This window comes from Pelobates fuscus, chromosome 10 (assembly GCF_036172605.1).
Source record: "Pelobates fuscus isolate aPelFus1 chromosome 10, aPelFus1.pri, whole genome shotgun sequence".
In the NCBI taxonomy this organism is placed as follows: domain Eukaryota; kingdom Metazoa; phylum Chordata; class Amphibia; order Anura; family Pelobatidae; genus Pelobates; species Pelobates fuscus.
The window spans coordinates 146699092-146943388 of NC_086326.1; the positions used below are offsets into that span (position 1 = coordinate 146699092).

A 244297-nucleotide genomic window follows, 5' to 3' on the forward strand; every position below is an offset into this window, starting at 1 on the left:
TTGCCACAAGGCATATGTATGTATATGTGTTTGTAGTATCAGTTGGTTAATTACACGTAGCTAAGATACTGTCATCACTGTACTGACCAGGTGCAGGAATGTAAGAACTGGAATTACGCGTCCCTCTCCTTTGTATCAGATGAGCCACGTGGTTAGACCGGATGGATGAGTTTAGACTCTATTCATTAAATAGGTTAAGGGTATGTGTGGGTGTAGTTAATTGTGGGAGGAGCTACAGTGCTATATAAGGAATGTACTCTATGTATTCAGTACTCAGACTTTGCTGTATTTTGGTGACGCTAGTCCCTCTGAGTCCCGATCGGTGATCCAATAAAGAATCTCTTCCTTCCTGAAGAAACCTGTGTCCATCTCTCTGTGCTTGGCTTCCGTCAGTTTCTCCGGTATCAATACAAATTTCATTTTTTTTTTTTTTTAAGTAAATTATTTGATTACTGGCTCCCATACATTATGGATCTGCCCTTACTTCCTATGGCTATTGATAGGAAGTTTGCCCTAAACAAAGATGGCCGCCGAGTAGTGTGTTTCCAAGTGACGTCATATTAAAGCGTCCATTACAGTCTGGCTCCCAGTATCTGTGCTTGGAGGTTTGAGCAGCTGCTGTGTGTTTATCCTGAGAAGCCCCATTACTGTGAGATCGTGCAGAGGTAGTGGATACAGTGCTGGGAAACACAGGGAGGAGCTGCCAGTCAGGTGACTATTGTTATATGATGAGCTTCCTATACAGTTACACAAAGGAAATGTTCAAATATAATGTTCTATGTATCTAATGTGAGATCAATGGGAACTACCTGTAATGTATGTGGGAAATATATATATATAATGTATGGGGTAAATATACACCCCCTGTATATACTGTGTATATAATGTATGGGGTAAATATACACCCCCTGTATATACTGTGTATATAATGTATGGGGTAAATATACACCCCCTGTATATACTGTGTATATAATGTATGGGGTAAATATACACCCCCTGTATATACTGTGTATATAATGTATGGGGTAAATATACACCCCCTGTATATACTGTGTATATAATGTATGGGGTAAATATACACCCCCTGTATATAATGTGTATATAATGTATGGGGTAAATATACACCCCCTGTATATACTGTGTATATAATGTATGGGGTAAATATACACCCCCTGTATATACTGTGTATATAATGTATGGGGTAAATATACACCCCCTGTATATACTGTGTATATAATGTATGGGGTAAATATACACCCCCTGTATATAATGTGTATATAATGTATGGGGTAAATATACACCCCCTGTATATACTGTGTATATAATGTATGGGGGTAAATATACACCCCCTGTATATACTGTGTATATAATGTATGGGGTAAATATACACCCCCTGTATATACTGTGTATATAATGTATGGGGTAAATATACACCCCCTGTATATACTGTGTATATAATGTATGGGGTAAATATACACCCCCTGTATATAATGTGTATATAATGTATGGGGTAAATATACACCCCCTGTATATACTGTGTATATAATGTATGGGGTAAATATACACCCCCTGTATATACTGTGTATATAATGTATGGGGTAAATATACACCCCCTGTATATAATGTGTATATAATGTATGGGGTAAATATACACCCCCTGTATATACTGTGTATATAATGTATGGGGGTAAATATACACCCCCTGTATATACTGTGTATATAATGTATGGGGTAAATATACAGCCCCTGTATATACTGTGTATATAATGTATGGGGGTAAATATACACCCCCTGTATATACTGTGTATATAATGTATGGGGTAAATATACACCCCCTGTATATACTGTGTATATAATGTATGGGGGTAAATATACACCCCCTGTATATACTGTGTATATAATGTATGGGGGTAAATATACACCCCCTGTATATACTGTGTATATAATGTATGGGGGTAAATATACACCCCCTGTATATACTGAGTATATAATGTATGGGGTAAATATACACCCCCTGTATATATTGTGTGTATATAATGTATGGGGTAAATATACACCCCCTGTATATACTGTGTATATAATGTATGGGGTTAATATACACCCCCTGTATATACTGTGTATATAATGTATGGGCTAAATATACACCCCCTGTATATACTGTGTATATAATGTATGGGCTAAATATACACCCCCTGTATATACTGTGTATATAATGTATGGGGTAAATATACACCCCCTGTATATACTGTGTATATAATGTATGGGGTAAATATACACCCCCTGTATATACTGTGTATATAATGTATGGGGGTAAATATACACCCCCTGTATATACTGTGTATATAATGTATGGGGGTAAATATACACCCCCTGTATATACTGTGTATATAATGTATGGGGGTAAATATACACCCCCTGTATATACTGAGTATATAATGTATGGGGTAAATATACACCCCCTGTATATATTGTGTGTATATAATGTATGGGGTAAATATACACCCCCTGTATATACTGTGTATATAATGTATGGGGTTAATATACACCCCCTGTATATACTGTGTATATAATGTATGGGCTAAATATACACCCCCTGTATATACTGTGTATATAATGTATGGGCTAAATATACACCCCCTGTATATACTGTGTATATAATGTATGGGGTAAATATACACCCCCTGTATATACTGTGTATATAATGTATGGGGTAAATATACACCCCCTGTATATACTGTGTATATAATGTATGGGGTAAATATACACCCCCTGTATATACTGTGTATATAATGTATGGGGTAGTGGATACAGTTCTGGGAGACACAGGGAGGAGCTGCCAGTCAGGTGACTATTGTTATATGATGAGCTTCCTATACAGTTACACAAAGGAAATGTTCAAATATAATGTTCTATGTATCTAATGTGAGATCAATGGGAACTACCTGTAATGTATGTGGGAAATATATATATAATGTATGGGGTAAATATACACCCCCTGTATGTACTGTGTATATAATGTATGGGGGGTAAATATACACCCCCTGTATATACTGTGTATATAATGTATGGGGGGTAAATATACACCCCCTGTATATACTGTGTATATAATGTATGGGGGGTAAATATACACCCCCCTGTATATACTGTGTATATAATGTATGGGGTAAATATACACCCCCCTGTATATACTGTGTATATAATGTATGGGGTAAATATACACCCCCCTGTATATACTGTGTATATAATGTATGGGGTAAATATACAGACCCTGTATATACTGTGTATATAATGTATGGGGTAAATATACACCCCCATGTATATACTGTGTATGTAATGTATGGGGTAAATATACACCCCCTGAATATACTGTGTATATAATGTGTGGGGTAAATATACACCCCCTGAATATACTGTGTATATAATGTATGGGGTAAATATACACCCCCTGTATATACTGTGTATATAATGTATGGGGTAAATATACACCCCCTGTATATACTGTGTATATAATGTATGGAGGGTACATATTCAGCCCTGTGTTATGTTTAGTGATTTACTTAATTGTCTGTATTTATCTATTTAAAGTGTAAATTGAAATTAATTCTATCTCTATTTTCAGATTCACTGAATATTCTAATTCCTGTCCACAACCCCAGAGTCTGTTCTCAGGCTGCCTGATTGGATTAATGATGACAAACACAAACAGGAATCAGATGACCGAGAGGTTCCTGGATCTGACCCTGGAGGTCAACTACCTGCTGACTGGAGAGGTGAGGGTGTCAGTGAATGTCACAGCAACTACTTACTTTCATCCTTTCTTAAAGGGACACTATAGCCACCAGAACAACTACAGCTTATTGTATTTGTTCTGGTGAGTAGAATCATTACCTTCAGGCCTTTTGCAGTAAACATTGTCTTTTCAGAGAAAATGCAGTGTTTACATTACAGCCTAGCGATAACTTCACTGGCCACTCCTCAGATGGCTACAAGAGGTACTTCCTGGGGCAGTGCTGCACAGTGTGACCGATATTCAGTGTCTCCACCCTCTGCATGCAGACACTGAACTTTCCTCATAGACATGCATTGATTTAGGACTGTTCGGCTTGTGCTGGGTCTGCCCTTGATCTGCCTCCTTGACAGTCTCAACAGATCCAATGATTTCTTATGGGAAAGAATTGTGATTGGCTTTGAATAACACTTCTGATGATGTCAGCCAAGCAGGCAGATCAAGGGCAGTGCCAGCAGCAATAAACTGGAATAAAGGTAAGATTTTGCTATATTTAGAGAGGAAGGTGGTGGGGAGAATGGGCTTGGTGGTGTTTATAACATTATAGGGTCAGGAATACATGTTTGTGTTCCTAAACATAAAGTGTCCCTTTAACATTGATTGGGAGTGATTTCTTAAGTTAATACTTTGTAGATATTTAGTGAAAACTAATCATGGTTTTTTTTTGCTTTGTGTAGTGAGATAGAAGCTATGTGCCCGTGTAGAAATAAAACCTACATTAATGTAGGAAGTAGGATTGCCCTACTGAGTAATAATTATTAATTTTTGGAAATAATTTTGTGTATTTATATGTTTGTGTCAGTGACTCAGCACCCTTCATCCTCAGGAAGGTGCCCTCTGATGATCTATCGGGCCACCAAAACCCACTAAGCACACATCAGCTGATCGACAATACAGAAACACATAGGGCAACAGAGTAGATTACGTGATAGCGGCTGTGTGTGGTGTATTGTTATATATATTCATTCGTTACATTGACAGTGGCAGCTGTTTAATTGAGATAAAGTCTGGTCACGGTATAAATGTGGGGATTGTGATGATTATAAGACATGATTATAAACAGGTAGCCCTAGCATAGCATTTCTCAGCCCTGTGCACTATACAGGACTTTATGATGGAGAAGGCCGGCATCGCACACACAGACAGGGGTAGCAGTGACAGAGGTCGGTGGTAGAAGCACATACTAGCAGGATTAAGGTGATTCCTCTTCCAGGAAAAAGATAGTGAAACCGCTAAATAAAAAGAAATGTGAAGTAGTATTGTAAAGCTCTGCGGAATGAGTTAGCGCTATATAAATACCAATAATAGTAATTAAAGGATCACTATAGCGTCAGGAAAACAAACTAGTTTTCCCGACACTATCTAACCCTTAGGTCCCCTCCACCCTCCTGCTGGGCTGAAGTGGTTAAAACCCCTTTAGCTACTTACTTTAATCCAGCTCCGGGCTCCCTAGGCGCTGGTGACCTCTCCTCCCCCTCCGACGTCAGCTCCCGAGTGGAGTGGAGCGGAATGCGAATGCGCGGGATGTTTTCATCTGAAGGGTTAAAACCTGGGGACCTGGCACCCAGACCACTTCATTGAGCTGAAGTGGTCTGGGTGACTATAGTGGTCCTTTAATATTAGCTTAGTTGGAGAGATATTTTAATACATGTTTCTTTATGTGTAGGATTACATTGTTGTGAAGAGATCTGCCGAGCCTACAATACAGAGAAGCAGTCCCTGTGTGTTTAGAGGATCCTGCAAGACCCAGAGCTCCAGCCCGGTGTGTCCACCTCACTCACTGATACATGAGGGAAACAATGAGCAGAACATCCTGGAACTGACCAATCAGATCATCCACCTGCTGACTGGAGAGGTGAGGCTGCTGGGAATGGGACATCATAGAGTAAAACCAAGGGATGTGCCTGGATGGTGACTGGATAAAGATGTTGGGATCTCACTGTCTGTTATTTCTTGTAGGTTTGGAAGCATTTAAAAGGGCAAAAGGAAACTTACAAGGAAGTGATGATGGAGAGTCACCACCCCCTCATCTCCTTGGGTAAGACGATGTTTAATCAGCATTGTGTTTGGTTATAGAGCAGATATCATTCCAGAACATCCTCAAACACTTGGTCACGCCTACATAGTGTGAAATCTGTTCAGTGATTACACACTGATAAGCTGTAAGATCAGAATAATTTGTTCTATTTTACATGGATCACAGAGATTATGTTTTACAAGTCACACGTGATGGCCACTGGATGTTTGCAAGGCACATCCTTGAGCGAGGTAGTTATCTATAGTCACTGGGAATCCTGATGGCAAGTTGTTGGCTATCAGTTCAGTCCTAGAATATTCTCCTTGGTTAGCTGCTGCACCGTTTGGGAAAGTGGAGGCTTACTGGACTGTTAGCCATTTTGATTGCCTGCACAATCACATTTGATCTTTTGCTTCTATACAAAAGCATTGCAATGCCAAATGTGAAGACTTTGAAGTCCCTAATCACAGCTAAATTCAAAGGGCACTACTCTATACTAATATTCTTCTTGACTTCCCTGCTGCCTTTGACACTGTTGACCATGTTCTCCTTCTCCAAACTATTCAATCTGTCTCTGTGACACTGTCCTCTCTCGGGTTTCCTCCTATTTCTCCCAATGCTCATTCAGTGTCTTCTTTTCTAATGATACCCCCTCCCTTCGTCTTGTCTTAGTTGGAGTCCCCCAAGTCTCTGTCCTTTGTCCCCTTCTATTTTCTCTTTATACTGCCTCTCTTGGCAAACTTATTACCGCATTTGGATTCCAATACCACCTGTACGCTGATGACACCCAGATATATATCTCCCCCCCCAGACCTCTCCCCTGCCGTCCTGCAACGTGTCACTGCTTTCCTTTCTTCCATCTCTGACTGGATATCCTCCCACTTTTTGAAACTCAATCTTTCTAAAACTGAACTTCTTGTCTTTTCTCCTCTTAATACTGAACCTCCTCTCTCTTTCCCTTCAAGTTGGTGGTACCCACATCAGCCATTCTTGCAAGCCCGCTGTCTTGGCGTTCTATTTAATTCTGGCCTCACCTTTGAGCCTCACATCCAGTCTGTTACCAAATCCTGTAGATTCCATCTTAAAAACACAGCCCGCATACGCCCCTTTCTTACTCAAAATGCTACTATGGAACTTGTCCATGCTCTAGTAATCTCTTGCATGGATTATTATAACCTTCTCCTAATAGGTCTTCCCACAAGTCGTATTGCCCTGCTACAGTCTGTAATGAATGCTGCAGCCAGACTGATTTTCCTCTCACACCTCACCCCTCTGCCAGTCCTTACTCTCTCCTAAAGGGCAGCACTTTACTCTCTCCTCCAGCTCTGCTTCACTCCCACCTTGTTTGATTGCTACCTCTTGTCCTGTTGTTTTACACCCCACCTCCTATAGACTGTAAGCTCGTTTGAGCAGGGCCATCTTCAACCTATCGTTCCTGTAAGTTTTTGTAATTGTCTCATTTCTTGTTAAATCTCCCCCTTTGATAATATTGTAAAGCCCTACGGAATATGCTGGCACTATGTAAATACCAGTAATAATAATAATAATAATAAGTACTGAGCATCTTCAGAAGGAAGTGTTTCCCTTCTTTTTGACAGTCTGAGAGCAAATAGAGGCATCCTTATTGGCAAATTTAAACATTGTCATTTCTCATTAATTGCTGTGTTTACACTTGTCAGAATGCAGTGACAGGTGTGTACAACAAAACCTCCACGTTAAATCGTAGTGGTTTATAGACTTAGTATCACTTTTAAGTACTTGTACCATAAGTGGTTGCACTCTCATGTCATCTAATGCAGAGACCATACACTGATCAACCACAGCATTAAAACCACTGACAGGACAAGTGAATAACATTGCTTATATCATTACAATGACACCTGTCATGTGGGCAGCAATTGAACAGTCAGGTGTTGAATACCATGTGTTGCAAGCGAAAAGAACGGAGTAACATTGAAAAGGGCCAAATAGTGATTTAGGATATTTGGGGGTGACTAGGGGGGGGGTCAGTTAGATGTAGTGGAGTCGAGATTGGGGTTAAAAAAAAAAAACCGGGATTCGACCATGACAGTGCCGCTTTAAAATTTAAAAAATAAATCAGATTTTGAATACTTTTATTTTTTTTAAATCATAGATTTTTATCTACCCTGTCACCACCTAGTATGTGTAAACAACCACTTTCAAAATTAAATAGTTAAAGCATATCCAAAAGGCTAGGGAACTGGATGGTGGCATGGGCTAAATTCCGCAATATACTCCAGTAGTAGCGGCACAAATTATTGTGAAGATAAAACCGCCACAAGGTCTATTCGTCTTCTACTTGAAATGCATTGGGACCCTTTATATTGATTTTTATTTATTTTTCATTTATCTTCACACTTTATTCCATCTCGCCTCTAGGCAGGATGTTGTATGCTTTACATTGGCGTTATTAAAATCTTAACGTGACATACAATATTGCACTTTTTTTTTTCCTCTATTTTTTTTTTACATCCGAATAAGTTGGATTCATTACAGAAGATAATACCAAAATGTGGATATACCCGTAGAGTGGAGTCAAGCTTTTATATCTTCTTCCCATTCATTGTGAGTGCATTATATCTCGTTCTTGGGATAGGTTCTTTGTACAATATTACCCTTCGTGCTGTTTATATAATTGTTTGTAGCTATATCTTTACAAGAATTTGCACAGCTACTACTGAAGAATATTGCTGAATTTGGTCCATTCCACCATCCACTTCTCGTCTTATGGATAAGCTAGTATTATTATTGTGTAAGTGGTTGTTTACACATACTAGGTGGTGGTTCACATTAAATGTCCCTCTTTATTTATATTATTTCATTTTACTGTTTGTTTTTGGGTGGGAAGGGGAGGGTTTGTGAGGAAATGTATAAGAGGGTTCAGAATACATATTTTTTTCTGATTTTTGGTGTATGTCACTTTACATATATTAAAGAAATTGTCCCTATCGTTTCTGAAGACCTGTAGACCTCTGCCTTTTAGGATAACACACCACATAAGCAACCACCTGAGATACCTACAGCTTCCCTGGTAGGTCCACTGTACTGATCACACATGGTCAATAGCTTGCACTGTAATTCAGAGCTTTAAAGAAATTCACCCTACTGTTTATTAGGATCCCATTAGGATGTCCGTTAAGAAAATCTTCTAATCGTGTTTTCTTTCCAACAGATGGTTCCATAAACAAAAATAAAGCCAGTGAATTTTACACTTCAGTTTCTTCTCCAAATTATATAACAAAAGATAATAAATGTAAAATGAATCAAAAAATTAACTGTGCGGCAGTCAGTACACCAAGCAGTAAATCGAGTCATAAAACCACAGAATCCGAGGAAGTAAATCTCCGAGACATTAATACGCCCATAGAACATATACAGACTGAAGATCCATCTACTCATATTAAGGAGGAATCAGACTCGTATGAGGAAGGGAATCTCCCAGACACAGACATTTATACACCCACAGAAGAAAACCAAATAGAATATTTATCTATTCAAATTAAGGAAGAATCCACTTCTTGGGAAGAAATAAATCTGGTTGAATCTGCTCTTTATACTACCAAGGTAGGTATACATACCGACTATACATCGAAGTGTGAATCGGCATCAAATGAAAAACATATTCTGATAAACACTGATGTTTATAGAGGCACAGAGCATACACAGAGAGAATATCTACCTAATCGTATTAGGGAAGAATCAGCCTCACGTGAAGCCAGCACTGTCACCAGCACCAACGTTTATACACCCACAGGAGATAAACAGATGGACTATACATCAAATTATGAATTGGCATCCTACAAAGAAGGAAATCTGGGAGACGCTGATATTTATACACAGACAGAATATCCATCTACTTTTATTAAGGAGGAATCAACGTCATATGAAGATGTAAATTTTACCATCTTGGGCCTTCTTACCCCCACTTTTCATACTGGAATACAAAACAGAGGGAATAGTAACTGCTTTGGTGGTACTAAGATGTCATCTACCAATTCGGAGCTTGTTAAGCATCAGAGTGTTTACAAAGGAAATACATTGACCAGTTCAGATTACATTGGACATGAGTGTCAGAATTCACATTTTATCCAACATGGGAGAGTTAGAGAGAGAACTTTTTGTTGTTCTGAATGTGGGAAATGTTTCACTAAAATGTCACATCTTAAAAGACATATGATGATTCACACAGGAGAGAAGCCATTTTCGTGTTCAGAATGTGGGAAATGTTTCATTCAAATGACAAGTCTTAAGTTGCATCAGAGGATTCACACAGGAGAGAAACCATTTTCTTGTTCTGAATGTGGGAAACGCTTCACTCAAATGTCAGAGCTAAAGACACATATGAGGATTCACACAGGAGAGAAACCATATTCATGTTCAGAATGTGGGAAATGTTTTACTGACCATTCAACTCATAAGGCTCATCAGAAGATTCACACAGGAGAGAGGCCATTTTCTTGTTCTGAATGCGGTAAATGCTTTGCTCGTACATCAAATCTTAAGACACATCTGAGAATTCACACTGGAGAGAGACCATTTTCATGTTCTGAATGTGGGAAATGTTTCCCACTTATGACAAATCTTAAGAAACATATGATGAGTCACTCACTCATGACATAAACCATTTTCTTGCTCTGATAAAGGGAAATGTTTCATTTCTTTTCAGGTTTTGGTTCATATAAGGAAATCCATACAAGAATTCATTCTTTTGCTCAGAACATAGAATAGTTTTTTGTTTTTTTATAAACCTAAGACTTCTTACATGTCAGAGGATTCACACAGGATAGCAGTTTTTCAGGGTTATTGAGAAAAGTGAGAATTGAACTTCCAGAGACATTGTATGCACTATACCCATTTATTCTGATTGAATTGGTTAGTATCTGGAGTTCCCTGGCAAACTCTCTCCATTCAGTGTATCAGAAAAAAGTTTTTGAACAGTTTTACACTAGCAAATAATCCCTGGCAACCCGCAGCCCAGCCTTCACTATAGTTATGGCTGCTGCAGAGATTGCACACTTCCTTCTAGCCATACCAATTCATACCAGCAACGAGCACTGTGATACGTTGAAAGGAGTCAGCTGACACACTCAGCCAATTACATTGCTGCTGAGGCTAATGACTGCAGGCTGCCAGGGACTGTTTGAAAATGGTTTAACACTGAATGGAAGGATGGTACTAGGGCACGCCAGACACTATAACCCCTTCAATGAGATAAAGCAGTTATAGTTCCTATAGTATCACTGTAAATTCAAAGCAGCTGGACTGGAAAAAAAAATTAAGTCCGCTATACTTTTAGTTTGATTGCTCTGGCCTTAAATTTGAAATTCACTTTGAATTCTCCCTTTAGAAAATAACCATCTGTGTGTTCTTGAATGTATAGGAAGCCAATGTGAAAATGAAAATATTACCAAACTCTTAACAAATAGAAACTAATTATCTTTACATTTTTGGAAGTTACCAGTTATGATGATTCAAAAATGTTAGTTTATTTAAAAAAAAAAAAAAAAAAAATTTTTAAGGAACCCTCCAGGCTAATAAATAAGGTATTTTTTTTTTAAAGATGATGCAGTGTTGTTAAGTCTGTTTAAATATCAACCCCCAAAAGGAGACGCTCTTCCTGACCAGTCCACCATTGAATGGCACACTGCACAAAAAATGATAGCTTGCAGTCCAACGCCTGCCCACCAACCTAGGGTCTCCGTGGATTGGATTTATTGTTCCATCATATCCAACAGACGCTCAATCGGGTTAAGTTCTGGGGAATTTAGAGGCCAAGGCAATACCCTGAACTAGGAATCGACAGATATTGATTTTTTTAGAGCAGATACTGATAATCTGTAAACGTTCAGGGCGATAGCCGATAACTGACCGATATTCTGTACATTTACCATTTTGAACAAATAAACTATTTCTAAAGGTAAATGCACCAAATATGCATGCCACGTGCAGTGGGTGCAGTGTGTTTAAACGGGAGCTGTGTGTGTGTGTGTGTGTGTGTAGTGGATGCAGTGTGTATTTGTGTAGTGTGTATATAATGAATGCGTAGTGTGTGTATAGTGAACGTAGTGTGTGGTGTGCGTAAAGTGAATGCAGTGTTTGTGTAGTGTGTGTGTGTATATATACTAAATGCAATGTGTGTGTATAGTGAATGCGGTGTTTGTGTAGTGTGTTTATATAGAATGCAGTGTTTGTGTAGTGTGTGTGTATATAATGCAGTGTGTTTGTGTACTGTGCATTATATAAACACTGCATTATATACAAACACTACAAAAAACACACTGCATTATATAAATACATTGCATTCACTATACACAAACTGCAATATATAAACAAACTACACACACTGCATTATATACACAGTGTGTTTGTGTAGTGTGTTTATATAATGCAATGGGTGTGTGTTTGTGCAGTGTGTTTATATAATGCAGTGTGTGTTTGTGTTTCTGTAGGTATGTAATTTAGGGGGAGGGGGCATTTTTTAAATTTAATTTTTGAAAAAAAAATTTATTTATTATTATTTTTTTTTTTTTTTAGTTTCCCCTTCCCTGCTTCTTACTTGGCCAGAGAGGGGCGATATAGCATTCCCTGGTGGTCCAGTGGCATGGAAAATACAGAGGGGGCCCGCAACAAGCTCTTACTTACCTTCCCAGCTGCTCCCTGTGTAAATCTCACGGCCAGCGCACTGCGCAGAGTCTTGCCATGGTAACCAGTGGCAACGCTCTGACGGCCGCGGGACTCGCAAGATTTAGACAGACAGGGAGCTAAAGGGAGCTGCTGGGAAGGTAAGTAAGCGCCTGCTGCGGTCCCCCCCCAGGACCACCAGGCTTGTCATGGTATGTATTATCGGCAATATCAGAATATCAGCCGATAATATCGCCCAGACTGATAATCGGTCGATCCCTACCCTGAACTATTTTTATGTTCCTCTGACCATCCCGGAAAAAAATTTCAGTGGCCTTTGTGCAATATTGTGTTGAAAGAGGCCACTGCCATTAGGAAACACCATTGCCATTGGTCTGCAACACTCTCTAAGTAGGTGGTACGTGTCAAAGTGACATCCACATGAATGCCAGGACCCAAGATTTTGCAGCAGAACCACTGCCCCCACATTCTTCCCATAGTGCATTCTGCTGCCATCTCTTCCCCAGGTAAACGGCGCACGCTCACCTGACCACGTGATCTAAAAGAAAACATGATTCATCAAACCAGGTAACCTTCTTTCATGGCTCCATGGTCCAGTTCTGATGCTCATGTCGCCATTGAAGGTACTTTCAGCGGTGGACAGGAGTCATCATGGGCACTCTGACCGCTCTGCGACTACGCAGCTCCATACACAGCAAACTGTGATGCACTGGGTGTTCTGACACTTTTCCATCATGGCTAGCATGAAGTTTTTCAGCAATCTGAGCTACGACAGCTTCTGTGTGAGCAGACCAGATGGGTTTGCCTTTACTCCCCACGTGCATCAATGAGCCATAGGAAGCCATGATCCTGAAGCAGATTCACTGGTTGTCCTTCCTTGAACCACTTTTTGGTAGGTACTTACCACTGCATACCGGGAACACCCCACAAGTCTTGTCAGTTTGGAGATGCACTGACTTCTAGTCATCACTATTTGGCCCTTGTCAAATTCTCAATCTTTTCACTTGCCCATTTTTCCTGCTTGCAACACCTGAAATTCAAGACCTGACCATCACCTGCTGCCTGATATACCTCAGTCCATAACCGCTGCCATTGTAACGCTTTAATGTTATTGTTGTGGTTGGTCAGTGTATGTAGAGTAGATTATTCTAAAACAAAATTCCTGCATTAATTTCCCACTGAGGCATAGTTGATTTTGAGTAACCTGAACAGATGCTAATTTGTGTTGCAAGCACTTTTCTAATTGTGACTGTTTGTGGAACATGAGAATGAACTAATGACGTTGTTAGAATTGCCAACAAGCATATCATGTGTGTAGTACTTGTAGCGGAGCTCCAATACTACGAATAGGTATCTCCGCTATTCATTCCTGAAGCTGAAAGAAGCAATGTAACAATCCAAGACCTTTTCCTCCCAGCAACTAAACAACATATAGTTCTGGGAGTCAACTGATTGTATTTTGGTCACACACTGCTTTTATGGACTGACTCCTAGTATGGGGTCTCCACATAAAAATTACAAGGGTTTCCCTCCCAGATATCTGTTTCTGAGAGATAATTGAGTAAGAAAACTAACTCCATTATCTTTCGGTTAGAAGAAAAAATACAAAATATTACAGTTTACCCTAAAAATACCTTATAATAACATAGGAACCCATACCGGGCGTTACGGTGGTACTCGGTCCAGAGGTGCCCGTGGATGGCTGACGGTGATACACCAGAGGGGAACAACTACGACGGTTCTGGCCTGCTATGGGAGGCATTACAGGAGGACCGTGAGGTCGGTAGCACAGAGGAGTCTCCGTATCGGAACATCCGGGAATACCGAATGGATGCACTGGAACTTCCTGATCCTATGGGGCTGGGGCCAGATATCACCCGTCTGGTCATGGTTGAATGGTAACTGGAGCAAGACTAATGAAGCCTACTAGACTCTGTACAGCAGCAGGCACCACTGGGGGTAGAGATAGTCTGTCTCACTCCCCAGCTGCAGTGTACCATGCATGGAACGGAGACAACCGGTCTTGCTTCCCAGCAGCAGTGTGAATGCCAGGGAGGGGAGACAACTGGTCTCATTCCCCAGCAGTGGAGTGAGATCCAGGGGGAGAGCACAACTGGCTCTCCTAAGGGGCCAGCTACGACCCCAGCGATTCCCGGGAAGCAGAGCCACGACGGGCTCAGCAGACAACAGGCAGCTGGGAAAACTGCAGAGATACAGGTGATGGAATGGCCGTGAGGGCATGTTTGTTTGGGTGGGGGGGTTTAACGGGCTCAGAGACCCCTGTGTACCAGCACCTGGACTGTGTGGCCTCCCTGGCTAATGGCGCCTTATGTCTAAGTCTCCTGTACCCAGGAGAGTGCAGGGTGTAAAGCCGGCCAGACCCCAGAACTGTAGGGGCTGGCCGAGGACAAGTGCTGTTGCAGGCATGGCACTCACTATGTGTCCACTCCAGACAGCAGCGAGCTGACCCATGCAGGTCAGTCTGTGGCTGTCATAGATGGACAAGGGGGAGATGTGTGACGGAATGCCGTCACTGAGTGCCATACCCGCATGTGCCCAATGCTTATTCATGTGCTTCCCCGTGTGCTTCGTGTATTGTGCGCTGTTTCCCCATTTGGAAGTGTTCATATGAACTGAACACATTTTTCTCCCGAACAGGGCCCACCCCGTTACCCCCATTGGAATGTTTACACCAATCAATTGGAACGTTCACACCAGTAACATAGGTGCAAAACCACAAGGGAAGTAATCAATGAGTGCTCCCCTGGGTTGCCGCCATTTATAACTGGCCGGAGGAGATCCAGGAGCCTCCTGCCTGCAGCCGGAGTGTCAGCAGGGCAGACAGCGGCTGCAGGGGCTCCCTACCCGGGAGCTACGAGTCCTGCACTCTCTCCAGTGCTACCTACATGGAGATATCCACCAGAGAGTGGCACGAGCCACAGCAGAATCTCTGGAACTGTGAGGCAGCTTCATGGCTGCAGAGTCCCGCTAGCCGCCTGGAAGTCCGTGCCGGCCAATAGGGGAAGTGCTGCCATTCAAACTGGTTTTGCGCCCTTTCTCCTGATTGGCCGGCAAAGTATCTCCTCGAGTGCTCATTGGTGTGATTTGGTTTTGCGCCCTTTTCCCAGATTGGTTGGCGGAAATCACACAGTAACTCGTGTAGGTGTGATTTACAGGCCCCCTGGACAAACAGAAGAATTAGATAATCTACTAGTTGAGGAAATGGCTAAAATTACAATGAAGGGGAAAGTTATTATCATGGATGACTTTAACCCCTTAAGGACCAAACTTCTGGAATAAAATGGAATCATGACGTGTCACACACGTCATGTGTCCTTAAGGGGTTAATCTTCCGGATGTGAACTGGAAAACAAAACAGCTGCTTGTGCCAGGAGCACACATTCTAAAGGAGTGTTCTTCACCGATACCTTTTTGGCCCTCTTTATGCAGGCCTACCCGTACGTTGGATTCGGCACAACACTACCAACTTTCTCCCTCTCCTCTATTTCCATATATGAATTAAGTTCCGACCACAAGTAAAAGGCCATAGGCCTGAATTTGTGGGAGAAGTTTTCCCTATATAAACTCAACCCACCCTCTACGTACCTATGCCGTTTCCCTGTTTGAGTGACCCCACCCAGCACTCCCTCTAATATCTTATTGTCATGGGTGGCGGTCCAAAGACTGGGACCCCTGTGTGTCTGATGAGGAAGATGGGAGTCTCAGCGTGGAAATAGACAATCAGGGTCTGATGCAGGGTATCCATACGCCCCCTGGTGTTGAGCACCAGGGTCTGTGTGGCCACATACCAGAGCCCTGATGCATCTTAAGCGGATGCCAGGAGCTGATATTAAGCAGACCTCCCAGGATCTGGATAGGGAGGCTCTGCAACAGATATGTATCCAGTACTAGAAACAAGGCAAAACTAGAATAGGCACCAAACAAGAGAAGACAAGACTAGAAGAACCCAGAACCGGAGCAGGACAGAAAGAAAAACTCAGAACATGTACACAATACATGAGGGAAACATGAACAGGACATGGACAAGACAGGACAGGACTGTACATAAACTGGGAATACAAGAAAAAATAAAACAAGACCAGATACAAGGCAAAACAAGAGGAGAAATAACCAAGTACTATATATGTAATAAACATTGGAGATTTAGACATAAATGGCCAAGATGTATGCAGCCCACCACTGTGCCAAAGTACTCAAATTACAGTGGGTCTTAACTGCCTAGATATGCATGACTAAATAAACAACAATAAAACACACACAGTACTTGCAGGACCACTGCTTGCAGGAACAGACTGAAACAAAAAGGATTAATGGCAAAGGAATGGGTGTGGCAACAAAAAACAAACATTTAAAGGAATCCAGGAGACTGGGAATTCCAGGAACGGAATAAAGGAAAAAACCCAGCATAAAGAAAACCAGACAAAGAATAGAAAACCAAGACAAACTAAACAAGAATTGTAAAAAGAATACTAGATACCAGAAGCCAAGGCCAGACATCTGAACAAAACGGAACAGGACGTGACACTTATCACATTATCCAAGGTAGGCCCTCTTTATGAAATCCTACCTGTACATTGCTTTGGCACAACACTACCAACTTTCTCACTCTCCTCTATTTCCATATGCGAATTCAGTTCCGACCACAAGTAAAGGAACATTGTATGAGAAACAATATTTTTCATTTTTAACAATTTGGAACCTTGTGTCTAAGTGTCACAACAGTGTCATATCCAAAAGAAACATGAATAATAACGCTCAGATTAATAATCGTGCCTGTAATGTAAATATGGGGGTGGCCAGATAAGTCATTTCGAAGGAATTACAAAGTCCGCTATAGTAGGTCACAGGTAGGAAGTGTGACATATCTATGGAATAGAAAAATGGTAACAAAATCATAGATGCAATTATTAGGCATGTGCATGGGAACATTTTGGGGTTCAGTTCGGCATTCCGAAATTCGGAACTTCGGTAATTTCGGAACTTCAGCACTTCAGAATTTCGGAACTTGTCTTGCAGCAGCTTGGTAGATAACTCCCTAATTCCCACGGTATTAGGGAGTTATCTACCAAAAGGCTGAAAGACCTTAATTGGTCTTTCAGCCAAATTTACTAATACCAAGTTGTGGCGAAACCAACTTCGCCACTGTGGGCTGGAGAAGCCTGGCTGCTAGCCTCCTGCCCTGCGACTATGGCCCCTGGACATATTGCACTTTAAAGACTATATTTGGGCATGTATAATTTATATTGCTGCTACTGGCCCTTTAAAATCAGCGGTGGACATTTTGGGACTACTGTCCCTTTAAGACTGTGAAGCATATTCTATTGTACTGCCTGTATATTGTATATGTATTTCTGTATGCAGTTAACCTGGGTTATATATATATATGCAGCCTTCATCTGATTGTTCGGTAGAATCACTCCATTCATTGTATTGAGGAAACTACCGAACAACCAGACCACCCAGGATTAAGTGTGCCTCCAATTACCGTTTGCAACAATGTTGCAAACGGGTAATTGGCAATCATGTAATGTGTTCTGTGTCCTCTGGGTGGCCGCCATTCGGGAAACAACCACGTGGCGGCGGCCATCTTTAACTACCGAACAGCGGTGTTTTGCCGTCGAGTGTCTGGAACTAAAATCGGACACTTGACTAGGCAAACACCGCTGAGACCTCCATACTTCCAGAAATTCGTATGGAAACTACCGAATGACCCGCCGTTCGGTAGAAAGAACCCCATAAACAAGGGAATTCATTCTAACCCTCTCCAGGCTCTATAACACAGGCAATTCGCCTGTTTTCATTCCCTTGTTTGTGACCGACCGCAGGGCCAAAATGCATGGAACTGTTTTCGGATACTTTACCCATGCGGTCGGTCAAATCTTTGGAGTCCCATAACTCCTGAACCATTTATCCGAATGGGCTGATTCTTGCATATGTTGTCCCCCTGAATAAGGGCTATCAGGGGATACCTGTTTTGGAGGTGTAGCATATGTATTTGGGGTACATCCAGGAATTGGGGAAAAAGGTGTACGGTATAATTGTGTTAAGTGTTAATCTAAGGGGAGGAAATGTGTGGGAGGTACATCCATGTGATTGGTTAATCTCATCCTCCCCCTGGGAGTGTCCTGTATGTACTTGTTGGTAATAAAAGCCAGACTGGGTGTCCCAGTCTTGAGTTCTTGCTTAACCCTCAAAGCGATGTGTCGTCTCGGTCTTTGGGGGAATGGGATTGTATGCTGACTGCCAGGAGTGTAAGCCGATGTCTGCTTTTCTTGTTCAGCTGTTCCAGTTCGGAGTGTTATTTCGTATCCAGCTCGTGAGTTCTGATGTTCTGCAGTAGCTGTGCCTGTCTATGGAAAAGGGGATTATCCCTCTAAGCGTAGTAACCCCACTCTTAAACTAAGCCTGTATTCGATAGCTATAGCTTAAACTAAGTTTAAATATATGTATTTGTGGCCTGCCTACCGCAGCGTGACACACTAGATTATATGCAATTCAAGCCTGTTAATTCTATGTTATAGCACGGTTACTACTAAGTGCAGTAAATCCACCAAGCAAAGTTAGAACTTAAATGACTTTCTATTTAATGCTAACACCTGTTATTGCTGACTAAACTCATGTGAATTGTCTTTAGGCTTATGTTTGCTATACAATGCTCAACTGCTCTTGTTTATCTTCTTAAAATAAATGCATAGGCAACAAGCGAGATTTAACACTAATAACTCAATAGTTAGAATGCTCTTGTATGTACGTTCTCTGCACGAGCCATGTTTTTCCTCTTTTGTCCCTCTCCTACCTATTTCTGCATGGCATGTGCATTATGCTAACATCTTGAAAACTAAACGACTATAATAACTATAAAAATGTGCCTGTATAACGTATGCCATGACTTGTACTACCTATGTCTACCTATTTTACTGGATGTCGCTGTTGTGGCGCATGCCGGCTACCTGTTTATTCTGTGCACACCCAAAATAAAGAATTAAAAAAAAAAAAAAAGAAAAGGGGATTATCGCCTAAACGCATTTTTTCCCTTTTATGCTGAAACGGTCCGTTACACAAGTAAAGATTACTTAGTATTAGTAAATTATACCCCTACTCGCTATACCGCAAGTAGGGAGATGTCTATTAAACAGGTCCCCCCTCCTGGCTTTTAAACTAAAGGGGGGGCCTGTTGCACCCCCGGCACCACGCCTCAGCAGCGAGTCGGGCCCTAAATTAGAATAAGGGGGGGGACCTATTGCCCCCCCCCCCCCGAGTGGCGTGTGGGGGCCCTAAATATAATGGGGGGACCTATTGTCCTCCCCCCGGCCCCCACCGCTGAGCGGTAGGTGGGAGCCCTAAATTAGAATGAGGGGGGAGGACCTAGGGCTCAGAGCACTCTGATTGGTGGGTTTAAGCCATCCAATCATAGTGCTCTGACATTTAAAAGAAGAGACTGACGGGTGACCAGTCAGTCTCTTCTTTTACCTGTCAGAGCACTATGATTGGATGGCTTAAACCCACCAATCAGAGTGCTCTGAGCCTAATTGCAGGGCGGGGCAAGGCTTTATAAGCCTTCCCCCACCCTGCAGAGCTCAGTCTGCGCGGAGCCCTCGCCGGATGAAGATGGATAATTTTTTTTTTGCGCTCGTTTTTTTTTAAAGTGCGTCGGTTATTATGGCTTTTTATTTGCCCTTTTTTGGGGCTGAAAAAAGAAGATTTTAGACGAAAGAAAACATCAAATGGTAAGTTTTATTTTTTAACAGGTTTAGCTAATGGTCCCCCCTCATTCTAATTTAGGGCCCCCACCCACCGCTCAGGTGTGGGGGTTAAGGAGGAGGACATTAGGTCCCCCCCTCATTCTAATTTAGGGCCCCCATCCACCGCTCAGGGGGGAGGATATTAGGTCCCCCCTCATTCTAATTTAGGACCCCCACCCACCGCTCAGGGGTGGGGGCGGACATTATGTCCCCCCCCAATTAGTATTTAGGGCCCCCACCCACCGCTCAGGGGTGGGGGCCAGGGGGAGGACATTAGGTCTCCTCCAATTAGTATTTAGGGCCCCCACCCACCGCTCAGGGGTGGGGGTCAGGGGGGAGGACATTAGGTAACCCCCATTCTAATTTAGAGCCCCCACCCACTGCTCAGGGGTGGGGAACAGGGGGGAGGACAATAGGTCCCCTCCTTATTCTAATTTAGGGCACCCACTCACGGGTGGGGGCTTGGTAGGGGGGGACATGCTTTTTTTACAGTGAGCAGGCTGCTCACTGTTTAATAGACATGCCCCTACTCGCAGTATAGCAAGTAGGGGCATAATTTACTAATACTAAGTAATATTTACTTCGTACTACCGAAGCCACATGGCTGAGAAAACGGCGGCCATATTTTTTTTATGCAAACAAAGGCAGCGGGACTTGGTCGTCGAGTGTCTGGAACTAAAATCGGACATTTGACTTCCCGAACACCGGTTTCAACAAACGAACGCTGGATCTTTATTTCCCGAACAGCTAGAAGAGCGCTGTTCGGTACTTTTGTTCATTCGAATGAGGGGAACAATCGCTGCCAAGAGCCAGGGGAAACCATTCGTGGCATTATTCGGCTTTTGCTACTTAACGAAATAGACTGGCAAAACCACCCAAACTCATGGAACTATTTTGGGCAGCCACCTCGCGGTTACCCGGTCACAAAAGACTTCCATATTTTTTGAAAACCCCTGAACCAATCTAGGTGAAATTTGAATATGTTGGTCACCCAGATCGAGGCTATCAGGGGACATATTGTTTGTGGGGATAACATATGCCTAAAAGGGTGTTCTGAATATTGGGGAAAACTGTAATTTTTCTGCCTGGAGATAATCAGGTTATTACTTTATCAGACTTGATTATTTCCAGGACTAGGGGAGGGAATTGTATGTTTGTGCTGGGAGTGGTTTAAGTTTTTCCTGCAAATGATTGGACGTACTTTGTCCCTCCCTGTGGGATGTCCCCTTGCATGGGGACTTGCATAAAAGCCAGTTCTGTTGCACCCTTCTTCTAGACTCCGGCTGATGTTTGGGGATTCGTACGCTTTATTAAGGGAATCATCTTGTAAAGCTATTGTATTCGTATGGATTTCGTTTATTTCGTCTACCGAACGGAGAGCTATAATCACTGATGCTCTGGCGGTTCGGGAGGAAACTACCGAATGAGGATTGGATATCCTAGGTTTCCTTACAGTGAGTAATTAGGACTTCAGTTAATTTATCCTTTTGTTTGTATTTGTTGTTTGTGTAAATAATTTATCATTTATATTTTTTGTATGCACTGTGACTATTTTTTGCCCATAATAAATATTAATTTATTAAGTTCTGCCTTTGTCTGGTAAGAATCACGTTACCTGAAGAGACTAATTAGTGTTTTGCAATTACATACATATTGTGCTAAGTTGTATTTGGTGGGTTTTTGTTATTAAGTTACCTGGTGGACCAATTCACCCCATTTACAAATTATCTTGCAGCCTTAAAATAGTATATTTAAATTATTATTGTGGTGGACCTTGTACTATTTCCTTATACTATTTGGTTGCCTGTACTTATCCCCAAGTTTCCCGAACTGCCCTCGTTTCTCTGGAACTATTTTGGGTCATCACCTCGTGGCCGGCCAGTCAGAACTTTACCCGAATGGTGATCCCATTCTACTAAATGTATCTGAGCGCTATTTGGATATGTTGGGTGCTCAGACATGGGCTAATCGGGTATATAAGAGCTTTTCTGTGAAGTTCCCACCCTACCTGAGCAAAATGCTCTCTCCAGGCAGTCCCACCTCCTATTACCTCCGATCTAGTAACAGCACTTTATTTAGTCTACCTCAATACAAAAAGAAAGTGGCTCGATCTTCGTTTTCCAAAAGAGTACAGCAATTATGAAACGACCTCCCGCACACGTTCCAATCTTCCCCAGGCCTTAAATCCTTTAAGAGATCCCTCTCTACATATCTCAAAACAGAATGCACCTGTCATGGTTGTTTGTATATTTCTTACCTGTTGTATGTTAAATTGTATCTATATTGTGTAATAATAGATTTATTTTATTGTATCCTATTGTAACAATGCAATGTTTTGTGGACCCAGGACATACTTGAAAACGAGAGAAATCTCAATGTATCTTTCCTGGTAAAATATTATAATATAAGACAAATAAATATAAGACTTTTGAGGTTCCTGTGAATATAACTGTTTTGGGGGTGTTTCATGTATATTTCATGTGGTTTCCTGTAACTGAGAGATAATTGAGTTATCCAGTTTTTACTCCATTATTTCCCAAACAAAGGGACGCCTGGGAGGGGTTTGTGTGAATTTCAATGGAGACCCCGTGCTGGGGGTCTGTGCATAAAAAGCTGAGTTTTGAGCTGAATAAACTAGTTGAGTCCCAGAACTGTGTGTCATCCAGTTACTAGGGGAATGGGCTATAATCACTGAACAGCTCCAGAGGACTTCAGCAAAGATATTCGGTCTCAGGATGCAGCACCGCTACAATTATAATTTAGTGTGGATGGTGTTAAGGGGGGGGGGGTTTATCATGGTTTCCGGTCTAGTGAACTTTAAGCCTTTCACCACCAGAACTAAAGTCACGCACACTCTTGGAGTAGGGTGTGTTCGTGACAGTAAGAAAAACTGTTTGAGTACCAAACTGAGACTGAGAGATCCTGATCAAGCTAGATAAGCAGAGTCTGTCACAATTAACCCCTTAAGGACCAAACTTCTGGAATAAAAGTGTCATGTGTCCTTAAGGGGTTAAAGGGACTCTATAGGCACCAAAACAACTACAGCTTTTGTTTTATAGTCAGTCTCTGCAGGTTTTTTGCAGTAAACACTGCCTTTTCACAGAAAGGCATTGTTTACATTACAGCCTAGAGATTACTCCAGTCAGGACCGGACTGGAAAAAAAGTTTGTCCTGGGCATTTTTTAATGAAAGCGGCCCAGTGTCAATGGGGGAGGGGGGGGGGGCAGAGAGGGAGTGTCCTGTCATCAACAATGACAAGCATGCCCCCTCATTGATACAATGCACTTCCAGGGCCCCAATAAGCAGAGCCTTGCTAAAGAGCTCTTGCATAAAAAAAAAAAAGTATTTGCGCAGCGTTAGCGAATTTAATGACACCCTTCCGCTGAGTTTGCTTGTGAGTTGTCTCTGGTGACTCCTTAAGTTGGATTCCAGAGGACAGAAGGGATAGGAAAGAGTACTGTACATGTGTTTGGAAGGTGCTCTGGGATTGCATGTGTGTAGAGTGAAGTGATTGTGGTGTGTTTTGTATGTGGTATTATATGTCTGGCTAGAGGCTGTAGTGTGTGTGTGTATCGGGGATGCAGCGAGTGTTTGCACAGGCGCTGAAGTGTATGTGCGTATAGGTGACATAGCATGTGTAGGGGTTGTAGAGTGTTTTTATGGAATAAAGTGTGTGTTTTTTGCGTAATGGGCATCTAGCGTGTGTATAGGGAATCCAGAATGTACATAGGGGATGCAGTGTGTATGTCAGGAATGTTGTGTATATCTAAAGGGAAGCTAGTATGTGTAGGGGATCCGAAGTGTTTTTAGGGGATGTAGTTTGTGTGAGGGTATAGTGTGTATCTGTGTGTGTGTGAGGGACGAGAATTTTTTTTTAAAGTTAATTTGATTAAAAAAAAAAAAACAACATAATGCTTCAAGCCCTGATAGTCCAGTGGTCACGCATTCATTTTAGCCTGCAGCTCCTTCGTTCTGGCTGCAGACTCACTTTATCTTCCCACAAGCACAGTGCTGTCGTAGCATTGCCATAGTGACATGTGACAATGTTCTAGACAGCCTGCTTCCAGGAAAAACACAGCCTCCCAGGTCCTTCCCCTCATTGTACTGAAACGAATGGTCAATCTTTGACCTCCCCACCAGCCCGAGAGGGCTTACAGCAAGGCTGGTTCTATGTGGGCCGGCAGGGGAGATAAAAGTATTTCCTTCCTCTAGCCATGGCCTATGACCATCGCAGCCCACCGGGCATTTGCCCGATTGCCAGTCTGGGCCTGCCTCCAGTGTCCACTCCTCAGATGGCTACTAGAGGTGCTTCCTGGGCCAGTGCTGCACAGTGTGACTGCCATTCAGTGTCTCCACCCTCTGCATGGAGACACAGGACTTTCCTCATAGAGACGCATTGATTAAACTGACCATGTCTGTCGTCAGTGCACTGTGGATGCTAATGACAAATGTATTCTTTGCACAGAATCAAAGATGTACAACTAGCATCCGTGACAAAATTGCAGCTGTCTCCGAATGTACCGCGTGTCAAGCTCACAACATGAGAACTTTATTGTAAGTCTGATAAGTACAATAACATCTATTGTTAAGAAAATTAAAATGGTGTATAAATAAAGATAAGTTAAATATTGGAGCAATATGTAAGGTTTTGCTAGCCAGACACACTTACATGAAAAAAATAAAATTATTTGCAAAATGAAAGTTTGTGTGATCAATGTAAATCAAAGCAGAGTATAGGGAATTTAAAATCACAAGAAATGGAAAAGCAATTAGCTGCCATTACTCAGAAGCAAAAAGGGGTCTCCTTTGAAATCCCCGTTTACATTACTAAGTGCATTACTAAGTAGGTAAAATGGTTTTAGATGCTATTAATTCTACTGATTCCTCCATGGGACTTGAGAAACTAGGTGTAGCGGAACACAGGTACTCAAAGCAGGCACCTCCACTATTTTCCCTCCTATCCCACTAGTACAGTAGTGTGAGTATCGCCCTTATGCCCATACACTAATCAATACTTGGAGTAAGTAAAACAAGCACACTTTATTGGAACATCTTGCACATATTTATATACAAGAGAATGTGTATTGATCCACAGAACAATGATAGTTCCCTCCCTGGCGCCACCAATCCTGGACTCTTACCTGTTAATTAGTCCATCTCTGGTTAATAACATTATCCTTTGATTATCTTAAACAGACAGGAGTGCCAGGGTATTCAAATCCCCTTTCCCATAGTGTAACTCCCAGACATCATGCATCCTCGGATAGCGCTTAACATCATCCATGCACAGTCCAAAGAGTGCTCATAGTGGAGGCAGCCAGCCTGAGCGATAATACTTTAAAGTTTGACCGTGTAGTGGCCATCCTCCAATACGGCTCAGAGTTCCCACTAGTGCGGCTGGTCAGTCCCGGTTTTGCAAAAAGGATTCCTGAGCCTGGGTAGTGCCCTAAAGTCCAAGGCATCCTCAGATGCCTCCTCACCTCTTCGTCCCGGAAAGACCATCTAGTGTCCGATCACCACCCATTTGAAGATTTAGCTGGCGGCTGCCAACTTCCAATTTAATGAAGAGTTTCAGGTGAACCAGGGTGGTAAACTAGGGTGGCTGGCAGTGAGGTTGCTTACTATGGCTGTGTAAAATAAAGGCACTAGCGCTTTATGGTAAAATCAGTTTACAATTCACAGGTGTGCATTTTACAAATGCACTAAAGAATAGCAGCTATACCACTGAAGTATGTTATCCTTACCAACACACCAAAACCCAAACTAACAACAAACAGTGCAGCACTTATGTAAGTTAAAGTGAATAAGTGCAGGAAGAAAAGGATTACTACTAAAAAATAGCTTGATGTAGACTTAATGTAGAGTGTACCTTTAAAAATACAAAATATGGGGGCGGAGCCTGGATTCCTAGCAGGGTGGACGTGCTACACCATAGCTCCTGCAAACCAGCCACTAAAACGGGGGATATACCCCGAATCACCGCACGCACACCGCTGGGAAGGTGACTACAGAGTGGGGGAGACCCAAGACAATGTTTTGGTACCACACATGTACCCGCAACTCACCGGGTCCCCACGATTCCAGCTTGAGGCCTCACTGCGATCGAGCCAGGGAGAGGCGGCCGCTCTCCTGTTTGGTAACCTTGCAGATGACAACCCTCAGTACTCACCTCTAACCCCCCCCATGGACCGGCGGGGGTCATCCCGGTGCTCGCTGGGGATGATCACCCCCACACCACACAGGAGACAAGACCTCAAGCGAGCCGAAGCAGCCCAGGCCCAAACAAGATGGCGGCACAGACACAGTCTATAAAGAACTGCACACTCAACAAGCCTCCCAAGTGCACAGGGGAGTTCTATGACAGGCTGTGTGCCAGTCTGTGGACTAGGCTTCACACCCGGAGACATGTCTTCGAGAGGGCGATAAAAGTGGTAAAGGCATGGATCCGCCCGGCAACACGGCGCCAAATAGGCGGGAATACCCCCCGTACCTCCACCTCAGTCCCTCGACAGAGCAGAAACCAAAGACCTGCATGGTGGGCAATAGCGCCAGGTCCCAGAGGCGCCAGCACCCACACCCTCATGCTTTGGAAGGTGACTCACCAACAAGCACGACCTGCTCGCTCCTCAGCGGCTCCAACAACTCTCATCAAGCTGAGCGCTGCCCCACATGCGAGAACCCACAGAGCCGGCCACGACACTTACCGGGAGACAGCACGGAACCACGCCAGCTGGAAACACAGGCGGAGGTCCCCCCCACAGCCCAAAGGAGAGAAAGCATGGACTATTGGGAGATATGTGCTACCAATGAGTCCCTCACAGCGGGACTTTGTGCTGACCTTTTGCAAACCCATCCACGATGACCACTTACCACGAACCGGCATAGGGTGAGAGAGACTGGCTCCCAGACCCATGACCCCCCCTTAAACATACCCTCTCCTTCAGCGTAAAAACTCTCAACTGTTGAAATGTCTTGCCCCTAATTATAGCCTCAGCACGGTTATCATCTGCCACAACTCGTTCTATAATACCAGTTTAACCTGCTTGTTTATAGATGTTTCTCCCTAACATTGCCATAACTACACAGTTCAAATGAAGTTACTCATGTACACAGCAAGCCCCAGTGGTCTTTCACTTTAAGTTTACATAGCTCGTCACAGCATTTTAATTTCATGTTTAGAAGTGAAGCGAGGCCATGCTATGTTATATGCATGCCCAAACATCGAAAAATCGTTATTGTCCATTATGACATAGATATATAGCTTGACAGGAGTGAATTGTTTTACTTTAATAAGCATTATGGTGACCATAGCTCACGATTTATACATGCACCTACGAATGTGTGCCTAGACATTTAAATGTATTAACCATCATTGATATTACCTACATAAGCCTGCCTATCTTAGATTATCAGTTTGTCAATGTATAGAAGCAATGTTAACTGCTGTATGATGTGTCTAAGCTTAAACACACATAGTTTAATTTTTAAATGTATTATTACATTAAGTTACTGCTAACTGCAACCGTGCTTATACAATATGACTACGAATTTAACCTGAAGCCACTATTTAAGCATTTGACTGCACCGATCTCTAATGACATCTAATATAATCTGTTGATGTTCATACTATATGCTGTTAATCCCCGGTCATAATTCAATAAGCCTGTTTATATTGCCTATACCGTAAACAAAAGTGTGCTACTACTTTAATGCCATGCCTGCGAATTACAGTGAAGATGCAGTACTTACCTAAGCAGTCGTGGCATCGACCGATATCCTTAGCTAGTTAGGCAATGTTTAATCATATCCAACCACTACTTTATACGCTAGAACCACTGTATGTTTACTGTCTCACGCATGAAACCCCCATCGTGACCCACCGTAAAAGTCATACAAAGCTAGCCTGTATATCGCATGTTTAAAATCTTTAAAGTGTTCCCAGTCTGTTATTTTTCTCATAAAAAAATGTGCTGTTTATTTCTGCCATGACAATGCATGCCATTGAAATGCCTGTAACTGCTGTTGTGGCGCTGCAGGTACCTCTGTTATGTAATCAAATGCACAAGAAAAATAAAGAATAGGAAAAAAAAAATACAAAATATATACAATAGTGCAAAAACATATTTAAAAAAAACCAAATCTATAATGCGTAATAATGGAACACTCACAAACGGGATTTAGATAAGACGTTGCTGACAAAATACCAAAAATTATAAAAAATGTGCCTTCTAAAATGTAAGTGTTTTTAAAGAGAAAATTGCTAAACATGATTTAGGCAATATTGATTAATTTCGTCTTTGATTGCCTGCCCTTCTGAGTGAATGAGTTCACTTTATAATGTAATATAAAAGGTATTCAAAGAGAGAGGATTTCCTGCTTCATTGACAAATACCCACATCAATTATTATATGCACATTACCGCTGCTGGGCAAGCAATGGATGATGTCATCTGAGTCCTCTGTGTCCAACACTCCTCGTGACTCCTTAGCAAGTCTCCGTCCAGGTAGTGCCCCCGATGCCACATTTTGCACGTGTAATGCTTCTTCCGATCTTCAGAGAAGCATATACATTCACATGTGTCTACATACAAGCATACACATGCATTTATCTCCATAAGAATGCTATTATGTATTTATAAAGACAAATGCTTGTTTATGACTTTTACCCCTTAAAAGGGACACTCCAGGCACCCAGACCACTTCTGCCCATTGGAGTGGTCTGGGTGCCAACTCCCACTACTCCTATCCCTGCAAGTGTAATTATTGCAGTTTTCCATACAGCCACTAGAGGTCACTTCCTCCTTCATATCACAGGAAACCTGTGCTAGAGCGTCGCTGGACGTCCTCACGCTGTGTGAGAACCTCCAGCGTCGCTCACGCTGTGTGAGGACCTCCAGCGTCGCTCATTTCCCCATAGGAAAGCATTGAAAATTATTTTTCAATGCTTTCCTATGGGGAGCATTAATGCGCATGCACGGCATTAGGTCTTCTCAGCCGGTGACCATCATCTGTTCCTTGGCAGGTATTAAAATTAGGCAAATACATCCTCAGATGAGCAACAACACAAGACATATTACACCGGGTCATGATTTATTTAACAAAAATGAAGCCGAAATGGAGAAGTCTTGTGTGAAAAACAAAGTACACCCTTTTTAGGAATTAAGAGGCTAATTAAATTAATAGATCAGCAGCAAGTGTGACCTCCTCTATAAAAGCCGACAAAATGGGTTCCTGGGAGTCCAGGGTGGACAGGACCCCCAGGAACCCCGTTTGTAAGACCGGACTAACCAGCCGCACGCCTAGAAATCTTAGCTGGATCAGAGAATAGCCACGATCTGGTCAAACTTTAACAGGTTATAACCCGGGCGCGGATTCTCCGATCAGAACACTTTTGGGACAGTAAGGGCACTCGGTGGAGAGCTATCCAGGGACATAGAATGAGTTTGTGTGCCATCCTCCCTCGAGCCCCAAAACCCTGTTTTGTTAGACCAGGACTAACCAGCCGCATGCCTGTAACTCGGAGTCAGATCGGAGAATATCAGCGAACTTTAACACGCTATAACTCGAACGGGGATTCTCTGTGACGAACTATCAGAGCCATATAATGTGTAAGGGTGCTGTCCAGGGCAATGGGGTTTTGGGAGACAGTTTGTACATCTTGGCTCTATGTTTTGGAAGGCACAGCAGGGAGTCTAGCTTGGGATGTTGCAATCAAGCCTCCAAACAAAGTGGTACTGGGGTGGGACTACTGTAAGAGCATTGCATGGAGAACCTCCTGTTGTGGGAATCCACATTTATGTGCATAGGCAGCTGTGTTGTGTATACTAAAGCTGCATTCTGCTCCCCTACGCCCAGTCTTAACTAATGTGTGGGGAAGGCTATAATCACTGCTGTACAGGAGCAAAGGTCTCCAGCACTGTAATCACTGCAGAGACCTATAACTATTGCAGGGAGCTATAGCCACGGTGGCCCTACCTAAGGTAGTGGTATCTACAGACCCTCAATCCAGCTTCAGCTACTGGGTCTGAAGTGCTCCAGCAAGGAAGCTGACCTTAAGGACTGGTAGCTGACTCAACCAGTGTACAGTGGTTCCGTTACAACCCATATATATAGATTTTTTGTTTGGATTGGTGAAAGCTGGTAATATTGTCTTTTTCACCTTGGCTTTGTACAGGAGAACATTAACAGGGTTATTTAACTGTTATGCTGCATGAATCACCTTTTGTTTAACCCCTTAAGGACCAAACTTCGGGAATAAAAGGGAATCATGACATGTCACACATTTCATGTGTCCTTAAGGGGTTAAGACACCTTAAGTATACTTAAAATATTTATCTATGTTTTAAGGAAAATTAATTCTTCTGTGAATCATCTTATGTGAAGTAAGATGTGACTTCCGACTGAAACATTTCCCACATTCAGTACAAGAAAATGGTTTCTCTCCTGTGTGAAACCTCTGATGTATCTTAAGATGAGACATTTGAGTGAAACGTTTGCCACATTCTGAACATGAAAATGGTTTCTCTCCTGTGTGGCACCTCTGATGTATCTTAAGATGTGACATCTGAATGAAGCATTTCCCACATTCAGAACAAGGAAATGGTTTCACTCCTGTGTGAATCCTCTGATGGGTCTTAAGATGAGACATTTGAGTGAAACATTTGCCACATTCTGAACAGGAAAATGGTTTCTCACCTGTATGAATCCTCATATGTATCTTAACATCTGACATATTAGTGAAGCATTTCCCACATTCATAACAAGAAATAGTCCTCTCTTGTACTCTCCTGTGTTTGATAAAATGTGATTTCTGACACTCACGTCTAATGTAATCTGAACTGGTCAATGTATTTCCTTTGCAAACACGCTGTTTAACAAGCTCTGAATTGGTAGATGAAACTTTAGTACCATCCAAGCAGTTACTATTCTCTTTGTTTTTTATTTCAGTATGATGAGTGGGGGTAAGAAGGTCTAAGATGGTGAGATTTCCATCTTGATATGAGGCAGATTCCTCCTTAATATGAGTAGATGGATATTCTGTCTGTACATGTTCTGCAGGAGTATAAATATCAGCACCTCTGAGATTTTCTTCTTTGAAGAATGCAAATTCAGAATTTGTTGTATAGTCCATCTGTTTATCTTCTGTGGGTGTATAATCCACAGTGCTGGATTCACATGAGGCTGCTTCCTCCTTGATATAAGTAGATGGATATTTTATCTGTGTATCTTCTGTGGGTGTATGAATGTCTGTGAGGCTTTCTTCCTCACACGAGTCTGATTCCTCCTTAATATGAGTGGATGGATCTTCAGTCAGTATATGTTCTATGGTCCTATTAATGTCTCGGAGATTTACTTTCTCGGATTCTGTGGTTTCATGATTTAAAGATTTACTGCTTGGTGTACTGACTACCACACAGTTTATTTTCTGGTTACTTGTGACTTTATTATCTTCTGTTATATAATCTGGAGAAGAAACTGAAGCGTAAACCTCATTGGTTTCTTTTTGTTTTATGGAACCATCTGTTGGAAAGAAAATACTCAAAATTACAACATGTACTTAACCAACACACTAAAAGGCAGAGGTCTAGAGACCCTAATAAGCATTAGGGCCAATGTCTTTAAAAGCTTTGAATTCTAGTGATTCCACTAATGCGAGTCATAGACAATGTGTGATCAGAATAGTGGACTTATCAGGCTAGCTATAGATGTCTCAGGTAGTTGCTTATGGGGTGTTCTCGATCTCTGTTTTGTTTTATTATTATTTTACCAAAAAGTTATAATGGGTCCCAATAGAATTGTGAATGAAACGCAGGTATAATATGTCAGGGTATTTATATCGGCAGACATTTTGTGCTAGGATAGAAATTAAAATGTATATTGTCAGTCACTCTGAACAGAGCAGACTCCAATTTGTTATTTTAAAGCTAACAAAAGACACAAGATTTCTATCCCTTCTTTAAAACTAGCCACGTTGCCAGAGCTAAAGGAATGCATAGTATATACAAACCTGTTGATAAGAAATGAGAACGGGGGATGGACAGACTGTCTAAATGCTAATGGAATATAATTAATTCTAAACCCAGACATTTGTGACAGAGGAGATTAAATAATTTAATTTTACTTTCGATATTGTAGAACGTCCCATTGTAAGCAAACTGTCATATTAGAAATTATAGCAAAAATTGCAGACACTAAGACTGAGGCAAACTCTTTGAACGGACAGAAAACTTAAGTTATGGCAACCATATAGATAAGCCAAAATTACGTCAAAATAGCCACCAGGAAAAGTTAACTCTTTCCTGGATAGGAATGTTTAGTGGGACGAGACTGCCCTCTATAGACCAAATACTTAAATTGCTATCTGGAAGGTAACCACACCTCCAGTTTTCTATTGGTCTATCACCTAGTGAATTTTCCCTTTAAAAAGTTAAGACAAAGGGAAGAGAGAGGTATGCAAGGTATGAAAAGGAAGCAAGAAGAGGCAAAGAGGTGAGCAGTCGGGGGAAATGCAGAGAAATCCATGACAGATATCCACTCCAGGGCACTCAGAATTTGTTACACACCTCCATGCAGAGAGACGTCCAAACAAGTTCCTGAGACTACCTACCAATCTGATAAATATCTACTCAACTGGTAATTATACTGGTTTCATTTAATTAATTTAAATTAATTAAAAACATTTCTAGTAGCATGATATATGACTGGATAAATCATGATCAGATTTCGATATTTAGAAATCTTAGTTACCAAAGAATATATATAGTTATAATATCCGAATCTGCAGATGGGAAGATAATAATTATATATTATGTGATTAATCACATGTTAGCATATCGTGATATTTATCCAGGTGTATTGATTTGCTCTAAAATAAGATAAAATATCTGTTTAGGCAAGTTAAAATTCTGCTTATAGAACATAGTAGATTACTCTTATTGGATGGTTCCAGGAAATGACTAATGAGCTGGTTTAAATGTTATTTTATTTAAAATTACATGATAATAGGTCTTTATTACCTAGGAGGTCTAGCCAGCATTGAAAGGGTTATTCTAACTGTTAGCCAAGTTTTATTGCCTTACGCTGCAGCTCTGTGTAAGTTTTTCATTCTCTGTGAAGACAGTCATAAATCTTGTCTTGACAATTGGAATGTGTATTGCCATTGTATTGCATACTCATGTTATACTAAATATTCATTGATTATTATCAAGCATGTTACTTATTATTATTTAAATTGTCACAATAAACTGTATCTATTTTTATAACAAATTAAGATTTTATTTATATGGAATACATTTCACTCACACGATAACGATCTTTGGGATCTGAGAATTGAAATAGTGGGCAATTCTCAACTGTTTACTATTATTATCCCATAAATTTCCCACACAAATAATGGGTACAAATGACATTACGTATGTGTAACATAACTGCGGTCTTATAATCTGAGACTGAAAATACAGAAAGGGTACAGGAACATGGGGAATTGTCTCAGACTTAAGGACAAGAGCTGAACCTACTGCAGCATTCACCTCTTCTCCCTGTCTGCAAAGGCTGTATATAGAGCAACCTCCAACAGTTCTTCTGGGAGATCCTTTCTACTCCCACTACCCTCAGCCAGTTGATGGCGTGTTTAATATTCCTTCCCAAACACCAGGCAAGACTTAGTGGAGGAAAGACTAATGTGTATTTTATTAGAGTGAAGATCAGTTTATATAGAAAACCACAAGGGGACGAGAAATGATAATAGTGCATGTAAATCCGTGCTGACCAGTCACGGGACCAGCAATCACAGATTGCCCTGCCATCCGAGGCAGACCAGTAACAGCAATCTGATGCCCCAGTACATTTGATCAATGTGATATGTGGTGTGGACATCAGATCCACCTCCGCCCTGCACAGTCTGTGCTGTTAAGTAGAGATAGAGATCAAAGAGGTACAAGTACAGCTTACAGTAGTTTATTGTGTTGTTGTTGTTTTTTTTTTTTTTTTTACACCTAAGTGTTTTTAATCCTTACATGAATGAATATATATATATATTTTTTTTAATTTTCATTTTGGTGATTTAGTTAGTTGGGGTAGATAGTAGTTATTGGAAAATTGTGGAGTACAGCGTTAATGTAGTGAGGCGTTAAAAATATAAGAAACAAAACCAGAGTATGCTGAAGAGGCTTACTGAATTCTGACGGCTGACTCAGAAGCGACCGACAATGCCTCTGATTGGGATGCAGGTGAATGCAGGTATTCTGCTTATTCTGCAGGGCCCACAGCACAAAGACATAGCTCACATAGTGTTGCTGTTCATGACACAGATAACTGGGTACCTCCTGATAATTTTATCCCAGGTGAAATAAGGACCGTACCTGCAGCACGCTCAGACTGTTACACTGTAACAGGTGAAACGCGTTGTATGAGGAGGCAGGTGGCATCAGGAGCTAACAGAGGGACTTTTGTGCTGCATATATTCTGGATACCTTGCTGGCAGACAGCCTGGTTCTAAGGGTAAAGAGTGGTATTCCTCATATCCACAATAACTAAACTGCACTTTCTCTGATGTCACACATTATCGTATGAAAGGCTTTTTAATCTGTGTGCGGAGTATTAATAAACATAACAGTATTATGCTATATACTCCATTTTTCTTTTGAAGGGCACACAGGGTTACATCTTTAGAAGAACAAACTAGCTAATCACACCTTGGATACAATGTTCCTTTCTCTAGTAATAGAGCAGGACTACTGCAATAACAGTTGCAGAGTTTTTTTTCGCCCCAGCAATTTGTGCCTTTTAAAGGAACACTATAGTCACCTAAATTACTTTAGCTAAATAAAGCAGTTTTAGTGTATAGATCATTCCCCTGTAATTTCACTGCTCAATTCACTGTCATTTAGGAGTTAAATCACTTTGTTTCTGTTTATGCAGCCCTAGCCACACCGCCCCTGGCTATGATTGACAGAGCCTGCATGAACAAAAAAAATGGTTTCACTTTCAAACAGATGTAATTTACCTTAAATAATTGTATCTCAATCTCTAAATTGAACTTTAATCACATACAGGAGGCTCTTGCAGGGTCTAGGAAGCTATTAACATAGCAGGGGATAAGAAAATCTTAATTAAACAGACCTTGCAATAAAGAAAGCCTAAATAGGGCTCTCTTTACAGGAAGTGTTTATGGAAGGCTGTGCAAGTCACATGCAGGGAGGTGTGACTAGGGTTCATAAACAAAGGGATTTAACTCCTAAATGGCAGAGGATTGAGCAGTGAGGCTGCAGGGGCATGTTCTATACACCAAAACTGCTTCATTAAGCTAAAGTTGCTCAGGTGACTATAGTGTCCCTTTAATTGCTTGCTGTATGCTGATATTTCTAATTGTTCTGTGCACAGTGTTTCCTGATTTGTATATGTTGGAGGCTGACTGACTAAGCTTTAAAAAGCTCTATAAACTCATAATAGTGAAATGCGTATTGATACTTATAGACCTATGCCATTTGTAGGGAGTAGAAAATCCTCAGATTGGTAGCTCTGCTGGGTGTTGGATTGAGAGTTACATTTCCGCTCTGTGCAGTTATTGATTGAAAAGGATTACAAAATCACATATATGGACGTGATGGTGTCCTGTCCATGGGAGACAATGACAGGGGGCTGGGAATGAAAGGAATCAATTTAAACTGGCTACTTGTGTTTCAGAACATTTTAGCAATTATTGGGGCCGTATAAAGAGTATTACACAGAATTCTAGCACCTATGTCGCTCGTAGTCCAGTGAGCACAGACAGGATTAAGTGAAGATTGACTGTCCAGCCCCCAATTTATGGTGAAGGATTCCATATTCGGTTCTAAATGATTTGATTAATTGCAGTTGGATTGTTCAAGTTATCACTGAAGTACTGGATTTCCTTTGGCAGCACATGCTAAGTGCAGGCCATGACTCTGGCAGCACAGACTACTCCCGTAGTGCTGGGGAGCAGGTCATGGGTTATCCACTCGGTGCTGCAAGGGTTAACTTTGTGGTCCAGTACGGTGCATGAATTAGTGGTGGCTTGGTGCACTTGGTGTAAGCCTGCCGGAGACATCTAGACATCACTCTAGTAATGTGAATAATGCGCATCATAAAATCTGGACACGTCACAGAATACATCGCCAAAGCGTTCAATCGCGCACCTACAACAGAGTCACGCATCCACAACGCGATTTCGCATTATACCTAGGAAAGGACAGTAATTGGCTAGAACAATGCCCCTTCCCTAGGTAGGAATGGAAAAGATAGGGAAGAAAAGGCAGGAAAATACTTATCTGCCTGTTCTGCATGCAGAATGAGTATACCGTCTCATTCAAACGTAATGCCTTTAAATAAGACAGTTGTCTCAACATTGTTACATGTGCAAATAGATAGTATATATCAAAACCACATAAGAAAGTACAACCCCAAACGTGAAGTGGTAGTACAGAATAATAAAATACAACCTGAATATGAAGAGATGGCAAAATGCAATCTAAAAAATAAATACATAACACAACATAGTGTAAACTGTTATAAAAAAATACAAATTAAAACAAAGAAGGATTACCACTCACATTTAACCGAAACGCGTTTGCTGCTATTCATTTGCTTGTTATTTATTGGTTTTATGTAACTCTCTTGGTTACTATACCTAGGGTAAGTGGATACCCCTTCTTTTATGTATTTTTACTATTGGGTTCCACTCCCTTAGTACCTAGAGTTTGTGGATTATTTTATCCTTAATAAAAATATGTTATACTACGGAAACTTCTCCATCTACTCTTTGAGAGATCGCTAGCCTGTATTGGCACCCTTGAGCCTGTTATACAGAGCCTGGGACAGCTCTGGTAAATGTGAGTGGTAATCCTTCTTTGTTTTAATTTGTATTTTTTTATAACAGTTTACACTATGTTGTGTTATGTATTTATTTTTTAGATTGCATTTTGCCATCTCTTCATATTCAGGTTGTATTTTATTATTCTGTACTAGCACTTCACTTTTGGGGTTGTACTTTCTTATGTGGTTTTGATATATACTATCTATTTACATCTACCTTTATTTAGTGTCTGGGAAACACGGTTATATCAACCACAGTATTGTACTTACATCTCACTATTTTTCCATTTTGTGAAGCGCCTACATGCTACCTATTATTTTTGTTTTATTGTTACATGTGCATATGTATAAAAACAAAACACAATACCCTTCGATAAATAGCCTGAGCAGCCTGCTTTACTTACATATAAACCTTTGTGGGGCAATTCTGTTTTCTGTGATGGCTATAGACAGGGCCGGCCCTAGGCCTTTGGGCGGCCCCCCTTTCCGTCCCCCCCCCCCTTTCCAAACACCCTGTCACACACACACACACACAGGCAGACAGCCATACACAGACAGCCACACGCAGGCAGTCATACACAGACAGCCACACACAAACATAGAATGTGACGGCAGATAAGAATCTGCCCAGACAGTCACAAACACACACAGGCAGACAGTCACACACAGACAGCCACACACAAACACACCGGCAGACCGCCAAACACACACAGTCAAACACACAGACAGTGACACACACAGTCACACAGTCAAACATACACACACACACAGATTCAAACACACAGACAGCCACACAAACAGCCACACAAACACAGATTCAAATACACAGACAGTCAAATACACACACACACACAGGAAGACAGCCCCCCCCCCCACACACACACACAGGCAGACAGTCACACACACAGAGAGTCAAACACACAGGCAGACAGGCAGACAGTCACACACACACAGAGAGTCAAACACACAGGCAGACAGCCACACACACACACAGGCAGACAATGACATAGTTACCTCTGTTCCTTGTGGAGGCAGACAGGCAGTGCAGCTCCTGGATCCTGGATCCTTCCCCTGCAGCAGTTAGAAGGCATTTTAGCTCCGCCCCGCCGCACGGTAAGCTCAGCCCCGCCCCAATTTTTTATTTTTTTTTAAATCCAGGCCGGCCATGTGTCAGCTGTGCGGCCGCAGGGCGCCCCCCTGCTCCATGGCTCACTGTGCAGCCGCACAGCTTGCACACCCCTAAGGCTGGCCCTGGCTATAGAATGTAGCATAGAAACATACCATATTCTACAATCATTACACATAGAAACATACCATATTCTACAACCACTACACGCTGAAACATACCATATTCTACAATCATTACACACTGAAACATACCATATTCAACAATCATTACTGTAACGGATCACCTGGCACCCCGACTGGATACCTCCGTTGAAGGATGCTCCTGGCGCTTCTTGAGGACGCCAAGCACTTTAGCCGACACCACAACCACCGCAAACCGAACCTATCTTCCTTCAGAGCGAAGCAGGAGCAAGCTCTTAAAAGAGCTTAGGAGTGATTATAGCAAGGGGATATGCAGAGCATAGCAATCCCTTGTAGCAGATTCCCCCAATAAGCGACGGCATTTCAAATTGAGGGTGAAGTAGAACTAAACTTTTAATGAAACACTCTGCTTTTATGCACATTTTACACACATAGTACAGCCCACAGGGTTTTTAAGAAATAACAAACACATAACATATTGTAAAACACTCCCATTCATTCCCACAAAATCCTCCCCTCTGCCTGTGATATAATTACTGAACACAATGGGTTAATGTAATTATCACAGGCAGGACAAATATACTTTTTATACATGTACTGTAACTTTAAAACTATACATCTAATCTTCATAAAAATATTCATATTCTTAATCAGCACACTTTAAATATAAATACTCTAAAATCATACAAATCCCTCCTGTAGATAAAAAGTTAGACATAAGTCCTTTGTGACCTACCGCAAGCACATTTTCATGCCCAAAACAGTTCATAGATTTGGGCTGTGCGGTCGGTCTATTTCAGGCAGAAAAAATTACTAAGTCCCATTCGAATGCACGAACGGGGCCGTTCGTGCAATTGGCTCAGTATAGCAGTACATTCAAACTGCTGAACGGGACTTAGTCTCTGCCACGGATCGACAGAACCCCGACTGGGTACCTCCATTGAAGGATGCTCCTAGCGCTTCCTGAGGACTCCTCAGGAGCGCTTCCTGAGGACTGCAGCAGACACCACAACCACCAAACCAGAGAAGCATACGAATGCTCTCAAGCATATGAATGCTGTAAACAGCTGAACAAGAAAATCATACAATCAGCTTACACTCCTGGCAATCAGCATTCAATCCAATTCCCCCAATAACGAGACGACACTTCGTTTTGAGGTCAAGCAGAACTGACTGTACTGGCACATACAGCCTCTTTTATTCACAATCTACACACATAGTACTGCCCACAGGGTTTTGAAATACAACCAATCAATCCGTACAATACACACAGACACTCCCACACAAAATCCTCCCCTCTGCCTGTGATACGATTACTGAACACACTGGGTAATATAATTATCACAGGCAGAGAAATACAGTTTTATAAAACATATCACAGGGACCCCAAAACATGCAATAATCCCATAAATCCTCGGAACCGGGGATCTGAGTGAACCACGTATCCAAAATTCACCCAGATCCGTTCAGTAGTTTGGAAGATACAGTTTAATGCAGATTCCGCAGAACATATACAGGCTATATGAAAAATAATTACTGTATAATGTGTCCCCTGTTGTATAGTTTAAAACTACTGCACAATGTCTTTGTGCACTAAATACGGCGAGATGGCACCGTGTAGAAAAGTCCAAACAGTGTCTGTGAGTTAAAATGTCCGCCATCCATTGTTCTCACCATGTGCCTCTGATACATGAAATGGTGGCCACCCAGTAACTCCACAGTATGTCCCCAGGATGGTTCTTAAAGGGCCAGCAGCATAATAAAATACAATATGCCCAAATCTGTTATTTCAAGGGCCAAACCTCCCAGGGACCATAATCACATGGCAAGAGGCTGGCAAGCAGTCCTCTCAGGCACAAGTGGCGGGGCTGTTTCCACCACAGTCTCTGTAGCTGAAAACGTAGTGGAGGAGAAGGTAAGGGTCAGCGGTGTTCGTTGAAATGTGTAGCTGATTTCAGTTGACCGCGTTCAAATGAACAAAGATGGCCGCCGCCACGTGTTTGTACGAACGGCGGCCCCCCAGCAGTTGGCAATTTACCTACAGCAGGCTCCCAGCCTGGGAGGTAAATTGATGGCACACTTCCACTTCTGGGGGGGTCCGCCTGTGTGGCACTAGGTTCAGTAAGCTCCATTTACTGAACCAAGTGGGAGAAAGCCATTGACAAAGGATTTTAAAGGTCTGGGGACATAGTCTTAAAGGGGCATTGTCACACAAAGTCTCAATATGGCCCCATATGGTTCTTAATGGGCCAGCACGGTCCAATATAAGTCCATTAGCCCAAATGCCGTTCTTAAAGGGCCAGAAACAGTACAATAAAATGCAATCTGCCCAAATATGCCCTTGATTGCGTTCTACGAAGAAGTAAGTAGAAGTATAGATCAGGGTGTTGCAGTGGATGTGATCTATTTGGACTTTGCCAAGGCATTTGATACAGTTCCACACAAAAGATTAGTGTTCAAACTCAAGGAAATCGGTCTAGATGAAAATGCTTGTTCTTGGGTAGAACATTGGCTTAAAAACAGAATACAAAGAGTTGTCGTTAATGGTAAATTTTCAAGCTGGACAGAGGTGGCAAGTGGTGTCCCTCAGGGGTCTGTTCTGGGACCCCTTCTATTTAACATGTTTATAAATGATCTTGAAGACAGCATTGAAAGTCATGTTTCAGTGTTTGCAGACACAAAACTTTGTAAAATAATACAATGTGAGCAAGATAGTACTTTGCTGCAGAAGGATTTAGATAGACTGGAGGACTGGGCACTCAAATGGCAGATGAAATTTAATGTTGAAAAATGCAAAGTTATGCACTTCGGCGTAAAGAATACACAAGCAACGTATACCCTTAATGGAAGCGAATTAGGGATAACAACACACGAAAAGGACTTGGGAATTGTTATAGACAACAAACTATGCAACAATGTGCAATGTCAATCAGCAGTGGACAAGGCCAGTAAGGTATTGTCATGCATGAAAAAGGGCATTCATTCTCGGGACGAGAATATCATTTTGCCTCTCTATAAATCACTGGTAAGACCACATATTGAAAATGCTGTGTAATTTTGGGCACCTGTTCTAAAGAAGGATATCATGGCACTAGAAAAAGTGCAGAGGCGGGCTACAAAATTAATAAAAGGAATGGAACATATCAGCTATGAAGAAAGGTTAACAAATTTAAACCTATTTAGTTTAGAAAAACGTCGCCTGAGAGGGGATATGATAACATTATACAAATATATTCGGGGCCAATACAAACCATTGTGTGGAAATCTATTCACAAACCGGACTTTACATAGGACACGAGGCCATGCGTTTAGACTGGAAGAAAGAAGATTTCGTCTAAGGCAAAGGAAAGGTTTTTTTACTGTAAGAACCACCAGGATGTGGAATTCTCTGCCTGAAGAAGTGGTTTTATCAGAGTCCATACAGATGTTCAAACAGCTACTAGATGCATACTTGCAAAGACAGAATATTCAAGGATATAATCTTTCAATGTAGGGTAATAACTGCTTGATTCAAGGATAAATCTGACTGCCATTCTGGGGTCAAGAAGGAATTTTTTGTCCTAGCTTATTGCAAAATTGTGCTTCAAACTGGGTTTTTTTTTTTGCCTTTTGGATCAACAGCAAAAACAGGTGTGAGGAAGGCTGAACTTGATGGACGCAAGTCTCTTTTCAGCTATCTAACTATGTAACTATGTAATACTGTATTTAAAGGGCCAAATATCCCAGGCACCATAATCCCAAGGCATGAGGCTGGCAGTCCACTCCAAAAACCATTGGTGAGGTCCGTTTCGCCACAATTACACATTGAAAATTGATTTTACTCCTTGTATTTTGTGACCTGTAATTATCAAAATTATAAAATCAAATCTTAGGCATACAATGTATTCTGTAAATGAGGGCAAATAAATACATTTATCATTATTGCCAATACAAAGGTTTTTATTTATTTGTTTTGAAATAAATGAAATGTATATGTGAAATCAATTTAAATCGCTTTTTGTCCTATAAGAAAAGAGTATATAATTGTGACGGCAGTCATCGTCACAGGCGATGGAAGACAGACACGTTGTGTGGGTCCCCAGATTCCTCTTGTGTTTTGATCGCCCTGTGCCCATTATTGGTGCAGGGTATGTTGAATGTATTGCTTGTCTGTACCTATTCCCCTCCCCCTTTTTCCTGTCCTATTCTTTCTCCAGCAGGGTGTTGTCCCAGTTTAAACTGGCTGCTTTGTCCCTCCTCAATCTCCCATCAGCCCTTGCTATTGTCTGACCCCACCCTTCCTTGTACTTTAGTGCTCTATGCACTCTATTGTATGCAAATGAGGCTGTTGGGGGCTTATATATGTGCTATGAATATTAAAGTTAGTTGTTGTTTTAACCTTAACCAAGTATAATCTGGTGTTTCGTTAAAGAGCTCTGCTGATGAACGGGTGTCCAGGGCCATAATCCTAGTAGCCTGGTCCAGGGTGGATATGGCCCTCAGTGATCCCTGTCAAGCCGCGGCGACTGGGTCTGAAGTGCTCCAGGGTCCCTGATAGCTACGAGGAAGTGGACTTGGCGGAGGTACTCAGTTGGAGTACTGGAGCTCCGTCACAATAATATGTTAGTGCAATAAATAAGAGAGATGGAGGATCTCATATAGGAAATCAGTAGGAGGCCAGTGACCATGTATGGCAAAATGCAATACATGGAAGGATTAACGTCTGGCATAGAAATGATTTTTATAGACAAGCAATACATTCAATAGAGCTGGGCAGAAGACCAGAGGGACAGCTCTTATTAGAGTTATAAAGTCAGATTGGAGTGGTTCAATTTGAAAAGCTCTTCACCAGCAAAACCTTAATAGAGGTTTACTACAAATTGCAGTGGTAATCCTTCATTGATTAGCGTGCCTAGCCTAGCATGCAGAAGCTAAATGAACAAAAAGGCTTTCAAGTCCTGTAAGCCTCCACTTTCCTAAACTGTTAAACATCTATCAATGGAAAACATCCTGAGACTGAACTAGTACCTAATCACTTGTCATCGGGTTTCCAAGAGACTTCATAGAACAACCCAAGTGAAGGCTGGGCCTTGCAAACATTCAGTGGTCATCACATGCAACTTGTATAACATCATGTCTGTGATCCATGGAAGAAATAATACACAAAATTTCCACTGGCCACAAGCCATTGGTGAGTAAAATGTAGCATGGGCGACCAGAAATTTACACCTGGCTTGTATGTTATGGCACACCGTGTCGAGTAACTTTTAAGCATGGCGTAGAAGAATTTGGTTTTGAATTTTAAGCCCTGACATATGTACATATGATATCAGCAACTCATTGCTGACTAAACATTGTCTCACCCAATGAGATGAGGGGGTGGTGACTCTCCATCACTTCCTTGTAAGTTTCATTTTGCCCTTTTAAATGCTTCCAAACCTACAAGAAATAACAGACAGTGAGATCCCAACATCTTTATCCAGTCACCATCCAGACACATCCCTTGGTTTTACTCTATGATGTCCCATTCCCAGCAGCCTCACCTCTCCAGTCAGCAGGTGGATGATCTGATTGGTCAGTTCCAGGATGTTCTGCTCATTGTTTCCCTCATGTATCAGTGAGTGAGGTGGACACACCGTGTTGGAGCTCTGGGTCTGGCAGGATCCTCTTAACACACAGGGACTGCTTCTCTGTATTGTAGGATCGTCAGATCTCTTCACAACAATGTAATCCTGCACATAAAGAAACATGTACTAAAGGATCTCTCTTATAAGCCTATACTTCACTTGTTACACAGAACATCACTTTGTTACCTTGGAGTTATTTATAAAGCGGTTTCACTATCTTTTTCCTGGAAGAGGAATCACCTGAATCCTGCTAGTATGTGCTTCTACCACCCACCTCTGTCACTGCTACCCCTGTCTGTGTGTGCGATGCCGGCCTTCTCCATCATAAAGTCCTGTATAGCGCACAGGGCTGAGAAATGCTATGCTAGGGCTACCTGTTTATAATCAGGTCTTATAATCATCACAATCCCCACATTTACACTGTGACTGAACTGTATCTCAATTAAACAGCTGCCACTGTCAATGTAACCACTGAATATATATAACAATACACCACACACGGACGCCATCACGTAATCTACTCTCTGTTGCCCTTTGTGTTTCTGTATTGCTTAGTCGATCAGCTGATGTGGATTATGGTAACGCTATATAACATGAGAGGGCTCCTACATCAGGATGAAGGGCTGCTGCTCATTCACTAATACAAAAACGCAGGCAGAAAAAAATATTTTCGAAAAAATCTCAGTTTTAATTCCCCATGGGAACATAGTGTCTATCATAATAGTCTGAGACTTACTAAATATAGGTTTATTTCATACCTCCCTAACAAATATCCCCTATATTATCCTTTATAAATCAATGTTAAAGCACAGAATAAAAATGTGTAGTTGCTGTGACATTCCCAGAATCCCTCACCTCTCCAGTCAGCAGGTAGTTGACCTCCAGGGTCAGATCCAGGAACCTCTCCGTCTTCTGATTCCTGTTTGTGTTTGTCATCATTAAACCAATCAGGCAGCCTGAGAACAGGAATTAGAATATTCTGTAATTACAGATACATAGTGTATTTCAATGGATACAATAAATACATTATATACACAGCATATACCTGGGCCTGTATATTTACCCCATACATTTATATATAAATCCCACATACATTCCAGGTAGTTCCCATTGATCTCACATTAGATACATAGAACATTATATTTGAACATTTCCTTTGTGTAACTGTGAAGAAATCCTTCTTTTATGTTCAATATTTCTTCCTCTTCATTCGGTAGATGTAACTACCGAACAGAGACCCCCCCCCCCCCCCCCCCCGGCTCGTTAAACTTCAAAGAATGCCTCAATTGAACCTTCTACCTGTGCGGCCATCTTTTTTTTTATGCGAGTGTCTGGAACTAAAATCGGACACTCGACTTCCCGAACATCGGTCTCAACAAGCGAACGCTGGATTTTTATTTCCCGAACAGCTAGAAGAGCGCTGTTCGGTACTTTTGTTCATTCGAATGAGGGGAACAATCGAAGCTAAGAACCAGGGGAAACCATTCGTGGGATTATTCAGTTTTTGCTACTTAACGAAATAGGCTGGCAAAACTACCCAAACTCATGGAACTATTTTGGGCAGCCACCCCGCGGTTAGCCGGTCACAAAAGACTAACATATTTTTTGAGAAACCCTGAACCGATCTGGGTGAAATTTAAATATGTTGGTCACCCAGATCAGGGCTATCAGGGGACATGTTGTTTGTGGGGATAACATATGCCTAAAGGGGTTGTAGCGGAGCTGCAATATGAAATCCCAATATCTCCGCTGGTTAAGAGAGTATTCCAAAGTAAAGCGTTGGAAAGTAAGGCAATATCCCAAATCCCCCAGTAACCGGACGAAACACAGTTCTGGGAGTCAACTGAGGTCTTTATTCACATGCTCCAGTATTTATGCAATTCCCCATGCAAGGGGTTTCCTGAGTCACATCACAGGGGTATTACAGGAGTGGACTACATGGGGAAACTTAAATTGCAGAGCATTTCTCCCACCATGCACTGCTGTACGAGAGGGATACTCCCACTAGAATATCCTGTTAAGTGGATTATCCCTCCATACAGCAGAACCGGCTTTTAACATAAAAAAACATAACTTTTGCTTTATTCATGTGATTAATATGAATGACCGTTCGGTAGATAGCTGGGGTCTGAGCGCATATTTCGTGCGAGTACCGCTCAGATCCCAGCTTAAATAACCGAATGGCACACAACAACATAATTTCTATTGCATTCACCTAAAAGTACCGAACACCGATTGGGGAACCCAACACTAAAAGACCGGAGAGCTCCCGAATGACCTGGAAGTCCAGCGGTGTTCGTATCGTCGAGTAGCCGATTTTAGTTCCAGGCGCTCGACGACCAAACACCGCTGGACGAACAAAGGATCCAAGATGGCCGCCCGCCACGTGGTTGGTAGTCGAACAACGGCCACCCAGGAAAGCACTTAACTACCAATTGCAACAATGTTGCAATCCGTTAATTGGAGCCACACGACCCTCAGTGTGTGGGCTCTGGTTCGGTACTTGGTTCGTTTCACGAACAGCCGGTAAAGTGGCTGTCTTATTGGGGAACGACGTAGGCTGTTTAACCTCTCAACTCTCACGGGACACTACTTCAGAAGCCTACCCGGTTACCACCCGAGCCCAAGCCAGACTGGAAGCACCGCTGCACTCTGAGGAAAACCAAGTAGGAGTTGAAATACCCCCTTTACTCGACCCTCCTTCCACTTTCTGGGATACGCCACAGGGTTTTGAACAGGAGCAGAGAACAGACCCCACATTAGAAGGGTATAGAAAGGCAGTAGAGGTTCCCCGGGGTGACAGCACCCACGAAAGGTTTGAGTGGTATAAGGGATTATTGTATCGAGTGACAGGAGGGGTTGGACACTGGGCCACCCAAGTCACTAAAAGACAGCTCGTAGTACCCCGTAAGTTTCATGCTGAGTTATTAGCAGGACATCTAGGGGTTAAGAAGACGAGGGACCGGTTGAGCCAAACATTCTTCTGGCCTACGATCACGCAAGATCTTAAATATTATTGTAGAACGTGTGACATATGTCAAAAGATAGGGAAAAGAGGTGACCACCAAAAAGCCAAACTCCACCCTTTACCCATTCTAGAAGAGCAGTTTCACCGAGTGGCGGTAGACTTAATAGGATCCCTCAGCCGACCCAGTCAGTCCAGCAAAAACGTCATCCTAACTGTAGTGAACTACGCCACTAGATACCCTGAAGCAGTAGCCCTCTCGAACATAGAGGCCGAGACCGTAGCTGAGGCCCTAGCTAAAATTTTCTCCCGGGTAGGTTTTCCCCAGGAGATCCTGTCCGATAGGGGGACTCTGTTCACTGCAATTGTGGCAGAGCTGTGGAGTAAAGCCCCTATTCAGCACCCCCTATCACCCCCAGGCCAATGGGATCTGTGAACGTTTTAATGGCACGCTCAAGCAGATGCTAAAGACCTTTGCAGAGTCCTGCAGGAATTGGGAGAAGTATCTACCCCACCTTCTGCCTACCGCGAAGTGCCCCAGGCATCCACCAGGTTTTCCCCCTTCGAACTCCTGTTCGGGAGAAAAGTGTGGGGCCTGCTGGATCTCGTACGGGAGCACTGGGAGGGCAACACAGATGATGGGAGAGTCCCTATCGTCCAGTATGTGCTGGAGTTCCGGGACCGACTACGGGCTCTCACTGAATCTGTTCGGGAGAACCTGCGGGCGGCCCAGGAATGCCAGAATAAGTGGTACGATAGGAGCGCCAGAGATAGAGTACTAGAAATAGGACAGAAGGTGTTGGCATTAAGGCCCGTTAAGAAGGACAAGCAGCAGGCGGCCTGGCAGGGACCCTTTAAAGGGACACTATAGTCACCTGAACAACTTTAGCTTAATGAAGCAGTTTTGGTGTATAGAACATGTCCCTGCAGCCTCACTGCTCAATCCTCTGCCATTTAGGAGTTAAATCCCTTTGTTTATGAACCCTAGTCACACCTCCCTGCATGTGACTTGCACAGGCTTCCATAAACACTTCCTGTAAAGAGAGCCCTATTTAGGCTTTCTTTATTGCAAGTTCTGTTTAATTAGGATTTTCTTATCCCCTGCTATGTTAATAGCGTGCTAGACCCTGCAAGAGCCTCCTGTATGTAATTAAATTCCAATTTAGAGATTGAGATACAATTATTTAAGGTAAATTACATCTGTTTAAAGTGAAAACAGTTTTTTTTTCATGCAGGCTCTGTCAATCATAGCCAGGGGAGGTGTGGCTAGGGCTGCATAAACAGAAACAAAGTGATTTAACTCCTAAATGATGGTGAATTGAGCAGCGAAATTGCAGGGGAATGATCTATACACTAAAACTGCTTTATTTAGCTAAAGTAATTTATTTATTATTGCCATTTATATAGCGCCAACAGATTCCGTAGCGCTTAGGTGACTATAGTGTTCCTTTAAGGTAGTGGAGCGCATAAGTGATACCACCTATATTGTGAGCAAGTGTTCAAATGAAAGGCTGACCAAAGCTTTTCATGTAAACATGCTCAAGCCCTATTTTGAAAGGACTGAAGATGTGGGCGCAGTATGTGCCCCCTCTTACAAGGATAGTGAGGGACTTCCCTTTCCCGATTTATTAGACACCTTCCCGTGTACTACTGACCAAGTAAGCTTGGGACAAAACTCCTTTAGAAAAGAGTGAGGCATCTCAGCTGCTTCATGGATACCAAGGAATGTTTTCTGCCATACCAGGATATACCTCCGCTGCGGTACACTGTGTAGAAACCCAGGGAGAAACGCCTTTACGGCCGCAACCATATCGTATCCCTGAGGTAGTACGTGAAAATATGCTCGCTGAAATAAGGGATATGCTCAAGTTAGGGGTTATAGAACCCTCGCAGAGTCCTTGGGCTTTGCCGGTAGTACTAGTACCAAAGCGTGACGGCACCACGCGCTTCTGTGTAGACTATCCGAGTCTCAACGATCGCACCATAACTGACGCCTACCCCATGCCCAGTATAGATGAGCTATGAGACCGTATGGCTGGGGGGGGAATTACCTGACTACCTTGGACTTGTGCAAGAGGTATTGCCAGATCCCCTTGGAGCCTGCGGCCATCCCCAAGTCAGCGCTCATCACTCCATTTGGGCTATACCAGTTCAAGGTTATGCCCTTTGGGATGAAGAATCTAGAGGGGTTCCAGGACATCGCATGTGCGTATCTAGACGATATTGCCGTCTACAGCCGCACTTGGGAAGACCACCTGGGCCACTTGTCCAGGGTACTCAAGCGAATTCGGCTAGCTGGTCTCACATTGAAACCTGACAAATGCCACGTAGGCATGGCCGAGGTACAGTATCTCAGCCACAGGGTAGGTCCAGGAAGGCAGCGTCCAGAGCCTGCTAAAGTAGAGGCCATAGCTAAGTGGCCCCAACCCCGTACTAAAACCCAGGTATTAGCCTTTTTAGGGACGGCCGGCTACTACCGAAAATTTGGCCCAGAGTATAGTGCCCTGACCAAGCCTCTCACCGACCTTAACAAAAAGGCCCTACCTAAACAAGTAACCTGGACCCCAGAGTGCGCGGATGCTTTTCAGAGACTTAAAGCTGCATTAAGTGAGGCCCCTGTGTTGGCAGCGCCCAACCATACTTAATAATTTCTTGCACACACAGATGCTTCCATGTTTGGGTTGGGAGCCGTGTTGAGCCAAGTGGGGGACGACGGCATGGAACACCAGTAAACTTTTGCCCAGAGAGGTCAGCTATGCCACCGTAGAAAAAGAGTGCCTAGCCCTAGTTTGGGCCCTTAAGAAACTTCAACCTTATCTGTATGGACAACCATTTACCCTTATGACCGACCACAACCCCCTTGTGTGGCTAAACCGGGTAAATGCTGACAACCCCAGGCTATTACGGAGGAGCCTAGCCCTTCAGCCATATAACTTTACTATGCAATACCGTCAGGGCAAACAAAACGGTAATGTAGACGGTCTGTCTCAACAGACCGAACAAGACTCCTAAAGTACTTTTCTCGGACATCCCCAAGCCAACCCAACAGGGTCTAGGCGGGTATACCGACCTATGGAACTATAGGGGAGCAGTGTGAAGAAATCTGTCTTTTATGTTCAATATTTCTTCCCTGTTCATTCGGTAAATGTAACTACCGAATAGAGACCACCCCCCTGGCTCGTTAAACTTCAAAGAATGCCTCAATTGAACCCTCTACCTATACCCTTTTTATGCAAACAAAGGCAACGGGACTTGGTCGTCGAGTCTCTGGAACTAAAATCGGACGCTCGACTTCCCGAACACCTGTCTCAACAAACGAACGCTGAATCGTTATTTCCCGAACAGCTAGAAGAGCACTGTTCGGTACTTTTGTTCATTCGAATGAGGGGAACAATCGCTGCTAAGAGCCAGGGGAAACCATTCGTGGGATTATTCGGCTTTTGCTACTTAACGAAATAGACTGGCAAAACCACCCAAACTCATGAAACTATTTTGGGCAGCCACCTCGCGGTTACCCGGTCACAAAAGACTACCATATTTTTTGAAAACCCCTGAACCAATCTAGGTGAAATTTGAATATGTTGGTCACCCAGATCGGGGCTATCAGGGGACATATTGTTTGTGGGGATAACATATGCCTAAAAGGGTGTTCTGAATATTGGGGAAAACTGTAATTTTTCTGCCTGGAGATAATCAGGTTATTACTTTATCAGACTTGATTATTTCCAGGACTAGGGGAGGGAATTGTATGTTTGTGCTGGGAGTGTTTTACGTTTTTCCTGCAAATGATTGGTTGTACTTTGTCCCTCCCTGTGGGATGTCCCCTTGCATAAAAGCCAGTTCTGTTGCACCCTTCTTCTAGACTCCGGCTGATGTTTGGGGATTCGTACGCTTTATTAAGGGAATCATCTTGTAAAGCTATTGTATTCGTATGGATTTTGTTTATTTCATCTACCGAACAGAGAGCTATAATCACTGATGCTCTGGCGGTTAGGGAGGAAACTACTGAATGAGGATTGTATATCCTAGGTTTCCTTACAGTAACTGTATAGAAGGCTCATCATATAACAATAGTCACCTGACTGGCAGCTCCTCCCTGTGATTCCCAGCACTGTATCCACTACCCCATACATTATATACACAGTATATCCAGGGGGTGTCTATTTACCCCATACATTATATACACAGTATATACAGGGGGTGTATATTTACCCCATACATTATATACACAGTATATACAGGGGGTGTATATTTACCCCATACATTATATACACAGTATATACAGGGGGTGTATATTTACTCCATACATTATATACACAGTATATACAGGGGGTGTACATTTACCCCCATACATTATACACACAGTAGATACAGGGGGTGTATATTTACCCCATACATTATACACACAGTAGATACAGGGGGTGTATATTTACCCCCATACATTATACACACAGTAGATACAGGGGGTGTATATTTACCCCCATACATTATACACACAGTAGATACAGGGGGTGTAGATTTACCCCATACATTATATACACATGGTGTATATTTACCCCATACATTATATACACAGTATATACAGGGGATGTATATTTAACCCATACATTATATACACAGTATATACAGGGGGTGTATATATTTACCCCATACATTATATACACAGTATATACAGGGGGTGTATATATTTACCCCATACACTATATACACAGTATATACAAGGGGTGTATATATTTACCCCATACATTATATACACAGTATATACAAGGGGTGTATATATTTACCCCATACATTATATACACAGTATATACAGGGGGTGTATATTCACTCCCCATACGTTATATACACAGTATATACAGGGGGTGTATATTTACTCCCCATACGTTATATACACAGTATATACAGGGGGGTGTATATTTACTCCCCATACGTTATATACACGGTATATACAGGGGGTCTATATTTACTCCCCATACGTTATATACACAATATATACAGGGGGTGTATATTTACTCTCCATACGTTATATACACAGTATATACAGGGGGGTGTATATTTACTCCCCATACGTTATATACACAGTATATACAGGGGGTGTATATTTACTCCCCATACGTTATATACACAGTATATAAAGGGGGTGTATATTTACTCCCCATACGTTATATACACAATATACACAGGGGGTGTATATATTTACCCCATACACTATATACACAGTATATACAAGGGGTGTATATATTTACCCCATACATTATATACACAGTATATACAAGGGGTGTATATATTTACCCCATACATTATATACACAGTATATACAGGGGGTGTATATTCACTCCCCATACGTTATATACACAGTATATACAGGGGGTGTATATTTACTCCCCATACGTTATATACACAGTATATACAGGGGGGTGTATATTTACTCCCCATACGTTATATACACGTTATATACAGGGGGTCTATATTTACTCCCCATACGTTATATACACGGTATATACAGGGGGTGTATATTTACTCTCCATACATTATATACACAGTATATACAGGGGGGTGTATATTTACTCCCCATACGTTATATACACAGTATATACAGGGGGTATATATTTACTCCCCATACGTTATATACACAGTATATAAAGGGGGTGTATATTTACTCCCCATACATTATATACACAGTATATACAGGGGGTGTATATTTACCCCATACATTATATACACAGTATATACAGGGGGTGTATATTTACTCCATACATTATATACACAGTATATACAGGGGGTGTACATTTACCCCCATACATTATACACACAGTAGATACAGGGGGTGTATATTTACCCCATACATTATACACACAGTAGATACAGGGGGTGTATATTTACCCCCATACATTATACACACAGTAGATACAGGGGGTGTATATTTACCCCCATACATTATACACACAGTAGATACAGGGGGTGTAGATTTACCCCATACATTATATACACATGGTGTATATTTACCCCATACATTATATACACAGTATATACAGGGGATGTATATTTAACCCATACATTATATACACAGTATATACAGGGGGTGTATATATTTACCCCATACATTATATACACAGTATATACAGGGGGTGTATATATTTACCCCATACACTATATACACAGTATATACAAGGGGTGTATATATTTACCCCATACATTATATACACAGTATATACAAGGGGTGTATATATTTACCCCATACATTATATACACAGTATATACAGGGGGTGTATATTCACTCCCCATACGTTATATACACAGTATATACAGGGGGTGTATATTTACTCCCCATACGTTATATACACAGTATATACAGGGGGGTGTATATTTACTCCCCATACGTTATATACACGGTATATACAGGGGGTCTATATTTACTCCCCATACGTTATATACACAATATATACAGGGGGTGTATATTTACTCTCCATACGTTATATACACAGTATATACAGGGGGGTGTATATTTACTCCCCATACGTTATATACACAGTATATACAGGGGGTGTATATTTACTCCCCATACGTTATATACACAGTATATAAAGGGGGTGTATATTTACTCCCCATACGTTATATACACAATATACACAGGGGGTGTATATATTTACCCCATACACTATATACACAGTATATACAAGGGGTGTATATATTTACCCCATACATTATATACACAGTATATACAAGGGGTGTATATATTTACCCCATACATTATATACACAGTATATACAGGGGGTGTATATTCACTCCCCATACGTTATATACACAGTATATACAGGGGGTGTATATTTACTCCCCATACGTTATATACACAGTATATACAGGGGGGTGTATATTTACTCCCCATACGTTATATACACAGTATATACAGGGGGGTGTATATTTACTCCCCATACGTTATATACACGGTATATACAGGGGGTCTATATTTACTCCCCATACGTTATATACACGGTATATACAGGGGGTGTATATTTACTCTCCATACATTATATACACAGTATATACAGGGGGGTGTATATTTACTCCCCATACGTTATATACACAGTATATACAGGGGGTATATATTTACTCCCCATACGTTATATACACAGTATATAAAGGGGGTGTATATTTACTCCCCATACGTTATATACACAATATATACAGGGGGTGTATATATTTACCCCATACATTATAGACACAGTATATACAGGGGGGTTTATATATTTACCCCATACATTATAGACACAGTATATACAGGGGGTGTATATATTTACCCCATACATTATATACACAGTATATACAGGGGGTGTATATATTTACCCCATACATTTTATACACAGTATATACAGGGGGTGTAAATATTTACCCCATACATTATATACACAGTATATACAGGGGCTGTATATATTTACCCCATACATTATATACACAGTATATACAGGGGGTGTATATATTTACCCCATACATTATATACAGGGGGTGTATATTTACCCCATTCATTATATACACAGTATATACAGGGGGTGTATATTTACCCCCTGACATTATATACACAGTATATACAGGGGGTGTATATTTACCCCCTGACATTATATACACAGTATATACAGGGGGTGTATATTTACCCCATACATTATATACACAGTATATACAGGGGGTGTATATTTACCCCCAGACATTATATACACAGTATATACAGGGGGTGTATATTTACCCCCAGACATTATATACACAGTATATACAGGGGGTGTATATTTACCCCCAGACATTATATACACAGTATATACAGGGGGTGTATATTTACCCCCAGACATTATATACACAGTATATACAGGGGGTGTATATTTACCCCCAGACATTATATACACAGTATATACAGGGGGTGTATATTTACCCCCAGACATTATATACACAGTATATACAGGGGGTGTATATTTACCCCATACATTATATACACAGTATATACAGGTACTGTATATTTACGCCATACATTATATACACAGTATATACAGGTACTGTATATTTACGCCATACATTATATACACAGTATATACAGGGGCTGTATATTTACGCCATACATTATATACACAGTATATACAGGGGGTGTATATTTACCCCATACATTATATATATATTTCCCACATACATTACAGGTAGTTCCCATTGATCTCACATTAGATACATAGAACATTATCTTTGAACATTTCCTTTGTGTAACTGTATAGGAAGCTCATCATATAACAATAGTCACCTGACTGGCAGCTCCTCCCTGTGTCTCCCAGCACTGTATCCACTACCCCATACATTATATACACAGTATATACAGGGGGTGTATATTTACCCCATACATTATATACACAGTATATACAGGGGGTGTATATTTACCCCATACATTATATACACAGTATATACAGGGTGTGTATATTTACCCCATACATTATATACACACTATATACAGGGGGTGTATATTTACCCCATACATTATATACACAGTATATACAGGGGGTGTATATTTACCCCATACATTATATACACAGTATATACAGGGGGTGTATATTTACCCCATACATTATATACACAGTATATACAGGGGGTGTATATTTACCCCCATACATTATATACACAGTATATACAGGGGGTGTATATTTACCCCATACATTATATACACTGTATATACAGGGGGTGTATATTTACCCCCCATACATTATATACACTGTATATACAGGGGGTGTATATTTACCCCATACATTATATACACTGTATATACAGGGGGTGTATATTTACCCCCCATACATTATATACACAGTATATACAGGGGGTGTATATTTACCCCCATACATTATATACACAGTATATACAGGGGGTGTATATTTACCCCATACATTATATACACAGTATATACAGGGGGTGTATATTTACCCCATACATTATATACACTGTATATACAGGGGGTGTATATTTACCCCCCATACATTATATACACAGTATATACAGGGGGTGTATATTTACCCCATACATTATATACACTGTATATACAGGGGGTGTATATTTACCCCATACATTATATACACAGTATATACAGGGGGTGTATATTTACCCCATACATTATATATATATTTCCCACATACATTACAGTCAGTTCCCATTGATCTCACATTAGATACATAGAACATTATATTTGAACATTTCCTTTGTGTAACTGTATAGGAAGCTCATCATATAACAATAGTCACCTGACTGGCAGCTCCTCCCTGTGTTTCCCAGCACTGTATCCACTACCTCTGCACGATCTCACAGTAATGGGACTTCTCAGGATAAACACACAGCAGCTGCTCAAACCTCCAAACACAGATACTGGGAGCTAGAATGTCATGGGCGCTTCAATATGACGTCACTGGGAAACACACTACTGGGTTGCCATCTTTGATTAGGGCAAAACTCATATCATTAGCCAGAAGAAGTGAGGGCAGATCCATAATGTATGGGAACCAGTAATCAAATAATTTCCTAAAAAAAAAACAACTGTTTTTTCAGCAGTATATTGAAATAATTGATTACTATACTGCCCTAAACAAAGATGGCCGCCCAATAGTGTGGTTTCCAGTGACGTCATATTAAAGCGCCCATTACATTCTAGCTCCCAATATCTGTGTTTGGAGGTTTGAGCAGCTGCTTTGTGTTTATCCTGAGAAGCCCCATCACTGTGAGATCGTGCAGAGGTAGTGGATACAGTGCTGGGAAACACAGGGAGGAGCTGACAGTCAGGTGACTATTGTTATATGATGAGCTTCCTATACAGTTACACAAAGGAAATGTTCAAATATAATGTTCTATGTATCTAATGTGAGATCAATGGGAACTACCTGTAATGTATGTGGGAAATCTGTGTATATAATGTATGGGGTAAATATACACCCCCCTGTATATACTGTGTATATAATGTATGGGGTAAATATACACCCCTGTATATACTGCGTATATAATGTATGGGGTAAATATACACCCCCTGTATATACTGCGTATATAATGTATGGGGGGTAAATATACACCCCCTGTATATACTGTGTATATAATGTATGGGGTAAATATACACCCCCTGTATATACTGTGTATATAATGTATAGGGTAAATATACACCCCCTGTATATACTGTGTATATAATGTATGGGGTAAATATACACCTCCTGTATATACTGTGTATATAATGTATGGGGGTAAATATACACACCCTGTATATACTGTGTATATAATGTATGGGGGGTAAATATACACACCCTGTATATACTGTGTATATAATGTATGGGGGTAAATATACACACCCTGTATATACTGTGTATATAATGTATGGGGTAAATATACACCCCCTGTATATACTGTGTATCTAATGTATGGGGGGTAAATATACACCCCCTGTATATACTGTGTATCTAATGTATGGGGGGTAAATATACACCCCCTGTATATACTGTGTATCTAATGTATGGGGGGTAAATATACACCCCCTGTATATACTGTGTATCTAATGTATGGGGGGTAAATATACACCCCCTGTATATACTGTGTATCTAATGTATGGGGGGTAAATATACACCCCCTGTATATACTGTGTATCTAATGTATGGGGGGTAAATATACACCCCCTGTATATACTGTGTATCTAATGTATGGGGGGTAAATATACACCCCCTGTATATACTGTGTATCTAATGTATGGGGGGTAAATATACACCCCCTGTATATACTGTGTATCTAATGTATGGGGGGTAAATATACACCCCCTGTATATACTGTGTATCTAATGTATGGGGGGTAAATATACACCCCCTGTATATACTGTGTATCTAATGTATGGGGGGTAAATATACACCCCCTGTATATACTGTGTATCTAATGTATGGGGGGTAAATATACACCCCCTGTATATACTGTGTATCTAATGTATGGGGGGTAAATATACACCCCCTGTATATACTGTGTATCTAATGTATGGGGGGTAAATATACACCCCCTGTATATACTGTGTATCTAATGTATGGGGGGTAAATATACACCCCCTGTATATACTGTGTATCTAATGTATGGGGGGTAAATATACACCCCCTGTATATACTGTGTATCTAATGTATGGGGGGTAAATATACACCCCCTGTATATACTGTGTATCTAATGTATGGGGGGTAAATATACACCCCCTGTATATACTGTGTATCTAATGTATGGGGGGTAAATATACACCCCCTGTATATACTGTGTATCTAATGTATGGGGGGTAAATATACACCCCCTGTATATACTGTGTATCTAATGTATGGGGGGTAAATATACACCCCCTGTATATACTGTGTATCTAATGTATGGGGGGTAAATATACACCCCCTGTATATACTGTGTATCTAATGTATGGGGGGTAAATATACACCCCCTGTATATACTGTGTATCTAATGTATGGGGGGTAAATATACACCCCCTGTATATACTGTGTATCTAATGTATGGGGGGTAAATATACACCCCCTGTATATACTGTGTATCTAATGTATGGGGGGTAAATATACACCCCCTGTATATACTGTGTATCTAATGTATGGGGGGTAAATATACACCCCCTGTATATACTGTGTATCTAATGTATGGGGGGTAAATATCCACCCCCTGTATATACTGTGTATCTAATGTATGGGGGGTAAATATCCACCCCCTGTATATACTGTGTATCTAATGTATGGGGGGTAAATATCCACCCCCTGTATATACTGTGTATCTAATGTATGGGGGGTAAATATCCACCCCCTGTATATACTGTGTATCTAATGTATGGGGGGTAAATATCCACCCCCTGTATATACTGTGTATCTAATGTATGGGGGGTAAATATCCACCCCCTGTATATACTGTGTATCTAATGTATGGGGGGTAAATATCCACCCCCTGTATATACTGTGTATCTAATGTATGGGGGGTAAATATCCACCCCCTGTATATACTGTGTATCTAATGTATGGGGGGTAAATATCCACCCCCTGTATATACTGTGTATCTAATGTATGGGGGGTAAATATCCACCCCCTGTATATACTGTGTATCTAATGTATGGGGGGTAAATATCCACCCCCTGTATATACTGTGTATCTAATGTATGGGGGGTAAATATCCACCCCCTGTATATACTGTGTATCTAATGTATGGGGGGTAAATATCCACCCCCTGTATATACTGTGTATCTAATGTATGGGGGGTAAATATCCACCCCCTGTATATACTGTGTATCTAATGTATGGGGGGTAAATATCCACCCCCTGTATATACTGTGTATCTAATGTATGGGGGGTAAATATCCACCCCCTGTATATACTGTGTATCTAATGTATGGGGGGTAAATATCCACCCCCTGTATATACTGTGTATCTAATGTATGGGGGGTAAATATCCACCCCCTGTATATACTGTGTATCTAATGTATGGGGGGTAAATATCCACCCCCTGTATATACTGTGTATCTAATGTATGGGGGGTAAATATCCACCCCCTGTATATACTGTGTATCTAATGTATGGGGGGTAAATATCCACCCCCTGTATATACTGTGTATCTAATGTATGGGGGGTAAATATCCACCCCCTGTATATACTGTGTATCTAATGTATGGGGGGTAAATATCCACCCCCTGTATATACTGTGTATCTAATGTATGGGGGGTAAATATCCACCCCCTGTATATACTGTGTATCTAATGTATGGGGGGTAAATATCCACCCCCTGTATATACTGTGTATCTAATGTATGGGGGGTAAATATCCACCCCCTGTATATACTGTGTATCTAATGTATGGGGGGTAAATATCCACCCCCTGTATATACTGTGTATCTAATGTATGGGGGGTAAATATCCACCCCCTGTATATACTGTGTATCTAATGTATGGGGGGTAAATATCCACCCCCTGTATATACTGTGTATCTAATGTATGGGGGGTAAATATCCACCCCCTGTATATACTGTGTATCTAATGTATGGGGGGTAAATATCCACCCCCTGTATATACTGTGTATCTAATGTATGGGGGGTAAATATCCACCCCCTGTATATACTGTGTATCTAATGTATGGGGGGTAAATATCCACCCCCTGTATATACTGTGTATCTAATGTATGGGGGGTAAATATCCACCCCCTGTATATACTGTGTATCTAATGTATGGGGGGTAAATATCCACCCCCTGTATATACTGTGTATCTAATGTATGGGGGGTAAATATCCACCCCCTGTATATACTGTGTATCTAATGTATGGGGGGTAAATATCCACCCCCTGTATATACTGTGTATCTAATGTATGGGGGGTAAATATCCACCCCCTGTATATACTGTGTATCTAATGTATGGGGGGTAAATATCCACCCCCTGTATATACTGTGTATCTAATGTATGGGGGGTAAATATCCACCCCCTGTATATACTGTGTATCTAATGTATGGGGGGTAAATATCCACCCCCTGTATATACTGTGTATCTAATGTATGGGGGTAAATATCCACCCCCTGTATATACTGTGTATCTAATGTATGGGGGGTAAATATCCACCCCCTGTATATACTGTGTATCTAATGTATGGGGGGTAAATATCCACCCCCTGTATATACTGTGTATCTAATGTATGGGGGGTAAATATCCACCCCCTGTATATACTGTGTATCTAATGTATGGGGGGTAAATATCCACCCCCTGTATATACTGTGTATCTAATGTATGGGGGGTAAATATCCACCCCCTGTATATACTGTGTATCTAATGTATGGGGGGTAAATATCCACCCCCTGTATATACTGTGTATCTAATGTATGGGGGGTAAATATCCACCCCCTGTATATACTGTGTATCTAATGTATGGGGGGTAAATATCCACCCCCTGTATATACTGTGTATCTAATGTATGGGGGGTAAATATCCACCCCCTGTATATACTGTGTATCTAATGTATGGGGGGTAAATATCCACCCCCTGTATATACTGTGTATCTAATGTATGGGGGGTAAATATCCACCCCCTGTATATACTGTGTATCTAATGTATGGGGGGTAAATATCCACCCCCTGTATATACTGTGTATCTAATGTATGGGGGGTAAATATCCACCCCCTGTATATACTGTGTATCTAATGTATGGGGGGTAAATATCCACCCCCTGTATATACTGTGTATCTAATGTATGGGGGGTAAATATCCACCCCCTGTATATACTGTGTATCTAATGTATGGGGGGTAAATATCCACCCCCTGTATATACTGTGTATCTAATGTATGGGGGGTAAATATCCACCCCCTGTATATACTGTGTATCTAATGTATGGGGGGTAAATATCCACCCCCTGTATATACTGTGTATCTAATGTATGGGGGGTAAATATCCACCCCCTGTATATACTGTGTATCTAATGTATGGGGGGTAAATATCCACCCCCTGTATATACTGTGTATCTAATGTATGGGGGGTAAATATCCACCCCCTGTATATACTGTGTATCTAATGTATGGGGGGTAAATATCCACCCCCTGTATATACTGTGTATCTAATGTATGGGGGTAAATATACACCCCCTGTATATACTGTGTATATAATGTATGGGGTAAATATACACCCCCTGTATATACTGTGTATCTAATGTATGGGGGTAAATATACACCCCCTGTATATACTGTGTATATAATGTATGGGGTAAATCTACACCCCCTGTATATACTGTGTATATAATGTATGGGGTAAATCTACACCCCCTGTATATACTGTGTATATAATGTATGGGGTAAATCTACACCCCCTGTATATACTGTGTATATAATGTATGGGGTAAATCTACACCCCCTGTATATACTGTGTATATAATGTATGGGGTAAATCTACACCCCCTGTATATACTGTGTATATAATGTATGGGGTAAATATACACCCCCTGTATATACTGTGTATATAATGTATGGGGGTAAATATACACCCCCTGTATATACTGTGTATATAATGTATGGGGTAAATATCCACCCCCTGTATATACTGTGTATCTAATGTATGGGGGTAAATATACACCCCCTGTATATACTGTGTATATAATGTATGGGGTAAATATACACCCCCTGTATATACTGTGTATATAATGTATGGGGTAAATATACACCCCCTGTATATACTGTGTATATAATGTATGGGGTAAATATACACCCCCTGTATATACTGTGTATATAATGTATGGGGTAAATATACACCCCCTGTATATACTGTGTATATAATGTATGGGGTAAATCTACACCCCCTGTATATACTGTGTATATAATGTATGGGGGTAAATATACACCCCCTGTATATACTGTGTATCTAATGTATGGGGGTAAATATACACCCCCTGTATATACTGTGTATATAATGTATGGGGTAAATATACACCCCCTGTATATACTGTGTATATAATGTATGGGGTAAATATACACCCCCTGTATATACTGTGTATATAATGTATGGGGTAAATATACACCCCCTGTATATACTGTGTATATAATGTATGGGGTAAATATACACCCCCTGTATATACTGTGTATATAATGTATGGGGTAAATCTACACCCCCTGTATATACTGTGTATATAATGTATGGGGTAAATATACACCCCCTGTATATACTGTGTATATAATGTATGGGGTAAATATACACCCCCTGTATATACTGTGTATATAATGTATGGGGGTAAATATACACCCCCTGTATATACTGTGTATATAATGTATGGGGTAAATATACACCCCCTGTATATACTGTATATATAATGTATGGGGTAAATATACACCCCCTGTATATACTGTGTATATAATGTATGGGGTAAATATACACCCCCCTGTATATACTGTGTATATAATGTATGGGGTAAATATACACCCCCTGTATATACAGTGTATATAATGTATGGGGTAGTGGATACAGTGCTGGGAAACACAGGGAGGAGCTGCCAGTCAGGTGACTATTGTTATATGATGAGCTTCCTATACAGTTACACAAAGGAAATGTTCAAATATAATGTTCTATGTATCTAATGTGAGATCAATGGGAACTACCTGTAATGTATGTGGGAAATATATATATAATGTATGGGGTAAATATACACCCCCTGTATATACTGTGTATATAATGTATGGGGTAAATATACACCCCCTGTATATACTGTGTATATAATGTATGGGGGTAAATATACACCCCCTGTATATACTGTGTATATAATGTATGGGGTAAATATACACCCCCTGTATATACTGTGTATATAATGTATGGGGTAAATATACACCCCCTGTATATACTGTGTATATAATGTATGGGGGTAAATATACACCCCCTGTATATACTGTGTATATAATGTATGGGGTAAATATACACCCCCTGTATATACTGTGTATATAATGTATGGGGGTAAATATACACCCCCTGTATATACTGTGTATATAATGTATGGGGTAAATATACACCCCCTGTATATACTGTGTATATAATGTATGGGGTAAATATACACCCCCTGTGTATATACTGTGTATATAATGTATGGGGTAAATATACACCCCCTGTATATACTGTGTATATAATGTATGGGGTAAATATCCACCCCCTGTATATACTGTGTATCTAATGTATGGGGAGTAAATATCCACCCCCTGTATATACGGTGTATCTAATGTATGGGGGGTAAATATCCACCCCCTGTATATACTGTGTATATAATGTATGGGGGTAAATATACACCCCCTGTATATACTGTGTATATAATGTATGGGGGGTAAATATACACCCCCTGTATATACTGTGTATCTAATGTATGGGGGGTAAATATACACCCCCTGTATATACTGTGTATCTAATGTATGGGTAGTGGATACAGTGCTGGGAAACACAGGGAGGAGCTGCCAGTCAGGTGACCATTGTTATATGATGAGCTTCCTATACAGTTACACAAAGGAAATGTTCAAATATAATGTTCTATGTATCTAATGTGAGATCAATGGGAACTACCTGTAATGTATGTGGAAATATATATATATATATATAATGTATGGGGGGTAAATATCCACCCCCTGTATATACTGTGTATCTAATGTATGGGGGGTAAATATCCACCCCCTGTATATACTGTGTATCTAATGTAGGGGAGTAAATATCCACCCCCTGTATATACTGTGTATATAATGTATGGGGGTAAATATACACCCCCTGTATATACTGTGTATATAATGTATGGGGTAAATATACACCCCCTGTATATACTGTGTATATAATGTATGGGGGAAATATACACCCCCTGTATATACTGTGTATATAATGTATGGGGTAAATATACACCCCCTGTATATACTGTGTATATAATGTATGGGGTAAATATCCACCCCCTGTATATACTGTGTATCTAATGTATGGGGAGTAAATATCCACCCCCTGTATATTCGGTGTATCTAATGTATGGGGGGTAAATATCCACCCCCTGTATATACTGTGTATATAATGTATGGGGGTAAATATACACCCCCTGTATATACTGTGTATATAATGTATGGGGGGTAAATATACACCCCCTGTATATACTGTGTATCTAATGTATGGGGGGTAAATATACACCCCCTGTATATACTGTGTATCTAATGTATGGGTAGTGGATACAGTGCTGGGAAACACAGGGAGGAGCTGCCAGTCAGGTGACCATTGTTATATGATGAGCTTCCTATACAGTTACACAAAGGAAATGTTCAAATATAATGTTCTATGTATCTAATGTGAGATCAATGGGAACTACCTGTAATGTATGTGGAAATATATATATATATATATATATATATAATGTATGGGGGGTAAATATACACCCCCTGTATATACTGTGTATATAATGTATGGGGGTAAATATACACCCCCTGTATATACTGTGTATATAATGTATGGGGGGTAAATATACACCCCCTGTATATACTGTGTATATAATGTATGGGGGGTAAATATACACCCCCTGTATATACTGTGTATATAATGTATGGGGGGTAAATATACACCCCCTGTATATACTGTGTATATAATGTATGGGGGGTAAATATCCACCCCCTGTATATACTGTGTATATAATGTATGGGGGGTAAATATCCACCCCCCTGTATATACTGTGTATATAATGTATGGGGGGTAAATATACACCCCCCTGTATATACTGTGTATCTAATGTATGGGGGGTAAATATACACCCCCCTGTATATACTGTGTATCTAATGTATGGGGGGTAAATATACACCCCCCTGTATATACTGTGTATCTAATGTATGGGGGGTAAATATACACCCCCCTGTATATACTGTGTATCTAATGTATGGGGGGTAAATATACACCCCCCTGTATATACTGTGTATCTAATGTATGGGGGGTAAATATACACCCCCTGTATATACTGTGTATCTAATGTATGGGGGGTAAATATCCACCCCCTGTATATACTGTGTATCTAATGTATGGGGGGTAAATATCCACCCCCTGTATATACGGTGTATCTAATGTATGGGGGGTAAATATCCACCCCCTGTATATACTGTGTATCTAATGTATGGGGGGTAAATATCCACCCCCTGTATATACTGTGTATCTAATGTATGGGGGGTAAATAAATATCCACCCCCTGTATATACGGTGTATCTAATGTATGGGGGGTAAATATCCACCCCCTGTATATACTGTGTATCTAATGTATGGGGGGTAAACATCCACCCCCTGTATATACTGTGTATCTAATGTATGGGGGGTAAATATCCACCCCCTGTATATACTGTGTATCTAATGTATGGGGGGGGGGGGGGGGGGTAAATATCCACCCCCTGTATATACTGTGTATCTAATGTATAGGGGGGTAAATATCCACCCCCTGTATATACTGTGTATCTAATGTATGGGGGGTAAATATCCACCCCCTGTATATACTGTGTATCTAATGTATGGGGGGTAAACATCCACCCCCTGTATATACTGTGTATATAATGTATGGGGGGTAAATATACACCCCCTGTATATACTGTGTATCTAATGTATGGGGGGTAAATATACACCCCCTGTATATACTGTGTATCTAATGTATGGGTAGTGGATACAGTGCTGGGAAACACAGGGAGGAGCTGCCAGTCAGGTGACCATTGTTATATGATGAGCTTCCTATACAGTTACACAAAGGAAATGTTCAAATATAATGTTCTATGTATCTAATGTGAGATCAATGGGAACTACCTGTAATGTATGTGGAAATATATATATATATATATATATATATATATAATGTATGGGGGGTAAACATCCACCCCCTGTATATACTGTGTATCTAATGTATGGGGGGTAAATATCCACCCCCTGTATATACTGTGTATCTAATGTATGGGGGGGGTAAATATCCACCCCCTGTATATACACTGTGTATCTAATGTATGGGGGGGTAAATATCCACCCCCTGTATATACTGTGTATCTAATGTATGGGGGGTAAATATCCACCCCCTGTATATACTGTGTATCTAATGTATGGGGGGTAAATATCCACCCCCTGTATATACTGTGTATATAATGTGACATAGATTATTTTAAGCAAACAAATATGTTTGAATGACTATCTGTTCCTGTCCAAATCTGAGATGATTAAATTGCGTATACGCAGAAGTAAATTCACACTGACACATGGAGTTCAGGTTAAAAAGAACTTCAGAAAATTTAATGGCATCTGGTTAAAAAGGGTATGCAGACCCTTTTAAAGGCAATATTACATCATCATAGAATATCAAGATAACAACAAATAAACATCATTAATTGGTCTATGTGTTAAGTGGTAAGTTAAATGCCCTCCCATCTATATTATTAATTGGCTCAAGTACTAAGTGGTCAGTTAGGCATCCTCCCATCATGAAATGTCGTAATCTCTGACAGGGATGGGACATAAGATTTAGGCGCCATTGTTGTTTAGCACGAGGCTTGCTCGATGGGAGGGGGAATCTGGCAGCCAGCCATTTTGAGTACTTGGCACCGTTTAGCTTCGAGGTTAGTTTCAAGGCTTTTTAGTAAATGAACATTTCATTAGTGCAGTTTCTCGTGACCTAACTATGGCATACATTGTTACATATTACAGGAACTTGATAATTCCGGTGTTAGTCATATTCTTCTAGAAAATACATTCTCTGTCTAATATTCTAAATGCTGTTAGGAAAATCTGTCATATAATGAAGTTAGATGTAGTTAATGGAGAAATTTAATACAGGTTTTAATAATTCTACAACAAATGTAGGGGGGTAAATATACACCCCCTGTATATACTGTGTATATAATGTATGGGGGTAAATATACACCCCCTGTATATACTGTGTATATAATGTATGGGGTAAATAGACACCCCCTGTATATACTGTGTATATATAATGTATGGGGGTAAATAGACACCCCCTGTATATACTGTGTATATATAATGTATGGGGGTAAATATACACCCCCTGTATATACTGTGTATATAATGTATGGGGGTAAATATACACCCCCTGTATATACTGTGTATATAATGTATGGGGGTAAATATACACCCCCTGTATATACTGTGTATATAATGTATGGGGTAAATATACACCCCCTGTATATACTGTGTATATAATGTATGGGGTAAATATACACCCCCTGTATATACTGTGTATATAATGTATGGGGTAAATATACACCCCCTGTATATACTTTGTATATAATGTATGGGGTAAATATACACCCCCTGTATATACTGTGTATATAATGTATGGGGTAAATATACACTCCCTGTATATACTTTGTATATAATGTATGGGGTAAATATACACCCCCTGTATATACTGTGTATATAATGTATGGGGTAAATATACACCCCCTGTATATACTGTGTATATAATGTATGGGGTAAATAGACACCCCCTGTATATACTGTGTATATAATGTATGGGGTAAATAGACACCCCCTGTATATACTGTGTATATAATGTATGGGGTAAATAGACACCCCCTGTATATACTGTGTGTAACGGACCGTTTCACTTACAAGAGGATAAAACCCAGTTTAGGCGATAATCCCCTTTCCAGATGCACAGGCAGCTACTGCAAACACCATTCTCCCGACTGGAACCACACGAACACTGGAACAGCTGAACAAGAAAAGCAGACATCGGCTTACACTCTTGGCAGTCAGCATACAATCCCATTCCCCCAAAGACCGAGACGACACATCGCTTTGAGGGTTAAGCAAGAACTCTAGACTGGGAAACCCAGTCTGGCTTTTATTTCCAACTCACACATACAGGCCACACCCAGGGGGAGGCATAAAAGAACCAATGACATAGATGTTACCTCCCACACATCCCCTCCCCTTAGTGTGACACATAATCCCATTATGCATACAGAGTAAAATATACTTTTACACAACTTTCATAACTTTAAAACCATACATCACATTCACATAAAAATACATATCCACAATCAATCCATTCAGGGGAACAACATATTAAAAAATGGCATGGATCCGACCAGGGGTTTAAAAGTTACTAAAAGTATCTTTTGGGCCTTGGCTTGCAGCATGGCACAATCTGGCCCAAACAGAAGTAAAACATCCCCCACAATGCATCCCGGCTTCCTCCCTTCTGCCCTGGAGATAATTGGAGAAGTAATCCAATTATCTGGGACTAGAGTCAGACTCCATTAACCACATGGTTGCAAAAAGACAGTAAAAGACATAAAATTACATACTGATACATTTAACACATAAAACACACATTTCTACATATCCCCAGTTTAACTGAACACATAAATACCTACATAATATTTAAGACAGTATTACTGTGATATGTTACAAAGTCTTAAAGGGACATTAGTCCCAAAAGTCCCAATATGTCCATCGCTGATTTTAAAGGGCCAGTAGCAGCAATATAAATTATTACATGCCCAAATATAGTTTCTAAAGTGCAACACGTCCAGGGGCCATAGTCAGCGGGCAGGAGGCCAGCAGCCAGGCCTCTCCAGTTCACAGTGGCGAAGCTGGTTTCGCCACATTTCTCCCCTTTGCCAATTAGACTAACAGGGTACCTGACTTTCTGCCGGTCAGTGCCCTGGTTAGTCCAGCAACCCACCCACGAAACAGAAATAACAGAGCAGCCCACCCACACTAACCGGTTACTACATCTGGGTGAGAAAGGATTTTGTCCAAGTTCTGGTGTTTCACCACTGCTGGGTGGGAGACGGGTAGGTTGCCTTGGTGGGTTGCTGAGGGGGCAGAGACCAGCGGTACTCTGTCCTGTTGCCAGCACTACCACGGGAGTAGTCTGGTGGGCGCCTGGTTGCTGGAGACTGGCTGTCTCCCCTTTAGGTGCACCGCTCGACTGCCGGAGGGGGAGACCGACTGTCTCCCCTTTGGATCCATCACACTGAGGCTGGGGAACAGGACCGACCGTCCCTATCCCTTGTGCTGTAAGTGCAGAGACTACGGTCCCATCTGCACAGTTGTGGGGCTTAACATCTCCCCTTGGTGGGTTAGGTTGCCGTGGGAGAGAGGGTGTAACAAGTTCCTCTCTCTGGATGGCAAACTGCCGCTGGGGAGGAAGGATTGCACCTTCTGCTCCCTGAGGTACACACTGCCGCTGGGGAGGGAGGACGCTGCTCTCCTCTCCCTTCACCTCACACTGCCTTCCTGGCACATCACTTTGTTGCTGGGGGGGAAGGACGACACCTTCATCTCCCTGGGACACACACTGCCGCTGGGGAGGAAGGACGACACCTTCAGCTCCCTGGGACTTACTCTGCCGCTGGGGAGGATGGACGACACCATCAGCTCCCTGGGTTACACACTGCCGCTGGGGATCTGGGCCGACTGCCCAGAATCCCTGTAGGGCCGGTAGAGAGACCTCGGTCCCATCTCCACCTGCCTGTTGTGGTTCCTCACAGGACCAAGCTTGTTGGGTCCTCTGCGTCATTAGCAGCATGAGGTGTGCCTGTACATCGTCGTAGATCCGGGATGCCATATGCTCCGCTCGGGCTGGTGAGAAAAAAGCCATCCTTCTCCTATATTCCCTGATAAACTCGGATTCCTCCTCCTCCCTCGGAGGTGCTGCAGCAGCTGCGACTCTGTCTCCTTCCATTTTCTTATTTCCTTTGTAGCTAGGGTCGCTGTACGGATACTAGCGTTGCCCTCAATTTGTAATCCAGAAATGGTGTTGTCTGTAGCTGTCCCTCTGGTTGTAGGAACGATCCCGCCGCTTGCCACCAATTGTAACGGACCGTTTCACTTACAAGAGGATAAAACCCAGTTTAGGCGATAATCCCCTTTCCAGATGCACAGGCAGCTACTGCAAACACCATTCTCCCGACTGGAACCACACGAACACTGGAACAGCTGAACAAGAAAAGCAGACATCGGCTTACACTCTTGGCAGTCAGCATACAATCCCATTCCCCCAAAGACCGAGACGACACATCGCTTTGAGGGTTAAGCAAGAACTCTAGACTGGGACACCCAGTCTGGCTTTTATTACCAACAAGTACATACAGGACACTCCCAGGGGGAGGATGAAATTAACCAATCACATGGATGTACCTCCCACACATTTCCTCCCCTTAGTGTGACACATAATCCCATTATGCATACAGAGTAAAATATACTTTTACACAACTTTCATAACTTTAAAACCATACATCACATTCACATAAAAATACATATCCACAATCAATCCATTCAGGGGAACAACATATTAAAAAATGGCATGGATCCGACCAGGGGTTTAAAAGTTACTAAAAGTATCTTTTGGGCCTTGGCTTGCAGCATGGCACAATCTGGCCCAAACAGAAGTAAAACATCCCCCACAATGCATCCCGGCTTCCTCCCTTCTGCCCTGGAGATAATTGGAGAAGTAATCCAATTATCTAGGACTAGAGTCAGACTCCATTAACCACATGGTTGCAAAAAGACAGTAAAAGACATAAAATTACATACTGATACATTTAACACATAAAACACACATTTCTACATATCCCCAGTTTAACTGAACACATAAATACCTACATAATATTTAAGACAGTATTACTGTGATATGTTACAAAGTCTTAAAGGGACATTAGTCCCAAAAGTCCCAATATGTCCATCGCTGATTTTAAAGGGCCAGTAGCAGCAATATAAATTATTACATGCCCAAATATAGTTTCTAAAGTGCAACACGTTCAGGGGCCATAGTCAGCGGGCAGGAGGCCAGCAGCCAGGCCTCTCCAGTTCACAGTGGCGAAGCTGGTTTCGCCACACTGTGTATATAATGTATGGGGTAAATATACACCCCCTGTATATACTGTGTACATATAATGTATGGGGGTAAATAGACACCCCCTGTATATACTGTGTACATATAATGTATGGGGGTAAATAGACACCCCCTGTATATACTGTGTATATAATGTATGGGGGTAAATAGACACCCCCTGTATATACTGTGTATATTATGTATGGGGTAAATAGACACCCCCTGTATATACTGTGTATATAATGTATGGGGTAAATCTACAGCCCTGTGGTATATACTGAGTATATAATGTATTGGGGGGGGGGGGGGATGGGGGGAGGGTAAATATTCAGCTAAGTGAAAGGGAGAAAGGGAGTGAGCACACTTATTCCAGAGGGTATGGTCTACACCACTTAGTCAAGCCAAAATAGTTCTTAGATAGTTCTTAAATAGAACTTGCGATGTGGCTCAGCAGGGAGTCATTTAGAACACGTTTGGTTGTTTTAACTGAAGATACAAAAGTTTTAGAAACCGGTACTGGACAACATAAAGCTAATCCTACCTCTCACTAACATTCTCAGTCCCCGCAAATCCTATTGGGCTACCTAATGCCTTCCACGATACTGCTAGCTATTATGGTTCCTCTTAAATGAAAGGGAAACTATAGTGCCAGGAAAACAAACTCGTTTTCCTGGCACTATAGTTTCCCCTTCTGTCAAGGCCCCCTCCTGTGGCACTGATGGGTTAATAACCCCTTCAGTCACTTACCTGGTGTAGAATATTGCATATTCTATGTTTCTATTGATTACTTATGGATGTCTGGTTTGACATAAGTAACAGATGGTATCAATAATTCTTGTATGAGAATTCCGGAAGGTGGATTGGGGGTCTTGTCCTTATATGGCTAGAGTATCTAGTCTGACGTCAGTATGGGCACATCTATATAGTAACTGAGCACGAGGTCTATTCTCCTCTTTCCCCTCTCTCGACCCCCTCCTCTCTCTCCACCTCCTCTCTTTCCCACCCCTCGCCGGAGCACGTCCCTCAACACCCTCTCTTCCTGTGCGTCCAATTCGCCTTTTTATAAAATCTTGTTTGTTAGTCCAACCATTGTGCAGGGCTGCTGAATATGCTGGTGCTTTATAAATAAATTATAATGTATATAAAATGTATAGGAGGTAAATATATAGCCCCAGGTATATGCTGTGTATATAATGTATTTATTGTATCCATTGAAATACACTATGTATATGTAATTACAGAATATTCTAATTCCTGTTCTCAGGCTGCCTGATTGGCTTAATGATGTCAAACACAAACAGGAATCCGATGACCGAGAGGTTCCTGGATCTGACCCTGGAGGTCAACTATCTGCTGACTGGAGAGGTGAGGGATTCTGGGAATGTCACAGCAACTACACACTTTTATCCTGTGCTTTAACATGGATATTATGAGAAAGTACAAACAGAGAAAAGTATACACACTAGAAATCTATAGGGTAAAAACGTATAACTGGAAGTGATCCCAGGTGTACCTCACAAACACCTAAAAAATTATACAACCAAACATAAAGTGGAAAACACCCAGAATATGTTAAAATATATGTAAAACAAATGAAACAACCTGAAATCAGGTAAGGTATCCGTGGATATGATGTGTATAAAAGATTCAAAAAGCTGACATAGCGTAATACAGTATTAAATGGAGTGTGTAATAGATGTGGTAATGAATACACTCACAAACAAACGTGAAATCAGGCTTCTCACCCTCTCAGGGGTAATGTGATGTATGATGAATATGAGCTTGAATTATCATCCAATGGAGTATATGTAAATAAAGGAAATCAGATATAGTGAAAATTTTTATAAAAATACAAAATCACATTTATTGGTCGCACTTACACATAAGGATATTAAGAAGAGCGTGTCTCCATATAACATGGAACTCCTGTACAGCCTGGTCAGAAATCCAGAAGGAAATCCAGGAGCAGATATATGAAAGCAGCCAAATACAAATAAATAATGAAATATGAAATAAAAAACATAAATCAAAAGTCCGTAAGGCGGTAATCCAACGCGTTTCGTCCAGTAAAATATGCGACTTCCTCAGGGATATCACTGTATTCATCCTTATGGGTATATATAATGCAGGTAATCTCAGTTGATTCGGAACATCCGATGCTTGGCGTGCGTTCCATCCGTGAAACGCAAAAGGGCGCAAAACCATCCGTATTCTAATGAGGGAATAGTTCCGTAATGTAAAACGCATGCGTGAACGAGAAAAGAACCAAGACCGAGAGGGGACAAAACACATAGGGCGAAGGAATTCGCCTGAACATCAAATATACACACATAAAAAGCCAGTGTGACTGCACCAAAGATGTTCATGTAATGCAAAAGATGTGAATAATCACATACTACAAAGAATCTGAAAAATTATAAAATAATATAAAATAAACCAACTACTAAGTGGAACCATATGTAATTAGTAGGACATATGGAAATCCTAAAAAAAATATATACCGGTAATACTATATAATTAAAATAATAAAAATTAAAATGAGGAAAAAAAATATATATAAAAAAAGGGAATAATCATAAATATAATATCCATAATTATAAAAAAAATATAAAGAAGATGACTATTGGTGTTTAATCATAATAATGTATATATGTAAAAATGGAGGAAAAAATGAGTATAACTATATAAATAACCCAAAAGAACAGCACTATTAAAGGTTGCCGTAATGGCAATCAGAATTCTCCTTGGATCAACAACCTGTTTACATACATATCAATTATATCCTTGAATATTCTGTTTATGCAAAAGCAGCATTCAAGACAACTATAGAATCTAATAACACAACCTCTTCAGCCTGAGAATTCCATAAGTCATGTTTTCCATCCCCCTTACTAGTTTTTTATGTACAAAAGCACCTTAGTAGCTTATGCAATGGTCTTCTTGATTAAGTCCTTGATGTAGAGTTTTAATATTAAAAATCCACAAAGCTTCCAACCCACTTCTTCATAAAAGTGTATCAATTAAACTGTTAATAGCTCCCTACTGATTCCTCTTCTGTAACTGTCACTAGTCTTATCCTTACCTTTTGTGTCATTTTACCCCACTCCCTCTAGCATGTAAGCTCATTGAGCAGGGCCCTCAACCCCTCTGTTCCTGTGTGTCCAACTTGTCTGGTTACAACTCCATGTCTGTTCGTCCACCTCTTGTAAAGCGCTGCGGAATTTGACGGCGCTCTATAAATATCATAATAATAATAATAATAATTCTTGCGCTCTATCTCATCCCCTCCAGCCCAACTGGACTGAATCTATACTAAATGCTTGGAATGTATTCCAACAAAATAAGGAACATGAATTGCAGTGTTTGGGAACACTGTGACCAAGTTTATTTTTTCTTATGTTATTAAAATGTTCCAAAATTCTAATGTGTAATTTTCTGGATGTGCGGCCCACGTATTGGGCCCCACAGCCACATTGCATCAAATAAATAACAAAAGAAGAGGAGCAGTGAACATGTTTTTTTTTTATAGTGTAGGTTTTATTATTGTATGTCCCCACGAAATCAATAATTTTCCTTTTCTGGTGTTTACACGTAGAGCAACGACCACAACTATAAAAGCCCTGTATTGGGGTTTGAAGGACATTATTACAAGAAGGTGCTGTGGGGAGTAAGCTAGGTGCTTACTTGGTTTTTTAAAGGACTACTATAGTGCCAGGAGAACATACTCGTTTTCCTGGCACTATAGTGCCCTGAGGGTGCCCCCACCCTCAGGGACCCCCTCCCGCCGGGCTCTGGTGTGAGGAAGGGGTTAAACTTACCTCTTTCTCCAGCGCCGGGCGAGGAGCACTCCTCCTCTCCGCCTCTGATCCTCCCTTTCGGCTAAATGCGCATGCGCGGCAAGAGCTGCGCGCGCATTCAGCCGGTCTCATAGGAAAGCATTTACAATGCTTTCCTATGGACGCTTGCGTGCTCTCACTGTGATTTTCACAGTGAGAATCACGCAAGCGCCTCTAGCGGCTGTCAGTGAGACAGCCACTAGAGGATTTGGAGGCTGGATTAACCCATTTATAAACATAGCAGTTTCTCTGAAACTGCTATGTTTATTAAAAAAAAAAAAAGGGTTAATCCTAGAGGGACCTGGCACCCAGACCACTTCATTAAGCTGAAGTGGTCTGGGTGCCTAGAGTGGTCCTTTAAATTAGTTGATTTCTTATAAATTACTTTTGGAAATTCAGGTAACATATGTTTTAGAATATCATCTCTCTTAAGGATGTGTCAGTGTCTTTTGAGTATCTTTTCTACTTTTTTCGCTTGGGAATTAAATTGTCACAAAGGCAAATTCAAATCTATTGTTGGTGTTTTTATTCTTGTTTTTATTGCCATATGGAAACTTCTTTTTAAAATTATGTTGGACAGTTGCATGATCATTTTCAATTTTATTTTCCAAAAGAAGTGATCTATCAGAATTTAATATCTCCATTTCCGCTTTCTCCATTGCTTTCATGTTATAACCATTATCTGTGTACCTTCTGTCAGGGTCTTACCTGAGTTGGGAGTCTGTAGCGCAGATATGTTGCTCACCCTTGCAGATAGCCACAGGCCGAGGTGGTCAGGTAAGAATTCACCTGGCCTGTGGGTCTGTGCACGGGGGCTGTGCAGGATGCAGTACCAAATACGCAGGACAGGCAAGGACTGAACCAGCAGGAATGTCGAGGGATAGCCGAGGTCAAAGGATGCCAGAGGTCAGGAACAACGAGGAGTAGCCGAAGTCAAGGGATGCCAGAGGTCAGGAACAACGTAGTCAGAAGCCGGGGTCAATAATACAAAGCAGATAAACAGGAACACTGGTACGAAACAGGATCACAGGATCAAAGACTTGACACTGAGCACAGGGCGAGGCTGGGTTTAAATACCCTGCTGATGACCGATCAGAGTCAGGTGAGACACAGCCAAGTCAAGGTGCAGCCCCCGGTGTAGTAGCCATGCCAGGATGAACAGGACCGGAATCAGTAGTCACTGTATAAAGCTGCTGTGGCTCAGAGGCAGAAAGCAGGACTAGGACTGAGAAGTTCCCCGGTTCAAGTCCCCTGTTGGGAACTCCAGGAGCGACCACGTCTGGCTGTCTGTCTAACTGGTGAGAACCGTGACACCTTCGTTTAATAATTGTGGATTGTTCTAAAAAAAACTTGATTATCTGTACAATTTCTTCTGAGCCGGGTGAACTGACTCTTAGGGATATTGGAAAGCCATGGAGGATAACGAGCACGCGAATATTCAATTGCTGTATTGCAATCCGTAGGCTTAAAGTATGTTTTAGTTTTTAACTGATTTTGTTCTATATATATATATATATATATATATATAGTTGGATCCAAAAAATTAATAGATGAATCACTGGACATAGAGGTGAACTTTAGATTATAATCATTATCATTAACCTGATCTAAAAAAGAATTAAGTTATTCCGAAGTACCATCCCAGATGATAATACATCATCTATGAAGCGTCGCCATAGGACCAAACCGCCCCTAGTATGATCTCCCAATCTAATATGCTGTTACTCCCAATGGGACACATACAAATTAAAAAAATTTCGGATTCTTTGTATTATGTGATTATTCACATCTTTTGCATTACATGAACATCTTTGGTGCAGTCACACTGGGTTTTTATGTGTGTATATTTAATGTTCAGGCGAATTCTTTCGCCCTATGTGTTTTGTCCCCTCTAGGTCTTGGTTCTTTTCTCGTTCACGCATGCGCGTTTGACATTACGGAACTATTCCCTCATTAGAATACAGATGGTTTTGCGCCCTTTTGCGTTTCACGGATGCAACGCACACCAAGCATCGAATGTTCCGAATCAACTGAGATTACCTGCATTATATATATACCCATAAGGATGAATACAGTGATATCCCTGAGGAAGTCGCATATTTTACTGGACGAAACGCGTTGGATTTTCGCCTTACGGACTTTTGATTTATGTTTTTTATTTCATATTTCATTATTTATTTGTATTTGGCTGCTTTCATATATCTGCTCCTGGATTTCCTTCTGGATTTCTGACCAGGCTGTACAGGAGTTCCATGTTATATGGAGACACGCTCTTCTTAATATCCTTATGTGTAAGTGCGACCAATAAATGTGATTTTGTATTTTTATAAAAAAAATTCACTATATCTGATTTCCTTTATTTGCATATACTCCATTATTATGAGAGAGTTTGTAAAGTAGATACTGAGTATATATTTAATAAAAATTTGATTAATAAATCTATTATAGTAGCCAGGTAGACCCTGTGTGAATGTAGAAATAAAACATATAGGATTGTGGGTCATTAGCGGTGCTGGATTGCCTTACTGAGATTTGTGGATTTTTTTTCTGTTGGTGTTAAAGTTTGGCCATGATATAAGTGTGGGGATTGTGATGATTATAAGACATTATTATAAACAGGTAGCCCTAGCACAGCATTTCTCAGCCCTGTGCACTATACAGGACTTTATGATGGAGAAGGCCGGCATCGCACACACAGACAGGGGTAGCAGTGACAGAGGTGGGTGGTAGAAGCACATCGTAGCAGGATTAAGGTGATTCCCCTTCCAGGAAAAGGATAGTGAAACCGCTTTATAAATAACTCCAAGGTAACAAAGTGACGTTCTGTGTAACGAGTGAAGTATAGGCTTAGTTGGAGAGATCCTTTAATACATGTTTCTTTATGTGTAGGATTACATTGTTGTGAAGAGATCTGACGATCCTACAATACAGAGAAGCAGTCCCTGTGTGTTAAGAGGATCCTGCAAGACCCAGAGCTCCAGCACGGTGTGTTCACCTCACTCACTGATACATGAGGGAAACGATGAGCAGAACATCCTGGAACTGACCAATCAGATCATCCACCTGCTGACTGGAGAGGTGAGGCTGCTGGGAATGGGACATCCTAGAGTAAAACCAAGGAATGTGTCTGGATGGTGACTGGATAAAGATGTTGGGATCTCACTGTCTGTTATTTCTTGTAGGTTTGGAAGCATTTAAAAGTGAAAAAGGAAACTTACAAGGAAGTGATGATGGAGAGTCACCATCCCCTCATCTCCTTGGGTGAGACGATGTTTAATCAGCAATGTGTTTGGTTATAGAGCAGATATCATTCACTTATATCATCAAACACCCGGTACACAGTGTGAGATCTGTAGTTATTACAATTATTATTGTGTAAGCTGCAGGAACAAAATGATTTGGTTTATTATCTTTTATATGGATCACAGAGATAATGTTCTACAAGTCACATGTGGTGGCCACTGAATGTTTGAAATTCCTACCCTCCAGTTAGGTTGTTCTCTGAAGTCACTGGGAATTCTGATGGATTTGGCTACTAGTTCAGTCATAGGGTATTCTTCCTGGACAGTGCTGCCCGTTTCAGGAAAGTTGAGGTCTACTGGACAAGAAGCTATTCTGGTTTATCCAGCCTCGGCAAGTTCTTCTGTGCGCTAGGTAGACATACACTTCGCAAATCAATGAATCATCGCCATGGCAATAGATAAGTAGTACAATGGTATTAATGGGTTGCTTGTGGTTAATAAATAGATATTTTCAAATTGAACCATTCTAATTTGAGATTATGGCTTTAGAATTCTCTGATAAGAATTTTCCTTCTGATCATCTGCCCGGTGGCATTTACATAGTTGTCTAGGTTGAAAAAATGACTAAAGTCCATCAACTTCAACCCTTAAGCCCATACCTTTATGCTGTTGATCCAAATTAAGGCAAACAAAAAACACAACAAAACAAGTGTAGCCTTTTCCAGTTATGCCGCAAAGAGGGAAAAAATATTTTGTGAAACCTGACCGTAATGGCAATCAGAATTCTCCTTGGATCAACAACCTGTTTACATACATATCAATTATATCCTTGAATATTCTGTTTATGCAAAAGCAGCATTCAAGACAACTATAGAATCTAATAACACAACCTCTGCAGCCTGAGAATTCCATAAGTCATGTTTTCCATCCCCCTTACTAGTTTTGTATGTACAAAAGCACCTTAGTAGCTTATGCAATGGCAGACCTGCATTGCTAGTTGTGATCTATAATGGTTCCCAAGTGCTTTCATTCCTGACCCTATAGTGCTAATCATCATTTAGGTGGCTTGCCCCCCCCCCCCCCTTAGCAGCAATTAAATATCACCTTATTTCTAGCTCTGGCCCCGCCCCCTTGGTGAAATCATCAGAATTGTTGATTTTTAGCCAATCCAATGCTTTCCCATGGGCAAGGGGGCATGGCCAAATGCCCTTTTTGCCCAAAACGCCACCTTATAGAGATGCATTGAATCAGTGCATCCCTATGAGGAAAATTCAGCGTCCCTCTGCAGTGCGTGGAGATGCTGAACGGCAGTGCTGCCTACTGTGCAGCACTGCCCCAGGAAGCACCTCCAGTGGTCATCTGAGGAGTGGCCACTTGGAGGTGTCCCTAGGGGCAATGTAAACACTGCCTTTTCTCTGAAAATGCCCGAAGGCAATGATTAAATTCACCAGAACAACAAGGCAGCGTGGCTTTTGGCTGGCTATTTGCCAATCACTTCTGGCCCCACTGTTCGCCTTCCATCGTCTATCGGCTCAGGGGGAAGTGTGCTCATGTGCTCTGAAAGGTTCCGCCATAAGGTTTTGAAGATCTTGTCTAACCGGGATTCAATCGAGTGGTAATACATTTGTTTGGATGGGCTCAGGCCCTGTTTGTCAGCAGAGGTTGCCTCCGCCATTTTGTAGAGATCCAGTATTTGCTGTATGGTATTGAGTAAGTTCTAGTCCCAAAAGAGGTTCAGTGGGGACCTGGATGACCCCCACCTGTCCAGGGGGAGGGGGGAATATGAGCGCTGTGGAGCCCTTCGTGGAACCTGTGACAAGGAGAACGGCCACCTCTCATTTGTCTCGTCCCCAGTAGGCCTCAGCTTACTTTCTCAGGTTCCCAGTGGAGTTAAAGGACCACTATAGTGCCAGGAAAACATACTCGTTTGTGCACCCACCCTCAGGGTTCCCCTCCCGCCGGGCTGGATGAAGAGGAAAGGGTTAAACTTACCTATTTTTCCAGCGCCGGGCGGGGAGCTCTCCTCCTCCTCTCCTCTTCGACTGAATGCGCATGCGTGGCAAGAGCCACGCGCGCATTTAGCCAGTCTCATAGGAAAGCATTTACAATGCTTTCCTATGGACTCTGGCGTCTTCTCACTGTGATTTTCACAGTGAGAAGCACGCAAGCGCCTCTAGCGGCTGTCAATGAGACAGCCACTAGAGACTGGATTAACCCTAATATAAACATTGCTATGTTTATAGAAAAAAGGGTTAATCCTAGAGGGACCAGGCACCCAGACCACTTCATTAAGCTGAAGTGGTTTGGATGCCTATAGTGGTCCTTTAAGTCTCGTTGGAGGTCTTAATGCATCCCCCGGGATTTCCCAGCATAAGCGGTGCGATATGGTAGGTAGATCAGCGTTTTTATTGGGTTTAGCACCCACAATTCGACCCTTGCAGCAGGAGCACGCTTCGCACACGTCTGTCCTGCTAGATGGCCTTGTTCTGCCCCCTTTTAGTTCCCTTTTTTGTTGCCATTTTATTTCTATGGACAAATAGTATATATCAACTCAAACACAAATTTTATCTCTTTCTTCTTTCCCTTTCCTCGTCTTTGGAGTTAACCTCTTTGTTTCTTTGTTTTTTTTCCTTTCTCCCTGCCTTTCTTGTATAAAGGTGAGGATCTGGTAGAGATACCTTTTACAAGATAAATGTTATCCTTTTTTATTTTTTTTGAGTGAGGTTATAAATATATTCAGCTGTGTGTATATACTCTTATGTAAATACACCCTGTTCCAAATTATTTTGCAAATTTTTTTTTTCTAATTTACCTAAATAATTGATGTAAATAACAGTCAGCATAATTCTCATGTTATCAACTATTAAGAGTACGATTCAAATTTTATTGAACAAACCTCCTAATGATAACAGTATTTTTTTTAACCCCTTAAGGACCAAACTTCTGGAATAAAAGGGAATCATGACATGTCACACATGTCATGTGTCCTTAAGGGGTTAAACATAAAAAACTTACAATGCACCGTTCCAAATTATTACGCACAGTAAGTTTCAAAACACTTTATAGGTTGTAAAGAACTGAAAATTGTCATTTGTTGTGTTTGCAGCATATTTACTGAAATCAAAAGCTATTTCAATCAAACTTATAACAACATTTTAACTTTTTAAACATTTTAATAGGTCACGTTACATTTAACATAGGACCCTTTATTTGAAAGGGGCTTCACAAGTCTTGCATCCTTTGAACTTGTGAGTTTTTGGACAGTTTCTGCTTGAATTTGTTTGCAAGATGTCAGAATAGCTTTCCAGAGCTGCTGTTTGGATGTAAACTGCCTCCCACCCTCATAGATCTTTTGCTTGAGGATGCTCCAAAGGTTCTCAATAGGATTGAGGTCAGGGGAGGATGGAGGCCACACCATGACTTTCTCTCCTTTTATCCCCATAGCAGCCATTGATGCAGAGGTATTCTTTGCAGCATGAGATGGTGCATTGTCATGCATGAAGATGATTTTATGACGGAAAGCATAGTTCTTCCTTCTGTACCAGGGAAGAAAGTGGTCAGTCAGAAACTCCACATACTTTGCAGAGGTTATCTTTACACCTTTGGGGACCCTAAAGGGGCCGACCAGCTCTCTTACCATGATTCCGGGCCAAAACATGACTCCACCACCGCCTTGCTGACGTCGTAGCCTTGTTGGAACAGGGTGGCGATCCACCAACCATCCACTACTCCATCCATCTGGGCCATCCAGGGTTGCACGGCACTCATCAGTGAACAGGACTGTTTGAAAATTAGTCTTCATGTATTTTTCTGCCCAATGCAACCGTTGGTTAGTGGTGGCCGAATAGAAGGTTTATGCACAGTTGCAAGACTCTGGATGACTCTACACCTTGATGTCCGTGGACTCCAGAGGCACCAGCAGCTTCAAATATCTGTTTGCTGCTATGTAATGGTATTTTATCAGCTGCTCTCTTGAACCGATGCATGGATCTGGCAGAAATCTTTCTCAATGTGCCTTTATCTGCATGAATCCATCTGTGCTCTGAATCAGCCACAAATCTTTTAATAGTGCGATGATCACGCTTAAGTTTTCGGGAAATATCTAATGTTTTCATACTACGTCTAAGGCATTGAACTATTTCACTCTTTTCGGCAGCAGAGAGATCCTTTTTATTCCCCATATTGCATGAAAATGGTGTTCTGCTTAATAATGTGGAATACCCTCCTTTAGTAGTTTTTCCTTAAATTGGGCCCACCTGGCAATCTAATTATCACAGGTGTCCGAGATTGTTTTCAGTGATCAAAAGAGCCCTGAGACACAATGCCATCCATGAGTTAAACTGAAAATCAAAATATTTAATCTTTGTGACACTTAAAAAGAATTTGCATAATAATTTGGAACAGGGTGTATGTTCTTTATATGTTTACGTTTTTAAAGTTTTCCTTCTGTCTTTCCTTTCCCCCTTGTGACTGTGGAGAGCCTTCTGCTCCCAGCGTTCTCCCAGCTTCCGCTCGGACCTCACTCCCAGCCCTCAGTTTGAGGCAGTTAAGGATGTAAGACAAACCCGTCGGGGAAGGGGATTATGAAGGGAAAGGGGAATTCAGATGAACTTATTTTCGCTGATTCACCCGTCTCCTCTCGTTCAGATGGGAATCCACACTTGATGGCTGCAAGTGACATTGCAGAAGCTTATCGATACAATGCCACAGCGATGGCATGCCGTAATAAAAGCTAAAGTTGGTCCAACAAAATATTAGAGTGTGACCACTTTTTTTTTTTTTTTTATATTTCTTTTTGGCGACTTTTTTTGTGTGGCCACGCAGTGTATATAATAATCAAAACTATGAATACTATGTAAAATGTAAACATTAAAAAAAAATATAGAACAATAATAAAACTACATTTAAATTAAAATGGATAAATAATTAGATGCCTGGGTGACCACAGATTCATGGAGTCAGGGAGAATCTAGAGCACCCTGAGTTCGTAGATGTGGTGTCACTGTGGCCCAAGAAAAAAGGGGAAAAAAACGATATAAAATAATAAGCAGGGGGGCGGGGCCGGACCGTCAAGCTGAAAGGAAGCCATCTCATGCAGCTCCGGTCCTGAGCCCGAATAAACACTGATTTCCCGCCCACAAACTGACTATTAACCCTTAAAAATAATATATCTGAATAGAGTAACCTGCCAGCATCACAAAGAGACCAACCGGCGGTTGCAGACCCCACAAAAGTGAGGAATCTGAAAACTCGGGCCTACATGATGGCATGAACCTGCGGCCTATTGCTGAGCCTGGAAGCACTCTGCACATGCTCAGTAAACAAGCAGGATATGAAAATGCCTGTCTCTCCCAACATGCAAAAGACCACACTGCGGCTCCACACCTCCTCAGGGCCTGGGGGGGGGGGGATCATCCCGGTCACCTGTTCAATTGTTTCTTGTTTTAAAGACGCAAGTTTCCACATACAAGCCTACAGTTATCAGCCTGCAATTGCGGGACGCTGGATGCAGCTTTGCCCGTATATACCCAGCCACTACATGGGAGACATAACATACATTATGAAGCCCCCTTGCCTTATCACGGAACGGACTAAACTACTACCAACACACTCACTCAGGAGTCCGTCCACTACCACTCGGGAGCATCGAGAGGATTGCCAACAGGCAGTGGCATCATGGTTACCGGGCTATCTCGGGGTCGGACAATGTTGGCCTCCATCTCTAAGAGATCCGGACACCTGGAGAATGTTGCTTCCCGTTGCTGAGAGCCCGGCCGGGCTGGTCTGTGGGGGTCCGCGTTGGACCGGTGGCCGCTGGGCCGCATGGACTAAGCTTAGGAGAAGTGGCCTGTGATGGAGGGGGTCCACGGAGGCACCCTGTCTGACTGAGACTCTACCGGGACAGTGGCGATGCAGGGGCCGCCCAGTTGGTGGACTACCCGCTACCCGCTACACCGAGAAGCTCATGGGGGGGGGGCTTTACTCGGAGCCGGATGTTATTTTATATGTTGGCACCCCATGGGTGCCTGATGTTGGTGCAATGGGTAGTGCCCTGCAAAGGCTTCACACTACACCTCACATGTGACAAATTCAGGCAGGGATAGCTCCCACCTAGAGCCGATAGTTATTTTTACTTACTTGTTTTTTTGTTTTTTTTTATTTCCTTAATTACTTTTTTTAAATTAATATAACCTGGCCGCACGTGCTTGGACCAAGATCCCTGGGTTCACAAGAGGACCTAACCGGGGATCTTCACGTTGGGCCCTATCCCACAGGTCTCTCCACAATCCCGAGGGCACCCATTTTCCTTTTCCCCCTTCTTTTATACTATCGCATCATAATTATCTGGAGCGCTAAGGGGAGTTATACACGGCACAAACCTAATATGGAGTCTGGGCTGTAGATCCATAACCCCAAAAGTAGAATGGAGTAGACCACACGCCATAGTTAATGACATCGTTTTTGTCACAAGACAAATCATAAGTAACCAGGGGCTTCCAGGTGGCGATAAACAGAAGAGCTGCTCTTCCGCTGTATTCTTCTTCTTGCACGTTAAGGCACAATGTTCACAGCTGTAACCCTGTATATCGACTTAGTTTTTGGAATACACCATTTTTAATTGCAGGAAAACGCACAGGAAATAGGACAGAGCAAAGTAGATTAACAACCAGACATATATAAGCGATACACTGTGGGGTGACACTTGCCTTTAAAGGCTAACCTGAAATTCCACATAGAAAAAACAAATAAAAGCTGCGCCAAATTAGACCAATAAAATGTATACGATAAAATAAGAGAGAGGTCCAAATACAAAAGTCTTAGCTGAATAGATCTTCCTCAGATCAAATAGTCTGTAAAGTGCTTGGTCAGGAACAATGTCCTCGCTGTCCTTCCCCAGGGGGATCCAATAGTATGAAAAGATAAAACAAATAGAAAACCAAATAGTGTGGTATGTTTGGTTTTCTATTTGTTTTATCTTTTCATACTATTGGATCCCCCTGGGGAAGGACAGCGAGGACATTGTTCCTGACCAAGCACTTTACAGGCTATTTGATCTGAGGAAGATCTATTCAGCTAAGACATTTGTATTTGGACCTCTCTTATTTTATCATATAAATTTTATTGGTCTAATTTGGCGCAGCTTTTATTTCAGTTTTTTCCTTGTTGTATCTAAAAGGCTTTTGAGGGATTCCCTTTAACCCCTTAAGGACACATGACATGTGTGACATGTCATGATTCCCTTTTATTCTAGAAGTTTGGTCCTTAAGGGGTTAAGGGCTGCTGCCTCATTTTGTTATTAAGCGCTTACTCTTTCTTCTGTTTTTATCAAATTCCACATAGTCTATATAACTTTGATAGCAGGTGGGCCTGATGCACAGTGGCAACCATGCGATTTTCCCAATACTAAATCCTGCATGACCCCATACCGACTATTAGTTATATCTATAAGATATGCGCTTATAATCTTTACCAAGTTACCACTGATAGAACTACCTATTTAATATATTCGTTATTTATGAGTTCATTAAGCACATCTTCACAAAAATGTCCACTCCGTTTGTAACATTAGTCTGCAATGTCACCGTATGTCTTAACTGCATTACGTTTGTACTCTCTACCACAAACGCCTGCAAACATATACGACACCGGTAGTACACTTCGTGGATGCGTTCGCTTTCAGACTTGTAATCACACTATTGCTACCATGATACCAAGTTTACTGCATTGTAATACTGCAATAACATTGTACAACAGCTTAGACTGAAACATGTCCACATTTCCTACTGTCAATGTATGCAAAATTATGTGAATAAAAGCCTTTCTTGAATAAAAAAAAATAATTAAAAAAAAATAAAAAAAAATATATATATATATATATATATATATATATATATATTAAGCAGTGTCACTAATCCATTGGGGCTGAGGCTGATAATCAGTCAAATAAAACAACCTTTCTCTTCATTCACACCATTGGGAAATAGTGTTTGATTTGTATAACCAATACATCTCTCCTACGTTTGAAGATTTGTAGTCAATCACCCCCCCCCCCCCCCCACCTCAGTGGGGCTTTGACCTGTTTAATTCCCAGGTATTGTAATTGTGAGACCCGATGTCCCATTTCCTTGAAATGTCTGGCTACAGACGATATCATAAGTTGATTCCTAACTTTTGTGCTCCCCTGTGCATCAAGTCAAATGTCTTGTGGTCTGTCCAACATATTCTTTGCCACAAGGCCTTTCTTTATCAAATACACCACGTAATCTGATTGGCAGTTTATGTAGGATTGTAACACAATCTTGTAACCTAAACTCAAATGTGAAAAAACAGCAATTTTACTTACCGTAAATTCCTTTTTTCTTTGTATAGTGGCAGTACTCACAAGTGGGATGTTCCTTCCAATCTGGGACAAGAAGCTCCCCCTTCTTATGATTTTAATGGCTGTGCTCCGCCTGCTGCCTCCATAAAGCCCGTAAGTCCTGTCAACACACCAGTAATAAAAAAGAACCAAACGGAGACCGAGTAATGCAAATACATTTAATCCATAACAAACAGCGGAGGAAAACCAGTACTGCCACTATACAAAGAAAAAAGGAATTTACGGTAAGTAAAATTGCTGTTTTTCCCTTCGTATAGTGGCAGTACTCACAAGTGGGATATAGCAAGATCCCTGTAATAAATTAAAGGGTGGGGACTCAGCAGGCCACAGCTTGCAGCACCTTACGCCCAAAAGCAGCCTCAGAAGATGAGAATATGTCCAGCCTATAATGCTTGATAAAAGTATGGAACGAAGACCAAGTAGCCGCCTTGCAGATGTCTTCCGGTGATGCTGCTGCTCTTTCGGCCCAGGAGGTAGCCATAGCCCTAGTGGAATGAGCCTTTAATGGGAACCTAAGGGGAATCCCTTTGGAGTGATAGGCCAACCTGATGGTATCTGTCAGCCATCTAGCTAATGAGGGTCCAGAGACAGCACTACCCTTACATTTGCCTTGAAAGTAGATGAAGAGATGGTCTGAGGATCTAAACCCTTGAGTTTTCCGAAGGTAGATTTTCAGGGATCTCCTCACATCTAGGAGATGCCACTTTCTTTCCAAAACCGACGTAGGTGATTGACAAAAGGCTGGCAGAATAATAGGCTGGTTAATCGTAGCCCTCGATATAACCTTAGGCAAAAAAGAAGGCCTGGGATGCAGGACCACTTTTTCTTGATGAAAAATGGTGAACTCTGGAGAAGATGATAGAGCTCGGATTTCATCTATTCTCCTAGCGAAGGTGACCGCCACCAGGAAGGCAGTTTTGAAGGTAAGTAGTTTGATTGGAACTTGAGACAACGGTTCAAACGGTGGTTCACAAAGGGCCTGAAGAACCAGAGACAAATCCCATGTAGGAAAGGGAACTAGCCTGGGAGGCCTCTTCAATCGTATGGACTTAAAAAACCTTCGTACCAGCGTGTTAGAGGAAATGTCACGAACCAGGAAGTGACTAAGAGCAGAAATCTGGCCCTTGAGTGTAGATACTCCTAGGCCGGCTTCAAACCCATCTTGCAAAAAAGAAAGAATTTTCGGAACTGAGGCTTTGGCAGGATCCGAATCCCGGAGCGAACACCAGGTTCTGAACTTCATCCAAACCCTGAAGTAGATTTTTGAAGTGGACGAGCGGACAGATGACAGCAAAACGTCACATAAACGGTCAGAAAGGCCCTGACCTTGGAGGATCATCCTTGCAGCAACCATGCCGTCAGATGAAACATTGCCAGGGTTTCTTCGGGAAGCTTCACATTCTCTAGAATTTGAGAAGAAACCGGAAGATGCCAACGTGAGATGGTCATGTTCTCCACTTCTGAAAACCAACTTCTGTTCGGCCAGAAGGGCAGGATTGCCAAAATTCTTGCCTTCTCCCATCTTATTTTCTGAACAATCCGTGGTATAAGAGCGATAGGAGGGAAAGCATAAGCCATGTCGAAATTCCAAGGGATTGATAGACCGTCTAGGACATCTGGGTAATCTTCCGTATGAAGTGACGCAAATCTTTGCACTTTTCTGTTTCTCCTTGTTGCCAACAAGTCTATCTCTGGCCTGCCGAAGCGAGAAACCAGCTCCAGGAAAACTTCGACTGATAGAGCCCAGTCTGCTTGAGACCAATGTCTTCTGCTGAGGTCGTCTGCAATAATGTTTAGAGACCCTTTGATATGGGTAGCTGATATTGCGAGAAGATTCGCTTGGGCCCAGGCCATTATGCGGTAGCAAAGAACTTGAAGAGCTCTTACCTTCGTGCCCCCTTGGCGATTCAAATAGGCCACCGTAGTGGCGTTGTCCGACTGAATCCTCACTGACTGATTGGCGATGATTGACCTGAAGGAAATCAGCGCTTCCCAAACCGCTTTCAATTCCCTGAAATTTGAGGAAGCACATGCCTCTTCTTTGTTCCAAAGACCTTGATTTAATCGAGAACCTAGATGAGCGCCCCAACCCGTCTGGGAGGCATCTGTGGTTACCGTATGTGGCGAAACCAACCTCGCCACTGGGCCCTGGAGAAGCCTGTTTGCTAGCCTCCTACCTACTGACTATGGCCCCTGGGTTATTTGGGGCATATTGTACTGTATATTGCTGCTACTGGCCCTTTTAACAGCATCTATGGACATATTGGGACTTTTGGGACTACTGTCCCTTTAAGACTGTGAAGCATATTCGAGTGTACTGCCTGTAATATTATATATGTATTTATAGATGTGTTAAGTGTATCCTGGGTGATTTGTATGCAACATTCATCTGATTGTTCGGTAGAATCACTCCATTCAGTATATTGAGTGAAACTACCGAACAACCAGACCACCCAGGAATGAGTGTGCCTCCAATTACCGTTTGCAACAATGTTGCAAACAGGTAATTGGCAATCAGTGCAGTGTGGTCTTTGTCCTCTGGGTGGCCGCCATTCGGGAAACAAACACGTGGCGGCGGCCATCTTAAACTACCGAACAGCGGTGTTTTGCCGTCGAGTGTCTGGAACTAAAATCGGACACTTGACTAGGCAAACACCGCTGAGACCTCCATACTTCCAGAAATTCGTATGGAAACTACCGAATGACCCGCCGTTCGGTAGAAAGAGCCCCATAAACAAGGGAATTCATTCAAACCCTCTCCAGGCTCTATAACACAGGCAATTCGCCTGTTTTCATTCCCTTGTTTGTGACCGACCGCAGGGCCAAAATGCATGGAACTGTTTTCGGATACTTTACCCATGCGGTCGGTCAAATCTTTGGAACCCCATATCTCACGAACCATTCATCCGAATTACTTGAAGTTTGGATATGTTGTCCCCCTGAATAAGGGCTATCCAGCGATGCTGGATTTAAAGGTGTACCCCCGGGTTTTGGGGTACATCCAGAACTTGGCTGAAAAAGTGTACCGGATAATTGAGTTTAATGTTATCTGAGGGGAGGGGATGTGTGGGCTGAACCATGTATGTGATTGGTTATTTTATGCCTCCCCCTGGGTGTGGCCTGTATGTGGATTAGTGTAATAAAAGCCAGGCTGGATGAGCCAGTCCAGAGTTCCTGTTTTACCCTCAAAGTGATGTGTCGTCTCATTATTGGGGGGAAGGATTTATTGCATGCTGTTCCAGTTGACTGCTAGGGGTACAAGCCTATTCGTATGGTTCCTATTCAATGGTCTACAGCATTCATACGCTTGGGAGAATTTAAAAGGTTTCTCGGATTCGGTGATTGTGGTGTCTGCCAGAGTGCTTGGAGTCCTCAGGAAGCGCTAGGAGCATCCATTAACGGAGGTACCAAGTCGGGGTGCCAGGAGATCCGTTACACCGTAATCCACCATTTCTGTGCGAACGACAGGCCCTTTGAGATGTTGTTCTTGACTTTCCACCAGTTCAGTTGTCTTTTCACCTCTTCGGATAGGTGGAAGGCAGAGTCCAGATCTTCCGGTTTTCGTGTCCACTGGGAAAGAATGTCCCACTGTAACGGTTTGGATTCCGCTTTTGCCCAGGCTACTGCCGGTATTGTAGCAGTTAGGAGGCCTAGTAACCTCATAGCATCTCTGATTGAGCTTAAATTCTTTTGTAGTTTTGACACGGCTTTGAAAATCCCCACCTGTTTCTTTTTTGGTAGAAAAAGAGAGAGGGACTGCGAATCTATCCGAAGCCCCAAGAAAACTAGACTCCGAGACGGAGTCAATTCGGATTTTTCCAGATTCAGGATCCAACCGTGATCTTTTAAAACCTTCCTTGCAATCTTGAGATGAAGTTCTAGCTGTTGTCCAGACTGAGCTTTCAGGAACCAATCATCCAGGTATTGAACAATCGCGATACCTTTCAGACGTAAAACTGCTGCTACGGGTGCCAGAATTTTGGTAAAAACTCGAGGAGCTGAGGATAGGCCAAAGGGAAGTGCCTTGAACTGAAAATGGAGAATCCTTCGCCTTTTTGTTAGAACCGCAAATCTGAGAAACTAACGGGAAGATTCTGCCACCGGTACATGCAGATAAGCGTCTTTTAAGTCTAACTTTGCCATGAAATCTCCCTGTTGTAAAATGTGTGTTACAGACAAAATGCTTTCCATACGGAACTTCTGGTATGGTATGCAGGTGTTGACCTGCTTCAGGTCTAGGATCGGCCGAAAGGACCCATCTGGTTTTTGTACCAGAAAGAGGCGTGAGTAGACTCCTTGAAATTCCCAACATTTGGGTACCTTCTCTACCACCTCTTTTTTTAACAGGATGAGCGCTTCTGAAAGGAGAGCCTCTGTTTTTACCTTTGAAGGATAGCTTGACAATAGGAAGGCTGGCCGAGGACTTGATGAAAACTTTATCTTGTAACCTTCTGAAACAGTTCTTAAAATCCACCCATTTGAAGTACTCTTTCTCCATTCGTGGGTGAAGAACCGAAGGCGTCCTCCCACTCTTTTGGCGTCAAAACTTCCTCTTTTTGTCTTGCCTGTTGGATTCCTGTCTAGACCACTGGCTGTTGTTGCCGCCCTGTTTATGAAATCTGTGAAACCGCCCTTGGTAACGAAAGGACCGCTGGGTCTTATACTGGAATCTCTTATAACCCTGGGTTCTTGGTTCCAGAGGAAGGGCTTTCTTCGTATCCGACATCTGTTTAATAATGTCTTCCAACGGAGTACCAAAAAGCTTGTTCCTCTCAAAGGGTAATTCACATAAAGCTGCTTTCGATGCTGAATCAGCTGTCCATGTTCGAAGCCAAAGAGCTCTTCTGGCTACTGATGATAACCCCATAATTCTTGCTGACAAACGGAGAAACTCCTCAGAGGCATCTGAAAGGAATTCATTGGATAGTTTCAGCAGGAACATGAGCTGAGAAGGATCTGTATCGGATTTTCCCATAAGGGAATCTTCCAGTACTTGAAGCCAAACGTTCTGAGCTCTGAGCACCGCTGAACCCGCAACATCAGCTCTGCACTGATATCCTGCGGCCTGGTATATTCTTCTACATGAAGTTTCGGCTCGTTTGTCCATAGGGTCTTTGAGACCTGAGACCTCGCCAATGGGTATAGTGGTTTTCTTAGATAGTTGGGCAATCTGAATATCCACTTTAGGAAGATCTTCCCATTTTTCTTCAGACTGTAGCTTGAACAGCAGTTTAAAATGTTTTGAAATAAACGCCCGTCTTTCGGGATTCTTCCATTCTCTGTGAAGGAGATCCAACATTTTTTGAGACATAGGGAAACCTTTAACCTTCACTTTGGTAGGTTCAGTTTCTTGTAAAGCCGCCGTCACTTCTTTAATAAATTTTTTCAGTTCTTCTGGTGGAAAGCCCTCCTCCACACTTGAAGCCAGGCTGGAAATATCTGAAGGAGAAGAAAGAGAACATTCTCCAGAAGAGACGTCAGACACTGAAGGAGATCTATTCCTCCTACGTTTTTTAGGCAGTTTCTCTTGCACAGCTGGTTCTCTCTTCATTGTATCTTTAAAAGACTCAAATGTCTGGGACAAATTTTCCTGAAACCAGCCCAGGAAGGATGCCATATCCGACTGTTTTGTTTTTTCAAGTAATTCTGAAGCGCACTGGTTACATGTCTTTTTTCGACATCCGTCAGGTAGAGGAACAGCACATTCTAGACAACATAAGTGCTTAGACTTGCTTGTGGCTTTTTTAGGGACAGAAGTAGACATCTTGTCTTTATTTGCCTTGTCTGGAGATATAGGGCTGGACATATCTGTGAACCAGAATAGGAAGTAATTAATAATTTTTTAAAACACAGTTAAAGCATGCATTAATATAGGTGATAAAAGGGAAGTTTAAATAGTTAAACCTCACCTTAAACCACCTGAGGTCCGTGTAGGAGGGCTGGTGACACGGAGAACCCGAACTGTACACCCACCCTTGGGGTCAGAAAGGTTCTGCACAGCTTTTATACAAATTTTTTGAATTTCGCGCCAAAACTCAGTATTGCGCATGCGCAGTAGCGCGATACCGTGTTTGGTGGAACGCAACGCCTCCCAGGCGTGCGTTCCACTGCTGTGCGCATGCGTAAAGCCGAACGAGGAGGACCGCCCGGGAACTCCTCGAGGAACCACATAAATTGTCGTAACGCTAGACCGGAAGCACTCTGCCACTCAGCTCCCGCCCGGGGAGCTATCGGGCACACACCTCCCCGAACAGCAACCTGTGCTGATCACACCATCTCCACCAGACCGGGGAAACCTGTCCGTCCCGTTTGCCGGGACAAGAAGAACTGGTGTGTTGACAGGACTTACGGGCTTTATGGAGGCAGCAGGCGGAGCACAGCCATTAAAATCATAAGAAGGGGGAGCTTCTTGTCCCAGATTGGAAGGAACATCCCACTTGTGAGTACTGCCACTATACGAAGGGAAAATAATTGGTCCTAATAGTGTTATTACAGTTCATACACCTACCACGTTTAAACATTCGCTTGGGGGTGCCATCCATGAGTAAACTTTAAAAGCCATTATCGGAACCACTCCAAATGACTCCTGTAAATCCGCATCCCCACTTAGTAGGTGCCAGTGTCTCCTAATTATTCATGTTATTTGTTTAGGTTTGGTTGAAAATGTGTGAACAAAAGGTATACGTTTAGGTTGTTGTCTACGCTCTTGTAAGACATTACCCTGTGTTAGTGTGTATGTGATCCTTTTCTTTTGCATCCTGTAGTGTGCTTCAAAGTGTCCATAGGAAAGCGTTTCTCAATGCTTTCCTATTGACACTCTGGGTGATGAAGGCGAAATATGCCTCCAGCGTTGCAGATGCGCCTCTAGTGGCTGTATTAACCCTAAATGTAAACATAGCAGTTTCTCTGAAACTGCTATGTTTACATCTGAAGGGTTAAAACCTGAGTGACCTGGCACCCAGACCACTTCATTGAGCTGAAGTGGTCTGGGTGACTATAGTGTCCCTTTAACAAAACTAAAAAGGGGAGGTACATATGCAAGATCCTCCTCAAAACAGGCCATGTAGAGGTTGGCATATGAGGGGGCCACATTGGAAAAACCTGTTCTTATTCAAGAAATAATTCTGGTGTAAGACAATCCTCAATAGGCCAGTTGCAAACTCCAGTTGTGACACCTGGCAGCCTGGACACCCCCATCATGTGAGATGGAGGTGTACAGGCTGCTCACGTCCATCGAACACAAAAAGGTGACACTCTGTGGTTCACCAAAATCACGTAGTTTTATTAGGAAATCTGTTGTGTGCCTAATATAGGACCGGGTGTGCAGAACACATGGTTGTAACAATGAATCTTAAAAAAAAAAATAGAGAATGGTTGAAAGACTGACTCATTACCAGTGTCACGTATTCATCTGCACATAAAAATGTGATTAATGGCATTTACTGTTCTGACAGGAAAAGTTGTGCCGAGCAGCAATAAATCCACAGGGGGGTTTGTGCTGAGCAGCAATCATGCAAATAGGAACCTGCCAGCTGCCTTTGGGGTCAAAGGCCAGTTACAACCAATCAGATCCACAGGCGGGGTATTTAGGCCCAGTTCTCCTCTTGCTCAGTGCCCTGTCATGGTTTCCCTTGTGGTTGTCCAAAGCACGTTATTGATTCTGGTTATTCTGGTATTTTGACTTTGGCATTGATTTTGACTTCCCTTTTTTCTGGCATCCCTGGCTTTTCCTTATCATTGTGTTTCTTTTAGTGTCCCTTAACCTCGGCTATTCTTGACTATTCTATGGTACGTTAGGCTGGCCATTCTAAGGTCCTGTATACGTTACCTATCAGTCCTCTGTGTTACACAATTCTTTGTGATTTTTGGGTAACACCGAAAACAGAATGATGGGATTTTCCTGAATTAACAATTTCTTCAAATCTCTATCAATGATCCCCTGCTCCGCTGCCTCCTCTACGGTCCTGCCAAATTCCTGAGCAATCTCATCCGTGGGATTATTAAATCGTTTGCAATAGGTTTGTACGTCTGATGGTTGTCCAAGTCTTAATCCTTTGTGTCCATTACAACCAAGGCCCCACCTTTATCAGCCGGCTTGATTTTCAGGGACATATTCTCACGTAATTTAAATAGGGCTATTTTCTCTGCCATGTCTCCTGCTCTAGGTCAGTATACATTCTAGATATTGAATGGGTTTATGGTGTTAGCACTATATGTCTAGAGCACTCTATTGTTATGGTATCTCTGTTTTGCACATTTTGCACTTTATCAAACATATAACACAGCATTAAAATCCTTTTTCTGCACTAACTATTGGTGTGCTTGGATATTGCTTATATGTCATATATATACCTGGTTGGGGAAACAGGTTTTTCCCTGCTAGCACCCTATTTTTCTAAAACTACATGCCTCACCAAACTAGCCCATGGAAGTAGAGCATTCACTATAACATTGTGTGCACAATACAGAACCTGAACAAACTTGCTCCGGCCTGTCGGAACGGGGCTAAACATTCCGCTACTACATTCTTAGGCAGTCATGGGGAGAGCAAAAGAGACTGAATCCCTCTTACATCTGGTTTTTATTCATTGTATTCCTAAAGTAGGCTGGCTTGTGACGTCACTGCCAGAAGCACATGGCTTAAGGAAACCATAGAATGGCCTACACACTGCCCTTAGTGGTGCATCTAAAGCATTAACCTCATTATGCTTTATTTTATATCATAAATCATTCATTTAATATCATTACATAAATTCAAAAAAGGGAACAAAAGTATTTAAAGGCGGCAAAGTTATAGAAAATAAACAGTGGGAAGACTAAAGCATAGCCCTGGATCATGCAGACGCACAGGTTAGATATATTTGAAGCAGAAACCCAGTTTGAAGCACGAAGGTACATGAAAGGTTGTAACCCTATAAAAACATAAAATGTAACATACAAATAGGGTCACAACTTTTCATGTACCTTCCTTCATACTTCAAATTGGGGTTCTGCTGAAAATTTATCTTGAGCTGGAGCTCCCCTACTCTGACAGAGTACCTTCACCAGGTTTGCTTTCTAGCTGCCGCAGGAGACCCTGGAACGTTTCAGCCCCTGTTGCTGAAGCCTGATTGAGCTCTCCTCTACATAACCAGAGTGCAGCGCTCTTCTTCCAGGAAGGTATTGTCCCCTCTGCCTCTTCAGTTCTTCAAGCCGGTATCAGCAGTACTGCTTATGGTGATGGCTCCTGGCTTTACAAAGACACTTGCGGTCTTTAGGTCTAGTTCTCTTTTTTTTTACTTGTCCCCAGGCTAGAGGGACCGTGCAGCCAACAAACAGGTCTGAAGACTCTGTTACTGGAATCCCTAAAAATCCACATGGGCAGGGCCGGATTAAGAGCACAGTGGGCCTGGTGCTGACAATTATGATGGGCCTAATTACGGAATCTTATCGACCAAAAACACTAAAACAGTCATACCTCCCAAGCGTCATGTATCTGATGGAGATGGTGCTGGAGGGAAACCCATAGGATGCAGCTATAAGAAAACACATACTCTATGCTAATCTCTCTCTAATTTATGCTTTCATCTTTCAAGTAAATCCAGTGAAGCAGGAAGTCAAAGGGAAGGGTAAAAGGGTGTGCCACTGGCGCGAATCATGTGACCAGACCTGCCAAAAGGGATGAACATGCCCAAAAAGGGGGCATGTTTGTCCAAAGAATTGGAAGGTCAGCCTGGCATGAATGCATGTCAGGCTGCCTGCCAATACTGCAGGCTGTCCAACTAAGGGCATACTATGCAGGCAGCACCCTGAGCTTGACATAAATGTGTCTAATGATGCGCTCACTCCATGCTTTCTAAGGACTGTCCCCTAGCACTCGCTGGTCCACTAGTCTCCTTACCTTCTTACTAGCAGGCAGAAGTTCCTGGTATATAGTCTGAGACAGAGAAAAGGTGTATGTAGTGAGTGTAGAAGAAAGGGAACATGCCACAGTGTTAGAGAGACCAACGTCTGCATTACCTAAACTAATTTTATTGTCAGCCAGTCCACACAAGTTTTGTTCCCATTCATCCCTCTTAAGCTTCCAAACTTAAAGGGACACTATAGTCACCAGAACAACTACAGCTTATTGTATTTGTTCTGGTAAGTAGAATCATTCCATTCAGGCTTTTTGGAGTAAACACTGCCTTTTCAGAGAAAATAACTCCACTGGCCGCTCCTTAGATGGCTGTTAGAGGTGCTTCCTGGGGCAGTACTGCCTAGTGTGCAGCACTGCCATTCAGTGTCTCCACCCTCTGCATGCAGACACTGAACTTTCCTCATAGAGATGCATTGATTCAATTTATCTTTATGAGGAGATGCTGATTGGCCAGAGCTATGTTGGACTTGTGCTGGCTCTGCCCCTGATCTGCCTAGTTGACAGTCTCAGCCAATCCCATGGGGAAGTATTGTAATTTGCTCAGACCACCACTTCTGATGATGTCAGCAGACAGTCAGTTCAGAGGCAGGGCCAGCAGCTGCAGACTTGAATACAATTAATATTTTACTATATTTAGGGAGGCAAGAAGGGGCCAGGGTGGTGGTTTTAACATAATAGGGTCAGAAATGCACGATTGTGTTCCTGACCCTATAGTGCTCCTTTAAGCAAGAGTATGTGAAGAGTAGTTAAGGTTGCCACCTTTCTTGGAAAAAAATACCATGCTTAATCATTTGTATAATTAATTAGTTATGCGTGACATCACATGATGTAAATCACAAGGAGTGACATCAGAGAAAATTCTGTAACATCACCAACAAACTACACACAGTTTGATTCTGCTGTATAGATGGATTGCTCCCAGTGTCTCCCTGTCTCCCAGTGTCTCAGTCTCGCAAGTCACCCAGTGTCTCAGTGTCCCTATATATCAGTGTCAGTGTCCCCATGTTGCCCAGTCACCTAGTCTCCCAGTGTCTCATTGTCCCCATTTCTCCCAATGTCTCAGTGTGTCCCCATGTCACTAGGATACTGGGGACACTAAGAGACCCAGGGACACTGAGACATTTAGGGAAACTGGGAGAAATGGGGACACTAAGACACTAGAGACACAGAGACATGGGAACACAGACACTGGGAGACTAGGGGACACTGGCTGGGAGACAGACACTTGGGGACACTGGGAGACTTGTGGACATAGACATGGGGACACTGGGACATATAGGGACACTGGGAGACATGGGGACACTAGGGACACAGAGACATGGGAACACAGACACTGGGAGACATGGGGACAGTTGTGGACATAGACATGGGGACACTGGGACACATGGGGTCACTAGGCACACAGAGACATGGGACACACACTGGGAGACTTGGGGACACAGACACCAGGGACACTGGCAGACATGGGGACTCAGTGTCTCCCTATGTCTCACAGCATCCCCATGTGTCCCCTAGTGTCTCGGTGTCCCCATGTTTTCCAGTGTCCCCAAGTGTCTGTTCCCAGGTCTCCAAGTGTCTGTGCCCCCATGTGTCTGTGTCCCCTAGTGTCCCCAAGTAGCTGGTGCTGCTATTGCAGAGTAATCTCCATTTATTCTGAGAAAAATACCTGCATTTGTATTGCCGGTATTACTGCAGTACCGGCACAGCCAGGCAGCCTCAAATACCGGCTGTGCCAGTAAAATACCAGTCAGGTGGCAAACCTAAGAGTAGTGTGTTTAAAAAACAAAATTGGCCTTATTTTAAATGGGCCTATTCCATGGGCCTGGAGCTGCAGCTCCATCAGCCCCTATGTTAATCCGGCCCTGCACACGGGACACTCCGTTCCTTTTGGTACGAACATACAATAATTTATTTTGAACGAGGACTAGCCTTTAGGAAGTTGTCCTTAAACATGTGATGACAACCATAAAAATATAAACATACATAAAGTAAAGAACAAGCAACATAATTTCTCAAATATATAACAAAATTACAATTTTCCAAGTTACAGGGGGGAAGACAAAAATAATTGTATTGTTTGCACTTTCCTAATTTGCATGTTGTAATTCTACAAATCAATGAATTTTCCAATTTGCACCAACAGAGGGCAATGGATAGCCTGAAAGAATCACCTTTTAAAACGAGGATATCCCAACTTAAAAACCTAAACCAGGGGGGTAGTAGTCCAAATGGCCCCCATGTGCCTGCCTCTTCAAACCAGGGGCAATAGTCAGTGGGAAGGAGGCGACCTGTGGTCCTCTCCAAGTACCAATGTAATGGAGGATTCCGTAACATATCTAACCTGTGCCTCTGCATAATCCAGGGCTGTGCTTAAGTCTTCAGTTTCTATAAGTCTATCAGTTGATATAGTAAAACACAAGTGGAGGGCAATACATAACAACCCGTTCCAGAAACAGGACCTGAGAATAACAATGACAACTTTATTATTCCTTAACCATTTATGACGGAATTTTTCCATCATGGATGTCCTATGTATTCCGTCATGGATGCTCTAGATCCTATTAAAATTGTAGGGCACCCCACCTGCAATAAAATTCATTATACTTCTCTTTTTCCAGTGTAGAGACTATGCAGTACCTTTTTTTGTAAATCCAGTCTTATAATATAAAGCCGCAGTTAAGTTACACATGTGTAATGTCCTTATTGCATGTTATTGTACCTGCTTTTCATTCACAATGCCATTGTGATGCATTATATTGTCTCATTAAAATAACATTAATAAAACAAAACGGGAATAGAGATCACTGCTTAGTAACCACCTGAGACATCTATAGCTAGCCTGGTAAGTCCACTGCAATTAAGAAAATGTTCTAATTTGAAGTGTTTTCTTTCCAGTAGATGGTTCCATAAACAGAAATGAAATCAGTGGATTGCACACTTCAGTTTCTTCTCCGGATTATATAACCAAAGATCACGAAATCACAAGTGAACCAAAAATAAACTGCGTGGCAGTCAGTACACCAAGCAGTAAATTTTTGAGTCATGAAACTACAGAATCCGAGGTAGTTAATCTCAAAAACATTAATACGCCCATAAAACATATACAGACTGAAGATCCATCTACTCATATTAAGGAGGAACTAGACTCGTATGAGGAAGGAAATCTCCCAGACACAGATATTTATACACCCACAGAAGATGCACAGATAGAATATCCATCTACTCTTATCAAGGAGGAATCGGTCTCGTTTGAAGAAACAAATGTTGTTGAAGCTGCCATTTATACAATCAATAGAGATATACAAATGGACTACACATCAAAGTGTGAATCAGCATCAACTGAAAAACAAATTATCATAAGCAATAATATTTATACAGGCACAGACCATACAGAGGCAGAATATCTCCCTAACCTTATTAAGGAAGAATCTGCATCACGTGAAGCCAGCAATCTCACCAGCTCCGAGATTTATACACCCACAGGAGATAAACATATAAACTATACATCGAATAATGAATCTGCATCACATAAACAAGGAAATCTCAGGGAATCTGACATTTATACACCCAGAGAATATACACAGACAGAGTATCTATGTACTCCTGTTAAGGAAGAATCCGCTTCATATCAAGATGTAAATCTCACCATCTTCGACCTTCTTACCCCCACTCATCATACTGAAACACAAAACAAAGGAAATAGTAACTGTGTTGATGGTGCTATGGTTCCATCTACCAATTCAGAGCTTGTTAAACAGAAGAGTGTCAACAAAGGAAATACATTGGCCAGTACAGATTACATTGGACATGAGTGTTTTAAGCAGAGACCACATTTTATCACACGTAAGAGAGCTCCCAAAGCGAATATAATTTCTTGTTCTGAATGTGGGAAATGTTTTGCTAAAATGTCTCATCTTAAGATACATATGAGGATTCACACAGGAGAGAAACCATTTTCATGTTTAGAATGTGAGAAATGTTTTACTGACCCTTCAAATCTTAGGCATCATCAGAAGGTTCACACAGGAGAAAAACCATTTTCATGTTCAGAATGTGGGAAGCGCTTTGCTCAAATGACTGATCTTAGGAGACATTTGAGGTTTCACACAGGAGAAAAACCATTTTCATGTTCTGAATGTGGTAAACACTTTGCTCAAACGTCAGCTCTTAAGAAACATATGAGTTTACACACAGGAGAAAAACCATTTTCATGTTCTGAATGTGGGAAACCCTTTGCTCATATGTCAGCTCTTAAGAAACATATGAGTATTCATACAGGAGAAAAACCATTTTCATGTTTACAATGTGGGAAATGTTTCAGTAATACTACAACTCTTAAGACTCATCAAAAGAGTCACACGGGAGAGAAACCATTTTCCTGTTCTGAATGCAAGAAATGTTTTGCTTGCAAGTCAACTCTTAAGACACATCAGAGGATTCACACAGGAGAGAAACCATTTTCTTGTTCTGAATGTGGGAAATGTTTCACTGATATTTCAACTCTTAAGAAACATCAGAGGATTCACACAGGAAGCAAACCATTTTCTTGTTCTGAATGCGAGAAATGTTTTTCTCGCAAGTCAACTCTTAAGAATCATCAGAGGATTCACACAGGAGAGAAACCATTTTCCTGTCGTTAATGTGGGAAACGCTTTTCTCAAATGTCATCTTAAGTAGCATATGATGACTCAGTCAGAGGAGAAAACATTTTCTTGTTCTGAATGTGGGAAATGTTTCAGATGTAGTTCAGGTCTTCTCACATAAGGTGATTCATACTAGAATTCATCCTCTTGTTTAGAACATAGAAAAATCTTTTTTGTAAACTTAAGACTTCTTATATGTCAGAGGATTCATACAGATTGTAGTAAACGTATGGAATTAATAATAAAAAATAACTGAAAAACCTCGCGTAAAGTCAGTCCACACTCCTTGTGTTTAACAATTCAATAATATTTATTAAGAGAGGCTTATCAAACTAATAAAGAATACATATACATTTGAATTAGGCTAGTATATGTTGCTATCAAAACTAGTCATTGATTGAATGGAAAGTAAACTATATTAACATAATGAAACCGGCATATGTGGCGGAACCAACCTCGCCACTGTGCACTGGAGAAGCCTGGTTGCTAGCTTCCTGCCCTGCGACTATGACCCTGGGATGTATTAACTCTTTAAGAACTGTATTTGGGCACAATGGATTTGTATAATGCTGTTCCTGGCCCTTTTATTATTTTGGAGCAGTGTTACAACTTTTAAACTGGCACTTCGGATGCAGTCGAAGTGCCGAAGTCGTCGAAGTGGCCGCCATTCGACAAACGAACACGTGGCGGCATTTTAACTTATTCGAACACGGTCAGCGGTGTGTGCAGCCAAATCTATGGAACTGTTTGCGGCTACCCAATTTCACGAACACCGGTGACCCATACCTTCTTCGACACCGCGGCTGGAGACTAAGACCCGTTCGAAGATTCGAACGCTCGTTCGAATGGGACTTAGTCATTTTCTCAGTGTAAAATAGACCGACCGCACAGCCCAAATCCATGGGACTGTTTTGGGCATGAAAATGTGCTTGTGGTCGGTCAAAAGTGACTTATACCTATCTCCCGAATGGCTGAACGGATTCAAATGATTTTTGGGTATGTTTGTATTTGGAATGTGCCGAGTAATAATATGTATTTTATTAAAATTGGATGTATGGTTTTAGAGTTATGAAAGTTGGGTAAAAAGTATGTTTAAACTGTACGTATAATTGGGTTACCTCTCAGGCTAAGGGGAGGGAATCTGTGGGATGTAACCATTGTGTGATTGGGTAATGCATATTTGTATGTGGGCGTCTCCCTTGCAGGGGAAAATTGCATAAAAGCAGAGTGTGTGTCATTAAACCTGAGTTCTACTTCACCCATAAATTTGGAGTGCCGTCTCCTATTGGGGGAATCTGCTACAAGGGATTGCTATGCTTGTCATACTCCCTTGCTAAATCACTGCTAAGCTCTTGTAAGAGCTTGTTCCGGTTTTGCTCTCTGGAGGAATCTACGCTGGTTATGGTGTCTGCTGCAGTGCTTGGAGTCCTCAGGAAGCGCTAGGAGCATCCTTCAATGGAGGTACCCAGTCGGGGTGCTACAGTTACCACTCCATTGATCATCAGCTGAGAGTAAGAGGGTGAGTAACAGAACCAGAGTGCCTCCTGGGGGACAAGGGATTGCTCTGGAAGGCAATGAGGGAGGAGTGTGGCAAAACCGAGGAGCCTGGTTGCTCGCCTGCTCCCTTTGGACTATGGCCCTGCATGTTAAACCTTTTATTTTCCCTGCAGAAGGGCTTATTCGTGCCTTTCTGCCGGGGTGTTCGGTAGATTCCAGCTACCGACCAAACTACCGAACGGTGGACCACCTGGGAGCTGGAGTGTGCCGCCAATTGACCGCCCAGAAGCTGCAGTTAATCACAGCTTAATTGACGAACGCTGGGTGGCCTTTGTTCGTTTGCCGAACACGTGGCAGCGGCCATTTTACAAGTCCCGAACGGCCAGCGGTGTTCAGCGCTCAAACTATGGAACTGAAAACGGACACTTATTTGCGCGAACACCGCTGAGCCGTCCGCCCCTGGTTCCTATTCGTGCTCATGGGGTCGAACACCGGCTCATTCGGTACTTTGGACATGTGAATGTGTTACCCCAGATAGCTAAGCCATGGAGCCCATTCGTGTAACAAAAGACTATGTGAAAGACTTTGGCTCCATGGCGATTGAACTGTATGTATGTGATCTGAGCGCCATTCGGTAATAATGTGCGCTTAGATCTAAGCTATCTGGGGATATGCAGAATGTACATGTTTTATGTACTAAATGTATCAGTTGGGAATTTTATGTCTTTTACTGTCATTTTGTCTGCCATGTGTGTAATGGAGTTTGCCTCTGTCCTTGGAGATAATTGGATTACTTCCCAATTATCTCCAGGCCAGAGAGGAGGGATTGTAATGCATTGTGGGATTGTTTAAAGGCGTATGTCTGTGATTGGTCAGTGTCCTATATGTTTCCCAGTTTCCCATCTGGTCCCCTAGGGGAGTGTCCACCAGGTGGGAGACCTGCATAAAAGCTGGGCAGGTAGCCCCAGAAAAGGAGTTCCTGCTTAACCCTCAAAGTGAAGTGTCGTTTCATTCTTGGGGGGAATTTAATTGTATGCCGATTGCCAGGAGTGTAAGCTGTTCATAGGGCATTTCCTGTTCGGCTGCTTCCAGTGTTCGTGTGTCTCTTGTTCGGGAGTTGGTGAATTTGTGGAGTTTGCAGTTCGGGAGATTGGTAATTGCAGTAGCTGCTTGTCTATCTGGAAGGGGATTATCGCCTAAACGGGTTTTAACCTCTGGTGAGCGAAACGGTCCGTTACAAGGAGTTTATCAACAACCTAACTGGTTTGGCCAGAAGATGCTTCACAGAGCACTCCATTATTGCCTAAGGGTAGAATGGGGCTTACATCCCTGTATTAGAACATAACTCTTAATTTGCATACAGTTTGGCTGTTAATCAGTCCCCCCACTTATTCCTAGTAAATTTCAAATCTAAAGGGAGACTGTAAGCATTCTAACAATTTCATCTGACTTGAGTTGGTCATAGTGCCTGCAGTCTCTTAGCATTGTCCTTTAATTCAGTGTATATAAGTATTTTTTGAGCAGTTAAACACTAACTTATAGTCCTTGGTCACCCACAGCCTGCTGCCATCCTCCCACGCAGAAGGTATGGATGGCCATACCAATTCATACCAGCAAAGTCCAATGTAATATGCTGAAAGCAGTCCGCTGACACACTCAGCCAATTCAAAAGCAAAACGAGATTGGCTGCCAGGGACTGTCATTTAACATTAAAAATGGTTTTAACAATGAATGGAATGGTGGTGCCAGGGCACTCCAGACACTATAACAACTTTAATGAGATGAATCAGTCATAGTGCGTGGATTGTCCCTTCAAGGTAAAAAAAATTGCTGAAATGATAAAATTTCATAAGTCAGCTATGCTTCAGTTTGAATTCTCCATTTAGTAAAAAACCCTGTTAGTGTTCTTAAATTTATACAAAGCTAAAGTAAAAAAGAAAATGTTACCAAACTTAATCTAAACTAAATATCTTTACATAGGGGAAGTTACCAGTTATGTCTCAACAAATTGTCTTTCTTAAAGGAGCACTCCAGGCTAATAAAGAAGCGTTGTTTATCCGGTTTAGATTTCTTTCCCCCACCCCTCCACTCAAATACTGCTAAATAAAACGGTTCTTTCTGGCCGATCCAGTGACTATCACAGAGAAACACTGGGAGACTTGATGCATTTATTGCCATAACTTCACTGTGTCTGCAATGCTTGTCTATAGGAAACTCTCACCACAAACGTTGACATAAATGAATAAATAAAATGGAGATATGATAAGGTGCTATACACACCATATAAGATACCCTGGAATTCCTACTTTCACAAATGGTGGGCCTTCATGGGGGGAATTGAACTGTCAAACTGCTAAAATCAGCCCAACATCAGATTTACAAAATACCCTGCAGAAAGGCATGTTTAAAAAAGGTAAATAAACTGGTGTAAACAGAAATTTTACTTATCGTAAATTCCTGAAAATATTGGCAGTATACAGTGGGGTCTGTATTTCTTAGCGGGACAAGCAGAGTGAAAAAAATTAAATAAAATACATTTAATTAATTCTACCTCTTTCATTTATAAATGTAGAATCCTTCTTTACTCCCTCAGTAAATATCAAGAGAAAACCACAGAGACCTGCTTAAATGCAAACATATAAATGTATTATCTGATGAAGGGACGAAATTGTACTGCCACTTTATTAAGAAAAAATAATTTACGGTAAGTAAAATTTGTTTTTACTGACATCTAGTTGCAGTAAACAGTGGGGATATAGAGTTCCCAAAACAATGGCAACAAAAGGGTGGGTCATATAAAACGACAGCCTGGAGCACCGTACTCCCGTAAGCCGCTTCTGGGGAGAAGATGTCTAGCCTGTAGTGCTTGATGAACGATGACCAGGTTGCAGCTTTGCAGATATTCTCCGGTGAAGCATAAAAAGTATAATGTGGTCTGCACTCGAAAAATAAACCTTGAAATCCACAGTAAAAAAATAATCCATGAACAAAGAAAATTATGAAAAAAAAGTGCACGTTTATTAAGATATTTGAGGATATTAATGGGGTGATAAATATTAAAATTATTTTCATAAAAAATCAAAAAAATTAATTTCATTATTTTTATTATATAAAAAATGTATATCTTGGCACTGTTTCCCCGATTAATGATTTAAAGCTGAGAATTACCCACTATATTAATTGTCATAGATCCTGGAGTAAGTTTCATTAGAAGATTTTATCTCACACATTAATCACAAGTTAATTATAAAAATATAATTTATTGTTACAATAATAATATATGTAACATGCGTGACAATAATCCATAATTAATCAGGTATAACATAAGTATACAATATGGCAGTAATTCAACACCATTAGACAGCTAAATAGTAACAGTTATATCAACATGTATGCAGTTTTCGACAAGATTAACGACAGGACACTTCACTTTGAAATCAACTTAACACAACACAGCATCTTACAGCAGCACAGTGTAAAGCAATAAAAACTTTGTCTGACAGTCAAATTGCAGTGAATTAACTCTCTCACTGCTAGCTACAATTCTCATAGGCAAGATATCCTATTATATTGCAATTTTAAAACTACAATATCTCACATATTATTGATCATTCCTATGTCCATCCAATAAGAATAATTCTAACCAGATTTTATGTTTGCAGAATTTTTACTTCCTAATTAAGATTCACTATTTCTAAATGACGTAAGCCAATCTATCTGGATAATTGCCTGGTATTCTATTTTTAAAGTTAAAAGTAATATAGAGTTCATTGGTCCACCTGCAGGAATGGCATTGCGAATTCTATATATTAACGAATCATGACTGCTTGAATGTTGGAATCACTAGCTTTTATCCAAGTATATTCTGCCTTTTAGTAAAATCAATTAATTTATTTGAATTACATTAAATAAAACCAGCATACTTAATAGTTATGTTGTAGATTTTCTATCAGATTTGTAGATAAGTCCCAGGAATTTTGAATGCAAATATGATGAAAGAATTGTATGAAAATAGGAAAGTTTTCAGAGTTCTGAAGTTGTGTTAGTTGGAAAAGATACAAAGTATTAGGTGTGTCCAACTTTGGCTCCAGATGTCAGGTCTTCAATGTAAGATGTGCGTCTATTCTCAGAGTGAGAGTGTGTCTGAGTGAGTTTGAGTCTAAGAGTTTTAAGTTCTGACTGTGAGCGTTTGAGAGTTCCAGAGTGTCTCTCCTTTGTCCTTAATTTTTAAAGGAGACGCTCTCTGTACATCACTAGTTGATATGACCAATAGAGAACTGTGGGCATGTCTTCCCTACAGACTATCATCTAGATTTTGGTTAGTAGATGGCGCAACTACATCACTGAAAATCCTTGTCAGGAGATCCATTTACCTTTTTGTATAATGGGTTAACTGAATTTCGTGATGCGTTTGATGTCATCTTGGTTATCTTTTATGATACCTATTCGTCACAGACATGTCACTTTGCAAAGGTTTTGGTTCACTTTTACAAGACAGAGCGTCTGCAATTTTGGCTCTACGTTAGATTCCTGACACGTCCTAACCTTAATTTCACCCTTCCTTACAATAGAACTTTGTGAGATTCCGTTTTTTTAAAATGTGAAATTAATTACTTAGTGTTATCTGTCATTGGTGTCTGGTTTTCTTGTGTGAAACTGCAGTAATATTATTTATACATGTCTATTACACATATTCCACTAACGTTAATAAATAATAAGACATTTGTTCATTGATATTATATCCATGAATATTCTATATTATTAACATAGTACTATGTACCATTGGGTAATAAATATAAAATAAACAAATAAAAACCAATGTGGCTTAGTAGAGAAGTAAAACAAGAGATTAAAAATAAGAAAAGGGCATTTAAAGCATTTAAATCAGACAAATCAGAGGCATCATATTTAAGATATAAGGAAGCCAATAACGCTTGCAAAAAGGCAATTAAAGTGGCTAAACTAGAAAATGAGAAATTGATAGCCAAAGAATGCAAAACCAACCCCCAAAATTTTTTCAAGTACATCAATTCCAAAAAAAAAAATGAAAGTGTAGGTACACTGGAAACAGAGTTTCTTAGCTAATGAAGACCAGGAAAGCAGAAATGTTAAATAACTATTTTTCTTCAGTATATATTAATGAGGATCCTATGGCAAGAGATATGCAAATGATTGCTGCAAAAAACTTGCAGATAACTTGTGATTGAATAACTCGAGACAAGGTGCTACAGCTATTAAAGAAAATGAATGTAAATAAAGCTCCAGGGCCTGACGGTATTCACCCACGAGTACTTAAGGAGCTAAGTGGGAAAATAAGTGAACCTCTGTATTTAATTTTTCAAGATTCTTTTGTTTCAGGTATTGTACCGGAGGATTGGAGGAAGGCAGATGTTGTTCCTATATTTAAAAGGGGTTCAAAATCTTTGCCTGGAAATTATAGACCTGTGAGCTTAACTTCTGTAACTGGGAAAATATTTGAAGGGCTATTAAGGGATAATATTCAGGAATTCATTAGGAAGAACTGTGTTATTAGCAATAATCAGCATGGTTTTATGAAACATAGGTCATGTCAAACGAACCTAATTGCATTCTACGAAGAAGTAAGTAGAAGTATAGATCAGGGTGTTGCAGTGGATGTGATCTACTTGGATTTTGCCAAGGCATTTGATACGGTTCCTCACAATAGGTTAGTCTTCAAACTAAAAGAAATTGGTCTAGATGAATATTCTTGTTCTTGGGTAAAATATTGGCTTAAGGATAGAGTACAACAAGTTGTCATTAATGGTAAATTTTCAGGCTGGACAGAAGTGGTAAGTGCTGTCCCTCAGGGTTCTGTTTTGGGACCACTTCTATTTAACATATGTATAAATGATCTTGAAATAGGCATTGAAAGCCATGTATCAGTGTTTGCAGATGACACAAAACTTTGTAAAGTAATAAAATGTGAGCAGGATATTGCTTTGCTGCAAAAGGATTTGGATAGATTGGGGGACTGGGCACTAAAATGGCAGATGAAATTTAACGTAGAGAAATGCAAAGTTATGCACTTCGGGGTTAAGAATGTACATGCAATTTACACACTAAATGGTAGTGAACTAGGGATAACTACGCACAAAAAGGATTTGGGAATTGTTATAGAAAACAAATTAGGCAGTAATATGCAATGTCAATCTGCAGTTGCTAAGGCCAGTAAGGTTTTGTCATGTATAAATAGGGGCATACATTCTCGGGATGAAAATATAATTTTGCCTCTTTATAAAATGATGGTAAGACCACACCTTGAATATGCTGTGCAATTTTGGGCGCCTGTTCTAAAGAAAGATATCATGGCACTAGAAAAAGTCCAGAGACAAGCTACAAAATTGATAAAAGGAATGGAGCATTTTAGTTATGAAGTTAAAAAAAATTAAATCTGTTTAGTTTGGAAAAAACGGCGTCTGAGAGGGGATATGAGATCATTATACAAATATATTCGGGGCCAGTACAAACCTTTTTCTGGAAATCTTTTCATAGGACACGAGGTCACACATTTAGGCTGGAAGATAGGAGATTTAGTCTAAGGCAAAGAAAAGGGGTTTTTTTTTACAGTAAGAGCAATAAGGATATGGAATTCTCTGCCTGAAGAGGTGGTTTTGTCAGAGTCATTAAAGATGTTTAAACTGCAATTGGATAAATACTTGCAAAAACATAACATACAGGGATATAATTTCTAATTAGTGGGGTAATAGCTGCTTGATCCAAGGAGACATCTGACTGCTATTTTGGGGTCAAGAAGGATTTTTTCCTAGTTTGTGGCAAAATTGGAAGCACTTCAGACTAGGTTTTTTGCCTTCTTTTGGATCAACAGCAAAAACATATGTGAGGAAGGCTGAACTTGATGGACGCAAGTCTCTTTTCAGCTATGTAACTATGTACTATTTATATTTAATTAATATAATGACAGTAAGTTATATGTGGATATTGTGTGTGTGTGTGTGTGTGTATGTTTGTCTCTGGGTTGTTGTGTTCAATCCCCCCTGCTGTAGACATTATGCCTTATCTCATATCTTATCTCTAATGTTTACATTAGTCGCATTCTTTAGCTCAGACTTGAGTGAATAGAGTTACGGAGAGAAAACTTCTGTGTGTCTGTCTTTGCATTACAAAATGGTGTCACCTCTGTTCTGATGGTGACTTACAGTATACACTTTTAATTTCTGTCTTAACACAAAATGTCTGCCAGTATAAATATACTGCCAGATAGCAGCAGTCATAGGCAGAAAAATAATTATGGCAAAGTTCAGAAAACTGAATACACGATCTTCATAAATGTAGGTATGTCCAGCCAAATGTATGACGTTCAGTTGTTCAGTGACCATAAAATAGTTTCAGCCAGAAGTTACATGCTTGCTAAATATGAGCACTGTTCCAAACAGATGGAAAAGAAATGATAATACCTTTTAGTTGCCAAACTTGAGGGAGACCATCATCACCACTACCCGTCCAAAAATGAGAGTGTAATCATGGACGTGTTTCGCACCCACCTGGTGCTTTCTCAACATGAATGAAATTGGAGAGCTTTGGAGATATATAAACTGAGTATGTCCACAACGAGGCTGCTTGATGATGTGAACGCCAATATCTGTGAGTAAGTAATGAATGAATAGGAACTTAGGTAAATGTCGGAGCCGATCAGTATTATGCACTGGAAAGCAGTTCCCAGAACAGAGGTTCCGATGTAATATCCAGCTTCCTGTTCCAATAATACGGAAGCAGGTATTGCATTAGCATAATGTCTTAAATTTAGGAACAAAAAATTAGCAGTACGTTGTCAAGTATAAGTGTGCATATTTATAAAAGCTCCTTGTTTGGAAAGGTATTCTACTGATATTAAATAAATGTACATTATTGGGAGAGGAATAATGTGCAGTTTAGGTGCCGCATTGCAAATGTGTTTATTACTGGGAAGAATATTGCAGTATTGTTGAAACAAGTTGTACTTATTGTTGAAAAATAATGTTGCAATATTGTTACATGTTGCAACAGTAAACAGTAAAAAACCACAAAAACTAATGTGGTAGTGGTAGATCTCCCCTATAACCGACTGATTCTGGATATAGACCTATTCAGAAGACTTAACACAATTATTGACTGTGTGAATGGAATTGTATGGTCACAAGCTAAGGTTCTTATAACCTATGAGAAATCACTTCTACAATCTGATCGTAACTGCCGTGTGATAGAAGAAAGACCTGACTCGATAGAGGTACATTTTAGGAATAGTCAGTCACCTGACGTGACTATCCTGCAGGTGAATGATGCAATCGCACCTGTAGATGAGCATTCCGTAAGAATTGCTCCAGAGAAGATCCAGAATGTCTCTCTGGAAGGTGATGTTTTAACCATTTATCTCCACAGGGACTATGTTGAATCTGTTGTATTCAACAATGGGTAGTCCCAACTGTATACTGAGGGTTAATGCTCCAACACGCACATGATGCACCTACATCTGGGCATCGTGGTGATAAGATTACATATGAAATATTGCGTGATTATGCATATTGGCCACACATGTTAAGAGATGTTAAGACATACTGTCAGGGATGCTTGATTTGTACGCAATATCAACCCCATGGTCCAACCCATCGTGCACCACTTCAGAAGAGGGGGGTGTCATTACCCTGGTCTGATATTCAAATTGACTTTATAGGTCCTGTAACAAGATCTTCAAGAGGTAACAAATACATGTTAACCGTTATATGTATGTACACAAAGTGGATAGAGTGTTTGCCTTGTAAAGAGAACACGAGTACCGTGTGCGCCACTTTGTTGATTAACCATGTGTTTTCCAGGTTCGGTCTGCCTCAAAGAATTGAGTCAGACAGAGGTAGTCATTTTACCAGCGAAGTAATGGCTAAGATGTGGAACATTCTAGGTGTTAAACAAAAGCTACATATTGCATACCACGCTGCGTCTAGCAGGGGGTGTAGAGCGATATAACCAGTCTATCGTTAATATTCTGAAGAAGTATTTAAGAACATTCAACTGCCCCTAGTTTTAATGGCGATTAGAGCTACACCCAGCACTGCTACCAAACTGTCACCTTTTGAATTGATGACAGGAAGAAAGATGGTTTTACCACAGCATTTACTATATCGTACTTCGGATCATAACTTGATCAATGCTGCCACTACGCATCAGTATATCGAAGATTTGCGCAAGCATTTACAGCATGCGTTTGCTTTTGCCCAAAAGAATCTAGAAAAAGCAGCGACAGGGGTTAAGACCTATTACGATTTAAAAACCACGAAAAAGGAATATGAGATAACAGATCAAGTCTATCTGTATAACTTTGCGTGAAATCAAGTCAAGGAAAATACATTTTTACCTTCTTGGAAAGGGCCATATGTCATCATTGACAAAATTTCCCCAGTAGCGTACAAGATAAAAATTCCTAAGGATGGTGATTTTATTGAAAAGTGGGTTCACATTAACCAGTTGCGTGCTTGTCATCCTAAATCTCAATTAAGGATTGTAGCGGAGTGCAGTAGTATAATCCACGATCTCCGCTGGTATCACAGGTTGTGGCAGAAGCAGCCACCAAAACCCGCATTTACAATGTTATTTGTCCCTGTCAATGTATCTTACATATTATACCAGCATGTTAAAGAAGAATCCGTGTGTACATACCGTTATTGGGTCCGTGGGTGGCCGCCGTTCGCCTAATCTCCACGTGGCGGCGGCCATCTTAACTGCCGAACAGCGGTGTTTGGTCGTCGAGCGTCTGGAACTAAAATCGGACGCTCGACTACCCAGACACCGCTCAGACCTCCAGGATCCCCAAATCGTGTGATCCAAACTGCCGAACGGCCCGCCGTTCGGTAGTTTGCATTCCCCAGTTTAGGGGATTCATCCGAACCAAAGATTGGGGTCGGATGGCTGAGCTATTCGGCACTTTCTAGGCAGAGAAGTAGACCGACTACAGGGCCAGAATCTATGGAGCCGTTTTCGGCTACTGTGTCCCTGCAGTCGGTCAAATCTTTAAATACCTGTAACTCCCGAACCCCTGGTCTGATCTGGGTGAAATTTGAATATGTTACTCACCCAGAGCAGACCTACCAGGGGACCCCTCGTGTATCCCCGTACCCCCCGTATTTAGGGGTCATTCAGAAACTGGGGAAAACTCGGTTCCCTCTAATTAATTTACCTGTTAATCTAAGGGGAGGAGAGGGAGGGGAGGTGATTGTGAGGTGATTGGTTGTTTTGAGTTACCTCCCTTGCATGGGAAAAAGCCATAAAAGAAATTGTGTGAATAAAGCTGACAGTTGACCTCCAAGCTATGTGTCGTCTAGTTCTTGGAGGGGAGGGATTGTAACCACGCTACCCGTTTGATACCTGTATTGGATTGCTGTTCCTGTCTACCAGCGGAGCTACCTTGGATCGTACCTCTACTCCGCTACAATTGGTGGCAAGCGACGGGATCGTACTACACAGCAAGAGGCATTCAGCAGGAATTAAAAAGGACTGAATGGAAACAGATTATACCCTCTTGAAACGGGACACGCTAAAAGAGTTACTGGAAGCGAGAGGGAGGATAGCAAGCAACAAAACAAAGGCTATCCTAATCGCAGAACTCATGGAAGGAGACAGAGCCGCAGCTGCTGCAGCACCTCCAAGGGAGGGGGAAGAAACTGAGTTTACCAGAGAATATAGGGCCAGGATGGCTCTATTCTCACCAGCCATGGCAGCACAGAAAGCAGACCAGGTGTACAACGATGTACAGGCTCTCTTTATGCAGCGATCAGCGCAGGGAAGCGCAACAGCGGCCCCCACCCCGCCAGCGAAAGCTAAAATACCGTACCAGGTATTCAAAGCATTTAATGATACCGAGGGGGACATTGATGGCTATTTACAGAACTTTGAACTTTTGTGCCAGCTACATGCCATTAGCACTGAAGAACAAGTACGAGTGCTAGCGGGTAACCTATCCGGCCGCGCAGCAGATGCCTACCGAGCTATGCCGGCAGAGGATATCAGGGACTATCAAAAGGTAAAACAAACCTTGCTCGCACGGTATGCCCTTACACCTGAAGCATACCGAACACAGTTCCGGGAATTACCCAAATCAGAAAAAGACTCACATGCAGAATTTGCACACCGCCTACAACGGGCAGCTGACGGGTGGCTTGAGGCAGCCAAAGCCGTCACGGCCCAAGAGATCAAGCAATTGATGATGCTGGAGCAGTTCTACCGACGTTTGTCTCCACAGTTACAGATCTGGGTAAGAGAACGTAAGCCCCATACTCTGCATGAGGCCGCTCAACTAGCAGATGAGCATCAGGACTCCCGACGGGAACAGCATGTATCCAGTAGAGTGCAATCTACGCCAGCTGTTCCCCAGCTTACCCCAGTAAATCCGCCCCGACCAGGGGGGACCTACCAGTCTCAAACCCCCCGGTACAACAACCGGGCATCTGTCCGGTGCCATGCATGCAACCAGCTGGGTCACATGCAACGAGACTGTCCCCAAAACCGGGCCAGACCAGCCTGGACCCCTCAACGACCACCAACCACCCCCCGAGCCGCGGTACACTGCTATCAGGGCAGGCCCTGGGCTCAACCTTTCACCTCTACCCAAATAGCAGAACCCTTGGGCACCCTCCATGAGGTAAACCCGGTCCAGGCGGCCTCAGACAACCGCCAGGGCCACCGACAAGTGGTCCATGTGGAGGGCAAGCGGCTGGAGGGGTTAAGAGATTCTGGGGCCACCATCACTCTGGTACGCAACCATTTAGTGGCCCCGAACCATCTCACTGGGGAGTGCATTGCAGTTCGAGTGGCAGGGGGAGCTATATACAAGGTACCCACTGCTAAACTACATTTGGACTGGGGAGCGGGGGCAGGACAAATTGAAGTGGGGATGATGCAGGACCTACCTGCCGATGTGATTTTGGGGAACGATTTGGGGGAGCTAACTTCCGCGTTTGTTACCCGGCCTCCTCCACAGGAAGCTTACCCGGTCGTCACCCGCCAACAGGCTCGCACCACGGCACCCCACCTTGACTCTGAGGCTCAGGTAAGCACAAACCCCCCTGATCACACTGTATTACCCTGGGCTGCCCCATTAGAATTTGGTAGCGAGGTCGCCCTGGACCCGTCCCTACAGGTTTACAAGGACAGAATAGATAAAGACCAGACTGGCAGAGAGGGGGAGAGATATGCTTGGGATAAGGGGTTATTATACCGGTATGCAGAAAAGGTAGTAGCCGGGTCGATTCCTGTACCCATTAAACAGTTAATTGTGCCTCGAAAGTATCGACAAGAGTTAATGCGAATCGCCCACGACATTCCCCTGTCTGGACACCTAGGGATCAGCCGAACCAAACATCGGCTGCTACAGAACTTCTTCTGGCCAGGGATATCACAGGATATTAAGCAATACTGTAATACTTGCGATACCTGTCAGAGAGTGGGAAAGCGGGGGGACCGATACAAGGCCAAACTACACACCCTGCCCATTATTGAAGAACCCTTTAGCCGAGTAGCGGTAGACATTATCGGACCACTGAAACAAAAAAGCCCGTCTGGTAAGAAATACATATTGACCGTGGTAGATTATGCCACTAGATATCCCGAAGCAGTAGCCCTAACGAATGTACACGCAGAGACCATAGTAGACGCCCTCATGCGTATCTTTACCCGTATGGGGATCCCCCGGGAGATCATTTCAGATCAGGGTACCCAATTCACGGCCGAGGTCACGCAACAGCTTTGGAAAGTATGCGGGGTCCGACCTATCCTTAATTCCCCATACCACCCCCAGTCCAATGGCCTCTGCGAACGGTTTAATGGGACCTTAAAACAAATGATCCGCACGTTCGTAGCCACTCAGAAGAACTGGGAGCGGTTCTTACCCCATCTCCTGTTCGCCTACCGAGAGGTGCCCCAAGAGTCCACTGGGTTCTCTCCCTTCGAACTGTTGTTCGGAAGGAGGGTAAGGGGACCCCTAGACCTAATAAGGGAACACTGGGAGGGGGGGACGACCATTGACGGCACCCCTATCGTACCCTATGTGTTGGAGTTTCGGAACCGCCTGGAGGAATTGACCCGAGCTGTGCGCAACAACCTCCAGGCGGCCCAGACACGCCAGCGCCACTGGTATGATAAGGGAGCTAGGGACCGCAGCTTTCAGGTCGGCCAGAAAGTACTAGTCTTACGCCCCGTCCCTACTGACAAGCTGCAGGCTTCCTGGCGGGGCCCATTCAAGGTGGTAGAGCAGGTCTGCGATACCACCTATATAATCGGCCCCTGCGCCGGGACCGGGGACCGACGCATGTTCCATGTGAACATGCTGAAGCCCTACCACGAGCGCACAGAGGAAGTATCTGCCATCTGCGCCTCGGCTGCAGAGGACACAGATAACCTACCCCTCCCTGACATGCTGGCCCGAGAAACGCTACAAGAGGATCTCGCAGCCGTACAGCTAGGAGACCGCTTGAATCCCCAGGAAAAAGCTCAGGCCCAAAGTTTAATTAGGGAAAAAGGAGCCACTTTTTCCAACCTCCCGGGATATACCCCGTTAGCTACCCATCGGGTAGAAACCCTAGATCCGGTCCCACTCCGTCAACCGCCCTACCGCATTCCCGAAGCAGTGAGGGGGAACATGTACAAGGAACTGAAGGAAATGTTGCAGTTAGGGGTAATTGAGCATTCAGATAGCCCCTGGGCATCCCCCGTAGTACTCGTGCCAAAGCGGGATGGAACTACCCGCTTCTGTGTAGATTACCGGAGGCTCAATGATAAAACCATATCCGATGCCTATCCCATGCCCCGGATAGACGAGCTATTAGACAAAATGGCTAGGGGGAAATACTTAACCACCATTGATCTTTGTAAAGGATATTGGCAAATTCCTCTAGCCGAGGACGCCATTCCCAAGTCGGCCTTCGTCACCCCATTTGGCCTGTACCAATTCCGGGTCATGCCATTTGGGATGAAGAACGCCCCGGCCACCTTCCAGAGGATGGTGGACCGACTATTGGACGGGTTTCAGGAGTACGCTTGCGCCTATCTAGACGACATAGCCATCTTTAGTTACTCCTGGGCCGATCATTTAGACCATATCGGAGCAGTACTAGACCGCATCCGGGAAGCCGGACTGACCCTCAAGCCCAGTAAATGCCATATAGGGATGGCCGAGGTCCAATACCTCGGACACCGAGTAGGCAGCGGCCACCAAAAACCCGAACCAGCCAAAATAGAGGCCGTAGCTAAATGGCCAACCCCCCGCACTAAAACCCAGGTACTAGCCTTTTTGGGGACGGCAGGATATTACCGAAAGTTTGTACCTAACTACAGCGCCCTAGCCAAGCCCCTTACCGACTTAACCCGCAAAAACCTTCCCAAATTAGTAGTATGGGCCCCAGAGTGTGAACAGGCCTTCCAACTCCTACAAAATGCCCTTGTTAATGCCCCTGTGTTGGCTGCTCCCGATCCGACTAAACGCTTTCTCGTCCATACAGACGCTTCAATGTTCGGATTGGGAGCAGTACTGAGCCAGATCGGAGCCGATGGCGGTGAACACCCCGTAGCTTACCTCAGCCGAAAACTTTTACCCAGAGAAGTAAGCTACGCCGCCATCGAAAAGGAATGCCTTGCCGTGGTGTGGGCCCTCAAGAAACTACAGCCCTATTTGTATGGACAAACATTTTCCCTGCTCACAGATCACAACCCGTTGGTCTGGCTGAACCGGGTGTCCGGAGACAATGCCAGACTGCTGCGCTGGAGCTTAGCGCTTCAGCCCTTTGATTTCAATATCCAATATCGCCCGGGGAAGCTCAATGGAAATGCTGACGGGTTATCCCGACAGACGGAACTAGACCAGTGATCTGTGGGTACTCCTCCAGACATCCCCAAGCCGATCCGTTGGGATCAGACTGTGTATGCTGGCTTGGTTCTGGGGGAGCATTGTGGCAGAAGCAGCCACCAAAACCCGCATTTACAATGTTATTTGTCCCTGTCAATGTATCTTACATATTATACCAGCATGTTAAAGAAGAATCCGTGTGTACATACCGTTATTGGGTCCGTGGGTGGCCGCCGTTCGCCTAATCTCCACGTGGCGGCGGCCATCTTAACTGCCGAACAGCGGTGTTTGGTCGTCGAGCGTCTGGAACTAAAATCGGACGCTCGACTACCCAGACACCGCTCAGACCTCCAGGATCCCCAAATCGTGTGATCCAAACTGCCGAACGGCCCGCCGTTCGGTAGTTTGCATTCCCCAGTTTAGGGGATTCATCCGAACCAAAGATTGGGGTCGGATGGCTGAGCTATTCGGCACTTTCTAGGCAGAGAAGTAGACCGACTACAGGGCCAGAATCTATGGAGCCGTTTTCGGCTACTGTGTCCCTGCAGTCGGTCAAATCTTTAAATACCTGTAACTCCCGAACCCCTGGTCTGATCTGGGTGAAATTTGAATATGTTACTCACCCAGAGCAGACCTACCAGGGGACCCCTCGTGTATCCCCGTACCCCCCGTATTTAGGGGTCATTCAGAAACTGGGGAAAACTCGGTTCCCTCTAATTAATTTACCTGTTAATCTAAGGGGAGGAGAGGGAGGGGAGGTGATTGTGAGGTGATTGGTTGTTTTGAGTTACCTCCCTTGCATGGGAAAAAGCCATAAAAGAAATTGTGTGAATAAAGCTGACAGTTGACCTCCAAGCTATGTGTCGTCTAGTTCTTGGAGGGGAGGGATTGTAACCACGCTACCCGTTTGATACCTGTATTGGATTGCTGTTCCTGTCTACCAGCGGAGCTACCTTGGATCGTACCTCTACTGCGCTACACAGGTAAATCCACAGTCAGCGCTAGAAAGCAAGACAATATCCCAATCCTCCCAATAACCGGACGAAACACAGTCTGGGAGTCAACTAACTCGCTTTATTCACAGACCTCCATATTTATGCAATTCCCCATGCAAGGGGTTTCCTTACAGATGTTACAGGGGATTTCTCCCATCAGGCAGTGTAATTCTCCCAACAGGCATTGCTGCACGAGAGGGATACTCCTACTAAAATTGACGGTTAAGTGGATTATCCCCTCGTGCAGCAAAACTGACAATTCACATAAAAATCTGTATTTTACACAATATTCATCTCTTTTACACGAACAGCCGTTCGGTAGATAGCTGGGGTCTGCGGGCACATCACAAAAGACTAACATATTTTTTGAGAACCCCTGAACCGATCTAGGTGAAATTTGAATATGTTGGTCACCCAGATCAGGGATATATCAGGGGACATATTGTTTGTGGGGATGCCTTATGCCTAAAGGGGTTGTAGCGGAGCTGCAATATGAAATCCCAATATCTCTGCTGGTTAAGAGAGTAATCCAAAGTAAAGCGCTGGAAAGTAAGGCAATATCCCAAATCCCCCAGTAACCGGACGAAACACAGTTCTGGGAGTCAACTGAGGTCTTTATTCACATGCTCCAGTATTTATGCAATTCCCCATGCAAGGGGTTTCCTGAGTCACATCACAGGGGTATTACAGGAGTGGACTACATGGGAAACTTCATTTACAGAGCATTTCTCCCACCATGGACGAGAGGGATACTCCCACTAGAATATCCTGTTAAGTGGATTATCCCTCCCTACAGCAGAACCGGCTTTTAACATAAAAATACATAACTTTTGCTTTATTCGTGTGATTAATATGAATGACCGTTCGGTAGATAGCTGGGGTCTAAGCGCATATTTCGTGCGAGTACCGCTCAGATCCCAGCTTAAATAACCGAACGGCACACAAAAACATAATTTCTATTGCATTCACCTAAAAGTACCGAACACCGATTGGGGAACCCAATACTAAAAGACCGGAAAGCTCCCGAACGACCTGGAAGTCCAGCGGTGTTCGTATCGTTGAGTAGCCGATTTTAGTTCCAGGCGCTCGACGACCAAACACCGCTGGGCGAACAAAGGATCCAAGATGGCCGCCCGCCGCGTGGTTGGTAGTCGAACAACGGCCACCCAGGAAAGCACTTAACTACCAATTGCAACAATGTTGCAATCCGTTAATTGGAGCAACACGACCCTCAATGTGTGGGCTCTGGTTCGGTACTTGGTTCGTTTCACGAACAGCCGGTAAAGTGGCTGTCTTATTGGGGAACGACGTAGGCTGTTTAACCTCTCAACTCTCACGGGACACCACTTCAGAAACCTACCCGGTTACCACCCGAGCCCAAGCCAGACTGGAATCACCGCTGCACTTTGAGGAAAACCAGGTAGGAGTTGAAATACCCCCTTTACCCGACCCTCCTTCCACTTTCTGGGATACGCCACAGGGTTTTGAACAGGAGCAGAGAACAGACCCCACATTAGAAGGGTATAGAAAGGCAGTAGAGGTTCCCCGGGGTGACAGCACCCACGAAAGGTTTGAGTGGTATAAGGGATTATTGTATCGAGTGACAGGAGGGGTTGGACACTGGGCCACCCAAGTCACTAAAAGACAGCTCGTAGTACCCCGTAAGTTTCATGCTGAGTTATTAGCAGGACATCTAGGGGTTAATAAGACGAGGGACCGGTTGACCCAAACATTCTTCTGGCCTACGATCACGCAAGATCTTTAATATTATTGTAGAACGTGTGGCATATGTCAAAAGATAGGGAAAAGAGGTGACCACCAAAAAGCCAAACTCCACCCTTTACCCATTCTAGAAGAGCAGTTTCACCGAGTGGCGGTAGACTTAATAGGATCCCTCAGCCGACCCAGTCAGTCCAGCAAAAACGTCATCCTAACTGTAGTGAACTACGCCACTAGATACCCTGAAGCAGTAGCTGTGGCGAAACCAACCTCGCCACTGGGCCCTGGAGAAGCCTGTTTGCTAGCCTCCTACCTGCTGACTATGGCCCCTGGGTTATTTGGGCCATATTGTACTGTATATTGCTGCTACTGGCCCTTTTAACAGCATCTATGGACATATTGGGACTTTTGGGACTACTGTCCCTTTAAGACTGTGATACATATTCTAGTGTACTGCCTGTAATATTATATGTGTATTTGTGTGTTAAGTTTAACCTGGGATATGTATGCAGCATTCACTGATTGTTCGGTAGAATCACTCCATTTATTATATTGAGTGAAACTATCGAACAACCAGACCACCCAGGAATAAGTGTGCCTCCAATTACAGTTTGCAACAATGTTGCAAATGGGTAATTGGCAATCAGTGTAATGTATGCTTTGTCCTCTGGGTGGCCGCCATTCGGGAAACAAACACGTGGTGGCGGCCATCTTAAACTACCGAACAGCGGTGTTTTGCCGTCGAGTGTCTGGAACTAAAATCGGACACTTGACTAGGCAAACACCGCTGAGACCTCCATACTTCCAGAAATTCGTATAGAAACTACCGAATGGCCCGCCGTTCGGTAGAAAGAACCCCTCAAACAAGGGAATTCCCTCTCCAGGCTCTATAACACAGGCAATTCGCCTGTTTTCATTTCCTTGTTTGTGACCGACCGCAGGGCCAAAATGCATGGAACTGTTTTCGGATACTTTACCCATGCGGTCGGTCAAATCTTTGGAACCCCATATCTCCCGAACCGTTTATCCGAATGAACTGATTTTTGGATATGTTGTCCCCCTGAATAAGGGCTATCCAGCGATGCTGGATTTAAAGGTGTACCCCCTGGTTTTGGGGTACATCCAGAACTTGGCTGAAAAGGTGTACCGGATAATTGGGTTTAATGTTATCTGAGGGGAGGGGATGTGTGGGCTGAACCATGTATGTGATTGGTTATTTTATTCCTCCCCCTGGGTGTGGACTGTATGTGTATTATTGTAATAAAAGCCAGGCTGGATGAGCCAGTCGAGAGTTCCTGTTTTACCCTCAACTTGAGTCCTGTGTCTTATTGGGGGAACCTGCTACAAGGGATTGCTATGCTAGGCATATTCCCTTGCTATAATCACTGAGCTCTTGTAAGAGCTTGTTCCTGCTTCGTTCTGAAGGGAGATAGCTGCAGCCTGCGGTGCTTATGGTGTCTGGTGGAGTGCTTGGAGTCCTCTGGAAGCGCTAGGAGCATCTTTCAACGGAGGTACCCAGTCGGGGTGCCAGGTGATCCGTTACAGTAGCCCTCTCGAACATAGAGGCCGAGACCGTAGCTGAGGCTTTTCTCCCGGGTAGGTTTTCCCCAGGAGATCCTGTCTGATAGGGGGACTCTGTTCACTGCAATTGTGGCAGAGCTGTGGAGTAAAGCCCCTATTCAGCGCCCCCTATCACCCCCAGACCAATGGGCTCTGTGAACGTTTTAATGGCACGCTCAAGCAGATGCTAAAGACCTTTGCAGAGTCCTGCAGGAATTGGGAGAAGTATCTACCCCACCTTCTGTTTGCCTACCGCGAAGTGCCCCAGGCATCCACCAGGTTTTCCCCCTTCGAACTCCTGTTCGGGAGAAAAGTGTGGGGCCTGCTGGATCTCGTACGGGAGCACTGGGAGGGCAACACAGATGATGGGAGAGTCCCTATCGTCCAGTATGTGCTGGAGTTCCGGGACCGACTACGGGCTCTCACTGAATCTGTTCGGGAGAACCTGCGGGCGGCCCAGGAATGCCAGAATAAGTGGTACGATAGGAGCGCCAGAGATAGGGTACTAGAAATAGGACAGAAGGTGTTGGCATTAAGGCCCGTTAAGAGGGACAAGCTGCAGGCGGCATGGCAGGGACCCTTTAAAGGGACACTATAGTCACCTGAACAACTTTAGCTTAATGAAGCAGTTTTGGTGTATAGAACATGTCCCTGCAGCCTCACTGCTTAATATTCTGCCATTTAGGAGTTAAATCCCTTTGTTTATGAATCCTAGTCACACCTCCCTGCATGTGACTTGCACAGCCTTCCATAAACACTTCCTGTAAAGAGAGCCCTATTTAGGCTTTATTTATTGCAAGTTCTGTTTAATTAAGATTTTCGTATCCCCTGCTATGTTAATAGCTGGCTAGACCCTGCAAGAGCCTCCCTGTATGTGATTAAATTCCAATTTAGAGATTGAGATACAATTATTTATGGTAAATTACATCTGTTTAAAGTGAAACCAGTTTTTTTTCCCATGCAGGCTCTGTCAATCATAGCCAGGGGAGGTGTGCCTAGGGCTGCATAAACAGAAACAAAGTGATTTAACTCCTAAATGATGGTGAATTGAGCAGTGAAATTGCAGGGGAATGATCTATACACTAAAACTGCTTTATTTAGCTAAAGTAATTTAGGTGACTATAGTGTTCCTTTAAGGTAGTGGAGCGCATAAGTGATACCACCTATATTGTGAGCAAGTGTTCAGATGAAAGGCTGACCAAAGCTTTTCATGTAAACATGCTCAAGCCCTATTTTAAAAGGACTGAAGATGTGGGCGCAGTATGTGCCCCCTCTTACAACGATAGTGAGGGACTTCCCTTTCCCGATTTATTAGACACCTTCCCGTGTACTATTGACCAAGTAAGCTTGGGTCAAAACGTAACCCTTTTAGAGAAGAGTGAGGCATCTCAGCTGCTTCAGGGATACTAAGGAATGTTTTCGGCCATACCAGGATATACCTCTGCTGCGGTACACTGTGTAGAAACCCAGGGAGAAACGCCTTTACGGCAGAACCCTCGCAGAGTCCTTGGGCTTCGCCGGTAGTACGAGTACCGAAGCGTGACGGCACCAAGCGCTTCTGTGTAGACTACCCGAGTCTCAACGATCGCACCATAACTGACGCCTACCCCATGCCCAGTATAGATGAGCTATGAGACCGTATGGCTGGGGGGGGAATTACCTGACTACCTTGTGCAAGAGGTATTGGCAGATCCCCTTGGAGCCTGCGGCCATCCCCAAGTCAGCGTTCGTCACTCCATTTGGGCTATACCAGTTCAAGGTTATGCCCTTTGGGATGAAGAATCTAGAGGGGTTCCAGGACATCGCATTTGCGTATCTAGACGATATTGCCGTCTACAGCCGCACTTGGGAAGACCGCCTGGGCCACTTGTCCAGGGTACTTAAGCGAATTCGGCTAGCTGGTCCCACATTGAAACCTGACAAATGCCACGTAGGCATGGCCGAGGTACAGTATCTCGGCCACAGGGTAGGTTCGGGTAGGCAGCGTCCAGAGCCTGCTAAAGTAGAGGCCATAGTTAAGTGGCCCCAACCCCGTACTGAAACCCAGGTATTAGCCTTTTTAGGGCCGGCCGGCTACTACCGAAAATTTGTCCCAGAGTAGAGTGCCCTGGCCAAGCCTCTCACCGACCTTACCAAAGAGGCCCTACCTAAACAAGTTACCTGGACCCCAGAGTGCGCGGATGCTTTTCAGAGACTTAAAGCTGCATTAAGTGAGGCCCCTGTGTTGGCAGCGCCCAACCATACTAAATAATTTCTTGTACACACAGATGCTTCCATGTTTGGGTTGGGAGCCGTGTTGAGCCAAGTGGGGGACGACGGCATGGAACACCAGAAAACTTTTGCCCAGAGAGGTCAGCTATGCCACCGTAGAAAAAGAGTGCCTAGCCCTAGTTTGGGCCCTTAAGAAACTTCAACCTTATCTGTATGGACGACCATTTACCCTTATGACCGACCACAACCCCCTTGTGTGGCTAAACCGGGTAGCTGGTGACAACCCCAGACTATTACGGTGGAGCCTAGCCCTTCAGCCATATAACTTTACTATGCAATACCGTCAGGGCAAACAAAACGGTAATGTAGACGGTCTGTCTCAACAGACCGAACAAGACTCCTAAAGTACTTTTCTCGGACATCCCCAAGCCAACCCAACAGGGTCTAGGCGGGTATACCGACCTATGGAACTATAGGGGAGCAGTGTGAAGAAATCTGTCTTTTATGTTCAATATTTCTTCCCTGTTCATTCGGTAAATGTAACTACCGAACAGAGACCACCCCCCTGGCTCGTTAAACTTCAAAGAATGCCTCAATTGAACCCTCTACCTATACCCTTTTTATGCGAACAAAGGCAGCGGGACTTGGTCGTCGAGTCTCTGGAACTAAAATCGGACGCTTGACTTCCCGAACACCTGTCTCAACAAACGAACGCTGGATCTTTATTTCCCGAACAGCTAGAAGAGCGCTGTTCGGTACTTTTGTTCATTCGAATGAGGGGAACAATCGCTGCTAAGAGCCAGGGGAAACCATTCGTGGGATTATTCGGTTTTGCTACTTAACGAAATAGACCGTCAAAACTACCCAAACTCATGGAACTATTTTGGGCAGCCACCTCGCGGTTAGCCGGTCACAAAAGACTTCCATATTTTTTGAGAACCCCTGAACCGATCTGGGTGAAATTTGAATATGTTGGTCACCCAGATCGGGGCTACCAGGGGACATATTGTTTGTGGGGATACCATATGCCTAAAGGGGTGTTCTGAATATTGGGGAAAACTGTATTTTTTCTAATTGGAGATAATCAAGCTATTACTTTATCAGACTTGATTATCTTTCCTGTTAATGATTGGACGTACTTTGTCCCTCCCTGTGGGATTTCCCCTTGCATAAAAGCCTGTGTGTGATCATTAAAAGCCAGTTCTGTTGCACCCTTCTTCTAGACTCCGGCTGATGTTTGGAGATTCGTACGCTTTATTAAGGGAATCATCTTGTAAAGCTATTGTATTCGTATGGATTTCGTTTATTTCATCTACCGAACGGAGAGCTATAATCACTGATGCTCTGGCGGTTAGGGAGGAAACTACCGAATGAGGATTGTATATCCTAGGTTTCCTTACAGTAACTGTATAGGAAGCGCATCATATAACAATAGTCACCTGACTGGCAGCTCCTCCCTGTGTTTCCCAGCACTGTATCCACTACCCCATACATTATATACACAGTATATACAGGGGGTGTATATTTACCCCCATACATTATATACACAGTATATACAGGGGGTGTATATTTACCCCCATACATTATATACACAGTATATACAGGGGGTGTATATTTACCCCCCATACATTATATACACAGTATATACAGGGGGTGTATATTTACCCCCCATACATTATATACACAGTATATACAGGGGGTGTATATTTACCCCCCATACATTATATACACAGTATATACAGGGGGTGTATATTTACCCCCCATACATTATATACACAGTATATACAGGGGGTGTATATTTACCCCCCATACATTATATACACAGTATATACAGGGGGTGTATATTTACCCCCCATACATTATATACACAGTATATACAGGGGGTGTATATTTACCCCCCATACATTATATACACAGTATATACAGGGGGTGTATATTTACCCCCCATACATTATATACACAGTATATACAGGGGGTGTATATTTACCCCCCATACATTATATACACAGTATATACAGGGGGTGTATATTTACCCCCATACATTATATACACAGTATATACAGGGGGTGTATATTTACCCCCATACATTATATACACAGTATATACAGGGGGTGTATATTTACCCCATACATTATATACACAGTACATACAGGGGGTGTATATTTACCCCATACATTATATACACAGTACATACAGGGGGTGTATATTTACCCCATACATTATATACACAGTATATACAGGGGGTTTATATTTACCCCCATACATTATATACACAGTATATACAGGGGGTGTATATTTACCCCATACATTATATACACTGTATATACAGGGGGTGTATATTTACCCCATACATTATATACACAGTATATACAGGGGGTGTATATTTACCCCATACATTATATACACTGTATATACAGGGGGTGTATATTTACCCCATACATTATATACACAGTATATACAGGGGGTGTATATTTACCCCATACATTATATACACAGTATATACAGGGGGTGTATATTTACCCCATACATTATATACACAGTATATACAGGGGGTGTATATTTACCCCCCATACATTATATACACAGTATATACAGGGGGTGTATATTTACCCCCCATACATTATATACACAGTATATACAGGGGGTGTATATTTACCCCCCATACATTATATACACAGTATATACAGGGGGTGTATATTTACCCCCCATACATTATATACACAGTATATACAGGGGGTGTATATTTACCCCCCATACATTATATACACAGTATATACAGGGGGTGTATATTTACCCCCATACATTATATACACAGTATATACAGGGGGTGTATATTTACCCCCATACATTATATACACAGTATATACAGGGGGTGTATATTTACCCCATACATTATATACACAGTACATACAGGGGGTGTATATTTACCCCATACATTATATACACAGTACATACAGGGGGTGTATATTTACCCCATACATTATATACACAGTATATACAGGGGGTTTATATTTACCCCCATACATTATATACACTGTATATACAGGGGGTGTATATTTACCCCATACATTATATACACTGTATATACAGGGGGTGTATATTTACCCCATACATTATATACACTGTATATACAGGGGGTGTATATTTACCCCATACATTATATACACAGTATATACAGGGGGTGTATATTTACCCCATACATTATATACACAGTATATACAGGGGGTGTATATTTACCCCATACATTATATACACAGTATATACAGGGGGTGTATATTTACCCCATACATTATATACACAGTATATACAGGGGGTGTATATTTACCCCATACATTATATACACAGTATATACAGGGGGTGTATATTTACCCCATACATTATATACACAGTATATACAGGGGGTGTATATTTACCCCATACATTATATACACAGTACATACAGGGGGTGTATATTTACCCCATACATTATATACACAGTACATACAGGGGGTGTATATTTACCCCATACATTATATACACAGTACATACAGGGGGTGTATATTTACCCCCATACATTATATACACAGTATATACAGGGGGTGTATATTTACCCCATACATTATATACACAGTATATACAGGGGGTGTATATTTACCCCCCATACATTATATACACGGTATATACAGGGGGTGTATATTTACCCCCCATACATTATATACACGGTATATACAGGGGGTGTATATTTACCCCCCATACATTATATACACGGTATATACAGGGGGTGTATATTTACCCCCCATACATTATATACACCGTATATACAGGGGGTGTATATTTACCCCCCATACATTATATACACATTATATACAGGGGGTGTATATTTACCCCCATACATTATATACACAGTATATACAGGGGGTGTATATTTACCCCATACATTATATACACAGTACATACAGGGGGTGTATATTTACCCCATACATTATATACACAGTATATACAGGGGGTTTATATTTACCCCCATACATTATATACATTGTATATACAGGGGGTGTATATTTACCCCATACATTATATACACAGTATATACAGGGGGTGTATATTTACCCCATACATTATATACACAGTATATACAGGGGGTGTATATTTACCCCATACATTATATACACAGTATATACAGGGGGTGTATATTTACCCCATACATTATATACACAGTATATACAGGGGGTGTATATTTACCCCATACATTATATACACAGGGTGTATATTTACCCCATACATTATATACACAGTATATACAGGGGGTGTATATTTACCCCATACATTATATACACAGTATATACAGGGGGTGTATATTTACCCCATACATTATATACACAGTATATACAGGGGGTGTATATTTACCCCATACATTATATACACAGTATATACAGGGGGTGTATATTTACCCCATACATTATATACACAGTACATACAGGGGGTGTATATTTACCCCATACATTATATACACAGTACATACAGGGGGTGTATATTTACCCCATACATTATATACACAGTACATACAGGGGGTGTATATTTACCCCATACATTATATACACAGTACATACAGGGGGTGTATATTTACCCCCATACATTATATACACAGTACATACAGGGGGTGTATATTTACCCCATACATTATATACACTGTACATACAGGGGGTGTATATTTACCCCATACATTATATACACAGTATATACAGGGGGTGTATATTTACCCCATACATTATATACACAGTATATACAGGGGGTGTATATTTACCCCATACATTATATACACAGTATATACAGGGGGTGTATATTTACCCCATACATTATATACACAGTATATACAGGGGGTGTATATTTACCCCATACATTATATACACAGTATATACAGGGGGTGTATATTTACCCCATACATTATATACACAGTATATACAGGGGGTGTATATTTACCCCATACATTATATACACAGTATATACAGGGGGTGTATATTTACCCCATACATTATATACACAGTATATACAGGGGGTGTATATTTACCCCATACATTATATACACAGTATATACAGGGGGTGTATATTTACCCCATACATTATATACACAGTATATACAGGGGGTGTATATTTACCCCATACATTATATACACAGTATATACAGGGGGTGTATATTTACCCCCATACATTATATACACAGTATATACAGGGGGTGTATATTTACCCCATACATTATATACACAGTATATACAGGGGGTGTATATTTACCCCATACATTATATACACAGTATATACAGGGGTTGTATATTTACCCCATACATTATATACACAGTATATACAGGGGGTGTATATTTACCCCATACATTATATACACAGTATATACAGGGGGTGTATATTTACCCCATACATTACATACACAGTATATACAGGGGGATGTATATTTACCCCATACATTATACACACAGTATATACAGAGGGTGTATATTTACCCCATACATTATATACACAGTATACAGGGGGTGTATATTTACCCCATACATTATATACACAGTATATACAGGGGGTGTATATTTACCCCATACATTATATACACAGTATATACAGGGGGTGTATATTCACCCCATACATTATATACACAGTATATACAGGGGGTGTATATTTACCCCCATACATTATATACACAGTATATACAGGGGGTGTATATTTACCCCATACATTATATACACAGTATATACAGGGGGTGTAGATTTACCCCATACATTATACACACAGTATATACAGGGGGTGTATATTTACCCCATACATTATATATATATATTTCCCACATACATTACAGGTAGTTCCCATTGATCTCACATTAGATACATTGAACATTATATTATGGGGCTTCTTAGGATAAACACACAGCAGCTGCTCAAACCCTAAACACAGATACTGGGAATGTAATGGGCGCTCTAATATGACGTCACTGGGAAACACACTACTGGGCGGCCATCTTTGATTAGGGCAAAACTCATTAGCCAGAATAAGTGAGGGCAGATCCATAATGCATGGAAACCAGTAATCAAATAATTTCCACAAAAAAAAGAAAAACTGTTTTTTCAGCAGTATATTGAATTAATTGATTACTTCTTCTATACTGCCCTAAACAAAGATGGCCGCCCAGTAGTGTGTTTCCCAGTGACGTCATATTAAAGCGCCCATTACATTCTGGCTCCCAGTATTTGTGTTTGGAGGTTTGAGCAGCTGCTGTGTGTTTATCCTGAGAAGCCCCATTACTGTGAGATCGTGCAGAGATAGTGGATACAGTGCTGGGAAACACAGGGAGGAGCTGCCAGTCAGGTGACTATTGTTATATGATGAGCTTCCTATACAGTTACACAAAGGGAATGTTCAAATATAATGTTCTATGTATCTAATGTGAGATCAATGGGAACTACCTGTAATGTATGTGGGAAATATATATATAATGTATGGGGTAAATATACACCCCCTGTATATACTGTGTCTATAATGTATGGGGGAAATATACACCCCCTGTATATACTGTGTATATAATGTATGGGGTAAATATACACCCCCTGTATATACTGTGTATATAATGTATGGCGTAAATATACACCCCCTGTATATACTGTGTATATAATGTATGGGGGGTAAATATACACCCCCTGTATATACTGTGTATATAATGTATGGGGTAAATATACACCCCCTGTATATACTGTGTATATAATGTATGGGGGGTAAATATACACCCCCTGTATATACTGTGTATATAATGTATGGGGGGTAAATATTCAGCTAACCGAGAGGGATTGATTACACTTATTCCAGAGGGTATGGTCTACACCACTTATTCAAGCTAAAATAGTTCTTCTATAAGCAAGTTACAAGTTGGTACTGTACTCAAACAGCAGTTCATTTACTTTTTCTCAATGTTGGTAACAATTACTGGCGATGTGGCTCAGCAGGGAGTCATTAAGACCACGTTTGGTTGTTTTAACTGAAGATACAAAAGTTTTAGAAACCGGTACTGGACAACATAAAGCTAATCCTACCTCTCACTAACACTCTCAGTCCCCGCAAATCCTATTGGGCTACCTAATGCCTTCCACGATACTGCTAGCTATTATGGTTCCTCTTAAATGAAAGGGAAACTATAGTGCCAGGAAAACAAACTTGTTTTCCTGGCACTATAGTTGCCCCTCCTGTGGCACTGAAGGGTTAATAACCCCTTCAGTCACTTACCTGGTGTAGAATATTGCATATTCTATGTTTCTATTGATTACTTATGGATGTCTGGTTTGACATAAGGAACAGATGGTATCAATAATTCTTGTATGAGAACTCCGGAAGGTGGATTGGGGGTCTTGTCCTTATATGGCTAGAGTATCTAGTCTGATGTCAGTATGGGCACATCTATATAGTAACTGAGCACGAGGTCTATTCTCCTCTTTCCCCTCTCTCTCTCCACCTCCTCTCTTTCCCACCCCTCGCCGGAGCACGTCCCTCAACACCCTCTCTTCCTGTGCGTCCAATTCACCTGGTTATAAAATCTTGTTTGTTAGTCCACCCATTGTGCAGGGCTGCTGAATATGCTGGCACTTTATAAATAATAAATTATAATGTATATAAAATGTATAGGAGGTAAATATACAGCCCCAGGTATATGCTGTGTATATAATGTATTTATTGTATCCATTGAAATACACTATGTATATGTAATTACAGAATATTCTAATTCCTGTTCTCAGGCTGCCTGATTGGCTTAATGATGACAAACACAAACAGGAATCCGATGACCGAGAGGTTCCTGGATCTGACCCTGGAGGTCAACTACCTGCTGACTGGAGAGGTGAGGGATTCTGGGAATGTCACAGCAACTACACACTTTTATCCTGTGCTTTAACATGGATATTATGAGAAAGTACAAACAGAGAAAAGTATACACACTAGAAATCTATAGGGTAAAAACGTATAACTGGAAGTGATCCCAGGTGTACCTCACAAACACCTAAAAAAATTATACAACCAAACATAAAGTGGAAAACACCCAGAATATGTTAAAATATATGTAAAACAAATGAAACAACCTGAAATCAGGTAAGGTATCCGTGGATATGATGTGTATAAAAGATTCAAAAAGCTGACATAGCGTAATACAGTATTAAATGGAGTGTGTAATAGATGTGGTAATGAATACACTCACAAACAAACGTGAAATCAGGCTTCTCACCCTCTCAGGGGTAATGTGATGTATGATGAATATGAGCTTGAATTATCATCCAATGGAGTATATGTAAATAAAGGAAATCAGATATAGTGAAAATTTTTATAAAAATACAAAATCACATTTATTGGTCGCACTTACACATAAGGATATTAAGAAGAGCGTGTCTCCATATAACATGGAACTCCTGTACAGCCTGGTCAGAAATCCAGAAGGAAATCCAGGAGCAGATATATGAAAGCAGCCAAATACAAATAAATAATAAAATATGAAATAAATAACATAAATCAAAAGTCCGTAAGGCGAAAATCCAACGCGTTTCGTCCAGTAAAATATGCGACTTCCTCAACGATATCACTGTATTCATCCTTATGGATATATATATAATGCAGGTAATCTCAGTTGATTCGGAACATTCGATGCTTGGTGTGCGTTGCATCCGTGGAACGCAAAAGGGCGCAAAACCATCCGTATTCTAATGAGGGAATAGTTCCGTAATGTAAAACGCGCATGCGTGAACGAGAAAAGAACCAAGACCTAGAGGGGACAAAACACATAGGGCGAAAGAATTCGCCTGAACATCAAATATACACACATAAAAACCCAGTGTGACTGCACCAAAGATGTTCATGTAATGCAAAAGATGTGAATAATCACATACTACAAAGAATCTGAAAAATTATAAAATAATATAAAATAAACCAACTACTAAGTGGAACCATATGTAACTAGTAGGACATATGGAAATCCTAAAAAAATATATAATACTATATAATTAAAATAAGAAAAATTAAAATGAGGAAATATATATATATATATATATATATATATATATATATATATATATATATATATATATATATATATATATATATATATAAAAAAGAAAATAAAAATAAAATTTTTTAAAATTTAGATGAAAAATGCAAATATGAATCATATTCTGATGCATCACACTAGGTAATATATACAGACACCTTTGAAAAGGGAATAATCATAAATATAATATCCATAATTATAAAAAAATATATAAAGAAGATGACTATTGGTGTTTAATCATAATAATGTATATATGTAAAAATGGAGGAAAAAATGAGTATAACTATATAAATAACCCAAAAGAACAGCACTATTAAAGGTTGCCGTAATGGCAATCAGAATTCTCCTTGGATCCACAACCTGTTTACATACATATCAATTATATCCTTGAATATTCTGTTTATGCAAAAGCAGCATTCAAGACAACTATAGAATCTAATAACACAACCTCTTCAGCCTGAGAATTCCATAAGTCATGTTTTCCATCCCCCTTACTAGTTTTTTATGTACAAAAGCACCTTAGTAGCTTATGCAATGGCCTTCTTGATTAAGTCCTTGATGTAGAGTTTTAATATTAAAAATCCACAAAGCTTCCAACCCACTTCTTCATAAAAGCGTATCAATTAAACTGTTAATAGCTCCCTACTGATTCCTCTTCTGTAACTGTCACTAGTCTAATACTATCCTTACCTTTTGTGTCATTTTACCCCACTCCCTCTAGCATGTAAGCTCATTGAGCAGGGCCCTCAACCCCTCTGTTCCTGTGTGTCCAACTTGTCTGGTTACAACTACATGTCTGTTCGTCCACCCACTGTAAAGCGCTGCGGAATTTGACGGCGCTCTATAAATATCATAATAATAATAATTCTTGCGCTCTATCTCATCCCCTCCAGCCCAACTGGACTGAATCTATACCAAATGCTTGGAAAGTATTCCAACAAATTAAGGAACATGAATTGCAGTGTTTGGGAACACTGTGACCAAGTTTATTTTTTCTTATGTTATTAAAATGTTCCAAAATTCTAATGTGTAATTTTCTGGATGTGCGGCCCACGTATTGGGCCCCACAGCCACATTGCATCAAATAAATAACAAAAGAAGAGGAGCAGTGAACCTTGTTTTTTTTTTTTATAGTGTAGGTTTTATTATTGTATGTCCCCACGAAATCAATAATTTCCCTTTTCTGGTGTTTACACGTAGAGCAACGACCACAACTATAAAAGCCCTGTATTGGGGTTTGAAGGACATTATTACAAGAAGGTGCTGTGGGGAGTAAGCTAGGTGCTTACTTGTTTTTTTAAAGGACTACTATAGTGCCCTGAGGGTGCCCCCACCCTCAGGGACCCCCTCCCGCCGGGCTCTGGTGTGAGGAAGGGGTTAAACTTACCTCTTTCTCCAGCGCCGGGCGAGGAGCACTCCTCCTCTCCGCCTCTGATCCTCCCTTTCGGCTAAATGCGCATGCGCGGCAAGAGCTGCGCGCGCATTCAGCCGGTCTCATAGGAAAGCATTTACAATGCTTTCCTATGGACGCTTGCGTGCTCTCACTGTGATTTTCACAGTGAGAATCACGCAAGCGCCTCTAGCTGCTGTCAGTGAGACAGCCACTAGAGGATTTGGAGGCTGGATTAACCCATTTATAAACATAGCAGTTTCTCTGAAACTGCTATGTTTATAAAAAAAAAAGGGTTAATCCTAGAGGGACATGGCACCCAGACCACTTCATTAAGCTGAAGTGGTCTGGGTGCCTAGAGTGGTCCTTTAAATTAGTTGATTTCTTATCAATTACTTTTGGAAATTCAGGTAACATATGTTTTAGAATATCATCTCTCTTAAGGATGTGTCAGTGTCTTTTGAGTATCTTTTCTACTTTTTTCGCTTGGGAATTAAATTGTCACAAAGGCAAATTCAAATCTATTGTTGGTGTTTTTATTCTTGTTTTTATTGCCATATGGAAACTTCTTTTTTAAATTATGTTGGACAGTTGCATGATCATTTTCAATTTTATTTTCCAAAAGAAGTGATCTATCAGAATTTAATATCTCCATTTCCGCTTTCTCCATTGCTTTCATGTTATAACCATTATCTGTGTACCTTCTGTCAGGGTCTTACCTGAGTTGGGAGTCTGTAGCGCAGATATGTTGCTCACCCTTGCAGATAGCCACAGGCCGAGGTGGTCAGGTAAGAATTCACCTGGCCTGTGGGTCTGTGCACGGGGGCTGTGCAGGATGCAGTACCAAATACGCAGGACAGGCAAGGACTGAACCAGCAGGAATGTCGAGGGATAGCCGAGGTCAAAGGATGCCAGAGGTCAGGAACAACAGGGAGTAGCCGAAGTCAAGGGATGCCAGAGGTCAGGAACAACGTAGTCAGAAGCCGGGGTCAATAATACAAAGCAGATAAACAGGAACACTGGTACGAAACAGGATCACAGGATCAAAGACTTGACACTGAGCACAGGGCGAGGCTGGGTTTAAATACCCTGCTGATGACCGATCAGAGTCGGGTGAGACACAGCCAAGTCAAGGTGCAGCCCCCGGTGTAGTAGCCATGCCAGGATGAACAGGACCGGAATCAGTAGTCACTGTATAAAGCTGCTGTGGCTCAGAGGCAGAAAGCAGGACTAGGACTGAGAAGTTCCCCGGTTCAAGTCCCCTGTTGGGAACTCCAGGAGCGACCACGTCTGGCTGTCTGTCTAACTGGTGAGAACCGTGACAGTACCCCCCCCTTTAAAAACGACCTCCGGGCGTAAGTAGGTTCTCCATCGTAATAATACACCTCTCCAGGGTCACTATCAGAATCCAGTGAGTCCCCATAGTCAAAGTCCTCAGTGTGGAATCCCTTAATTGCTTGGGATTTCCCAGTACCAGCTTCTGGTACGGCTGAAGAACTGTCCAGGTTTTTTAGGTTCCGGGTACAGGTGGCAAGCACTTCCACAACTTCGGCAGGAGCAGTGTTCGTAGCTAACAATGCTTTTTCGAACATTTCAAGGTCTTCTTTACGGACCGTAGTGCCATTAGAAGCAATGGCACAATCCACAGGTAAATCCTTTTCAGGTGGGCAGGAAGTAGTGGTGGTACCACAGGAAGTAACTTCGGCAGTAGATGCAGGCGGCTCTGGAGCAGGGGGTGTAGTTTTTCCCATGGAAGCCAAGCATGGGCAAGAATAACGGCTCCCTTGTAGCTTTTTAGGCTGGTATGCGGTGTACACAGGACGAAGGAAATTAGTACCCAGTCGGAGAGCTGGAGGTCTAGGAGGGCGAACAGGACAAAGCGTGATGAAATGCCCTTTTTCTCCACAGTAATAACACAGGCCATGGCTTCTCCTTCGGTCCCTTTCCCTAGGTGTGACTTTGCAGTGGACAAGTCCTAATTGCATAGGTTCCTCAGGGTCAAGTGGAACACAGGATACCTCTGGAGTTTTCCTGGGAACTGGATCATAAGGGGGCATCACTGGGGTGTGGTGATGGTACTCGGTTCCTTGGTTACGAAGACTCCGCGATTTTTTAGTACGTGGAGCTGGCTGGGGCATAGTGGTCTTGCATTGTGAGTCCATAGCAGTAATAAAGGATTCCCAGCTGACAAGGACAGGACTCTTCGTCTGCAACATTTGGTGAGCCCAAACTTTGATGCGTCCAGACAACAGGTTGATAGCCGCTCTGACCCTGATAAATTCTGTGGCATAAGTTCGAGGCTTTAAAGAAAACAACACCTCGCAATCCATCTTGAATGACTGAAAGGACGTGCGGCTACCATCAAATCGGTCGGGCATGATGACAAACGGTTCCGGATAAGCTGGTTCCGGGGCTGGATGTACTGCGCCTTTAAGAAATAAAATTTCTTGCTGCAGCTCCGAAACAGTCTGGGCCAGGCTGGACACTTGCTGGGGCGAGGGTGAGCACATCTCTGCGGACTCCATAAAGGTCAAGTCTTTTGTCAGGGTCTTACCTGAGTTGGGAGTCTGTAGCGCAGATATGTTGCTCACCCTTGCAGATAGCCACAGGCCGAGGTGGTCAGGTAAGAATTCACCTGGCCTGTGGGGCTGTGCACGGGGGCTGTGCAGGATGCAGTACCAAATACAGGCAAGGACTGAACCAGCAGGAATGTCGAGGGTTAGCCGAGGTCAAAGGATGCCAGAGGTCAGGAACAACGAGGAGTAGCCGAAGTCAAGGGATGCCAGAGGTCAGGAACAACGTAGTCAGAAGCCGGGGTCAATAATACAAAGCAGATAAACAGGAACACTGGTACGAAACAGGATCACAGGATCAAAGACTTGACACTGAGCACAGGGCGAGGCTGGGTTTAAATACCCTGCTGATGACCGATCAGAGTCGGGTGAGACACAGCCAAGTCAAGGTGCAGCCCCCGGTGTAGTAGCCATGCCAGGATGAACAGGACCGGAATCAGTAGTCACTGTATAAAGCTGCTGTGGCTCAGAGGCAGAAAGCAGGACTAGGACTGAGAAGTTCCCCGGTTCAAGTCCCCTGTTGGGAACTCCAGGAGCGACCACGTCTGGCTGTCTGTCTAACTGGTGAGAACCGTGACACCTTCGTTTAATAATTGTGGATTGTTCTAAAAAAAACTTGATTATCTGTACAATTTCTTCTGAGCCGGGTGAACTGACTCTTAGGGATATTGGAAAGCCATGGAGGATAATGAGCACGCGAATATTCAATTGTTGTATTGCAATCCGCAGGCTTAAAGTATGTTTTAGTTTTTAACTGATTTTGTTCTATATATATATATATATATATATATATATATATATATATATATATATATATATATATATATATATATATATATATATATATATATATATATATATAGTAAGATCCAAAAAATAGATGAATCACTGGACATAGAGGTGAACTTTAGATTATAATCATTATCATTAACCTGATCTAAAAAAGAATTAAGTTATTCCGAAGTACCATCCCAGATGATAATACATCATCTATGAAGCGTCGCCATAGGACCAAACCGCCCCTAGTATGATCTCCCAATCTAATATGCTGTTACTCCCAATGGGACACATACAAATTACAAATTTTTCGGATTCTTTGTATTATGTGATTATTCACATCTTTTGCATTACATGAACATCTTTGGTGCAGTCACACTGGGTTTTTATGTGTGTATATTTAATGTTCAGGCGAATTCTTTCGCCCTATGTGTTTTGTCCCCTCTAGGTCTTGGTTCTTTTCTCGTTCACGCATGCGCGTTTGACATTACGGAACTATTCCCTCATTAGAATACGGATGGTTTTGCGCCCTTTTGCGTTTCACGGATGGAACGCACGCCAAGCATCGGATGTTCCGAATCAACTGAGATTACCTGCATTATATATATACCCATAAGGATGAATACAGTGATATCCCTGAGGAAGTTGCATATTTTACTGGATGAAACGCGTTGGATTTTCGCCTTACGGACTTTTGATTTATGTTATTTATTTCATATTTTATTATTTATTTGTATTTGGCTGCTTTCATATATCTGCTCCTGGATTTCCTTCTGGATTTCTGACCAGGCTGTACAGGAGTTCCATGTTATATGGAGACACGCTCTTCTTAATATCCTTATGTGTAAGTGCGACCAATAAATGTGATTTTGTATTTTTATAAAATTTTTTCACTAGATCTGATTTCCTTTATTTACATATACTCCATTATTATGAGAGAGTTTGTAAAGTCGATACTGAGTATATATTTAATAAAAATTTGATTAATAAATCTATTTTAGTAGCCAGGTAAACCCTGTGTGAATGTAGAAATAAAACATATAGGATTGTGGGTCATTAGCAGTGCTGGATTGCCTTACTGAGATTTGTGGATTTTTTTTCTGTTGGTGTTAAAGTTTGGTCATGGTATAAGTGTGGGGATTGTGATTATAATATGTGATTATAAGCAGGTAGCCCTAGCATAGCATTTCTCAGCCCTGTGCACTATACAGGACTTTATGATGGAGAAGGCCGGCATCGCACACACAGACAGGGGTAGCAGTGACAGAGGTGGGTGGTAGAAGCACATACTAGCAGGATTAAGGTGATTCCCCTTCCAGGAAAAGGATAGTGAAACCGCTTTATAAATAACTCCAAGGGAACAAAGTGACGTTCTGTGTAACGAGTGAAGTCTAGGCTTATAGGAGAGAGATTTTAATACATGTTTCTTTATGTGTAGGATTACATTGTTGTGAAGAGATCTGACGATCCTACAATACAGAGAAGCAGTCCCTGTGTGTTTAGAGGATCCTGCAAGACCCAGAGCTCCAGCATGGTGTGTTCACCTCACTCACTGGTACATGAGGGAAACAATGAGCAGAACATCCTGGAACTGACCAATCAGATCATCCACCTGCTGACTGGAGAGGTGAGGCCGCTGGGAACAGGACATCCTAGAGTAAAACCAAGGGATGTGTCTGGATAGTGACTGGATAAAGATGTTGGGATCTCACTGTCTGTTATTTCTTGTAGGTTTGGAAGCATTTAAAAGTGAAAAAGGAAACTTACAAGGAAGTGATGATGGAGAGTCACCATCCCCTCATCTCCTTGGGTGAGACGATGTTTAATCAGCAATGTGTTTGGTTATAGAGCAGATATCATTCACTTATATCATCAAACACCCGGTACACAGTGTGAGATCTGTAGTTATTACAATTATTATTGTGTAAGCTGCAGGAACAAAATGATTTGGTTTATTATCTTTTATATGGATCACAGAGATAATGTTCTACAAGTCACATGTGGTGGCCACTGAATGTTTGAAATTCCTACCCTCCAGTTAGGTTGTTCTCTGAAGTCACTGAGAATTCTGATGGATTTGGCTACTAGTTCAGTCATAGGGTATTCTTCCTGGACAGTGCTGCCCGTTTCAGGAAAGTTGAGGTCTACTGGACAAGAAGCTATTCTGGTTTATCCAGCCTCGGCAAGTTCTTCTGTGCGCTAGGTAGACATTCACTTCGCAAATCAATGAATCATCGCCATGGCAATAGATAAGTAGTACAATGGTATTAATGGGTTGCTTGTGGTTAAGAAATAGATATTTTCAAATTGAACCATTCTAATTTGAGATTATGGCTTTAGAATTCTCTGATAAGAATTTTCCTTCTGATCATCTGCCCGGTGGCATTTACATAGTTGTCTAGGTTGAAAAAATGACTAAAGTCCATCAAGTTCAACCCTTAAGCCCATACCTTTATGCTGTTGATCCAAATTAAGGCAAACAAAAAAAACAACAAAACAAGTGTAGCCTTTTCCAGTTATGCCGCAAAGAGGGAAAAAATATTTTGTGAAACCTGACCGTAATGGCAATCAGAATTCTCCTTGGATCAACAACCTGTTTACATACATATCAATTATATCCTTGAATATTCTGTTTATGCAAAAGCAGCATTCAAGACAACTATAGAATCTAATAACACAACCTCTTCAGCCTGAGAATTCCATAAGTCATGTTTTCCATCCCCCTTACTAGTTTTGTATGTACAAAAGCACCTTAGTAGCTTATGCAATGGCAGACCTGCATTGCTAGTTGTGATCTATAATGGTTCCCAAGTGCTTTAATTCCTGACCCTATAGTGCTAAACCCATCATTTAGGTGGCTTGCCCCTCCCCCCCCCCCCCCCCCCTTAGCAGCAATTAAATCTCACCTTATTTCTAGCTCTGGCCCCGCCCCCTTGGTGAAATCATCAGAATTGTTGATTTTTAGCCAATCCAATGCTTTCCCATGGGCAAGGGGGCATGGCCAAATGCCCTTTTTGCCCAAAACGCCACCTTATAGAGATGCATTGAATAAGTGCATCCCTATGAGGAAAATTCAGCGTCCCTCTGCAGTGCGTGGAGATGCTGAACGGCAGTGCTGCCTACTGTGCAGCACTGCCCCAGGAAGCACCTCCAGTGGTCATCTGAGGAGTGGCCACTTGGAGGTGTCCCTAGGGGCAATGTAAACACTGCCTTTTCTCTGAAAATGCCCGAAGGCAATGATTAAACTCACCAGAACAACAAGGCAGCGAGGCTTTTGGCTGGCTATTTGCCGATCACTTCTGGCCCCACTGTTCGCCTTCCATCGGCTATCGGCTCAGGGGGAAGTGTGCTCATATGCTCTGAAAGGTTCCGCCAGAAGGTTTTGAAGATCTCGTCTAACCGGGATTCAATCGAGTGGTAATACATTTGTTTGGATGGGCTCAGGCCCTGTTTGTCAGCAGAGGTTGCGTCCGCCATTTTGTAGAGATCCAGTATTCGCTGTATGGTATTGAGTAAGTTCTAGTCCCAAAAGAGGTTCAGTGGGGACCTGGATGACCCCCACCTGTCCAGGGGGAGGGGGGAATATGAGCGCTGTGGAGCCCTTCGTGGTACCTGTGACAAGGAGATCGGCCACCTCTCATTTGTCTCGTCCCCAGTAGGCCTCAGCTTACTTTCTCAGGTTCCCAGTGGAGTTAAAGGACCACTATAGTGCCAGGAAAACATACTCGTTTGTGCACCCACCCTCAGGGTTCCCCTCCCGCCGGGCTGGATGAAGAGGAAGGGGTTAAACTTACCTCTTTTTCCAGCGCCGGGCGGGGAGCTCTCCTCCTCCTCTCCTCTTCGACTGAATGCGCATGCGTGGCAAGAGCCACGCGCGCATTCAGCCAGTCTCATAGGAAAGCATTTACAATGCTTTCCTATGGACTCTGGCGTCTTCTCACTGTGATTTTCACAGTGAGAAGCACGCAAGCGCCTCTAGCGGCTGTCAATGAGACAGCCACTAGAGACTGGATTAACCCTAATATAAACATTGCTATGTTTATAGAAAAAAGGGTTAATCCTAGAGGGACCAGGCACCCAGACCACTTCATTAAGCTGAAGTGGTTTGGATGCCTATAGTGGTCCTTTAAGTCTCGTTGGAGGTCTTAATGCATCCTCCGGGATTTCCCAGCATAAGCGGTGCGATATGGTAGGTAGATCAGCGTTTTATTGGGTTTAGCACCCACAATTCGACCCTTGCAGCAGGAGCACGCTTCGCACACGTCTGTCCTGCTAGATGGCCTTGTTCTGCCCCCTTGTAGTTCCCTTTTTTGTTGCCATTTTATTTGTATGGACAAATAGTATATATCAACTCAAACACAAATTTTATCTCTTTCTTCTTTCCCTTTCCTCGTCTTTGGAGTTAACCTCTTTGTTTCTTTGGTTTTTTTTCCCCTTTCTCCCTGCCTTTCTTGTGTAAAGGTGAGGATCTGGTAGAGAGACCTTTTACAAGATAAATGTTATCCTTTTTTATTTTTTTTGAGTGAGGTTATAAATATATTCAGCGGTGTGTATATACTCTTATGTAAATACACCCTGTTCCAAATTATTTTGCAAATGTTTTTTTTTCTAATTTACCTAAATAATTGATGTAAATAACAGTCAGCATAATTCTCATGTTATCAACTATTAAGAGTACGATTCAAATTTTATTGAACAAACCTTCTTATGATAACAGTATTTTTTTTAAACATAAAAAACGTACAATGCACTGTTCCAAATTATTACGCACAGTAAGTTTCAAAACACTTTATAGGTTGTAAAGAACTGAAAATTGTCATTTGTTGTGTTTGCAGCATATTTACTGAAATCAAAAGCTATTTCAATCAAACTTATAACAACATTTTAACTTTTTAAACATTTTAACAGGTCACGTAACATTTTAACATAGGACCCTTTATTTGAAAGGGGCTTCACAAGTCTTGCATCCATTGAACTTGTGAGTTTTTGGACAGTTTCTGCTTGAATTTGTTTGCAAGATGTCAGAATAGCTTTCCAGAGCTGCTGTTTGGATGTAAACTGCCTCCCACCCTCATAGATCTTTTGCTTGAGGATGCTCCAAAGGTTCTCAATAGGATTGAGGTCAGGGGAGGATGGAGGCCACACCATGACTTTCTCTCCTTTTATCCCCATAGCAGCCATTGATGCAGAGGTATTCTTTGCAGCATGAGATGGTGCATTGTCATGCATGAAGATGATTTTATTACGGAAAGCATAGTTCTTCCTTCTGTACCAGGGAAGAAAGTGGTCAGTCAGAAACTCCACATACTTTGCAGAGGTCATCTTTACACCTTTGGGGACCCTAAAGGGGCCGACCAGCTCTCTTCCCATGATTCCGGGCCAAAACATGACTCCACCACCGCCTTGCTGACGTCGTAGCCTTGTTGGAACAGGGTGGCGATCCACCAACCATCCACTACTCCATCCATCTGGGCCATCCAGGGTTGCACGGCACTCATCAGTGAACAGGACTGTTTGAAAATTAGTCTTCATGTATTTTTCTGCCCAATGCAACCGTTGGTTAGTGGTGGCCGAATAGAAGGTTTATGCACAGTTGCAAGACTCTGGATGACTCTACACCTTGATGTCCGTGGACTCCAGAGGCACCAGCAGCTTCAAATATCTGTTTGCTGCGATGTAATGGTATTTTATCAGCTGCTCTCTTGAACCGATGCATGGATCTGGCAGAAATCTTTCTCAATGTGCCTTTATCTGCATGAATCCATCTGTGCTCTGAATCAGCCACAAATCTTTTAATAGTGCGATGATCACGCTTAAGTTTTCGGGAAATACCTAATGTTTTCATACTACGTCTAAGGCATTGAACTATTTCACTCTTTTCGGCAGCAGAGAGATCCTTTTTATTCCCCATATTGCATGAAAATGGTGTTCTGCTTAATAATGTGGAATACCCTCCTTTAGTAGTTTTTCCTTAAATTGGGCCCACCTGGCAATCTAATTATCACAGGTGTCCGAGATTGTTTTCAGTGATCAAAAGAGCCCTGAGACACAATGCCATCCATGAGTTAAACTGAAAATCAAAATATTTAATCTTTGTGACACTTAAAAAGAATTTGCATAATAATTTGGAATAGGGTGTATGTTCTTTATATGTTTACGTTTTTAAAGTTTTCCTTCTGTCTTTCCTTTCCCCATTGTGACTGTGGAGAGCCTTCTGCTCCCAGCGTTCTCCCAGCTTCCGCTCGGACCTCACTCCCAGCCCTCAGTTTGAGGCAGTTAAGGATGTAAGACAAACCCGTCGGGGAAGGGGATTATGAAGGGAAAGGGGAATTCAGATGAACTTATTTTCGCTGATTCACCCGTCTCGTCTCGTTCAGATGGGAATCCACATTTGATGGCTGCAAGTGACATTGCAGAAGCTTATCGATACAATGCCACAGCGATAGCATGCCGTAATAAAAGCTAAAGTTGGTCCAACAAAATATTAGAGTGTGACCACGTTTTTTTTTTTTTTTTATATTTCTTTTTGGCGACTTTTTTTGTGTGGCCACGCAGTGTATATAATAATCAAAACTATGAATACTATGTAAAATGTAAACATTAAAAAAAAATATAGAACAATAATAAAACTACATTTAAATTAAAATGGATAAATAATTAGATGCCTGGGTGACCACAGATTCATGGAGTCAGGGAGAATCTAGAGCACCCTGAGTTCGTAGATGTGGTGTCACTGTGGCCCAAGAAAAAAGGGGAAAAAAACTATATAAAATAATAAGCAGGGGGGCGGGGCCGGACCGTCAAGCTGAAAGGAAGCCATCTCATGCAGCTCCGGTCCTGAGCCCGAATAAACACTGATTTCCCGCCCACAAACTGACTATTAACCCTTAAAAATAATATCTGAATAGAGTAACCTGCCAGCATCACAAAGAGACCAACCGGCGGTTGCAGACCCCACAAAAGTGAGGAATCTGAAAACTCGGGCCTACGTGATGGCATGAACCTGCGGCCTATTGCTGAGCCTGGAAGCACTCTGCACATGCTCAGTAAACAAGCAGGATATGAAAATGCCTGTCTCTCCCAACATGCAAAAGGCGACCGGAGAGACCACACTGCGGCCCCACACCCCCTCAGGACCGGGGGGGGGGGGTCATCCCGGTCACCTGTTCAATTGTTTCTTGTTTTAAAGACGCAAGTTTCCACATACAAGCCTACAGTTATCAGCCTGCAATTGCGGGACGCTGGATGCAGCTTTGCCCGTATATACCCAGCCACTACATGGGAGACATAACATACATTATGAAGCCCCCTTGCCTTATCACGGAACGGACTAAACTACTACCAACACACTCACTCAGGAGTCCGTCCACTACCACTCGGGAGCATCGAGAGGATTGCCAACAGGCAGTGGCATCATGGTTACCGGGCTATCTCGGGGTCGGACAATGTTGGTCTCCATCTCTAAGAGATCCGGACACCTGGAGAATGTTGCTTCCCGTTGCTGAGAGCCCGGCCGGGCTGGTCTGTGGGGGTCCGCGTTGGACCGGTGGCCGCGGGGCCGCATGGACTAAGCTTAGGAGAAGTGGCCTGTGATGGAGGGGGTCCACGGAGGCACCCTGTCTGACTGAGACTCTACCGGGACAGTGGCGATGCAGGGGCCGCCCAGTTGGTGGACTCTAGGAGGGGGCGGTCTCATGGACTGGGGGTCTACCCGCTACACCGAGAAGCTCATGGGGGGGGGGGCTTTACTCGGAGCCGGATGTTATTTTATATGTTGGCACCCCATGGGTGCCTGATGTTGGTGCAATGGGTAGTGCCCTGCAAAGGCTTCACACTACACCTCACATGTGACAAATTCAGGCAGGGATAGCTCCCACCTAGAGCCGATAGTTATTTTTACTTACTTACTTTTTTTTTTTTTTATTTCCTTAATTACTTTTTTTAAATTAATATAACCTGGCCGCACGTGCTTGGACCAAGATCCCTGGGTTCACAAGAGGACCTAACCGGGGATCTTCACGTTGGGCCCTATCCCACAGGTCTCTCCACAATCCCGAGGGCACCCATTTTCCTTTTCCCCCTTCTTTTATACTATTGCATCATAATTATCTGGAGCGCTAAGGGGAGTTATACACGGCACAAACCTAATATGGAGTCTGGGCTGTAGATCCATAACCCCAACAGTAGAATGGAGTAGACCACACGCCATAGTTAATGACATCGTTTTTGTCACAAGACAAATCATAAGTAACCAGGGGCTTCCAGGTGGCGATAAACAGAAGAGCTGCTCTTCCGCTGTATTCTTCTTCTTGCACGTTAAGGCACAATGTTCACAGCTGTAACCCTGTATATCGACTTAGTTTTTGGAATACACCATTTTTAATTGCAGGAAAACGCACAGGAAATAGGACAGAGCAAAGTAGATTAACAACCAGACATATATAAGCGATACACTGTGGGGTGACACTTGCCTTTAAAGGCTAACCTGAAATTCCACATAGAAAAAACAGAAATAAAAGCTGCGCCAAATTAGACCAATAAAATGTATACGATAAAATAAGAGAGAGGTCCAAAAACAAAAGTCTTAGCTGAATAGATCTTCCTCAGATCAAATAGTCTGTAAAGTGCTTGGTCAGGAACAATGTCCTCGCTGTCCTTCCCCAGGGGGATCCAATAGTATGAAAAGATAAAACAAATAGAAAACCAAACATACCACACTATTTGGTTTTCTATTTGTTTTATCTTTTCATACTATTGGATCCCCCTGGGGAAGGACAGCGAGGACATTGTTCCTGACCAAGCACTTTACAGACTATTTGATCTGAGGAAGATCTATTCAGCTAAGACATTTGTATTTGGACCTCTCTTATTTTATCATATAAATTTTATTGGTCTAATTTGGCGCAGCTTTTATTTCAGTTTTTTCCTTGTTGTATCTAAAAGGCTTTTGAGGGATTCCCTTTAAGGGCTGCTGCCTCATTTTGTTATTAAGCGCTTACTCTTTCTTCTGTTTTTATCAAATTCCACATAGTCTATATCAGTGTTCCCCAACCCCCGGGCCGCGGACCGGTACCGGTCCGTGGATCAAACGGTACCGGGCCGCCCAGGGGTGTGCGAGCCTGCCGGCTAATGCAGGGCTGGCATTGCCCAAGTGCCAGCCTTGCAATGTGCCTGCGGACGGGAGGGGAGATCAGAGATCTCCCTCCCCGGTCTGCAGGCACTGTGCTGACAGCCGGCAGGGGAGAGAGTGAGAGAGGACCCGGAAGCTCTTACCTGCTGCTCCTCCGGGTCCTCCTCTCGCGAGATTTGGAGCGTTGCCGCGGTAACCACTGCAACGCTCCAAATCTCGCGAGAGTGAACTCTAGCCCTGTAACTGGGCTAGAGTTCACCTCACCACCACCGGACCACCAGGGAATCCCCACCGGACCACCAGGGACTAAGAAATGTCCCCCCTCCTCCCAGTAAAGGTAAGAAGGGAGGGGGGACATCAATATATTATTTTTAATTAAATAAATAAAAAAAAGCCTCCCTACCCTCCTTACTCCCCATACACACACTGCCCCATACACACACTACACACACTGCCCCACAAATACTGCCCCATACACACACTACACACACAGCCCCACAAACACTGCCCCATACACACACTACACACACAGCCCCACAAACACTGCCCCCATACACACACTACACACACTGCCCCCAAACACTGCCCCATACACACACTACACACACAGCCCCACAAACACTGCCCCATACACACACTACACACATTGCCCCCATACACACACTACACACACTGCCCCCAAACACTGCCCCATACACACACTACACACACAGCCCCACAAACACTGCCCCATACACACACTACACACACAGCCCCACAAACACTGCCCCATACACACACTACACACACTGCCCCCATACACACACTACACACACTGCCCCCAAACACTGCCCCATACACACACTACACACACTGCCCCACAAACACTGCCCCATACACACACTACACACACTGCCCCATACACACACTACACACACTGCCCCGCAAACACTGCCCCCCATACACACACCGCCCCAAACACACACACACTGCAACTCTCACACACACTGCCACCCTCACATACACACTGCACCGCTCACACACACATACACACAATTTTGAGTCTATGTCTTTATGTGACTGTGTTTGTGATTTTCTGACTGTATGTGTCTGCGTGTTTTTTTAATATATGTGACTGTTTGTTTTTTTTGTCTTATTAAATCAAAACAAGCGGGCCACGGAAAAATTATCAAATGTTTACCGGTCCGCGGCGATAAAAAGGTTGGGGAGCACTGGTCTATATAACTTTGATAGCAGGTGGGCCTGATGCACAGTGGCAACCATGCGATTTTCCCAATACTAAATCCTGCATGACCCCATACCGACTATTAGTTATATCTATAAGATATGCGCTTATAATCTTTACCAAGTTACCACTGATAGAACTACCTATTTAATATATTCGTTATTTATGAGTTCATTAAGCACATCTTCACAAAAATGTCCACTCCGTTTGTAACATTAGTCCTGCAATGTCACCGTATGTCATAACTGCATTACGTTTGTACTCTCTACCACAAACGCCTGCAAACATATACGACACCGGTAGTACACTTCGTGGATGCGTTCGCTTTCAGACTTGTAATCACACTATTGCTACCATGATACCAAGTTTACTGCATTGTAATACTGCAATAACATTGTACAACAGCTTAGACTGAAACATGTCCACATTTCCTACTGTCAATGTATGCAAAATTATGTGAATAAAAGCCTTTCTTGAATAAAAAAAATATATATATATATATATATATATATATATAATAAGCAGTGTCACTAATCCATTGGGGCTGAGGCTGATAATCAGTCAAATAAAACAACCTTTCTCTTCATTCACACCATTGGGAAATAGTGTTTGATTTGTATAACCAATACATCTCTCCTACGTTTGAAGATTTGTAGTCAATCACCCCCCCACCTCAGTGGGGCTTTGACCTGTTTAATTCCCAGGTATTGTAATTGTGAGACCCGATGTCCCATTTCCTTGAAATGTCTGGCTACAGACGATATCATAAGTTGATTCCTAACTTTTGTGCTCCCCTGTGCATCAAGTCAAATGTCTTGTGGTCTGTCCAACATATTCTTTGCCACGAGGCTTTTCTTTATCAAATACACCACGTAATCTGATTGGCAGTTTATGTAGGATTGTAACACAATCTTGTAACCTAAACTCAAATGTGAAAAAACAGCAATTTTACTTACCGTAAATTCCTTTTTTCTTTGTATAGTGGCAGTACTCACAAGTGGGATGTTCCTTCCAATCTGGGACAAGAAGCTCCCCCTTCTTATGATTTTAATGGCTGTGCTCCGCCTGCTGCCTCCATAAAGCCCGTAAGTCCTGTCAACACACCAGTAATAAAAAAGAACCAAACGGAGACCGAGCAATGCAAATACATTTAATCCATAACAAACAGCGGAGGGAAAGCCAGTACTGCCACTATACAAAGAAAAAAGGAATTTACGGTAAGTAAAATTGCTGTTTTTCCCTTCGTATAGTGGCAGTACTTACAAGTGGGATATAGCAAGATCCCTGTAATAAATTAAAGGGTGGGGACTCAGCAGGCCACAGCTTGCAGCACCTTACGCCCAAAAGCAGCCTCAGAAGATGAGAATATGTCCAGCCTATAATGCTTGATAAAAGTATGGAACGAAGACCAAGTAGCCGCCTTGCAGATGTCTTCCGGTGATGCTGCTGCTCTTTCGGCCCAGGAGGTAGCCATAGCCCTAGTGGAATGAGCCTTTAATGGGAACCTAAGGGGAATCCCTTTGGAGTGATAGGCCAACCTGATGGTATCTGTCAGCCATCTAGCTAATGAGGGTCCAGAGACCGCACTACCCTTACATTTGCCTTGAAAGTAGATGAAGAGATGGTCTGAGGATCTAAACCCTTGAGTTTTCCGAAGGTAGATTTTCAGGGTTCTCCTCACATCTAGGAGATGCCACTTTCTTTCCAAAACCGACGTAGGTGATTGACAAAAGGCCGGCAGAATAATAGGCTGGTTAATCGTAGCCCTCGATATAACCTTAGGCAAAAAAGAAGGCCTGGGATGCAGGACCACTTTTTCTTGATGAAAAATGGTGAACTCTGGAGAAGATGATAGAGCTCGGATTTCATCTATTCTCCTAGCGAAGGTGACCGCCACCAGGAAGGCAGTTTTGAAGGTAAGTAGTTTGATTGGAACTTGAGACAACGGTTCAAACGGTGGTTCACAAAGGGCCTGAAGAACCAGAGACAAATCCCATGTAGGAAAGGGAACTAGCCTGGGAGGCCTCTTCAATCGTATGGACTTAAAAAACCTTCGTACCAGCGTGTTAGAGGAAATGTCACGAACCAGGAAGTGACTAAGAGCAGAAATCTGGCCCTTGAGTGTAGATACTCCTAGGCCGGCTTCAAACCCATCTTGCAAAAAAGAAAGAATTTCCGGGACTGAGGCTTTGGCAGGATCCGAATCCCGGAGCGAACACCAGGTTCTGAACTTCATCCAAACCCTGAAGTAGATTTTTGAAGTGGACGAGCGGACAGATGACAGCAAAACGTCACATAAACGGTCAGAAAGGCCCTGACCTTGGAGGATCATCCTTGCAGCAACCATGCCGTCAGATGAAACATTGCCAGGGTTTCTTCGGGAAGCTTCACATTCTCTAGAATTTGAGAAGAAACCGGAAGATGCCAACGTGAGATGGTCATGTTCTCCACTTCTGAAAACCAACTTCTGTTCGGCCAGAAGGGCAGGATTGCCAAAATTCTTGCCTTCTCCCATCTTATTTTCTGAACAATCCGTGGTATAAGAGCGATAGGAGGGAAAGCATAAGCCATGTCGAAATTCCAAGGGATTGATAGACCGTCTAGGACATCTGGGTAATCTTCCGTATGAAGTGACGCAAATCTTTGCACTTTTCTGTTTCTCCTTGTTGCCAACAAGTCTATCTCTGGCCTGCCGAAGCGAGAAACCAGCTCCAGGAAAACTTCGACTGATAGAGCCCAGTCTGCTTGAGACCAATGTCTTCTGCTGAGGTCGTCTGCAATAATGTTTAGAGACCCTTTGATATGGGTAGCTGATATTGCGAGAAGATTCGCTTGGGCCCAGGCCATTATGCGGTAGCAAAGAACTTGAAGAGCTCTTACCTTCGTGCCCCCTTGGCGATTCAAATAGGTCACCGTAGTGGCGTTGTCCGACTGAATCCTCACTGACTGATTGGCGATGATTGACCTGAAGGAAATCAGCGCTTCCCAAACCGCTTTCAATTCCCTGAAATTTGAGGAAGCACATGCCTCTTCTTTGTTCCAAAGACCTTGATTTAATCGAGAACCTAGATGAGCGCCCCAACCCGTCTGGGAGGCATCTGTGGTTACCGTAATCCACCGTTTCTGTGCGAACGACAGGCCCTTTGAGATGTTGTTCTCGACTTTCCACCAGTTCAGTTGTCTTTTCACCTCTTCGGATAGGTGGAAGGCAGAGTCCAGATCTTCCGGTTTTCGTGTCCACTGGGAAAGAATGTCCCACTGTAACGGTTTGGATTCCGCTTTTGCCCAGGCTACTGCCGGTATTGTAGCAGTTAGGAGGCCTAGTAACCTCATAGCATCTCTGATTGAGCTTAAATTCTTTTGTAGTTTTGACACGGCTTTGAAAATCCCCACCTGTTTCTTTTTTGGTAGAAAAAGAGAGAGGGACTGCGAATCTATCCGAAGCCCCAAGAAAACTAGACTCCGAGACGGAGTCAATTCAGATTTTTCCAGATTCAGGATCCAACCGTGATCTTTTAAAACCTTCCTTGCAATCTTGAGATGAAGTTCTAGCTGTTGTCCAGACTGAGCTTTCAGGAACCAATCATCCAGGTATTGAACAATCGCGATACCTTTCAGACGTAAAACTGCTGCTACGGGTGCCAGAATTTTTGTAAAAACTCGAGGAGCTGAGGATAGGCCAAAGGGAAGTGCCTTGAACTGAAAATGGAGAATCCTTCGCCTTTTTGTTAGAACCGCAAATCTGAGAAACTTCCGGGAAGATTCTGCCACCGGTACATGCAGATAAGCGTCTTTTTTTTTTTTTTTTGTAAATATAATTTTTATTAACGTATTTTCAATGATTTTACAATACGAGGTATGCAAGAGGGAACAGGACTCGCAGGTCCCTGGAAACAGTAACAAATAATAATCGCTGGTGGGCTCGCAGTCCCCAATAGTACTATAGAGACTCACAGGTCTCTTACTTTTTTGATCGACATGTTTAGAGTCGTTTTTCATTAGTTGCCTCGATGGTGAGACTCGCAGGTCTCTCACTGTACTAGACGTTCGTGGATGCGCAGATCCAGTTGGTGACAATTACAGCTTCAGGTATGTATAATGTACAAGAGCCCTGGGGCACTTGGTTAGTGTAGCTTTCTGTCGTGATCTTTTACATCCTAGCATTCTAAGGTTCTACCCCCTTCTTCCTTAACAGTAGATAGTTGTATTTAGTAGGTCATGTCTCAGCTGGGTTAGCCGGGTGAGTTCCACTTTATGACATACCCTTAGTCCAAGCTCGTTAGTCCACTTCAGTGACTGACCCGTGTGTCTCATTTTGTAGGTGTGGGGGGTGTCTCTGTCCATTTTCTCTATCGTGTGTTTAATGTGTTTTCAGCCTTGTCTTAGCGGTTGGTGTCCGTGTTCCACCTCGCCATGTTAGCGTGGCGTTGGTGGCCTACGTCTTCATGGTGAGCCGTGGTGTGTTTGATACCCTCCACTGATATGCATCCTTAAATGTGCCATACAGCACCCTATCTTGGTTATGTGTGATAGTGCTGTCGTCGGGCTATTGTACGTCCCTGGGTCGGTTTCGTGTTTTGGTGTTGTGGGGGTGTAGCTGAGTACGGGAGGTTGGGTTTCCCTGTCTAGGACGGTCTGTTTGTCTCCGTCAGATCGGGCCTTCGGTTCGTCCAGGGAAGTCCCCCGTCCCTTTCTCTGAGTCTCTAAGGGTGCAGTCACTAAGTGTCCATGGCGTTGCTGGTGGTCTCGGGGGTGTCTTTGTGTCGGGTAGCTTTGACCTTCGGTGTGTGCATACTGTTAAGTGGGGTCTGTCGGTGTTTTCTCTGTAGGATTGGGGGGAAGGATGGGTAGGTGGGGGTGGGGTGGTCCGGTCCGTCGTCAGTCATCAGTCCTCCGTCTCCCTGGGTGTTTAATTCCCGTTTTTAGGTTGGGTGCTGGAGGTGAGCGTCGGTGGTTATCCTGAGGTCTCGTTGGAATTTCGGTTTCGCTGTCTCTAGGATCCAGTATGTCCATATGTCAGTGTATGTCGTCGGGGCATTGTTCGTCGTCAGTGTGAGTTCCTCTATTATCCTTAGTTCCTCCATTTGGTTGAACCAGGACAGCAGTGGTGGTGTCACAGGTTTCTTCCAGAATTGGGGGAGTACTCGTTTGGCTACATTTAGTATCCTGATGGTCATGGATTTTTTATATTTTGAGTGGGGAACTGGTGTATGGTGTAGGAGCATCGCGGCCGGTTCCAGGGGGGGTGGTCGTTCTGTGAACTTCCCTAGCATTTTGTGTATGCCCTGCCAGTATGGGGTGATCAGTGCGCAGTCCCACCAGATATGTTTCAGTGTGCCTTCCTCTCTTTCGCATCTCCAGCACAGACTGGATAGGCTTGGGTTCATTCGGTGTAGGAGATGCGGTGTTTTATACCAGTACGTCAGGAGTTTGTAGGCCGTTTCCTGCGTTTTACTATGTGTGGAGCAGTGGTGTGTTAGGTAACATATCGATTCCCATTCCCCTTCCGTGAGTGTGATTCCTAGGGCTGTTTCCCATTTACCCATGAAACGGGGTGGATCGGTCGGGAGTTCCGACTGTAGCATGGAGTACAGAGAGGATATCCCGTGTGGGAGTGGGTCCGGTTGTGCGCTGATTCTTTCTATTGTGGTATATTCCCTGCCAAGCGCTGACCCCTGTGGTAGGGTGTGAATGTAGGCTAAGAGTTGGGCATAGCGAAAGCGGTGCATGAAGGTGGGGGGCGTGTCTTCTAGCATATCTGTAAGCTGTTTGCAAACCCCACTCTGTAGAGTGTGATGTAGGCGCGGGGATGTGCTCGGGATGATGTTTCTGAGAGCCCGTGGGTCTAGACCTGGGGGAAAATCTTCGTTATGTGTCAGAGGCATAAGGGGGGAGGGGTATGGTGACAAGTTCCCCTGTCGTTTGGCCTTCCGCCATACTCCCAGGGTGTTTTTCGTATATACGGACATGGTGTGTCCGTCCGTCTGTTCGCGTCTCCATGGAAGTCCCGCGATCGGTCTACCTGCCTCCGTCTCTTCTACCGTTTTCCACAGCTTGTGGACCCCTTCCTTGGACCATTCTACAACTCTCTGTAGGTGTGTGGCCATATAATAAAGTCGAAAATCTGGGAGGGCCAGTCCCCCTTTGTCTTTGGGTCTGGTCAGTATGGAGAATTTTGCTCTAGGTTTCCCCCCGCCCCATATGTATCTGGTCATTTCTTTCTTGAGCGTGATGAAGAAGGGTCTCGGGATTACAGTGGGGATGGCTTGAAAAAGGTACAAAAGTCGCGGGAGGAGGTTCATTTTTATGACCTCTACTCGCCCTAGCCACGAGATATGGGGGTATGACCATTCCCGCATGTCTCTCTGAAATGTCTGTAAAATGACCGCAAAGTTGTCCCTAAACAGGTCTTCTGAGTGTTTGGATAGCCAAATACCAAGATATTTAATCTTGTCCTCGGTCCATTGAAAGGGGAAGCTACTCCTTAGGGTTTCCGTTCTCGTGTGGGGTACGCTAACGTTTAGGATATACGATTTTCCGTAGTTAATTTTCATGTTTGATAGGTCCCCGAATGCCTGTAGTTCTCTCATGATGTTTGGTAGTGTGATGGTAGGGTTGGTCACCACAAATAGTAGGTCGTCCGCGTAGGCCGCTACTTTATGGTGTACTGGGCCTGTCGTCAGGCCGGTCACGTCTGCGTTGTGTCTGATGTGTGTGAGAAACGGCTCCAGTGCTAGAGCGGACAGGAGCGGCGACAGGGGGCACCCCTGTCTGGTGCCGTTATGGATGGTGAAGGCGTTAGTCAGTGCCCCATTGACTAGAACCTGGGCAGTGGGCTCGCTGTACAGGGCTTCTATCCATTTCCTTAGGTGGGGGCCCAGTCCCATGTGTGAAAGCGTCTCAAAAAGGTATTCCCAGCGTACTCTGTCGAAGGCCTTCTCCGCGTCCGTGGACAGCAGGAGGAGGCCTCCTTCGGCCTTTCCGCCGCCGTGCATGAGGGTGAGTGCCCTGATGGTGTTGTCTCGGGCCTCGCGTCCCGTTACAAACCCCACCTGATCAGGGTGGATCAGTGATGGGATGTGCTTCGTGTGGCGCGTGGCGAGGACCTTCGCCAAGAGTTTGACGTCACAGTTAATTAACGAAATGGGTCTATAGTTCCCACAATGTTCCCTGTCTTTGCCCTCTTTGGGTATAACAGTTATGTGGGCTGTCAGGGCCTGCTTGGGGATACGTTCCCCGTCTCGTACCGCATTGAACGCCTCCACCATTGGTGGAAGTAGCTCTTCTGCGTATGTCTTATAGTATTTCACCGGCAGGCCGTCTGGCCCTGGGCTTTTACCGGGTTTGGTGTTCTTGACTGCTATCGATAGCTCCTCTATAGTGATGGGCTCGTCTAGCGTTTCGGCGATTTCTGCGTCTAAAGTCGGCATTGGGTACCTCGTCAGGTATGTTTGGATCGCGTGGCGAAGGCGGGCCTTCGCCGGTTCGGTCTGTGGTTGCGGGAGGGTATATAGGTCCGTATAATATGCGCGGATTGTGTTCATGATGTCCGACGGGAGTCGGTGTAGGGTCCCCGTTTTGTCCCTGATCCTGTCTATGTATGTGTGTAGCCTCTTTTTCCGTAGCATAGCAGCCAGAAGCTTGCCGCTCTTATTCCCGTGTAGGGTAAAGAAAGCTTTATGTCTCGCGGCGTCTCTGTGGTGTTTAGAGTGGATTAGCGTAGCTAATTCTCTTCTGAGTTGTAAGAGTCGGGTTTGGAGTGTGTGGTCTGGGTTGAGTTTGTTTTGGTCATCTGTGTTGTGTATTTCTTCGAGGAGGCTCGCCTGTCTCATTTCGGTTCTCTTTTTTATGATCGCCCCTTGTTGAATGTAATGTCCCCGTATCACGGATTTGTGCGCTTCCCAACGTATTGTCGGGGATGTGTGTTCGGCAGTGTTAAGGGATAAGTAATCTCTAATTTTGTCGCCTATATGGGTTACGACCTCCGTGTTAGTGAGTAGGTATTCGTTTAGTCTCCATTTCGGGGTAGTGGGGCGAAAAAGTGGTGATTTTAATTTGAGGGTGACAGGTGCGTGATCTGACCAAGTCGCCGTTCCAATCTTGGCTTCGGTGACTAGGGAGAGGTCATATTGTGTGGTGTATATGTGGTCTATCCGGGAGTATGAGTTGTGTGGGTGGGAGAAGAAGGTGAAATCCTTTGTATCTGGGTGGTGTGCTCTCCAGCAGTCAACCAGGCGGTGGCTGCGGAGTAAGGTTTTAATGTTTTGCCGTTGTTGCGTGGGAATATGGGAGGAGCCTGATGATGTGTCCCATGTCGGGTCTAGTGCGATGTTGAAGTCCCCTCCCAGTACGAGGGTCCCCTCTCTGAACTCCATGAGTTTGCGGAGTGTTTGCTTGAGGAAGCGGTAGTGTCGCGTGTTGGGGACATAAACTGTCGCGAATGTGTATTGGCGCTCAGCTATTTTCCCCTTAAGGAACAAGTATCTGCCCTCCTCATCCGTCATGCTTGTTCCCCCCTGGAACGGCACGCTTTTATGTAGTAGGATCGCTGTTCCCCTAGCTTTACCCCCGTGATAGTCACTGTAGTAGCCTTGTGTGTATTGGTGGTTAGTAAGTTTGGGTCTGGTTCCCTTTTTAAAATGTGTTTCCTGTATCATAACTATTGAGGCTCTCTGCTTGTGAAAGTCCCTTAGCGCTCCGGATCTTTTCTCCGGTTTGTTTAGTCCCTTTGCGTTGATAGTGATAACGTGTAGGGGTGCAGGTGTCAGGGCCATTTCTCTCGTCATGTGTGTATCGGGTGAGCGTCTCGTCTAGTTCCTGGTCTCTTTTGTATGGGAGGTGTAGTAGTAGTACGTGTGTCGTAGTCGGTAGGGTTGTCCGGAGTCAAGTATAGGTGGTAGTAGGGTGTACAGGGGGGGGAGGTTGGGTAGGATAAGGGGTATGTCTCGGTCTAGCGACCGTTAGGTATAGACGTCGGGGAGTCACAGTCCGCGGCACCACCTGTGGTGCGCGTGGGTTGCTCACCGTTTGGTCGGCGTCTCTCCTACCAGGCGTAGGTCGGGTGTCCGGGCGTCAGTGTCGGCGTCTCAGTGACATGTCCCCTGGTGTCCCTGTGCGGCTCTGAAAAGGTGATTAGATGGAATGTGCTCGGCTTCCCCGTCTCGAGGTGTTCCTTCCTATGGGTTTGTGCGTGTTGGTCAACTCACGTATGTAGCATGTCCGGTCGCTACTGTTAAGTGTGGTACAAACAACAGTATTAGCATTATATCATTCAGTACAACAAGTATCAACAGTTAACTAGCATTTCAAACATTATATATATTTTTTTTTTATTTTTTATTTTTTTTAAACTATGGAAGAATATCAAGAGTGTCGTAACCCCTCTCTCCTTTGGTCCCCCCGGCTGTGCTAACTGGTGCATCGTGTCTGTCAATATTTCTATCCTGGCTATTATCCCTCTGACATCTCTGTTGGCTGGGGTCCCCGCCCCGGGTGGGCCCCGCCGGTGCCACCGCCCGCCCGCTCCCCGGAGTTCGTCACGGGTCAGGCGGGTGGCAGCAGCCGGGCCCAGCCGGCGCTCGGGGCCCCCCCTCAGCTTAAGGTAAACATCGCATTTGAAATTATGAGACATCACATTGCTTACATTTCCCCCCCGTCGCCCCCCTCCCCCCAATGAGAGTCTCAGAAATGCCTGTGGGGTCCGTTAGGTTACCCTACGCCACTGAGCCGTGGAGCCCTTGATGTGTGCTCGGTCTTTGTAGTTTCTTCGTCTCCGTAGGGGGTCGGGTCTCTCTCTGGGGTGGCCGGTGGCCGCGTAGCGGGATCTATTCGGTGTGTCCGAGGACTCTGTTTTGTCAGGTCGGTGTTAGGATTGAGTGTTCAGTTTGGTAGCGGTGCCGGTGGTGGGCCTCAGGATGGGGGGTTCATAGTGCTCAGTCCTTTACATGTTGGCGCCTGAGGGGCGCGTGGTTTGTTGCCTTGTTCTCCGAGGTCTCGGTGGTTGCTGCGGCCTGGTCTGCATGTCGGGTGAGAAGGTGTAAAAGGCTATCGGGTCCGGCCAAGGCATGTGTATCTGTGGCAGTTGAAGGTCCCGTATAATGTCTCTGAGGTCGTCTTCGCTCTTTACCGTGTATGGGCCTGTATTCGTAGTGATTTGTAATCCGGTAGGAAAGCTCCAACGGTATCTAATTTTGTTGGCTTGTAATACTCTCGTGAGGGGGCGCATGGCCCTGCGGTACGCTAGGGTTGCTGGTGATAAATCAGGGTAAAGTTGCAATTCCGCGCCTTTGTGCAGTATTTGCCTTTGGTCTCTGGCGGTTTTCAGGATATCTTCCTTAACTTGGAAGTGTAGTAGGCAACAGATGACGTCCCGTGGGGGGGACTCCGGTGGGCCTCTGGGCCTAAGTGCCCTGTGTGCCCTGACGAACTCGACGGGTGTATTGGGCGGCCTCAGCAGTAGGGCATTAAATATTTCCGTGAGAGTTTCACGGATCGGCGTGGTCTGGTCTAGTTCTTCGGGCAGGCCCCGGATTCTGAGGTTCTGTCTTCTCCCTCTATTATCTAGGTCTTCCATATGGAGGGCCATTTGGCGGAGCTGTGATTTTTGTCTGTTCAGGGTGTCTGCGGTTGCATTCTGCGCTGACATGACATGGTCGCAGTCTGCCTCTAGCTGTGCCACTTTGCTGTGTATCCCCTGTAAGTCTTCCCTCAGGGCCTGCAATTCCCCTGCAATCGATTTTGTGAAGGGCCTCATTGGCCTCTTTGAGGTCTGTTTTCGTGGGCAGGTTGCTCAATATAGTCGCCCAGTCCAGCTGGGGTGGGGGTGGGTCGGGTGGTGTAAGTACCTGTTCTAGGTGCCCGCCGCATGGCAGGGCCGCATGGCTTGTGCCTGATGTTTCTGCGTCCCCTGAGGCCTGATCGGCCTGTTCCGTTTGGGCCGTTAGGAATCTGCGCATGTTCGCAGTTTGAGTCCCCCTCGGGGTGTCGGTGGTCGTAGTGGCGTGCTGGGACCGGTGATTTCTTCCCATATTTCTGTCGTTGAAGCTGGTGAGACGGGTTTGTGATCTTAGCCTGCAGGGAGCTCCTGGTTCACGCCACCATTCCGCTCGGCGCTCAAGCCACGCCCCCAGATAAGCGTCTTTTAAGTCTAACTTTGCCATGAAATCTCCCTGTTGTAAAATGTGTGTTACAGACAAAATGCTTTCCATACGGAACTTCTGGTATGGTATGCAGGTGTTGACCTGCTTCAGGTCTAGGATCGGCCGAAAGGACCCATCTGGTTTTTGTACCAGAAAGAGGCGTGAGTAGACTCCTTGAAATTCCCAACATTTGGGTACCTTGTCTACCACCTCTTTTTTTAACAGGATGAGCGCTTCTGAAAGGAGAGCCTCTGTTTTTACCTTTGAAGGATAGCTTGACAATAGGAAGGCTGGCCGAGGACTTGATGAAAACTTTATCTTGTAACCTTCTGAAACAGTTCTTAAAATCCACCCATTTGAAGTACTCTTTCTCCATTCGTGGGTGAAGAACCGAAGGCGTCCTCCCACTCTTTTGGCGTCAAAACTTCCTCTTTTTGTCTTGCCTGTTGGATTCCTGTCTAGACCACTGGCTGTTGTTGCCGCCCTGTTTATGAAATCTGTGAAACCGCCCTTGGTAACGAAAGGACCGCTGGGTCTTGTACTGGAATCTCTTATAACCCTGGGTTCTTGGTTCCAGAGGAAGGGCTTTCTTCGTATCCGACATCTGTTTAATAATGTCTTCCAACGGAGTACCAAAAAGCTTGTTCCTCTCAAAGGGTAATTCACATAAAGCTGCTTTCGATGCTGAATCAGCTGTCCATGTTCGAAGCCAAAGAGCTCTTCTGGCTACTGATGATAACCCCATAATTCTTGCTGACAAACGGAGAAACTCCTCAGAGGCATCTGAAAGGAATTCATTGGATAGTTTCAGCAGGAACATGAGCTGAGAAGGATCTGTATCGGATTTTCCCATAAGGGAATCTTCCAGTACTTGAAGCCAAACGCTCTGAGCTCTGAGCACCGCTGAACCCGCAACATCAGCTCTGCACTGATATCCTGCGGCCTGGTATATTCTTCTACATGAAGTTTCGGCTCGTTTGTCCATAGGGTCTTTGAGACCTGAGACCTCGCCAATGGGTATAGTGGTTTTCTTAGATAGTTGGGCAATCTGAATATCCACTTTAGGAAGATCTTCCCATTTTTCTTCAGACTGTAGCTTGAACAGCAGTTTAAAATGTTTTGAAATAAACGCCCGTCTTTCGGGATTCTTCCATTCTCTGTGAAGGAGATCCAACATTTTTTGAGACATAGGGAAACCTTTAACCTTCACTTTGGTAGGTTCAGTTTCTTGTAAAGCCGCCGTCACTTCTTTAATAAATTTTTTCAGTTCTTCTGGTGGAAAGCCCTCCTCCACACTTGAAGCCAGGCTGGAAATATCTGAAGGAGAAGAAAGAGAACATTCTCCAGAAGAGACGTCAGACACTGAAGGAGATCTATTCCTCCTACGTTTTTTTAGGCAGTTTCTCTTGCACAGCTGGTTCTCTCTTCATTGTATCTTTAAAAGACTCAAATGTCTGGGACAGATTTTCCTGAAACCAGCCCAGGAAGGATGCCATATCCGACTGTTTTGTTTTTTCAAGTAATTCTGAAGCGCACTGGTTACATGTCTTTTTTCGACATCCGTCAGGTAGAGGAACAGCACATTCTAGACAACATAAGTGCTTAGACTTGCTTGTGGCTTTTTTAGGGACAGAAGTAGACATCTTGTCTTTATTTGCCTTGTCTGGAGATATAGGGCTGGACATATCTGTGAACCAGAATAGGAAGTAATTAATAATTTTTTAAAACACAGTTAAAGCATGCATTAATATAGGTGATAAAAGGGGAGTTTAAATAGTTAAACCTCACCTTAAACCACCTGAGGTCCGTGTAGGAGGGCTGGTGACACGGAGAACCCGAACTGTACACCCACCCTTGGGGTCAGAAAGGTTCTGCACAGCTTTTATACAAATTTTTTGAATTTCGCGCCAAAACTCAGTATTGCGCATGCGCAGTAGCGCGATACCGTGTTTGGTGGAACGCAACGCCTCCCAGGCGTGCGTTCCACTGCTGTGCGCATGCGTAAAGCCGAACGAGGAGGACCGCCCGGGAACTCCTCGAGGAACCACATAAATTGTCGTAACGCTAGACCGGAAGCACTCTGCCACTCAGCTCCCGCCCGGGGAGCTATCGGGCACACACCTCCCCGAACAGCAACCTGTGCTGATCACACCATCTCCACCAGACCGGGGAAACCTGTCCGTCCCGTTTGCCGGGACAAGAAGAACTGGTGTGTTGACAGGACTTACGGGCTTTATGGAGGCAGCAGGCGGAGCACAGCCATTAAAATCATAAGAAGGGGGAGCTTCTTGTCCCAGATCGGAAGGAACATCCCACTTGTGAGTACTGCCACTATACGAAGGGAAAATAATTGGTCCTAATAGTGTTATTACAGTTCATACACCTACCACGTTTAAACATTCGCTTGGGGGTGCCATCCATAAGTAAACTTTAAAAGCCATTATCGGAACCACTCCAAATGACTCCTGTAAATCCGCATCCCCACTTAGTAGGTGCCAGTGTCTCCTAATTATTCATGTTATTTGTTTAGGTTTGGTTGAAAATGTGTGAACAAAAGGTATACGTTTAGGTTGTTGTCTACGCTCTTGTAAGACATTACCCTGTGTTAGTGTGTATGTGATCCTTTTCTTTTGCATCCTGTAGTGTGCTTCAAAGTGTCCATAGGAAAGCGTTTCTCAATGCTTTCCTATTGACACTCTGGGTGATGAAGGCGAAATATGCCTCCAGCGTTGCAGATGCGCCTCTAGTGGCTGTATTAACCCTAAATGTAAACATAGCAGTTTCTCTGAAACTGCTATGTTTACATCTGAAGGGTTAAAACCTGAGTGACCTGGCACCCAGACCACTTCATTGAGCTGAAGTGGTCTGGGTGACTATAGTGTCCCTTTAACAAAACTAAAAAGGGGAGGTACATATGCAAGATCCTCCTCAAAACAGGCCATGTAGAGGTTGGCATATGAGGGGGCCACATTGGAAAAACCTGTTCTTATTCAAGAAATAATTCTGGTGTAAGACAATCCTCAATAGGCCAGTTGCAAACTCCAGTTGTGACACCTGGCAGCCTGGACACCCCCATCATGTGAGATGGAGGTGTACAGGCTGCTCACGTCCATCGAACACAAAAAGGTGACACTCTGTGGTTCACCAAAATCACGTAGTTTTATTAGGAAATCTGTTGTGTGCCTAATATAGGACCAGGTGTGGTTGTAACAATGAATCTTAAAAAAAAAAAAAATAGAGAATGGTTGAAAGACTGACTCATTACCAGTGTCACGTATTCATCTGCACATAAAAATGTGATTAATGGCATTTACTGTTTTGACAGGAAAAGTTGTGCCGAGCAGCAATAAATCCACAGGGGGGTTTGTGCTGAGCAGCAATCATGCAAATAGGAACCTGCCAGCTGCCTTTGGGGTCAAAGGCCAGTTACAACCAATCAGATCCACAGGCGGGGTATTTAGGCCCAGTTCTCCTCTTGCTCAGTGCCCTGTCATGGTTTCCCTTGTGGTTGTCCAAAGCACGTTATTGATTCTGGTTATTCTGGTATTTTGACTTTGGCATTGATTTTGACTTCCCTTTTTTCTGGCATCCCTGGCTTTTCCTTATCATTGTGTTTCTTTTAGTGTCCCTTAACCTCGGCTATTCTTGACTATTCTATGGTACGTTAGGCTGGCCCATTCTAAGGTCCTGTATACGTTACCTATCAGTCCTCTGTGTTACACAATTCTTTGTGTTTTTTGGGTAACACCGAAAACAGAATGATGGGATTTTCCTGAATTAACAATTTCTTCAAATCTCTATCAATGATCCCCTGCTCCGCTGCCTCCTCTACGGTCCTGCCAAATTCCTGAGCAATCTCATCCGTGGGATTATTAAATCGTTTGCAATAGGTTTGTACGTCTGATGGTTGTCCAAGTCTTAATCCTTTGTGTCCATTACAACCAAGGCCCCACCTTTATCAGCCGGCTTGATTTTCAGGGACATATTCTCACGTAATTTAAATAGGGCTATTTTCTCTGCCATGTCTCCTGCTCTAGGTCAGTATACATTCTAGATATTGAATGGGTTTATGGTGTTAGCACTATATGTCTAGAGCACTCTATTGTTATGGTATCTCTGTTTTGCACATTTTGCACTTTATCAAACATATAACACAGCATTAAAATCCTTTTTCTGCACTAACTATTGGTGTGCTTGGATATTGCTTATATGTCATATATATACCTGGTTGGGGAAACAGGTTTTTCCCTGCTAGCACCCTATTTTTCTAAAACTACATGCCTCACCAAACTAGCCCATGGAAGTAGAGCATTCACTATAACATTGTGTGCACAATACAGAACCTGAACAAACTTGCTCCGGCCTGTCGGAACGGGGCTAAACATTCCGCTACTACATTCTTAGGCAGTCATGGGGAGAGCAAAAGAGACTGAATCCCTCTTACATCTGGTTTTTATTCATTGTATTCCTAAAGTAGGCTGGCTTGTGACGTCACTGCCAGAAGCACATGGCTTAAGGAAACCATAGAATGGCCTACACACTGCCCTTAGTGGTGCATCTAAAGCATTAACCTCATTATGCTTTATTTTATATCATAAATCATTCATTTAATATCATTACATAAATTCAAAAAAGGGAACAAAAGTATTTACAGGCGGCAAAGTTATAGAAAATAAACAGTGGGAAGACTAAAGCATAGCCCTGGATCATGCAGACGCACAGGTTAGATATATTTGAAGCAGAAACCCAGTTTGAAGCACGAAGGTACATGAAAGGTTGTAACCCTATAAAAACATAAAATGTAACATACAAATAGGGTCACAACTTTTCATGTACCTTCCTTCATACTTCAAATTGGGGTTCTGCTGAAAATTTATCTTGAGCTGGAGCTCCCCTACTCTGACAGAGTACCTTCACCAGGTTTGCTTTCTAGCTGCCGCAGGAGACCCTGGAACGTTTCAGCCCCTGTTGCTGAAGCCTGATTGAGCTCTCCTCTACATGACCAGAGTGCAGCGCTCTTCTTCCAGGAAGGTATTGTCCCCTCTGCCTCTTCAGTTCTTCAAGCCGGTATCAACAGTAATGCTTATGGTGATGGCTCCTGGCTTTACAAAGACACTTGCGGTCTTTAGGTCTAGTTCTCTTTTTTTTTTACTTGTCCCCAGGCTAGAGGGACCGTGCAGCCAACAAACAGGTCTGAAGACTCTGTTACTGGAATCCCTAAAAATCCACATGGGCAGGGCCGGATTAAGAGCACAGTGGGCCTGGTGCTGACAATTATGATGGGCCTAATTACGGAATCTTATCGACCAAAAACACTAAAACAGTCATACCTCCCAAGCGTCATGTATCTGATGGAGATGGTGCTGGAGGGAAACCCATAGGATGCAGCTATAAGAAAACACATACTCTATGCTAATCTCTCTCTAATTTATGCTTTCATCTTTCAAGTAAATCCAGTGAAGCAGGAAGTCAAAGGGAAGGGTAAAAGGGTGTGCCACTGGCGCGAATCATGTGACCAGACCTGCCAAAAGGGATGAACATGCCCAAAAAGGGGGCATGTTTGTCCAAAGAATTGGAAGGTCAGCCTGGCATGAATGCATGTCAGGCTGCCTGCCAATACTGCAGGCTGTCCAACTAAGGGCATACTATGCAGGCGGCACCCTGAGCTTGACATAAATGTGTCTAATGATGCGCTCACTCCATGCTTTCTAAGGACTGTCCCCTAGCACTCGCTGGTCCACTAGTCTCCTTACCTTCTTACTAGCAGGCAGAAGTTCCTGGTATATAGTCTGAAACAGAGAAAAGGTGTATGTAGTGAGTGTAGAAGAAAGGGGACATGCCACAGTGTTAGAGAGACCAACGTCTGCATTACCTAAACTAATTTTATTGTCAGCCAGTCCACACAAGTTTTGTTCCCATTCATCCCTCTTAAGCTTCCAAACTTAAAGGGACACTATAGTCACCAGAACAACTACAGCTTATTGTATTTGTTCTGGTAAGTAGAATCATTCCATTCAGGCTTTTTGGAGTAAACACTGCCTTTTCAGAGAAAATAACTCCACTGGCCGCTCCTTAGATGGCTGTTAGAGGTGCTTCCTGGGGCAGTACTGCCTAGTGTGCAGCACTGCCATTCAGTGTCTCCACCCTCTGCATGCAGACACTGAACTTTCCTCATAGAGATGCATTGATTCAATTTATCTTTATGAGGAGATGCTGATTGGCCAGAGCTATGTTGGACTTGTGCTGGCTCTGCCCCTGATCTGCCTAGTTGACAGTCTCAGCCAATCCCATGGGGAAGTATTGTAATTTGCTCAGACCACCACTTCTGATGATGTCAGCAGACAGTCAGTTCAGAGGCAGGGCCAGCAGCTGCAGACTTGAATACAATTAATATTTTACTATATTTAGGGAGGCAAGAAGGGGCCAGGGTGGTGGTTTTAACATAATAGGGTCAGAAATGCACGATTGTGTTCCTGACCCTATAGTGCTCCTTTAAGCAAGAGTATGTGAAGAGTAGTTAAGGTTGCCACCTTTCTTGGAAAAAAATACCATGCTTAATCATTTGTATAATTAATTAGTTATGCGTGACATCACATGATGTAAATCACAAGGAGTGACATCAGAGAAAATTCTGTAACATCACCAACAAACTACACACAGTTTGATTCTGCTGTATAGATGGATTGCTCCCAGTGTCTCCCTGTCTCCCAGTGTCTCAGTCTCGCAAGTCACCCAGTGTCTCAGTGTCCCTATATATCAGTGTCAGTGTCCCCATGTTGCCCAGTCCCCTAGTCTCCCAGTGTCTCATTGTCCCCATTTCTCCCAATGTCTCAGTGTGTCCCCATGTCACTAGGATACTGGGGACACTAAGAGACCCAGGGACACTGAGACATTTAGGGAAACTGGGAGAAATGGGGACACTAAGACACTAGAGACACAGAGACATGGGAACACAGACACTGGGAGACTAGGGGACACTGGCTGGGAGACAGACACTTGGGGACACTGGGAGACTTGTGGACATAGACATGGGGACACTGGGACATATAGGGACACTGGGAGACATGGGGACACTAGGGACACAGAGACATGGGAACACAGACACTGGGAGACATGGGGACAGTTGTGGACATAGACATGGGGACACTGGGACACATGGGGTCACTAGGCACACTGAGAGACATGGGACACACACTGGGAGACCTGGGGACACAGACACTAGGGACACTGGCAGACATGGGGACTCAGTGTCTCCCTATGTCTCACAGCATCCCCATGTGTCCCCTAGTGTCTCAGTGTCCCCATGTTTTCCAGTGTCCCCAAGTGTCTGTTCCCAGGTCTCCAAGTGTCTGTGCCCCCATGTGTCTGTGTCCCCTAGTGTCCCCAAGTAGCTGGTGCTGCTATTGCAGAGTAATCTCCATTTATTCTGAGAAAAATACCTGCATTTGTATTGCCGGTATTACTGCAATACCGGCACAGCCAGGCAGCCTCAAATACCGGCTGTGCCAGTAAAATACCAGTCAGGTGGCAAACCTAAGAGTAGTGTGTTTAAAAAACAAAATTGGCCTTATTTTAAATGGGCCTATTCCATGGGCCTGGAGCTGCAGCTCCATCAACACCTATGTTAATCCGGCCCTGCACACGGGACACTCCGTTCCTTTTGGTACGAACATACAATAATTTATTTTGAACGAGGACTAGCCTTTAGGAAGTTGTCCTTAAACATGTGATGACAACCATAAAAATATAAACATACATAAAGTAAAGAACAAGCAACATAATTTCTCAAATATATAACAAAATTACAATTTTCCAAGTTACAGGGGGCAGGGGGGAAGACAAAAATAATTGTATTGTTTGCACTTTCCTAATTTGCATGTTGTAATTCTACAAATCAATGAATTTTCCAATTTACACCAACAGAGGGCAATGGATAGCCTGAAAGAATCACCTTTTAAAACGAGGATATCCCAACTTAACCCCTTAAGGACCAAACTTCTGGATTAAAAGGGAATCATGACATGTCACACATGTCATGTGTCCTTAAGGGGTTAAAAACCTAAACCAGGGGGTAGTAGTCCAAATGGCCCCCATGTGCCTGCCTCTTCAAACCAGGGGCAATAGTCAGTGGGAAGGAGGCGACCTGTGGTCCTCTCCAAGTACCAATGTAATGGAGGATTCCGTAACATATCTAACCTGTGCCTCTGCATAATCCAGGGCTGTGCTTAAGTCTTCAGTTTCTATAAGTCTATCAGTTGATATAGTAAAACACAAGTGGAGGGCAATACATAACAACCCGTTCCAGAAACAGGACCTGAGAATAACAATGACAACTTTATTATTTCTTAACCATTTATGACGGAATTTTTCCATCATGGATGTCCTATGTATTCCGTCATGGATGCTCTAGATCCTATTAAAATTGTAGGGCACCCCACCTGCAATAAAATTCATTATACTTCTCTTTTTCCAGTGTAGAGACTATGCAGTACCTTTTTTTGTAAATCCAGTCTTATAATATAAAGCCGCAGTTAAGTTACACATGTGTAATGTCCTTATTGCATGTTATTGTACCTGCTTTTCATTCACAATGCCATTGTGATGCATTATATTGTCTCATTAAAATAACATTAATAAAACAAAACGGGAATAGAGATCACTGCTTAGTAACCACCTGAGACATCTATAGCTAGCCTGGTAAGTCCACAGCAATTAAGGAAATGTTCTAATCTAAAGTGTTTTCTTTCCAGTAGATGGTTCCATAAACAGAAATGAAATCAGTGGATTGCACACTTCAGTTTCTTCTCCGGATTATGTAATCAAAGATACCGAAATCACAAGTAATCGAAAAATAAACTGCGTGGCAGTCAGTACACCAAGCAGTAAATTTTTGAGTCATGAAACTACAGTATCCGAGGTAGTAAATCTCAGATACATTAATACGCCCATAGAACATATACAGACTGAAGATCCATCTACTCATATTAAGGAGGAATCAGACTCGTGTGACGAAGGAAATCTCCCAGACACAGATATTTATACACCCACAGAAGATGCACAGATAGAATATCCATCTACTCTTATCAAGGAGGAATCGGTCTCGTTTGAAGAAACAAATGTTGTTGAAGCTGCCATTTATACAATCAATAGAGATATACAAATGGATTATACATCAAAGTGTGAATCAGCATCAAATGAAAAACAAATTATCATAAGCAATAATATGTATACAGGCACAGACCATACAGAGGCAGAATATCTACCTAACCTTATTAAGGAAGAATCTGCATCACGTGAAGCCAGCACTCTCACCAGCTCTGAGGTTTATACACCCACAGGAGATAAACATATAGACAATACATCGAATAATGAATCCCCATCACATAAACAAGGAAATCTCAGGGAATCTGACATTTATACACCCAGAGAATATACACAGACAGAGTATCGATCTACTCATGTTAAGGAAGAATCCGCTTCATATCAAGATATAAATCTCACCATCTTAGACCTTCTTACCCCCACTCATCATACTGAAACACAAAACAAAGGAAATAGTAACTGTGTTGATGGTGCTATGGTTCCATCTACCAATTCAGAGCTTGTTAAACAGAAGAGTGTCAACAAAGGAAATACATTGGCCAGTACAGATTACATTGGACATGAGTGTTTTAAGCAGAGACCACATTTTATCACACGTAAGAGAGCTCCCAAAGCGAATATAATTTCTTGTTCAGAATGTGGGAAATGTTTTGCTAAAATGTCTCATCTTAAGATACATATGAGGATTCACACAGGAGAGAAACCATTTTCATGTTTAGAATGTGAGAAATGTTTTACTGACCCTTCAAATCTTAGGCATCATCAGAAGGTTCACACAGGAGAAAAACCATTTTCATGTTCAGAATGTGGGAAGCGCTTTGCTCAAATGACTGATCTTAGGAGACATTTGAGGTTTCACACAGGAGAAAAACCATTTTCATGTTCTGAATGTGGTAAACACTTTGCTCAAACGTCAGCTCTTAAGAAACATATGAGTTTACACACAGGAGAAAAACCATTTTCATGTTCTGAATGTGGGAAACCCTTTGCTCATATGTCAGCTCTTAAGAAACATATGAGTATTCATACAGGAGAAAAACCATTTTCATGTTTACAATGTGGGAAATGTTTCAGTAATACTACAACTCTTAAGACTCATCAAAAGAGTCACACGGGAGAGAAACCATTTTCCTGTTCTGAATGCAAGAAATGTTTTGCTTGCAAGTCAACTCTTAAGACACATCAGAGGATTCACACAGGAGAGAAACCATTTTCTTGTTCTGAATGTGGGAAATGTTTCACTGATATTTCAACTCTTAAGAAACATCAGAGGATTCACACAGGAAGCAAACCATTTTCTTGTTCTGAATGCGAGAAATGTTTTTCTCGCAAGTCAACTCTTAAGAATCATCAGAGGATTCACACAGGAGAGAAACCATTTTCCTGTCGTTAATGTGGGAAACGCTTTTCTCAAATGTCATCTTAAGTAGCATATGATGACTCATTCAGAGGAGAAAACATTTTCTTGTTCTGAATGTGGGAAATGTTTCAGATGTAGTTCAGGTCTTCTCACATAAGGTGATTCATACTAGAATTCATCCTCTTGTTTAGAACATAGAAAAATCTTTTTTGTAAACTTAAGACTTCTTATATGTCAGAGGATTCATACAGATTGTAGTAAACGTATGGAATTAATAATAAAAAATAACTGAAAAACCTAGCGTAAAGTCAGTCCACACTCCTTGTGTTTAACAATTCAATAATATTTATTAAGAGAGGCTTATCAAACTAATAAAGAATACATATACATTTGAATTAGGCTAGTATATGTTGCTATCAAAACTAGTCATTGATTGAATGGAAAGTAAACTATATTAACATAATGAAACCGGCATATGTGGCGGAACCAACCTCGCCACTGTGCACTGGAGAAGCCTGGTTGCTAGCTTCCTGCCCTGCGACTATGACCCTGGGATGTATTAACCCTTTAAGAACTGTATTTGGGCACAATGGATTTGTATAATGCTGTTCCTGGCCCTTTTATTATTTTGGAGCAGTGTTACAACTTTTAAACTGGCACTTCGGATGCAGTCGAAGTGCCGAAGTCGTCGAAGTGGCCGCCATTCGACAAACGAACACGTGGCGGCATTTTAACTTATTCGAACACGGTCAGCGATGTGTGCAGCCAAATCTATGGAACTGTTTGCGGCTACCCAATTTCACGAACACCGCTGACCCATACCTTCTTCGACACCGCGGCTGGAGACTAAGACCCGTTCGAAGATTCGAACGCTCGTTCGAATGGGACTTAGTCATTTTCTCAGTGTAAAATAGACCGACCGCACAGCCCAAATCCATGGGACTGTTTTGGGCATGAAAATGTGCTTGTGGTCGGTCAAAAGTGACTTATACCTATCTCCCGAACGGCTGAACGGATTCAAATGACTTTTGGGTATGTTTGTATTTGGAATGTGCCGAGTAATAATATGTATTTTATTAAAATTGGATGTATGGTTTTAGAGTTATGAAAGTTGGGTAAAAAGTATGTTTAAACTGTACGTATAATTGGGTTACCTCTCAGGCTAAGGGGAGGGAATCTGTGGGATGTAACCATTGTGTGATTGGGTAATGCATATTTGTATGTGGGCGTCTCCCTTGCAGGGGAAAATTGCATAAAAGCAGAGTGTGTGTCATTAAACCTGAGTTCTACTTCACCCATAAATTTGGAGTGCCGTCTCCTATTGGGGGAATCTGCTACAAGGGATTGCTATGCTTGTCATACTCCCTTGCTAAATCACTGCTAAGCTCTTGTAAGAGCTTGTTCCGGTTTTGCTCTCTGGAGGAATCTACGCTGGTTATGGTGTCTGCTGCAGTGCTTGGAGTCCTCAGGAAGCGGTAGGAGCATCCTTCAATGGAGGTACCCAGTCGGGGTGCTACAGTTACCACTCCATTGATCATCAGCTGAGAGTAAGAGGGTGTGTATAGTTGGGAGAGAGTGCGTAACAGAACCAGAGTGCCTCCTGGGGGACAAGGGATTGCTCTGGAAGGCAATGAGGGAGGAGTGTGGCAAAAACCGAGGAGCCTGGTTGCTCGCCTGCTCCCTTTGGACTATGGCCCTGCATGTTAAACCTTTTATTTTCCCTGCAGAAGGGCTTATTCGTGCCTTTCTGCCGGGGTGTTCGGTAGATTCCAGCTACCGACCAAACTACCGAACGGTGGACCACCTGGGAGCTGGAGTGTGCCGCCAATTGACCGCCCAGAAGCTGCAGTTAATCACAGCTTAATTGACGAACGCTGGGTGGCCTTTGTTCGTTTGCCGAACACGTGGCAGTGGCCATTTTACAAGTCCCGAACGGCCAGCGGTGTTCAGCGCTCAAACTATGGAACTGAAAACAGACACTTATTTGCGCGAACACCGCTGAGCCGTCCGCCCCTGGTTCCTATTCGTGCTCATGGGGTCGAACACCGGCTCATTCGGTACTTTGGACATGTGAATGTGTTACCCCAGATAGCTAAGCCATGGAGCCCATTCGTGTAACAAAAGACTATGTGAAAGACTTTGGCTCCATGGCGATTGAACTGTATGTATGTGATCTGAGCGCCATTCGGTAATAATGTGCGCTTAGATCTAAGCTATCTGGGGATATGCAGAATGTACATGTTTTATGTACTAAATGTATCAGTTGGGAATTTTATGTCTTTTACTGTCATTTTGTCTGCCATGTGTGTAATGGAGTTTGCCTCTGTCCTTGGAGATAATTGGATTACTTCCCAATTATCTCCAGGCCAGAGAGGAGGGATTGTAATGCATTGTGGGATTGTTTAAAGGCGTATGTCTGTGATTGGTCAGTGTCCTATATGTTTCCCAGTTTCCCATCTGGTCCCCTAGGGGAGTGTCCACCAGGTGGGAGACCTGCATAAAAGCTGGGCAGGTAGCCCCAGTAAAGGAGTTCCTGCTTAACCCTCAAAGTGAAGTGTCGTTTCATTCTTGGGGGGAATTTAATTGTATGCCGATTGCCAGGAGTGTAAGCTGTTCATAGGGCATTTCCTGTTCGGCTGCTTCCAGTGTTCGTGTGTCTCTTGTTCGGGAGTTGGTGAATTTGTGCAGTTTGCAGTTCGGGAGATTGGAAATTGCAGTAGCTGCTTGTCTATCTGGAAGGGGATTATCGCCTAAACGAGTTTTAACTTCTGGTGAGCGAAACGGTCCGTTACAAGGAGTTTATCAACAACCTAACTGGTTTGGCCAGAAGATGCTTCACAGAGCACTCCATTATTGCCTAAGGGTAGAATGGGGCTTACATCCCTGTATTAGAACATAACTCTTAATTTGCATACAGTTTGGCTGTTAATCAATCCCCCCACTTATTCCTAGTAAATTTCAAATCTAAAGGGAGACTGTAAGCATTCTAACAATTTACAGAAGAAAAATGAAAAAAGCCCTACTACCTCCTCCCTGCTGGGGAATAACCCACAATTGATAAATAACGAAAAATGAGAAAAAAATGGAACCCCAAAAGGCCCCTAATTGGGAGAGTAGTGGTGAAAAGGGAGTCCCTGCCTTTAATAATCCTAGGGATATAGGGGAATAAAATAGACAGGAAGAAAAGACAGGGTACAAGGATTAGATGTGTAATAGCACATACAAATCCTACCAACTACTAAACAGGGAGATAACCAAACCCAAAGTGGTTGGTATGAATTCCTCCAAGCTGCAAAGTGTAAAGGTATAAGTAGGTAGAGGAAGGAGTAAAGGGTAAGGGTGGAGGAACACCTCCAGGGGCGGAGGGGGGTCGGGAAAAAAAAAACAAAAAAAAAACCAAAATTCCCACAAACAAAACCCCCAAGCCCCAATCCCAGTAAAGAACCTACTGTCTGAGAGAGGTCCTAACCCTATTTTACCTCGGCACAGTGAACTCCACAAGTGCCTACCTGTTACCCTTCTGTCTCCCTGGCTAGGTAACTAAAATTACAAATCAACTTAAATTAAACTAATCCATAAGTGCTACCTCAGTGAACAAACTGACCAAAATAAAATAAAAAATTAAATGAAAACTCGACGCGCGTTTCAGCGTGCTAACACGCCGTCGTCAGGAGTAATGAACCTTTGCATGGCTTTCTGCTCGTTTATATAGGGGTTGTAACAATTAACTTGTAACAGTTTGCTGGTGTGTGTCCAGCATGTGTATCCCCATTCCGTCTCCTGTGGTTCGCTGATTGGTCACCAAGCAGCCCACACAGTCTGTGATTGGGCTGCTGTTTGGACCATATGACCACAGGCAGACGCCGTTCGATTGGGTAGTACCCTTCCATCTGCGGTTCACTGATTGGTCACAACGCAGCCCACACAGTCCGTGATTGGGTTACTGCTTGGACCATGTGACCGCAGGCGAACGCTATTCAATTGGGTAATACCCACGTGGGGATATGGGGGGGGGGAGTGGTTTAGATCGCGTCAATCTTGACGTCATTGAATTTTCCAAACCCAGCCCCTCATGCAGCATACAGTTTACGTAGGATCCCTCCGGTGACTCAGACTGGCATGCTTAAAGGGACCCACCACATTCTATGTGTCCAGAGCAGCCCATCATAATACTCTGAAGGGGAGTTTGGCACATAATAGGTGGGTCATAAGTCTATCAGACCTACCTCTGGCTATTAAGCCAGGAATAATGGTCCTATTGCCACAATGTCATAGTAATGTATTGCTAAGATATCAATACATAGGGTCCTATAATAAACATAGCTGTATAACAAGTATTCCTAACATACCCAAACAAAAACCAGAAACATATAAACGAGAGACCCAGTGATGAGTATAAAAGGGGGGGGGGAGCTGCTATGAAGGAATATTGAGAGTTACATACATCTCTATTGTTCTCCCTATTTAGCAGCATAACAAGTAAACCTGATAAATCCAGAAGAGACATACAAAATGTCCAGATTAGTAGTCCCATTATTAAATCTCACACTGGATACCTTAATAAGCAAAACATGCAAAGGGTGATATATACATTTACTTGAACAGTGACTATATACAAGTGTCCAACTTATTAACTATATACACAGGACTTATGAGGGATGTCCCTAATTATATATTACATCTCGAAGAGTAGTCATAATCATAACAAAGCGGTAAATGAAAAGCCTTCATTTAGTCCAGCAGGGGAAAGGGTCTTCAGTCTGTAAATCCAAAAGGACTCACGCTGTTTAAGTTTCGTATCCCAATCACCTTTTCTTTGGGTCTGAGGGATGTGCTCAATTCCCATAAACCTCAATTTTTTAGAGGAATTTTGATGGTGTATTCTAAGGTGGCGGGATATAGGAGTTTCTAACGGTCTCCTAACTGAGTTAATGTGTTCCCTGATCCGCAGTTTAAAAGCTCTAAAGGTTTTCCCCACATATTTGATACCACATGAACAGGTTAGTAAATAAATCACGCCCTCCGTTCTACAGTTAAAAAATGATCGAACAGGGAAAACCTCTGTATTGCTGCTATCAGTAAATTCCTTGGACTTTCTTTCCATAAACTCACATGCGCTACAGTGCCCGCACCTATACGAGCCTTTCGGTAAGTAGTTATTGGTGCCTCTTTTTCTTGGTGTATGCTGCATGAGGGGCTGGGTTTGGAAAATTCAATGATGTCAAGATTGACGCGATCTAAACCACTCCCCCCCCCCCCCCCCATATCCCCACGTGGGTATTACCCAATTGAATAGCGTTCGCCTGCGGTCACATGGTCCAAGCAGTAACCCAATCACGGACTGTGTGGGCTGCGTTGTGACCAATCAGTGAACCGCAGATGGAAGGGTACTACCCAATCGAACGGCGTCTGCCTGTGGTCATATGGTCCAAACAGCAGCCCAATCACAGACTGTGTGGGCTGCTTGGTGACCAATCAGCGAACCACAGGAGACGGAATGGGGATACACACGCTGGACACACACCAGCAAATTGTTACAACCCCTATATAAACGAGCAGAAAGCCATGCAAAGGTGTTCCGGATCAGGGAACACATTAACTCATTTAGGAGACCGTTAGAAACTCCTATATCCCGCCACCTTAGAATACACCATCAAAATTCCTCTAAAAAATTGAGGTTTATGGGAATTGAGCACATCCCTCAGACCCAAAGAAAAGGTGATTGGGATACGAAACTTAAACAGCGTGAGTCCTTTTGGATTTACAGACTGAAGACCCTTTCCCCTGCTGGACTAAATGAAGGCTTTTCATTTACCGCTTTGTTATGATTATGACTACTCTTCGAGATGTAATATATAATTAGGGACATCCCTCATAAGTCCTGTGTATATAGTTAATAAGTTGGACACTTGTATATAGTCACTGTTCAAGTAAATGTATATATCACCCTTTGCATGTTTTGCTTATTAAGGTATCCAGTGTGAGATTTAATAATGGGACTACTAATCTGGACATTTTGTATGTCTCTTCTGGATTTATCAGGTTTACTTGTTATGCTGCTAAATAGGGAGAACAATAGAGATGTATGTAACTCTCAATATTCCTTCATAGCAGCTCCCCCCCCCCCTTTTTATACTCTCATCACTGGGTCTCTCGTTTATATGTTTCTGGTTTTTGTTTGGGTATGTTAGGAATACTTGTTATACAGCTATGTTTATTATAGGACCCTATGTATTGATATCTTAGCAATACATTACTATGACATTGTGGCAATAGGACCATTATTCCTGGCTTAATAGCCAGAGGTAGGTCTGATAGACTTATGACCCACCTATTATGTGCCAAACTCCCCTTCAGAGTATTATGATGGGCTGCTCTGGACACATAGAATGTGGTGGGTCCCTTTAAGCATGCCAGTCTGAGTCACCGGAGGGATCCTACGTAAACTGTATGCTGCATGAGGGGCTGGGTTTGGAAAATTCAATGACGTCAAGATTGACGCGATCTAAACCACTCCCCCCCCCCCCCCCATATCCCCACGTGGGTATTACCCAATTGAATAGCGTTCGCCTGCGGTCACATGGTCCAAGCAGTAACCCAATCACGGACTGTGTGGGCTGCGTTGTGACCAATCAGTGAACCGCAGATGGAAGGGTACTCATTGGCGGATCCAGGGGGGGGGCAACGGGGCAATTGCCCCCCCCGAGAAAGTATTGCTGCCTGAGGCTCTCCCCTGCCAGTCCATGCAGGGCTGGTGCCCTGCTGATTGCCTTCACGGACCGGAGGGGAGATCAGTGATCTCCCTCCCCGGTCCACAGGCAGATTGCTGGGCGGCCGGCAGGGGAGGGAGTGAGAGAGAGAACCCGGGGGAGCTCTTACCTGCAGCTCCGCCGGGTTCTCCTCTCGCGAGCACGGAGCGTTACCATGGCAACGCTCCGTTCTCGCGAGAGTGAACTCTAGCCTGAGCTGCAGGTTAGAGTTCACTCCCCCACTAGAACCACAAGGGAATGGAAGAGAAAGCAGTGTCTCCCCCTCCCTCAGCAAAGGTAGGTAGGAAGGGAGGGGGGACATTAGCTTTATTTATTTAATAATTAAAACCAAAAAAATATATCTTTAACCTGCCTCCCCATCCCCTCACACACTGCACCACACACAGCCCCCCTTACATACACAGCACCTCTTCCACACACAGCTCCCCCTTACCTACACAGCCCCCCTTCCACACACAGCCCCCCCTTACCTACACAGCCCCCTTACCTACACAGCCCCCTTCCACACACAGCCCCCCTTACCTAAACAGCCCCCCTTCCACACACAGCCCCCCTTACCTAAACAGCCCCCCTTCCACACACAGCCCCCCTTACCTACACAGCCCTCCTTACATACACAGCCCCCCTTCCACACACAGCCCCCCCTTACCTACACAGCCCCCCTTACCTACACAGCCCCCCTTACCTACACAGCCCCCCTTACCTACACAGCCCCCCTTACCTACACAGCCCCCCTTACCTACACAGCCCCCCTTACCTACACAGCCCCTCTTACCTACACAGCCCCCCTTCCATACACAGCCCCCCTTCCACACACAGCCCCCCCTTACATACACAGCCCCTCTTCCACACACAGCCCCCCTTACCTACACAGCCCCCCTTACATACACAGCCCCCCTTCCACACACAGCCCCCCTTCCACACACAGCCCCCCTTACATACACAGCCCCCCTTACATACACAGTCCCCCTTACACACACAGCCCCCCACCCTTACCTACACAGCCCCCCTTACATACACAGCCCCCTTCCACACACAGCCCCCCCTTACATACACAGCCCCTCTTCCACACACAGCCCCCCCTTACATACACAGCCCCCTTCCACACACAGCCCCCCTTCCACACACAGCCCCCCTTACCTACACAGCCCCCCTTACCTACACAGCCCCCCCTTACCTACACAGCCCCCCTTATATACACAGCCCCCCTTACATACACAGCCCCCCCCTTACATACACAGCCCCTCTTCCACACACAGCCCCCCCTTACATACACAGCCCCCCTTACATACACAGCCCCCCTTACCTACACAGCCCCCCTTACCTACACAGCCCCCCTTACCTACACAGCCCCCCCTTACCTACACAGCCCCCCCTTCCACACACAGCCCCCCTTATATACACAGCCCCCCTTACATACACAGCCCCCCCTTACATACACAGCCCCTCTTGCACACACAGCCCCCCCTTATATACACAACCCCCCTTATATACACAGCCCCCCTTACATACACAGCCTCTCTTACACACACAGCCCCCCCTTACACACACAGCCCCCCCTCACACACACAGCCCCCCTCACACACACAGCCCCCCTTACACACACACACACTTACATACACAGCCCCCCCCCTACCACACACAGGGCCCCCTTACACACACAGCCCTCCTCTTACACACACTGCCCCAATACACACACAGCGCCCCATACATACACACACAAACACACTGCACCCTTAACACACAAACACACCGCTCCCAATATACAAATTGCTACCCCATACATACACTGCACCCCTCTCACACACGCACTACCCCTCCATACACATACTGCGACCCTCACATACACTGCACCCCTCTCACACACGCACTACCCCTCCATACACATACTGCGACCCTCACATACACTGCACCACTCACACACACACACTACAGCCACTATCCCAGCAGACCCTGGGTAAGTTATCAAACGTTTTTTTTAAACGGTTTGACTACTTACACTAGGAGGACACCACAGCAAATCCTGGCACCAAAACCACTACAGAGAGCTGTAGTGGTTATTGTGCCTGGATTGTTTCTTAAAATGATCTGCCAGTGCCCCTCCCGAGATTAGCTTCTGGATCCGCCACTGAGGGTACTACCCAATCGAACGGCGTCTGCCTGTGGTCATATGGTCCAAACAGCAGCCCAATCACAGACTGTGTGGGCTGCTTGGTGACCAATCAGCGAACCACAGGAGACGGAATGGGGATACACACGCTGGACACACACCAGCAAACTGTTACAAGTTAATTGTTACAACCCCTATATAAACGAGCAGAAAGCCATGCAAAGGTTCATTACTCCTGACGACGGCGTGTTAGCACGCTGAAACGCGCGTCGAGTTTTCATTTAATTTTTTATTTTATTTTGGTCAGTTTGTTCACTGAGGTAGCACTTATGGATTAGTTTAATTTAAGTTGATTTGTAATTTTAGTTACCTAGCCAGGGAGACAGAAGGGTAACAGGTAGGCACTTGTGGAGTTCACTGTGCCGAGGTAAAATAGGGTTAGGACCTCTCTCAGACAGTAGGTTCTTTACTGGGATTGGGGCTTGGGGGTTTTGTTTGTGGGAATTTTGGTTTTGTTTTTTTCCCGCCCCCCCTCCGCCCCTGGAGGTGTTCCTCCACCCTTACCCTTTACTCCTTCCTCTACCTACTTATACCTTTACACTTTGCAGCTTGGAGGAATTCATACCAACCACTTTGGGTTTGGTTATCTCCCTGTTTAGTAGTTGGTAGGATTTGTATGTGCTATTACACATCTAATCCTTGTACCCTGTCTTTTCTTCCTGTCTATTTTATTCCCCTATATCCCTAGGATTATTAAAGGCAGGGACTCCCTTTTCACCACTACTCTCCCAATTAGGGGCCTTTTGGGGTTCCATTTTTTCTCATTTTTCGTTATTCTAACAATTTAATCTGACTTGAGTTGGTCATAGTGCCTGCAGTCTCTTAGCATTGTCCTTTAATTCAGTGTATATAAGTATTTTTTGAGCAGTTAAACACTAACTTATAGTCCTTGGTCACCCACAGCCTGCTGCCATCCTCCCACGCAGAAGGTATGGATGGCCATACCAATTCATACCAGCAAAGTCCAATGTAATATGCTGAAAGCAGTCCGCTGACACACTCAGCCAATTCAAAAGCAAAACGAGATTGGCTGCCAGGGACTGTCATTTAACATTAAAAATGGTTTTAACAATGAATGGAATGGTGGTGCCAGGGCACTCCAGACAATATAACAACTTTAATGAGATGAATCAGTCATAGTGCGTGGATTGTCCCTTCAAGGTAAAAAAAATTGCTGAAATGATAACATTTCATAAGTCAGCTATGCTTCAGTTTGAATTCTCCATTTAGTAAAAAACCCTGTTAGTGTTCTTAAATTTATACAAAGCTAAAGTAAAAAAGAAAATGTTACCAAACTTAATCTAAACTAAATATCTTTACATAGGGGAAGTTACCAGTTATGTCTCAACAAATTGTCTTTCTTAAAGGAGCACTCCAGGCTAATAAAGAAGCGTTGTTTATCCGGTTTAGATTTCTTTCCCCCACCCCTCCACTCAAATACTGCCAAATAAAACGGTTCTTTCTGGCCGATCCAGTGACTATCACAGAGAAACACTGGGAGACTTGATGCATTTATTGCCATAACTTCACTGTGTCTGCAATGCTTGTCTATAGGAAACTCTCACCACAAACGTTGACATAAATGAATAAATAAAATGGAGATATGATAAGGTGCTATACACACCGTATAAGATACCCTGGAATTCCTACTTTCACAAATGGTGGGCCTTCATGGGGGGAATTGAACTGTCAAACTGCTAAAATCAGCCCAACATCAGATTTACAAAATACCCTGCAGAAAGGCATGTTTAAAAAAGGTAAATAAACTGGTGTAAACAGAAATTTTACTTATCGTAAATTCCTGAAAATATTGGCAGTATACAGTGGGGTCTGTATTTCTTAGCGGGACAAGCAGAGTGAAAAAAATTAAATAAAATACATTTAATTAATTCTACCTCTTTCATTTATAAATGTAGAATCCTTCTTTACTCCCTCAGTAAATATCAAGAGAAAACCACAGAGACCTGCTTAAATGCAAACATATAAATGTATTATCTGATGAAGGGACGAAATTGTACTGCCACTTTATTAAGAAAAAATAATTTACGGTAAGTAAAATTTGTTTTTACTGACATCTAGTTGCAGTAAACAGTGGGGATATAGAGTTCCCAAAACAATGGCAACAAAAGGGTGGGTCATATAAAACGACAGCCTGGAGCACCGTACTCCCGTAAGCCGCTTCTGGGGAGAAGATGTCTAGCCTGTAGTGCTTGATGAACGATGACCAGGTTGCAGCTTTGCAGATATTCTCCGGTGAAGCATAAAAAGTATAATGTGGTCTGCACTCGAAAAATAAACCTTGAAATCCACAGTAAAAAAATAATCCATGAACAAAGAAAATTATGAAAAAAAAGTGCACGTTTATTAAGATATTTGAGGATATTAATGGGGTGATAAATATTAAAATTATTTTCATAAAAAATCAAAAAAATTAATTTCATTATTTTTATTATATAAAAAATGTATATCTTGGCACTGTTTCCCCGATTAATGATTTAAAGCTGAGAATTACCCACTATATTAATTGTCATAGATCCTGGAGTAAGTTTCATTAGAAGATTTTATCTCACACATTAATCACAAGTTAATTATAAAAATATAATTTATTGTTACAATAATAATATATGTAACATGCGTGACAATAATCCATAATTAATCAGGTATAACATAAGTATACAATATGGCAGTAATTCAACACCATTAGACAGCTAAATAGTAACAGTTATATCAACATGTATGCAGTTTTCGACAAGATTAACGACAGGACACTTCACTTTGAAATCAACTTAACACAACACAGCATCTTACAGCAGCACAGTGTAAAGCAATAAAAACTTTGTCTGACAGTCAAATTGCAGTGAATTAACTCTCTCACTGCTAGCTACAATTCTCATAGGCAAGATATCCTATTATATTGCAATTTTAAAACTACAATATCTCACATACTATTGATCATTCCTATGTCCATCCAATAAGAATAATTCTAACCAGATTTTATGTTTGCAGAATTTTTACTTCCTAATTAAGATTCACTATTTCTAAATGACGTAAGCCAATCTATCTGGATAATTGCCTGGTATTCTATTTTTAAAGTTAAAAGTAATATAGAGTTCATTGGTCCACCTGCAGGAATGGCATTGCGAATTCTATATATTAACGAATCATGACTGCTTGAATGTTGGAATCACTAGCTTTTATCCAAGTATATTCTGCCTTTTAGTAAAATCAATTAATTTATTTGAATTACATTAAATAAAACCAGCATACTTAATAGTTATGTTGTAGATTTTCTATCAGATTTGTAGATAAGTCCCAGGAATTTTGAATGCAAATATGATGAAAGAATTGTATGAAAATAGGAAAGTTTTCAGAGTTCTGAAGTTGTGTTAGTTGGAAAAGATACAAAGTATTAGGTGTGTCCAACTTTGGCTCCAGATGTCAGGTCTTCAATGTAAGATGTGCGTCTATTCTCAGAGTGAGAGTGTGTCTGAGTGAGTTTGAGTCTAAGAGTTTTAAGTTCTGACTGTGAGCGTTTGAGAGTTCCAGAGTGTCTCTCCTTTGTCCTTAATTTTTAAAGGAGACGCTCTCTGTACATCACTAGTTGATATGACCAATAGAGAACTGTGGGCATGTCTTCCCTACAGACTATCATCTAGATTTTGGTTAGTAGATGGCGCAACTACATCACTGAAAATCCTTGTCAGGAGATCCATTTACCTTTTTGTATAATGGGTTAACTGAATTTCGTGATGCGTTTGATGTCATCTTGGTTATCTTTTATGATACCTATTCGTCACAGACATGTCACTTTGCAAAGGTTTTGGTTCACTTTTACAAGACAGAGCGTCTGCAATTTTGGCTCTACGTTAGATTCCTGACACGTCCTAACCTTAATTTCACCCTTCCTTACAATAGAACTTTGTGAGATTCCGTTTTTTTAAAATGTGAAATTAATTACTTAGTGTTATCTGTCATTGGTGTCTGGTTTTCTTGTGTGAAACTGCAGTAATATTATTTATACATGTCTATTACACATATTCCACTAACGTTAATAAATAATAAGACATTTGTTCATTGATATTATATCCATGAATATTCTATATTATTAACATAGTACTATGTACCATTGGGTAATAAATATAAAATAAACAAATAAAAACCAATGTGGCTTAGTAGAGAAGTAAAACAAGAGATTAAAAATAAGAAAAGGGCATTTAAAGCATTTAAATCAGACAAATCAGAGGCATCATATTTAAGATATAAGGAAGCCAATAACGCTTGCAAAAAGGCAATTAAAGTGGCTAAACTAGAAAATGAGAAATTGATAGCCAAAGAATGCAAAACCAACCCCCAAAATTTTTTCAAGTACATCAATTCCAAAAAAAAAAATGAAAGTGTAGGTACACTGGAAACAGAGTTTCTTAGCTAATGAAGACCAGGAAAGCAGAAATTTTAAATAACTATTTTTCTTCAGTATATATTAATGAGGATCCTATGGCAAGAGATATGCAAATGATTGCTGCAAAAAACTTGCAGATAACTTGTGATTGAATAACTCGAGACAAGGTGCTACAGCTATTAAAGAAAATGAATGTAAATAAAGCTCCAGGGCCTGACGGTATTCACCCACGAGCACTTAAGGAGCTAAGTGGGAAAATAAGTGAACCTCTGTATTTAATTTTTCAAGATTCTTTTGTTTCAGGTATTGTACCGGAGGATTGGAGGAAGGCAGATGTTGTTCCTATATTTAAAAGGGGTTCAAAATCTTTGCCTGGAAATTATAGACCTGTGAGCTTAACTTCTGTAACTGGGAAAATATTTGAAGGGCTATTAAGGGATAATATTCAGGAATTCATTAGGAAGAACTGTGTTATTAGCAATAATCAGCATGGTTTTATGAAACATAGGTCATGTCAAACGAACCTAATTGCATTCTACGAAGAAGTAAGTAGAAGTATAGATCAGGGTGTTGCAGTGGATGTGATCTACTTGGATTTTGCCAAGGCATTTGATACGGTTCCTCACAATAGGTTAGTCTTCAAACTAAAAGAAATTGGTCTAGATGAATATTCTTGTTCTTGGGTAAAATATTGGCTTAAGGATAGAGTACAACAAGTTGTCATTAATGGTAAATTTTCAGGCTGGACAGAAGTGGTAAGTGCTGTCCCTCAGGGTTCTGTTTTGGGACCACTTCTATTTAACATATGTATAAATGATCTTGAAATAGGCATTGAAAGCCATGTATCAGTGTTTGCAGATGACACAAAACTTTGTAAAGTAATAAAATGTGAGCAGGATATTGCTTTGCTGCAAAAGGATTTGGATAGATTGGGGGACTGGGCACTAAAATGGCAGATGAAATTTAACGTAGAGAAATGCAAAGTTATGCACTTCGGGGTTAAGAATGTACATGCAATTTACACACTAAATGGTAGTGAACTAGGGATAACTACGCACAAAAAGGATTTGGGAATTGTTATAGAAAACAAATTAGGCAGTAATATGCAATGTCAATCTGCAGTTGCTAAGGCCAGTAAGGTTTTGTCATGTATAAATAGGGGCATACATTCTCGGGATGAAAATATAATTTTGCCTCTTTATAAAATGATGGTAAGACCACACCTTGAATATGCTGTGCAATTTTGGGCGCCTGTTCTAAAGAAAGATATCATGGCACTAGAAAAAGTCCAGAGACAAGCTACAAAATTGATAAAAGGAATGGAGCATTTTAGTTATGAAGTTAAAAAAAATTAAATCTGTTTAGTTTGGAAAAAACGGCACCTGAGAGGGGATATGAGATCATTATACAAATATATTCGGGGCCAGTACAAACCTTTTTCTGGAAATCTTTTCATAGGACACGAGGTCACACATTTAGGCTGGAAGATAGGAGATTTAGTCTAAGGCAAAGAAAAGGGGTTTTTTTTTACAGTAAGAGCAATAAGGATATGGAATTCTCTGCCTGAAGAGGTGGTTTTGTCAGAGTCATTAAAGATGTTTAAACTGCAATTGGATAAATACTTGCAAAAACATAACATACAGGGATATAATTTCTAATTAGTGGGGTAACAGCTGCTTGATCCAAGGAGACATCTGACTGCTATTTTGGGGTCAAGAAGGATTTTTTCCTAGTTTGTGGCAAAATTGGAAGCACTTCAGACTAGGTTTTTTGCCTTCTTTTGGATCAACAGCAAAAACATATGTGAGGAAGGCTGAACTTGATGGACGCAAGTCTCTTTTCAGCTATGTAACTATGTACTATTTATATTTAATTAATATAATGACAGTAAGTTATATGTGGATATTGTGTGTGTGTGTGTGTGTGTATGTTTGTCTCTGGGTTGTTGTGTTCAATCCCCCCTGCTGTAGACATTATGCCTTATCTCATATCTTATCTCTAATGTTTACATTAGTCGCATTCTTTAGCTCAGACTTGAGTGAATAGAGTTACGGAGAGAAAACTTCTGTGTGTCTGTCTTTGCATTACAAAATGGTGTCACCTCTGTTCTGATGGTGACTTACAGTATACACTTTTAATTTCTGTCTTAACACAAAATGTCTGCCAGTATAAATATACTGCCAGATAGCAGCAGTCATAGGCAGAAAAATAATTATGGCAAAGTTCAGAAAACTGAATACACGATCTTCATAAATGTAGGTATGTCCAGCCAAATGTATGACGTTCAGTTGTTCAGTGACCATAAAATAGTTTCAGCCAGAAGTTACATGCTTGCTAAATATGAGCACTGTTCCAAACAGATGGAAAAGAAATGATAATACCTTTTAGTTGCCAAACTTGAGGGAGACCATCATCACCACTACCCGTCCAAAAATGAGAGTGTAATCATGGACGTGTTTCGCACCCACCTGGTGCTTTCTCAACATGAATGAAATTGGAGAGCTTTGGAGATATATAAACTGAGTATGTCCACAACGAGGCTGCTTGATGATGTGAACGCCAATATCTGTGAGTAAGTAATGAATGAATAGGAACTTAGGTAAATGTCGGAGCCGATCAGTATTATGCACTGGAAAGCAGTTCCCAGAACAGAGGTTCCGATGTAATATCCAGCTTCCTGTTCCAATAATACGGAAGCAGGTATTGCATTAGCATAATGTCTTAAATTTAGGAACAAAAAATTAGCAGTACGTTGTCAAGTATAAGTGTGCATATTTATAAAAGCTCCTTGTTTGGAAAGGTATTCTACTGATATTAAATAAATGTACATTATTGGGAGAGGAATAATGTGCAGTTTAGGTGCCGCATTGCAAATGTGTTTATTACTGGGAAGAATATTGCAGTATTGTTGAAACAAGTTGTACTTATTGTTGAAAAATAATGTTGCAATATTGTTACATGTTGCAACAGTAAACAGTAAAAAACCACAAAAACTAATGTGGTAGTGGTAGATCTCCCCTATAACCGACTGATTCTGGATATAGACCTATTCAGAAGACTTAACACAATTATTGATTGTGTGAATCGAATTGTATTGTCACAAGCCAAGGTTCCTATAACCTATGAGAAATCACATGTACAATCTGATCGTAACTGCCGTGTGATAGAAGAAAGACCTGACTCGATAGAGGTACATTTTAGGAATAGTCAGTCACCTGACGTGACTATCCTGCAGGTGAATGATGCAATCGCACCTGTAGATGAGCATTCCGTAAGAATTGCTCCAGAGAAGATCCAGAATGTCTCTCTGGAAGGTGATGTTTTAACCATTTATCTCCACAGGGACTATGTTGAATCTGTTGTATTCAACAATGGGTAGTCCCAACTGTATACTGAGGGTTAATGCTCCAACACGCACATGATGCACCTACATCTGGGCATCGTGGTGATAAGATTACATATGAAATATTGCGTGATTATGCATATTGGCCACACATGTTAAGAGATGTTAAGACATACTGTCAGGGATGCTTGATTTGTACGCAATATCAACCCCATGGTCCAACCCATCGTGCACCACTTCAGAAGAGGGGGTGTCATTACCCTGGTCTGATATTCAAATTGACTTTATAGGTCCTGTAACAAGATCTTCAAGAGGTAACAAATACATGTTAACCGTTATATGTATGTACACAAAGTGGATAGAGTGTTTGCCTTGTAAAGAGAACACGAGTACCGTGTGCGCCACTTTGTTGATTAACCATGTGTTTTCCAGGTTCGGTCTGCCTCAAAGAATTGAGTCAGACAGAGGTAGTCATTTTACCAGCGAAGTAATGGCTAAGATGTGGAACATTCTAGGTGTTAAACAAAAGCTACATATTGCATACCACGCTGCGTCTAGCAGGGGGTGTAGAGCGATATAACCAGTCTATCGTTAATATTCTGAAGAAGTATTTAAGAACATTCAACTGCCCCTAGTTTTAATGGCAATTAGAGCTACACCCAGCACTGCTACCAAACTGTCACCTTTTGAATTGATGACAGGAAGAAAGATGGTTTTACCACAGCATTTACTATATCGTACTTCGGATCATAACTTGATCAATGCTGCCACTACGCATCAGTATATCGAAGATTTGCGCAAGCATTTACAGCATGCGTTTGCTTTTGCCCAAAAGAATCTAGAAAAAGCAGCGACAGGGGTTAAGACCTATTACGATTTAAAAACCACGAAAAAGGAATATGAGATAACAGATCAAGTCTATCTGTATAACTTTGCGTGAAATCAAGTCAAGGAAAATACATTTTTACCTTCTTGGAAAGGGCCATATGTCATCATTGACAAAATTTCCCCAGTAGCGTACAAGATAAAAATTCCTAAGGATGGTGATTTTATTGAAAAGTGGGTTCACATTAACCAGTTGCGTGCTTGTCATCCTAAATCTCAATTAAGGATTGTAGCGGAGTGCAGTAGTATAATCCACGATCTCCGCTGGTATCACAGGTAAATCCACAGTCAGCGCTAGAAAGCAAGACAATATCCCAATCCTCCCAATAACCGGACGAAACACAGTCTGGGAGTCAACTAACTCGCTTTATTCACAGACCTCCATATTTATGCAATTCCCCATGCAAGGGGTTTCCTTACAGATGTTACAGGGGATTTCTCCCATCAGGCAGTGTAATTCTCCCAACAGGCATTGCTGCACGAGAGGGATACTCCTACTAAAATTGACGGTTAAGTGGATTATCCCCTCGTGCAGCAAAACTGACAATTCACATAAAAATCTGTATTTTACACAATATTCATCTCTTTTACACGAACAGCCGTTCGGTAGATAGCTGGGGTCTGCGGGCACATCACAAAAGACTAACATATTTTTTGAGAACCCCTGAACCGATCTAGGTGAAATTTGAATATGTTGGTCACCCAGATCAGGGATATATCAGGGGACATATTGTTTGTGGGGATGCCTTATGCCTAAAGGGGTTGTAGCGGAGCTGCAATATGAAATCCCAATTTCTCTGCTGGTTAAGAGAGTAATCCAAAGTAAAGCGCTGGAAAGTAAGGCAATATCCCAAATCCCCCAGTAACCGGACGAAACACAGTTCTGGGAGTCAACTGAGGTCTTTATTCACATGCTCCAGTATTTATGCAATTCCCCATGCAAGGGGTTTCCTGAGTCACATCACAGGGGTATTACAGGAGTGGACTACATGGGAAACTTCATTTACAGAGCATTTCTCCCACCATGGACGAGAGGGATACTCCCACTAGAATATCCTGTTAAGTGGATTATCCCTCCCTACAGCAGAACCGGCTTTTAACATAAAAATACATAACTTTTGCTTTATTCGTGTGATTAATATGAATGACCGTTCGGTAGATAGCTGGGGTCTAAGCGCATATTTCGTGCGAGTACCGCTCAGATCCCAGCTTAAATAACCGAACGGCACACAAAAACATAATTTCTATTGCATTCACCTAAAAGTACCGAACACCGATTGGGGAACCCAACACTAAAAGACCGTAAAGCTCCCGAACGACCTGGAAGTCCAGCGGTGTTCGTATCGTTGAGTAGCCGATTTTAGTTCCAGGCGCTCGACGACCAAACACCGCTGGGCGAACAAAGGATCCAAGATGGCCGCCCGCCGCGTGGTTGGTAGTCGAACAACGGCCACCCAGGAAAGCACTTAACTACCAATTGCAACAATGTTGCAATCCGTTAATTGGAGCAACACGACCCTCAATGTGTGGGCTCTGGTTCGGTACTTGGTTCGTTTCACGAACAGCCGGTAAAGTGGCTGTCTTATTGGGGAACGACGTAGGCTGTTTAACCTCTCAACTCTCACGGGACACCACTTCAGAAACCTACCCGGTTACCACCCGAGCCCAAGCCAGACTGGAATCACCGCTGCACTCTGAGGAAAACCAGGTAGGAGTTGAAATACCCCCTTTACCCGACCCTCCTTCCACTTTCTGGGATACGCCACAGGGTTTTGAACAGGAGCAGAGAACAGACCCCACATTAGAAGGGTATAGAAAGGCAGTAGAGGTTCCCCGGGGTGACAGCACCCACGAAAGGTTTGAGTGGTATAAGGGATTATTGTATCGAGTGACAGGAGGGGTTGGACACTGGGCCACCCAAGTCACTAAAAGACAGCTCGTAGTACCCCGTAAGTTTCATGCTGAGTTATTAGCAGGACATCTAGGGGTTAAGAAGACGAGGGACCGGTTGACCCAAACATTCTTCTGGCCTACGATCACGCAAGATCTTTAATATTATTGTAGAACGTGTGGCATATGTCAAAAGATAGGGAAAAGAGGTGACCACCAAAAAGCCAAACTCCACCCTTTACCCATTCTAGAAGAGCAGTTTCACCGAGTGGCGGTAGACTTAATAGGATCCCTCAGCCGACCCAGTCAGTCCAGCAAAAACGTCATCCTAACTGTAGTGAACTACGCCACTAGATACCCTGAAGCAGTAGCCCTCTCGAACATAGAGGCCGAGACCGTAGCTGAGGCTTTTCTCCCGGGTAGGTTTTCCCCAGGAGATCCTGTCCGATAGGGGGACTCTGTTCACTGCAATTGTGGCAGAGCTGTGGAGTAAAGCCCCTATTCAGCGCCCCCTATCACCCCCAGACCAATGGGCTCTGTGAACGTTTTAATGGCACGCTCAAGCAGATGCTAAAGACCTTTGCAGAGTCCTGCAGGAATTGGGAGAAGTATCTACCCCACCTTCTGTTTGCCTACCGCGAAGTGCCCCAGGCATCCACCAGGTTTTCCCCCTTCGAACTCCTGTTCGGGAGAAAAGTGTGGGGCCTGCTGGATCTCGTACGGGAGCACTGGGAGGGCAACACAGATGATGGGAGAGTCCCTATCGTCCAGTATGTGCTGGAGTTCCGGGACCGACTACGGGCTCTCACTGAATCTGTTCGGGAGAACCTGCGGGCGGCCCAGGAATGCCAGAATAAGTGGTACGATAGGAGCGCCAGAGATAGGGTACTAGAAATAGGACAGAAGGTGTTGGCATTAAGGCCCGTTAAGAAGGACAAGCTGCAGGCGGCATGGCAGGGACCCTTTAAAGGGACACTATAGTCACCTGAACAACTTTAGCTTAATGAAGCAGTTTTGGTGTATAGAACATGTCCCTGCAGCCTCACTGCTTAATATTCTGCCATTTAGGAGTTAAATCCCTTTGTTTATGAATCCTAGTCACACCTCCCTGCATGTGACTTGCACAGCCTTCCATAAACACTTCCTGTAAAGAGAGCCCTATTTAGGCTTTATTTATTGCAAGTTCTGTTTAATTAAGATTTTCGTATCCCCTGCTATGTTAATAGCTGGCTAGACCCTGCAAGAGCCTCCCTGTATGTGATTAAATTCCAATTTAGAGATTGAGATACAATTATTTATGGTAAATTACATCTGTTTAAAGTGAAACCAGTTTTTTTCCATGCAGGCTCTGTCAATCATAGCCAGGGGAGGTGTGCCTAGGGCTGCATAAACAGAAACAAAGTGATTTAACTCCTAAATGATGGTGAATTGAGCAGTGAAATTGCAGGGGAATGATCTATACACTAAAACTGCTTTATTTAGCTAAAGTAATTTAGGTGACTATAGTGTTCCTTTAAGGTAGTGGAGCGCATAAGTGATACCACCTATATTGTGAGCAAGTGTTCAGATGAAAGGCTGACCAAAGCTTTTCATGTAAACATGCTCAAGCCCTATTTTGAAAGGACTGAAGATGTGGGCGCAGTATGTGCCCCCTCTTACAACGATAGTGAGGGACTTCCCTTTCCCGATTTATTAGACACCTTCCCGTGTACTATTGACCAAGTAAGCTTGGGTCAAAACGTAACCCTTTTAGAGAAGAGTGAGGCATCTCAGCTGCTTCAGGGATACTAAGGAATGTTTTCGGCCATACCAGGATATACCTCTGCTGCGGTACACTGTGTAGAAACCCAGGGAGAAACGCCTTTACGGCAGCAACCATATCGTAACCCTGAGGCAGTACGTGAAAATATGCTCAAGTTAGGGGTTATAGAACCCTCGCAGAGTCCTTGGGCTTCGCCGGTAGTACGAGTACCGAAGCGTGACGGCACCAAGCGCTTCTGTGTAGACTATCCGAGTCTCAACGATCGCACCATAACTGACGCCTACCCCATGCCCAGTATAGATGAGCTATGAGACCGTATGGCTGGGGGGGGAATTACCTGACTACCTTGTGCAAGAGGTATTGGCAGATCCCCTTGGAGCCTGCGGCCATCCCCAAGTCAGCGTTCGTCACTCCATTTGGGCTATACCAGTTCAAGGTTATGCCCTTTGGGATGAAGAATCTAGAGGGGTTCCAGGACATCGCATTTGCGTATCTAGACGATATTGCCGTCTACAGCCGCACTTGGGAAGACCACCTGGGCCACTTGTCCAGGGTACTTAAGCGAATTCGGCTAGCTGGTCCCACATTGAAACCTGACAAATGCCACGTAGGCATGGCCGAGGTACAGTATCTCGGCCACAGGGTAGGTTCGGGTAGGCAGCGTCCAGAGCCTGCTAAAGTAGAGGCCATAGTTAAGTGGCCCCAACCCCGTACTGAAACCCAGGTATTAGCCTTTTTAGGGCCGGCCGGCTACTACCGAAAATTTGTCCCAGAGTATAGTGCCCTGGCCAAGCCTCTCACCGACCTTACCAAAGAGGCCCTACCTAAACAAGTTACCTGGACCCCAGAGTGCGCGGATGCTTTTCAGAGACTTAAAGCTGCATTAAGTGAGGCCCCTGTGTTGGCAGCGCCCAACCATACTAAATAATTTCTTGTACACACAGATGCTTCCATGTTTGGGTTGGGAGCCGTGTTGAGCCAAGTGGGGGACGACGGCATGGAACACCAGAAAACTTTTGCCCAGAGAGGTCAGCTATGCCACCGTAGAAAAAGAGTGCCTAGCCCTAGTTTGGGCCCTTAAGAAACTTCAACCTTATCTGTATGGACGACCATTTACCCTTATGACCGACCACAACCCCCTTGTGTGGCTAAACCGGGTAGCTGGTGACAACCCCAGACTATTACGGTGGAGCCTAGCCCTTCAGCCATATAACTTTACTATGCAATACCGTCAGGGCAAACAAAACGGTAATGTAGACGGTCTGTCTCAACAGACCGAACAAGACTCCTAAAGTACTTTTCTCGGACATCCCCAAGCCAACCCAACAGGGTCTAGGCGGGTATACCGACCTATGGAACTATAGGGGAGCAGTGTGAAGAAATCTGTCTTTTATGTTCAATATTTCTTCCCTGTTCATTCGGTAAATGTAACTACCGAACAGAGACCACCCCCCTGGCTCGTTAAACTTCAAAGAATGCCTCAATTGAACCCTCTACCTATACCCTTTTTATGCGAACAAAGGCAGCGGGACTTGGTCGTCGAGTCTCTGGAACTAAAATCGGACGCTTGACTTCCCGAACACCTGTCTCAACAAACGAACGCTGGATCTTTATTTCCCGAACAGCTAGAAGAGCGCTGTTCGGTACTTTTGTTCATTCGAATGAGGGGAACAATCGCTGCTAAGAGCCAGGGGAAACCATTCGTGGGATTATTCGGTTTTGCTACTTAACGAAATAGACCGGCAAAACTACCCAAACTCATGGAACTATTTTGGGCAGCCACCTCGCGGTTAGCCGGTCACAAAAGACTTCCATATTTTTTGAGAACCCCTGAACCGATCTGGGTGAAATTTGAATATGTTGGTCACCCAGATCGGGGCTACCAGGGGACATATTGTTTGTGGGGATACCATATGCCTAAAGGGGTGTTCTGAATATTGGGGAAAACTGTATTTTTTCTAATTGGAGATAATCAAGCTATTACTTTATCAGACTTGATTATCTTTCCTGTTAATGATTGGACGTACTTTGTCCCTCCCTGTGGGATTTCCCCTTGCATAAAAGCCTGTGTGTGATCATTAAAAGCCAGTTCTGTTGCACCCTTCTTCTAGACTCCGGCTGATGTTTGGGGATTCGTACGCTTTATTAAGGGAATCATCTTGTAAAGCTATTGTATTCGTATGGATTTCGTTTATTTCATCTACCGAACGGAGAGCTATAATCACTGATGCTCTGGCGGTTAGGGAGGAAACTACCGAATGAGGATTGTATATCCTAGGTTTCCTTACAGTAACTGTATAGGAAGCGCATCATATAACAATAGTCACCTGACTGGCAGCTCCTCCCTGTGTTTCCCAGCACTGTATCCACTACCCCATACATTATATACACAGTATATACAGGGGGTGTATATTTACCCCCATACATTATATACACAGTATATACAGGGGGTGTATATTTACCCCCATACATTATATACACAGTATATACAGGGGGTGTATATTTACCCCCATACATTATATACACAGTATATACAGGGGGTGTATATTTACCCCCATACATTATATACACAGTATATACAGGGGGTGTATATTTACCCCCATACATTATATACACAGTATATACAGGGGGTGTATATTTACCCCCATACATTATATACACAGTATATACAGGGGGTGTATATTTACCCCCATACATTATATACACAGTATATACAGGGGGTGTATATTTACCCCCCATACATTATATACACAGTATATACAGGGGGTGTATATTTACCCCCCATACATTATATACACAGTATATACAGGGGGTGTATATTTACCCCCCATACATTATATACACAGTATATACAGGGGGTGTATATTTACCCCCCATACATTATATACACAGTATATACAGGGGGTGTATATTTACCCCCCATACATTATATACACAGTATATACAGGGGGTGTATATTTACCCCCCATACATTATATACACAGTATATACAGGGGGTGTATATTTACCCCCCATACATTATATACACAGTATATACAGGGGGTGTATATTTACCCCCCATACATTATATACACAGTATATACAGGGGGTGTATATTTACCCCCCATACATTATATACACAGTATATACAGGGGGTGTATATTTACCCCCCATACATTATATACACAGTATATACAGGGGGTGTATATTTACCCCCCATACATTATATACACAGTATATACAGGGGGTGTATATTTACCCCCCATACATTATATACACAGTATATACAGGGGGTGTATATTTACCCCCATACATTATATACACAGTATATACAGGGGGTGTATATTTACCCCATACATTATATACACAGTACATACAGGGGGTGTATATTTACCCCCATACATTATATACAGAGTACATACAGGGGGTGTATATTTACCCCATACATTATATACACTGTACATACAGGGGGTGTATATTTACCCCATACATTATATACACAGTATATACAGGGGGTGTATATTTACCCCATACATTATATACACAGTATATACAGGGGGTGTATATTTACCCCATACATTATATACACAGTATATACAGGGGGTGTATATTTACCCCATACATTATATACACAGTATATACAGGGGGTGTATATTCACCCCATACATTATATACACAGTATATACAGGGGGTGTATATTTACCCCATACATTATATACACAGTATATACAGGGGGTGTATATTTACCCCATACATTATATACACAGTATATACAGGGGGTGTATATTTACCCCACATACATTATATACACAGTATATACAGGGGGTGTATATTTACCCCCCATACATTATATACACAGTATATACAGGGGGTGTATATTTACCCCCCATACATTATATACACAGTATATACAGGGGGTGTATATTTACCCCCCATACATTATATACACAGTATATACAGGGGGTGTATATTTACCCCCCATACATTATATACACAGTATATACAGGGGGTGTATATTTACCCCCCATACATTATATACACAGTATATACAGGGGGTGTATATTTACCCCCCATACATTATATACACAGTATATACAGGGGGTGTATATTTACCCCCCATACATTATATACACAGTATATACAGGGGGTGTATATTTACCCCCCATACATTATATACACAGTATATACAGGGGGTGTATATTTACCCCCCATACATTATATACACAGTATATACAGGGGGTGTATATTTACCCCCCATACATTATATACACAGTATATACAGGGGGTGTATATTTACCCCATACATTATATACACAGTACATACAGGGGGTGTATATTTACCCCCATACATTATATACACAGTATATACAGGGGGTGTATATTTACCCCATACATTACATACACAGTATATACAGGGGGATGTATATTTACCCCATACATTATACACACAGTATATACAGAGGGTGTATATTTACCCCATACATTATATACACAGTATATACAGGGGGTGTATATTTACCCCATACATTATATATATATTTCCCACATACATTACAGGTAGTTCCCATTGATCTCACATTAGATACATTGAACATTATATTATGGGGCTTCTTAGGATAAACACACAGCAGCTGCTCAAACCCTAAACACAGATACTGGGAATGTAATGGGCGCTCTAATATGACGTCACCGGGAAACACACTACTGGGCGGCCATCTTTGATTAGGGCAAAACTCATTAGCCAGAATAAGTGAGGACAGATCCATAATGCATGGAAACCAGTAATCAAATAATTTCCACAAAAAAAAAAGAAAAACTGTTTTTTCAGCAGTATATTGAATTAATTGATTACTTCTTCTATACTGCCCTAAACAAAGATGGCCGCCCAGTAGTGTGTTTCCCAGTGACGTCATATTAAAGCGCCCATTACATTCTAGCTCCCAGTATCTGTGTTTGGAGGTTTGAGCAGCTGCTGTGTGTTTATCCTGAGAAGCCCCATTACTGTGAGATCGTGCAGAGGTAGTGGATACAGTGCTGGGAAACACAGGGAGGAGCTGCCAGTCAGGTGACTATTGTTATATGATGAGCTTCCTATACAGTTACACAAAGGAAATGTTCAAATATAATGTTCTATGTATCTAATGTGAGATCAATGGGAACTACCTGTAATGTATGTGGGAAATATATATATAATGTATGGGGGGGTAAATCTACACCCCCTGTCTATACTGTGTATATAATGTATGGGGTAAATCTACACCCCCTGTCTAAACTGTGTATATAATGTATGGGGTAAATATACACCCCCTGTATATACTGTGTATATAATGTATGGGGGGGTAAATATAGACCCCCTGTATATACTGTGTATATCATGTATGGGGTAAATCTACACCCACTGTATATACTGTGTATATAATGTATAGGGTAAATATACACCCCCTGTCTATACTGTGTATATAATGTATGGGGTAAATATAGACCCCCTGTATATACTGTGTATATAATGTATGGGGTAAATATACACCCCCTGTATATACTGTGTATATAATGTATGGGGGTAAATCTACACCCCCTGTATATACTGTGTATATAATGTATGGGGGTAAATCTACACCCCCTGTCTATACTGTGTATATAATGTATGGGGTAAATCTACACCCCCTGTCTATACTGTGTATATAATGTATGGGGGTAAATCTACACCCCCTGTCTATACTGTGTATATAATGTATGGGGTAAATCTACACCCCCTGTCTATACGGTGTATATAATGTATGGGGTAAATCTACACCCCCTGTATATATGGTGTATATAATGTATGGGGTAAATCTACAACCCCTTTATATACGGTTGTGGCGAAACCGACCTCGCCACGTGTCCTTGGAGGGGACTGCTTGCCCGCCTCTTGCCTTTGGACTATGGCCCTGGGAGATTCGGCCCTTTTACAAAACGTATTCGGCCATAACAGTGTGCATGTCACTAATTTTGGCCCTTTATACACAGTGGGGCCATTCGGTACTTGCCCTGTGTGAGCGGTGATACCCCCAGATAGCTATGCCATGGAGCCTATTCAAATAATGAAAGACTTTGGCTCCAGGGCAATTAAACTGTATTTGTGTGGTCTGCGTGCCATTCACCTAATAATGTGCACGCAGACCTGAGCTATCTGGGGATATGTTACATGTCTGTGTTTAATGTATAAAAGTGACTTTATATATTTTAAAACATAATCCTGTATTTAGGTCCCCACATGTGTAATGGAGTTTTGTCTTTGACCAGGGAGATAATTGGATTACTTCTCCAATTATCTCCAGGGCAGAAGGGAGGAAGCCAGGGTGCATTGTGGGGATGTTTTTACTTTTACTGTTTGCTGTTTTACTGTTTGATTAAAATACTGCCAGCCAGGGGGAACAAAAGATACTTTTACTAACTTTTGAACCCCTGGTCTGATTCATGCCATTTTTTAATATGTTGTTCCCCTGAATGGATTGATTGTGGATATGTATTTTTATGTGAATGTGATATATACAGAGTATGTGTGGAAACTGTATTTTTACTGTATGTAGTAATTATGTTAATTGCTTATCTGAGGGGAGGGGATGTGTGGGTTGTACTGTTACTTGATTGGTTGTTTTATGCCTCCCCCTGGGTGTGTCCTGTATGTGCACAACTGTAATAAAAAGCAGGCTGGGTGTTCCAGACCTGAGTTTCTGCTTGACCATCAAACCGATGTGTCGTCTCGTTTTTGGGGGAATTGGATTGTATGCTGACTGCCAGGAGTGTAAGCGGATTATATGCTTTTCCTGTTCAGCTATTCCAGGGTTCGTGTGTTTCCAGTTCGGGAGTTGGAAGATTTGTACAGTTTGCAGTCCGGGAGATTGGTGATTGCAGTAGCTGCTGGTTTATGGAAAAGGGGATTATCGCCTAAACTGGGTTTTATCCTCTTGTAAGTGAAACGGTCCGTTACAATTGGTGGCAAGCGGCGGTATCGTTCCTACAGCCAGAAGGACAGCTACAGACAACACCAATTCCTTGGAGTTACAAATTGAGGGCAATGTTAGCACTCGTGCAGCGCCCCTGGCAGCAGAGGTATCCAGCGACTTGGAGCAGACAAGTATGGAAGGCTCTGACACTGAGGATTATGGGCTGGCCGAGGTGAGGCAGCGAGTGGCCCAGTATGGGGGTTATGTATCCATGGAGATATTCCAGGGGATCTGTAACCAGGTCATGGCTAAGCGAAACTCAAGGATGGACGGAGAGTATGCTCAGCGGAAAGAGTGTTACAGCAGCAGAGTAGAGGCTGCATCCGAGGAGGTTAGCCGTCTTCCCCTGAGGCGGCAGTGTGTAACCCAGGGAGCTAAAGGTTCCGTCCTTCCTCCCCAGCGGCAGATTGTATCACAGGGAGCTGAAGGTGTCGTCCTTCCTCCCCAGCGGCAGATTGTATCTCAGGGAGCTGAAGGTGCCGTCCTTCCTCCCCAGCGGCAGATTGTATCTCAGGGAGCTGCAGGTGCCGTCCTTCCTCCCCAGCGGCAGTGTGTACCCCAGGGAGCTGAAGGTGCAATCCTTCCTCCCCAGCGGCAGTGTGTATCCCAGGGAGCTGAAGGTGTCGTCCTTCCTCCCCAGCGGCAGTGTGTATCCCAGGGAGCTGAAGGTGCAATCCTTCCTCCCCAGCGTCAGTGTGTATCCCAGGGAGCTGAAGGTGCCGTCCTTCCTCCCCAGCGGCAGTGTGTACCCCAGGGAGCTGAAGTGCCGTCCTTCCTCCCCAGTGGCAGATTGTATCTCAGGGAGCTGAAGGTGCCGTCCTTCCTCCCCAGCGGCAGATTGTATCTCAGGGAGCTGCAGGTGCCGTCCTTCCTCCCCAGCGGCAGTGTGTACCCCAGGGAGCTGAAGGTGCAATCCTTCCTCCCCAGCGGCAGTGTGTACCCCAGGGAGCTGAAGGTGCAATCCTTCCTCCCCAGCGGCAGTGTGTATCCCAGGGAGCTGAAGGTGTCGTCCTTCCTCCCCAGAGGCAGTGTGTATCCCAGGGAGCTGAAGGTGCAATCCTTCCTCCCCAGCGGCAGTGTGTATCCCAGGGAGCTGAAGGTGCCGTCCTTCCTCCCCAGCGGCAGTGTGTACCCCAGGGAGCCGAAGGTGTCGTCCTTCCTCCCCAGCGGCAGTGTGTACCCCAGGGAGCTGAACTTGTCGTCCTTCCTCCCCAGCGGCAGTGTGTCCTGCAGGGAGCAGAGACCGTCAGTCTCACACCCCAGCAGCAGGACAAAATAATGAAAGGGGAGACAGCTGGTCCCCCTCTCCACCAGCAGAGAGAGTGTCAGGGAGAGGAGCCTGTTAACCCCTCTCCCCAGCGGCAGTTGACAGTCCAGAGAGAGGAGCTTGTTACACCCTCTCTCCAGCGGCAGCCTAACCCACCAAGGGGAGATGTTGAGCCCCGCAACTGTGCAGATGGGACCGTAGTCTCTGCACTTACAGCCCAAGGGGTAGGGACGGTCGGTCCTGTCCCCCAGCCCCAGAGCTGTGTACCCAGAGGGGAGACGGTCGGTCTCCCCCTCCCACAACCAGGCTCCAATCAGGCTACTTCAGTGGTAGCGCTGGCACCAGGGCAGAGTACCGCTGGTCTCTGCCCACTCAGCAACCCACCAAGGCAGACTACCAGTCCCCCACACAGCCGTGGTGAGACACCTGGACCTGGACAAAGTTCTCCTCTACCCAGGTGTAGTAACCAGTTATTGTGGGTGGGCTGTACTGCTGTTTCTGTTTTGTGGGTGGGTTGCTGGACTAACCAGGGCACTGACCGGCAGGAGGTCAGATACCCTGTTAGTCTGGGGGTTAAAGGGGAGAAGTGTGGCGAAACCGACCTCGCCACGTATCCTTGGAGGGGGCTGCTTGCCCGCCTCTTGCCTTTGGACTATGGCCCTGGGAGATTGGGCCCTTTTACAAAACGTATTCGGCCCTAACAGAGTGCATGTCACTCATTTTGGCCCTTTAAACACAGTGGGGCCATTCGGTACTTGCCCTGTGTGAGCGGTGATACCCCCAGATAGCTATGCCATGGAGCCTATTCAAATAATGAAAGACTTTGGCTCCAGGGCAATTAAACTGTATTTGTGTGGTCTGCGTGCCATTCACCTAATAATGTGCACGCAGACCTGAGCTATCTGCGGATATGTTACATGTCTGTGTTTAATGTATAAAAGTGACTTTATATATTTTAAAACATAATCCTGTATTTAGGTCCCCACATGTGTAATGGAGTTTTGTCTTTGACCAGGGAGATAATTGGATTACTTCTCCAATTATCTCCAGGGCAGAAGGGAGGAAGCCAGGGTGCATTGTGGGGATGTTTTTACTTTTACTGTTTGCTGTTTTACTGTTTGATTAAAATACTGCCAGCCAGGGGGAACAAAAGATACTTTTACTAACTTTTGAACCCCTGGTCTGATTCATGCCATTTTTTTTAATATGTTGTTCCCCCGAATGGATTGATTGTGGATATGTATTTTTATGTGAATGTGATATATACAGAGTATGTGTGGAAACTGTATTTTTACTGTATGTAGTAATTATGTTAATTGCTTATCTGAGGGGAGGGGATGTGTGGGTTGTACTGTTACTTGATTGGTTATTTTATGCCTCTCCCTGGGTGTGTCCTGTATGTTTACAACTGAGTTTCTGCTTGACCCTCAAACCGATGTGTCGTCTCGTTTTTGGGGGAATTGGATTGTATGCTGACTGCCAGGAGTGTAAGCGGATTATATGCTTTTCCTGTTCAGCTCTTCCAGGGTTCGTGTGTTTCCAGTTCGGGAGTTGGAAGATTTGTACAGTTTGCAGTCCGGGAGATTGGTGCTTGCAGTAGCTGCTGGTCTATGGAAAAGGGGGATATCGCCTAAACTGGGTTTTATCCTCTTGTAAGTGAAACTGTCCGTTACAACGGTGTATATAATGTATGGGGTAAATATACACCCCCTGTATATACGGAGTATATAATGTATGGGGTAAATATACACCCCCTGTATATACGGAGTATATAATGTATGGGGTAAATATACACCCCCTGTATATACTATGTGTATAATGTATGGGGTAAATATACACCCCCTGTATATACTGTGTATATAATGTATGGGGGTAAATATACACCCCCTGTATATACTGTTTATATAATGTATGGGGGTAAATATACACCCCCTGTATATACTGTGTATATAATGTATGGGGGTAAATATACACCCCCTGTATATACTGTGTATATAATGTATGGGGGTAAATATACACCCCCTGTATATACTGTGTATATAATGTATGGGGGTAAATATACACCCCCTGTATATACGGTGTATATAATGTATGGGATAAATCTACACCCCCTGTATATACTGTGTATATAATGTATGGGGTAAATATACACCCCCTGTATATACTGTGTATATAATGTATGGGGGTAAATATACACCCCCTGTATATACTGTGTATATAATGTATGGGGGTAAATATACACCCCCTGTATATACGGTGTATATAATGTATGGGGTAAATATACACCCCCTGTATATACTGTGTATATAATGTATGGGGGTAAATATACACCCCCTGTATATACTGTGTATATAATGTATGGGGGTAAATATACACCCCCTGTATATACTGTGTGTATAATGTATGGGGTAAATATACACCCCCTGTATATACGGTGTGTATAATGTATGGGGGTAAATATACACCCCCTGTATATACTGTGTATATAATGTATGGGGGTAAATATACACCCCCTGTATATACGGTGTATATAATGTATGGGATAAATCTACACCCCCTGTATATACTGTGTATATAATGTATGGGATAAATCTACACCCCCTGTATATACTGTGTATATAATGTATGGGGTAAATATACACCCCCTGTATATACTGTGTATATAATGTATGGGGTAAATATACACCCCCTGTATATACTGTGTATATAATGTATGGGGGTAAATATACACCCCCTGTATATACTGTGTATATAATGTATGGGGTAAATATACACCCCCTGTATATACTGTGTATATAATGTATGGGGGTAAATATACACCCCCTGTATATACTGTGTATATAATGTATGGGGGTAAATATACACCCCCTGTATATACTGTGTATATAATGTATGGGGTAAATATACACCCCCTGTATATACTGTGTATATAATGTATGGGGGTAAATATACACCCCCTGTATATACTGTGTATATAATGTATGGGGTAAATATACACCCCCTGTATATACTGTGTATATAATGTATGGGGTAAATATACACCCCCTGTATATACTGTGTATATAATGTATGGGGTAAATATACACCCCCTGTATATACTGTGTATATAATGTATGGGGTAAATATACACCCCCTGTATATACTGTGTATATAATGTATGGGGTAACTATACACCCCCTGTATATACTGTGTATATAATGTATGGGGTAAATATACACCCCCTGTATATACTGTGTATATAATGTATGGGGTAAATATACACCCCCTGTATATACTGTGTATATAATGTATGGGGTAAATATACACCCCCTGTATATACTGTGTATATAATGTATGGGGTAAATATACACCCCCTGTATATACTGTGTATATAATGTATGGGGTAAATATACACCCCCTGTATATACTGTGTATATAATGTATGGGGTAAATATACACCCCCTGTATATACTGTGTATATAATGTATGGGGTAAATATACACCCCCTGTATATACTGTGTATATAATGTATGGGGTAAATATACACCCCCTGTATATACTGTGTATATAATGTATGGGGTAAATATACACCCCCTGTATATACTGTGTATATAATGTATGGGGTAAATATACACCCCCTGTATATACTGTGTATATAATGTATGGGGGTAAATATACACCCCCTGTATATACTGTGTATATAATGTATGGGGTAACTATACACCCCCTGTATATACTGTGTATATAATGTATGGAGGGTAAATATACACCCCCTGTATATACTGTGTATATAATGTATGGGGTAAATATACACCCCCTGTATATACTGTGTATATAATGTATGGGGTAAATATACACCCCCTGTATATACTGTGTATATAGTGTATGGGGTAAATATACACCCCCTGTATATACTGTGTATATAATGTATGGGGTAAATATACACCCCCTGTATATACTGTGTATATAATGTATGGGGTAAATATACACCCCCTGTATATACTGTGTATATAATGTATGGGGTAAATATACACCCCCTGTATATACTGTGTATATAATGTATGGGGTAAATATACACCCCCTGTGTATATAATGTATGGGGTAAATATACACCCCCTGTATATACTGTGCATATAATGTATGGGGGGGTAAATATACACCCCCTGTATATACGGCGCATATAATGTATGGGGGGGTAAATCTACAGCCCCGTGGTATATACTGAGTATATAATGTATGGGGGGGGGGGGAGGTAAATATTCAGCTAACCGAGAGGGATTGATTACACTTATTCCAGAGGGTATGGTCTACACCATTTAAGTCAAGCCAAAATAGTTCTTCTATAAGCAAGTTACAAGTTGGTACTGTACTCAAACAGCAGTTCATTTACTTTTTCTCAATGTTGGTAACAATTACTGGCGATGTGGCTCAGCAGGGAGTCATTAAGACCACGTTTGGTTGTTTTAACTGAAGATACAAAAGTTTTAGAAACCGGTACTGGACAACATAAAGCTAATCCTACCTCTCACTAACACTCTCAGTCCCCGCAAATCCTATTGGGCTACCTAATGCCTTCCACGATACTGCTAGCTATTATGGTTCCTCTTAAATGAAAGGGAAACTATAGTGCCAGGAAAACAAACTTGTTTTCCTGGCACTATAGTTGCCCCTCCTGTGGCACTGAAGGGTTAATAACCCCTTCAGTCACTTACCTGGTGTAGAATATTGCATATTCTATGTTTCTATTGATTACTTATGGATGTCTGGTTTGACATAAGGAACAGATGGTATCAATAATTCTTGTATGAGAACTCCGGAAGGTGGATTGGGGGTCTTGTCCTTATATGGCTAGAGTATCTAGTCTGATGTCAGTATGGGCACATCTATATAGTAACTGAGCACGAGGTCTATTCTCCTCTTTCCCCTCTCTCTCTCCACCTCCTCTCTTTCCCACCCCTCGCCGGAGCACGTCCCTCAACACCCTCTCTTCCTGTGCGTCCAATTCACCTGGTTATAAAATCCTGTTTGTTAGTCCACCCATTGTGCAGGGCTGCTGAATATGCTGGCACTTTATAAATAATAAATTATAATGTATATAAAATGTATAGGAGGTAAATATACAGCCCCAGGTATATGCTGTGTATATAATGTATTTATTGTATCCATTGAAATACACTATGTATATGTAATTACAGAATATTCTAATTCCTGTTCTCAGGCTGCCTGATTGGCTTAATGATGACAAACACAAACAGGAATCCGATGACCGAGAGGTTCCTGGATCTGACCCTGGAGGTCAACTACCTGCTGACTGGAGAGGTGAGGGATTCTGGGAATGTCACAGCAACTACACACTTTTATCCTGTGCTTTAACATGGATATTATGAGAAAGTACAAACAGAGAAAAGTATACACACTAGAAATCTATAGGGTAAAAACGTATAACTGGAAGTGATCCCAGGTGTACCTCACAAACACCTAAAAAAATTATACAACCAAACATAAAGTGGAAAACACCCAGAATATGTTAAAATATATGTAAAACAAATGAAACAACCTGAAATCAGGTAAGGTACCCGTGGATATGATGTGTATAAAAGATTCAAAAAGCTGACATAGCGTAATACAGTATTAAATGGAGTGTGTAATAGATGTGGTAATGAATACACTCACAAACAAACGTGAAATCAGGCTTCTCACCCTCTCAGGGGTAATGTGATGTATGATGAATATGAGCTTGAATTATCATCCAATGGAGTATATGTAAATAAAGGAAATCAGATATAGTGAAAATTTTTATAAAAATACAAAATCACATTTATTGGTCGCACTTACACATAAGGATATTAAGAAGAGCGTGTCTCCATATAACATGGAACTCCTGTACAGCCTGGTCAGAAATCCAGAAGGAAATCCAGGAGCAGATATATGAAAGCAGCCAAATACAAATAAATAATAAAATATGAAATAAATAACATAAATCAAAAGTCCGTAAGGCGAAAATCCAACGCGTTTCGTCCAGTAAAATATGCGACTTCCTCAACGATATCACTGTATTCATCCTTATGGATATATATATAATGCAGGTAATCTCAGTTGATTCGGAACATTCGATGCTTGGTGTGCGTTGCATCCGTGGAACGCAAAAGGGCGCAAAACCATCCGTATTCTAATGAGGGAATAGTTCCGTAATGTAAAACGCGCATGCGTGAACGAGAAAAGAACCAAGACCTAGAGGGGACAAAACACATAGGGCGAAAGAATTCGCCTGAACATCAAATATACACACATAAAAACCCAGTGTGACTGCACCAAAGATGTTCATGTAATGCAAAAGATGTGAATAATCACATACTACAAAGAATCTGAAAAATTATAAAATAATATAAAATAAACCAACTACTAAGTGGAACCATATGTAACTAGTAGGACATATGGAAATCCTAAAAAAATATATAATACTATATAATTAAAATAAGAAAAATTAAAATGAGGAAATATATATATATATATATATATATATATATATATATATAAAAAAAAGAAAATAAAAATAAAAATTTTTAAAATTTAGATGAAAAATGCAAATATGAATCATATTCTGATGCATCACACTAGGTAATATATACAGACACCTTTGAAAAGGGAATAATCATAAATATAATATCCATAATTATAAAAAAATATATAAAGAAGATGACTATTGGTGTTTAATCATAATAATGTATATATGTAAAAATGGAGGAAAAAATGAGTATAACTATATAAATAACCCAAAAGAACAGCACTATTAAAGGTTGCCGTAATGGCAATCAGAATTCTCCTTGGATCCACAACCTGTTTACATACATATCAATTATATCCTTGAATATTCTGTTTATGCAAAAGCAGCATTCAAGACAACTATAGAATCTAATAACACAACCTCTTCAGCCTGAGAATTCCATAAGTCATGTTTTCCATCCCCCTTACTAGTTTTTTATGTACAAAAGCACCTTAGTAGCTTATGCAATGGCCTTCTTGATTAAGTCCTTGATGTAGAGTTTTAATATTAAAAATCCACAAAGCTTCCAACCCACTTCTTCATAAAAGCGTATCAATTAAACTGTTAATAGCTCCCTACTGATTCCTCTTCTGCAACTGTCACTAGTCTAATACTATCCTTACCTTTTGTGTCATTTTACCCCACTCCCTCTAGCATGTAAGCTCATTGAGCAGGGCCTTCAACCCCTCTGTTCCTGTGTGTCCAACTTGTCTGGTTACAACTCCATGTCTGTTCGTCCACCCACTGTAAAGCGCTGCGGAATTTGACGGCGCTCTATAAATATCATAATAATAATAATTCTTGCGCTCTATCTCATCCCCTCCAGCCCAACTGGACTGAATCTATACCAAATGCTTGGAAAGTATTCCAACAAATTAAGGAACATGAATTGCAGTGTTTGGGAACACTGTGACCAAGTTTATTTTTTCTTATGTTATTAAAATGTTCCAAAATTCTAATGTGTAATTTTCTGGATGTGCGGCCCACGTATTGGGCCCCACAGCCACATTGCATCAAATAAATAACAAAAGAAGAGGAGCAGTGAACATGTTTTTTTTTTATAGTGTAGGTTTTATTATTGTATGTCCCCACGAAATCAATAATTTCCCTTTTCTGGTGTTTACACGTAGAGCAACGACCACAACTATAAAAGCCCTGTATTGGGGTTTGAAGGACATTATTACAAGAAGGTGCTGTGGGGAGTAAGCTAGGTGCTTACTTGTTTTTTTAAAGGACTACTATAGTGCCCTGAGGGTGCCCCCACCCTCAGGGACCCCCTCCCGCCGGGCTCTGGTGTTAGGAAGGGGTTAAACTTACCTCTTTCTCCAGCGCCGGGCGGGGAGCACTCCTCCTCCTCTCCGCCTCCGATCCTCCCTTTCGGCTGAATGCGCATGCGCGGCAAGAGCTGCGCGCGCATTCAGCCGGTCTCATAGGAAAGCATTTCCAATGCTTTCCTATGGATGCTTGCGTGCTCTCACTGTGATTTTCTTTTTTTTTTTTTTTTAATTCTTTATTTTTGCACACGATAGGTAAGGCAAAAATTATACAACTTGAAGGCTTGCACAGAAGCCAAAATACAATAGCACAGTTTTGTAAACGTAATAAAGAAAAACAGCCCATGTTACAAGCCACCTTGGAAATTCTATACAATTTGCCCCCCATCGAGGGTTTTATATTTTTTATACGGCATCAGTAGTTAAATTCCTCATTTTTGCCCGTGGGTGTCACAACAATAACAGAACGACTGTGTGGCCTGCACAGAAGCCTTAGTGTAAAAGAGCAATTCTAATAAGCCAATCTTAAGCGACATCTGTCCACGAGACACGCCTATCCCCAAACTCCATTCCCCCTGCCCCCCCTCGGGGATTTGGTGTTATCGTATACTTTAGGATTATAGCGCTCCGTTGTTGATTCGACAAGAGGAACAAGAACATAAGGTCACGTGTCGGGTGAGCAGTAGCCAACGGGGTGATACAAGGAGCAAACTTATAGCGAATGCAAGATCACCCCAGGCTTCCCCGTACAGGTCATCCCAGTCAACTTCTCACTGTGATTTTCACAGTGAGAATCACGCAAGCACCTCTAGCGGCTGTCAGTGAGACAGCCACTAGAGGATTTGGAGGCTGGATTAACCCATTTATAAACATAGCAGTTTCGCTGAAACTGCTATGTTTATTAAAAAAAAAAGGGTTAATCCTAGAGGGACCTGGCACCCAGACCACTTCATTAAGCTGAAGTGGTCTGGGTGCCTAGAGTGGTCCTTTAAATTAGTTGATTTCTTATAAATTACTTTTGGAAATTCAGGTAACATATGTTTTAGAATATCATCTCTCTTTAGGATGTGTCAGTGTCTTTTGAGTATCTTTTCTACTTTTTTCGCTTTGGAATTAAATTGTGTCACAAAGGCAAATTCAAATCTATTGTTGGTGTTTTTATTGCCATATGGAAACTTCTTTTTAAAATTATGTTGGACAGTTGCATGATCATTTTCAATTTTATTTTCCAAAAGAAATGATCTTTCAGAATTTAATATCTCCATTTCCGCTTTCTCCATTGCTTTCATGTTATAACCATTATCTGTGTACCTTCGTTTAATAATTGTGGATTGTTCTAAAAAAAACTTGATTATCTGTACAATTTCTTCTGAGCCGGATGAACTGACTCTTAGGGATATTGGAAAGCCAAGGAGGATAATGAGCACGCGAATATTCAATTGCTGTATTGCAATCCGTAGGCTTAAAGTATGTTTTAGTTTTTAACTGATTTTGTTCTATATATATATATAGTTAGATCCAAAAAATTAATAGATGAATCACTGGACATAGAGGTGAACTTTAGATTATAATCACTATCATTAACCTGATCTAAAAAAGAATTAAGTTATTGCGAAGTACCATCCCAGATGATAATACATCATCTATGAAGCGTCGCCATAGGACCAAACCGCCCCTAGTATGATCTCCCAATCTAATATGCTGTTACTCCCAATGGGACACATACAAATTACACATTTTTTGGATTCTTTGTTGTAGCGGAGTGCAGTATTATAAGCCACGGTCTCCGCTGGTATCACAGGTAAATCCACGGTCAGCGCTGAAAAGTAAGGCAATATCCCAATCCTCCCAATAACCGGACGAAACACAGTCTGGGAGTCAACTACTGGCTTTATTCACAGGCTTGTATATTTATACCGTTCCCCATGCAAGGGGTTTCCTTACAGATGTTTCAGGGGATTTCTCCCATCAGGCATTGTAATTCTCCGAACAGGCATTGCTGCACGAGAGGGATACTCCCACTAAAATGGACGGTTAAGTGGATTATCCCCTCGTGCAGCAAAACTGACAATTCACGTTAAAATACATTTTCTGGACATTATTCGGTACATTGACATAACCGAACGTTCGGTAGATAGCTGGGGTCTGAGCGCAGCTTTTGTGAGAATACCGCTCAGATCCCAGCTGATTTGACCGAACGCCGCAACAAATACTGTTCTGCATAGAAGTTCCCCTCAATCTGTCAACGATCCTACCGAAAACCGGGCTCCTGAACGGTCTGGAAGTACAGCGGTGTTCGTGTCGTCGAGTAGCCGTTTTTAGTTCCAGGCGCTCGACGACCAAACACCGCTGCAGAGACAAAGGACCCAAGATGGCCGACCGCCGCACGGTCGGTAGTCGAACGACGGCCACCTAGGAGAGCCTCTAATTACCGATTGCAACATTGTTGCAATCGGTTAACAAGCGCCACACGTCTCTAAGTGTGTGGTCTATCAGGGGAGCCCGCATTCGTTTTACGAACAGCCCGGATAGCCGCTGTTCGTCAAACGAAGCACTTGCATGCTGGTAGCTTACGGCTGCTAGCATGCGAATTACCATAGCCCAATATACATAGCAAAAACACATATAGCACACAGCACAACCTACAGACAACCTTTCTTACATTATAGTCCAGAAGTGGCTAGGTTTGCCTCATTTGTATTATGTGATTATTCACATCTTTTGCATTACATGAACATCTTTGGTGCAGTCACACTGGGTTTTTATGTGTGTATATTTGATGTTCAGGCGAATTCTTTCGCCCTATGTGTTTTGTCCCCACTAGGTCTTGGTTCTTTTCTCGTTCACGCATGCGCGTTTGTCACGTGCATGCGTTTTCCAATACTGAACTATTCCCTCATTAGAATACGGACGGTTTTGCGCCCTTTTGCGTTTCACGGATGGAACGCACGCCAAGCATCGGATGTTCCGAATCAACTGAGATTACCTGCATTATATATACCCATAAGGATGAATACAGTGATATCGTTGAGGAAGTCACATATTTTACTGGACGAAACGCGTTGGATTTTCGCCTTACGGACTTTTGATTTATGTTTTTTATTTCATATTTTATTATTTATTTGTATTTGGCTGCTTTCATATATCTGCTCCTGGATTTCCTTCTGGATTTCTGACCAGGCTGTACAGGAGTTCCATGTTATATGGAGACACGCTCTTCTTAATATCCTTATGTGTAAGTGCGACCAATAAATGTGATTTTTGTATTTTTATAACAAATTTCACTTTATTTACATATACTCCATTATTATGAGAGAGTTTGTAAAGTAGATACTGAGTATATATTTAATAAAAATTTGATTAATAAATATATTTTAGTAGCCAGGTAAACCCTGTGTGAATTTAGAAATAAAACATATAGGATTGTGGGTCATTAGCGGTGCTGGATTGCCTTACTGAGATTTGTGGATTTTTTTTCTGTTGGTGTTAAAGTTTGGTCATGGTATAAATGTGGGGATTGTGATGATTATAAGACATTATTATAAACAGGTAGCCCTAGCACAGCATTTCTCAGCCCTGTGCACTATACAGGACTTTATGATGGAGAAGGCCGGCATCGCACACACAGACAGGGGTAGCAGTGACAGAGGTGGGTGGTAGAAGCACATACTAGCAGGATTAAGGTGATTCCCCTTCCAGGAAAAAGATAGTGAAACCGCTTTATAAATAACTCCAAGGTAACAAAGTGACGTTCTGTGTAACGAGTGAAGTCTAGGCTTATAGGAGAGAGATTTTAATACATGTTTCTTTATGTGTAGGATTACATTGTTGTGAAGAGATATGACGATCCTACAATACAGCGAAGCAGTCCCTGTGTGTTAAGAGGATTCTGCGAAACCCAGAGCTCCAACACGGTGTGTCCATCTCACTCACTGATACATGAGGGAAACAATGAGCAGAACATCCTGGAACTGACCAATCAGATCATCCACCTGCTGACTGGAGAGGTGAGGCTGCTGGGAACGGGACATCCTAGAGTAAAACCAAGGGATGTGTCTGGATAGTGACTGGATAAAGATGTTGGGATCTCACTGTCTGTTATTTCTTGTAGGTTTGGAAGCATTTAAAAGGGAAAAAGGAAACTTACAAGGAAGTGATGATGGAGAGTCACCAACCCCTCATCTCCTTGGGTGAGACGATGTTTAATCAGCAATGTGTTTGGTTATAGAGCAGATATCATTCACTTATATCATCAAACACCCGGTACACAGTGTGAGATCTGTAGTTATTACAATTATTATTGTGTAAGCTGCAGGAACAAAATGATTTGGTTTATTATCTTTTATATGGATCACAGAGATAATGTTCTACAAGTCACATGTGGTGGCCACTGAATGTTTGAAATTCCTACCCTCCAGTTAGGTTGTTCTCTGAAGTCACTGGGAATTCTGATGGATTTGGCTACTAGTTCAGTCATAGGGTATTCTTCCTGGACAGTGCTGCCCGTTTCAGGAAAGTTGAGGTCTACTGGACAAGAAGCTATTCTGGTTTATCCAGCCTCGGCAAGTTCTTCTTTGCGCTAGGTAGACATTCACTTCGCAAATCAATGAATCATTGCCATGGCAATAGATAAGTAGTACAATGGTATTAATGGGTTGCTTGTGGTTAAGAAATAGATATTTTCAAATTGAACCATTCTAATCTGAGATTATGGCTTTAGAATTCTCTGATAAGAATTTTCCTTTTGATCATCTGCCCGGTGGCATTTACATAGTTGTCTAGGTTGAAAAAATGACTAAAGTCCATCAAGTTCAACCCTTAAGCCCATACCTTTATGCTGTTGATCCAAATTAAGGCAAACAAAAAAAACAACAAAACAAGTGTAGCCTTTTCCAGTTATGCCGCAAAGAGGGAAAAAATATTTTGTGAAACCTGACCGTAATGGCAATCAGAATTCTCCTTGGATCAACAACCTGTTTACATACATATCAATTATATCCTTGAATATTCTGTTTATGCAAAAGCAGCATTCAAGACAACTATAGAATCTAATAACACAACCTCTTCAGCCTGAGAATTCCATAAGTCATGTTTTCCATCCCCCTTACTAGTTTTTTATGTACGAAAGCACCTTAGTAGCTTATGCAATGGCAGACCTGCATTGCTAGTTGTGATCTATAATGGTTCCCAAGTGCTTTCATTCCTGACCCTATAGTGCTAAACCCATCATTTAGGTGGCTTGCCCCTTCCCCCCTCCCCCCCCCATTTAGCCCCCTTAGCAGTAATTAAATCTCACCTTATTTCTAGCTCTGGCCCTGCCCCCTTGGTGAAATCATCAGAATTGTTGATTTTTAGCCAATCCAATGCTTTCCCATGGGCAAGGGGGCATGGCCAAATGCCCTTTTTGCCAAAAACGCCACCTTATAGAGATGCATAGAGAGATGCATTGAATGCATATGAGGAAAATTCAGCGTCCCTCTGCAGTGCGTGGAGATGCTGAACGGCAGTGCTGCCTACTGTGCAGCACTGCCCCAGGAAGCACCTCCAGTGGTCATCTGAGGAGTGGCCACTTGGAGGTGTCCCTAGGGGCAATGTAAACACTGCCTTTTCTCTGAAAATGCCCGAAGGCAATGATTAAACTCACCAGAACAACAAGGCAGCGTGGCTTTTGGCTGGCTATTTGCCGATCACTTCTGGCCCCACTGTTCGCCTTCCATCGGCTATCGGCTCAGGGGGAAGTGTGCTCATATGCTCTGAAAGGTTCCGCCAGAAGGTTTTGAAGATCTCGTCTAACCGGGATTCAATCGAGTGGTAATACATTTGTTTGGATGGGCTCAGGCCCTGTTTGTCAGCAGAGGTTGCGTCTGCCATTTTGTAGAGATCCAGTATTTGCTGTATGGTATTGAGTAAGTTCTAGTCCCAAAAGAGGTTCAGTGGGGACCTGGATGACCCCCACCTGTCCAGGGGGAGGGGGGAATATGAGCGCTGTGGAGCCCTTCGTGGTACCTGTGACAAGGAGATCGGCCACCTCTCATTTGCCTCGTCCCCAGTAGGCCTCAGCTTACTTTCTCAGGTTCCCAGTAGAGTTAAAGTACCACTATAGTGCCAGGAAAACATACTCGTTTGTGCACCCACCCTCAGGGTTCCCCTCCCGCCGGGCTGGATGGAGAGGAAGGGGTTAAACTTACCTCTTTTTCCAGCGCCGGGCGGGGGGCTCTCCTCCTCCTCTCCGACTGAATGCGCATGCGTGGCAAGAGCCACGCGCGCATTCAGCCAGTCTCATAGGAAAGCATTTACAATGCTTTCCTATGGACTCGGGCGTCTTCTCACTGTGATTTTCACAGTGAGAAGCACGCAAGCGCCTCTAGCGGCTGTCAATGAGACAGCCACTAGAGACTGGATTAACCCTAATATAAACATTGCTATGTTTATAGAAAAAAGGGTTAATCCTAGAGGGACCAGGCACCCAGACCACTTCATTAAGCTGAAGTGGTTTGGGTGCCTATAGTGGTCCTTTAAGTCTCGTTGGAGGTCTTAATGCATCCCCCGGGATTTCCCAGCATAAGCGGTGCGATATGGTAGGTAGATCAGCGTTTTTATTGGGTTTAGCACCCACAATTCGACCCTTGCAGCAGGAGCACGCTTCGCACACGTCTGTCCTGCTAGATGGCCTTGTTCTGCCCCCTTGTAGTTCCCTTTTTTGTTGCCATTTTATTTGTATGGACAAGTAGAATATATCAACTCAAACACAAATTTTATCTCTTTCTTCTTTCCCTTTCCTCGTCTTTGGAGTTAACCTCTTTGTTTCTTTTTTCCTTTCTTGTGTAAAGGTGAGGATCTGGTAGAGAGACCTTTTACAAGATAAATGTTATCCTTTTTTATTTTTTTTGAGTGAGGTTATAAATATATTCAGCGGTGTGTATATACTCTTATGTAAATACACCCTGTTCCAAATTATTTTGCAAATGTTTTTTTTTCTAATTTACCTAAATAATTGATGTAAATAACAGTCAGCATAATTCTCATGTTATCAACTATTAAGAGTACGATTCAAATTTTATTGAACAAACCTCCTAATGATAACAGTATTTTTTTTTAAACATAAAAAACTTACAATGCACCGTTCCAAATTATTACGCACAGTAAGTTTCAAAACACTTTATAGGTTGTAAAGAACTGAAAATTGTCATTTGTTGTGTTTGCAGCATATTTACTGAAATCAAAAGCTATTTCAATCAAACTTATAACAACATTTTAACTTTTGAAACATTCTAACAGGTCACGTTACATTTTAACATAGGACCCTTTATTTGAAAGGGGCTTCACAAGTCTTGCATCCATTGAACTTGTGAGTTTTTGGACAGTTTCTGCTTGAATTTGTTTGCAAGATGTCAGAATAGCTTTCCAGAGCTGCTGTTTGGATGTAAACTGCCTCCCACCCTCAGATCTTTTGCCTGAGGATGCTCCAAAGGTTCTCAATAGGATTGAGGTCAGGGGAGGATGGAGGCCACACCATGACTTTCTCTCCTTTTATCCCCATAGCAGCCATTGATGCAGAGGTATTCTTTGCAGCATGAGATTGTGCATTGTCATGCATGAAGATGATTTTATGACGGAAAGCATAGTTCTTCCTTCTGTACCAGGGAAGAAAGTGGTCAGTCAGAAACTCCACATACTTTGCAGAGGTCATCTTTACACCTTTGGGGACCCTAAAGGGGCCGACCAGCTCTCTACCCATGATTCCGGGGCAAAACATGACTCCACCACCGCCTTGCTGACGTCGTAGCCTTGTTGGAACAGGGTGGCGGTCCACCAACCATCCACTACTCCATCCATCTGGGCCATCCAGGGTTGCACGGCACTCATTAGTGAACAGGACTGTTTGAAAATTAGTCTTCATGTATTTTTCTGCCCAATGCAGCCGTTGGTTAGTGGTGGCCGAATAGAAGGTTTATGCACAGTTGCAAGACTCTGGATGACTCTACACCTTGATGTCCGTGGACTCCAGAGGCACCAGCAGCTTCAAATATCTGTTTGCTGCTATGTAATGGTATTTTATCAGCTGCTCTCTTGAACCGATGCATGGATCTGGCAGAAATCTTTCTCAATGTGCCTTTATCTGCATGAATCCATCTGTGCTCTGAATCAGCCACAAATCTTTTAATAGTGCGATGATCACGCTTAAGTTTTCGTGAAATATCCAATGTTTTCATACTACGTCTAAGGCATTGAACTATTTCACTCTTTTTGGCAGCAGAGAGATCCTTTTTATTCCCCATATTGCATGAAAATGGTGTTCTGCTTAATAATGTGGAATACCCTCCTTTAGTAGTTTTTCCTTAAATTGGGCCCACCTGGCAATCTAATTATCACAGGTGTCCGAGATTGTTTTCAGTGATCAAAAGAGCCCTGAGACACAATGCCATCCATGAGTTAAACTGAAAATCAAAATATTTAATCTTTGTGACACTTAAAAAGAATTTGCATAATAATTTGGAACAGTGTGTATGTTCTTTATAGGTTTACGTTTTTAAAGTTTTCCTTCTGTCTTTCCTTTCCCCCTTGTGACTGTGGAGAGCCTTCCGCTCCCAGCGTTCTCCCAGCTTCCGCTCGGACCTCACTCCCAGCCCTCAGTTTGAGGCAGTTAAGGATGTAAGACAAACCCGTCGGGGAAGGGGATTATGAAGGGAAAGGGGAATTCAGATGAACTTATTTTCGCTGATTCACCCGTCTCGTCTTGTTCAGATGGGAATCCACACTTGATGGCTGCAAGTGACATTGCAGAAGCTTATCGATACAATGCCACAGCGATGGCATGCCGTAATAAAAGCTAAAGTTGGTCCAACAAAATATTAGTGTGACCACTTTTTTTTTTATTTTATTTTTTTAATATTTCTTTTTGGCGACTTTTTTTTGTGTGGCCACGCAGTGTATATAATAATCAAAACTATGAATGAATACTATGTAAAATGTAAACATTTAAAAAAAATATAGAACAATAATAAAACAACTACCGTATAAGCCGAGTTTTTTAGCACATTTTTTGTGCTGAAAAACCCCAACTCGGCTTATATTTGAGTCAATTGTCTGTATTATGGCAATTTGCATTGCCATAATACAGACAGGGGCTGTGGGGGCTGCATAGAGATGTTACTTACCTTTCCTGCAGCTCCTGTCAGCTCTCTCCTCCTCCGCCGGTCTGTTCAGCTCTTCTGTCAGCTCACAGTGTAAATCTCGCGAGAGCCGCGGCTCTTGCGAGATTTACACTGGGAGCTGACCGAGGTGCTGAACGGACCGGCAGAGGAGGAGAGAGCTGACAGGAGCTGCAGGAAAGGTAAGTAACATCTCTCTGCAGCCCCCACAGCCCCCTCCTACACAGTGCCCATCCACTGGACCACCAGGGAAGGAGAGCCCCCCTCCCTGGCCACCTAGCAAGCAGGGAGGGGGGACGAAAAAAATGCATATATATATTAATAATAATAATACAAAATAATAAAATAAAAATAATAATTAAATAAATAATAATAATAAAATAAAAAAATAATAATAATAAAAAATGTAATGAAACAAAAAAAATATTAAAATAATAATTAAAAAATAAAAATGCCCACCCCCCACCAAGGCTCTGCATTACACACACACATACACACACTGCACTCATACACACACACACACACACTGCATTCATGCACACACACTGCATTCACACACACACACAGCACTCATACACACAGCATTCTCATACACACACACTGCACTCATACGCAGCATTCATACACACACACACTGCATTCATACACACACACACTGCACTCATACACACAGCATTCATACATACACACACACTGAACTCATACACACACACTGCACTCATACACAGCATTCTCATACACACACACTGCACTCATACACACAGCATTCTCATACACACACACTGCATTCATATACACACACTGCACTCATATACACACTGCACTCATATACACACTGCACTCATACACACACTGCATTCTCATACACACACACTGCATTCTCATACACACACACTGCATTCATTATATACACACACTGCATTCATTATATACACACACTGTAAATAAATATTCAATTAATATAATTTTTTAAGGATCTAATTTTATTTAGAAATTTACTAGTAGCTGCTGCATTTCCCACCATAGTCTTATACTCGAGTCAATAAGTTTTCCCAGTTTTTTGGGGTAAAATTAGGGGCCTCGGCTTATATTCGGGTCGGCTTATACTCGAGTATATACGGTACATTTAAATTAAAATGGATAAATAATTAGATGCCTGGGTGACCACAGATTCACGGAGTCAGGGAGAATCTAGAGCACCCTGAGTTTGTAGATGTGGTGTCACTGTGGCCCAAGAAAAAAGGGGAAAAAAACTATATAAAATAATAAGCAGGGGGGCGGGGCCGGACCGTCAAGCTAAAAGGAAGCCATCTCATGCAGCTCCGGTCCTGAGCCCGAATAAACACTGATTTCCCGCCCACAAACTGACTATTAACCCTTAAAAATAATATATCTGAATAGAGTAACCTGCCAGCATCACAAAGAGACCAACCGGCGGCTGCAGACCCCACAAAAGTGAGGAATCTGAAAACTCGGGCCTACGTGATGGCATGAACCTGCGGCCTATTGCTGAGCCTGGAAGCACTCTGCACATGCTCAGTAAACAAGCAGGATATGAAAATGCCTGTCTCTCCCAACATGCAAAAGGCGACCGGAGAGACCACACTGCGACCCCCCATCCCGGTCACCTTTTCAATTGTTTCTTGTTTTAAAGACGCAAGTTTCCACATACAAGCTTACAGTTATCAGCCTGCAATTGCGGGACGCTGGATGCAGCTTTGCCCGTATATACCCAGCCACTACATGGGAGACATAACATACATTATGAAGCCCCCTTGCCTTATCACGGAACGGACTAAACTACTACCAACACACTCACTCAGGAGTCCGTCCACTACCACTCGGGAGCATCGAGAGGATTGCCAACAGGCAGTGGCATCATGGTTACCGGGCTATCTCGGGGTCGGACAATGTTGGCCTCCATCTCTGAGATCCGGACACCTGGAGAATGTTGCTTCCCGTTGCTGAGAGCCCAGCCGGGCTGGTCTGTGGGGGTCCGCGTTGGACCGGTGGCCGCGGGGCCGCATGGACTAAGCTTAGGAGAAGTGGCCCGTGATGGAGGGGGTCCACGGAGGCACCCTGTCTGACCTACTGAGACTCTACCGGGACAGTGGAGATGCAGGGGCCGCCCAGTTGGTGGACTCTAGGAGGGGGCGGTCTCATGGACTGAGGGTCTACCCTCTACACCGAGAAGCTCATGGGGGGGCGGGGCTTTACTCGGAGCCGGATGTTATTTTATATGTTGGCACCCCATGGGTGCCTGATGTTGGTGCAATGGGTAGTGCCCTGCAAAGGCTTCACACTACACCTCACATGTGACAAATTCAGGCAGGGATAGCTCCCACCTAGAGCAGATGGTTATTTTTACTTACTTGTTTTTTGTTTTTGTTTTATTTCCTTAATTACTTTTTTTTAAAATTAATATAACCTGGCCGCACGTGCTTGGACCAAGATCCCTGGGTTCACAAGAGGACCTAACCGGGGATCTTCACGGTGGGCCCTATCCCACAGGTCTCTCCACAATCCCGAGGGCACCCATTTTCCTTTTCCCCCTTCTTTTATACTATCGCATCATAATTATCTGGAGCGCTAGGGGGAGTTCTACACGGCACAAACCTAATATGGAGTCTGGGCTGTAGATCCATAACCCCAACAGTAGAATGGAGTAGACCACACGCCATAGTTAATGACATCGTTTTTGTCACAAGACAAATCATAAGTAACCAGGGGCTTCCAGGTGGCGATAAACAGAAGAGCTGCTCTTCCGCTGTATTCTTCTTCTTGCACGTTAAGGCACAATGTTCACAGCTGTAATATATATATTATATATAGTATATTGACTTAGTTTTTGGAATACACCCTTTTTAATTGCAGGAAAACACACAGGAAATAGGACAGAGCAAAGTAGATTAACAACCAGACATATATAAGCGGTACACTGTGGGCTGACACTCGCCTTTAAAGGCTAACCTGAAATTCCACATAGAAAAAACAGAAATAAAAGCTGCGCCAAATTAGACCAATAAAATTTATACGATAAAATAAGAGAGAGGTCCAAATACAAATGTCTTAGCTGAATAAATCTTCCTTAGATCAAATAGTCTGTAAAGTGCTTGGTCAGGAACAATGTCCTCGCTGTCCTTCCCCAGGGGGATCCAATAGTATGAAAAGATAAAACAAATAGAAAACCAAATAATGTGGTATGTTTGTGTGGTAGTGTGGTATCTTGTAACCTAAACTCAAATGTGAAAAAGAATTGGTCCTAATAGTGTTATTACAGTTCATACACCTACCACGTTTAAACATTCGCTTGGGGGTGCCATCCATGAGTAAACTTTCCTTTCAGCAATGTTAGCCCTGGCATGTATGAGATCATTACTGAGGCTTTTAGACTTTTTAAAAGCCATTATCGGAACCACTCCAAATGTCTTCTGTAAATCCGCATCCCCACTTAGTAGGTGCCAGTGTCTCCTAATTATTCATGTTATTTGTTTAGGTTTGGTTGAAAATGTGTGAACAAAAGGTATACGTTTAGGTTGTTGTCTACGCTCTTGTAAGACATTACCCTGTGTTAGTGTGTATGTGATCCTTTTCTTTTGCATCCTGTAGTGTGCTTCAAAGTGTCCATAGGAAAGCGTTTCTCAATGCTTTCCTATTGACACTCTGGGTGATGAAGGCGAAATATGCCTCCAGCGTTGCAGATGCGCCTCTAGTGGCTGTATTAACCCTAAATGTAAACATAGCAGTTTCTCTGAAACTGCTATGTTTACATCTGAAGGGTTAAAACCTGAGTGACCTGGCACCCAGACCACTTCATTGAGCTGAAGTGGTCTGGGTGACTATAGTGTCCCTTTAACAAAACTAAAAAGGGGAGGTACATATGCAAGATCCTCCTCAAAACAGGCCATGTAGAGGTTGGCATATGAGGGGGCCACATTGGAAAAACCTGTTCTTATTCAAGAAATAATTCTGGTGTAAGACAATCCTCAATAGGCCAGTTGCAAACTCCAGTTGTGACACCTGGCAGCCTGGACACCCCCATCATGTGAGATGGAGGTGTACAGGCTGCTCATGTCCATCGAACACAAAAAGGTGACACTCTGTGGTTCACCAAAATCACGTAGTTTCATTAGGAAATCTGTTGTGTGCCTAATATAGGACCGGGTGTGCAGAACACATGGTTGTAACAATGAATCTTAAAAAAAAAAAAGAGAGAATGGTTGAAAGACTGACTCATTACCAGTGTCACGTATTCATCTGCACATAAAAATGTGATTAATGGCATTTACTGTTCTGACAGGAAAAGTTGTGCCGAGCAGCAATAAATCCACAGGGGGGTTTGTGCTGAGCAGCAATCATGCAAATAGGAACCTGCCAGCTGCCTTTGGGGTCAAAGGCCAGTTACAACCAATCAGATCCACAGGCGGGGTATTTAGGCCCAGTTCTCCTCTTGCTCAGTGCCCTGTCATGGTTTCCCTTGTGGTTGTCCAAAGCACGTTATTGATTCTGGTTATTCTGGTATTTTGACTTTGGCATTGATTTTGACTTCCCTTTTTTCTTGCATCCCTGGCTTTTCCTTATCATTGTGTTTCTTTTAGTGTCCCTTAACCTCGGCTATTCTTGACTATTCTATGGTACGTTAGGCTGCCCATTCTAAGGTCCTGTATACGTTACCTATCAGTCCTCTGTGTTACACAATTCTTTGTGATTTTTGGGGTAACACCGAAAACAGAATGATGGGATTTTCCTGAATTAACAATTTCTTCAAATCTCTATTAATGATCCCCTGTTCCGCTGCCTCCTCTACGGTCCTGCCAAATTCCTGAGCAATCTCATCCGTGGGATTATTAAATCGTTTGCAATAGGTTTGTACGTCTGATGGTTGTCCAAGTCTTAATCCTTTGTGTCCATTACAACCAAGGCCCCACCTTTATCAGCCGGCTTGATTGTCAGGGACATATTCTCACGTAATTTAAATAGGGCTATTTTCTCTGCCATGTCTCCTGCTCTAGGTCAGTATACATTCTAGATATTGAATGGGTTTATGGTGTTAGCACTATATGTCTAGAGCACTCTATTGTTATGGTATCTCTGTTTTGCACATTTTGCACTTTATCAAACATATAACACAGCATTAAAATCCTTTTTCTGCACGAACTATTGGTGTGCTTGGATATTGCTTATATGTCATATATACCTGGTGGGGGAAACAGGTTTTTCCCTGCTAGCACCCTATTTTTCTAAAACTGCATGCCTCACCAAACTAGCCCATGGAAGTAGAGCATTCACTATAACATTGTGTGCACAATACAGAACATGAACAAACTTACACAGGCTCCGGCCTGTGGGGCTGGGGCTAAACATTCCGCTACTACATTCTTAGGCAGTCATGGGGAGAGCAAAAGAGAGACTGAATCCCTCCTACATTTGGTTTTTATTCATTGTATTCCTAAAGTAGGCTGGCTTGTGACGTCACTGCCAGAAGCACATGGCTTAAGGAAACCATAGAATGGCCTACACACTACCCCTGGTGGTGCCTCTAAAGCATTAACCTCATTATGCTTTATTTTATATCATAAATCATTCATTTAATATCATTACATTAATTCAAAAAAGGGAAGAAAAGTATTTACAGGCGGCAAAGTTATAGAAAATAAACAGTGGGAAGACTAAAGCATAGCCCTGGATCATGCAGACGCACAGGTTAGATATATTTAAAGCAGAAACCCAGTTTGAAGCACGAAGGTACATGAAAGGTTGTAACCCTATAAAAACATAAAATGTAACATACAAATAGGGTCACAACTTTTCATGTACCTTCCTTCATACTTCAAATTGGGGTTCTGCTGAAAATTTATCTTGAGCTGGAGCTCCCCTACTCTGACAGAGTACCTTCACCAGGTTTGCTTTCTAGCTGCCGCAGGAGACCCTGGAACGTTTCAGCCCCTGTTGCTGAAGCCTGATTGAGCTCTCCTCTACATAACCAGAGTGCAGCGCTCTTCTTCCAGGAAGGTATTGTCCCCTCTGCCTCTTCAGTTCTTCAAGCCGGTATCAGCAGTACTGCTTATGGTGATGGCTCCTGACTTTACAAAGACACTTGCGGTCCTCAGGTCTAGTTCTCTTTTTTTACTTGTCCCCAGGCTAGAGGGACCGTGCAGCCAACAAACAGGTCTGAAGACTGTTACTGGAATCCCTAAAAATCCACATGGGCAGGGCCGGATTAAGAGCACAGTGGGCCTGGTGCTGACAATTATGATGGGCCTAATTACGGAATCTTATCGACCAAAAACACTAAAACAGTCATACTTCCCAAGCGTCATGTATCTGATGGAGATGGTGCTGGAGGGAAACACATAGGATGCAGCTATAAGAAAACACATACTCTATGCTAATCTCTCTCTAATTTATGCTTTCATCTTTCAAGTAAATCCATAACCCCTAACAGCAGTGTCCAGTGAAGCAGGAAGTCAAAGGGAAGGGTAAAAGGGTGTGCCACTGGCGCGAATCATGTGACCAGACCTGCCAAAAGGGGTGAACATGCCCAAAAAGGGGGCATGTTTGTCCAAAGAATTGGAAGGTCAGCCTGGCATGAATGCATGTCAGGCTGCCTGCCAATACTGCAGGCTGTCCAACTAAGGGCATACTATGCAGGCAGCACCCTGAGCTTGACATAAATGTGTCTAACGATGCGCTCACTCCATGCTTTCTAAGGACTGTCCCCTAGCACTCGCTGGTCCACTAGTCTCCTTACCTTCTTACTAGCAGGCAGAAGTTCCTGGTATATAGTCTGAGACAGATGAAAGGGGACATGCCACAGTGTTAGAGAGACCAACGTCTGCATTACCTAAACTAATTTTATTGTCAGCCAGTCCACACAAGTTTTGTTCCCATACATCCCTCTCAGGCTTCCAAACATAAAGGGACACTATAGTCACCAGAACAACTACAGCTTATTGTATTTGTTCTGGTAAGTAGAATCATTCCATTCAGGCTTTTTGGAGTAAACACTGCCTTATCAGAGAACATAACTCCACTGGCCGCTCCTTAGATGACTGCTAGAGGTGCTTCCTGGGGCAGTACTGCCTAGTGTGCAGCACTGCCATTCAGTGTCTGCACCCTCTGCATGCAGACACTGAACTTTCCTCATAGAGATGCATTGATTCAATTTATCTTTATGAGGAGATGCTGATTGGCCAGGGCTATGTTGGACTTGTGCTAGCTCTGCCCCTGATCTGCCTAGTTGACAGCCTCAGCCAATCCTATGGGGAAGTATTGTAATTTGCTCAGACCACCATTTCTGATGATGTCAGCAGACAGTCTGTTCACAGGCAGAGCCAGCAGCTGCAGACTTGAATACAAGTAATATTTTACTATATTTAGGGAGGCAAGAAGGGGCCAGGGTGGTGGTTTTAACATAATAGGGTCAGAAATACACGATTGTGTTCCTGACCCTATAGTGCTCCTTTAAGCAAGAGTATGTGAAGAGTAGTTAAGGTTGCCACCTTTCTTGGAAAAAATACCATGCTTAATCATTTGTATAATTAATTAGTTATGCGTGACATCACATGATGTAAATCACAAGGAGTGACATCAGAGAAAATTCTGTAACATCACCAACAAACTACACACAGTTTGATTCTGCTGTATAGATGGATTGCTCCCAGTGTCTCCCTGTCTCCCAGTGTCTCAGTCTCGCAAGTCACCCAGTGTCTCAGTGTCCCTATATATCAGTGTCAGTGTCCCCATGTTGCCCAGTCCCCTAGTCTCCCAGTGTCCCAGTGTCCCCATTTCTCCCAGTGTCCCAATGTCTCAGTGTGTCCCCATGTCACTAGGATACTGGGGACACTGAGAGACCCAGGGACACTGAGACATTTAGGGAAACTGGGAGAAATGGGGACACTGAGACACTAGGGACATGGGGACACTGAAACATTTGGGGTCACCAATGTAACGGATCACCTGGCACCCCGACTGAGCACCTCCGTTAAAGGATGCTCCTAGCGTTTCCTGAGGACTCCAATCACTCTGGCAGACACCACAATCACCGAACCGATTCAGCATATGAATCTTCTCAAGCATATGAATGCTGTAGACCGTTGAATAGGAAAAACCATACGAATAGGCTTACACTCCTAGCAGTCAACTGGAACAGCATGCAATAAATCCTTCCCCCAATAATGAGACAACACTTCACTTTGAGGGTAAAACAGGAACTCTGGACTGGCTCATCCAGCCTGGCTTTTATTACACTTGTACACTTACAAGCCACACCCAGGGGGAGGCATAAAATAACCAATCACATACCTGCTTCCACCCACACATCCCCTCCCCTCAGATAACAGTAAACCCAATTATACGGTACACATTTTTAGCCAGGTTCTGGATGTACCCCAAAAACAGGGGGTACACCTTTAAATCCAGCATCGCTGGATAGCCCTTATTCAGGGGGACAACATATCCAAAAATCAGTTCATTCGGATAAACGGTTCGGGAGATATAGGGTTCCAAAGATTTGACCGACCGCATGGGTAAAGTATCCGAAAACAGTTCCATGCATTTTGGCCCTGCGGTCGGTCACAGACAAGGGAATGAAAACAGGCGAATTGCCTGTGTTATAGAGCCTGGAGAGGGTTTGAATGGATTCCCTTGTTTGTGGGGTTCTTTCTACCAAATGGCGGGTCATTCGGTAGTTTCTATACGAATTTCTGGAAGTATGGAGGTCTCAGCGGTGTTTGCCTAGTCGAGTGTCCGATTTTTAGTTCCAGACACTCGACGGCAAAACACAGCTGTTCGGTAGTTTAAGATGGCCGCCACCACGTGTTCGTTTCCCGAATGGCGGCCACCCACAGGACAAAGCATACATTACACTGATTGCCAATTACCCGTTTGCAACATTGTTGCAAACGGTAATTGGAGGCACACTTATTCCTGGGCGGTCTGGTTGTTCGGTAGTTTCACTCAATATACTGAATGGAGTGATTCTACCGAACAATCAGATGAATGCTGCATACATATAACCCAGGTTAACTGAACACATAAATGCATACATGATATTAAAGGACCAAAGGCAGTATTACTGTAATATGCTCCACAGTCTTAAAGGTACAGTATCCCAAAAGTCCCAATATGTCCATCGATGATTTTAAAGGGCCAGTAGCAGCAATATAAAGTACAATATGCCCCAAATACCCCAGGGGCCATAGTCAGCAGGTAGGAGGCTAGCAAACAGGCTTCTCCAGGGCCCAGTGGCGAGGTTGGTTTCGCCACAACCAAGACACTAGAGACACAGAGACATGGGAACACAGACACTGGGAGACTTGTGGACATAGACATGGGGACACTGGGTCATATAGGGACACTGGGAGACATGGGGACACTAGGCACACTGAGACACTTTGAACACAGACACTGGGAGACATGGGGACACTAGGGACACAGAGACATGGGGACAGACAGTGGGAGACTAGGGGTCTCTGGCTGGGAGACAGACACTTGGGGACACTGGGAGACATGGGGACAGTTGTGGACATAGACATGGGGACACTGGGACACATAGGGTCACTAGGCACACTGAGAGACATGGGACACACACTGGGAGACTTGGGGACACTAAGACACTAGGGACACTGGCTGGGGGACACTGGGAGACATGGGGACTCAGTGTCTCCCTATGTCTCACAGCATCCCCATGTGTCCCCTAGTGTCTCGGTGTCCCCATGTTTTCCAGTGTCCCCTAGTGTCTGTGTCCCCAAGTAGCTGGTGCTGCTATTGCAGAGTAATCTCCATTTATTCTGAGAAAAATACCTGCATTTGTATTGCCGGTATTACTGCAATACCGGCACAGCCAGGCAGCCTCAAATACCGGCTGTGCCAGTAAACTAACAGTCAGGTGGCAAATCTAAGAGTAGCGTGTTTTAAAAAAAAAAAAAAAAAATTGGCCTTATTTTAAATGGGCCTAGAGCTGCAGCTCCATCAGCCCCTATGTTAATCCGGCCCTGCACACGGGACACTCCGTTCCTTTTGGTACGAACATACAATAATTTATTTTGAACGAGGACTAGCCTTTAGGAAGTTGTCCTGAAACATGTGATGACAACCATAAAAATATAAACATACATAAAGTAAAGAACAAGCAACATAATTTCTCAAATATATAACAAAATTACAATTTTCCAAGTTACAGGGGGCAGGGGGGAAGACAAAAATAATTGTATTGTTTGCACTTTCCTATTTTGCATGTTGTAATTCTACAAATCAATGAATTTTCCAATTTCCACCAACAGAGGGCAATGGATAGCCTGAAAGAATCACCTTTTAAAACGAGGATATCCCAACTTAAAAACCTAAACCAGGGGGGTAGTAGTCCAAATGGCCCCCATGTGTCTGCCTCCTCAAACCAGGGGCAATAGTCAGTGGGAAGGAGGCGACCTGTAGTCCTCTTCAAGTACCAATGTAATGGAGGATTCCGTAACATATCTAACCTGTGCCTCTGCATAATCCAGGGCTGTGCTTAAGTCTTCAGTTTCTATAAGTCTATCAGTTGATATAGTAAAACACAAGTGGAGGGCAATACATAACAACCCGTTCCAGAAACAGGACCTGGGATAACAATGACAACTTTATTATTCCTTAACCATTTATGACGGAATTTTTCCATGGATGTCCTATGTATTCCGTCATGGATGCTCTAGATCCTATTAAAATTGTAGGGCACCCCACCTGCAATAAAATTCATTATACTTCTCTTTTTTCCAGTGTAGAGACTCCCTATGCAGTACCCTTTTCTGTGTATCCAGTCTTAGATTATAAAGCCGCAGTTAAGTTACACATGTGTAATGTCCTTATTGCATGTTATTGTACCTGCTTTTCATTCACAATGCCATTGTGATGCATTATATTGTCTCATTAAAATAACATTTATAAAACAAAACCGGAAGAGAGATCACTGCTTAAGTAACCACCTGAGACATCTATAGCTAGCCTGGTAAGTCCACTGCAATTAAGAAAATGTTCTAATTTTAAGTGTTTTCTTTCCAGTAGATGGTCCCATAAACAGAAATGAAATCAGTGGATTGTACACTTCAGTTTCTTCTCCGGATTATGTAATCAAAGATACCGAAATCACAAGTAATCGAAAAATAAACTGTGTGGCAGTCAGTACACCAAGCAGTAAATATTTGAGTCATGAAACTACAGAATCCGAGGAAGTAAATCTCCGAGACAGTAATACGCCCATAGAACATATACAGACTGAAGATCCATCTACTCATATTAAGGAGGAATCAGACTCGTGTGACGAAGGAAATCTCCCAGACACAGACATTTATACACCCACAGAAGATGCACAGATAGAATATCCATCAACTTATATCAAGGAGGAATCGGTCTCATTTGAAGAAACAAATGTTGTTGAAGCTGCCATTTATACAATCAATAGAGATATACAAATGGACTACACATCAAAGTGTGATTTGGCATCAAATGAAAAACAAATTCTCATAAGCAATAATATGTATACAGGCACAGACCATACAGAGGCAGAATATCTACCTAACCTTATTAAGGAAGAATCTGTGTCACGTGAAGCCAGCAATCTCACCAGCTCTGAGGTTTATACACCCACAGGAGATAAACATATAGACAATACATCAAATAATGAATCCCCATCACACAAACAAGGAAATCTCAGAGACTCTGACATTTATACACCCAGAGAATATGTACAGACAGAGTATCTATCTACTCATGTTAAGGAAGAATCCGCTTCATATCAAGATGTAAATCTCACCATCTCAGACCTTCTTACCCCCACTCATCATACTGAAACACAAAACAAAGGAAATAGTAACTGTGTTGATGGTGCTATGGTTTCATCTACCAATTCAGAGCTTGTTAAACAGAAGAGTGTCAACAAAGGAAATACATTGGCCAGTACAGATTACATTGGACATGAGTGTTTTAAGCAGAGACCACATTTTATCACACGTAAGAGAGCTCCCAAAGCGAATATAATTTCTTGTTCAGAATGTGGGAAATGTTTTGCTAAAATGTCTCATCTTAAGATACATATGAGGATTCACACAGGAGAGAAACCATTTTCATGTTTAGAATGTGAGAAATGTTTTACTGACCCTTCAAATCTTAGGCATCATCAGAAGATTCACACAGGAGAAAAACCATTTTCATGTTCAGAATGTGGGAAGCGCTTTGCTGAAATGACTGATCTTAGGAGACATTTGAGGTTTCACACAGGAGAAAAACCATTTTCATGTTCTGAATGTGGTAAACGCTTTGCTCAAACGTCAGCTCTTAAGAAACATATGAGTTTACACACAGGAGAAAAACCATTTTCATGTTCTGAATGTGGGAAACCCTTTGCCTATATGTCAGCTCTTAAGAAACATATGAGGATTCATACAGGAGAAAAACCATTTTCATGTTCTGAATGTGGGAAACCCTTTGCTCACATGTACACTCTTAAGAAACATATGAGGTTTCACACAGGAGAAAAACCATTTTCATGTTTACAATGTGGTAAATGTTTCAGTAATACTACAACTCTTAAGACTCATCAAAAGAGTCACACGGGAGAGAAACCATTTTCCTGTTCTGAATGCAAGAAATGTTTTGCTTGCAAGTCAACTCTTAAGACACATCAGAGGATTCACACAGGAGAGAAACCATTTTCTTGTTCTGAATGTGGGAAATGTTTCACTGATATTTCAACTCTTAAGAAACATCAGAGGATTCACACAGGAAGCAAACCATTTTCTTGTTCTGAATGCGAGAAATGTTTTTCTCGCAAGTCAACTCTTAAGAATCATCAGAGGATTCACACAGGAGAGAAACCATTTTCCTGTCGTTAATGTGGGAAACGCTTTTCTCAAATGTCAAATCTTAAGTAGCATATGATGACTCATTCAGAGGAGAAAACATTTTCTTGTTCTGAATGTGGGAAATGTTTCAGATGTAGTTCAGGTCTTCTCACATAAGGTGATTCATACTAGAATTCATCCTCTTGTTTAGAACATAGAAAAATCTTTTTTGTAAACTTAAGACTTCTTATATGTCAGAGGATTCATACAGATTGTAGTAAACGTATGGAATTAATAATAAAAAATAACTGAAAAACCTAGCGTAAAGTCAGTCCACACTCCTTGTGTTTAACAATTCAATAATATTTATTAAGAGAGGCTTATCAAACTAATAAAGAATACATATACATTTGAATTAGGCTAGTAAATGTTGCTATCAAAACTAGTCATTGATTGAATGGAAAGTAAACTATAGTAACATAATGAAACCGGCATATGTGGCGGAACCAACCTCGCCACTGTGCACTGGAGAAGCCTGGTTGCTAGCTTCCTTCCCTGCGACTATGACCCTGGGATGTATTAACCCTTTAAGAACTGTATTTGGGCACAATGGATTTGTATAATGCTGTTCCTGGCCCTTTTATTATTTTGGAGCAGTGTTACAACTTTTAAACTGGCACTTCGGATGCAGTCGAAGTGCCGAAGTCGAAGTGGCCGCCATTCGACAAACTAACACGTGGCGGCGGCCATTTTAACTTATTCGAACGCGGTCAGCGGTGTGTGCAGCCAAATCTATGGAACTGTTTGCGGCTACCCAATTTCACGAACACCGCTGACCCATACCTTCTTCGACACCGCGGCTGGAGACTAAGACCCGTTCGAAGATTCGAACGCTCGTTCGAATGGGACTTAGTCATTTTCTCAGTGTAAAATAGACCGACCGCACAGCCCAAATCCATGGGACTGTTTTGGGCATGAAAATGTGCTTGTGGTCGGTCAAAAGTGACATATCTATCTCCCGAACGGCTGAACGGATTCAAATGATTTTTGGGTATGTTTGTCTTTGGAATGTGCTGAGTAATAATATGTAACTTTTATTAAAATTGGATGTATGGTGCTAGAGTTATGAAAGTTGGGTAAAAAGTATGTTTAAACTGTACGTATAATTGGGTTACCTCTCAGGCTAAGGGGAGGGAATCTGTGGGATGTAATCATTGTGTGATTGGGTAATGCATATTTGTATGTGGGCGTCTCCCTTGCAGGGGAAAATTGCATAAAAGCAGAGTGTGTGTCATTAAACCTGAGTTCTACTTCACCCATAAATTTGGAGTGCCGTCTCTTATTGGGGGAATCTGCTACAAGGGATTGCTATGCTTGTCATACTCCCTTGCTAAATCACTGCTAAGCTCTTGTAAGAGCTTGTTCCGGTTTTGCTCTCTGGAGGAATCTACGGTGGTTATGGTGTCTGCTGCAGTGCTTGGAGTCCTCAGGAAGCGCTAGGAGCATCCTTCAATGGAGGTACCCAGTCGGGGTGCTACAGTTACCACTCCATTGATCATCAGCTGAGAGTAAGAGGGTGTGTATAGTTGGGAGAGAGTGAGTAACAGAACCAGAGTGCCTCCTGGGGGACAAGGGATTGCTCTGGAAGGCAATGAGGGAGGAGTGTGGCAAAACCAACCTCGCCACTGTCCACTGGAGGAGCCTGGTTGCTCGCCTGCTCCCTTTGGACTATGGCCCTGCAGGTTAAACCTTTTATTTTCCCTGCAGAAAGGCTTATTCGTGCCTTTCTGCCGGGGTGTTCGGTAGATTCTAGCTACCGACAAAACTACCGAACGATGGACCACCTGGGAGCTGGAGTGTGCCGCCAATTGACCGCCCAGAAGCTGCAGTTAACCACAGCTTAATTGACGAACGCTGTGTGGCCTTTGTTCGTTTGCCGAACACGTGGCAGCGGCCATTTTACAAGTCCCGAACGGCCAGCGGTGTTCAGCGCTCAAACTATGGAACTGAAAACGGACACTTATTTGCGCGAACACCGCTGAGCCGTCCGCCCCTGGTTCCTATTCGTGCTCATGGGGTCGAACACCGGCTCATTCGGTACTTTGGACATGCGAATGTGTTACCCCAGATAGCTAAGCCATGGAGCCCATTCGTGTAACAAAAGACTATGTGAAAGACTTTGGCTCCATGGCGATTGAACTGTATGTATGTGATCTGAGCGCCATTCGGTAATAATGTGCGCTCAGATCTAAGCTATCTGGGGATATGTAGAATGTATATGTTTTATGTACTAAATGTATCAGTTGGGAATTTTATGTCTTTTACTGTCATTTTGTCTGCCATGTGTGTAATGGAGTTTGCCTCTGTCCTTGGAGATAATTGGATTACTTCCCAATTATCTCCAGGCCAGAGAGGAGGGATTGTAATGCATTGTGGGATTGTTTAAAGGCGTATGTCTGTGATTGGTCAGTGTTCTATATGTTTCCCATCTGGTCCCCTAGGGGAGTGTCCACCAGGTGGGAGACCTGCATAAAAGCCGGGCAGGTAGCCCCAGTAAAGGAGTTCCTGCTTAACCCTCAAAGTGAAGTGTTGTTTCATTCTTGGGGGGAATTTAATTGTATGCCAATTGCCAGGAGTGTAAGCTGTTCATAGGGCATTTCCTGTTCGGCTGCTTCCAGTGTTCGTGTGTCTCTTGTTCGGGAGTTGGTGAATTTGTGCAAGTTGCAGTTCGGGAGATTGGTGATTGCAGTAGCTGCTTGTCTATCTGGAAGGGGATTATCGCCTAAACGGGTTTTAACCTCTGGTGAGCGAAACGGTCCGTTACAAGGAGTTTATCAACAACCTAACTGGTTTGGCCAGAAGATGTTTCACAGAGCACTCCATTATTGCCTAAGGGTAGAATGGGGCTTACATCCCTGTATTAGAACATAATAACTCTTAATTTGCATACAGTTTGGCTGTTAATCAGTCCCCCCACTTATTCCTAGTAAATTTCAAATCTAAAGGGAGACTGTAAGCATTCTAACAATTTAATCTGACTTGAGTTGGTTATAGTGCCTGCAGTCTCTTAGCATTGTCCTTTAATTCAGTGTATATAAGTATTTTTTGAGCAGTTAAACACTAACGAATAGTCCCTGGTCACCTACAGCCTGCTGCCATCCTCCCACGCAGAAGGTATGGATGGCCATACCAATTCATACCAGCAAAGTCCAATGTAATATGCTGAAAGCAGTCTGCTGACACACTCAGCCAATTCAAAAGCAAAATGAGATTGGCTGCCCGAGACTCATTTAACATTTAAAATGGTTTAACAATTAATGGAATGGTGGTGCCAGGGCACTCCAGACACTATAACAACTTTAATGAGATGAATCAGTCATAGTGCGTGGATTGTCCCTTCAAGGTAAAAAAAACTGCTGAAATGATAACATTTCATAAGTCCGCTATGCTTCAGTTTGAATTCTCCATTTAGTAAAAAAACCCTGTTAGTGTTCTTAAATTTATACAAAGCTAAAGTAAAAAAGAAAATTTTACCAAACTTAATCTAAACTAAATATCTTTACATAGGGGAAGTTACCAGTTATGTCTCAACAAATTGTCTTTCTTAAAGGAGCACTCCAGGCTAATAAAGAAGCATTGTTTATCCGGTTTAGATTTCTTTCCCCCACCCCTCCACTCAAATACTGCTAAATAAAACGGTTCTTTCTGGCCGATCCAGTGACTATCACAGAGAAACACTGGGAGACTTGATGCATTTATTGCCATAACTTCACTGTGTCTGCAATGCTTGTCTATAGGAAACTCTCACCACAAACATTGACATAAATGAATAAATAAAATGGAGATATGATAAGGTGCTATACACACCATATAAGATACCCTGGAATTCCTACTTTCACAAATGGTGGGCCTTCATGGGGGGAATTGAACTGTCAAACTGCTCAAATCAGCCCAACATCAGATTTACAAAATACCCCGCAGAAAGGCATGTTAAAAAAAGGTAAACTGGTGTAAACAGAAATTTTACTTATCGTAAATTCCTGAAAATATTGGCAGTATACATTGGGGTCTGTATTTCTTAGCGGGACAAGCAGAGTGAAAAAAATTAAATAAAATACATTTAATTAATTCTACCTCTTTAATTTATAAATGTAGAATCCTTCTTTACTCCCTCAGTAAATATCAAGAGAAAACCACAGAGACCTGCTTAAATGCAAAGCATAAAAAGTATAATGTGGTCTGCACTCAAAAAATAAACCTTGAAATCCACAGTAAAAAAATAATCCATGAACAAAGAAAATTATGAAAAAAAAGTGCACGTTTATTGTTAAGATATGTGAGGATATTAATGAGGTGATAAATATTAAAATGATTTTCATAAAAAATTTCCAAAATTAATTTCATTATTTTTATTATATAAAAATTTTATATCTTGGCACTGTTTCCCCGATTAATGATTTAAAGCTGAGAATTACCCACTATTTTAATTCTCATAGATCCTGGAGTAAGATTCATTAGAAGATTTTATCTCACACATTAATCACAAGTTAATTATAAAAATATAATTTATTGTTACAATAATAATATATGTAACATGCATGACAATAATCCATAATTAATCAGGTATAACATAAGTATACAATATGGCAGTAATTCAACACCATTACAGACAGCTAAATAGTAACTGTAACGGACCGTTTCACTTACAAGAGGATAAAACCCAGTTTAGGCGATAATCCCCTTTCCAGATGCACAGGCAGCTACTGCAAACACCATTCTCCCGACTGGAACCACACGAACACTGGAACAGCTGAACAAGAAAAGCAGACATCGGCTTACACTCTTGGCAGTCAGCATACAATCCCATTCCCCCAAAGACCGAGACGACACATCGCTTTGAGGGTTAAGCAAGAACTCAAGACTGGGACACCCAGTCTGGCTTTTATTACAAACAAGTACATACAGGACACTCCCAGGGGGAGGATGAATTTAACCAATCACATGGATGTACCTCCCACACATTTCCTCCCCTTAGATTAGCACTTAAAGGGACTCTATAGTCACCATATAAAAGCAAGAAAGACAGGTCCCCCAGCCTTCCTTCTTGCTTTTATATGAACTTTCATTCATTAAAAAAAAAAAAATCGGTGTTTTTATATTAAAAACTTACCTCCGTTCCAGCGCCGAGCTCCCCGCTAGGCCGCGCCCCCTTTTTCGTCAAAATGACGAAATCGCGGGGCCCAATGGGACGGCTTCGCGCTGGACCAATCGCGTTCTTCATAGAGCGGCATTGAATGCCGCCCTATGAAGAACCTGAGCGCTTTACCGCGCATGTGCGCGGAATGCGCGTTCGCGAGCTGAGCTGTCTGACTGACAGCTCAGCTCGCTTTCTAAAATTATCAATAATAATTTAGGGCCCCCACCCGCCCTGTGCGGCGGGTGGGGGCCCTAAAATTATCAATGAGGGGGGGGGACCTACTGTCCCCCCCCCGGCCCCCACCCCTGTGCGGCGGGTGGGGGCCCTAAAATTATCAATGAGGGGGGGACCTACTGTCCCCCCCCGGCCCCCACCCCTGTGCGGCGGGTGGGGGCCCTAAAATTATCAATGAGGGGGGGGACCTACTGTCCCCCCCCCGGCCCCCACCCCTGTGCGGCGGGTGGGGGCCCTAGAATTATCAATGAGGGGGGGACCTACTGTCCCCCTCCGGCCCCCACCCCTGTGCGGCGGGTGGGGGCCCTAAAATTATCAATGAGGGGGGGACCTACTGTCCCCCCCCGGCCCCCACCCCTGAGCGGCGGGTGGGGGCCCTACAATTATCAATGAGGGGGGGGACCTACTGCCCCCCCCCCGGCCCCCACCCCTGAGCGGCGGGTGGGGGCCCTAAAATTATCAATAAGGGGGGGGGACCTACTGTCCCCCCCCCCCGGCCCCCACCCCTGAGCGGCGGGTGGGGGCCCTAAAATTATCAATAAGGGGGGGGGAACCTATTGTCCCCCCCCCGGCCCCCACCCCTGAGCGGTGGGTGGGGGCCCTAAATACAAAGGGGGGGGGGACCCTAGTTAACCCTCCCCCCCCCAAAAAAAAATATCTCCCTACCTACCCCCCTCACCCTAAAAATAATGAGGGGGGACCATTAACTAAAAACCTGTAAAAAAAATGAGATAAAATCAACTTACCATTCGATGTTTTCTTTCTTCTAAAATCTTCTTTCTTCAGCCCCCAAAAAGGCCAAATAAAAATCCATAATAACCGACGCAATTAAAAAAAAAAAAAAAAAAACCGAGCGCAAAAAAAAATAATCCATCTTCACCCAAGGAGGGCTCCGCGCAGACTGAGCTCCGCAGGGCGGGGGAAGGCTTATAAAGCCTTGCCCCGCCCTGCAATTAGGCTAAGAACACTCTGATTGGTGGGTTTAAGCCAATCAGAGTGCTCTTTGTCATTTTACAAGCGTGGGAAAGTTCTTTGGAATTTTCCCACGCTTGTAAAATGACACAGAGCACTGTGATTGGATGGATTTCAAGCCATCCAATCACAGTGCTCTGTGTCATTTTACAAGCGTGGGAAAGTTCTTTGGAATTTTCCCACGCTTGTAAAATGACAAAGAGCACTGTGATTGGATGGATTTCAAGCCATCCAATCACCGTGCTCTGTGTCATTTTACAAGCGTGGGAAAGTTCTTTGGAATTTTCCCACGCTTGTAAAATGACACAGAGCAATGTGATTGGATGGCTTGAAATCCATCCAATCACAGTGCTCTGTGTCATTTTACAAGCGTGGGAAAATTCCAAAGAACTTTCCCACGCTTGTAAAATGACAAAGAGCACTGTGATTGGATGGATTTCAAGCCATCCAATCACATTGCTCTGTGTCATTTTACAAGCGTGGGAAAATTCCAAAGAACTTTCCCACGCTTGTAAAATGACAAAGAGCACTCTGATTGGCTTAAACCCACCAATCAGAGTGTTCTTAGCCTAATTGCAGGGCGGGGCAAGGCTTTATAAGCCTTCCCCCGCCCTGCGGAGCTCAGTCTGCGCGGAGCCCTCCATGGGTGAAGATGGATTATTTTTTTTGCGCTCGGGTTTTTTTTTTTTTTTTTTTTTATTGCGTCGGTTATTATGGATTTTTATTTGGCCTTTTTTGGGGCTGAAGAAAGAAGATTTTAGAAGAAAGAAAACATCGAATGGTAAGTTGTTTTTATCTTATTTTTTTTTTTCTTTACAGGTTTTTAGTTAAAGGGTCCCCCCTCATTATTTTTAGGGTGAGGGGGTAGGTAGGGAGATAAGTTTTTTTTTTTTTGGGGGGGGGGGGGGGAGAGGGTTAACTAGGGTCCCCACCCCCTTTGTATTTAGGGCCCCCACCCACCGCTCAGGGGTGGGGGCCGGGGGGGGACAATAGGTCCCCCCCTATTGATAATTTTAGGGCCCCCACCCACCGCTCAGGGGTGGGGGCCGGGGGGGGGCAGTAGGTCCCCCCCCTTATTGTGAATTTTAGGGCCCCCACCCGCCGCACAGGGGTGGGGGCCGGGGGGGGACAGTAGGTCCCCCCCCTATTGTGAATTTTAGGGCCCCCACCCACCGCTCAGGGGTGGGGGCCGGGGGGGGGGGCAGTAGGTCCCCCCCCTTATTGTGAATTTTAGGGCCCCCACCCACCGCTCAGGGGTGGGGGCCGGGGGGGGGGCAGTAGGCCCCCCCCTTATTGTGAATTTTAGGGCCCCCACCCGCCGCACAGGGGTGGGGGTGGGGGCCGGGGGGGGGGCAGTATGTCCCCCCCTTATTTTTTATTTTAAGGCCCCCACCCACCGCACAGGGGTGGGGGCCGGGGGGGGACAATAGGTCCCCCCTTATTGATAATTTTAGTGCCCCCACCCGCCGCACAGGGGTGGGGGCCGGGGGGGGCAGTATGTGCCACCCTTATTTTTAGGGCCCCCACTCACCGCTCAGGGGTGGGGGCCGGGGGGGGGGGGGGGAGGAGAGTAGGTCCGTCCCCCCCCTCCCTTCAACCACTATTGTGGCCAGACAGCATCCCTGTGGGTTCGGGCTTCAGCTGTCAGCTGAAGCCACGCCCACAGCAGTGCTGACAGGCTGTCAGCACACAAAGCGCGTTCACAGTGCTTTGTGTGCTGATAGCCCGTCTGATGCATTCACCCAGAATGCATCGGACGAGAGGCCTTTTTAGGGCCTCTGAACTCGGAAGTCCCTCTGGTGGCCGTCTGATTGACTGCAACAAGAGGTGTTCCAAGCTTCCAATGTAAACACTGCATTTTCTCAGAAAATACAGTGCTTACAAGAAAAAGGCTCCGGGTAGCTGTAGCACTCACCTAAACAACCTCATTAAGCTGAAGTTGTTCAGGTGACTATAGTGTCCCTTTAACATAATTATACCGTACACCCTTTTCCCCAATTCCTGGATGTACCCCAAAAACAGGGGGTACACCTTTAAATCCAGCATCGCTGGATAGCCCTTATTCAGGGGGACAACATATCCAAAATTCAAGTAATTCGGATGAATGGTTCGTGAGATATGGGGTTCCAAAGATTTGACCGACCGCATGGGTAAAGTATCCGAAAACAGTTCCATGCATTTTGGCCCTGCGGTCGGTCACAAACAAGGGAATGAAAACAGGCGAATTGCCTGTGTTATAGAGCCTGGAGAGGGTTTGAATGAATTCCCTTGTTTGTGGGGTTCTTTCTACCGAACGGCGGGTCATTCGGTAGTTTCCATACGAATTTCTGGAAGTATGGAGGTCTCAGCGGTGTTTGCCTAGTCAAGTGTCCGATTTTAGTTCCAGACACTCGACGGCAAAACACCGCTGTTCGGTAGTTAAAGATGGCCGCCGCCACGTGTTTGTTTCCCGAATGGCGGCCACCCAGAGGACAAAGGATACATTACACTGATTGCCAATTACCCGTTTGCAACATTGTTGCAAACTGTAATTGGAGGCACACTTATTCCTGGGTGGTCTGGTTGTTCTGTAGTTTCACTCAATATAATAAATGGAGTGATTCTACCGAACAATCAGTGAATGCTGCATACATATCCCAGGTTAAACTTAATACACATATAATATTACAGGCAGTACACTAGAATATGTATCACAGTCTTAAAGGGACAGTAGTCCCAAAAGTCCCAATATGTCCATAGATGCTTTTAAAGGGCCAGCAGCAGCAATACAAATTATTACCTGCCCAAATATAGTTTCTAAAGTGCAACACGTCCAGGGGCCATAGTCAGCGGGCAGGAGGCCAGCAGCCAGGCCTCTCCAGTTCACAGTGGCGAAGCTGGTTTCGCCACATTTCTCCCCTTTGCCAATTAGACTAACAGGGTACCTGACTTTCTGCCGGTCAGTGCCCTGGTTAGTCCAGCAACCCACCCACGAAACAGAAATAACAGAGCAGCCCACCCACACTAACCGGTTACTACATCTGGGTGAGAAAGGATTTTGTCCAAGTTCTGGTGTTTCACCACTGCTGGGTGGGAGACGGGTAGGTTGCCTTGGTGGGTTGCTGAGGGGGCAGAGACCAGCGGTACTCTGTCCTGTTGCCAGCACTACCACGGGAGTAGTCTGGTGGGCGCCTGGTTGCTGGAGACTGGCTGTCTCCCCTTTAGGTGCACCGCTCGACTGCCGGAGGGGGAGACCGACTGTCTCCCCTTTGGATCCATCACACTGAGGCTGGGGAACAGGACCGACCGTCCCTATCCCTTGTGCTGTAAGTGCAGAGACTACGGTCCCATCTGCACAGTTGTGGGGCTTAACATCTCCCCTTGGTGAGTTAGGCTGCCGCTGGAGAGAGGGTGTAACAAGCTCCTCTCTCTGGACGGTAAACTGCCGCTGGGGAGGGGGGTTAGCAGGCTCCTCTCCCTGCCACTCTCTCTGCTGGTGGAAAGGGGGACCAGCTGTCTCCCCTTTCATTCTCTTGTCCGGCTGCTGGGGTGCGAGACTGACTGTCTCTGCTCCCTGCAGGACACACTGCCGCTGGGGAGGATGGACGACACCATCAGCTCCCTGGGGCACACACTGCCGCTGGGGAGGGAGGACGCTGCTCTCCTCTCCCTTCGCTTCACACTGCCGTCTTGGCATCTCACTTTGCTGCTGGGGGGCAGGAACAACAACCTCTGCCCCCTGTAACTCAGCCTGCCGCTGGGGAGGAAGGACTGCACCTTCGGCTCCTTTGGACCCACACGGCTGCTGGGGAGGATGGACGACACCATCAGCTCCCTGGGGCACACATTGCCGCTGGGGAGGGAGGACGCTGCTCTCCTCTCCCTTCACTTCACACTGCCTTCTTGGCATCTCACTTTGCTGCTGGGGGGCAGGAACAACAACCTCTGCCCCCTGTAACTCAGCCTGCCGCTGGGGAGGAAGGACGACACCTTCATCTCCCTGGGGTTGCTCACAGGACCAGTCTAGGAACTCTGCCACCTCGGGTACTGCTGGTTGCTGTTGGGCGGGAGGGCCGGTTGTCTCTGCCCAGGCCTCATTGATGAGTCGCAGGTAATCCCCCTCCAGGTTCCATTCCTGGGTAACTAAATATCGTAGGTCTGCCTCGAGGTCAATAGCGCCAAAGAGACCCAGCATGTTCTCTCGGATGCCGTACAGGTCCCAAAAACGATAGTCGGTATCTTCCCCAAATTCCTCGTCACCACTATTATCCCAAAATAGACCGGGGCCAGTGTAATCTCCGCCTTCTGGGAACTCATACTCTGCCATCCTGGGGACACACTGAGCCGCGTACCACTGTAGCGCCTGGTATGCGTCGTCGAGCACCAGTTCTGCGTATACTAGAATCTCGAGTCTAGTCACCCACTTTTCTGTGGTCTGTTTTCTCAGGAGGGGCATCCGCTCTGCCATTCTTGCCAGAATTCGCTGCCTTCTGCTGCGGCGCTGATCCCCTCGTGAATACTGTACTTCCTCTAGGGCTTCGTCCCACAATTCGGCTCTGACAGTCTCTCTGTACATCAACATGTCCTCTTCTGACATTGCTCTAGACCTCCGGAATACGGAACCGTACAATCTATCCTGCAACTTCTCCTCCATTTTCTGAGTTCCTTTGTAGATAGGGTCGCTGTACGGATACTAGCGTTGCCCTCAATTTGTAATCCAGAAATGGTGTTGTCTGTAGCTGTCCCTCTGGTTGTAGGAACGATCCCGCCGCTTGCCACCAATTGTAACGGACCGTTTCACTTACAAGAGGATAAAACCCAGTTTAGGCGATAATCCCCTTTCCAGATGCACAGGCAGCTACTGCAAACACCATTCTCCCGACTGGAACCACACGAACACTGGAACAGCTGAACAAGAAAAGCAGACATCGGCTTACACTCTTGGCAGTCAGCATACAATCCCATTCCCCCAAAGACCGAGACGACACATCGCTTTGAGGGTTAAGCAAGAACTCAAGACTGGGACACCCAGTCTGGCTTTTATTACAAACAAGTACATACAGGACACTCCCAGGGGGAGGATGAATTTAACCAATCACATGGATGTACCTCCCACACATTTCCTCCCCTTAGATTAGCACTTAACATAATTATACCGTACACCCTTTTCCCCAATTCCTGGATGTACCCCAAAACCCGGGGGTACACCTTTAAATCCAGCATCGCTGGATAGCCCTTATTCAGGGGGACAACATATCCAAAATTCAAGTAATTCGGATGAATGGTTCGTGAGATATGGGGTTCCAAAGATTTGACCGACCGCATGGGTAAAGTATCCGAAAACAGTTCCATGCATTTTGGCCCTGCGGTCGGTCACAAACAAGGGAATGAAAACAGGCGAATTGCCTGTGTTATAGAGCCTGGAGAGGGTTTGAATGAATTCCCTTGTTTGTGGGGTTCTTTCTACCGAACGGCGGGTCATTCGGTAGTTTCCATACGAATTTCTGGAAGTATGGAGGTCTCAGCGGTGTTTGCCTAGTCAAGTGTCCGATTTTAGTTCCAGACACTCGACGGCAAAACACCGCTGTTCGGTAGTTAAAGATGGCCGCCGCCACGTGTTTGTTTCCCGAATGGCGGCCACCCAGAGGACAAAGGATACATTACACTGATTGCCAATTACCCGTTTGCAACATTGTTGCAAACTGTAATTGGAGGCACACTTATTCCTGGGTGGTCTGGTTGTTCGGTAGTTTCACTCAATATAATAAATGGAGTGATTCTACCGAACAATCAGTGAATGCTGCATACATATCCCAGGTTAAACTTAATACACATATAATATTACAGGCAGTACACTAGAATATGTATCACAGTCTTAAAGGGACAGTAGTCCCAAAAGTCCCAATATGTCCATAGATGCTTTTAAAGGGCCAGCAGCAGCAATACAAATTATTACCTGCCCAAATATAGTTTCTAAAGTGCAACACGTCCAGGGGCCATAGTCAGCGGGCAGGAGGCCAGCAGCCAGGCCTCTCCAGTTCACAGTGGCGAAGCTGGTTTCGCCACAGTAACAGTTATATCAACATGTATGCAGTTTTCGACAAGATTAACGACAGGACACTTCACTTTGAAATCAACTTAACACAACACAGCATCTTACAGCAGCACAGTGTAAAACAATAAAAACTTTGTCTGACAGTCAAATTGCAGTGAATTAACTCTCTCACTGCTAGCTACAATTCTCATAGGCAAGATATCCTATTATATTGCAATTTTAAAACTACAATATCTCACATACTATTGATCATTCCTATGTCCATCCAATAAGAATAATTCTAACCAGATTTTATGTTTGCAGAATTTTAACTTCCTAATTAAGATTCACTATTTCTAAATGACGTAAGCTAATATATCTGGATAATTGCCTGGTATTCTATTTTTAAAGTTAAAAGTAATATAGAGTTCATTGGTCCACCTGCAGGAATGGCATTGCGAATTCTATATATTAACGAATCATGACTGCTTGAATGTTGGAATCACTAGCTTTTATCCAAGTATATTCTGCCTTTTAGTAAAATCAATTAATTTATTTGAATTACATTAAATAAAACCAGCATACTTAACAGTTATGTTGTAGATTTTCTATCAGATTTGTAGATAAGTCCCAGGAATTTTGAATGCAAATATGATGAAAGAATTGTATGAAAATAGGAATGTTTTCAGAGTTCTGAAGTTGTGTTAGTTGGAAAAGATACAAAGTATTAGGTGTGTCCAACTTTGGCTCCAGATGTCAGATCTTCAATGTAAGATGTGCGTCTATTCTCAGAGTGAGAGTGTGTCTGAGTGAGTTTGAGTCTAAGAGTTTTAAGTTCTGACTGTGAGCGTTTGAGAGTTCCAGAGTGTCTCTCCTTTGTCCTTAAAGGGAAACTCCAGTGCCAGGAAAACAATCCGTTTTCCTGGCACTGGAGGGTCCCTCTCCCTCCCACCCCCCAATCCCCAGTTGCTGAAGGGGTGAAAACCCCTTCAGTCACTTACCAGGGGCAGCGACAGGTCCCACGTCGCTGCTTCCTCCTCCCCCGCCGCTCCTCCTTCTGGTTACGTCGGCCGGTGGGCGAGACTGATCTCGCCCGCCGGCCGAGGAGACCTAATGCGCATGCGCGGCAATGCCGCGCATGCGCATTAGCGCACCCCATAGGAAAGCATTGAAAATGAATTTCAATGCTTCCCTATGGGGAATAGAGCGACGCTGGAGGTCCTCACACAGCGTGAGGACGTCCAGCGACGCTCTAGCACAGAAAACCTGTGCTATGAAGCAGGAAGTGTCCTCTAGTGGCTGTCTAATAGACAGCCACTAGGGGAGGACTTAAACCTGCAATGTAAATATTGCAGTTTTAAAAAAACTGCAATAATTACACTTGCAGGGTTAAGGGTAGTGGGAGTTGGCACCCAGACCACTCCAATGAGCTGAAGTGGTCTGGGTGCCTGGAGTGTCCCTTTAATTTTTAAAGGAGACGCTCTCTGTACAGCACTAGTTGATATGACCAATAGAGAACTGTGGGCATGTCTTCCCTACAGACTATCATCTAGATTTTGGTTAGTAGATGGCGCAACTACATCACTGAAAATCCTTGTCAGGAGATCCATTTACCTTTTTGTATAATGGGTTAACTGAATTTCGTGATGCGTTTGATGTCATCTTGGTTATCTTTTATGATACCTATTCGTCACAGACATGTCACTTTGCAAAGGTTTTGGTTCACTTTTACAAGACAGAGCGTCTGCAATTTTGGCTCTACGTTAGATTCCTGACACGTCCTAACCTTAATTTCACCCTTCCTTACAATAGAACTTTGTGAGATGCAAACACTGAAACATGACTTTCAATGCTGTCTTCAAGATCATTTATAAACATGTTAAAGAGAAGGGGTCCCAGAACAGACCCCTGAGGGACACCACTTGCCACCTCTGTCCAGCTTAAAAATTTACCATTAATGACAACTCTTTGTACTCTGTTTTTAAGCCAATGTTCTACCCAAGAACAAGCATTTTCATCTAGACCGATTTCCTTGAGTTTGAACACTAATCTTCTGTGTGGAACTGTATCAAATGCCTTGGCAAAGTCCAAATAGATCACATCCACTGCAACACCCTGATCTATACTTCTACTTACTTCTTCGTAGAACGCAATCAAGTTAGTTTGACATGACCTGTGCTTCATAAAACCGTGCTGATTTTTGCTGATAACCATGTTCTTCTCAAGGAATTCTTGAATATTATCCCTAATAACCTTTCAAATATTTTCCCAGCCACAGAAGTTAAGCTCACAGTTCTATAATTTCCAGGCAAGGATTTTGAACCCTTTTTGAATATAGGAACCACATCTGCCTTCCTCCAATCCCCCGGAACACTTCCTGAAAGAAAAGAATCTTGAAAGATTAAAAACCAGAGGTTCACTTATTTCTACACTTCATTAAGTACTTGTGGATGCATACCGTCAGGCCCTGGAGCTTTGTTTATATTAACTTTCTTTAGTTGCTGCAGCACCTTGTCTTGAGTTAACCAATTACAATCATTGAGCGGTGTGTATATGTCTGAGATTTTTTTTTTTTTTGTATATTCCTGGTTTCACATATGCGTTCTAGTTTTCCTATCGATTTGGGTGTGGCCCTCTCCGTGTCATTTTCTAGGAGTAATTTAATCTGGAGATTTGAAAATTACTTGTGCAATGGCAAGTTGTACTGTTTCTGCAGGTCTGGGAATTGCCTCATTGTGCCCTCTGTGGCAAACCTAGCCACTTAAGACTATTATTTTATGTATAATGGTTGTCCTGGAGAGACTGTGTGATATATAGCCGCCGTTCAGATACCGACCAAGTGGCGGCGGCCATC

General features: G+C 42.9%; 1 protein-coding gene across 2 annotated transcripts; it reads left to right on the forward strand.

Moving 5' to 3' along the window:
* Positions 1-631: 631 nt before the first annotated feature.
* On the forward strand, positions 632-229342 carry LOC134575174 (oocyte zinc finger protein XlCOF7.1-like). Of its 2 annotated transcripts, XM_063434402.1 has the most exons (6): positions 632-711; positions 3670-3770; positions 5454-5642; positions 5747-5825; positions 99497-99738; positions 227534-229342. In XM_063434402.1, exons 2-6 carry the CDS (start codon positions 3687-3689, stop codon positions 229076-229078), a joined length of 2139 nt encoding a protein of 712 aa, XP_063290472.1. In that variant the 5' UTR covers positions 632-711; positions 3670-3686; the 3' UTR covers positions 229079-229342. The 2 variants fall into 2 exon arrangements, with proteins under 2 accessions (XP_063290472.1, XP_063290473.1); XM_063434403.1 differs by lacking the exons at positions 99497-99738; positions 227534-229342 and adding an exon at positions 8998-11310.
* The last annotated feature ends 14955 nt before the right edge of the window (positions 229343-244297 follow it).

What these genes read in the sequence shown, in the direction of transcription:
- LOC134575174 (XM_063434402.1), top strand. Translation starts at nt 3,687, where the DNA reads ATGATGACAAACACAAACAGGAATCAGATGACCGAGAGGTTCCTGGAT. An exon ending in TCCACCTGCTGACTGGAGAG is followed by an intron (nt 5,643 to 5,746) that starts GTGAGGCTGCTG and finishes TATTTCTTGTAG; the next exon opens with GTTTGGAAGCATTTAAAAGG. An exon ending in CCACCCCCTCATCTCCTTGG is followed by an intron (nt 5,826 to 99,496) that starts GTAAGACGATGT and finishes TCTTTCCAGTAG; the next exon opens with ATGGTTCCATAAACAGAAAT.